Source organism: Strix uralensis, chromosome 1 (genome assembly GCF_047716275.1).
Source record: "Strix uralensis isolate ZFMK-TIS-50842 chromosome 1, bStrUra1, whole genome shotgun sequence".
Classification (NCBI taxonomy): Eukaryota; Metazoa; Chordata; class Aves; order Strigiformes; family Strigidae; genus Strix; species Strix uralensis.
Window position 1 is genome coordinate 137,437,335 of NC_133972.1, and position 288,358 is coordinate 137,725,692.

General features: G+C 38.0%; 1 protein-coding gene and 1 long non-coding RNA gene across 3 annotated transcripts; both read left to right on the top strand.

Moving 5' to 3' along the window:
• The first annotated feature begins 4,030 nt into the window (after positions 1-4,030).
• Positions 4,031-10,124, top strand: LOC141949271 (uncharacterized). The gene is made up of 2 exons (XR_012630713.1): positions 4,031-4,238; positions 9,409-10,124. It is a non-coding gene; the product is annotated as an uncharacterized LOC141949271 (long non-coding RNA).
• A 16,634-nt stretch (positions 10,125-26,758) lies between these two features.
• On the top strand, positions 26,759-201,265 carry C1H8orf34 (chromosome 1 C8orf34 homolog). Of its 2 annotated transcripts, none has more exons than XM_074893887.1 (14): positions 26,759-27,148; positions 60,102-60,249; positions 61,382-61,513; positions 70,217-70,345; positions 84,319-84,347; positions 91,323-91,492; positions 95,792-95,958; positions 140,914-141,049; positions 162,174-162,259; positions 167,302-167,375; positions 178,333-178,453; positions 183,104-183,606; positions 188,838-188,946; positions 200,241-201,265. In XM_074893887.1, the coding sequence occupies exons 1-14, from the start codon at positions 27,080-27,082 to the stop codon at positions 200,246-200,248; spliced, it is 1,881 nt and encodes a 626-aa protein (XP_074749988.1). In that variant the 5' UTR covers positions 26,759-27,079; the 3' UTR covers positions 200,249-201,265. The 2 variants fall into 2 exon arrangements, with proteins under 2 accessions (XP_074749988.1, XP_074749979.1); XM_074893878.1 differs by having other exon boundaries at positions 26,896-27,148; positions 188,853-188,946.
• Positions 201,266-288,358: the final 87,093 nt, after the last annotated feature.

The following is a 288,358-nucleotide window of genomic DNA, read 5'->3' on the forward strand; positions in this document are numbered from 1 at the left end:
TGATACAGAACTGAATCTGGATTTCAGCACGGCCCATGGCCTCTTACTAGATGCAGAATTACTACGCATGGTTTTGCCTGTCTAAATTGAGCACTGGATCAAAAGCTACTTAAGCCTTAAGTGAAGAATAATAAGATTTAGGCCCCGGAAGTTATTTTCAGAAGCTGGACTTATCAGCTGAGTTGGTGAGTCTCTGCAGGGTTGTGTTTTAAGGAGTCCAGAGTATTTTACTATAAGCCTTTATGTTTAGGTCTGTAGCAAAAAAGCTTCTGAGGAAAGGCTTTAAGTAGCATAACGGCTATGAATATAAAACCAAACTACAACTATTTGGACAAGATTTTTCTGGTAAAATGAGGCACTGTCTTGCATCTGTGTTCTGCTACATATAATGTAAAAAACATTTTGAATGCTCTTACTGTAAAGGCTTTTTTGCTAGACAGGAGGTAGAATTTTCTTTGGTATTCTAATGTTTTGTTAGATTTGTGACATTGAAAAGACAGAGAAGATTTGTATTTTGTACTTAAGCAAAACCTGCTGTTATTTGGAAGTTTCCTTTTCTTAAAAGTATACATAGTAGTAGAAAAAAAAATGCTTATGCAGTTGTATTATGGGTCATACTCTTTTCTTGAGCAACTCCATAGACTCCAGAGGTCTTACATGACATGCTCACTATGGCCACATTTTCAGTAGTACTGAAAACCAGAATTTCCTCTGATTTCACGAAGATCCCCATGTGCGTGTTCACTGAAGCAGACAGTTCCATCTTGGTGAAACACTGAACATGAAAAGTAAAAAGGAATTCTGGCTCATTGAAAGACTTCAAAATTCAATTGGTAAAGGAAAAAATTTTTTTAAAGTAATGTGATTAAAGCATTTAAAAAAAAAAAAAGTGCAATAGAAGAATAAATCCAAATAAGCAATCACTGAGAGTCATTCTCCCATCCACGGAAATGATCCCATGGCAACCTCATAGAGTTCAATGATGGCAAATGCAAAGTCCTTTATGTGAAGCAACAGTGCAGGCTGGGGTAGCTATTTGTCTAGATGACAGCTCTGGAGCCAAGGGCCTGGGAAGCTGGTCATGAGTCAGCAGTTGCAATAAAAGCTAACCACATACTGGGCTCTCTTAGAGTGTAAACAGCAGATCAAGTGAGTAACCCCACCTACTTGGCACTCAGGAGACCACAGCTGAAGTACTTTATCCAGTTTCAAACCCTCCCACCATCCCAGTACAAACTGTAGAGTGCAGCAGAGGGAAGACAGGGCTGGAGCACATGGCACACAAGGTGAGGTTGAAGGATTTGAGCTTGCTCAATCAGGAGAGAAGGGGGTTGCAGAATCAAAGCTAGATTATTCTGAGGAATGCAGAGCTGAAGCACAAGATGTGATGGTCACAAGATAAAATAACATGACCAGTGTTAAGGGAAAGAACATTTGTCACCTTAAGCACTGGCACAGTTTGCCCAAGACAGGCTGTGAAATCCATCCTCATCCTTGGAGATTTTCAACACTCAGCTGGAAAATGCCCCAAGCAATCTGATCTATCTTCGACGTTAGCATGGCTTTCATGTCCCCTCTGACCTAAATTACTCTAGTTGCTGAATTGCTACTAGATGAAGGCCTCATCTACCAGCATGTTCCTTCCAGACACACTGATCCCAGACTGGTTGCTAGCTGATCAGTACAAGCTAAGGCCTCTAGGCTTCATAGGCTTCCTGAAGGTGCTAGATGTGGTGAGCCACATTCTCAAATATGGCTGTCTGCCTCTGAAAATTCTGGACAGGCTTCCTGGTCACGCCAGGAGTGTTGAACATGTGTCTTTAACAAGTGGCACTGATCTTCTGGACTCAAACTTCCTCCTTGTGATGAGGAGCCTGGCTAGAATGGTATGAAACAGTCCAGTGGTCAGAGACCTCAGCTGCTGATGGAAATGTCTCCTTTATGCACTGTCAGTTTTCAAACACGAGTTCTTGCAGATAGTTGACTATCTACATAGCAATGGCTCATGTTATACAATGCTGGAGGCTAGGGAAAGCCAAATATACTCAGATGGCATAGACTCTTGAGCACGAGGAGCAACAGGGGCAACATCGGGCAGCAGTTACTGCTGAGCTGAAGTTGGTAGCTGTGGATACCTCTGGCTGTGTCTACTGCATGATGTTTCACCAGGTGCCACATGAGAGGCCGCTGTGCAGGTGTGAAGGGATGCAAGGTAGGTGGTATGCCAAGCTGCACTGCAGTTACTCCGCAGTGTGGATGAAGTCAGTGTGCTCAAGAAAGCACTAGTCTTGACCTTACTGTAAGTAGTTGGCCTCTTTGCCCTTTTATAGATCTCAGAGATAATGGAGACACATATTTACAGTTCTTTACATGCCAAGAACATGATTACAAACCACTTACCCAGTTATTACTAGTGACTTCACATGTGTGGTGGATGTGTCAGCAATTTCATTAGACTGTCAAATGAAAGGCAAAGAAAGAATAAAGATCAAGTATTTCGTCACTTCTGGATAAAACTATTCAACAACAAAATATAGTAGAAAGGTGAATGCCATTTTGAAACTCATAACACATTTTCATCCCTTCTCAAATAGCCCTGGACACCTGCATGGGAATTAAGAGATTTCATTTTCTGTAGTAGAGGGACTTAGAAAAAGCATATCAAACAGCAAAAGTAGAAGGAACAGGAAGTCCCAGACTGCTAACTAAAGTCAAGTGCCATCAAATAGATGCCTACAGTAGTTAGTTGAACCATGAATATAGCATGACTTTTTGACTAAGAGGTCAGAACTACTTTACTATAATAAAAAGTTTCAATCCAAGAACATATCAAGAAAAGGGTTGTAACTCATCTTCTAAATTTTAGGGCCTGGATGTGAGATGGAGAACAGAATCCCAAAATAGAACTTTAAAAGAAGATAAGGTATGCATATAAATACAAAAATAAGACATATTTGAATACTTAGTTTTCTTTGCTGCCAATAAAAATGGTTCAATGGGATTTCTTAGGGGAATGCAGAGATGGAAATCTGGCTAAAATATAGCCAGGATGGAAGTGTCTGCTTCCTCCCTTTTTGGAATGGTCTTGGTTACCTATCAAAAAATTAATAAGACAATACAGAAATAGTCATGATAAAGAATACATGCTTTCATCCCTACAGCGTAGCAACCAGTGATAACACAATGACTCAATGAGATTTAGAGAGCCAAGAATCATTAGAGAGAGAAAAGCAAAGAATAAATGTGCTTTCCTAGAATGAAATAGCATTGTTTTCTTAGCTGTCTGAATATTCTATAGAATACTTGTTTAAAAAATGTTGGTTTACTTTAAGGACGCTTTTGCTGTTTAACCTTTTTTGACGGCTTTTCTTTTTTATTGACCAGAAAGCAAACTATTCTTTTTTTTTTTTTTTTTTTTTTTTTTTTTTAAACTAGAACTGAGTTTCATGTGTATTGAATGCCACTGCAAAGAGGATGGGGACTTTTTTCCCTCCATGTCTTTTGTGTGAGACATCTCAAATAGCAGAGAAAAAACAAGTGAAAATTAGGAAATGCTTTCTATCATAACATGAAGAGTTGGAATAGGAAAGGTGTGCAGTTTCTCACACTGCAGGTCTTAAGTAATATATTTGACAAACATTTCACAGGTGATAACAGATGTAGCTGATTTTGCCCTTGGATGAAAGAATGGCATACAGGACATCTCGAAAACCTTTCTAACCCTAATTTTCAATGTTTTTATGACATTCTAGTATGAACCTGAGCTTGCTCTGGCCCACAGTCTGATAATGAAACACAGTCAATGTTCATTTTGTATCATTTGTGGTTTTGCACATCTGCTGCCATCAATAGTGTATCGGGTCTGGCTGAGCCAGAATTGGTTTTCCCCTGTAGCAGCCCTCATGGTGCTGTGTTTTATGCTGGGAGCTGGCAGGGTGTTGATAGCACACTGGTGTTGTGGCTACTGCTGAGTAGTGCTTACACAGCACCAAGGCTCTTTCTGACATTTCCCCCCCCCCCACAGTGGGACGGGGTGGGCAAGATCTTGGGAGGGGACACAACCAGGACAGCTGACCCGAACTGACCAAAGGGATATTCCATACCATATGACGTCTGCTCAGTATAAAGCTGGGAGAAAGGAGGAAGGGGGTGGGGTCACCCTTGGTCCTCCGAGGCAACCGCTACGCGTATCAGAGCCCTGCTTCCTGAGAAGGCCCGACATCGCCTGTTAATGGGAAGTAGAGAATAAATCTGTTTTCTTTTTTTGCTTCCGCGCGCGGACCTTTGCTTCGCTTTGCTTATATTAAAACTGCTGTTGTTTTACCCACAAGGGTTGTTTTGTTTTCCTATCTTATTTTCTTTCCCTTCTTTGCCCTATTGAGAAAAAAAGGGGAAAGGGGGGGAAGTGATAGAGCGACTTGGTGGGTACCTGGCATTTAGCCAAGGTCAAACCACCACAGTCTATTTTGGCGCCCAACGTGGGGCGGGACAACGGCAGTTTTATATTAATTGTGCTATAGCTATAGCAGTTAGTAAGCGACAAGCTCTTGTGCTGGTCACGGGTTTGTTTATTGCTCTGCTTATCTTTATTTTGCTAAGCTCGGGAACATGCTGGAAGAAATTGGGAACATCATGAGTGGTTTTATTCTGCAAGCTCCCGAAGTACTTATTAATCCTTATGTTAGCTCTTTGATACTGTTCATTAATGCTATTCGCCTATTGTGGGCTGTGTGGAGCTCGTTAGGTTTTTGGTGTAAGAGAAAGCAAATTTTGGGTGAGAGAATACCAAAATGTGCCCTGAGGCGGCCTGTCCCTGGGTGGCAGGGGGAGTGGAAGGATTTGGGCAGATTCCTAGGACGGTTATCACCTCCTGTAGCCTGGGATCTTACCCCTGAACAGGCAAGCAACCCCGCAAAACTGACACAACACCTGATAGAAGGGTGCCTTGTCTATCCCGATGAAAATCAGCAACTCCTAGCGCTGTACTGGGGCCTGGCCTATGCTTATCGAGCTGCAGTTCAGTGCTCTCAAAGGACTGTGGTGGAAACGGGAACTCAAACAAAAACAATAACAGCAGAGATTGCCCCAGTAGTAAAAAAGAAACAGTGGACAAGGAGAACAACAGGTCCATACCCTCGATTAATAAGGGAGGAGAAAGAAGAGGAAGAAGCAGGTCCTTCAGCAAAGGGGTCAGAAGAGGGAATAACAGAACTTAAACAGGAGGCAGAAACTACCCGGTCCCTGACATCATCAGAACTGCGAGATCTGCGGAAAGACTATAGCCGCCAGCCGGGTGAGCGGATTGCTGCCTGGCTGCTTCGATGCTGGGATAATGGGGCTGATGCTCAGCAGCTGGAAGGTAAGGAAGCCCAACAGCTGGGTTCCCTTGCTAGAGATCGAGGAATTGAAAGGGGAATTGGAAAAGAAACAGGAATTTGCAGTCTGTGGAGACGGCTCCTTTCAAGTGTTAAAGCAAGATATCCTTTCAAGGAAGATCTTACGGGCAACTCCCCAGGGAAGTGGGCTACTGCGGATGAAGGTGTCCAGTACCTGAGAGAACTAGCAGTGCTGGAAGTCATCTATAGTGGTCCAGATAATGATGAAGCCCCTAAAAATCCAGAGGATGTCCTGTGCACACGGGCCATGTGGAGGAAGGTGATTAAAGGTGCACCATCCTCGTATTCTGCGGGCTTGGCTGCGATGTACTATCCAGAAATGGATATGGGAGAAGGACTAAGATGTACGCCAACTGTAGAGGCAGTCTCTTCCTGGCTTCAGAACTTTGAAGAGAGTCTTGGAACCTCCTCATCTCTACGGGCGAGTGCCTTAGATGTCAGGAGCACCCCAAGAAATCGGTTCTCTTCCACCCCAGTCAGAGGGAAAGGGAAACCTAGGCACATGACACGTGGAGAACTTTGGTTCTTCCTGCGTGACCAGGGGGAGGACATGAGGAAGTGGGACGGTCAACCCACCTTCAAATTGGAAGCTCGTGTACGTGAATTGCGAGGAAAGACCCCTGCCAAGAAGACAACATCCAAGAAGGTTGTTAATGTAGCTGGCGTGAAACCGCAAGAAAGTAATCAGCGATCTCCCAGATACAGGAAGACTGAGATCACCTCCCTTGGCTCTGATGAAGGAGTTTCCGGCCTGGCACAGCAAGGGTCAGACAGTGAATACTCTGACCAAGAACAGGAATAGAGGGCCCCTGCCTCCAGCCAGGAGGAGGAAAGGGATGATCGGGTGTATTGGACAGTGTGGATTCGATGGCCTGGCACATCAAATCCACAGAAGTACCAGGCTTTAATCGATACCGGGGCACAGTGTACATTAATGCCATCAAGTTATAGAGGGGCAGAACCTATCTGGATCTCAGGAGTGACAGGCGGATGTCAAGAACTGTCAGTACTGGAGGCCGAGGTTAGCTTGACCGGGGATAAGTGGGAAAAACATCCCATTGTAACTGGCCCAGAAGCCCCTTGTATCTTGGGCATTGACTACCTCAAGAGGGGGTATTTCAAAGACCCAAAAGGATACCGATGGGCTTTTGGTGTGGCCAGTGTGAACACAGAGAAGGTCAAACAGTTGTCTAATCTGCCTGGCCTCTCAGGAGATCCTTTTGTTGTAGGACTGTTGCGAGTTAAAGAACAACAGGTGCCAATTGCCATGAGGACCGTGCACCGACGGCAGTATCGCACGAACCGAGACTCTCTGGCTCCCATCCAAGAACTGATCCGTCAACTGGAGACCCAAGGTGTCATCAGTAAGACACATTCGCCTTTTAATAGCCCAATATGGCCAGTGCGAAAGTCTGACGGAGGGTGGAGGTTGACAGTAGACTATCGTGGCCTGAACGAAGTGACGCCACCACTGAGTGCTGCTGTACCAGATATGTTAGAGCTCCAGTATGAACTAGAGTCAAAGGCAGCCAAGTGGTACGCCACAATCGACATCGCCAATGCATTCTTTTCAATTCCTTTGGCAGAAGAGTGCAGGCCACAGTTTGCTTTCACGTGGAGGGGTGTCCAATATACCTGGAATCGACTACCCCAGGGGTGGAAGCACAGCCCCACTATTTGTCATGGACTAATTCAAACTGCACTGGAAAAGGGTGATGCCCCTGAACATCTACAGTACATCGATGACATCATTGTGTGGGGCAACAAGGCAGAAGAAGTGTTCAAGAAAGGACAAAAAGTAATTGAGATTCTTCTGAGAGCTGGGTTTGCCATAAAGAAAAGCAAGGTCAAGGGACCAGCACAGGAGATTCAGTTCTTGGGAATAAAATGGCAAGATGGACGCCGCCATGTGCCTATGGAGGTTGTCAACAAGATAGCAGCTATGTCTCCACCGACCAACAAGAAGGAAACACAAGCTTTCTTAGGACTTGTGGGATTTTGGAGGATGCACATTCCAGGTTACAGTCAGCTGGTGAGCCCTCTCTATCAAGTAACCCGAAAGAAGAACAATTTTGAGTGGGGTCTTGAGCAACAACAAGCCTTTGAGCACATCAAACAGGAGATAGCTCGGGCGGTAGCTCTTGGGCCTGTTCGGACAGGACCAGATGTGCAAAATGTACTTTACACATCAACTGGGGAGCATGGCCTCACATGGAGCCTCTGGCAGAAGGTAGCAGGTGAAACTCGGGGTCGACCATTAGGATTTTGGAGCCGGGGATATCGAGGATCAGAAGCCCACTACACTCCAACTGAAAAGGAGATTCTGGCAGCATATGAGGGGATTCGAGCCGCTTCCGAAGTTGTTGGTACAGAAGCACAGCTCCTCTTGGCACCGCGATTGCCTGTACTACATTGGATGTTCAAAGGAAACATCCCTTCTACACACCATGCAACCAGTGCTACCTGGAGTAAATGGGTAGCGTTAATCACGCAACGAGCTCGACTGGGAAAACCCAACCGTCCAGGAATCCTGGAAGAGATCATGGACTGGCCAGAAGGTAGAGATTTTGGAGCACTGCCTGAGGAGGTGGCTCGTGCCCAAGAAGCACCACCATATAACGAATTACCAGAAGATGAAAGGCGGTATGCTCTGTTTACTGATGGATCCTGTCGTGTGGTAGGAAACCATCGAAAGTGGAAAGCTGCTGTGTGGAGCCCCACAAGACAAGTCGTTGAGGCCACTGAAGGAGAGGGCGAGTCAAGTCAGTTTGCAGAAGTAAAAGCGATCCAACTAGCCCTAAAGATTGCTGAACGAGAAAAGTGGCCAGTACTGTATCTCTACACTGACTCCTGGATGGTGGCTAATGCCCTGTGGGGGTGGCTACAGGAGTGGAAGAAGACCAATTGGCAGCGCAGAGGTAAACCCATCTGGGCTGCTGCACTGTGGCAGGACATCGCTGCCCGAGTGGAAAACGTGGCTCTAAAGGTACGTCATGTAGATGCCCATGTGCCCAAAAGCCGTGCCACCGAAGAACATCAAAACAATGAGCAAGTAGACAAGGCTGCTAAAATTGAAGTAGCTCAGCTGGACCTGGACTGGGAGCGCAAGGGTGAGCTATTTGTAGCTCGATGGGCCCATGAAACATCCGGGCATCTCGGGAGAGATGCAACGTACAGATGGGCTCGTGATCGAGGGGTGGACCTGACCATGGAGGCCATCTCACAGGTCACTCATGAATGCGAAACATGTGCTGCAATCAAGCGAGCCACACGAGTAAAGTCTCCCTGGAACAGAGGGCGATGGCTGAGTTTTCGATATGGTGAGGCCTGGCAAATTGACTATATTGGACCATTGCCACGAACACGCCAAGGCAAGCGCTACATACTCACTATGGTGGAAGCAACTACTGGTTGGCTTGAGACGTACCCTGTAAATCATGCCACTGCTCGAAATACCATCTTAGGTCTTGAAAGGCAAATTTTATGGCGACATGGTACTCCTGAAAGAATCGAATCAGACAATGGAACCCATTTTCGAAATAATCTCATAAACTCCTGGGCAAAGAAACATGGCATTGAGTGGGTGTATCACATCCCTTATTACCCACAAGCGTCTGGAAAGATTGAAAGATACAATGGACTGTTGAAGACTATGTTGAGAGCATTGGACAATGGGGGATGGAAACACTGGGATATAAATTTAGCAGAAGCCACTTGGCTAATTAATACCAGAGGATCTGTTAACCGTCCTGGTCCTGCCCAAACAAAACCCCTTCATACTGTGGGAGGAGATAAGGTCCCTGTAGTACACACAGGGAAATGGCTGGGGAAGGCAGTATGGATTGCTCCTCCCTTGGGAAAAGGCAAGCCCACTCGTGGGATTGTTTTTGCTCAGGGACCTGGATGTACTTGGTGGGTAATGCGGGAGAATGGGGCTACTCAGTGTGTGCCTCAAGGAGATTTAACCTTGGGGGGGAAATAATCTGTGAGCTGAGTTGTATGTTGCAGGAAGTGATGGAGGAAGTAGGAACGACGAAGAGTGAACCAGATACATGCGATGATGACCCAAACCTAGCCGGTGCTGGAGTCCAACAGTCAAACATACTGCTCCTGTCCTGAACATCCACCTTGACAGATGGCAGCCAAGTCACTGAACATCTAGAGGAGTGAAGAAAGCTTACGGAATGAATAAATGAGTGTTATGTGGGACCTGGGCATGACGTAAATGGTATGGAATAAGGGGTGGAGATTGTATCGGGTCTGGCTGAGCCAGAATTGGTTTTCCCCTGTAGCAGCCCTCATGGTGCTGTGTTTTATGCTGGGAGCTGGCAGGGTGTTGATAGCACACTGGTGTTGTGGCTACTGCTGAGTAGTGCTTACACAGCACCAAGGCTCTTTCTGACATTTCCCCCCCCCCCACAGTGGGACGGGGTGGGCAAGATCTTGGGAGGGGACACAACCAGGACAGCTGACCCGAACTGACCAAAGGGATATTCCATACCATATGACGTCTGCTCAGTATAAAGCTGGGAGAAAGGAGGAAGGGGGTGGGGTCACCCTTGGTCCTCCGAGGCAACCGCTACGCGTATCAGAGCCCTGCTTCCTGAGAAGGCCCGACATCGCCTGTTAATGGGAAGTAGAGAATAAATCTGTTTTCTTTTTTTGCTTCCGCGCGCGGACCTTTGCTTCGCTTTGCTTATATTAAAACTGCTGTTGTTTTACCCACAAGGGTTGTTTTGTTTTCCTATCTTATTTTCTTTCCCTTCTTTGCCCTATTGAGAAAAAAAGGGGAAAGGGGGGGAAGTGATAGAGCGACTTGGTGGGTACCTGGCATTTAGCCAAGGTCAAACCACCACAAATAGAAAAAAGCTCTTTCTTTACTTTGAATGTTCAAAGTCCCATTTTGGAACTGATAGTATCCGGTCATTTAGAACAAACATAAAACTACTTCAAAAGCAACCATTACCATAAAATTTCTATTTTAGACTTGAGCGAAGTTCCTTTGCTGTATTTTGTGTTAAAGTTATGCAAAATAGAAGTTCAGCATAAAGATACACACTTTCAGCTGCTATAAATAAGAATGGCATTATTGAAAACAATTAAATGATTTCTGCCTGCTCCAAAAAGTTATCTGATCGTAAACACTTTGCTACACAACCATGTGTGCATTACAGAAGTGAAAATTATTGTCTGCCACTGCTTTTGGGAAGAATCTTGCTATTTTACCTACCAGGATTTTGAATGAATTGGGTAGTATGTAAGAACTAAATCCAGCAATATGTAGATTAGAACAAAAGTATGGGAGGTCTACCTGTGCAAAAGCTGGAACTAGAACCAAAAAGAACTGGAAAGGATATTCTCTTTATAGCAAAGATTAATAATAATTGGTCTAGCGTGTTGAATATGGACACTTTTCAAACGAACTGTGCTTTGGTGTTATTTTTTCAAGGCACTTATAACCAGACATGTAATCTTGTACTTCTTTTATTTCTTCTTCTTCATTCCTTGGGCATTATATATGCATGCATATATATATATACATTCATATGTACATATATACACACATACATAAATGTATGTATATATACATGTGTGTATGCATATATGCACATATTTAAATCTGTTCTTTACTTTTGCATTTGCCCTTTTTTTTTTCTTTTCCGTTTGTCCTGTCTACCTCTGTGGACTGGTCTCATGTTTTCTGAGATGCAGACCACTCAGCTCCTCTTGACTCTGTGCTCATGAAGCTGTTAAGATCTGTAAAGTTAAGTATAGGTGTAAATACTTTCAGGAACAAGGTCTCAGCTGTCTCTAGACACCTAAATGTAAACATCTAGATATTGCTTCTGTTTCATCTTACACTTTCTGTGACTTAGATTGCAACAAGTCTAACCTAATTGTCTGTGTGATCCTACTGGCCCTGGCTCCCTCATTAGGGAATACTTACATAAACATTTTCCAGTCTCTGTGGATTTTCTCTGAGTTGTGGTAAGCAACTTCTACCTGTGTGCCTTACTGTTATGACTTGTCCCTCTTGTCTAGGAGTTTCTAACCATTCTGTAGTGAATCTTTTTATGCCCAAGAAAATTTGTTCCATTTGTCATCCTATGTTTATTGAGTTTTCCCTCTCATTTGCATATATGTTGAGGATTTTACTATGTTCTATGATGTTGTGTATTTTTTTCTAAGTATTACTTGCTCTCTGAATGCAGCACTTGTTTGGCTTTGTGATCTAACAGACCTACCAAAGTCAAATCTAACTGCCACTAAAAGCATTAGTCCTGTTGATATGTCATATATGTACATTTATATTTATTTTAATAATATAATATTTTCCTTGCATAGAAAGCACTTATCTCAAAAGATTTTAAAGATTTTTAACCTATATACACATTAAAAGAAATGCATAAATGCCCAGTGAAATTAAAGAATATAAGTAGTTACAATTTTAGTCCATATTACCCGTTGAAATAATTTCACAAAGACACTGAAACTATTTAGTAGAAATTGTGCTACTATTTTTGATCCCACTTGACTGAAAAATTGGGGCTTTTTGTCTTACGATTCACCTTCCCAGTTCTGATAATTTATGAATAATCTTCCACCAAATTTCATAAGCTAGTCATTGTTTTGCTAATAGGTTTATACTGTATTCTCTGCCATACTCCTCAAATTCCTACCGTAACAGCAAGCACATTTTTTTAACCATTCCTCAAGAATGTTTATTTACCCAATCTGTAGAGCTGTGTGTCATAGATGGACTGCAATTCCATTATAAATGTACTTGTTCCTTGTTATGTTATGTCATTCAATATATCAATTACAATTTTGCAGTGCTCTTGCATTCGGGTAGCAGATTTTACATTTGTGGACCTGCTTCCTAAAGAAATGATAATATTCTCTTTAGAAAACAAACAGAACCCCAACTCTCACCCACAAAAAAAACCCTCTGCTTTTTAAGACCAGTTTTGAACAGTTGCTAAAAAATTGCAAGGTGACACGAAGGCAGGAAAACAGCAAATATAAAAGGTCCAGAGATTAATTTAGAAAACTTTCTGAAGTGGACTAAAGAATTTGGGTCATTATAGGAATAGATAGGGGAACTGAGGATTTGGGGAAAAGACAGGTCTACTTCCTTCTCCTCCCTTGGTTTTTAATTTCTGGAATTGATTTTCACATGCAGATAGCAGACTTGAGGGGTTCTTGTTCAGTACTTGAGTCTGCAATAGAGAGCAAGTTGAAGCCCTTTGGAGAGTTCTGTGTACCCCATAGCCACTATTCATTTACATGATTAAAAGGGAAATCCCAATAAATCTTTGGAACAAATTCTGCTGCCTTTATTCATCTCAGGTAGCATCTTTGTCCACAAGCATTCTTGATATCTGTGTGAGTGTAAAGTTTTATTATATATGTTAAGGGTAATAATATTACTTGGATAAAACCCTTCTAAAGAAGGAAGTGGAATTTGGTCAGGACCTGGAATTCACTCTTTACCTCACAAATAATTTCTGCAGCAATCCAATGCTTTCTGGGTCATTTAGCATTAAATCACACCAGATTAAATTCTCAAGTTGCAAAGCAGTAATTCAATCTACTGAAGTCCCTTTATGTATCTTGGAAGAGCATCCAAACCTGGTGCAGCCTGACCTAAATTACTTTGTATGACCTGATGAGATCACAGAACAATGAGAACTACTGTTCATTTCTGCCATCATTAAAAAAAAAAAAAAAAAAAGAAAAAGAGGGCTGTGTGAATATAATGACCATATTATACAAAGAGCCATAAGGACTCGCTAATTACATTAAATAATTAAATATTAACATATGCATAATAGCATCTAAATAGCTAAAGGTTGAAAAATAAAGTACTCATTTAGAGTAGAAAACTGTAACAAATTGTTGGTATAGCTGCTCACTGTAAGGCTGAAAGTTCATGCTGATTGCCAGCTGGAGGAAAGAGGGAGATGTAGGGCAGAGAGTATGTTTTATCCCCAGTTATAATTACACCTGTGAAAGTCAAACACCTTCCTACCTCCTGGCTAGTTTCTGCCACACTCTGGAATGAGCATATAAATGACCTCAGGCATAGACAAAAAGGGTTATCATTAAAGGTATTGACTGAAAACTCTTTGATTTTTAGGCTTTCTTTAATTGAAACTCTAACATTTTTTGCATATTTCTATTGCAAGTAATAACGTATGTCTCCATCGCAGAACTGGGTAAAACAAGAAAACTGAACATCTGTGTCTTTGCCAAATCTACATAGTTGTACTCATGTTCACGCTATATTAACTTATAAGAAGGGCTAAAACTTTGGGGTGTGTGGAAGGATCACAAACCTCTCTGTAATGTATTAAGCTGTACCATTCTACATTTTTTTGTATAAGGAAAATTGTGTATACCAAAGATCTTTACAACCCCCCCAGTGCATTGTAGTTTATTGGAAGATTTCTATTTTGCCCACCTGCTAGAAAAGGGTGGGCAAAAGGAAAAGGGAACGCTTTTTTTTCAACTGCTGGTAGAAAGTAACACATTTATATGGAAAAGCTCTTCTTTCACATGATAGCTTAAAGACTTGATGCCTGACAGTTTTGTGGGCTACTAGAACACAGAACAGGAAAATTGTTCTTTCTAGAATCCTGACCTAAGAAATTTGAAATTTGTTAGAACTGAAAAGCTCCTCCATGTTACCCAGGAGTAGACTAAAGTTCAGGTAAACATAAGAAAAGTGCTGATAGGAAATACAGCACCACAGAAATGTCTTTGTAACAAGAAACAATTGGTTTTTTCACCTGGATTGCACTTTTAAAAGATTTTGCAAATGTTTTAATGTGATTCTGCTGTGACTGTCACCTTGCCAAAGTGTTGGGTAACATTTTAAGAATCTTTTGGGTGGTATATTAATATCAGATGGTAAACTATAATCACAGTCCAGTTGCTTTAGGAAAACTTAATGGAACAGAATGCATATGAAACCTACTTGATTCCTAGTCTGCCACTAGAGAATTTTGTATCTATATGTCCCAATTTCTCATTCTTATTTTATCCAAAGTGACATTACTTTTGTCATTAGGACAGATCAACCACTGCAATGTACATCTTCCCAAACCCCAGTTCCAGTCCACTTTTTAAAAGCACACTACCCCTTCTTGCAGCGTACATTTTGCACACATTTTATATCTGATTTTGTTGTAATCACTCATTTCCTAATGTTCCTTCAGCTTGTATCTTTTTTGCTCTGCTTGGCATGCTCCTTGGACTATATCCAAAATGGTCTCTGATCTTATTGTTCAGTAGGCCATATGAGAAAACACATCTGATCTTATCCCACAGATCATTACCACCATTGTATTCCACATAAATTTTCTTAGTCGTGATAGAACTTTTACTTCACTTACTCTACAGATCTAATGGGAATTCTGTAGAACATATGAACTAATCCTTTTACAGATCACTTTAATGTTCAAGAAAATCTACAAGCATCTCTTTTCTTGCTCTCAGGCATCAGTATTAGTTTTCTGTTAATACATAGTGGCAAATCTTACTCTCTTCATACATAGCGGCAAATCTTATTCTCTCCAATTGTTGAGCACTAAGAAAACAGCCTTATTTTTGCATCTCCAAATCAGTTGAGAGATCATCTTGCCCACTGGTAACTTAATCCTCTGGTCCATGCTGGACACTGAAGACTATGTGTGTCCTCATATTCTTCACTTTCATTCTGTGTAGGTGTAGAGGAGGGCTGATCTGAAGCCTGTAAAAAGAAAGGGTGAGTTTTGGGGCCTGAACAGTTCCTTCATCCCATGTTCTTGCGTCGCTTCATTTTGAAATGATACCCTGATTCCTTCCTTGCACCCTCTCTCTGAACTTTGCTAGTGGTATGGCTTTCTCTAGTGCTCCGTGGGGCTCCTAACTCCATTACCACACACTCTGCCACTTTATCCTTTGCCTCAGAGTCTGAGGGCAGAATTTCAAGTAAAGAACATGATATCTTAATGCAGTAATTTTGATGTACATAAGATTCTTTTTCAACAGCCTTGTAATTATATTATTTTCCCATAAAATAAACTATAATGACAGTCAATTTCCTAATTTAGCTACGACCCAGACCAATTGCATTATATTTGTCTTTAAACATATTGTATACATTTGCATTTCTGATACGTTGTTTTTCAAGCTTCTTGAATGTGCACTGAAACTGAATTACATGCTGTTCTGTACTTGTGAGGAAAATGTCTTCTTGTAGTATTTCCGCTTCCTTCTTTTGTCCATGCAGTGCGTTCTGTGAACATTTAAAACTACTTTAAAAACACTTTAAGATACATTTAATATGTTTTAAAAATAATTCTCAGGTGGCAGCTTCTCTCCTGCTCTCCTTAGATAATATCCTCAAGGGAGGTAGAAGTGATTTCAACCTCATTCAGAAATCAGAACCAGATAATTTTAATACATTTAATGAAAATTTGAAGAGGATGTCCATATGCTATCCAGTTTTTGACTGGAATGTATTGGTTTAAGGTGCAGGTTATAGTGGAATGGGGATCCATATTTGAAACATCGGTTTATTCAGATGGCAAGAAACACTAACTAAAAGGTTAATATTTCTTATAGCTAACCTACTTTTAAACTAAGAACAAAATTTTGTTTACATGAGAGTTAATTTTGTCATGAAAAGACCTGTAACTTGTTAACTCACACCAGTGTATATACTACTTGAATTTCTGTTAAAATGCAATGCAGTAGAAAACAGATCATCAATTTGGACCAGTCAATCATAACTCTATAAAGGAAATATATTTGTACATAGCATCATTACTGTCATGCATAATGAAACAACTGGGCACCTATTTATAACTAAAAAGAAATAAAAGTTTTGTTGTGATGCTAGCAAATTAATGATTTGGAGAAATAGTCTAAATATTAATATTCCAATAAATGAGTCAGAATATAAATTTTTCATCATTGCAGACTAGGGATCAGTTAAGAGAGCACACAAACAGGGCACAAGGGCAGTGACTGAGATGACTGAAAAATTCTTGACAAGAATGGTGGGTGAAAAGGAGAGTAAAGAATGTTGAAAATCAGTGCAACTTCAATCTCAGTGCAGAGTTGAATGGAGCTTCATGATAGAGGAGGAGATCTGCAATAAAATAATTCTTTCTACAGAGCTAGTGCTGGATAACTACAATTATTTTTCTGTCCTGAGGACCTTGAGAAGAAAGTCTAAAATGGTGATTTCTTGAAGCAAGAGTTTACCATTAGTGGAGACAGAAGACTAAATCCTGAGGTACTATTTCTTAATGTTATTGAAACAAAGTTGTACTGAAGCCAGTTACCTTCTTTATAGTTGAACTGAAACATCAGATTTCAGCTTTGAACAGCAGTATCTTGACTACAAATGTTTCGGCATAGGCAGATGTAAAAGCCTAAAGTAACAAAATCTGAGATTCCTATCCTTGGAACCCATGTTAGCATCTGAGATGAGAGTAGTTAGGGTAGATCCTGAGAAAAACAATTTTTTCAGTGCAGGAATGCTTCATCTATGCCAAAGAAAGGTGTAGAAGGGAAAGCGGGGTGTGTAAGAGGGCTTTACAGACTAGACAGAGAAAACTCAGTGCAAAGCAGGAAAAGAGAGAGATGCTGATTTTATGGTATGGAAAATGCATTGTCAGTGAACATCTGGACTGTTCTATATGATGTGCTTAGGTACCAGATACCAAAATCCAGTCTTCTTTGTTTCTTTTTTTCCCGCATTCATACTGAATTTGCAGAGCATCCTTACTAATAAACAATAAAGAAGTAGGTAATATGCTTAGCTACTTTAACAGATAGTGTACTCATCTATTCTGAATACCTTTTCATAGAAATCATAAATGATAAATATGAAGTGAACAGGGAGAAAAGAAATGGGAAAAACATTTGAGTAAGAGGGGTACTGCATTCTCAAATGGGCTTGTGGATTAATTGTTTCGGAGAATGTTCACTACCAACTTAATCTCCGATAACTATCTGAACTGATTCTCCAAAACTTTAAAAATGTTCCAAATACCAGTGTACTTTATCTAAAACTCAGTAATAGCAAACTGTGTACATGCTCACAATCTGTTGGTGATACTGACAATGCTGTTCTTTTTCACATTTTCTCTGTTCTGAACAGACTGTTCATTCATGCATTTTTTCTGGTGCAGCACGTTGCTGCTTAAGAAAAAGGCTGCACCAACAAATCTGGCAGATCAACGTATTTCTGTTTTCTGAAATATGAGTTTTCAAAATTCCTTTCAAAGCTTCAGGTTTTCTGTTCTTTTTACCTTTTATCCTTACTGTGGACCCAATACTGATCCTACTAAATTTAGAGGCATAGGCTCCATAATGCAGGTGTGATTCCAAGCCTCTTGGAACTTTTTCCTCTCTTTTTAGGAACAAGTAGACAAATGTATTGTTTACTTTGTTGTTTTGACAAAACTGCCAGCATAGCATAGTATAGAGAGCTTCACAGATATAATTTTCTAATGAACCATCATACCTGGTCTACAATCCTTTTCACATTCTCCAGAGAATTAATGTTCTACATTGCATGATTCTAGTACTTTGCTCACTCCTACTGCTTATGTTAGTTATGTAGATACTCGCAGTTCCCTCCCTTAATGGTTTTCCAATCACTTAGTCCTTGTGCTTCTATCCATGCTTTTTCAGCTTCTGTGCCATTGTTTAGGCATCAAAAAGTCCTTATTAAATTCACAATTGTGAGTATCCCCATTTCTTTTTAAAAATCCCTCCCCTACAGCATTTGCCAAAAAGCCTTAAAAACAAGTCAAATGTAAAAAATTTCTTATGCTTATCTTTGATGATATACTGAAGTCCATAAATTACACACTTTTAAGTCATGTATGAATGCTTACCTAATGATTAGAAAATAGTTCTTGTTGTAAAGAAAGCTACTATGCTGAATTTCTATAGTGCATTATAAAAAATATAATATAATTCTACATGGGTCAGTTGGCATGACTATTTCCCACAGACCAAAACATGCAAGACTCAGTCCACAAATCCAACTGGAATAGAACTGCGGTCCAATTCATGTAAACACACTAGTAAGAAGATTTAAAGCAGGTCAGCCAACGATTACCAAAACATTAAAATCTTGACTCCTAGAACACTTAAAAATACAAATAATAGTTAATCATAGTGTTGTTTATAAGCACTGAGTTAGTATCTCTATAATATATGTGGCCTATATTTGCATGCTTTATTCTTTTGAGAGGAAGTCGGTACCAACCTGCATATTATTTTTTATATGTAGAGTTTGGAATTTAAATTTCCTGATAAGAACATGACTGAACCTAAAATATTTCTGCAAAAGAGACAATAGATTCTTCTATTTGCATGAAAAAAGTTTCCAGCAAAATAACCGTCTACATATTTTCATAAAAAAGCTCAGGCACATGGGTAACCTCGTCTCCAAATGAGCCTTTCAATTTTGCTACAGAAGATAATCCTTTATTTCAAAATTGTTTAGGACAATGAAGCTTATGAAATGTAAATTCCTTTATCAAGTGCTCGAAAATTAATCCTAGATTAAAAATACTTTAAAAAATGTTATTAGGGATGTCATGTTACTAATAACAAGCCAAGCTTTTCCCTCTATTTTGGGACAGGAGACAAATTCAATTACCTTTTTGCTAATTGTCTGATGTATGTTCTTATTGTAATGCATATTCTTTTAAATGCTTCAAGTTTATAACTGCTAGTGGGAGACAGCTGTATGGCTAAGATTTGGTGTATCAGGTGGAAAATGCAACTCATTATCAAGGCAGCAGTTTATGAAGACCTGCGCACATGCTGCTTTAGGAAAATCAGTTGAAACATTATGAAAACAGAGAGATGCAGAAATGTTAAACACCAGTTACTTTCATAGCAGAAATATCAACCTCTTTTTCAAATTAAGCAAATCAGCCATGATGAAAAAAACCTCGTGTCCAGCATTTTCCACGAGAAACAAACCCAAGGGGATGGATCCCAAGCCAAGAATTTTTCCCCTTTAGAAAGAATCAGATGTGTGTGTGATGACTGAAATGCTGCCAAGGGCAAGCATTCAATGGCACATTCAGTCCAAGGTCCTTGTCCTCCTCTTCAAGGACTGTAATGGGCATTGGCATTAATATTTCAAGGACTTCCTCTAATTTCACATCCCTCTATGTATAAGCAGTAATCACCTAAGAAGATATTATTACCGAATAGTTGCTAAGCTTCCTACTACAGGAAATTAAATGGGATCATTGCTAGCCCCCCTCTCACTAAACAGCAACACATACCTCTTTGCCTGGATTTTTGTGTGACAATAGAAATCTTTAGGCTAATAAATTTTCAATTTTTAAGCTCTCATCCCTGGGCATTGTCTTCAAATCCAGCCCTATTATGTCTGGAAAAGAAGATACAGCAGCATTGCCAACTCATATATTTTCTACCATTACTTCTTTTATGTTTAGTGTTGATTTTTTTATGCCTCTAGTTCCTGCAATCAAATGACTACAACAGAATCTTTGCTTTCACTATAAGAAAAGAGTTACTAGAGATCACAGCTTTGTGTCAGGGGAGAGGGCAGGGGAGGAGGGGGGGCAGAGGCCTTGAAACTGTGAAATTTAAAAGCTTAAGATGTATTTTAGGGTCTCTCTTGATGATTTTGGCTTAGACCCATACTCTATTTTTTTTCTTTTTTAAATGTTGGAAGTTGGCATTACTGGTATGCACATTGGGCATAATTCTATTCATTCTTAGGTATGTTCTGGTAATAAAAAGCAACTTGGAAAACAGCCTCTTGAGCATTTTGGGGAGAATCCTGTGCATGAAGGAGAATCCTTTACTAGTGTTAGCTTGTGTTGTTAAGAGCAGAGGAGTCCAAGCTGCGTACACAAAAGCTAACGTGAGCATCTGAAAACCAGTTGTCCTAAACCTCCTCTCCCTAGACTGGCTTCTGCACTGGTTCACTCTTTGGCAGCTTCAGTAACGTTACCTGCTCTCAGTAGCTTCCCAGAGGGGTGTCTTACAGGCAGCTAAGGCTTAACAGCCCTCCTAGGCTAGAGTTAGCTGTGACTGATCTTCTCTGCCCGCTTACCCCCGGAAAACATCACCATCTAACAACACACTTTAAACATGTTTACCTTTAAGCACCTGACAACCTATAACTGACATGTATGTTTTTAGCTAAAAAACATGCTACAATGCTTGATGGTGCAGAGCCTGCGTGACTACCCCTGCAAGTCATTGGGATACAGTCAGCAGTACGAGCATTTACAATAACTATGCAGTGAGTATTCTAACATATTCCAAGTTTACAGGCCCTCGGGTAAACCTTGCTGGCTGAACGCAATACGCACGCACGAACGCTATGGGACTACAGCATGACCCAGCGCTGCCAGCTGAGCCAGGCACAGCCCTTCTGCATGGCCCGGGCCCAGAGCTTCCTCCGGAGCAGTTTACAATGCGGCAACCCGGTAGTAGAGTGTGACTCTTTATTCCCCTCTAGTGGCTGGCCTGCATAATATTAGAATTACTAGTCACGGGCTAGAACTAGCCCAGACATTGAGGAGAGCAGTACAAGCCGAAAGGTCTCGGTTCGGTCCCCGCTGCCATCCACGCTACCGGAACCCCAACCGGGCATAGACAAACGCTCAGGGGTCTGGCAGCGCCGTAGAGAGAGGGGAAAGGAACCGTTTTTGAAGGCTTGTAATGCTATGCTCTTAGCCACTACCAAATAGTTAAATTAATATTTGTATCCCTCAGAGAGGAAGAAGAATGTAACTGTCAGTTGGTGCTGTAAGTCTTTTACTTAATTATTTGAGTCCCTGGGTGTTAGTTAGTGTAGCTGAATACAAATCTGACCTATCCATCTTTAGGAGGGTACTAAGAGCTCTGCTTAGCAGGCTGCATTGTAGTCTTTGCTGGCTTCCTAATAATGCCTGTAGCCTGCTGTACTGCACTTAAACTGTGAAATCTCAGGGCAGATTTGTCCTTGAAATGTATTTAATATATATACAGTCAGGTTCTGCTCTATTATCAGCATGCTTGTAAGTACTGCTACTTAGGTATTATGTTTATGGGTAGCCAAACAGAAAGAAAACAACTATAAAAGTGCTAAAAATGGATATAAGCTGCAATAAAGTCTTGAAAGAGTAGCGATTTCTGTTAATGGTTGGATTGGTAATAAGATATTAGCTAAATTTTTCAAGTTTAGGTGGCTTTTTTTCTAAATAGGATGAGAGAAGAACATTCCTGAATAAACTACTGGAAGCAGGGAAGTGAACATGATGAATGAAAACAAATTACACAATACATCTGAGAATAAGAGGAGTCAAAGAGGTAGTCACTCATGCTCCTTAAGCACAGTGTGGGTTTATGAATCTTGGATTTTCTAGTGATTTGTTCTTGTCCTTACTGAGAGCCTGAGGATAATGCAAGCTTTTAAGTTCCCAAGAGCTCCTGCCCTGCAGGGAATAGGAAATGTTTTGCCACAGAGACTGAGTGTTTGTGGCCAAGATCACAATGTATCAAGGACAAAATATCTGAAACTTAGGTTGAATTCTCTAGGAGAATGACAAGTCTGAGCCTAGTCCAGATTTTGAAGTTGTATGGCTCTTAACTTGGTGTGAATAGAAAATCGTAGAAAGGATATTCAAGGTTGTCTAAACTCAAGCTGATGCTTTGTAGGGATATTACCCTTTACTGAGTAGGTTTTAAAAAACCCACCAAACAAAATTAAGTATACCAAATCATTAGCATGAGCCCCCCAGTGATGTTATTCCCAGTTCTGTCTGCTAACTTGATATGGGATAAAAGGTAAATTGGATATTTCAGTACAATGTACTAAGACGCTTCAATTTCTTTTGACAACATGCTATCTGAGCAGATCCATTTTTAGGGGAATACTAAATAAAAAGCTAGATTGCAGCTTTCTAGGTCAGGAACTGCTAGACCTCCATTATTTTAAACAGCTTGAAGCACTGCAATATTCAGCGTGTGTGTGCGCGCACTGTTTTAGACTATTTTACAAGAGGGGTTTGTAAAGTTTCAAGGCTATGCTTTAGCAATAAAAAATAATGCCTCATGTATAAAGTGCATGAACTCAGGGATTTGATTCTCCTGAAGGTAACTTCAGTTGCATTTTTTTAAAGTACAAGCATACTTTAAGAACTACATTTAGTCCGCTGTTGACTAATGGCTCTCTTACTTCTTCATGAAGTAGATAATGACTTTGCATAGAATATCAAACTCAATAGAAACAGACCACAGTAATGGAAGAAGAATTCTTTGTTATAAAGTTATTACATTAAACAAAACATTGACAAAATTGAAAGCTTTATAAATATCATCAGGTTTTGATGAATACTACCTCTTTTAATGTGCCTGCTAGTTGTTTTTCTTTTCCCTTAATTGTTTTTTGAAAGGTTCATTAAGGCATTTCTGATGATTTTTGATAGCTGAAACATAAAGCACTTAATGGGAGCTAGAAAGCCATGTAAAGGTCTGTAATAAATTCATATATTGCTGCTATAGGTTTCTCTTAGATCTTAATGTCTCTTTTGCACTCCAGATGCCATCTCAAAAAATAAAATTCCTGCAGAGCATATGGATCAAATTTTAGCCAGCAGGGAAAAAATTGTTGACTTGGCACCAGCTATTTGTGACCCACAGAGTACCTTTACAGACAGCCAAGTCATCCATTTCCTTTTCTGCTAGGCAGCGGCAGCTCTGACTCCTGAAGAACGCCTTCTTTGCCTGTAAAGCCTGGGTAACTTAACTCCAGCAATGATGAATGGGTACTGCAAGTGCCCATAACTTTGAAAATTCAGTGCTCAGCATTGGAACTGCAGCAATCTGATTCCTGAAAAATGGGTGACAGGACTGAAATTGTGTAGAATACTGTGGAAATACTTAATGGGCCCCTACTCTAGTTAAATCCTTGAATTAAGTATGTCAAACCAGAAACAACCTACCAAACACACACACTTTTCTTCTCTTGGTGAGAAGAGTTAAGGATGAGAAAACCATGGTAAGAAGAATGCAGCTCAGATATCACAGGTGCAGACACAGGATAAGAACGGAATAGACTATGGTCACAAACATCTTAAAATTAGCTCTGTTCTTCTGTCCCTCTCCCTGGTTTCTTTGACTCTTACAGTTTTTACTTCGCGCGGTGCATATAATTTGAAATTGGGACACCTTTCATTTTTTGATGCCTGTGTGCAAATTCTTGCAGTCATTTCTGTTCTTGCAGTTCAGTCCTGAGTGTTCTGCAGATGTGCATGCTGTATACTGTTCTTTAAAGAAAAATACCTACAAAATGAAACAAGGATCAAAGCAAAGCACAATACAGGGACTACATTTTGTTACTTGGGTTGTAAAGCAGTTCAGCCTTCAGTTGCTCACACAAAAAGACTGTTTAGAGTAATGTAAATTTATCCATGTCCCACTCAGTAATTTCAATTCAAGAGATTTTTCAAAAAATCTGATGCTTTGGTATTAAAATGAAAGTTCATTTTAAAAGACCTGTATTAATACCAATTTTAAAAACTAACTTAAAATATCTTAATTTAAAAAAAAAATAATTCCCGTAACAAGTGAGAGGACAGAAGTGCTATATCTATCTCTCTGTGCTTATTTGCATATCACAGGTATTTACTCATAGCTATTTTAGTGTGGCTTGTCTTAAATCTAGCAACGGTTTTTGTGCTTTCTTGGAAAAAAAAGAGGAAAAAATGCTAACAGTGAAGTTCCTTTCCCTATTCTATCATGTCACTGAGCCTATGCTCTCTGCAGGAGACACCCGCACTCCTATACTTCAGCACTCAGAGAGCTTTCTGTCAGGGAGCTGCTGGAGACCTTCAACTAGGAAACAGTAACATGAAGGTCTTGGTAAGGAACTGTCTGTGTTCATGTCTCCCTAAAGTGCCTAATCCATATCAAAGGATAACCTGTCAGTTAAGCGTTATGGGAGCTGTGGGATTATGAGATGTATCTGTTTAGAAAGCTAAATCTGTACTTGGCCTTGGAAGCTTTCCCAGCCATAGTAGGACTGCTAGTGTGTCTCCCAAGCCAACCGAAAAGTGTAGATTATATGTCTGGGTGAGAATTAAGAGAGGGAAAAGAAGGTCTAGGGAAATAGGAAACAAAACAGATACCAGAAAGATCCAGCATCCTTGGAGATACTCAAAGGCCATCTGGAAGTAGTGCTGGGCAACCAACTCTAGGTGACCCTGCTGTAGCAGGGGAGTTGGATCAGTCCCTTCCAGCTTCAACCATTCTGTGATTACGTGGGAGAAAAATAAAAATCACAACCAAAACCCTGAGGTTTTAACAGCGAGAAATTAGGATCTAGCTAATTGCACAATAGGCAACCATAGACAGCTATGCTATCTTTAAAACCTCCTTTAATAAGTTCTCTTTTCTATTTGTGTTGCTGATAGTCTTGTTTCTTTTCGTCAGTCCTCTTATTGGTCTACACAGAGCAGTGACAGTTTGCAGCTCCTGGTGCGGTCAGGTCCCAGCAGGTCTGGAAGTACTGCTGCTTTGAAAAAGTCAGGCTGTGTAGGGCTATAGAAACATATGTTCTCATTTTTGGCTCATGGGAGGGAGAAAACATTTTGCAAAGTGAGAGACTTCTCTATTGGAGCAGTCTGGGTTCTGGTGAGATTTGTGAGATTTTACAAACATCCTCAAGTGACGGGAATCATTAGAGCCACTATAGAGAACCAGCATCACCAGCAATTACCCTTATGATTGTATGATCCTCATTAGGCTGATTAAACTAGTTTAGCATTATATTATTTAAGTGGCACCAGGCAAAGCAGCTGCACTTTGCTGGAGACGATACGCTAAAACTCTGAGCTGATACAAATATTGTAAGACTACCAACACATTAAAAATCCAAATTTAAAAAGGCCATTTTTTAGCGGCTACTATGGAAAATAAACACTCTGCCTCACTGAGACTGGGATGAGCAGTAAAACTGAGCATGTTCCAGCAAAACCATTAAACAATCCTACAAGCTATGGCTTATGTTACAGGGTGCACTGCAAACTCTCTTTATAATACACTTACACCTGACTTCCTCCTAGATAGAGGCAGGAGTTTCAGGTCAGTAAGGAGGACTTTAAAGTCAAACAGCAGTCAATGGCTATGGGAGCAGAACTCACGATCTTCTGACTCCTGATAAAATTTATCCTTTTCTTTAACTGTTTCTGAATCAGGAGAAGCTTGTACTCTTGCATTTGCAGAACACTGCTTGATTGGGAGCAGGCAGCCTGATTCAGCAGATGTGCTGAATGTTCCCAATATTCTTCAAAGCTGTTTTGTCCTTTTAAAACATTCTTATATAAAAAAAAAAAAATACAGCTTTTTCACCATTTGGGGTTTTTTTCTTTTTTTTTTTTTTTTTTTTTTAAGCAGGTAAACGCTGGTACAGCAAAATCAGTTATTGCAGAAGAACAGAGGTGTCAAATCCTGAGAAGCATGTTTTTGTTTGTTCTTCTCTAGAGAGAGAGAGAAAAAAAGGTGGTTATGACCCTGCTTCCGGAAAAGGTGGGGAACTAATTACTTGAAGTGGAGAAAGAATAAATACTGCTTCTTTGATGTAGCCGTTAAGTCGCTGCTCCCTGAAGCCATGTGGCAATTTCTCATTTACTCCACCGCTTTTTGAGTGAGAGCCCTTGGCTGTTGGAGGGCTATCGCCACAACCTACGACCAGGGCACACCTTCATAGCTACGCGGATTAGTGCGTTAAGATGCTCGGTGTGGCTAGCTGGGAATTTCACCGATATCGTAAGAAAGGCAGCATTTTAAGATTTAAAAATAATTTAAGCAAACATTAAGGCTGGCTGTAGTCCCTGTGCCCCCTTCCCTGCTCACGGAGCGCCTCGTTCCTCTCCCCCGCGACCCTCCACCAGCTGAAGTTCGCGAGTGCCGGCCAGGCCCCTCACTCCGGGGGACCCCCGGCCCGGGGGAGCGGGGTTGGTGGGGGGGGGTTCCCTGGCAAGACGCCGACGCGCAGGCAGCGCCCCCGAAGAACAGGAACCGGGCTCCGGTGGGGGAAGAGCCCGTCCCCAGGCGGCGGTGGGGGGAAGGCGCCGGAGCAGCCCCCGCCTCCCGCCCGTTCTCCTCCCCCTTCCCTCGCTCCCGCCTTTTGTGCGCCGGAGCCCGGGCGTCAACGGGCGCCAGCGGCCGCGGCGCTGCCAGGAGCCCCCAGCCATTGGCTTCGGGAGCGGCGCTGTGGCGAGGGCGGCAGCTCCAGCCGCGGCTGTTCCCGTAACCAAGGCGCTGCCAGGCACAGGCGCGCGCACACAGACAGACAGACAGACACCGACCGCGACGCGGGCTCGGGGGCCGCCTTTGCAGCTCTCCTCCTCCCTGCACCATGCTCCGCTCCGGGCAGCGCCCGCCCGCTGCTCCCTAAGGGGAGACAGCCCGCCGCCGCCCCGCGCCTAGTTCAGCGGGCGACTGGCACCTGGGTACCCTCCGGTTACCTGAGTTTGCTCCGTCCCGGGGACTTCGGGCTGCCGCCCCTCGGCCGCGCCTCGCCCCGCTCCCGCTGTGGCAGCCCCTGGGCGGCGGGGGAGGGAGCCGCGAGCAGCCGGAGGGACTGCAGCCGCCGCCGGGGGAGAGGAGCTCGGCCCCCGCCTCCGGAGCTCTTCATGGCGTCTCACCAGCAGACCAGGATCCAAGCCTACCTGGAGAAGAACAAGATCGGTCCCCTCTTCGAGGTAAGGTGCGCTCTTGCCGGCTGGCTCCTCCGCGGCGGGGGCGGGGGTGCCCCCACGATGGCCGCGGCTCCCCGCGCAGCACAGGTGAGCGCAGGGGCGAGGATGAGTTTGAGGCGCCGCTCTGGCGTCAGCCCGGTCGGGGAGGGCAGCGCCGGCACCCCCTGCCCCGCCGCCCCGCGCCACGCGTGTGCCCTCGTGTCCCTCCTCCACGCCCCTCCGAGCGCCGGCGCTCCGCGCAGCCCTCCCTCCCTCCCCGGCTGTCCCGCGGATGTGCCACGCTCCTTCGCCCCGCCACGGACGCGCCGCCCGCGCGGGTGGTGAAACAGGTGCCCCGCCGCCCGCCCCCCTCCCACCCGCGACCCCGGCCCCGGAGGCGCCCTCTCGGCGCCGCCCGCCTCTCCTGGGCGGCCGCGAAGCCGCGCGGAGGTGGGACGGCGGCCCGGGCCCGGCCGTCGGGCCGCGGGGAGCCGCGTACCGGCTCAGCATCCCAGAGCTGTGCGGGGGAGGTGGCGCTCGCAAGTGTTCCTGCCCCCCCCCACCCGTGTCCGGGGCGGCGGCGCGGAGCCGCGCCGCGGGGGGTGGGCGCCGAACGGCCCGTGGGCGAGACCCCGAGGCGGCGTCCCTCCGGCACTGGCCAGCGCGGAGCGGGAGGTGGGCACCTGCCCACCGGGAAACGCGCCCTCCGGACCGGGCACTCGGGAGGAAATCTGTCCTGCGGAAAGTCTGTGTCGGTGGTGCTTTCTGAACATTTCATCAGCAGCCGTACGCTTGGGAAAGGTATTTTTGCTGTAAATTTTCCTTGGTCTTAGGAAGATGCACTTGCTTGGATTTGTATATGCGCAGATGTGCATAGTTTACTATTTCTGTGCATAAGCTAGAAATACTTAGGACGCAAAGGGGTACTAGAGCAATCGTGATTATTACTATTTTGTCATCCTGTTTCTCATACAGTTTTTACGTCTAAACGCACATATGTTATGCTCTGGCAGTATTATCCCAAGGCCCCAGTCTCCCTTTTCCAGTATTTAACTTGTTCTCAATCAACCTTACTACGTATGAAATCTCTTTTATTCTGGTGTGGGTCTTCAGTGCATGTTTTGGGCAGCATTTGCCAACCCTCATAAAGGTTCTAATTTTGTTAGTAAACTGTTTGCTAAGGGTCAGTTTTTATGTTTTGCGTGGGCTGAGGCTGTTGTGACAAATTATGTTGGCCTAGTGCCAGAAGTGTTAGATATTTTTATGCTACAATAAATAAAACCCCATTTGATGGAACAGTAACTGGGTACTAGGGAACAGCAGGTGATTTTTCTAGTTCTGGAATTCATAGAAACTGAAACATTTGTGCGGTTCAGTTTCTGAATAAAAGACTGTTCAGTCAACACAGTTGCTAGGACTATTTATGTAGCTGACTCCTGGATGTTTCAATGGGAATTTAAGTGCCTTGGGGTTGTTGAAGAGTTAGGCCCTTGACAGCTGCCATTTTCTTCTAAATTTTCTTAACCCATTGTTTTATACATTAAAATTCAAACAAAGTACTTGACATCCCTGTTCTCAGTCACTGCATTTTAACCTAGTTTCTCAGTAGTGTAAGATGCTCATCTCTGTTGTTTAAATAGTCAGATGCTTTAGTTACCAATAGTGGAGGGAAAAATGAAGAGGTTGTATTTGTTACAGCATTTCATATATCTCTAAATATTTCACTAGTCACCATAATGTAGGAATTTCATCGTGGTAGAAGGAATATGTGGAAGGCTCTTTGCATAACCTTGCAGGCTCTCTACAGGTTGTTAGTGCACTCCTGTGTACCAGGAAGAGATTTCTGTGTGAAATTCACTTAGACCTGAATACCAGGGAGTGGATTTAAGATATAGGACTGTAGCATTCATCTAGCTGGTTAAAGTTGTTTTAATCCATATCACTGGGAGGAAGAGGATTGTAATCCTTACCTCTTCCACTTCCTGATTAGCCATTTAAATCTACTTACATATTTCTTTTTTGGTGATGTATTTTTTGTTCTCAACAGTTCCTTGAAGATTTACAACCTGTGCTTGATCTTGTAGTCCATAGTAAGGGGGAAGACATGTATTTGAAGTTGATGGGAATTGGCCAAAGACTATGCATAGGGTGAAGCTGATGCTTAATACTAGTATTCCTATTATATATGCGTTGTGGTGTATCAAGAGTACCATGTGTTCACAGTCAGATATATTGACTAATGCATTGTTTCTTTCATATCTCTAAAAGTTCTGACACATTGAGAAGAGAGACCCATGCTTCGTCTTTGATTCAGGAACAGCTAGCATTTTCTTAGACCTCTTCTGGTTTTGATGCAAATTAATCACCACTTGTCATGGGTGACAGCCATCTTTTTTTTTGCAGTGAGTGGTAATTTTCTAATACCAAGTCAGAACAGAGTGGACTTGGATTCAATTTTCTACGGTGTTATTTGCTGAGCAGGTTGTGACTATAATTGCTCAATATATGCTTCAAGCCAACGTTTTAGGGAGTGCATAAAATATTGGGTAATTGAGGGTAGTCACAGGAAAGAAGAAAGTGGAGAGAGAACATGCAGGCTTTCTGACATGAAGGCCAGGATGGTGATGCATAAACAGATGGTATTGGATACTTGCATAATGAATGGTCAGTGATCAGGAGGTCTTTACACCATAGATCTTAGAGAGTTACCAGGCACAGTTAGCTGATGGCTGGAACAGTCCATGGTTTCCTCATGATGAAGTACAGTTCCCCTGCAGTACAGTCAAGAGCAGTAGATGCTGTTAGTTGCTAGCTCATCATTGTGTTCCAGTTGCTTGCAGTTACCCTGGTAGTGTTTCTGTTCTGTCCTGTATTTGTGGCCTTCTGTTACCGTAGTTAGGGCTTTTTGTACTTCATTAACCAGCAGTATCTACTTAGGAACATCTGGGTTTTTTTGGACTTAATCTTTTTTTTTTTATTTATTTTTACCTTCAGCTCATGCTGCATATGTAGATGAGTTCAGTTTTATTTCTTTGCTGAAGTTTTGTATGGTTTGACACTTGAATTACCTTTCTAATTTGTGTAAAAGAGAAGTATTCAAGAGAAGTGCTGACATGTGAGATGCAGGAAGACTGTAGGCCCTCCCTTGGTTGCAAAGTTGTTTCCATCTCTATAAAGAAAGGTAGGAGTAACCTTCTGGAGAAAGAATTAATGAGCTTAGGCTGACTCAGCAGGCATCAGTCTTCTGACTACCAGTACCTGTTAACAGATAGTAGGAAGTCCTATCCACTCAGCTATGAATGGTAACACACAGATTCACTTGATTCCAAACATTTTTACTAGTTAAATTCTTATTTATGGCTTAGAGGTGGGAAGAAAAGTGGGTGGGAATTGGTGTGTACATCTGAGACTGTGTCAATTTTGAGATTTAAGACAGATTGCAAAACAACTTCGATACTTCAGCCTCATTTCCCCCTGTTGAATGTAGGTCCTCAAATCATGGTTTTTCAAAAGTGTTACTTCTTTGCCATTTCATCTTACAGGTACCTAAGGTTTTTGCAGGTAAAATTCCTGTGAACCTACAGGTCAACTTCTAAATGCCCCAGGTCATGCAGGTGTTGTTAGTGCTGACAGTAAGGTCTTAAGGTAACCCCTTAAATTCTGTCAGGTTTCATGAGCTGGCGTATTCTGTTCTGTGTAGTTCTGTGTTGCAGTTTGGGTTGGTGTTGTGTTTTTTTTTTTTCTTTCGCTTTTGAAAGCTTAGACATCTTTCTGTGAGAGATTATTGGCATCTGAGAATACTGTGGTTAGACACCTAGTTTAGACTTGAGGAATGCCCTTTAGAAACGCCTCTCTTCTGGGATTTTTGTGGTAACGCGTAGCATAGCACTACCTGGGTTTTTTTTAGATTTTTTTTTTTTTTTTTTTTACATTTAACTTGGAATGTAACAAGAATTCTAAATATGAATTATTTCTGTGATGAAGCTTCGCTGTTGTTTTTTTCCATCTTTCTAAAATGTGAACAGGAGGTGTGTGCCTAAAATTGGCTGGGACAGAGTATTCAGAATCAGCACCCACTCATTTCTGTCTGAGTGAAGTATTGACCCACTTTGCATTTCAAGCATCCAATCCAACAAATTCTTTTTGTGTGCTAATAATCTCAATGAATAATCCTGCTGCCTGTGAGTATCCATACATCTAGACTTCTGTATGACAGTGTCTCTTCAGCATCTAGTTGTGTGCTCATTTGGGCAACCTGACAGTTTCTATGAATTTGAAAGCTGGATCAGCACTCTTAAGAACAGATTGCAATAAATCTTCAACAGCTCCGAGATAAATTTAGTGTTTTGGAATTTTCTTATTTATAGAACTGCAGCTAAAAAGCATCCAGCAGGTACATTGTTGTTATGCAAACCAGAAGACTGTAATTTCTTTGAGTTATAAAAAGCCAAAATAACTCTTCTGAAAATAAACATACCGAACCCCTGGTTACCTGAGATATTTTTCTTGAAGTAATTTGGGTTTAGAACTATAATTCTTATTTTGAGCAACATAAAGGCTGTGTTCATATTACCACACTTACTTTTTTTTCTTCTGGCAGACAAAATTGCCGAAGCAAATATAATAGGAAACTAATTTTTTTTAATTTACAGTAGTTTTTTTTCCTAAATGAGATGCATTATTGCTATATATTATGCACTGGCTTCCGTTATTTAATTTAAATAAATAACTATGCTTCTGACTTAAACCTTAACACATCCTAATACACCTGTCTGATGACTAACAGTATTTATAGTGCACCTTGTGACTGAGTTAGTCAAAGTTTGGGAATGAATTTTGTAGTTTGGAAAGTCTTTTGAAGCAGCGTTTGCCCTCAGTTCTTAAATACACAATTGTAGACACAGTCACTTGAGTGTCTCATTTACCAGTTTAAGATTCCTCACAGTATCAAATTATGTTATAAGCTGCAATATCTGGAATGTGAATGATGGGCATGCTCTCAAAGAATTGTTTTCTTTTGAACTTGCTCAAATCATCTTTTACCTTATTTTGGTATTACATTTAATTGATTAGATTCTGTTGCTGTCATGAAAGGGTCTTATTCTGGATGATGTCCATTTACACAGAGAAGCATTTAATTTCAGGCAGCTAGATGGACCCTTTGGAAGACCAAGTTTTTCAGTACTTCGACATCACAAGCATCTGATTACCCAGTGACATTGTTTCAGCCTGGCAGTCCCTCTTTCAGAGGAGCCAATATTAGTTGTTTTTCAAAGGATGTGTGGAAACCAGCAGCGATCTAGAGCTGCTGCAGTGTTACACAGTGGGGGGTCGGGAATCATATAGAAGTTGGTTGGGTGGTTTTTTTTTGTTGCCTGCTACAGTAGGACTTTGTGGTAGCCTTGATGTGCACTGAAGTAAAAAGACCTACTTAAGGGGAGTGAAAGTCAAATGGGAAGAAATGGTGCAGAGATGTCTTTTGCTTTTCGGAAAATTTACTGTGCATTCTGATAGTTGCCTTGGTAAAGTTGTCTTTAAGGGAAGACAGGTGAAAACCCCTAATTAAAACTATAGACAGACCCTTTTCCATTAACAAACAATTCCATGAGTAACGGCTTTATGCTTTTTCTTGGGTTTTGTGGTGACCAGCAAGATGCAAAAATTATCAGAAATTTCCATGTGGATGAGGCATTCGTAATTCTCCTCTCATGTGGAATCTGGGTTTAAGAAAAGAGGTTGTTCCTGAATTAGGAAAATCACATGTTTTGGTCTTGCTACTTGACTAGTTAATCTCTCAAGATTTGAAAGAACTTGCATTTTTGTGATGTCTACTCCTCTGGGAATTTTTCTGAAACTAGTTTAAAAAATTACTGGAAAGAGACAGTGAAAGAGATCACAGTTACAGGTATACATTTGTGTGGTTACAAACACAGATGATAATCACATAACCCTTGTTTCCACAGTGGCAACATTACTTTCCTGAAGGGGAAATGTGGGCTTTCTTAATTCCTTTTTAAAAAGAATTCCTTTGGGGCACAAGACACACAAAGAAATAAAAATCAAAGTTATATTCTTTGTCTAATAGTAATAATTACATTTGAAGAATTATATCTAACATGCGGAATGATAAAATGAAAGAATCATAATAACTTCCTTTTGTTACATTAGCTTTTAGGGTTTTTAAACTCTCAAAATGACAGTTACCTTGTTTCTTGAGAGGGGGAGCGGAGGGCATAACTAGCTTGCCTTAAAAACTAGCTGAGAAAATGAGAGCTAGTTCTCAGTTGAGTTGCTCACACCATCATGTACCAGCAGAACCTAAGGTCTGCTAAGGTCTAGAGCTAGCAGATGTTTCCTGTTTGAAATGCCATGAGTCCCATGTCTTTGCTCTAGGACGTGCACTGAGACAATGATGATTTTGAATTTTTGTCTGGCAACCCTTGTAGTAATGAATTAGCCTGGATCCAAACAAGCCCATTACTACTGATCTTTCTTCTTTGTGTTTTAGCACATTATGAAGTTTCTTCCAAGTTTTGGATAATATTTAATGCATGGTGTTAATTAAAACCTGAAATAAGCTCTTCAACTGTTTTGTTTCTTTTGATTAATTCAGTCTTTTGGTACAAAGGACAAATGTAAATGTCAAATATTAAATTAAAAACTTTAATAGCTTTAACTTGGTCTTTAATTTTTTCTACTGTGTTCTTTGCTGCTACTGATTTATGCTTTTCCAAGTGGGCTAGATGCTATCCGTACCCCTGAGTCAGCATAGTCTCAGCCTTCTGATTGTTTTGGAGCTTCTGAGAGGGAAGGGGGCAGCTAGTACCTTAACCTGCTTTTCTGCCACATGTGATGCGTTTCTTTACTGTTCTGGAGCAAGTGGGTTTCTTAGCTTCTTTATCTTGACATTGACTAAAAAGGCACACCTAGAAAGACACCTGTTATTAGTGCTTGCTTCTTTTAAAAGTGTAAATGTGTTAAAAAAATTGAGTTAGAAACATAATATTTAAGAGCATTTTAACATCAAGTTCTTTTAGAGTTTGCTTCTAATTTTGAAGGTCTAATCAATACTCTCCCTGTTTTCAATGTCTTTTCTTCGCAGTTGGTACTTTCCATTTTCTTTCTTGTTTGTGTAAATGAAGAGGTGGGGACCTATAATTTCTCTTTCATTCGTCTAGTGATGGGGGGTTTGTCTAGTGATTTTTTTTTTTTTTTGTCTTGTGATATTTTATTTTTTTGGGAAAGTATATGTGCTTTTGTATGAGTGATGGGTAATGGGGATACTTTGTTACCTCTGGATTTGAGAGATGGCTTCAGGTATTTTTATGTTCATCAACTTTTGGAACAAATACTACCCAAACACCTTAATGTCTGTAATATCCAGATAAAAATGAGGTGTTATTGACTGTATTCTGTATTATCCCCCTTGCACGGATGCACACTTTCTCATTCTCCTAGCTGTGAAGTACGAGAGGAGGATGTCTTCTGTGTTAAGGGAAGATACTTCTCTACGTGAAACCATGAGAAACAGTTAAAACCCAGCTGAAAGCACAATAATTTTCAAACAGAAACTGTTGGCCTCCTGTCTAAGGCAGTGCGCTGTTTCAGACATTACTGAAGGTGATGAAAAGCAGCATTCATTTGATAGGAAGAACAAGGATTCATGAGTTTAATTCTAGGATGTAGGAAAAGAGCATGATCACTTGAAATGCACTCCTATGCCTTTGCCAAGACAATGCAACATCCATATCTGCTCACAATATAGAGGGTAATATCCTTTTAAAAAGCTTGCAAAAGGCACATTTTTGATGTCCTTAACTTTTATGTCAGGTACCATATACCATGCTGTGATAATTTCTCCTTTGGCTACTCAGTTTCACTGAATATCTACTTTTAGTTCCATCCAAAAGTGTTCAGGCAGAGTCATTAGACTGAAGTTATGATGCCCCTCTGGTTTTGCTCTTCTGTTGGTTTGGGCCGTTTTCTTTCCCTATTCACATAAAATTCAAGTATTATCTTTGCATTAAACATAGAGTTTCCAATGAAACACCTCAGTTTTGAACATAACTTTACATACCACCATGAGGAAATGTGGTACAGTTATGGGAAATGCCCATACAAAATGAAGAATGCACGTGAACTCACTTACCCATGGTAAGTAGAAGGCTATTTTACATTAGCCACCTCTTATAAAATTTCTGTCCATATGGAGAGTGGAAACTGTTACCTTCTTGTGTATTTCCATGAAGCATTCTTTCTTTCTCCTCATTCTGCCAGTTCCCTGCAATATTCAATGAGTAAAATCACTCTATTCATGCACCAGATTTCTCTATAGTGGCTGGAACAATATGCTTATCAAGCTCTTTTGTTGGCTTCTGGAGAAGCTGTTTTCTGGGGCAGGAATCATGAGAGTTTGGGTCTTTCAGCTGTGTTGGAGCCTTTTTAATTGAATCATTCCTCCTCTCATAGCTTGTTTTACTCCAGACACTCTGGTGGTTTAGTAATCAGAACTGCAGGTTGTGAGGCTGATCTAATAGCCAGTTGCTGCAGGTCTTGTTCATCTTCATTGCTGGCTGCCTGTTCTGGCTGTCCTTGATGCAGAACTGGCAGTTGTCTCATATTACAGTTACCCAGTTTGGGAAGATGAAATAGAAAAGGAATTTTGCAAAGCAGTGAAAAGTGTTCAGTTGGTTTATCTTGGTGGGTCACCATGTGGTCTGATGAGGAGCATGGCATTGACTCAGGGGAGAAAACATAGGTGGCCAGAGGATGAGGGGAAGGAGAGGAGCACGACTGTCTTTTTCTCCAGTAGCAAGCTGCTAGATGGGCATAAGTGATCTCCAAATCACTCCGTGAGTTCTAACTACCTAGTATACCAGGAGCTTGTGTGCTTAAGTTAGCTTCATGTGGATCTTGCCTTTTAAAGATGCAGTTTCCATAGGTCAGGAAAATGTCATGGAGCCCAGTCCAGTCCCTTCTGTGAAGGAGCAGAAGAGGGAATTGAATAATTAGGGAGGATAGCCTAATGAATTCGGAGGATATAGACCATATGAATACACTGAGTATGAACATGAGAATGGATAGGACATGGAAGGGAATGGCATGGCAAATATTAATGCTACATTGCCAATGCATTCTTTTTCTTTTCTTTTTTTTTTTTTTTTTCTTATAATCTCAGTCCCTACAGTCAAATGGTTACCTGGGATCTGTACTTTTTTTTAAAGAAAGGTTCTAGTGCTTGTGGTTGCTGAGGGTATGACTGAAGGGTGAGAAACACAGGGCAAATACAAGCAAATATAACTTCTTATCCTCTAAAGAAACGTGCATGCTTTGCAGTGTCTGACTTATAGTACTTGATCTTGGCAATACTGCTTGGGTATAGATTTGCCAGGGAGTTAAAGTTGTCCTTAGCACTACTATTAACGCTGGCTGCTGTGCCACAAACTCCTTCATGAAGATTGCATTACACTCCAATTTGATAGGCATTGCGTCTTTGCGGACATTGGTATGATTGGAGAGGTAAACTGGTGATTGTGAAGGATTCTTCTGGTCAGGTATCTATCTCAAAGAAGGGAATTCTGAATGATAAGTTCTGTGTTTCTTTTGGTGCACTAATTCATAAAAGCTGCATTGTGCATTAGTATGTAGGTGCTGTATTTTCTTGTTCAGACACGTTGTATTAACTGCACATGTCCAGGCCAGTTGAGCATGACACGCTCAATACGCCCAGTGTGACTTGGGTATTCATCTTCCTAAGCATTCTGAAGAATCTTGTCCTAATCGGGACAAAGCAGAGATGTTCAGGGAAACAAAAGCTGAGGACAAAACCAAGCTTTGCAGATGCAGAAATTCCTCTGGGTGTGCCATCATGAAACACCACCCATAAACGTGCCAAGGATGAACTCTGCACAGTATTAACCCTGGAGAGATGGCAGGCTGCAACTCACTCACCGAGTAGCTTTTAAAAGACACATCCTTTTGCATGATGTTGAACCCCCAGAAGAAAATAGATGTTTCAGAGCTCCTCCTAAGTGTGCCCTGGTTCAGAATGATGCCAGTAGATAATGCCTGTAGTCTAACACAAAGTATAAGATAGTGAAGCTATTTGGAGATAAAGACTGAATGGAGACTTACCAATATGGAGTGAAGAAGGGATACGCAAAGAGAAGACTAAATTGTTAGAGTAACAGATTTAATCTTGATTTCTTATCCTGTGAAGGAGGAATACCTGAAAGAAAAAGATAGCAGGGGAGAAAAAGGAACAAAGGTAAATAAGAAACTCAAGAGAATTTATTTTATTCTGTGTTTCTCTATGATAATAGAAAAAAGATTAAAGAATGAAGTTGGCCAAAATGAAGATCCACTTAACATTTACTTAGACACTGAAGAAAAAGTTAAGAAGTCAGGACAGGAAATACACAGTAGTTAAGGTACTGAAATGGTAGCCAGTTATTTGGCTGCTGTTCCTACTTCTGCTACTGCTGTCCCGCTACATTTTCATGTATTATTCTGTGCTTGTGTTTCTCCTTTCTTTGTCTCTCTTGTTTATCTGCACAGAGACTGCAAACCCCTCTGGCTCTTACAGTCTTCACATGGTTTAGGAGTTTTCACAGCAAGGCCCTGAGCTCATTATGGCCCTTCTGCTTCATCTTCTTTCTTTGTGCTGCCTCAGTGCCTGGTAGTGCTATTAATCCCATTAATTGGTGCCACACATTCAAAAAAATTGATTTCTCCTCCCTTCTCCCCTGCTTAGTGTGGCGGTTCAGAGCATTGACAGGTCTCAAGGCTGCAGCACAGTCCATGTGAGCACATTGTGTTCCCACAGGGAGTCCTGCTACAACTGTTGAGGCCCTGATTTATGACAGGAAGGCCTTCACTCATAACCAAGCAGATGTAGTCTAAGGTTAATAGCAATCAAATCATCAGAAAGCTTTAATTGGGCAATCACTGTCAGGGTTGGGAAGTTACTTCGCTGTATCAGAAACAAACAAAAACATACACCAGTGGTTTGCAGGCATTGTTTCTAAATGAAAAGCATTAGAAGATAAGGTTAATAATGCTTTGGCTGTTATTAAAAATAACTCTACAACCCAAAAACCTATCACATCTTCTAAAATTACCCCGATCTCAGCTTCTACCAATGAAGTGATTCTTAGTTTCCTAAGTCCTTGCAATCGTGACGCTGGAAGTGTGTGATGAGAAATGATGGACCTAATTACAGTTCTAGTACAATTAGATTATCTGTCCTTAAAAATTGCCATTGCTACCCATTTAAGGCTTTCAATTGTTAGTAGAGTAGCACTTATTTAAATATCCACTTAAGGCTCTAGCTTTCTTGTAAAATATGCTCCTTCAGTCCTGTGTTTGAAAACCTAAGCCAGAGGACAGTTTGTGGATGTTGCAGGTCATGTCCTGGGTAGGTTAGCGAGGGCATGCTGACTAGATCTGTGGTGACAGTTTACATGGAGGAGATGGAGTGCAAATAACAGTTTTTAGAAATATACCAGTTTTGTGTATGTGTTGAAGTTACCTTGTTTGGGCTAGAAAGTGGTTTTAATAAGTTGATCCATATGATGTAATTATTGGAACTTGTGGTTTTTGATGACTTCTCTTAAAGCCATTTTTCCTGCTGTGTTTTTCTTGGAAAATATATTTATTCATTAGCATATATTTTTGTTACACAGAGACCAATATTAATATTTTTTCTTATTGCATACTTATGCTTTGCATAATATAAAAATGGCTTTAATATTGCAGTCATATGTAATTTAGCTAATCTATAACTTAGAGTGGAAAGTGTATCGTGCTTATATAAGCTGATATTTATTTAGCTGTCCCCATTATCTCAGACCTACTTTATTTGTGGGCATGATATAATGTCAGCCTTAAGCCTGTGCAACCAATGCACTTGTCCTCCCAGCGGCCAAACAGAAGTGTCCAACATCCTCTCATTTCAGATACTTTTTTTTCAACTTGGTATTGACATAGTTCTTGGTTTTCAACTGCTTGTTAAAGCTAGCGTGAGGGAGGTTTTTCACATTACTTAGGTGAGGGTTCTGTAAGGACTTGGACAAATAATGAGTAATCCATGCGACAGATCATGAAGGTGAACTGCGTACACACTTCAGCTTTTTTCCAGTAGCATTACATATAAATCTGCGTTTGAATTAATCTCATTTTCAGCCATAAGTGCTGATATTATACTGAGATACAAAAAAAATATACAAAAATATGATTAACAGTAGTTGGGTCACTTATACTTTAAGTTTTCATATATCATATTTTGTGTTTGTCCTCAGGATACGAGTTATGCTACCTTAAATTCCTTCTTAATGACACATTGATGAACAGATGTGAGTAGGTCTGAGAAGGTAAAATTTATAGCCATCATTTTTGGAAGATAGGGATTGACAGCAATGTGCAACTTAGGGCTGGGTAGAAATATTCATTTTTTATTCTTGTTGAAAAACAGCTCCTTTAAATCTTTAAGTTTGATAAATCGTGTTTTTGAGATAAGTTGACTTTCAGCTGAACTTCCTCATTTAGCTGAATGGCTTGATGGAAATTATGGTTTGGATATCTCTTAAGCTCCTTACAAGGTCTCCGTGGCTTGACTATGGTGAGAACAAATGGATAAATCCTGTGTGGAAAGCATAGGCCTTAAATATTGATGACATTAATTCTGTCCTCCTTCTTCATGGTTCTCTTTCACATTGACCAGTAATGATCACAAATATAGGCCATCCATATAAAGTTAAATCACTACACAGAAATGTAGAAGTAGGATATGTAGGTTTTGGGGTTTTTTGTTGTTTTCTAGAAGTAATGTCAAAAAAAGTCCATTGCTGATGGATTAAAAAAGTGAGCATTAGTATTTGGGTAAAGCTAGATTATTGCTTTAGATTTGAAAAAGAAGCCCATGATAATAGACTGTTATGCCTGTGATGGTGTTTCTGGAGATGGACATTTAAGTGGAATGGCTGTTCTCAGAACCTTCAGAAGAGTGTTTGACGAGATTTTTGGACTGGTAATAGGTGGACATTTATTCACTGTAAAAATATTGCTGTATTGCATTACCATTTGTGTTAAGATGTAATTAAACTCTAGGTATTTTGAGGCTTTTTCCAGTTGTAAAAAATACGAAATAACTGGAAGTATTTGAATTGAAGATATTATAAACAATAGCTGTTATTCTGCAAAAGTGCTTGAATGTTTTTTCCATGACTACTTATGCAGTGTTTTTGTCTAATATTTGACCATATGAACACTTACCATAGTATTACAAAAAATGGGATCTCGCCATTCTTCTGAGTCCTATAATAGGTACCATTATGATAATCAATCTTTCTCACAGCATCTTTTTGCCCTACATTCAGCAGAACGTCAAATTTATTTCTTCTGGTTTTCTATGATATCAAAAAATGTTGTGAGCCTGATGTATATCAATAATATATATGTATATATATTTGCGGGAAAAGGGAACGCTTTCTATGCGTCTCACCAGCTGGGTGATTTTTGCATTTGATCCAGTACTTGAGCATTATTTCTATATTTTATACAAAAACTGTTCAAATAATGACATTCAAGTTGAAAGTCAAGCTGAATGAATGTTACAGAATGTGTTTTTAAAGGTCTGTGTGATTACTGTGATATATATAAAAGTGAACAACAGTTAAGTTTGTATGAGCAATTATAAACCTAACTTTCAAGTGTTTGTGGTGTTTTCTTTTTTTACTTTGAAGCATGCTTTTGTTTTAACATAGGAAATGAGATTTGAAAAACAAATGTGAAATTTATCCAAATCAAAAATGAAGAGGACAAAACATGGTTATGTGCTGTTATAGTCCAGGGACAGTTACAGCTCCAGCCTGAAGCGGAGTCTTCAGCGTTGGTGCAGCTGCACAGTGCTGAGTGTTTAGAAATATGCATTTGGCATTGGACCATTTCTTCTGTTAAATACATTCCTGGCTGTAATCCATCGTATCTAATATCTATTGTATATTGTCAACAAAGTCTGATATTTTCCTTTGCAGTGTACAGCAGACACACTGTTCTTTCACTTCTGCTAATCAGTTGTCTTTTGCTGAAGAGTTGTTTTCTGAGCACCCTTTTCTGGGCATGATTATAGGACATCCAGCATTTGAGGAGGAAGTGTCTTGTCTGAAGCAAGTCTTCCAGTGACTCTTTCTGTGTAGAAGTTGTGTGGGGATCTGTTCTTCCTCCTGGTGCTCCAGAGGAAGGGACATGCTTTGCAATATGCCCAGTCTGGAAGGCGTGGGAGTAGGGTGAGAGTCTTCTTTCTCTTCTGATGGTGATCAGATCTCTCTCTGATTTGTAACATCACCTGTGTAAATGCAATTGTGCACTGGTTAAAGGTATTTTTTGGGTCTATGATTCCAGTAGCCAAACCTGGGTGAAAAAATCTTTCAAGTTATAGTTCCACACAAGATGATGTAGCTGTGTTTCAGTATAGGGAATTGATGTTTGTATGTGGAAATAACTTGGTTAATGCAGGACTGTCCTGGAACAGGTGTTTAGATTGAATTTTTGACATTACATCCTCCAGGATTCAAATAAAATACAGTATTTCTTAGATGAACAAAGCTAAACTTTACTTGGATATCAGTGCTGTTCTTGACTACTGAATTATGCTTGCCATTTTCTGTCTGTCCATGCCTTTTAGGTAATATGGTGGTGTATTTTTTCTGGGTATATTTGAAGATGTGCAAAAGGAATGTAATAGGTTATTCTTCCTATATGTAATTAAATCAGTTATCTGCTGAAAATCTCCACTATCTTTATATTGTATTTTCATCTGCTGGCCACAACAAGGAAAAGGTACCCTATTGTGACAGAAATTGTCCAGATATATTGCAGACAAGAGCTTCTGCCCAACGAGTGTTGTGTCATATTTCACAATGGCAGCACAAAGCCAGTAGATGAGGTAAGCAAGTAAATGTATGGAGGGGATCTTGGAGGAATGGTAGTACGAGCGTGCATTTTTGGAAGGTAAGCTTGGTGCCCGCTTTGCAAGCATAGGTTTTACTTTGTAGGAGCAGTCAGTTAAGCAGCTTGTTGTTCATCCTCAGTAGGCTCTGTATTCCTGGGCTCAGACCTCAGCCTTGCCAGGTCTGTGTGTGTTCAAACCTTGACACTGAAGGGCCTGCTTTTCAGGAGTATCCCAGACGGCAGCCTGGGGGTTGCTCCGCAAGCCTGGGCCATTTCTAGATGGAGACAGAGTCAGTGACTGTACCTTCTTGGGGCTCAGGCAGAGCAATGAACCTGGTAGTGCCAGCGGGAAGCACTTCAGGAACCCCGAAAGGTGACTGGAGGCATGTAGACCATGGGTAGCTCTGTGCTTGGTGATAACATTTCCTTCCCCTAGCAATTTTGCTACTATGTCTCTCATACCTTATTCTTCATGGTTCATCTTGCACTCTAAACCTGAATACTTCAAGCCCACACTCTTTAGGTCAAAATGGACACCTGCGTGCCTTTCCCCCTATGTGTGCCTAGTCTTCAGTTAGTTTTTTAGTTTGATTATGATGGGATAGTCATTCTCAGAAGTTTTTCCACTTTGAACAGCAGAATTATATATTTTAATTAGACTTGAAATAAAGAGATTATCCATGAAGGAAGAGCATGTTAGAAATCTGTCAGAACTTTGAAAATAATGTTAAGAAAAAAAAGGTGTCATTAAAGCAGTTTCTCTGTCATCTTGCTTGCTGATGGGGAAAATCATACAAGTAATTTGGCTTAACTGATGGATGATCAAAATACATACGGAAGCAATGACAGGTGGATTTTACTTCCAACTGAACTGGAATTATTAATGTGTCTTCCCAGTTGGGGCTGAAGATACATTCAAGTACACTGATACCCAACAGACATAAAATAGTTGCCAGTATCATGTGTTAGCATGTAATAAATGGTAGTACACAAAATGCTGGAAGATCCCCTAGAGTATAGAAAAAAAATTGTTCAATATTGCTTTTTTATTAGTTAACATAGTTATTTAGTTACTTATTATAATATTCATGCATTTACAATCAAATTTTATTGTTATATCCATGGGCTGATGGCTTCTGCATGGCAAAAGATTCCTGTAGTCTTGCATTTAAAGAGACCAATTCTTTTTATTCTGATTTCATTGTGGGTTTTGCTTTTTTTTTTTTTTTTTTTTTTTAAATGGCAAAGTAGAAGTGTATATATAAATAAGCAAAAACTTCATCTACCCCTAAATGAGCACAGGTTAAAATAACTGCTAATATGAAAGTGTTACTTGTAATAATAAATGAGGAGATTTTTATCATTTCCACTTGCAGTTAGAAAAGCACTGAGTATGAGTTGTGTCAAACCAAAGTGAACGTGACTGTGTGTTCTCAAAGGCCTTTGAGAGCTATCAGGTATCTGCCTGCAGATAGTCTGCAGTGGCTTTGGTGATTATTCTGACAAGATACTGTGCGTCTTGTGTTACCTGTGAAAGGCAAATCTGTGTGACCTTTCCTGTGGGGCTTAAAAAAGGGTACAAGGAGCTTTAAGTCAATCAAGTGACTGCTTATATGTGAAATAACCTTTTGTCTTCTTAAAATGCTATATGAAAACGACTCGTTAGTTTTATTTAAGGAGTTCTAGCCACATTTCTAGTATATAAATTCTGCAGCTATAAAAGAACCCTTTGTATTTTGCTGTGGTGAAAATGTATTCCCAGATTTTTCTATGGCAACAATTTCTGACCTTTCTAGTTCAGAAATCTCTGTTGTACTGAATCATATTAAACATTTAGTTCTATTTAAAAAGCTGATTACAACATTGGTATGAAGTCTTATGAGACCAAGTCAATCTCTCACAGGTAAATAAAAGGAAATTAAGATGCATATCTGAATAGATATTAATCTACTCAAAGTGTATGAATAAAACTTGTAATTAGACTGAGTATTACCAACAGTTGTTTAGCTGATGTATTAAAGGAACATCTCCAAATGACATGATTCAAGTAAATTCTAACAATCAGGGAGCATCTGTTAACTTAATTGGAATTTGTTTAGTGATTATTACTTGAGCAAATTTAGGGTTAATTTATGAAGGCAGCTAAAGTCAGGATAATTAAATCTGTGTTAGAACTTCCCTACCCTGGACTCTGGTAACTCACGTTCTTCATTTTGTGTCACTGTGATTGCTGGTTATTATTTGAACTTCCATGTGAATAGTTTAAAAATTCTGGGTCAGGATTAAAAAAAATATGAAAGCAATTTTTATAATTATTTTAATGCATAGAACTTATACAGAATATTTAATAACTTTGGCTACACACACTGGACAGCAGAACTTTTCAAAACATCATCACATATTTATCTTTCTGTATAACCTGAGTAAACGTAACATTGTAGTAATGCAATGTTAGTTGTATCCTTTTTCCACGGGAGAAGTAATGTTGATTTGCCTTTTACAGATAATGCAAGAGCTGCAGTGCCTTGTTCCAAAAGCTGTCAGAGCAGAGTGCCTGCTGATGGATCCCTGATAGCTCTGAGTTTTAATTTTTCTGCTAATGTGGGCTTGACTGTCTGCAGCTTCATCATGTCTGTTATCCTGTGGTTTGTATGTTACATGTTAGTTGCATGTGCTGGTGAAACTCACGGAGGACATCTGAGTGGTGGTTTCCAGAGGCAAACTTCAAATTGTGGAATGAGCGTCAGGTCAAGGCTCCACTGAAAATAAGGCTTTGATGTCTGAATGGGATTTTGTTATGTAAAAGTGATGCTAACTTAAAGAGGTTCCCTAATGTTTGTACTTCTATGATTGCAGTTATGAGATTTCTCAAGACCTCCTTTTTTTAATGAAGGCCAACAAAGCAAAAATCATTGAGGGTGTGATCCAAGGAATGATGTGTATTTTGTTACAAGTCAAATTGCTGAAATTTCAGTGGAATCCAGGATTTGTTAGTCGCATTGTTAGGTCTGAACACTGCATGGTAGTAGTATGTGTCTCAAAATGGTGATCTAGAAACCCCACAAACTAAGCAAGAACTCACCCATAGTACTAAACGCCAAAGCACAAAGCAGTGTCTGAAATATTAGCCAGGTCTAGAGTGTCAAGCTGGAGGTGAAAGCAAGTGTTACTGTGCAGTGTTTCTGAGGTAACAGTTCCCTTTTTTCTCTTCAGGTATGGCTAGAAGTGAAGCAGCTTTCCACAGTGTCAGAGGACTGTGTCTACAGTATCTCTAAATACTGTTTAATACTAGCCACTGGACTGTCAACTCTTGCTCCCTTTTACGTCAGTGCCTGAGTTTTACCTATCTGCCTATCTGTCTATCTGTCTTAGTGTGCAGTACCTTAGGTTTAGCAGGCAGCTTAGAAAGTTTCTTTCCCTTGATACAGCATAGCTTTGAGTTTAAGACAGTATCCTGTGTGGTGAGGGCTGTGGATTTGAATTTCCTCAGGCTGATAGTAGCCTTATATTGTATATAGGTTTCAGTATCCTGAGCTCGTATGCAGCTGGCAGGTATTGGCTTTACTATATTTGTGAGGGGTCTAATATTAGTCATGTCTTAGGCCTGGCCAGAGAACAGCAACTCCGTCAGACCTCTCGGAAATCTTAAGTGCCCGTCAGTCTAGTCTTCATCAAGTTTTGCAGGATCTGAAAGACTTGTTCCTGAGAAAGTACTGTGATTCTCCTAGGAATCTCTTGTAGATCCCATTCTTCTCTAGCCACCCGAGTTACTAATTTCCATTACTGTTTGTATCCAAAGACTCTATTACATGGACAGATGATCCCATAGTGGCCTTATAAAACAAAATTCTAAATTCTTTTTTATGTCATTATATCTTTAAATGTGAAATTTAAATATGTAAATGTGTTTTGTAGATCTTTTAAAATGATAATCTTTTATGACTGTCCTGATTTTGGCCAGGATAGAGTTAACCTTCCTGGCGCTGAGAGAGAGCACAGCTAGAGAGCCGGGTCTGGATTGATCATTGGGTTATTCCACATTATGTGACGTCATGCTCAGTATATAGGTGGACACATGCTCTCTCATGCCCCATTTCAGTTTCTGGGTCGGCGTGGCGGGATTTTCTGGTGCATTGGTGCTTCAGTGGTAGAATTCTCACCTGCCACGCGGACCCAGGTTTGTTTTCCATAAACTTACCGTTCATGTACCTGGAGTATTTTCAAGTCAAACTGATGGTATCAATACTACAGAGATTGTCAAGATGAATTTTAGTTTGGTGTAACTTCTGTAACTCACAGTTTAGATACCGAAATCTCTTACTGACTCATAGTGTTCCTAATACAATCATGCATAGCCCCACAATCCTTGAAATTATTATTAGAACTCTGGTAATAAAAACTTTAATTTTAAATGATTGAACTGAAAATTAGAGAGATTCACTCACTCTCTTTTGTAATAAGCCATACTTAAAAAATAAATAATCCATTAGATTAAAACCATCCATTAGATTGTGCTCATACTTCAGAAGTAAATTTATTATGAGGGACCTCATTAAAGAAGGTGCATATTTAAGTGGACAGAAGCAATATTTCTAATTCTAAATTTATGGCCAATGTATGATTCTAGTGTCTTTGTTCAATGGGGAATTTCAAAACTGTTTGTATAGTAAAGCTACCACCTAAGTAGCACCATGCAAGTGATAGGATTTGAACTTCAGTCCAAGGCCTGAACTGGGTGACAGCCTCAAAATGGCCCAGAAGATCTGATGTGGTATGCTGAAATCTGTACTGTGGACATTCCAATAAAACTAGAATTTCTAGAACTGCAAATTCCTTAAATACTGGAAATCTCTGCATGTATATGTATACATACACCTGTGAGATATTACTGGCTAGATAGGTCTGTGACCTTGGAGTTTATCTTTTTTTTTTTTTTAACTGCACTTCCAAATATTTGTATTTATGTTAATATGCTTATGCTAAATCATAGAATCATTCAGGTTGGAAAAGACCATTTGGATCATTGAGTCCAACCATCAGCCCTAATCTACAAAGTTCTCTCCTACACCGTTTCCCCCAGCATCTCATTTAACGTCTTTGACACCGTTTCCCACAGCATTCTCCTAGCAAAACTGGTTGCTCGAGGCTTGGATGATCGCACGCTTTGCTGGATAAAAATCTGGCTGGATGGCCGGGCCCAAAGAGTGGTGGTGAATGGAGTTAAATCCAGTTGGCAGCCAGTCACGAGTGGTGTCCCCCAGGGCTTGGTTTTGGGGCCACTCCTGTTTAACGTCTTCAATCAACACCTGGGGGTGTTGATTGACATCTGGCTGAACATGAGCCAGCAGTGTGCTCAGGTGGCCAAGAAGGCCAGTGGTATCCTGGCTTGTATCAGAAATAGCGTGGCCAGCAGGGACAGGGAAGGGATCTTACCCCTGGACTCGGCACTGGTGAGGCCGCACCTCGATTACTGTGTTCAGTTTTGGGCCCCTCATTACAAAAAGGACATTGAATTACTCGAGCGTGTCCAGAGAAGGGCAACGAAGCTGGTGAAGGGTCTGGAGCAGATGTCGTAGGAGGAGCGGCTGAGGGAACTGGGGTTGTTTAGTCTGGAGAAGAGGAGGCTGAGGGGAGACCTCATCGCCCTCTACAACTACCTGAAAGGAGGTTGCAGAGAGCTGGGGATGAGTCTCTTTAACCAAGTAATAAGTGATATGACAAGAGGTAATGGCCTCAAGTTGCTCCAGGGAAGGTTTAGACTGGATATTAGGAAGCATTTCTTTACAGAACGGGTTGTTAGGCGTTGGAATGGTCTGCCCAGGGAGGTGGTGGAGTCCCCATCCCTGGAGGTGTTTAAGAGGCAGGTTGACATAGCACTTGGGGATATGGTGTAGTTGGGAACTGTCAGTGTTAGGTTAACAGTTGGAGTAGATGATCTTCAAGGTCCTTTCCAACCTAGATAATTCTGTGTTTCTGTGATTCATCTAAACGACCCTTAAACACATCCGGGGATGGTGACACCACCACCTCCCTGGGCAGCCTATTCCACTGTCTAACCACTCTTTCTGTGAATTTTTTTTTCCTTATGTCCAGTCTAAACCTCCGCTCTTGGAGTTTAAAGCCGTTCCCCCTTGTTCTGTCACTAATCACCTGTGAGAAGAGACCAGCACCAACCTCTCTACAATGTCCTTCCAGGTAGTTGTAGAGAGTGATGAGGTCTCCCCTTAACCTTCTCTTCCTCAAACTGAACAGTCGCAGCTCCCTCAATCTCTCCTCATAGGATTTGTTCTCCAGGCCCTTCACCAGCTTCGTTGCCCTCCTCTGCACTCGCTCCAGCACCTCGATATCCCTCTTGTACTGAGGTGCCCAAAACTGGACACAATACTCAAGGTGTGGCCTCACCAGTGCAGAGTACAGGGGGACTATCACCTCCCTACTTCTGCTGGTCACACTATTTCTAATACAAGCCAGGATGCTGTTGGCTTTCTTGGCCACCTGGGCACACTGCCGGCTCATGTTCAGTTGCTTGTCAGTTAGAACACCCAGATCCTTCTCTTCCATACAGCTCTCCAGCCACACCTCCCCAAGCCTGTAGTAATGCATGGGGTTGTTGTGGCCCAAGTGCAGGACCTGTCACTTGTCCTTGTTGAAGCTCATCCCGTTAATGTTGGCCCACCAATCCAACCTATCCAAGTCCCTCTGTAGTGCCTCCCTATCTTCATGCAGATCGATACTCCTGCTTAACTTGGTGTCATCTGTGAATTTGCTGATAATGCACTCTATGTCCGTATCAAGATCATCAATAAAGATGTTGAACAGAAATGGTCCCAACACTGAGCCCTGAGGAACACCACTTGTGACTGGCCACCATCTGGATTTAGCTCCATTGACCACCGCTCTCTGGGACCGTCCAGCCAGCCAGTGCTTGACCCAGCAGACCGTTCGCTCATCCAGGCCATGGACAGCCAGTTTTTCTATGAGAATCCTATGGGGAACTGTGTTGAATGCTTTTTGAAAATCCAGGTAGGTAATATCGACAGCTTTTCCGTTGTCCAATAGTTGGGTCATCTTGTCATAAAAGGAGATCAGGTTTGTCAGGCAGGACCTGCCTTTCATAAACCCATGCTGATTTTATAAATTTTATATAAATATATATATAAAATTATATATAATCATATATTATATATAATATATAGTAGTATTGCTGGTTTGGTTTTCTGTTTTTTTTGTTATCTCCTTCATTCATGTGTGAGATTAGCCTCAGAAGTCTTCCTCATGCCTGCTGGTAAATTATCCTGTGGAGAAATGAGCATTTGGTGGCTGGTAGTGTAGCTGCTATGCTGAAACCAATGAGTAGGCAAAGCTGCGTGACCAACTTGAGTGAAGGATCTAGGATTTGGAAACGTGTATCCACAGCTCAATCGAGAGTCCTGAGTGTGCTTTTCTTTCCTTCTCTCCTGCTGCGTGGGTGACTGCCAAACAGTTCCCAGTGGGAAATTCCTCTAGTGGTACATGCTGTTAAATGACTCGCAGGGACTTCTTCCAGAAGTCGCTGTTTGGAAGAGCTCTGCTCCTTGCTGGTGTTCTGCCTCGGGTACCATGGTTTTGCATATACTTAGTAGCTTTTAAAATAGAGGTGAAAAAAAAAAAAAATCTTGTAGAAAAAGTGGTTTTAAACAAAAATTTGAATGTTAACTGTTGACATGTAAATGTCATATTGCCATTTTTTTCTTCAATACTGCTATCCACAGGGGAAGTTGTCTGAGTAAAATATTGGGCCTTCTAATGTGACTACTCACCACCAGTTTTTGTGATACAGATAGCAAACTTCTGACAGACTTTTAAAAGGATGAAGTATGAAATGGAGAAAATTTAGATTTTTTTTCATTTTGAATGTCAATCTTTCATGTATATGAAGAGCCATTTTGTTACACATAAGTGATATAGATGACTGGCTCACATGGACAATTCATGTACTATGTGCATTTCTAACTTCCAAGATGCATCACAACCTGTAATATCAGATTCATGTTAATGTAATTTTACAGCAAATAAATGTCTTTCATAAACAGAATGCTTTTATGTTTTAGGTAGAGTTTGCATTGCATATTATGAATACATTAATGAATATATGAATTGCCATTTATCTCAGTTGTCCAGTCATTACAATGATAATGAATGTATTCTCTTGAATATATGCAAACCACTGCAAAATCTTTTTCACTTTTTGACATATGTACCCATAAAAATAATAAAAAAATATTGAATATATTCAGTATTTTCAGCTATGCACATTTTGTACCCATATGTATGTATTTTTTCTTCATGAGACCAGAAATCCTATTCCTATAAGGAATTTCAGTTATTGTATTTAAGCCCTGTTTGTAAGTTATCTTTTTCAGATTGCTTTGAAATGTTTCACTGACCATTTTCTGAGTTAGCCTGATACTTTCAGTATTAGTGGAATTCAGCAGTGCTAAATTTCTTTGTGTTAGAAAATAGTCTTTACTTACACTATGACTTTATTTGGGGTGTGGGTGAGCCCCTAAGTTTTTTCAAAGTTGACATTTTCTCTTCCAGTTGCTTGTGTTCTTAGCAGTGTTTTGGCAGCTGACCTAAACTAGAAGGTCACGGGAGCAATCGGAAACCATGGCTCTCTAGTGCAAGCATATTAGATTCATGCTGCCACTAGGTACTTTGTGGTTATCTACAAAAAAGTTGTCCTATTATTCACTTTATGTGTACAATAGACAGAAAGTAGTAGCAAGCCATGTGAAATGGGGGAGAGAGGAGTGCAGCACCAGGCTATCAAACTTGTGGCTCTGAAGAGTTTGCTCTAAGAATTGATTTGACAGTGCTTCCTCTGAGGCCATGCCACTGTTGGTGGAACAAACCCCAGTGCACACCATGTAGCTACCAGTGCAGTGAAGGAGGCAGGAGGATTAGGGGACGTTATTTCTGCACTGTAGCCAGAACTGTTCTTTTCTGGTTGTAACACAGTTTCAGATAATGGGTGGGATGAGTGTGTGCCTTGGTCATGACTTTAGGTAGGACTAGGACTTTCACCAGCTTTACACAAAATCATCACTTGTTGCCCAACTCCACATTTAGGTCCTTCTGTCTTCTGCTGGAAAAATTAAGAGTAACTGTGTTGAAATCTAGGATTTTAAGTAGTAAGAAATTGGGACTCTTAATTCCTAGGCCAAATTTATCAGTGTCATACTTCTGGTATTGTGCTTTTAGATATTATAATGTGACATTTTGGGTTGACATAGCACTTAGGAATAAGGTGTAGTTAAGAACGGTCAGTGTTAGGTTTATGGTTGGACTAGATGATCTTCAAGGTCTGTTCCAACCTAGATGATTCTGTGGTTCTGTGACTGTAATTGAAAAAAAAAAAAAAAAAAGAAAGTATAAAATCATGTTTTGCATAGTAATTTTCTTTAAACACTGACAAATCAATCAGTTAATTCCCCTTAAGTGTGAGAACAGGAACTAGAAAAAATTATGAGAAGTGGTAAAAGTGCAACATGTATTTCTGATGTTTTTCTTCTGGTAATATATCAGTAGTGTATCTAATGTATGATCTAATTTGGAAACATGTATTTTTTTTTAACTTTACTGGGATAAGTGATCCAGGCGCAGGAGAAAGAAAGAAAAGCACCTGACAGGTGTGGTTGGTTGCTGCACACATTTTGAAAATATTTTCCGTGGGATGCAATTGAAAGAGTTTCCATCAATCTTCAAAAGATTTTCATAGTTAGAGTCTAAAAAAGACATAATTTTTTTGGGGTAGGCTCCTGGAAGTAAGGGAATGCTTGCAATTCTGCAGTCAGAGTAGTGATCTAATTCATCAAGGCATTTTAAACATGCACCTGGCTTTATAATTACTTCTCATGCATAAAAAATGCCTAAGCTTAAGTGCTTTGCTGAGTCAATCCCTTAATATATACCTTTTTTTTTTTTTTTTTTTTTTATGTACAGCCTTCTCCTGATCACCACTCAAAAATGCTTAATAACCAATACTATAGCGGTACTGTTCTGGGTCTGTCTGGGCTGGAGCTGATTTTCTTCATAGCAGCCCATATGGTGCTGTGTTTCAGATTTGTGACTAAAACAGTGTTGATATACCAGTCTTTTAGCTGTTGCTGACCAGTGCTTGCACAGGGTCAAGGCCTTCTCTGTTCCTCACTCTGCCCACCAGTGAGCAGGCTAGGGGTGGGCAAGAGATTGGGAGGGGACACAGCTGGGACAGCTGACCCAACCTTAGCAAAGAGATATTCCTTACCATATAATGTCATGCTCAGCAATAAAAGCTGCAGGTAAATTTTCTGAAGTAGTTGTTGCTTAGGGGCTGGCTAGGCAGTGGAAAGTGTGATTGCCTTGGCATCACTTACTGTTTTTTTTTTTTATCTTCCCTTTGGTTATTAAACTGTCTTTGTCTTGACCCATGAGTTCTTCTTTGTTTTGCTCTTCCCTTTCTCTCCCTCATCCCACTAGGTGTGGGAGTGAGTGGCTGGTGAGTGCTTGGTTGCTGGCTGGAGTCAATGCACCAGAGGTAGCCACAAAAATACCTACTGCTTTAGTTCCTAGTCTCACCCTCCCTCAGAAAAAAATTTTGTGCCAGGTAGGTAGAAGCTAAGTCAGTGAAGTTTAAACTGGAAATATGATGCGATTTTTGTAACAGTTGCAGTAATGAATCATTGAACACAGAGGAACAAGTGGCCTCACCTTGGACTTTGAAATTGGAATAAGATTACTCTAGCTGATCAGAGAAAGATAGCTCTAGTCTGTTGAGTTAGCTTTTAGGAAAGGCAGTGATGTGCAGTCAGTGTTGTTTTATGGCTGTAATTTAAGGAAATCAGTCCAGGCTGTAATAGTCTTTCCTAGCCTTTATCTGTGAGTTTTCCTTTTGATGTAAATCCTACAGACCTTTCAGAAAACCAGTAGTTTTCATTTTCTCTTGGTTGAACTGTGAAGTGCCTTGCCTTCAGGGGAGAATTTCCATTCTTTGATAGAGTGGGTGGAAACTGAGGAAGATTTCTGAATTATGCTTTAGGGAAACCTTACAGTATTTCTGCCACAACGTGAACTACCCTTGTTTGATAAATCCTTGCTGAGTTCAGATAAAGATACAGTAGGCATAATTCCACAAACGTGAGATTGTTACACAGAGATACAGGGCTGATGAAAGAAATGTAAGCTATCGTAGAAAATCTTTGTGATTTGAAAACCGTGGGAGAAAACATGGTAACTGTTGACATGCTTGTCATATCTGAGAGCATGTCTTTAACCTTTTGTTCTTTTACTGAGAAGTAATGTTTTAGAGTAACCTAGTACCAGTGACCTCCCTTTTGACAGCATTCTTGTGTGAAATGATTGAATGGGAGAAAGGAAATCTTACAATAAAAAAGCCACAGAGCAAAGGTGTTTGAAGCTATTTTGTGAACTCAGAAGTGGTATAATACATTTGGGACAACGATATTCGAAATATCAAGAATAAGATAAAAGGAAAAAAATCCCCAAAGGATGCATTGAAAATACAGCAAGAGGTTCTGGTAGTTTTTGCACATTATGATGTGCATGGGGGAGTTTGATAAACTGTCATGAGCTCACTCAGTGAAACTTCAGAATTGTCCACCAGACCTCATCTGTGCAAAAGGTTTTTGTTTCTGGATCACTAAGTAAGATCGATGATGCATATTTTATCAACTATTACGTACATGAGTTGGATTTATATAAATAGGGCTAGTTCATCCAACTCAGGGAACTGATTATATGATTTGCAAAGGGTTTGTAGTGGAAAGTATGTTGTTTCCATTCAGCTCTCCAGAGTCTCCCTAAATGTACAGTTAGTAACATAGCTCCCAAAATTTGTCTTCTGTTATTGAATTGATACAGATATTTGATACAGGAACATTTAACGAGGACTGTTAGCTATCCAATGATCTTTGGTTTTAGACTGTCTCATATTATTCTCGTTGTATGAACCAAAACTTTACTACCTTTTGTATCAGAGTTATCACCCTGATTTGAGATGTGAAAAAAGAAGTTTGAGACTTTGAATGGTAGTAGTCTGAATCTGAAAACGTTACCTGTGCCACTAGTCCTGTATTGTGGCACTCGTAGGGAAATCTACCTCTAGGGGAATTTCGTTTGCACCATAATATCAGGGCCACCATATCAGCTTTGTACTTTCTCTTTAGTTGTACATTCAAAGTAATTTCTTTGTGGAGTGTGTTCCATGCTGTGTACTGCAGCTTTGTGGTATTAAATTTAGCTGTACAGCTAGCTGAAATGGTGGGAATGAGTAGTGTTGAGGCTTTGAACAGTGTTGGTTGAGACTTTTTTTAGTCCGTTCCATGTAAAAGTCTGAATATTTTTACAAACAAGCTGAATTGGACTACTAATCCTATAGAGGTTTGCTCTCAACTGTTTTTCTGCCTTGGTTAGTTTGAAACAACTAGTATGGTACAGACATGTGAATTGTGATTATGTGATTTCCTTTGTGTTGAATAATTTATTCCATAACAGTACATGGTGATAATTTAATGAATGCTTAAAATGTTGAAGTCCATTTTGATTATAGTCTGGAATGTGATTTTCTTCTTTTAATTTTGAATTGTTCAAGAAGATTTAAACCTAGCTATTTTCTGAAAGAAGGATGCTGGTATTTTTCCTTCATTTCCATAGAAAATAATGTTTTGTGCTAGAAGCAGTGGTGTTTACCTTTCTGCTCTCATTTAAGAATTGCAGACTTTTATTTTAACCAGTAAGAATAACGTTGAAATATACTTTAAAAAAAAAAATAAAATTCCTTGCTTTATTTCTGCAGAAATCAGAAAGGACTTCTAAAGAAAAAAAAGTGTCAATCACTAAAAAGTCTTATTAAACTTCCTTTCCTTCCATGGGTTTTCACTCAATTTTGTATCTTCTTTGTTCACTTACAACCCGTATGAAGTGATTATTTGCAAACTTAAATTTAGATGTCTGCCTGTCTTCTAAGTGTCTAAGCACCAGTGTAGTCAATGGATATATAGCCAATACAGTCAGTGGAGAGCAATTCTTCTTATCATAAGTGGACATACACTGGCTGGTCAGCTGGGAGTTCCCTAGGCTCCCTTTACTTCTTCATTGACATCGGTGTGAAGACTGCTGTATTTAGTTGTCTTAATTTGGAACTGCATCCCATCACAACCTCATAGTTTAAGCTAAGCCACCTAGTCTCTTTGGTCAGGAGATAGACAGAGACATCTTCTGAGGGCAATTCACTCTTTAAACACCTAATTTAAACCATGAAATGAGAGCATAATACAGCCAAAATCTTTGCACACTCTGCCATAGTCTGTAGAAGCCTATATCGTTAAAAACAAAACCTGTGATTGTTGTGTAGTTACTGTTATCAATTACAGGGCAAGATAGAATGTCTCTTAATTAACTTAATAACCTGATAGGTACATTTAGACATAGCTAATTAGAGTTTTATTGTAATGGGCCTATGATTAATAGACTGTGAAGACTGTTTCGTTTGTATTAATTGCATGGACAGTCACAAGGAAATTAAAATTTGAGCCTGCATTGAATAACTAATAGAGGACCTCAGGATAGTACAGTAGTGAAAGATACTCTCTTTATAAAGAGTTAATATATGAAGTTGCTAGTTTAGACCTGTTTTTTTCAAGATCTTTTGCAGCCTTACCAATATGTGCGTGAATCTCTCTCTTGGAAAACTGACAGATGAACTTTTGCAAGTTTCTTTTGAAACAGTCTATCTTACATAGTTTAATAAAAGTAGTGAATGTAAAAGCATATAAAGATACCATTACAGAAGAAAGTAGAAATAATTGGTTTAAATTCTGGTTTGCACAGTGCAAGGTAAAAATCCTTGGAGAAGTTAACTGCCAGTTTTTCTGGAGCTTGTATCACCTTTCTGCCCATTCTTTCTCGTTCTGGTTGGGACCAACCTAATTTTGGGCAATACAGCAGGGAACCAGAAGAAATGACTGTATTTGCCCTGGTGCTCTAGTCTGTATTAATAACGGAAGTTCCCTTTCATGTCTTTTCTGTGCTGCAGTGTGTCTTGTGAAAGTAAGGGCACAGAAGGAATCAGTGGCCACTATGTTTGAACAGCTGGAAAGCCCCAGTCTTTGTCAGGACGGGTGCACCTGCCATAGTATTGAACAAACAGTTCATCTGGCAGCATGGAGACCCGATCTGCCATGACTTTTTATTTGTTGTTGTAAGGCATACTGTGAATGGAAGAACATGTCATAAATGTGGACAAAACTTTTTATTTTTCTTATTTGAATTAGATGAAATGACAACGAATAGAAAACTTAGAAATTTGAGCTAAAAAGGCAAAAAGTATTGTTAATATTTTTAAGAGACATATGTCTTGCATTTCTGTTCTCACGCATAGTTGAAACTTATCTGTTGAATTTTTCATCAAGAAATGAATCTCAGCTTCAATGATCTTGTACCATTTTTATTCTGCTGTTAATGCAGAGGCGTCTTCATTGAGACTAGTTGGTCTTTTTCCTTTTCTTTTTCTTGTGAAACCTTGCCTACTTAGCACATTGTGAGTCAGATCAGACTGCTGCTAAACAAAAAAGAAATTTTATTTTTGTAACTTGTTGTACACTTTAGTTTTTCTTATTTAATACCTTCACTTTTTAAATCTTTTTCTGAAACATTTCAGACTCATAAGAGTATATTTAGAGTACCATGTAGTATGTTTTTCCTGCTGTCTTTTAAGATGTCATCTGAGTAACAGATGAGAGCATCAAATAAACTTTGATAATCTCATCAGAAATTTAAGATAGTTTTACTAGGGATGAGAATACCCCTAATAGGCATTCCTAATCTGTAATGTCTTTTCACCTTCAGTGAAGTATATGTTTTTACTTAAAAAATGAGCTGAGTACTCACTAAATACAGTTACTGCCTGTGTAAAGTCTTTTGCTTTCTTTATTGGGTGTGGTTTTTTGGGTTTTTTGTTTCTCTTGCCCTTCCCTGCACTCTACCCCATGGCATAGCCAGGCAACCGAACACATATATATACATATATAAACACATATAAATAACATATTGCCTTGTAATTGACAATTTGGTGGGGGTGACAAGAGTCTCAAAGGAAGCACAAACTTGAAGAGCATGGTTTGGGGGTAGAGCGGATGGAGTTAGGTCCCTTAATGGATTGGGTGGCAGAATTTGGTAGAAAGGTGAAGGTGGTGAGGATCATGGAGTTGTTATCCTACTTCTGGGATCTCTGACAGTGTGTGTGAAAGGAGGTAATGCTTCCTGCATGTGAATGTGGCTTTACACAGAGCATATGTCTGAAACTATTATCACTGCTATTGTTATCACTGGTTGGGGTGGAGGTGTTTGCAAATTCTGCAGAGTTCGGGAACCCAGCTGTGGTAAGTAGGAGACCACTTTCATGCTTTGCTTGGAGCAGCTTGAGAAGCAAATCCCTAAGAGCTTCTTCACTCCCCTTTTGCAATGGAATACTCATAGCAAAGAGTTATGTCTTCTTTAAATGGCAGGCTTTGCAATCTGAATCACCTTTGTGTTGACTTGAAGTTGTATTTACTTTTAATGACATCTCTGAAAGTACTTGAGGCAAATCAGTTTGAGGCTTATTACACAAATTTAGTATTTTTTGAACTACTACTATTTTCAGTTTATGAGGATCCCAGCAATGTTACGTCTTCCTTGCTTTAGGTGTACAGGATTGGTACAACTCATTTGTTACTCCAGATAGATAAAAGTAGCCTATATCTATAGTTCTTTCAACTTTTCTAATTGCTGTCACAGAATAGAACTGATTATGCTCTGGGACAGCAGAGATCTCTATATCACTCAGGTCTTATTATCAATATGTTAACAGTAGATAGAAAAAGTGGTCCTTTTGAATAGGAGCTAATTTCACATCACCTCAGAGTAGCACTTTTTTGTACTTTGTCCAATTATGTTTTTTAGTTTTATTGCTATGTCTCAGAATAAGGTAGAGAGTCCTTTAATCAGTTCTATTTTATTAGATCTGTTTCTGTTAATTAAAGACCGTTTCTTCCTGTGACAAGCAAGTCAGTGATAGCAACAATCAAGTAGCATTTGCCTTACATTGACACGTAGCCATCTCTGTATTATCTTTTTTAATGCTACATTAATTTTGTAATATATTATTAATAGATTGTCACCCCTGCATGTCTTAAAAAAATTAATAGTATCAATGCATGTATCTCAGTTCTCATCATCTTGTTTTTATTAATCTAAGACAGAAAAATAATTTTCAAACCATGATTCAGAGAAATGATTTAAATTACAAGTCAGCTATTACAGATTGACTCCTTTTCTTTGGTAATAGAATCCTCTGCAGTGGAATTCCTACAGCTATTGTGATCCATTACAAGCACGCGATTACATCTTTCCACTTGTCACTAATTCTGCATTTTGGCAGGGAAAAAAAGAAAGGTTTGCTGTTAGAGTGTTGCCAAGCAACCAAAATATGAATTACTCCAATTTCTGGATTTTTCTTGTATGATGTGTATCAGAGGGTTTCTCCTACCTTGGTGAGAGACAGCCCAGATGAAGTTAGACTCCATAGTTTTATCATTTCTAAGTTTAGTAAGTAGCTTAATTTCTCCCTGTGGAGTTCCTTTTCAAAACCAAAGACACTGTTGGGTTTTTTTTGGTTCCCTGTAGATAGTTATCAAAAATCACGCCACAAGTGATCATGTTTTCTCCTTTTTGTTTTCTGAAGTTAAATTTCTCTTTCTGCAATGGAAAGGTTGTTTCTGTTGCATTTTCACTTAATTGTTTATACCACTACTTGAATAAAAAGAATGGAAAGTCTTGGAGTGGACAAAGATAACTTGCTGTGTTTTAATAATCCTGCATGCTGTTACTCATGTTTACTGTTATTTGGTATACTCTCTCTTAAGTGTCTTTTTCCAACACAATTAACTGATGGCAATACCAAGTTACTACTGGTATTTGAAAAATTATTTATTAAGGTGTGTGAAAAAGATGAAGTGGAAATAGACTTAAGTGTGTGTAAGTTATGGTAAAGTTTATGCTTGGGGATAGATGAAGAGAGAATAAAAGCTTTTAATAACTTAGCCAGGTTTTTGTCCTGATATTGTTGTACATTCCTGTAAGCTTTTACTTCTGTGGAGCTTTTTCGTTTTGCAGTGGCAGCCACAGATTTCCTGTGGAACTATGTGGATTTCAGGGTCACCTCCCACCTTAGTCATTGATTTCCTCTGTGCCCAGCACAGAGCCATAGCTTCTTTCTGGATTCCTAATCTGTGTTTTATGTGTAAGGAGCCAGAAGAAGAGCCAGCAGCAATGTGGGGAGTGATTCTCTTTCTGCAGCCCTGCAAGGCCAGGGTGCGTGACAGCAATTAGATACTATCAGTGCATGGATGGCATAGGAGATGGTTTTCTCGTGACATTGGTTTTGTATCCATGTCTGCAATACTGTAATAAAATATTTGCTCATGTCTATACAATACTGTTTTGGAGTACTTGCTTTAAAAAAAGTCTGCCGGTTTGATCAGACTTTGCAGTTCCCCGATATGAATGCATATTCTAACCAGGTCATTGTTCCATGTGTGGGCGAGATCAAAAATGCACCAACCATCCTGATACACCAATTTCCAATGAGAAGAAACTTGAATGTATGGGTCAGAGAAAAGCTACTCACTGCTCTGAAAAGGTGCTTGTTCTGAATGGTTAAAAGAACAGTATTCAGATTGTTTTGGGTGAATTTGAACAGGTAGTGGGAGTTGGGTTGTTTAACGTAAGTTCCAGTGGATAGTGACAGTATAGACTAAAAGCGCTTCAGACATCAACACTTCATAGGACAAAGCTAGCAGTAGTTTGAGAAGATGGGTGTTTCTAGCTGTTTTCTTCAAAGTTGAACACAGGCTTTTCGTTTATAAATGCTCCTTTACTTTTGGTAAATATAAGATTAGTTTCGGTGCAATATCCCACTAACTTTTTGTTTTGTTTTAATTTTCTAAAGGAGTTGATGACCAAGCTGATAACAGAGACACCTGACCAGCCAATCCCATTTCTAATTGATCATCTTCAGTCCAAACAGGGGAACCGCAGTCAGCTTCAGAGAACGTTGTCTGGCTCTGCTGCCCTTTGGGCAGAGAGTGAAACATCAGGTATGTTCTGTATGCTGGAAAGGGCTGGTCTCCAGTATAGTCTTCCCACACTTTCATCCATGATTTCCTGGATGCACGTGTACCTACTGAACAGGTACTACTCTGTGATTGTGAGCATGCACAATAAATCCTGTTTGGTAAATGCTGAATTTAATGTATATTGTTGGCTATCAGCTCAGACTGTGTACATATCATGTGCGTATGGGTCAGAGTTACAGTGTGGAAGCAATCTCAGTCTCAATGAGAAAGAAGGTGCATATAAACATCCCTTGATTCCCCTGCTTTCCCCTTTCCCCTTTCCCCTTTCCCCTTTCCCCTTTCCCCTTTCCCCTTTCCCCTTTCCCCTTTCCCCTTTCCCCTTTCCCCTTTCCCCTTTCCCCTTTCCCCTTTCCCCTTTCCCCTTTCCCCTTTCCCCTTTCCCCTTTCCCCTTTCCCCTTTCCCCTTTCCCCTTTCCCCTTTCCCCTTTCCTTCCTGTGGTGTATTTGCACCTGAGATTAGCCTCTATGGAGGTATTTTCTTCAGTTTTTTTCTTCACTTTTTTAACAATCCATCATTGCAACACTTAATGAGAAGATCCTATTACTACTTTATGAACTCCAGTGTGAATAATTTATGATTGTAGATCTTCAGAAGCATAAAAAAAATTCTGAAATAATATCTGCTCTGATTCCAAAGTAGAATTTTTAGCTTTGATATTCTGGTACAAGCTACTATTAGAATGTTGGTTTTGTATTAAAAAATTGACTGATGGTCTGTTTCAGACTGTAGTAGATCTCAAATAGTTACTGATAGAATGTTAGTTGCCTGACAAATCAAATTTTTATTTATATCAAATGTAAAGTTTTAAGCATAGGCAGTCAAATGTGTAAAACAAATGGAGGTTAAGGACTTTTTCATAACAAAAAAATAAGGCATTATGTTTTTAATGAAAAATGTATTAATATCTAAACTTTTATGTTTAGGAAGTGGAAAAAATATATGAAATTTAACATAAATCAGAAATAGGAGAACAAAAAAGAACTGACTGATTTGGACTGATAGGTCTTGTTTTTTTCGGGATTAATTGTTTATTAAGTCTTTGAAAAATAACCCTACAACTGTTATAATTGCCTGATTCCACTCTTTTAACAGAAAATAAAGGAACAAGGAGAGACTTTAGAAGTTATGATAAACCTTGGCAGGTAAATGCAAAAAAGCCTAAAAAGTCAAAGAGCGACCTTGCCGTGTCCAACATTTCTCCACCGTCACCGGAGTCCAAGTCATGTAAGAAAGCTTCACTGCATTATTAATTCGTGCATACTTCCAAACCCATAGTACGTTTTTCTGTTGAATTAGGATTAAAATGGAAGGCAAACTATGTGCAGTTGAAATGGCTGGATATATATGTTAGAAGAGTTTGATTCTTGCTTCACTTTCAGTTGAATTATGAATATTTAATAGTACTCTATGTTGTCATCTACAGATAGAATAGAATTCTTGATAAATAAATAAAAACATAGAAGAATATCTGGGTGTCATGCACAGTTTTATGTTCATATACGGATTATGATTTGATGTTTTAGTTTGCCATTTTGCATGTGTAAAATCTGTTCTGTTGATATTGGTCCTAATAGATTTTTTTTCAGTGGGTCAGGCAATGTAAAACTATGATTTATGAACAGATACTATTCAAGATATGGGGGCAGTGTCAGCAGAACAGGTGTACTGCTCTGAGAGCTGCTGAAGGAATTTAAATGTACACTGAAAGAAAAGGCAGAATAGAAGTAGAGACTGAAGAGGATATTGTCAATGACCTGTAAAATAGAAGTAGTAAAAACAAAAACAACAAGCCTTAATGAAATATAGTGCTTCCTGTGTACTGGCTATTGAAGAAATGTAATTTTAAAGCTTGATTTTTAATGGATTTTTTACACAAATAAATATATCCACAATATACATACATATATATGTATAGGTACACACACAAGTGTGTATACAAGATTTGTTCTCCAAAATAAATTGCAAAATTATATTGACTTCTGTTGACTATTGTAGCTTTTTGAAAATTTTATAATAGCCAAATCTTTTTAATAACTTGGATTGTGATTAGGTGGACCAGATGAGAACAGAGATACATAGTATGCTGCAATAGAAGGCTTGCCGCCTTTCCTCTAAAAGCAAGACGGGGAAGCCTAGACTTCAGCGGAGTCAAAAAAAATCTCCCAGTGGCCTCAGTAGGTCAAAATATAGCACAGCAATGGGTAAAGTAAATCATGTTAGATTTATGCAATGCAGACACTGTACTTTTGGGTAATTATGAAACCTTTTTAATTGAGAATAAATAACTGTAACAAGTGAAAAATAGCTGTACAGGTAGCTGTGTCTCATAGCACAGCTTTTCTCAGGACTGTATTGTCCTAGCAAGATTTGTGGATTATTTTTCCTGGAAATGGAGCATGTGTCTCTGTTTCTTCTTCATGAAGCACATCCCCTGCTTCAAAAGACTGAAATTTGATCATCAGTTCCACTGTACCTCTCTATGGGCACATGAATTTTTAATTCAGTCCAAAAGAAGCATGTGGATTTTAATTCACTTTCAAGAGTAAATAGGGATATTCAGAGAAACAGTCATAGTCACTCATAATCTGTGTCTAATCTAACAGTCTTTGCTGGATAACAACAATTTATGGAGATACACTGTTAGAAACAGTGGCCAAGGGTGTTGTGAGCTGTTCCTGTCATCATACTGTGTTCTCCTCCCTCCCTGTGCTTGCACTTCAGACCCTGTGATACATGTCAAGTAACTTCCATGCCATCTCCTAGAGATCTCAAATTCTCAGTCTTTATCCCAGGTAGGAGTGTGACATGATCTCACTCCCTTCATTTGTGTGCCTACTACAAGTGTCATGCTTGTTGCTTCTTAGGTTGTCCCAGGAGAGGACAAAGAGGAGGCTGGGCACTCTAAACTACCAGGTCACATGTCAAGCAAGGAAATGATTTATACATCCATAATAACACTGGACTCAAGGATCTGTCCATGAGGACTGAAGGGCATCTAATAATGCTCTTCAGTTGGTAAGGCTTGCTCTCAAGCTACCCAAGTCCCTAAGTCTAGCAGCAGAGTTTGTGGGAGTGCAGCTTTACTCACAACAGAGGGAGATAGAATTAGGGTGTGCTTAAGGCAATTGAACATACATACATAGATGGCACTCTATGGGATTCTTTCTGAGCATGCTGAGAGAGGAGACTACTGTCATTGCAAGGCAATTCTATCATCACTGAAAGGTCATGATGTTTGTGGGAGGTTCCTGATGACTAGAAAAAGGCAAAGGTCACACTGATTTTGAGTAAAGGCAAGAAGGAGACTTTGGGGACTACAAGCCGATCAGCTAAACCTCACTTTCTGGAAAGGTTATTGAGCAGATTTTTCTGGAACGTGTTCCCAGCCCCAAGAAGGAGGAAAATGTGATTGGGAACAGCAAGCATGAATTTATGCGACTACACATGCCTGATCAGATCAACCTGATTGCCCTCTTAAATGGAGTAACTGGCCCTGTAATTAGAGAAAGAGCAGTGGATGTTTAATACCTTGACTTTAGCAAAACCTTTGTCAGTCTCCCATAGTATTCTTATAACTCAATTGGTGAGATATGGACTGGATAAGTGGACAAGAAGATGTGTAGAAAGTTGGCTCAAGTGTTGGATTCAAGGGATTGTGACTGGCAATACGAAGTCCAGCTGGAAAGCCTATCACTAGTGGCATGCTTAAGACCAATGCCATTTAAAAGGCTTTCTTAATGTCCTGGATGATGAGGTAGAATGTGCTCTTAGATTTGCAGGTGACACCAAATTGTGGGAAGTAGTTTGTATTCTGGGTAGTAGGGCTGCTATTCAGAGGGACCTCATCAGGATTGAGGAATGGACTGAGAGGAACCTCATGAAGTTCAGCACAGGCAAATGCAAAATCCTGCATCTTGGATGGAATGACTCTGAGCAATAGTATAAACTGGGGTCTGAATGGCTAGAAAATAGCTTTGCAGAAAAAGACCCGGGGTGCTGATGAACAAGAACTTGAATATGAACCAGCTGTGACTGTGTGCTCTTGCAGTACTGAAGGTGAGCTGCATACTAGGTGCATTAGCAAGAGTATAGCCAGCAGTGTTTATTTCACACTTTTGAGATGGCATCTAGAGTACGTCATGATAGATGATGGTGTGTACTGGAGCACATCCAGTGGAGGCCCACCAAGATGATGAAGGGGCTAGAATATGTGATGGACAAGGAAAAGCTGAAGGAAATTTGTTTGTTTGTTCATCCTGAAGAAATGAAAACTAAGGGGAGATTTTGTTGTTACCATCAACTGAAGCTTGGTAGAGAAGACATAGCCGATTCTTCTTAAAGGTGTGTAGTGAAAGGACAAGAGGCAACAAAATTATACTGCGACGGTGGTCAAACACTGAAACAGATTGTCCAGAGAGGCTGTGGAATCTCCATCCTGGGTGCTACTCAAAACTCAATCGGATAGTCTGAGTAACCTGCCCTCAATGGACCAGTTTTGAGTGTCAGGTTGGGCTAGAAGACTTTCAGATGTCCTTTCCAGACTAATTATCCTCTGCTTCTATGCTTTTCTGTTTTATGCCCTTTCCTATTTTTTTGTCCATACCACTGTTTTAAACTTTGATTCCTCCTATTATTTTTGGGACTTACCCCCACAAATACTTGCCTCTGCAACTTTTTGAAAATACCTTGTGTATTTGCACTGCATTTTTTTAAATTGTTATGGCAGAGGCTGGTTTCAGCCACGTGCCTTTTTGCCATATCTTATTTTCTGCCAACAACCAAATTAATACTGATGTTTTTTCGACTTTTTTTGCCATGTTTATGCCAGCGTCAGTGGATACTGTATATCACTTCAATCACTCAGATCAGCAGAAAGCAAGCATGTTCAGAAGCTGTTTATTACTCTGTCCAGACGTGCACAGCATATTCCATTTGTTTTGTGCCTTTAGCTTGTACCTCAAAACATTTTTGAGTCTTGTTGTACATTTTTTCCAAAGCCTCTCCAAAGAGGTAGTAAGGACTCATCTGCGAAACAGAATTTGAGAAACAGAAACTGAGAACAGTTTTGGGCCTGCTGAGACCTAAAGACTTACTCTCAGAATTGTGTTTAAAACAAACAAACAAACCCCCACACCCAGCAACCTAAACCCCCCCGCCAAAACTGCCAAAACAAACCCAAAATTTAATGGAGTCCATTAGCTGTAATATGTTCTATTGCAGAGCTTTTGTCTTACAACTATCTTGTTCAAATGATTCTGAACTCGTAAGTTTGAGAACTGAGAATTGTCATTTCATAGCAATCTTTGGAAGCATCAGGGGAATTGATTTATTTAATTAGGAAATATTTTTTTTTCCTTCAGCAGAGCTGATGTTGACTGCAGTGTGCATATTATTCCTGCACAGATCTCTTCCTTATACATTCAACTTTTTCACTGCAAAGATTCCTCCAGTTCCTCCTTCTGCCTGTTACAATCTCAGCTGCACCTGAAACAAATGCACAAACAAGAAACCCTGGTATCTTGAGGGATTGGACCACTTGTTTGGTGTGTGCAAAACCAGAATTAAGCAGAAGGTGCTGCTGCTGTCTGGCAAGGAAGAGGCTTGAAGTGTGTGAAGGGCTCCTAGTGTGTGTGCACGTGTGTGTATATATAAATATATTTAATGAAATGTTTAGATGATCACATTCTGTATTTGAAGAAGAACAAATTTGGAAGTTTCTAAATAGTTTGTGAAACAGACTTCTTGCTTCCCAGCTAGCTACTTTTAGGCAAAGTAGGTTGATCTCTTCACTACCTTCGTGTTAAATCAGATCACAGATCATCCTTTCACCCTGCTTCAGTTGACCATTCTCACCATGTCCCATTTACAGTTACAATGTTGTGTACTTCTAATTGCCTTTGGTCGGTCTAGGACTGTAGGCCATGGTTCTCTTAGCCTTTTAATATCCAGGTACTGTGTAAACCAGTTTGGCTGTATTATCAAAGAACTCTAATCTGAATACTATTGTGAGATTTAAATACATTAATAATTTTATGCTCAATAATAACACATTTTTGTTCTTTGAGATGTAAGATGGTCATACAATGTATTAATGAAATGTAGGATTTAATGAGCAACTGATCTGATTCTGTCTTGAAAAGACATGTATATGTAGATAAAAAGAGTACCGATCTTGTACCATCATCCAGTAGAAAATAAAGGTCTGCTGACTTGTGACAGAATTCATAACGCATCTGTGGGTGAATCTGATGTGCATTTGTTGGAGGGGTGTGCCACCAGAAAATCAGAAACACTAGAAAACATGACTTTGAAGTCTTCTAAGATGAGATGGGGAAATCTCAGCTCCATAAAGGGAAAACCTAAATATTCATATACAGATGCTATGATGTAGATGTAGAATTGTAGGAAAAAAATTTCAAGAGAAAGTGTTATATAAAACTCTCAAGTAACAGAGATGAGGTTGTGGCAGGTAGTGTGATGAGGGATTTAAAATTACTGATGCTATGATTTTAAGGAATGAGTGAATATAATAAAGAAGAGAGTCAAAATATTATGAAAGAATTTCACTAAATGTGTAGTGACATATGCATGGAAATGATATATGATGGACTTCATACATACAGAAGAAGACCATGTATGTCAAAAGATCTCAAGGAAGGTTCATATGGTCTTTATACAGTTCTGCATGCTTCACAAAAAGCCATCCCTTTGAAAATGACTAGTGGTTGTTGATCCTGTAGTTGGGAAGATACAAGTTTATATTTTAAAAACATTTTTAAGCAGGCAGAAAATGAACTTTGAAAGGGCAGATGCATGCCACGTGATGTAATGAAATAGATTTTAATTTTAGTATCTATTCATTAGTTGGAAGAGTAGGTAAGGAAGAACTATGTCTTCTCTAGAAGTAATAAATATTTGTCAGTTCTAATTCTACTTAACTTCCCCCTCAGTTTTGGCTCAATAGAATGAGCCAAACTTATTGTTGAAACAAATTCTGTTGAAACTCAGAAATGTTCCATGACAGCATATCTGTTTTGATACTTTTTCACTGAAGTATGAAATGCTTCACTGAAACACAGACTGCAGTACACCAGCATGCAGAGCAAATTTCCATGCTGTTTTTGACTGGTTTCCCACCATCCGTCTAGTGAGATACAGTCCAAGCTTCCTGTGTTTGTGGGACATTTCTCTGAAACTAGGGACCAGATCATTGTCTCTTGAGCAGGGTTCCCTACTTTCCAAGGATAGAGTCTTGATACTCTCATTATCCTGATACAGGTTGGTCTGTATACTCTGCAGTTGCTGATCCTGGAAGCTCCACAGTTGTTGAGTAGAACTTATGTTTGTTTCATTCAGCTTCTGTCCCATTACAAATTTTATTTCAAAATCGTATAGTTTCTCAAAAATTCTGTCCTTTGGTATTTTGAAAATGTTGTTGGTTTCAAGTTGACATGATATCAAATTCCAGCTTGTTGAAATTTTCTGCAACCTGGAAGCTGTAACATTTGGTCATCTTTGTACATGGTTCTACTGTATTAAATTATTGCCTGTTTGTGTTTTGGTGCTATTGTGAGATTTATGGGGTGTGGTGAGTTCAGTATAATCATGGAAAGAAAAGTCTGTCAAACTGCTAGTAGGCTAGAGTGAGTGACGCTGTAGAATATAGTGTTGGTACACTGAAGGGAGAAGATGAGATGGCTGAAAAAGCATGAGATAACAGTAAAGGAGCATGTGATCTCAATATAAAACTGAAGTAAAAATATAAAGCTGAAAATAAAGACTTCAGAGTTTCCTTTCTAGTTTGCTAAATATTTATATTTACAGTTAGTAAAAGTTTAGAAAAAATGCTAGATGGTACATTTTGTTTTCTGTAAATAAGAAAAAGGATGAGAAATACTGAAGTTGTGCTAGGGTCTGTGGTTAATTATGCTAGGATCTGTGAATGGAGGCAAGTTGTGGTCACACAAAAATTTAGATAACTTAATGAACATAGTGGTTTCTTAACCAGGGAATTATGAATTAAATGATTGGCATTTAAATTATCAACAAAAATTATAGGCTGTCCATCAGTAGAAACTAGTCATACTGTAATAGCTTAAGGCCTGTATCTATTCACTAGGAACCACCATAGCTCATTATTTCCATTGTCTTCAGAAGACAATACATGACTTGTCTTTTTTGAACACAAAGCAGAACGAGACTGTGACACTCCAACTTGTCCCTCTCTTCCCTCCTCCTTATTGAGGCTTCCTGTGTCTCTCTTCTCCTACTCTTATCTCAGTAGGTCCTTCTTAATATCTCTTTTGTCTTCTGTCTTTGAGAATGTCTGCAACTGCAGTCTGACGTATTAACTTCCATAATACTTATCCAGGTTCCTGAGTAGGAGTTACAGATCTGAATATACTCTGGGTTGTCAAACTATGTACAGATGTCCAGTTTGAAGATGGCTTGATTTATGTCTATGGGAGATGGAATCACGTTCTTTGTGACAGAAGGACTTAACATACCATTGTCCCATTTCTTTACCTGGAAGAGATGGCTATTGACTTAACTTCAACTTTCGCTTGTGGAGTTGATCCAAAGTGGAGCAGAGGGCAGTCAGCAATAAGGCAAATTTCAATAGCAACAGTTGCTTAACACATTTTATAATAGCTACCAGAACTCGAAGTCTGAGCATAATTTCCCCATACCATCATAAAAGCACTCTGAAATTTCAAATGATTATGATACCACTTTTTTTGCATGATATGTAGGAGTCTGCAAGTTTCCTTCTTGGCATGTAATGAAATTTGTAAGCATAAATTAGTTGACAGCTGTCAAAATAGTAAATAAAAATTTCAGAGCTGGCCAGGGTATATTGGACATTATAGGCTTTGTTTTTGAAATTATTTTTGAGTGAATAGTTAGCAACCATTAATAAATGCAACTGGTCCTTTTTGTTGGGAATGTGGACTAGGTATCGTCAACTTCACAAACATGTGCAGTTCTCAGCACAGTAATGCTGTGTTTGGAGACAACCCAACAATTGTATTTGGTGGCAAAGGCAGCAGATCGCTTAGTTCAAAGAACATGTTAAACTGCAGTTTCAGAGACAGCATTGTTTTTGTTTTCATTTCTACAAATCGTTCAAAATGTTCATGTTGGTCAGTGCAGCTCTGTTCATTGTGGGTTCTACATATCCCACAAAATCCTTCTCTTCTTCCCTGCCATTGTAGGTAAAGTTAGCTCAGCAGTTGAGAAACTGTTGTTTTAAAATTAAATCAAAGGTTTTGGTAATAGATAATGAATAGGAGACTGTAAGCTCAGGGCTGTGCTTCCCACAGCTCGAGTTTGTTTAAGTATTGGAGTAAAGATTATAGGCTATACAGCATGAACAGTAGGGATATATTTTGTTTCACCGTTTTTATTAACTATGTTGTCTACACTTTATGATTTTTTAAAAAATAAATTGTAAATACATGTTGTTTTAAAAGCTTTGTCTAAAATATTTCTTTTTTTGATAAAATGACTAGCAAAGCCAAAAGTACCAGTTAGTCATTTTCATTTTGACATTTTTCCTTATTGGCCCCTAGGACATAGAATTCTATTTTGATGTAATTAAGTACCTTCATATGCAATATTTTTATTACATTTTTCTGTTACTGCATTATTTTTATTATATTATTTTTAATTCTTAATATTAATTACTTGTGTTTAACAATTAATTGAGTTGCAAGAATCATCCCAGTTATGGATTTGTTCATAGAAGTTTTCATTTTTACTTCAACTTGACCAAAGAAAATATTTCCAGCTATTAAACTAGGAGGATAGTTAAGTAATTTCTGCTGAAGCTACTTGAGCTTGTAAACTCATTGTGCAGCTTTTTTTCTACTGTAGGAGTCCGAACTACCAAATCTAAACTTCATCTATATATCTGTGTATATTTAGTGCCAAGGTCAATAGAGCATCCTAAATGGGATTGGAGGACAAAACCGGAGAACCATGATTTTGATGAACTAAATCATATTCTTCAAGAGAGCAAAAAACTTGGAAAAGCCCTTGAGAATCTGTCTCGCAGTAAGTTGATTGATTTTAGTTTTTTTAATGTAACCATGCAGACTGAATTGTAATTTGGAAGTATATATCAAGAAGGTGGTCTTCTATTCAGTAAAGACCAAGTTCATTGACATCAGCAATTACGTTCCTGTTGATGAGATTTACAGGATGTCTGAGATAATTTAGCAGCTCTCCTGCTGAATGAAACTACTTCCCCTGCACCTCCTTTTTTGTTACATTAGTTTTCTGCCAGTTTGGTGAGGTGAATAGCTCATCAAGAGATCAACACAAGAGACTGGTTTAAGGAAAATGGTGGGAATGTGCTGCAGTGAGACTGCTCCTTTGGGTGGTAGCAGTTAGATTGGATTAGCCTTTGTGAAACCTTAATGTCATTGATGGAGATCAGATCTGTCATTGAAAAACAATTAAGTATTTTGTATACTTGACCCCAATTAATTCCTTCCAGTTTTCAAAAGCACTTCAAATAAATATTTTAAAGCATCTCAAATAAATACTCAGAAACATGGTAGCCAATTATTTCATAACAAAACTCCAATATTATCCCTTAAAAGACATAGTCAAACAGGAGCAGTGTTTAAAAAATAGCATGCTTATGTGAGGAATAACTCTGAGAATTACTCTGGATATGATGAGGAATAACTTTTTTTTTTTTTTTTCTGCGGAAGAGAATTCTGAGGTACATTGGTGGGAGCAAACACTACTAATAATTATCAAAGTATGAAAAGTACTCTCTGCCATAGTACATGAAAACTAAGTATGGCGTGGTGTGGGAGACATTTGAATGAGAAATACTTTCTCCTCTCATCATATTTTATCCATGGCACTTCTTGAATTCACTGGAGAAATTGCAGATGGTGAGATCAGAAACAGAGGTGAATGAAGAATGGTAGATCGTTTTGTGGAGAATTTTGAGATTCAGCATTTTTCCAAATTGTGTCAAATACCTAGAACTATTTTGCCCAAATTCCCTCTCTCCCAAATCTTTAAGGTTGATCACAATTATATTCTGAGAAAGTTTCATATTTATATTAACTATAGTAGTATAGTTACCAGGGCTCTTTGCAAATACATTTCTAGTAAATTGGTCTGTCTGCCTCTAAGGAGCTAAACCACCTCTGATCAGGGTTTCTAATTTGCAGCCCCACTATTGCTTGACCATGTTACTGTGATGAGTGCGAGTGTCGTTTTCAAGCCTTTGTCTTTTAGAGGCTTGTAACCAAGCATAACACAGATACAGAAACTATTTTTTTTCAATTTCAGAAAGGGTTATTTATTCACTGTCTGGAGATGCAAACCAATCAGATGCAAGAGTTCAATAGTAAAGGACTAAATCCACCCTTCAATCCTACACCTTTGTCTTTCCTTGTGAATATTGTGTAGGTTCCACTGAGCTCTGGCTTCCTTATAACTAAAACACAGTTTGCAGCATTCTGTACCTCTCTTTGCCACAGAGTTTTCTAACTGGAATGCAAACCACTGCAGCTCTTCTGGGTCCTACACTTGGACTGGAGGTGTATGTACCTGGTCAGCGTTGTTGGAATCAGCTTTTCATAGTTATTTCACAAATGAAACATTCTTCACTATTTCTTGCTAGTACTTGAAGTTTTCTGATGATTTATCAAGATAATATGGAATTTTACTCCTATCCTCCAGAGTACTTTGAATCACTTGCAGCCTGATTCTAAGGTCACTTTCATGAATGTGCTCTCTATTTCTTCATCCAGATCATTAATGGAAATATTGTCAGACCTCTTCATGATTCCATTTCAGATCTGACAATCAGCATTTGAAAGCTACTCAGTAAGTTCATTTTTTCCCACCAGGTGTTGATCTACCTTGCAGTCATTTCATCTAGAATGTAATTCTCTAATTTGTTTACTGGAGTATCATCTAGAACAGTAAACAAAGTCTTATTATAGCTGAAGTATTTTACATCTAGTTCCTCCTCTTATCCACTAGGCAAGTTTCCCAGTCGAGAAAGCAATTAGACTGATTTGATGTGATTCATTCTTGATAAATTCATCTTGGCTGGTTCTTACCACCTTTCCTGTCCATTAGATGTTGTTAAATTGTCTATTTAACAGTTCTGTCAAATATTCTTGCTTGTTGGCTAGTAGTTCCCCACGTCTTCCCTTTTTCTTTTCCAAAGAAAGATATGGTATTTGCGCTTTTCTGTCTGCTCCATTCCTGAAAGACAGTTGCTAACGGAGTGGAGCTTTCTTCAGCTAGTTAGTTAAGTGCTCTAGAGTGAATTTCACAAAACTCTGCCAACTTGAATGTATCTGATTCATCAGAATATCTTTCAGTTTTCTGTCATCTGGCTTGCAGTTTTTCCTCTTAAAATCACTAGTGTTAAGCATCTGGCCACCATTAATTTTTTTTGTAAAGACTGAAGCAGTGAAGGTATTGAACACTGGGATTTCTTTGTATCATCTGTTATTTGCTTTTCTTCTCTTTGATGTAATAGTTCTGTATTTTACTTTGTCCTCCTTTTCTAGTGTATATATAGTACCTTCTCTTTGATAGTAGTTACTTATTTTGCACTTTAGCCTTTTTGATTGTATCATTTAAACACATCAGATTAATTTTAAGATGTATGTCCTTGTTTCCAGTTTTTGTACTCCTGATTTTCAGAGCATTTCAGGAAATGAATCTGTTCTGTGCCGTGATTTCTTGCATGTTAGGATGATATAAAAATTCAAACTGAAAAACGTGAAAAGTTTGGGAAAAAAAGAAAAAATACAATTTTGAAAATAAACGTGGTTTTATTGTTCCCCTGAAGATAGAATACAGATTGCACATAAGAAAATATCTTAGAGGGTTTCCATGAATAGACACATCTAGAACTTTAGAAGTATGACACGTGAAACTCATTCTGTGCTGTACCCAAACAAGCATCCCGTGTGATGAATTTTACAAAAGCCATGACAAGGTCCTGTCGCTACCTTCTGCAATGTTAATGCTTTTTTTGGGCAGGCTAGTTAGTACTTTTGATTTTACAAGCATGTATGACTCTCATGCTGCATTTGATACTACTCTTGTTTTGAAGCAGTGTGGAACAGACACCAGGCTCAAATAGTTGAATTTGCAAATGATCACAGTGTGGTATCAGTGGCTTTTTACAGCATTCTCTCACTTCATTCTTCAGTATTTTAAAAGGGAAGAGTGCCACATAAAACCAGATGTTTGAAGTTCAATGAATTTTCCATCAAGTCCTGGAATTCATTTCCATTTTTAAAGATAAGCTTTGGATCATGTAGTGAGTTTCTTGGACTTCATTGCCTGCTATGCAGCTGACACAGCCTGGGAATTAAATTAGTTGCTATTGCTTCATTCACTGTGCAATTTAGATATCTGCTTTGAGACAAACCTGTGCACTTCACACAAAATTAGAACTGTCTGAAAGCTTTGGAAAGTGAGGCTCAGGCATTTGGATGTCTGGTCTTTCCTATGTTCAGTCCTCCTAGCAATTAAAACTGAACTTCCTTATATTTGGAGCCCTCCTCCCAAGCCCCATCAAGACAATATGTGAGTAATTCTGTGCTGCAGTAGATCCTGAGAAACCAAGAGTGACTTCACACTCAATGTTAAAAGTATCTTATGAGTTCTGAGAGACTGTAGAAGAGTATTGCCATAATTATGGTCTAAGTGTGTTGGAGCTTGGTGATTTAAATATACTATTTTCCAGAGGCCTACCAGTGTGGGAAACCTGGGTTTCACTTGCTTCTACAATCAGCTGTGTGTCACTGAAGTGGATTTTGAACTATCAATTCAAGTATTTAGGGGAGATGTTGGTTTATGAAGAAACATACAGGAATATACTGCATTTCACTTGTGCCTGTTTCATTTTCTTTGATTGCAAGGTCTCTCATCTTTATTGCTGTCATCTTTCTTCCTCAGCTGAGCATAAGTAAGAAAAGTTCCATGTTGTTTCAGATGTATGCTCTTGTATTTCCCTGTCTGGCCTCTTTGCCTTGTAAAGACAGTTAAAACTTCCTGTATAGCTAAGGATCTTGCTCATGAATATATCTGTCTTCACCGCCCCATCTTCTGAGGATGGAAAAATAGATAACAAGAGAGGGAAAGCAGTGAATTATGAGTGTTTTGAGTGGGAAAAAAGAGGACTAAATCAGCAAGAGCTTGCTGCAAAGTAGGTGTGAAGTCTGCCTGCTCTATGAACAACTTTACATCTTTTATATGAACAGTTTGGATTAGGGTGCATATTGAAAATGTGTGAGTTTCGGTTTACACATGGCAACAGCATTCGATGACACTTAATGTGTTTTACTGTGAGATTGGTACTTTTTCATAATTACACATAGCCTTGAAACGGAGGTAACCAACATTTTGTTAGTAATGTTTGAATCCTTGTTAAGGCCAGGTGTATACTACATATCAGAGGGGAAGAAACAAAATTATCATGCTTTGTATTCAGTGGACATTTTAAGGTCAGCAAATGGTAGTAAGTTAGCATTAACCAAAGCTATTTGATAACCAATCCACGTCAGCTAGTTGGAGGAAGTCCCAGAAATAATGGTATCTAGCTATAACCAATATGAAAAAAGTACTCTTTGGTTTCTTAATTTGGAAGGGGAGTAATCAATAAATAAATAATTAGTAAATAAGAAAGCCATCTGCAATCTAGTAGGAAATATTGCTGAAAACCATAGAGAATCATAGAATCACAGAGTGGTTGGAAGGTACCTCTGGAGGTCATCTGTTCCAACTCCACTGCTCAATTTGGGCACCTAGAGGCAGTTGTCCCGGACCATGTCCATGGCTCTTGAATGTCTCCAAGAATGAAAGATCTCTTGAGTCCCTCCAGAGTATCTCAAACAGTTATTTCTCATAATGTTAGAATAAGTTGATGTTTATGCATAGCTTAAAAAAGATAAGCATGATCTTACCCCTTTAAGAAAAAGATAAAATAGTGAAACTTAAAAGCCTATGTTCTGTTTATATTTTATGAGGAAGAAGATAAGAACAAGAGTAAAACACTCATAACAATAAGGGTAGAACTAGTTCAAAAAAAGGTCAGAATATGTTAACAAACCGCTAAAATCATGTCCTCAGTTTTGTGGATGAACCTGCGAGTATGTGGGATGTGAGAAGTTTAATATATACATCATGAACTACTTCAACGTATTTAGCAGTCTCTGAAACACATTAGAATGGGGTTTCATTTAGCAGCTTCTACACTATAGGAAACCACTGATGACTTACATTGTGGTTATGGAAGATGTACTTGAATAGAACGCCATTAACATTTATCAGGGATATCTGAATTTTCCCACTGAAACCAGGCATTTCTGATGATGATGATATAGCTGCGAATGCACACCTGCATGGCATGTAACTAGACTTATCAATCACCTCATGAGGGGCATCATTTTAAGACATAATACTTTTGTATTTTTTTTCAGTCATACAGAGTTGTTGATCTGAAATGGACTTTAGTTTGTAAAAATGACTTATCCATGATCAGTTTTGCATTTAGCCCTAAATGTGTTCTGCTAATTGAACCACAAAACTAGTCATCAGTATTCTGTAGAGGATTTTTCCTTTCTCCTGTTCAGACTGAACTTTAAAATCGTGTTATTCTTGTGTGAGATCAATGTTTGTGATTTATTTTGAGATCGACATTTTTAGATAAGCTCAATCAAACCTTTAAGAAAGATAATTTTATCTCAGTACTGCAGCTGTTATCCGATACTGCCTTTGCTTATAAAATCCATTTGCTTTTAGCGTGATGTATGAGTAATAATACAAAATAATGATATTTTCTGAGATTGAAACAGGAAGAATGTGAACATAATTATTGCTATTCAATTATAAAGTGGGGTTTATATGGCTGGGAGATCACTGTTACTTCAGTTATAAGTATCTTTTTCCTACAGATGTTAAATTTTTAATTACCTTTGTGGAGGTATTTGCTATTCTGATCTAGCCTACTCTAAGTTTCAGGACTAGAGTCTCTTTTTGAGTTACAGCGTCCTTTTCTGGAACAGTGTTTGGCTTGCTAAAAGTTTCTGTAATGCTATTGCAGAACTGGGCTTTGTGTGCCTGTCATCTCAGATATGGTTCATAGAACGGGGTTGACATTCAGGGGGTAGTAGAAGGGTGAGCTATCACTCTGTCCATGGCTACTGGCTGTTGTGGGCTACCCACCTTAATCAACCTACTGCAGTGTGTACACCTTTCCCTAAAATCAAGAATTCTGACAGATTCTACAGTGTTGATTAGTCTCTTCTGAGATGACCTTGGCCTAGGAGAGTTTCTGGGACATAATATTTGGTGGGTGCTTTGCGTTTTATTTCTGTTTGCCTAATTCATTGCTCACCAAACCTAATCTTGAAACCTGTATTGTCCATTGACGCCACTCAGAAATTTAGATATAGAAGTGCTGCAAGTCTAAAGCATAAATTCTGTTGCTGGGATTAATGATTTTCATTTTTTTTAAAGCCACCAGGGGGAGGAGAGATTAAATCCATGTTTCCTAGATAGTGACTATACTGATGTATAGTATACTGTTATGTTGATGTGTGGTGCCTTGTAGATGACACTATTCCTCTTGTTCTTATATGGCTACATGTTAGGAGGAGTATTATACTAATTCAAGATGGATACCACTACAGAAACTTGATACATAGCTGTTTAATAATATAAGGACATATGCTCCTCCTTGACAAGAGCTGTGAGGTTTCAATTCAATATGTCTTCACAGCAAATCTCTGAGTTACTACTGGAGGAAATATGTCTAATTTTGAAAGTTGTAAAATGACTCAGTGTAAGTAAAGGAAATAATACAAGAATATCTATTATGACAGTCAATGATATATCTATTATAAAGTTCCTATACAGAAATGACAGAGCTGGTTTAGTTTTCATGTACATGTTTTCTGGGAGAGATGCTTTGGTGCAACCAGAGCAACCATTTTATGTCCTTTATAATCCAAGGATGGTGTGAAATAATTTCAATTTACCTTCTGTTTAATACGTGGTGCAAACAGGCACAGGGGCTAGAATTTATTAGGCTGCCAGCTGCAGTATGGCATGAGGTTTTGCCATGGGAAATGCAAGTATGACTGGGATGGCCTGTCCCACCAGTGAGGGAACATACGCTTACCCTGATTTACAATGTATAGGAGAATGCTTTGGGACAGTTAACTGCTGGACAGTTGATACATGATACAGTATTCCTGTGTTCCTGCTCCAAGCTGCAGTATTAATAACGGTAGAATAGCAATGCTGTTTCTGTCCCGGAGTTTGTTACAGAACCTGTGGTGCACTATGAGGTTGACAGTCCAGCCATCCACAAGTTCCCTGGCCTAGGCCAATTCTGAGAATGAATTTTGTCAAGTTAGTCAGAGTTGCACTGAGGTTGTCACAGTATGTCTAAACTCTGTATGTCAAAACCCGTATGTCAAATCCAGAAGGCTTTGTTTGGCAAATAGGAAAACTGGCTATTGGGAGCTCTGTGGCCATCTTCTGGAGGTTTAGGAAAATGCATAAACTATTTGCTCCCGTTGAGCTGAATAATGGTAATCTGGCGTACATCAAAGTAGTAGCATTTTATTTTCTTAAGACTGGGTACACATCACACTTGTCAGATGTACGTTGTGCATTTAGAAAAATGTAAGTCTTAAATCTCAACCGATTTTTATTTTGTGTTCTCTCTTCCTATAATTATTTAAGGACCGCAAATAAAAGAAAAAATGGTAGATGTCTATAAGTGTCACAACTTTCATTGTTATCAGAACATCTGTTTTATAATTTCAGGTGTGTATAGCATATGAAGATATTGCAAGTTTTTAAGCTGCTGTAAAGCGGATTGGGAATAATGCAGCAGGCAGGGATTTTATGACTTGCCATTTCAAAAAGACCTGAACTCATGTGGTGCCTACTGTTTTGAAAATTAATTTTATGCTGTTGAATTGAGAACATCGAAGTCTAAAAATCACTCTTCAAAGAGAAATAATACTACTGAGTGGAGAGGCATTAGGTACTGGATTAATTGTGTTTGTTGCAGGAGTGCAGCAACAAATAAAACTCTTCTAAGAACTGCATATGAAAGAACTAGGCATTTTTGAGACTCATGGAATTGTTATTAACAATGTTCATTTTTCTTCTGAAAGTAAGTTAATTTCCTGATAAACTAGAAATTAAGCAGAATGTCCTAAGCAGAAAGTCTTTACTGTGGAAGATACTAATTCTAGACTCAAAAGGGATTTTATTTTGTTAAAACATGGTGCAGATACATTTTGGGAGGTGGCTTTTGTATTAAAGATGCTATAATGCTGTAACGACCATCATCTTTATTTTTCTATTTGTACCATTGTGCTGCTGGAGATTGCCATAGGGATAGAAGTTCGGGAACAGAAATCTAAGATAACCGTGTAAAGAGTGGTTTTAACAATCCTTGCTAATTTTTAAAAAAGGCATGACAAACATAGTTTAATATTTTAGGTATAAAAAGCTATAAGGTACGTGGCTAATATGAGATATGCTTTTGTGCAATCTGATTAATGTAGTAATAGTAATTAAAAAATAATAAGTGTTAAGAAGTTGTGTTGTTATTACATTGTCTGGTAGTCATGTTTCATTTAATCCTAGTGTGCCAGACCTTTCTTGCAATCAGAGAGTACCTTGTTCTTCCAGTTCTCTTCAAAAGCCAAGCTATTGATAAGATGAAAGTGTTCCAGTTGAGAAAGGCTGTGCTAGCATGAACAGGCCCACTCCAGATTTGTTGCTGATCAGAGATGGCAGTAGTTGTGGCTGTGGAGCATTTCTGAAGGACTGTGAAAGCATGTTCAGAACAATTACTTGATTGTTCCAGCACTCTTACAGCACAGAGGGTCATTACACTCAAAAGTAGAAACAAATGCCCTGAATCTGTCTGTGTAATTCACCAGACAGCTGAGTGGGCTGGGTACTTGTGATGCCTGATCAAAATTCAGCACCCTTAATTACTTGTAAAAGGGAGGATTTTTAAAGAAATAAAGAAATAAAATTGGTAGGTACCTAACTAATTCCCACTGTAAACCTTAGCTGACGGTGGCAAGCAAACCTCTCCCCATGTTAGTTGAACATTGCGCTTTCTCATTGCAAAAAGTAAGAGTGGTAGGACTATTGTATAGTTGTCAATCAGAGTATGATAGAAAACTATAGCAAGTGTTGTCTGTGACAGACAGCTGCTATGAGAGAAAAGGTAAAGCATACTTTATTTCTGAAGGATTTGCCTTTGCCATCAGAAGACTTTCCCCAGCTAAGGCAGAACTTTTTCAACAGTCCCCTTGTCTGCTGCTCAGTGGCTTGAGGCAGAGTAGTGATGAAGCAGCCCTAAAACTTTAATTCTCCATTCGCTGTCATGCAAAGTCAGGCTTTAAAGGTTTAAGCTGAGGGAAGTCAGAAGTAGCTGTTTGTAGTAACTTACATTCGAACAAAGCCATTGGATTCAAGCTTGAATAAACTAGATGTGTCGATTTTTCTGATATTAGAGCTTTTTTGTGATTGGGATTAAGTTGTCATGAAAAAAGGTTACAGTTTGAGGAAGTGACTGAATTATTAGGTAAAAAGTTTTTAGTGTATGGATGTTTTAGCTACACCTGTGGATGTTTTACCTAAACCTGAAACATAGCTGTTTCCTTTTAAGAATATTTTGACGGAATGGGCTGTCCCTTTGCCTCTAGTATTCTGTGATTTTTACAGTGACATTTTCCTATTTAGAATACATAAAAAATAAAATTTATATTGCCTCTTTTACACTGTATGAAAGCCACAGAGAAAAAAATGAGCATAGCTATACAAGGTACAGAGGGCACAACCAGTTATTTGTTGTCGAATATGAAAAATAAGTGAAAAGAGGGCTTTCTTTTTGAAAAATGCTGATCTCTGGGTATTAGCAATTATGTGAACTGGAGATAGCAACTATTGTTACTATTACTTTGTAGAAATTCAACTATTTTAAATTTTCAATTTATTACTTGAAAATAAACTGACAGTAACCCATTTGACTACCAGAAGTGTGGTAAGGTTTTAAGAGAATAACAGAAATCCTAAATACTCCTGTATAATAGTTTTGACTATCTCTAGTTGTCTTCTCAGGATACCGATTAAGGTGGTTTGATGGTTTTTTTTTTTTAAATGTTACAGTAAATATGCATTGAGTTTGAGTTTTTTGAGGAACTACTTTGTGAAAACCAGAGTCCATATTATTCCACCGGAGATCTGTACCCAAAAAATGACCCCACTGTTGTGATTTTCTGTCTACTGCACACAGGATGCAAGTCTGCTGTCCTCTCAACTTCAGCTGTGATATTTTGTCAGTTTGGCAACTGCAAAAGAAAATTTGTAAGAGTGGGCACACACTAAAAGTGTGGTGCAGTAGTATCTTGGAAGAAAATGAGAAGCTTTTTTACACACACCTTTTTATGGGTTAATTTAACCTGGTCTCTGCTAATGGAGTTATATTATCAGTAACTAATGAAGTTTTGTTAATGTTAATGGGGCTCAAGCTATAACATAAAGATCCTTATCATAGAATCATAGAATCATTCAGGTTGGAAAAGACCCTTTGGATCATTGAATCCAACCATCAGTCCTACTCTACAAAGTTCTCCCCTACACCATATCCCCCAGCATCTTACCTAAACGACCCTTAAACACATCCGGGGATGGTGACACCACCACCTCCCTGGGCAGCCTATTCCACTGTCTAACCACTCTTTCTGTGAATTTTTTTTTCCTTATGTCCAGTCTAAACCTCCGCTGTTGGAGTTTAAAGCCGTTCCCCCTTGTTCTGTCACTAATCACCTGTGAGAAGAGACCAGCACCAACCTCTCTACAATGTCCTTTCAGGTAGTTGTAGAGAGTGATGAGGTCTCCCCTTAACCTTCTCTTCCTCAAACTGAACAGTCGCAGCTCCCTCAATCTCTCCTCATAGGATTTGTTCTCCAGGCCCTTCACCAGCTTCGTTGCCCTCCTCTGCACTCGCTCCAGCACCTCGATATCCCTCTTGTATTGAGGTGCCCAAAACTGGACACAATACTCAAGGTGTGGCCTCACCAGTGCAGAGTACAGGGGGACTATCACTTCCCTACTTCTGCTGGTCACACTATTTCTAATACAAGCCAGGATGCTGTTGGCTTTCTTGGCCACCTGGGCACACTGCCGGCTCATGTTCAGTTGCTTGTCAGTTAGAACGCCCAGATCCTTCTCTTCCATACAGCTCTCCAGCCACTCCTCCCCAAGCCTGTAGCGCTGCTGGGGGTTGTTGTGGCCGAAGTGCAGCCCCCGGCATTTGGCCTTATTGAAACTCCTACAGTTGGCCTTAGCCCATCGCTCCAGCCTGTCCAGGTCTCTCTGCAGAGCCTCCCTACCCTCAAGCAGATCAACACTCCCACCCAACTTGGTGTCATCTGCAAACTTACTGAGGGTGCACTCAATCCCCTCATCTAGATCATCAGTAAAGATGTTAAACAGGAGTGGCCCCAAAACCGAGCCCTGGGGGACACCACTCGTGACCGGCCGCCAACTGGATTTAACTCCATTCACCACAACTCTTTGGGCCCGGCCATCCAGACAGTTTTTTACCCAGCAAAGCGTGTGCCCATCCAAGCCTCGAGCAGCCAGTTTTGCCAGGAGAATGCTGTGGGAAATGGTGTCAAAGGCCTTACTAAAGTCAAGGTAGACAACATCCACAGCCTTTCCCTTATCCAATAAGCAGGTCACCCTGTCGTAGAAGGAGATCAGGTTTGTCAAGCAGGACCTGCCTTTCATAAACCCATGCTGACTGGGCCTGATCATCTGGTTGTCCCGCATGTGTTGTGTGATGGTACTCAGGATGAGCTGCTCCATCAGCTTCCTGGGCACCGACATCAAGCTGACAGGCCTGTAACTTCCCGGATCATCCTTCTGACCCTTCTTATAGATGGGTGTCACATTGGCCAATTTCCAATCTGTCGGGACCTCCCTGGTCAGCCAGGACTGCTGGTAAATGATGGAAAGCGGCTTGGCGAGCACCCCAGCCAGCTCCTTCAGCACCCTCGGGTGTATCACATCAGGTCCCATAGACTTGTGTGTATCTATGTGATGCAGTAGGTCACTGACTATCTCCTCCTGGAATGCAGGGGGAGTCGTTCTCCCAGTCTCTGTCTTCTGGCTGAGGAGGCTGGATTCCCTCAATACAGCTAGTGTTGCTATTAAAGACTGAGGCAAAGAAGGCATTAAGCACCTCAGCCTTTTCCTCATCACTTGTTACCATGTTTCCTCCTGCATCTAGCAGGGGATGGAGGCTCTCTCTGGTCTTTCTTTTGCTGCTCACATATTTATAGAAACATTTCTTGTTGTCCTTGATTGCTGAAGCCAGGGTAATTTCTAGCTGGGCTTTAGACCTCCTGATTTCCGCCCTGCATAGCCTCACAGCATCTTTCTAATCACTGTGAGTGGCTAGCCCCTTCTTCCAAAGGCCATAAACTCTCCTTTATTCCCTGAGTTGCAGCCAAAGCCACCTGTTTAGCCAGGGAAATTCATAACACATTAACATTAAAGTCCTGTTGAATGATTCACATTGGTGCAACCTGCTGATTATACTGTATGGACACTAGTGTGGTGTCTGGACTAAATAAAAGCTTGAAGTTATTAAAACAGGTTAATAGCTGTGAAGGATAGAATGGTTAGGCAAAATGGATCTTTTTCAATATAATCTATTTTAGACCTATTGAATGACTGAAAATATTCTTGGCATGTTTCTCATGTGTTGATGGGGTCTTATAATTGCAGTTCTTCTAGCACTTCACTGTTTGTAAAAGAGACATTGATATAAGGAAGGCATCTAAACTGAGAATTAGCCATATAGAGTTAATGATTAAAAGTACAGTAAAAAATCAAAGAATTCATGTAGTTATGGTATACCAGAAATAAGAAATAAAAATGTCATGGAAGTAAACTTATAATGCTGCAATCTTTAGTGTGATTTTAGAAAGACTAACTCCCCACTCAGGCAATACTACATATTTTGCAATATCCTCTCTTGCATTCTTTGGAAGAAGTTGTCTTGATAACATGATAGGAATTAGAAAACAACTTTCAAGTGCATGTTCTTCCTATGCATGGCTACTTCTCCAATTTATTTTCACCACGGCTACTTCTCCAATTTATTTTCACCACCAGGAGGTGCTTGTCTTTGGTTTTTGAATTGAAGTTCTAACCTGGAATTGTTTCTTATCAATCCTCATAGGAACTTGGGAAAGGTTTTGCTTCAATATTTCAGAATTTTCAACATAATAGTATTAAATGTATGATTACTTGATCTCTCTATGTGATATTACTGAGGCGTGGAGATGTGTTAAAAATTTTGAGACCAGCTGTGCATATTCAATGTGCTACAGGATAGTCATAGTTGAAAGAGTTAGATGACATGATGGAAGTAAGCATGGGAAAGCCTCAGGCAGGCATCATCAGAAAGGATGAGCAAATAAAAAAGTTCTTATTCAGAGGATTTAGAAAAACTGTTTTGCATTCTATTTGAAATTTTACTTTGAGATTTTCCTCTCTTTAAATTCCATCTGTTTTCATAGAATCATTTCTACATTGAACCATGGAGAAAGAGAGGAGTCATGTCCATGTTGCACTGTAATTGCAGCATGATGTTTTGCATGCTGATCAGGGTGAGATTTGCATAATATGTGTCCATATGTAAATATTATGTTGTAGATTTAATTTTAGAAGGCAGGTAGAAGTATACTTAATCTTGTTGTCACTTTACTGGCAGCTGAGGAAAGTTAAGAGTATATTGTTTCCAGGCAATTTCACTAATGGAACAAAGTATGATACATTGTATGGTACAGCAGTGTGAAGAGAACAATATGTAAACTTTTCAGATTAAACCTTACTTTTACTTACTCTAGTAAAAGACCTTTATAGAAACACTGTTTCTAAATTTATTTATTTTTTAAAATCTGTTTTGTTTTCAGGCATTGCTATTTCTGATGAACTTGATAAGGTAAGATTTACTGTACTGCCTAATGAACAGTACAAAAAGACAGCTGATTGTGATAATTTTGGGCAATGAGAGCTGCATCTCCCTGTCCTGGCATACACACTTCAGTTCTGTTGGGTTCAGAGGAAGTTTGGGTATGGAAAGCTATATGGGTAAGTACAGTATGCATTGATACATTAAGAGCTGGATCCAGGATGGGCTGTCAACTATGGAAAAAAAATCTCACTGAGTTTAAGAGACTCTCAGTGAGGCCATAGAAATGCTTTTGTTCTTGATACCGTCTTTGCTTAATATAGTCTGTTGGGTTACATTATGTACTTTTGGAAATATTTAGCTTTAAATAGCTTTTATTCATGAAGTTATGAATTGTGTGTTCTCAGATACGATTTGTGAGGGTATTTAGGAATAATTTTTGCTCCCCAGATTTGATCAGGAACGCGTATGATGGCATGAAGTCTTCCTTGCTGATTGCAACAAACAATGGTCTCTTCTGTTTTGGCCCTTTTGATGCAATACACAGTTAACATGAATTTTAGTTTTAGCTGTAATGAACTCTATGTTGAAAGAGTAATTAAGATAATTTTTCAAAGTTCCAAAGGAAATAGAACACCTTTATCTTCCCTGTTCTCAGCAGTGCACAGCAGTGTGCTTCTAGTGCCGGGAATCTTGGGTTGTGTTCTTGGTGTCATAAACCATTAATCTCAGGGATATAAGATGAAAAGGTATATAAGAGACAAGAATAATGCCTAATATAGAAGACAATTTAAAAAATATCTTTCATTTTTCCTGCTAAAATGAGGGCATGAAACTTCCTGACACAAGTGCATATGAAATGCCTCCAATGGGTTCTCCAGGACGGGCCAGTTAGACAAAGATTGATCACTGTTACCATGTAGTCATGTGCATATGGGGCTGCCATTTCAAAACCATGGCCTTTACTTGTCATTTTGCCCTTGATCTTGCTTTATCTTGTTGTTCATATTAAGAGTATAAGTCTTCCTTCCTACTTATTTCCTTAACTGTGCTCCGTCCTTCCATTAGAATGCTTACCTTCAAGAATACTTAAGAAGAACTCCTCTTCATTTGATTTTGTCTGTTGAAAAAAATATGAAATAGTTTGTGGGAGGAAAAAAAAACATTTTGGACTAGAGCCTTTTATCACATACTTTTTACATATATTTTTAGGAGATAATTCTGTGTTAATTTTGTTTAGATGATGATAGATTATTGTTCAAAAACATTCATGCTTTTTAAATTTAACTGTTCAGTATGAAGATTGATATGGGGAATATCATTGGTCAATTTTCTCAGGATCCAGTCTGAGCAAAGAGTTAAATTTCTTCTTGTTACCATATACTTTTTTGTTTATGATTTAAAATTAGAAGGTGGTGAGTTTTTTTAAATAAAACTTGACATTATGTTATGTACATTCAATAGCATATATTATCTCACACCTTTACAATACTGCTTTAACATGTGTTTCTGATGAGAACAGGTGTATTGAATGTTCTTGAAATCAAACATTATTTATAAAATAAATATACCAAACAACAAAGCTCTAAACATGCTTCCTTTGTGCAGCATTACTCAACAGGCTTCCAGAATGGATTTGCAGAACTGGCACAATTTTTCATCTCCATGGGCTTTAGTGAACTTAATTTCTATTTCTTGTCTTGCCCTTTAAGGATTTTTAACAGACATAATGGCTAGTTCTGCATTAAGAAATTAAGCGTAGCCAGGACCATTTTGTGGAATCCTGCCTCCAAGGAATGATCCCTTACACGAGCTAATTCCTGAAATGTTCCTGTGACTTGTTTCCAAGTGTATTATTTGTCTTGGGCCAAAAGCAACCAAAGACTACCTGATAATGGTTTAACATTAGACAGAATTTGGTTCCATTTCACCTAAGCTATTCCCAGGCGATGTTTTTTTTTTCAGGTATAAATGTAGTCAAGTTCATTGTGGTTCCTTTCCCAGAAATACATGCTGATACTACACCTTCCTTATCTAGGCTGTGGCACCATTAGTCATTTTTCAAACCACATTTCATCTGTGGTTTGGATTAACCATTTAACCCTTCAGGTGCATGTCATGGGTCTAGAACAGCATGCCCGAACTTGACATTGGATTCTGTTAGTCCATTTGCTTTACACAGATGTCATGAGAAACATAAAACTAAATGCAATAATAAATTCTTCTATATGTTCTTCCTCGCTTTCTTTTCCTGATGATCAGGAACATTCTTGGGGATTAGGGCAGAGCCCATAATTCTGCTGTTTTATCTGTCATTTAGATTATGAACCAAGAGAAAACAGGAAATGCATGTGTATGTTTCTTTATTTTTGTTTCTCATTATGTAAGTATTTAAAAATTATTTCTTTCTGGCTGCAGTAACCTCTAGCTGCCTTTGTCAGGGGAGTACTTGATCAGTATTGTTGGTTGATGTAACTCCTCCTCCAAGTAATCCAGTTAATTAGTTAGTTGCTTAGTTACTGGAGCATTTTGATTTAGAAAACCAGTTTGCTCTGAATTACAATCACTTCTGTGGAAGGGTGTTTCATTTAAATGGATTCTTGTCAAATGTATGCTATTATTAGCTTTGTGCCAGTACTTAGGGCTTCAGCCCAAGACAGAGGTAGAGAAAATACAGGCAGACAAGGTCAGTCTTTCAGTCAAATTGGAAGCTTTCAGTTTGACATAGTCTAATAAGATTTCTGAGCTCACTGGTCTCATTGCAAAAAAATTGCCTAGGATTACTGCAATTAAATCAGATTTATTGTATAGATTCCCTCCTTTTTCATCTCACTTACTTAAGACTTGCAGAGTTTGGTGTTCTGTCTCTCTTGATGATTCAGCCTCTGTCTCTAGGCCATGGAAGCTATGTAAAATCAGCAACTGGCACTGCAAGTATGGTGTGTAAGGAAAGAAAATGAGAAGGTACGGCTTGTGACTCACAGATTTTAAGGCTAAAGTGCAGAGTTAATATAATACAGATTTCTGAATTGACTCACCCTCCTTACCACTGAACAGAAACTATGCATGAAAGTGTGTAGTTTCCTCAAGCTGCTCAATAATGTGAAGAATTTCATGTAAACAAAGAAGTTGACCTAGGATGTTAGCCTTTCTGTGAAATTCACGGAATCCTAGGCAGATTAAAAAAATCTAGAGAAAAACACTGAATTAATTGTGAATTTCAGTTTTTTTTCCTAAGTCTGTTCGGACACTTCTCTGGGAAGTGGAAGTTCAAATACACACGGAGGTATAGAATAGCTGTACTACTGAAACTCTGGTGTCCTAGGTGAATGCTCTGACCATGGGACTACTGATGACGGGCCTCCTGTAGAATTTACTGCTGCTGGAAGACCCTGATTGTCTGTATGTCACAAAATAAACTGTAATATATGTTGCACTGTACAATGTCTGCATTATAAGATACATTGAGGCAAAATGTAGCCAGGATGTTACAGTGCAGAAATATGTTTAAAATGGGTTTATATGTTTGTACCCATTTCATCAATGTTGCTGAACCAGACTGTGCAAAAAAGGGAGTTATGCTCCTTACCTCTTGCCACAGTTGGAGGCTGACTAAAATATTGACATTTTAAAGCAATTTAAAAGGAGGTAGGGGAAGGTTTATTCATCTTCTGACTTTTGATTCTCTAAAGAACGCTTAGTGAGTGTTTTCCATGCCTTTTTTTTTTTACTGCAAATACAGAGACTAGAAGTACTTTCTTCTTAAATAAATGAGATTTTCACATAATCCCAATATTTGATGGATTGGTGCTTTAAGATTCATGTAGTGGAGCTCTCACAGATAATGTGAGACCTGTTATAACATTATGAGATTTGTCCAGAAGTCCCAACAATGTCTTTCAGTCACTGTAAACATTAATAATGGGAGACACCTAAGTGTTAGAGATCCAGAATCAGACTTGAGTGAAGATGATCAGATAATTCATAACAGATTTTGACCCTTAATGTTAATATTAAAACATTTTTTCTATGCTGTGTCTAGGGTATTCTTTCTTCTTATTTGTAGTATTACTACAATGTAAACAGCTTATAATTAATAAAATAGAGGAAACAACTACTCTAAGTCATAAAAATAAACAAATTTCTTTTCACCTGAAAGTATTTCTCACTATGAAGGTTCCCTCAAAATCCATACCAGAAATAAGGAATACTGAGCTTTTAAAACTATGCTTCAGTAAATGGATACACAAATGTGCTCCCTGGTAGGGGTTGCATACTGCAACCACATCTCAACTCAATGTGAAGATGAGATTCAGCTGTCCTCCAGTCTTTCCCTTCTCCTGGTCTCCACATAAAGGAAGCTTGAGTGTGTCAAGTTGGTAGCCACTGATGTGAATAAGTGGATGACATCTGGACTGCACCATAACATAATCCTCTAGGTTTATTTAGTACAGATTTAAATACCTACCTGTCCTGAAAATATTTCTGAGCACACTAATGTCACTGTCAATCTCTTCTGTTATTTATGGGGGAATATAAAATGGAAGTCAGTTAAGATTCTAAGGTTTATATATAAAAAGACCTTATAAAAACTTGTTTGAGAACAGAATACTTCATCTGAATTTGTTGAAACTTTTAAAATGAGGTGCCAAATAAACATCCTGGTGTTCTGAATGAAGCTGTCTCTGATTCTTCATTTACTGTTTTCACTGTGGCTGCTTATATAGTTGAAAGGAGGAAAATAAATTAGGTCACTGAAACTGTGGAGTACTAATCTAACAAGATTCAAAAAGGGAAGCAAGGTGATAAAGTGAAGCAAAGCATGACTATGTAATGTAAATTACATTTCTATTAAGTAGAGTATGAAAGTGCTACTTTAATCCCTAAAATGTCTAGAAAAGAAATCAGCATAACAAGGACAGACACAGAATTCATGGTTTACTTATTCATATGCTGATGGTGCAGTATACAGTGTCAGAAAAAACTTACGGTACTGAAAAAAAGGGTAGATTTTTAGGTGCTTTTCCTTTTCACTTAAGGGACTGAAAGCTTTTACCAAGATTGACACTGCAAGTTGTTGCAAGTTTAACTAGCTGCAGGAAGCATTTTAATTATTAGAACTTCTCTTAGGGAAAAAGAGAAGAGAAAAAATGGCTAGAGGAGCAGAAATAAGCCTCAGAAGGGGCGAAATGATTCTTACTTAAAGAAACTAATGTAAGCACCTTATGTAATGAAGACATTGTGAATTTTTTTTTTTTTCCTAGCTCATAGACATATGATGCTAATCACACCCATGACAGGTTATGCCTGTCAAGTGACCCAGAGGCCACTGTCATCTAGTCTACATTACCTGGCTATGACACAGCACCAGACAATGCACAAAATGTAATTTGTAAGTTCATAAAAGAAAGACACCAGTAGTTAGGTGTTCTAAAACCTCTGAAGCCAGTGTTTTCCTCAGATTTCTCTCTTTTGTATTGGCTGCATTCCATTTTCAGTGGTCCTACTGTGGCATGTCAACCTTGCAGAAAACAGACATTGTGTAAAAAGTGAATTAGTCAAGTGACTCTGGAGAGACATATGGAGAGTGGAGTGTGGTAATGCACTCACAGGCACATTGCAGGAAGCAGAACAAAAGAGCAAGGGTGAATGAGTCTAATCCAGGGCCTGGGTCACATTTGACTCTATCAAAATGGAAGCTCTTGGAGTTCTGCTGAGCAAAATTACAGTGTCTCGGCAGAGTGGGGTAAATATATTAATACGAAAGCAGTTTGTGTCCTTTTTTTGTTTGTTTCATTTCAGCAGAGGCCTCTACTTCAAACTGTGCTTTTACCATATCTGTGTCAATTAGGAAGAGACTTTAAAAATGGTTTGGTTTTAGGAAGATGAGAAAATATGGTTGCTAGGCTAAGTAATCACTGTGCTGTACTTTTTCCAGATGCTCTTTGTTTGGAAAGCATTGTTTTATGGCAGCAGTATTTATTGAGACACTGAGCTAGGTAACAGCCAAGGATTTGTTTTTCTAAAATTTTCTCTCATTAAAGGATAGGAATAGAATATATCTCTCCTAATTAGGAACACTGTATTTGAAATGTCTTTGCTAGCCTAGAAAAGAGTTTAAAGCAAAATAAATATTCCTATCCCATTATTTCATATCTATTTTTTTGCACACATGCATGTTTTCTAGTTTGACTATACTGTTGCACATGATCCTTTATCTACAACTGTTCTAGTAACATTGAGAACAGAGATACCACTTCAGAGCAGCTTTTTCATACAATTTTTAAGGACAATTTGTTTCCCTAATCTAAATTCCTAATATAATAATGCAAATTATAGCTATTGTTTTCAATAATCCAGTTATATTTTGCTTGCTTCTTGTAATCCTCTCCAGCTATCTTCTTCCAGTAAGTGGTTAAAAATATGAGTACTAGTCTCAGAAATGCATTTTATTAAAATGTTAATACCATTTTCAGAATTGAAAGATACATTATGTAAATCCCAGCAGGGTTATTTTTAAAATGCCAAATGCAGATGTATTTATTAGTTTTGCATTAATTCATAATGCAAATAAGAGCGATGCTATTAATCTACAACAGTCTTTTGGCTGCAGTGTTTATTATACAAATGAGCTCATATGTTTCTTAGCAGAACTGATATAGTGCTGGTTTTAAGAGATGTACATTTATAAAGAAAAAACTGTAATTTTCAAGATGATGCCCCCAGTTGCTACAGTTGCTATTGAAAAGTAAGAAATAGGAGAGATTTGAGGCATCGGGATGGACAACTCTCTCTTGGTATTTTGTTAATAGGAAACTTTTCATTAGTCCAGGGTTGTTTCTGGGTATTTTATAGCCCTCTGAAATGATAATGTACTGTACTGGTTTTGTACTTTTTTAGTGAATAGTTTTATTTTCTATTTCTTCTTTTCTTTTCCTATTCACATGTGTGGTTGAGAACAAGCAGTGCACTGTTTCTGTTTGGTTTCTTTTTATTTCTTTTCAGGACACAACAGGTTTTAACACCCCCCTTCTCAGACCTCGTGTGATTGGAGAATGGATTGGCCGTGAAGAGAATGATGCAGACCCACTGGCTGCTGAGATGCTGCAGCCGCCAATACCAAGAAATAAGAATGAGCAGTGGGACAGCGAGGATAGCAGCAGTCCTGGAGGAAGGTGGGATTTTGGTTTGGCCTAGAAATTTTATAATTTGTGAAGCAGAGCTGTCTTTGTAACACCCTGTTTCTGAGAACAGAGTGCAGGGCTTTTAAATTCCCATGCCATAGTGTGTCAGCATGCAGAATAAATGGAAGACATTAAGATGTGACTGGTTTCTTCTCATGCTTTTATATATGATTAACTTTATACTCATTTGCAATCTCATGTTTTTATTTCCATGTATAAAGCTAAGTGTATGTTGACATGTTTGGGGTCCATTGTATAATAACTTTGTGATGTATAGCTTCATTCAAGTACTTCAAACCCTTCTGTCTTTCAGCAGTTGGTAGTAGCTGTTTGTTAATCTTCTTGACACTTCAGTGATAAATCTGATTTTCTCATTCAAAGGAAAGATAGACAAGGGAAACAGCATCTATGTTATTTTTATCAGGACTTCCTAAATTCATCTTCAGTTCTTATACTTAGCATCTTGGTGTTATTAACAATTCTTTCTCAAAAAGAAAATTGTATTCTCTGCAGTAAATAACTTCTGACGATTATTGCACTTGACTGAGGATGGGGGTGTATCTTTGTTAATATGCTTCAGCTACATGGAAGAGATTATAATTTTTACAAGGAGTCCGTTTTCCATGATTTAAAGATACCTGTTTATCACAGAATATGGAGTATTTACAGCCTTTCTTTAAAAGGGATTCATGCTTTTGGTTTTTGTAAGTGTAAAGCTTGTGCACTGCCTCTGTTAATTGGCTTAAAACCTGTGGTTCTCCCTCAGCCCTGTTGCCTTTCTCCTTGATTATAACCAGTACTCTGACTGCGGCAGACACCTTTTTCTTCCTCTTTTAAGAAGGCAGAAACTCTCTGCTTTTCTTTGAAAAGGTCTAAGGTATTCCTTCAGTATGTCCTCCATGTGCCTTCTACGCTGGAATTCACCTCCCTGTCACAAGGGAACTAGTCTGTCACTTGCTGTACTCTTACAGGCTGCATTCATTAACTTTCCTCACATGTTGGGAATGTTTGTTATCCATGAGTTCTTCTTTCTTCTTTTAATTAGATTATTGTGGGGGAAGCTGAAAGTAGTACTATTTCAAAGAAGTAGCAGCACGTAGTAATGATCCCTCAGCCAGACGTTGGACTGGAACCAACAGAACTCAGACACTGGGTCTCTCCAGTGCGGTTCCTGGGAAAGTAATGGAGTCAACAGCTGGCACTGCAGCTTGATTGTGAGGGCCTGGGTTTCTTTGTCCTTATTCAGCAGTCCAATAAAGGCACTGAATAAATATCTGTTCCACATTGCAGACAAAATTGAGGATATTGTGTCCCTTCTCTTGATAAGAAGGAGCAGAAATAAGCATCTCTGTCTAATCTGTAGAAGGGAGCAAAGAGGTTTAGTTCTGAGTAACAAAGATGATTCAAAGCAGCATATTTTTCTCTTTGGAGAGGGTGGTACAAGCTGTGAGAAACCTCACAGCTAATGCTATAATTAAAAAAATGTGATTAATGGCTTTGAGAATAGTATTTGAGAAGTCTTGTGGAGTATCATGACAAAATCACATTGCCTGGTGTGTGAGATAACGAGAATATGGGGTACTTGATGCCAGGAAAGACTTGTAGGACACTGATATCTCTAGTTCTTTGGTGCAGTAAGTGCTGAAGACCTGTTGGAAAATGTGTATCATTAAGTGGGAATACTGATATTCAGTGGAAATGAATAACTACTAAATTACATGCAGCATATGGATTTACATTTGGATGACTGATTTTATGTCTAGGATAATTCTTTGCTTCATTAGCATTTCATCAGCTTTTGTAAGGCATTTATAAAAAGCATGTTTGCAGTCTTGCGAAATAATCATAAAATTGCAGAACTTTGAGATAGTGGTAATACTAAAATTGATGCCACCTATATAAGGAAGTTCAAAAGAATTGTATTGATCAAGGTTAATCTGAATGTTTAATAATAGTTCACTAATAACAGGCAGTTTCTTCAAGGTCTGATTCAATGTTACTGGGAATTAAAGTACTATTAGCAGAATTTGAAATTAACTATACATCAAATGCAAGAGACAAGTAATAAGTAATAATAATTTAGTTTTAATGTAGCATATACCTAGTAGATTTAAAAGTAATGGGAATAGTACAGGTTTTATGAGATTAAATGAAACTCTCAAAAGAGTGAAGTTGTTATCAGTTGAAAAGAATTTTTGGCTATCTCATCTGTATTTCATTCATCTACTTTATAGTTAATGTAGCCTAAAATAATTCAGTTACATTTTTACCTGGCAACTGGAAGAGGGAGCAATTTGAAATTCACCTTAAATGTTTTCAATTATATCTTGTTAAATTTGATTTAGCAACACTTTTAATAAAAAATGATAGTTAATTGATCACTAATTATCAGGATTTATGTGATAAGCCAGCAAAGTAATCTTTAGTTACGGCATAAGAACAGGAAAGTGAAAACTGTAATTGTCACATTTCCCGGTAACCTGTTTTCTTTTACCTATCACTAAGCATAAGGAAATGCTACATAAATGAAATAATATATAAATATCCAGAGTCTTAGGCACTGACAGATCACTGGTAGAGTAATTGCCATCAGTGTCATGTGACTCCCTCTCTCTGTGTTGTTTTCACAGACCATAGCATACAGGCTTTTTCTGTTTGGTGGAAGGGGAAGCCCTGGGTCCTTACACATTCATAGCATTCTATAGGGGACTGAATAGGCTGCAGAGAATGGCATATTCCTACGGACCACTGGTCTGTTGATAACATGCCCATTTTTAATATTGGTCTTTTCAGCATAAAGCAGATCATAGTGAGTATACATAGTACATGATATTTGGGAATCTGTGAGTTGTCTGCTTTTTCTGTCTTTGCAGCTACGAACCTCACTTTTTGCTCCATTTGGTACTGGACAGTGGGAAAGAACCACTATTTTCTCCTTAAAAACATACATCCCTGTGATGATGAGCAACAGAAGCACACATTGTATATCTGAAAGCCAGGCCCAGTTACTTAAAAAAGGAAGGGGAATTAACTTTGAGCAACTGAAAGGACAGGTTTCACTACTACTTTGACTGGAAAAGATAGTGTAGCCAGTCTGAGGTAGCTGTATTAGTGATGTCTTATCAAACTGATGAAGAAGGGTCACCTTTTTGCCCTTAATGTTCTGGATTGCTACAGAGGAAAGATTGTATTTGTCACTGGTTTTGTACTGCTCTCTGTTGCTGCTGTAAGGGAGCAAGGCAAGGTATTACTATGTGATAAGGGACCGTATAAAAGTGCTGATGGCAATCCTGCTGGTACTGAGCTCATCTTTTAGAAATCTGAACACCGTGAAAATAGGATTAAACTCATTTCCAAGTCGTTGTTAGTAGTTTTCTACATGAAAAATTTCCAGGAGAAATTCTGAGGAACAAAGCTCTTGGGAAACTTCCTCAAGGGATAATGTATATACACACTGGGGAATTGGAGTAATTTTTAATATGATGCTCTTGTTTCTTAGAGCCTGAAATGAATTAGGGCTTTCAGAGGCCCCATCCATAACCTGATGTCCTAAATTCAAAGCCTGTTCTTCATCTTCAAGGTCCACTTTATCTTATTAGTGTTTATCTTTGCAGTAGGAAATTAACTATCATTGATTATACTAAATTTCATACATTTACAACAGATCTGCCTTCCTGCAGTAGACTGTAAGACAGTCTAAGGTGTTGCTGACACTCTCATGTGGGGCACCAAGCTTCTGTACCGCTGTCTTTATCTTGATATTGTAAAGGAATCAGAAATTGTTAACTGTAGCAAGTCCTGCCTTAGGCTCTTCTGCTAACTTCTGTGCAGTTCCAGTTGTCTGTAGGTTAGGGACACAGGTCAACAAACCATGAGAGCTGTTACAACTATATAGTCCTTAATCGTGTGGGGTTGTGATAACATAACCACTCAGGGGAGCAGTTCTTTGTTGTCAGCTTTGTTGCTGTGCGATCAGTGCCTTAGCAATACTGATTAGTAATTGACATCCTGCTGTTCTGTATATGTAGCTTATTTAGACTTGATTATTGCCCATAAAGTCAATGGGAAATTTCCCATCATCATTCAATCAAAACTTTAGGTAGAAACTGAAAACACAAACTGACTTAGAACATCCAGTGATCAGGGAATGAGTGATAACCAGCTGGTTTATGTGTGATGGCGTTAACCTTCAGATCGGGAAGACATCATGGGCTACAGTAATTTGACAAATGTGTGACATGTTTTGTAGAGAGCATCAGTAAGAGAAAGTTGTGGTTTCCTCCCTCACAGCTTAAAAATGGAGCCAAAGACCAAAGGACTAAAACAACAACAGCAGCAACATAAGAAACTGCTGGCTGCCATGCTTTCTCAGGACTCCTTTGACTCTGCTCAAAGCACAGCTCCATCTGTAACTGAAGAAGATATTGACAATGAAGATGATGCAATGGAACTGCTGGGTAACTGCAAAAAATTATGTGTATTTTCTGATACTTTTTTTATTATAGATTAATCTAAAAAGTGTAATATCCGGTCAAACATAGATTAGTTTGAAACTGCTCCCTATGTTTGAAGCTAAAGTATCCAGCAGCTGTGTGAAGGTTCACAGGGTTTAACTTGCAACTTTCAGGAGTGAATGTAATGAAGACTGTATATATGTGTGAATAAACTGCCAGTTGCATCAACATCCTGTGAAATATCAAACACTTCAGGTGCTTAAATAATTAATTTGAATTTCTACATCAATCACTTGCAGGTTCTACTTGGAGGATGTATTTCTGTACGAGGAGCAAAATCAGTTTCACTAATTTTCATGTGGTTGTTCTTTTTCTTAGCTGTATCACAGTTCTAACTTCAGTGGGTTTTATTTGAGAATTACTAGCTACAAATAGCTTATGCAATGTGAATTTGTAACCTCTCCAGAGGATTTGATTGAATTTTCCAGTAGGCTGTATTGTATGTTAAATTGCACTCTAGAAGGCTCTGTGCTCACTGCTTCCTTCCTTTCCTAGAATTACTAATTGTGAAAGGAGGGAAATTATTAAAGAAAGTTAATTAATAGTCTCTTTTCTGCTGTTTTTAAAAGCTTCAATGTAAGATGCTTAAAAGGTAGTAATGGATTTTTTTTTCCCCCAGTTTTTTCTATATAGAAATTTATGTGGGATCAAAGCAAGGGAAATATGCAATCTCAGGATAGCTCAGAGTTCTTACATTTACAAATTCTATCACAAATTATTTGTTTCAGATTGGACCTTATTCTAAAAATCAGAAAAACACATGGTGCTTTACTCTGTTTCTGTTATATTTCTGTTGCTTCCTTACCACAGTCTTCATGGAATCACAGAACAGTTGAGGTTGGAGGGGATTGCTGGAGATACCTAGTCCAACCCCTTGCTCAAAACAGTCAGCTAGAGCAGGTTGCTCTGAACATTGTTCAGTTGGGTTTTGGTTCCAAAGATGGAGACTCTACAGCGTCTCTGGGAAACCCGTTCTAGTGCTTGACCATGCTCATGGTAAAAAAGTGTTTTGTTATGCTTAAATAATTGTGAATTAATACACGGTTTCTTTTTTTCAGTAGTTCTAAGTTTGATGCATGCCTTTGTTCTTACAAGAAAGAAGAGATAATGGGTTGGGTCACTCAGGTATCACAGTTAGTTCTTTGTGTTTGAAGGAAGTCACAGTGTTTGTGACTGTGGGCCTGCAGTCTTCATGGAATTAGTTGGTATTTCCAGAACTAATCCATGGATTCCAGTGAAGACCATAATTAGTCTGTAGCTGCATTACCTCCATATTTCCTCCTTCAATTTACAGATCTTTCCAACTTTGTCAATGTGACATAAAAAGAAAGCTTGAATAGGTGTCTTGTGCTGACATAAGCCACAGGACTCCTCTCAGATTCTGTGGCATCTGGAAGATACAGTAGGTAGCTCTCTGTGTGTGAGTCTGATGTTATTGGCCTCATTATGTATCACATACAGAGTAAAGTCTTCTGTTAACTTCTGTGGATATAGTGAGGAAAGGGTATCCAGTAGATGTGTAGGTCTTTCCTTCCAGACACTTGAATCCCTGAAGGTATCTGGAACCAGAAAGGCAGTATAAAGGAAGTTTTATTTTCTAGTGTCGATGTTTGGGCAGAATATTATCTATGTACAAAGAAGTGTTTTGGATTTTTTTTTAATAAGGATTCGTTTATAAGAATCCATTCTGGTTTTGTGTCATGAGAAACCTGGAACATTTTTCTGTCATGCGTTTCATCGAAACAGGCAAAGTTTATACAAAATCACCTTAAAACTAAGAAAGGTCATGAACAGGACCTCTGATATGGGTAGGCTATTATGTGTTACGGAGATTCTGAAACAAAATCATGGCATACTTGGTGAGTAGCCATGGTTATGGTGGTTATAATATAGCCATGTTATAGTAACTACGACTGATAGAAAGTTCAGTATGCACACCTTGGTGTTGAAAATGCAGTGCTGCTGGAAGACTGGCTTTTATTTTAATTCTCATTTTGCAATTTGCTGACAGTATGTGTTTTATATTTGATATAACGGTTAGGTTACATCCTCCAGAAGTGCTCAAAACTTGAGGGTATGACAAAGTGTTACCCAGGAAGGGTGTTATATTTTCTTTTGAAGGTAGCATAAAGAACTTAAGTTTCTATTAGCAAACAGGTATTTTTCAGTGCTATATTTTCCAGATCAGTAACCGTATGATACTGGAATTGATTTTTTTTATTATGTACTGCATTAATCCATTAACTGCTTTGATGGTTTTTCCACTGCTTATATGCAGTACAGCTAGTTTCAAATCATGGCTTTCTGCCATCACTGAATTGCAGGGCATTGTTGCATATAGCTACTTGACTTGTTCCCTTTAGAGTTCAGTATTCGTTGCTTATTCAGCCCTTTCTTAAAAAATAACAAAACCTCACGCTCCTAAGCCTGGATTCTGGGAAAACAAATTCTACTATTTATAGCAGATGATTTTAATGTGTACCCTACTTATGCAGGTTTTCTTGAACACAAACTTCCATCATTATGTGTGTTCAAGAGAATCTTTTTCAGAGTTTGGTTGATTTATTTAGGTATTAAAATCAAGAAACTGACTGTTGGTATATTTTCTTTTAAAAGAAAAACCCTCATATCAAAATTATCAGTGAAGGTTTAGCTAGAATTAAACATTCCAAGTAGAAGAAACAATTAAACTGTTGAAGAATCCTTTTCAAAATAAATTTGTGTGCAAAGATGAAAAAGAATATTATGGGGCTACATTCTGATTTCAGTTATCACTGCTTATATATAAGATGCATAGGAGGGTAGTTAATGCACTGGTAACTTTCTAAGTGTGTTCAGTTGCGCAGGTGGCTGAAATAGACTACTGGTAGGTAACATCATAATGGAAAGGATCTTCCTGACTTTAAAAAGCTGAGAACTGTAACTGTGAAATCACATGTATTTGTAAATGTACAAGGGTAAAGCAATTGAGGTCTGTGACTGAAAATGGTATCAAGAGGCTCATTTTATATACATCATAATGCCAAGTATTGTGTTTTCTAAATCTAATCAGGAGCTAAAGTAGTTCTTTGTGAAACTTTGCAGTCCTTTTGGAATTCCATGACATTTGAGCTTAAGCTGTCTTTCACATTTGGCTGAAGTCCACTGAGACTTTGACATCATGTTATTTCCTCAGTATCTTACTGATGTCTGTTAGAGAGGACTGAACTGTATTTTCCCAGAAATTGCGGGGAATATTGATTGAATAGTCACGAAAGCATGACTCATTTGGTTTTAAAAAAATCAGTTGTTTGATTAAGTGTAAGAATATCATTGTTTAAATGTATTGTTATGCATAAACATACACATAGTAAAAGCATAAGGTTTTTTGTAGCACACTTGGACTTACATATACATTCTGACCTTTTTACAAGTAAGGAAGATGAAAAATAAGTTCTGTACTGTTTAACACAATATTGATATAGAGAACAAGTCCTTTGAGGGGCAACTGAGAGTTCTCCAGTTTAGTCTGGAGAAAAGGAGGCTGAAGGGAGACCTTATCACTTTCTACAACTACCTGAAAGGAGAGTGTAGCGAGGTGGGTGTTGGTCTCTTCTCCCAAGTAACAAGTGGTAGGACAAGAGGAAATGGCCTCAAGTTGTACCAGGGGAGGATTAGGTTGGGTATTAGGAAAGATTTCTTCATCAAAAAGGTTTGTCAAGCACTGGAACAGGCTGCCCAGGGAAGTGGTGGAGTCACCATCCCTGGAGGTATTTAAAAGATGTGTAGATGTGGTGCTTGGGGACATGGTTTAAGTGGTGGACTTGGCAGTGTCAGGTTAATGATTGGACTGGATGATCTTAAGGGTCTTTTCCAGCCTAAATGGTTCCATGATTCTAGGATATTTAGTCATAATGCTCAATCACCTCTTTTTTTGTTGTTGTCCAATCTTTATGCATGCTCACAGTATTAAAAATGTTACCATATGTTAATACATGCTATGCAATAGTTTACTATGAAACACCACTCCAAAGATAGGTGTAGCCAGGAAGCTCACAAGGGTGTGATTGAAGTGAAAGGTGGTGATAATTGAAGTCTGTTTCCTGCAATTGGTGCGTATGCCATGCGTATGATTCTGAAAAGTCTTTATGATTTCAATGCAAATAATCATATATCTAAGCTAAATTTATGTGTTTGCAGTATCAGGACTTGTATAACCATCTCTTCTTCAGAGCTGGTTTCACAGTAATACTGGTGGAAGTCTTAAGTGAAAGTTCAGTGATTGTCTGCCTGATGTTTATTATGTGTAGTTCTTGCTATGCAGTTATAAACCAGAATCTTTAAAGATAGAAATGCACTTTAAGTAGTAATATACTTTTTAATTATTCCTTTGTGAGATACCTGATATCTTCTCTTTGCTTTAATAACTCTTCTAATCTTTAGAATTTCTTTTTTCTTCAAGAGCTTTCCAAATGTTAATTACTTAATCATTGTAGCACCCCTGAAAGATTGGCTGGTTATATATTTACATTTTATAACAAGAGGAGATAAACAGAATTTAGTAAAGATTGCCTTTGCCTGTAGGGTGAGACAATAACTCAGTGCCCGGTAGGTCTACCCCTTAAATATCTATACTGCTTTTCTAATAAGTCTCTGAGTGCTTTAATGAAAGAGCATCCAATCTGCAATGCTTTCAGTACATTGCCTCTGGTTCAACAGACATTCCTGATTTCCCTGTTTCCTAGAGGTCTTTGGTAACATGCAGGAAACAGACTCTAGACCTGATAAATTATTACAATATTAACAGCAGGTTGTTCCTCTTTGTTGTCTCTCCCAGCTGGACAAAAACTTCTCCTCCATTATGTGACTAGAATACATTATTTGCCAGAAGAGAGGCCCCAAGGCCCTGAGAAGGAGGGTTTGTGAGTTAAACTACATCTTCAGGACAGTTTTCTGGTCCTCAGCCTGTTTTGTTGGGGTTTAAGTAGAAAGATTGTGTGGGAGAAAGCTGAATTGCTCATCGTGTCCCCTTTTGCTGACTCTTCCTTTTTAGAAGCTATTGGAAAATGGGCAACATTACCTGTAGGCCTCTTCTGCATGCAGAATTTTCAGTGGCACTGGTGCAAGTGTGTCTTACAGATTTCCATTAGAAGGGTACTCAGACTCCATCAGGTGTGGACTTAAATATAAAAAAACTAAGTTTTTGAGGTGGAAAAAGGAGATAGCATATATAATCTCACATCCCTGCAGATGATGGGAACCCAAAGTTGCACAACATTGGACAGACCTCCAGTCATGGCATGGTACACTGCACACATCCTGCCATGCTAAGGTTCACAAGCATTACAGACCTGAGAGCTCTTAGAAGTAAATGATTTAGTTTAGGTTTTGTTGTAAGTAAAGAATTTCATTCAGCATTTCTACTGTCAAGCAAAATATGTTCACATGACAGCATGGTGGTTCACCATGCAGGTGGTGTGATTGTCAAATGCCAAGTGGGAGCTGCTTACAGTCTTCTCCCTTTTGATTAGCTGGCTAACTTTATCCTGCGGCCAAGTGATATGTGCAGCACAGCAAAGCGCAGTACAGACCTGTGCCTGCTTAGCTCAGTTATTTTGTAGATCACGAACTCCTCATTGTATGATGGTCCTCAGGTTCAAATCACCAGCAAGCTGGAAATTCAGTGTAGGACAGTATTTTCACGCCACTGGAAGAAGAGAACTTTTCTGTCTAGTCAGAGATAGTGATCACTGCTTTAGGCCAAGTCACAGGAAAGTCATAATGTCAGTGTTATTTGTCTCATGTTCTTATCACTGAATGCTGATTCTTTACACTCAATGCAATAATAAACGTTGATGTTCTCAGATTCCAAGAAAATATTTAGCAAGGCATGGTCCACCATCATTTTTCTCTTCAAAAAAGCAAAGTTGTTCATCTTACACTATGTCTTCAAAATTTAAGTGAAATGTCTTTGTATGCATGATTTGACTGTCTGCATCACTGTTGCCCTCCTAGTGAAATTTCTGAAAAAAAGTTAATGTGTAGATAAATACTTGATTCAGCTTTTTTTTTTTTTTTTGAAATTGCCATAGATCTACATGCTTCCAATTCTAATGTCTTACAGAGTGGTGATCATAGCTTTTATGGAGCCATTTGTATGAAGTTTTCTGTTTCCTTCAAATTTCAACAGCTGAAAAGAGAAGGCGTTCTCTGTATCTAAAAAAGAAAGAAAAAAGGGACTGGTTTATGGCTTTTTTTTACTTGTATTACCTTTCAGAATGTGTGAATAATTTACATACTTTTGTGCTCCTTGATAGTTTCTACTGGAGCAAAAGAAGGATTATATTATATGGACCAGGCTCAGCATATGAACAGTCATGATGTTACTGCTCTGTGAATGGTATGAGTAGTATGAATGAAATATTTTAAGGTTTATTTTTGTGAGATGTAATTGACTTTCTAAGTGATAGGTATTTGACATTCAGTACCTTTTTCTTTAGAGTCTGATGTGGAAGATATAGTTCATCCCAATTTGAATGGAACTATTTGATTCTAAGAAAATTGTCAATAAATTCAATTTACTGTTATCACAATTTATAAAAGGTCTGATCTTCAGTCTTCCATTTATCTCCCATTTATCTTCAATCTTCTTCTATCTGTATGGTAGGCAATTTCTGATAATCTTGATTATCAGGTACTGTGGAACGCCTGAAAGATTTAGAATTTGGATAGACAATGAACAGTTGAAGGCAAAAGTTCCAAAAGGTGTTTTTTGCCCTCTTTGTGGGTTGACCCCAGGAAGCAGCTAAGGACGACAGAGCACCTCGCTCATTCACTGCCCCACAGTGGTAGTGGGGAGAGAATAGGAAGAGCAAAAGCAAGAAAAATCATGGGTTGTGATAAAGGTAGTTTAAGAATTGAAAGGAAGAGGAAGAAGAAAGAAAACCCCAAAACCTGAAACAAGTGATGCCAACGCAATCACTCATCATCTCCCACAAGCAGACCAATGCCCAACCAGTCCCCAAACAACAGGTACTTTGGAAAAATACCCCCAGTTTTTATTGCTGACTGTGATGTTATAGGGCCTGGAATATCCCTTTGGCCAATTCAGGTCAACTGTCCCAGCTGTCTCCCTTCCTAGTCTCATGCCCACCCACTGTGGGGCAGAGGGAGAAACAGAGAAACCCTTGACACTGTGCAAGGGCTGTTTGGCAGTAGCTAAGAGATTGGTGTGTTATCAACACTGTTTTAGTCACAAAGCTAAAACACAGCACCATGTGGGCTGCTATGAAGAAAATTAACTCCATCCCAGCCAGATCCAGGACATCCCTTAAAGCTATTTTTTTCCAAGTTACTACTGTCTTTTTGAAAACCGAGAAGTTGTATTGACATGATGGAAGGTTTCTTCTACTCTCTCTGGCATCTGTAGGGACATAGTTTTCATTTCTTTTAGATAAAGGCTTCTCTTCTGAGATAGGTGGATCAGTGTACAGTTAGATCTCTTACAACTGTTTTCTCATTTTATATTGCCTTTCACTTACAACTGATTCTGTTCTCCCTGTGGGTGTTTTAGACCATAATTGTGGATTCCGGAATGTCTTTCACACTTGCCCCATGTCTCTTGTGTTCTTTGCTTCTTAATTAGTCTTTGTTGTGCAAAAGGCCTTAGCATAGCGCTGAGAAATGTCCACAGTTGTCACCTAGGGTACAGTTTGTAAGTGATGGTACCTGGCTGGGGTTGTTATGCTATTGCATAGGTCTACCGTAAGTGGTAAAGACTGTAAAACCTGTAGAGCTCAGTAGAGAGCATTATGGCTGCTATTCAGACAGCTCTTGGTCTTCTGTGGACTTACATGAAGACACATTCTTTCCTTCAGGAGGCTGTATTTGCAGTAACTTCTTCTTTCTCTCACTCTTCCCTTTTAGCATATATATTCTGTTATTTCTTTACTGTAGTTGGTTATGTGGAGTTTACTTGAAGGGATCCATGTGCAGGATCTAATCCTGAGAATGTGTACTAAATATTGGAGTCTAGCGGAAAGGGCTGTGGAAAAAGGGCATCAAAGAAACCACCAAGGTTGTGGAAAGGAATTTCTTTTTTAAAATAGCCAGTTACGGATAACTTCTATATTTATCTTCAGGCTAGAGTGATTAGCTTGCTCTAGTTCTAGTAAGTCTTATTACATCTTTATCTTTTTTGCTTTGACTGCAATATATGAATTGTTATTCTGTGCTTCAAACAATAAAGTAAATGCTGATCATTTTTATGCAAATGTAGTATACAAATAATGCCAGGATTGATAAATCAGTTGGAGTAATTATTTTTACAAAACAGCTAAAGTGAAAAATAACCTCAAAAAGTATGTTAAAATTTTTTTATGGTATTTCACTGAAATTTTAATGACAACATTATTGCAGATACTGTCAACAGTATTTTTTTACCAGATTTCTTGATCTGCAGGACTGTTGTCTAGAGAGAAGCCATAAACTTGAAATCTACTCCTAATTTTAAAGCAATGTCTTCATGCATTATATTTGCCACTGGACACCTGTGTAAAAGTTTACCAAATACCATATTCAGTATTGTTTCCTTTCTGTCAATATATAAAGTTACTGAAGCAAGAGAGACTTGCAGGTCTGTTCCATGTCATTCATGGAGTTCACTGATTTCAGTTCCTATTGTGGTCCTATGCTAAAAGACAGCAACATCAGTGAGAATCTTTCAGTTGATCTGAGTTTTTCAGCAAATCTCTAGCTGGTTATTCAAAGAACAGGGATTTGGTGTTTAAAGTCTTAATGGAACCCTGCTCTCAAATTTTACTATCAGTAATACTACAGGTGTTTGATGTTTAAATAGAATTTTTAGACTGTCAATAACTTCTAGTAAGCTTAGTAAGTTGTATAGTTTGGTTAAGAGGGTGTTTGTAAGGTTAGAATAAACTATGAATTCAATTAGTCACTTATTGCTACACTTGTGTAGTTATTTCTGGTTTGATAAGCATAAAATGGGTTGAAACAAGTTGATTGTCCTTCGTATTGCTAAAAGAAAAATGAAGAATGAAGACCAATTATTGTAAGACATGCTAGGTTCTTGAGTTGAAATGAGTTACATGAGCTAACAAAAAGCTTCACAAGAATGATTCATTTTCAAGAAATAGATGTGTACTGAATATCATGATGTGCAGGAGCCTAAAATGTCATTTGTTTACAGTTTACACAAGGAACCAAACCTTATTTTAAGCCTATACCTGAAGAACAGAGTGGGAACACAGTGTAATCCTAGTCCTCTGACTGTCCAGGTCAGAGGCCTAAATGTCTGTACTACCATAGCCTTTTTATGGCCTGTATGCCTGGGATGTCTTCCAAAGGAGGGCAAGGGGACACAGCAACATGGTATAGATCACTCGTTATGATGTGATATTGATCCCAGTGTTATGGAATCAGGCAGATTCTCTTCTAGACTTGCAGTTCTGATGTTTAATGGCTGTGGAGACACAGAGGTCCCTTTAGAGAAGCTATAGGAAAAAGCTTCCTCCCACCCCAACACCATTTATAAGAAAGACAAGAAGGTGATTCTCACAGCCAACTCTGTTCGCCAACCTTATTTCTCTGCCCACCTCCAGATGTGCCTAGCACATCAGGTGTTGGGCAAGTAGTAAAGAGCTGTGATTGAGTCAGGTGGCATATTTTAGATAACATTTTAAGCTATGAAGTTTAAGGAAGTACCTTTTCATGAGTTGAGCATGGTTGTTTTCTAGAATGCATTGCCAGAGAAGATTGTGAAGACTACAGGTGTAAATATACAAAACTAGGTAAATTCATGGAAGATAGATCAATAACACTTTACTAAATATGTTTGTCCCAAATTTGGAAATTGCAGGTAACTGAGAGGATCTTTACTTACTGTCTATATATATACTGTTGGCTATTTTGAGTCAGGACACTCTGCTAGGTGCTCCTCAGGTCTGTTCCAACATGAATACTTCATGTACCCTAGTGTCTCCCATCATTTGAAGAGATACAATCTGAATCTGTATATTTGAGGACTGCATGCTGTATAATTCTGATCCTTTCTTGAAATTTTTGTGGCTGAAAATGGCGAAGAATTTTCGATAAATATTCATTATTTTTACAGAATAGAAGAACTGGGATAGGAAAATGATAGGTGTAATAGGTGTTTATTTGCACATGTGAGAAGAGCAAGGTAAGGTCTTCAACATCCCCCATCTTTTACATTCCTAGTGATTGCCTTTAGCATCACATATCCTGCTTTGCTATATGTTTTGTGGCTCTCTGAATAAGGCCAGACATTCTATAGCATATTGTTATTTTTCCTGAATAAAAGTGTATTTTATTGGGAAAATATCAGATGAGTTCTACTAGTGAACTACCTCAGTCAGACAGCATGTTCAGTAGTAGATGGAAAGCTCACATGTTCCTTACATGTAGAAGATAAACATTTGCTTTACTGTGTTGAATCAGGGCTTCAATGATCAAGCATTCCTATAGTAAGTTACTGGAGTTAGAGCAATAGATTATTAGAACTAGGGTGAACAAGGTGCAACTGATTACTGATTTTTCGTTTATAAGAATGATGGGGCTTCAGTTGAAACTGTCTGTAGACAAGTTTAAAACAAATAAGAGGACATATATTTTCATGTACTGCACAGGTTAATGGAAGAAAATTGTATCAAGGGCTGCAAGATACAGATACTACCTCTGCTTCAGAAAGTCCCTGGCCATGAATCAGCAGAGGCTGAGGGATTATGCTAGTAAATAGAGTCATAGAATTGTTTAGGTTGGAAAAGACCCTTAAGGTCATCCAGTCCAACCGTTAACCTAACGCTGCCAAGTCCACCACTTAAACCATGTCCCCAAGCACCACATCTACACATCTTTTAAATACCTCCAGGGATGGTGACTCCACCACTTCCCTGGGCAGCCTGTTCCAGTGCTTGACAAACCTTTTGGTGAAGAAATCTTTCCTAATATCCAATCTAATCCTCCCCTGTTGCAACTTGAGGCTGTTTCCTCTTGTCCTATCACTTGTTACTTGGGAGAAGAGACCGACACCCACCTTGCTACAATCTCCTTTCAGGTGGTGGTAGAGAGCGGTAAGGTCTCCCCTCAATCTCCTTTTCTGCAGGCTAAACAACCCCAGTTCTTTCAGTCGCTTCTCATAAGACTTGTTCTCTAGACCCTTCACCAACTTCGTTGCCCTTCTTTGGACACGCTCCAGCACCTCAATGTCTTTTTGTAGTGAGGTGTCCAAAACTGAACACAGTATTTGAGGTGCAGCCTCACCAGTGCTGAGTACAAGGGGACAGTCATTTCCCTAGTCCTGCTGACCACACTCTTTCTGATACAAGCCAGGATGCTATTGGCCTTCTTGGCCACCTGGGCACACTGCTGGCTCATGTTCAGCCAACTGTTAACCAGCATCCCCAGGTCCTTTTCCACCAGGCAGCTTTCCAGCCACTCTTCCTCAGGCCTGTAGTGTTGCATGGGATTGTTGTGACCCAAGTGCAGTGCCCGGCACTCAGCCTTGTTGAACCTCATATAATTGGCCTCAGCCCATCAGTCCAGCCTGTCCAGATCCCTCTGTGGAACCTTCCTACCCTCAAGCAAATCAACACTCCCACTCAACTCAGCATTGTCTGCAAACTTAGTGAAGGTGTACTCGATCCCCTCGTCCAGATCATTAATAAAGATATTAATAGAACTGTCCCCAATACTGAGCCCTGGGGAATACCACTTGTTACCGGACACCAGCTGGATTTAACTTCATTCACCACAACACTTTGGGCCCAGCCATACATCCAGGTTTTTACCCAGCGAAGAGTACAACTGTCCAAGCCATGAGCAGCCAGTTTTGCCAGGAGAATGCTGTGGGAAGTGGTGTCAAAGTCTTTACTAAAGTCTAGGTAGACAACATCCACAGCCTTTCTCTCATCCACTAAGCGGGTCCCCTTGTCATAGAAGGAGATCAGGTTAGCCAAGCAGGACCTGCCTTTCATGAATCCATGCTGACTGGCCCTGATCACCTGGCTGTGCTGTAGGTGCTGCGTGATGGAACTCAAGATGCTTTGCTCCATAACCTTCCCTGGCACTGAGGTCAGGCTGACAGGCCTGTTCCCTGGATCCTTTTTCAGGCCCTTCTTATAGATGGGTGTCACATTTGCTAACCTCTCACATTTCGATAACAATAAAGTATTGTTATGTATTTGCCCCATTCTTTTACTCATCCCTAAGAATGGTTATCCCTAGGATGCTGGATAAATGGATGTCCAAACTACTTCATACTTCTTAAGGACACTTATGTTAGTTTAGACATACTCTTGGGAAATCCTTCAGCGGCAACATATAAGGAAATCCAGCAATGGATATAGTTTTTTTCGTGCCTGGATCTGTTTTAGTGAGGCCATTGACTCTCCATTATTAGTAATCTGCAATAGCATCTGCATATACTTATTCTTTAGTTTACACTGAAGCTCAAAATGGGAATGTTGGAGTTCAGAAGCTGTTTGGGGATATCTGGCCCTCTTGATTGACTAGTCTGTGTGCTAAACTGCTGCCAGATCCTGAGCAGTCTTATTCTCTTCTTGGAGTGTGCAGGGAGAGGAAGCATGAAAAAAAGAAAGTCAGTTAAAACTGTCAAGCTTGTACTTTGGTAAGAAATGACAGGATTTCTTCACTTGGAGATTCAGAAGACAGCAGTGGAACTGAGTGAGCTGTGGTGAGGCTTCCTTACTACTCAGTTGTACATGTCTGAAATCACTGTCTTTGTAGTGGCAGAATAGAATTGATGCAGAGTTATCAGGGCAGTTTAGGGAGGTGACAGCAGAGTGACAGGTAGTATGATTACCTGATCTCAGGTATCATAACCCTTTACAGCTAGCATTTGACCTGCTTTAGTGAAATCCTCGGCTTTGGGGCTCTTTTCAGCTACTGAGGAGAGATTGTTCATCAGAGTAGTAGATAGGCAGAAGGCTTAATCAAAGAGACATTTGTGAATTTAATTCGTATTGGGAGGCAAGAATGTGAAGGCAAAAAAATTATATCCAAACACAGCAGAGCTTAAAGTTATTTTTCATGGTAATACGGGGCTGATTAGTGTCATGTTTTTCTGAATTGCTAGAGCATCCCTTCCTCTGAATAAATTGTCCTTTATTTTATGTATAGTTAAGCTGCTCACAAGAAGATAATTACTGCCAGTAAGGGTACTCAGGGAAGTATAAATTTAGCAGGGTTTTGGTGGGTGGCAATGGAGATTTATTTACATATATATATAGTATAAAACATATAAATTATAAAAGGTATAATAAATAAAACATATTTATTGTAAGAGAATTTCCTAGGTATTATACCTCATGGTTTAACCGCAGTCGTCAACTGAGCCCCCACACAGCTGCTTGCTCACTCCTCCTGGTGGGATCAGGGAGAGAATAAAAAGAGTAAAAGTAAGAATACTAGTGGGCTGAGATAAAGACAGTTTAATAAGTAAAGCAAAAGCTGCATGCGCAAGCAAAGCAAAACAAGGAATTAATTCACCACTTCCCATCAACAGGAAAGCAGGGCTCCATCATGCATGACAGTTACTTGGGAAGACGAAACACCATCACTCCAAATGTCCCCTGCTTCCTTCTTCTTCCCCCAGCTTTATATGCTGAGCATGGTGTCATATGGTGTGGGATATCCCTTTGGTCAGTTGGGGTCAGCTGTCCCAGCTGTGTCCCTTCCCAACTTCTTGTGCGCCCCCAGCCTGCTCCCTGGTGGCATGGGGTGAGAAGTGGAAAAGACCTTGACTCTGTGTAAGCACTGCTCAGCAGTAACAAAAACATCCCTGTATTACCAACACTGTTTTCAGCACAAATCCAAAACATAGCCCCATATTAGCTACTGTGAAGAAAATTAACTCCCTCCCAGCCAAAACCAGCACAAACCCCAACTACTGGTGCTGTTTATAATATCTGACAGAATATGGTGTATATAACAATGCAAAGTAAGAATTGAAAGAAAATGAACCAAGACAAAACTGTGAATGAAATGCTTCAAAAGGTGGTTTTCTGTCTTTCTAAACTGGAATGTGTTAAGAGGAAAGTGTTGGAAATCCCTGTAGAAAAACTGATTCTATTGCCATGCACTTCACAACACCACAGCACCTTTTCCAAAAATTAATATTGTGTTTTTCTGATAAATTCATTACTTGATGAAGCCTTTCCAATTGCTGAAACTGTAATTTAATGCTACTTACAGAAAACAGTTTTTTATTTACATTTCATAATGCACATAGATGTTTTAGGTTCTGGTACAGTTAGTGGAAAGTGTATGAAATTTCTAAAGTAAAATATTTGTTGAATATGATGCACCCAAAACTAAGGAAGTAGTATAGTAAATACAGAATAATATGAATATCTTAGCTTCTTTGGTAAGTATTACGATTGTTACACTTGTTAGGTGTTGTTTCCCAGTTGTTTATACTGTATTTGCTTCATTTTTCTGTTTTACTTGGTTTTGATTGCTGAGTTTTGCACTATAATTTTGTTTTACACATAGGTTATTTGTGTTTGATTCCTAATTAATATATTAAAGTAGGTTTTAATTACTGCTTTTTTGTTGTTGTTCAGTGATATTAGTGTCTTCTGTTAAGAGTTAGATTTGAAACTTCTATTTAGCCTTTCTCCCCACAAGACTGATGATGTATGCCATGTAAAATGATCACTAGAAGGCATTAATAATCAAAATTTATATAGTTTTTGTTACATTCATAGTCTTATAAACTTAATTTTATGTGACACTGTGAAATTGTATTAGCACTTGTCAAGACATGAGCTTATGTCCTTCTAATGTGGAACACTATGGCTTTTTCAGCAGGGTTTTGGGAGAAACTAATAACTCTCATGTATTAGACTGAGTCCTGAAGCTACTCCTTCCTCTGCCATTAAAGCAAAGTAGAAATAGGGAGGAAAAGGTATATTAATGTTATATGTTAATGTAGATAAATATCACTTACATGAGAACTTCACTTAAGCTACCACATATGAATAGATTTTGGAAGGGAGCAAAGGGTATTTGGATAAATCATATCCTGAAGTTATCACAGAACTGTGTCATAGTCTCAAAGACAGAGTTAGCTTTTAGGCAACGAGCCATGAAGATGCACAATCTGCTTGAATCTCTTACTTAAAAAGCCTCATGAAAGCTAAACATATGTGGTTGAAATACATAGCTGTACTCAAAATACTGTAAGGCCTAAGCAGGTCAGAAGACTCAGTAGTAGCAGAAAGTGTCACATTTTCATACTTTGCTTTAACTGTTTTCTGCATCTTTCTCTCTCTATGTCTCAGTAGAACAGTTAAATTTGTTTTTATTTCATGTGGAGTGTTTGATGTTGTTGATCCCAAGTCTGGTAGTGCTAGAATGGGGCTGCAGGCTAGGATTGTATGCATGCCATCACGGTCATGAGAAACCAAGTATCTAATGCATTGCTGTCTTCTCACTCTCCTTCATGCAACCAACTGTCTTTTGATGTGGAATGTAGCATCTGATCACTAAGTACTAGGTACAGTTTAGGGACTTCATATGGAGTAATCACATGTAGTTTACCTTGAAATGGTAAGTATTTATCTTATTGTTTGAAGTTTGGTAATGCCTTTTCTGTATTTACTGTTTAGGTGATACTCTTAAGATATCTCTTTGCCCCTAAATCACTCATTAATTCATTCTTGTGTTATTATTCCTGCTCTGCCAGTAGTATGGGAAAATGACACAGAGTTAAATTAAAATTGATTCCCTGAGGGCTGATTCCCTGTCTCCCTTCCTTAAGAAAATATTTTTGGCTTTTCTCTGTGCAGGAAAGGGATTGCTTCTTGCTCATTCCAGCAGTCTGTACATTTTGATTCCAGGATTTCCCACCTCATCTACCCCAACTGCTTTTAGTTAAATGGAAGGTGATGTAAATGTTGTGTGGATACTACTCCATTACTACTTCATTATCCTTTTGATGGATTTTCCATTTTTACAAGGCTATGCTTTGCCTAAGTAGAGGCTCCCGAGAAGAAGGACCCACACTCTTTACTGAAGTGCACAGCAGGAAGGTAAGCAACATGATGTAAATTGAAACAGGCAAGGTTCTGATTAGACATAAAAGGGAAAAAATTCAGTATGTGGATATTTAACTGCTGGAACAGGCTGCCCAGGGAGGTTGTGGAGTCACTGACCTGGACATTTTCAAGACTCAATTGGATAAAACCCGAAGCAACTTGGCTGACCTTACTTCAAGCAGGAAAGTGAGACAAAGACCTCCTGAGGTCCCTCTGAGCCTGAATGATTCAATGAATTGCTAGTGTAGGGAGGAGCATGAGCCCCTGAAATGTAATTTTGTTGGACTCGTAAACTGCTGAAAATGAAACCATTAGAAAGTAAATGTTGGTCTATATCTGAGTAAACTACTGTGCAAGTAAATGTTTTACCAAACAGAACATACAGACTGAGACAAAGAGATTAGATCTGGACTCCAGGACGAAAAAGTGCAATAGCTAATCAAATAGGAAACTTTCTGTGTGATTAGAAGACATGCAGAGGGGTTTAAAATAGTAGATGGTTTGAATAACCTGTATAAGAGGTATATTTGTCATGCAAACATGCATGAATGATTGCTGTATTCCCTTATTCCTCCCATATCTGTATTACTTAATAAAACAACCCAGTTTCAAATCTGGTAACAAGTATTACAGGTGCGAGCTGAGCTTTTAACTAACCAGTAGCTGATTGCAAGTTCAGTCATCCAGAAGGGAGGTTAATTTGCTGATGAGAATTGTATTAGCTCTCTAGTACTGCCAAAATGCTGTCAGACCTCATGGTTATCTCCAGAATGTGTGGAAGATAAGAATCTGCAAGCTGATTCAAAACCAAAATGTTGATTTGTGCTTAGAAAGAACAGATGAAAGACAGGAGAAAAAAGTTTAAGACTGGTATCAAGATAAATACTCAGAAGAAAATACATTTCTATGCCACACTATAGAAATTGATACACTGAAGTAATTAATATTAGAACTATACAGATAGAAAGTTAATATAAAACTACCTAGACAATTAATTACAGCCCATTAGTTGTTGCCCTTTTCTGAGCTCTTAATGTGGACTGAAAGGTCTGAAATTATCTAAATAAGTGGTAGTAAATGACTTCCAATTTTTGCTTTCTCTTCAGAACAAGTAACTTCTAAAAAAAAATTAGTAGCAGGTTTTAAAGCTAGTTTAGTAGCTGTGAGAGCAATAACAGGAAGTTAAAATGTGGAGATGAAGTGCTGTGAGTAAAAGTTATTAGAACTAATAAGTTTGACCCATTTAGCTCTAAAATCACACCTAATTTACAGTTTTGCGGGTGAATAGGAAAATGACAAGATAGATGGAAAAGTCAGTACTCTGAGCACAGAGTTGAAGGCATCCCAGAGTGTGTGATAGAAATATATATTTAGCTAGAAGAAACAAACGCTTCTTACAGGTTAGGTGAAAGTGTGGTGTTAACACCTGGGCTCCAGATAGAACAACCCTAATGAAGAATTCAAAAATACCAGTGAATAGCCAATAGAGAGCATATGGATTTATTTAGATACAACTGGAAACTTTGTCTGGTAGAATACAAGGTGATAAAATGGGTGCAAAGATGCATCACAGAATTACACATGTGGGCAGATAGAATCTCTACAGGGGATCAGCAACAACCTTAATTCTCCAGAATCCCTGAAGTAGACTATGGATAGTGCACTTAACCATCATACAGTCAACAATGTACTGTTCCGTAAAATGCAATGAATATAACAATTTTTAAAAGAGATGATGTTGTGACCCATTCCAGGCAGCCCTGGTTAGTGAACAAATGATACATGATGTCTTACAGTAGTGTCTTCCAGACAGATAGATGTCTTACAGAGAAATGCACAGTCACGCTGCTCACTGCTGCAATCTACGAAGTACAGCATTGACATCTTGGGAAGTGAGGGGAGGGAGATAAAGAACTAGAAAAGACTAGTGCTAGGAAAAGCATGTGGGAGCCTGAGAGCCAAAAACACCTTGTCTGTTTTGACTGCTACACAGCCTAGTCAGGATACTTTGGAGTCTCTGCCTCAGTTTAAATTTGCTGTTTCATATTCTTCAAAATCATTAACATCGTTATAATATTGCTGGGGCTTACAATTAAAAAGAAGTGGAAACATTGGATCGGGGTTTTGTAAACATATACATTTTTGTTCAAATTTGATGACATTAATATTGTTTAAGAAAATAATCCAAAGGCAAAAGAAAATTCTGATGGATAAGTAGTATTTTCCTTTAAATCAGTGATGAACAAGCTACATGAACAGGGGACAATAATGAAATCTTCTATTTCTGTATTGAGGATTTTTGCTTGTTTTGTACTGATCTGTTAAAAAACCAGGTTCCCTTAAAATTTATACAGTACAATGGATTCAGCAGAAGCTTGTTTAAAGGTTTGTCTTTGGTTGCAAAGTTATCTCATAACTTGAGTATCACCTTAGCACAAGTATTTGGACATACACAAAATTCATTGCTCAAAAAGAGTCGTGGTTTTCTCTGAAAATGATTGGTATAGGCTTAATCTTCTGTAGTACTCTTCAGTACTGATTCAAGCTAATGCCATTGCCACCTGTGACACCCTTGAGAAGTTTATTTCCAGTTCCAGAAAGGAGTTTCCCGTAGTACATTGGAAATAATAGGTAGAATGACTTGGCTTATGCATCACTGAGAGCCCTGTGATGTGACCTCAGATACTTTCTGTGTGCAGAGATGAACACAATTCCGGAGTGAACTGATAGGTTTCTGAGTTAGGGATAACTGCTTTTGGCATATTGATTCCAGGTGCTGGTTTATATTTGCATCTTGCTCTGTATCTCATTGGTTCTGCAATGCTACCTTTATTCTGCGCCAAACATTTTATACTCTGAGGACATTATAATTGATTGCTGTTTATCCTGAAATTCCAATGATATCAGTGGGAATTACATTCAGTTGAGACTTCTGTCTAATAACCTTACATTTTATATGAATCAACAATGTTAAAAGCCGTGCAAAACTATTTACTGTGAATAGCACTGTAAGCAAACTTAGGCTTTGACTCTGCAAACAGCCTTACTAAAACAAAGAGGCTGTTTCTTAGTGCATTAATGCTCCTATACATTGCATGGACTATTATGTCCATTTACAATAGGTTTGGACCCTGCAGGTTCAGCCTGTCGTTTTTGTGTTCTCTGTTCAGTTTTGAGTTTGCAACCATTTTCAGTTTATTTTAGAATAACCAGCCAACATAATAAATGTAATTTACTAGTTCTAATTAATTTTTGAAGAGATTGTCTTTTAAACACGCAGCTAAAATAAAGAGCTAAGTTAGTTGCAGATTATTCTTTATAAACCTGTCTTGTATTTTGTAGTAAAAATGGACACAAATGTGAGTGGGGTAAACACGAGAATGTTTCTTCAGTTTATATATCTAGTTCCACAGACTGCAGGACGACTAGAAAATACGAATGTCTAGCAAGGGAGTTAAATACGGTTATTGATGAACTGAACTTTTTTTATGGCTGATTTAAGGAATCCCTGGGGAGTGAAGCCTGTGTAGTCAAAAGGACGCTGCGCCCACCAGGGGGCGCTGGCGTTTTTCTGTATGGGTGGATTAATCTAAATGTAGATTAGATTTAATCTGTTTAAAAGGCGAACAAAGCCCTTAACATTGCAGGACCAAAAAAAATGCCATATGTACAAGAAAACGGAAGATATCGGTATGCTGTAAACCCGTGGTATTTTTCTTTTCAAAGGTTATAAAAACAGAATAGGTGCTTTATTCTAGCAAGAGATGTATGCAAATTCACACTGCAAGAACTAATAAGCAATTTTTAACTAATGTTCTGTAGCTCAGTGTTGTAAGTGCTGACAAAATCTTGTTACTTTTTGCAATGAAAATGAATTTTAAACCTGTGATTGTAGGTAAGTGCACATCATTTAAAAGAAATATGCAGAGGAAATGAGAAACAAATTTAGTTTTTTCTGCTTGAAATTAAAAAGTAACATTTTCATATGAGGAAGCAAATATCTTGTTCTTTTGTATAATCAAGAAATGCTGTAATGTGCAGCAAAAAATTAGGTTTTACAAACCTCTATTATAGCCTGTGTTATAGTGGCTATCTTTGAAACTGCCCAGATTTGTCCATTTTAACAAAACATGTTTCTTTTTGCCAAATTTTCCAAGTCTAGGTCAGTGATCCTGTAAGCCTGTCGCATGATTCATCTAATTGTATAAATGTGAATATCTGGCTTATGTCATCTTGATTAATGTAGAAGCAAGTGAACTCAGAGAGCAATGCTTGTCAAAATGTGACAGAATCATATCCACAATTGTTGCTCATGAAGACTGCTGCTGCCTGCTTATATTCGTTGTTTATCCCAAATTTTGTAAATCTGCTGGCAAAGCAGTTACTTAAGCATAGGGAAGGGAATAAATGCATAGGGAAGAAAAGAAGTGCTGATACTCAGCTAAGGATGATGAGTATATTTTTGCAACTTTGTTGTTATTGTGATGCATTTGAACTTAATTATACAGCATTTGTAATTAACAACGTGTAGTTAATGCTAGACTTACAAATTGTAATATTTAGATAGTGCTGGAAAATTATTTACAGACCAAGATCCTGTAATGTGTTTAACATATATTAGTACGTAGTACAAAACTACAGTTAATTGTATCAAAATAAATGAACTCATTTGGGTGGGACAAAGGAGATGTGAAACACAAAGTGGTCATCAAAATGGTCATCTTTGATTCATCCTTCTACCACAAAATTTATTGAATTCATCCCTGTTTAGCTACAATGATTATGGCATTCTTTTCCTGGATATGAAATTGATGTTATTTCTATAAAATGTTTATCACAGAATAAGGTTGAAAAATAGTTTCTGTGTAGAAACCAGAAAAATAAACTCTTTGAAAGAAAAGTTAAAGGTATATAAATTAAAAAATTCGTTCGGTATCTCCAACTTCAGCTGTTTAGAATTTTAACCAATTTGATACTCTCATGAAAATAAAATGTTTTTTGTTGGTAACAGAATTTCTGTTCTATTGGTGTGTTCAAAAGACATACTGCATTGGAGTGATGGGGCTATTAGATTTTTTTTTTGTTGTTTTGTTTTGATTAAAAGTAGTAATGTATGTGCAACTTTTGAAATTATCTTAAGTGTATGTTGATCACTGTAAAAGCTAAGAAGTTAGTGACACAGCTGATGTCAAATGTCTCCTACTGCACTGATCATGTAATTTGTTTTCTTATAAGATGGTATAGGTTGAATGAGTTTAAAAGGCTTCCATCTCTTTGTCAAAGCAAATTTTTCATTGTATACATATTGCTTTCTCTTTTCAGACTTGACTTGATACTTTTAGTTTGTAGCACACCTGGTCCTTTGTTAGAATCATGTGGAAAAATTGAATTTTAAATGGTTATAATCCTGCCATTATTTTTCTGGTGAGTTGTTTAAAGGTGTGACTATTTTAGCATCTGGATTTTTTTATTCTTTGATTTGTTTATACAAAAGCCTGTCTTAAATAATTGTCTGAGTTCGTTAAGTCTGTTGAAAGATCATAGTGTTCAGAGAACTTTTGGTTTAAATGAAAAAAAATCTAATGTTCCCTTTATCTTGTAAGGGAAAAAATTGTTTGTTTTGCATATTATTTTGTAAAAGAAAATGTAGCATTGAGATATACTCACCTATTTTTTAAGGGTATCTTTCTACAAAATATTAATAAAAGCTTTTGACCTTTGAATATGAAAGGCTCAACAGTCTGTAATGTAAAAGCTACTGCTGATAGATTTTTTTTTTGTGTGTGTGTGATCACTTCCTCATGGAAGATTAGAGGAAAGAACAAGCTAATACTCTTCAAAAGATGCTTTTAAATAATATCTATTTCTAGAGCACAGGCATTGCCCATCTTCACTTCAGTGAGATTGTATGTAATAAGCTAAGGTGTTCGTTATAAACAGGTGCAAGCTTGCATAGAAAATACTACTGGAAACCATCAGTAGCTTGACTTAAACGCTGCTACAGAGCGTAAAGTATTTACCTGAAACTATTGCTGCAATTCAACTATAATTCCTCAGAGAGAAGAGTCCAGAATGGAGAATGATGTGAATTATTTTGTCAGGGCATGCCATATATTAACTCAAGTGAGTTGCAATGAGTGAGTAAAGAATGCAAGGGAAAAGAAAGGCATACTTATAGTTTAACGGGTAAAAAGTAAAGTGCATTTATAGGGCATTTCATTTGTGACAAAACTACACCTGCAGGAATACTTCAGGGAGCGATAACTTTGAGCGCTAGGATTAGTAAGTGGGTTATCAAACATAACCAAAAATAATAGAAAAGTATGTATATAAGTAAAACAGCAGGGCATTTAATCAGAAATTCAGAAATGCTAGTCTTAGGGTTCTATTGCATGCAGCATTTGAACTTCTTGTGCATATGCATTACAAGATAATTTTTGGATATATGATTACATTTTTTCTTGTTCTCCATGCCTGTTTCTAGCCAAGCCCATCATTCACTTTTCTTTCCATTTCACTTGCACTTCATCTGCTGTTTTGTTTTTCTTTTCTGTGCTGACTGTCAGGCATGGTCTCAGTTCTGGTGACTGGTAGAACAATGCTGACAAACATCCAGCAGAAGAATTGGTTTATTGTCCAATACTGGAGTCTGTGGGAATAATGTATTAAGTAGAGATGGACTATTCACCAGATAGGATGCACCTATCCATAAGATAGGATGCACCTATCCATATTCCCATACTGTAGACAGAATAAGATGTTAAGAGCTTTTACTAACTGTGGATGGGTTTGAACTTTAGAGGTACTTACGAGGAGGCCACACTGGCTGGGTTTTCCATAGAAGTGTCAATAAGATGCCGGATAGCAATGAAGTTCTCATGACTTGCCACAAAAGTTTGGGTTTCTGCTTCAATGTATGAAGTCTAAGAACTCCTTAGTGAAATAGATACTTAATTTTTTTAACATAGGCAAACATAATTTTATGTTCCTAACCTTTAGAAATGGATCAAACAATTTAATTCAATAAGTTAAAAAAACAAAAAAAAAAAGATCCTTTTGAGATGTACAAGCAGTAAGGAAAAAATGAGCTGAAATTGCGATTTTTTAATTAATATTATAAAAACCTGAAAAATAACTGTGCATTGGAAATTGTTCAATGTTTAAAGCTGTACTTGTCACAAATACCTCTATTTTAAATAACTTGTTCAAGGAGATGTCTGGAGTCGTAATCTGGAGATCATTCATTTTCTGAAGTAATCTGTAGAATCATAGTGTCTATTGCTGAGAAAATATGTCACTTTTTCCACCTGAAGTTCAGTATATTTAGATGAATGACCTCAAGTAATCTCCATCAAAATAGTCTGTAATGCACATATATATGTATATGTGTCATCTTTTCTGTGACTACAGGATTTTGCTGGTCTGTATTACTGATGATAAGGTAGTATTCCTGAGACATTGTCATGAAGGGGAGGATTGCTCTAGGATTTTAAATGTGAAGTCAGGAATTACAGTTTTAAGAATGCATGTTACAGCATTCTTGTAGTTTGTTGCTAATAAAAGGACAGGGCATTTCCTGTGACAAGTAGTTAACATCTTTCTTCTGTGTTTCCCTGTACCCTGGGGATCACTGAAAGTGGCAGATTATTTTTTCAATGCACTTTAGCTTTGAAATTGTAACATTTATAATTCACATGGCTATTTAGACATGCCTTAAAGAAAAACTGTGAATATTAGATTGGACTGAATAGCAGACATTTTAATTATTTTTTAAATGCTCTGTTCTAAATAGGGTTGAAACAGGAATATTAAAATTTGCTCTTTGTCTGAAAATGCTTAATTCCCCTGCTGTAGGCTGGTGAAATTGACATTCTTGTCAGTTTCCCTGCTAACAATAGCTGTGAAATTGACAAGAATGTCGATTTCACGGAGAGGCCTCCTGGGACTGGCAGGGTCTGCGGCTCAGGGGCAGCCCCTCTGTGGGTTGTGCAATTACAGACCTGGGCCACCTATCTCAGAATTGACAAGCATGGTGTATGCCCAAACTCTGCAGTTAGGAAGCAGTTGTAATGGCATTTTGACTTGTGTGCAAAGTGTAAACCTGATCTTTGGTTAGAGCTAGAGCTTCTTTAAACTACAGGCTTCCAGCTCCTTGGAAACTCCAAGGCCCTGTGCTCTGAGAGGCAGGTGCTGACTGGTGCCAGGTAGGCTTTCTCAGACTTGTGTGAAAGCAAGAAGCGGGTTCCAACATCACTGTCTCTGAGACAGACCTACCAAAATGATTGCCACTGGGTAGGAAAGCTGGAGTAAATCTGTTCTGGATTGGGTAGAAATATAGGAAACCTAGTATTTTTGAAAGGAAATACGTTTAAGCCTAATGACACAATACTTTTGAATATAGCTGAAAGAATAAACATGGACATCTGAAACATCAGTCGTTCACTGTTAGTGTGAAGACATTTATCACTGAAATACTTTTGGTAATGTTAAACTAGAAAAGATACTATCATTAAACATGTGAAATACAGAACAGGTAGCACCAAAGTTATCTTTTCATTATCAGCTCAGAATTGCTTTTCCTAAAAGAAGGGGTGAGAATATGGAATATTGTTGGTGATCATCAAACTACTTTTCTATTTTCAGTGGTCCAGAACGGTTGCTAAATTCTGAAAAGCTTGTGCTCTTTTTACCTCTGGAGAGGCATTCCTTAACTAACAGTATAGCAAATACTTCTGTCTGCGGTTTTATGAATTTTAACAGGATGGCCTCTCAGCTACTGTCCCTTTGCATGTTCAGTTAACAAAATGAGCTGGAATTTAGATAGAGAATAAATAGTGCATGTACCTCCTAGGCATTGCATTATTCCTTAAAGGCAGTCTGCCCAATACAAAATAAATGGATCTTGGCTGTGAAATAGATAATGTTTTCTTGGTGTAATCAGGCTGCATCAAAGGGGAAGCTGCCAGGATTTACAAAACCATTTAATACAAGGAAGGGTTCTGCTAGCAGAATTGTGAACGCAAGGCAAAAACCACATTTCTTTACTTGTATCTTTGCCACAGAATTAAATTTCAGAAAGTTTGTACCTGTAAGTTAGACTTAGACTTTTAGTGGTGTAACATCACATTTATGCAGTATTTCGAGTCACCTGTATGTGAAGATTAGTTATGACTGTGACATAGCAGTATTCAGGAGCTTATAAGCATGTTCAGTGTCTCATTGGGAATAAATAGTCAGTTAACTTCTGTTTTGTTCGCTTGTTAACCTTCCCTGACCCACACGTTTTATCAGCATACATCAGAACACTTCTATTGCACCCTGCCATTTCAAGAATTGTCAATAATCATAAATATATAAGTATTTTCTTGTATGTTACTAGCATCAGTTTTGCAACATGGAAAATTACAGGTTTGTTTGTCAGCTGGTATGTAATGTTCCAGTGTCATTAACTTCCACTGAATATCATTCTACAAAAATCTTTACTTGAAATATTAGAGTCCATCGCTTATTTATTAACCAACATCTTGTGTAATAAAACCAGAAAATACCCTTTCTTTAAAGTAAATGCCTATTTTAAAACTAAAAAACCCCAATTGATTAGAAAATTAATTTCCAGTGATATGACTCACTTAAAAAATTTCTAAATTTTTCTATGAGTTTACTTGTACAGTTTGATTAATTTTCTGTTAGTTAGTTATTAGGTCCAGTTTTGAGGAAGAAGACATCAGAGAGGTTTCTGTATAAATATCTCACAGATCCTTAGCCATCTAAGAAATAGATGGTTAGGAATGTGAGCTGTAACATTGCTTCTGAGGTTAATGTTGGGCTCAAACACTAAATACTTAATGATTGCTTTCTCTTTTCTCTCAATATTTAGTAAACCAACTATTTTAGCAGGGGGATTTTTACCCCTTTTTTAAAGGTGGACGTGCATAGTGATGTCAAGTTTATTTTTCTGCCTAGAAGGCTATAAAAACGGGACTGCTCTAGTGAATGTGCTTGAGTGCAGCTGTCTTTTCCTTTTCTGTGTATGTAATTATGATTCTATGAAGGTGTCAGCAAAATATTGGCTAAGGAGTGCCATTAGGTATGACTTACTTGGACTTCCATAAAAAACCTTTGTCAAAGCCTCTCACAAATGGATACTAAGGAAATAAAGTATTCACAAGGTGAGAAATAAAGTGCTGCCATGGGTTAGAAGCTGCCCATGTGACAAAATAATAATAATGAATGAATACATAATAATTCAAAATTATTATTTTAGCAATCCAGTAGCAGTGGATTACCTCTATTAGAATGTTATAGTTTAATATATTGTTATTCTCCACTGGGAGGTAGGTCATAAATAAAATTATATTTACTACATTACACAGAAATATCCAAGTTGGTCAAGACCAAAAACAAGTGAAGAATTTTTAAAAAATTAACAACATGACAGTAGGTGAATTTTGTGCTTGAGAAATGTCAGGGAACATGAGAGCAAGAATGATTTGAGCTACAACTACAATTTTCAGACTACTAGATTAACGTGAATGGTTGTGATAAGGTGTTTGCAGGCCCATAACTGTTGTGGACATAAAAGGAGCCAGGTACATTTGGCCCGTGCTATTAGGTCAAAATGCCATTGTCTTGCATATCCTGCTTATTCAAGTGTCTTTCAGTTGTCCCTATGTGAGCCCTCCGGTTGTGCAAAGGCTTTCCATTCTTGGAATCTTCATCTCAGAGTGGATACAGCAGAAGGGAAGGAGGATGGAAAATGTGAGAGGGGAATGACTGGAGACAGAAGTTGCAAGAGTTTTATACCTAGCAGTTTAGAGAAGGAATGAAAAGGGGGATGCAGAATCATTAGTGAGTATAAATTGGCTCTTGTTTGGCTTCTGACAGACTTGCAGCAGGAGATTGTTGGCTGAAGTTGTTGCCACCCTCAGCCATCTGCCTTGCCCTGCACCTTTAATAGATATGGAAGCCCTCAAGGCAGAGACATCTGATCTGCTTGTAAATCAGCTTGTGAATCACTGTTGTTTTCAGCCCAGTGCATTAAGGAAGCCTGTTTCTGCCCAGGAGAGTAGCAGTGGCTGTCAGAAGAGGGCAAGATGGTTTTGGCTGGTAGCAACATCAGGCAGGGTGAGTCTGCCAGAGACCTCATTCATCCCAGGTTGTTTATGTACAGCATAGATGTAATTTTTATTCCCTACTGATGAAACTGCATTTGCTTACTGCAAATTAAGTGCAGTAAGCCCCTAATTGTTATCAATTTGAGAAGAGGAAAGCCAACAGTGTTCAAAAAATTACTGCCCAGGTGGCCAAGAAGGCCAATGGTATCCTGGCTTGTATCAGAAATAGCGTGGCCAGCAGGGACAGGGAAGTGATCTTACCCCTGTACTCGGCACTGGTGAGGCCGCACCTTGATTACTGTGTTCAGTTCTGGGCCCCTCACTACAAAAAGGACATTGAATTACTCGAGTGTGTCCAGAGAAGGGCAACGAAGCTGGTGAAGGGTCTGGAGCACATGTCGTACGAGGAGCAGCTGAGGGAACTGGGGTTGTTTAGTCTGGAGAAGAGGAGGCTGAGGGGAGACCTCATCGCCCTCTACAACTACCTGAAAGGAGGTTGCAGAGAGCTGGGGATGAGTCTCTTGAACCAAGTAACAAGCGATAGGACAAGAGGGAATGGCCTCAAGTTGCACCAGGGAAGGTTTAGACTGGATATTAGGAAGCATTTCTTTACAGAACAGGTTGTTAGGCGTTGGAATGGGCTGCCCAGGGAGGTGGTGGAGTCCCCATCCCTGGAGGTGTTTAAGAGTAGAGTCGACAGCGCTGAGGGATATGGTGTAGTTGGGAACTGTCAGTGTTAGGTTAATGGTTGGACTAGGTGATCTTCAAGGTCTTTTCCAACCTAGACAATTCTGTGATTCTGTGATATTTCAAGGACAAATATAAAACTACGACTGCTGAAACCTGATAAAAAGGATGTGCTTGTTTTATCCAGTGTGTATTTAATTGGTGGAAATATTCCCAGTAACATGGTTGCAAAGCTGTGAGTTTAGTGTGATGTATACCATTTTTTGCCCTGTGAATTTTCAGCCCCTGGTTTCCTGTGAGACTGGTTTTCTGTGCATTTATGTGGTTTTGTAAGGTGTGCTCATCTGTCTTTGAGTTCTAGTCCTAGAAACTTTTAAAGCTACTGAAAAATTTCAACAGAATTTGACAGGTCTCTGATTTTTTTTCCAATTTCCTGAAAATTGATATCTGAATAGAAGACAATCATTAGTACCACCCTGGAGCTTTAGTACAAACTAAAGAGGTACTATTACAGATTGATCAGTATTGTGGCACTGAATCAAACAAAGCATCTGCTGACTTGCTCAAGCAATTTGGGACAAGCTGTTTGAGTTAATGAAGGAGAGGAAAAGAAGTAAGATGGACAGAACTACGAGGGAGAGGATACTATAAGAAATATGGAGGAAAACAGCTGAAATTAAAGTGAATTAATTATTGGGATGTAACACAAATCCATAAGAATTCAAAATTTAGTATATATTATTATTTTTCTTCTTACAGAATAACTATCTCTACTTTTTTTTGTTTGTGTTTCTTTCCCTGACCAAGCAGAATTTTAATTTTACTGCTTGTTGCAAGGTGTGTGTTCTTACCATTGAACATGATATTGAGTGCAACGCTGAATTTAAAAATCATAAGATAAATGTAAATTTAAATGCTGCAAGCAGAAGATAACATGACAAAAAGTAAATAACATGACAAAATCCAAACTTTTACCTGTTCTTGAAAACAGTTGATTCAACATGTATTAAAGGGCTGTTGCTTGGCCAGCCGTTCTTTCTACTAGTGTTTTTGTTGTGAAGAGATTATGAGAGTGTTCTGTTTTGTAAAATTAAATTGACGTGGAATAAATTTTTTCTAATGGTTGTAATTGCTGAAAGCAAAAAAGGATGGAGGAATAATAAACACGGAGAAGCAAGAACAGAATGAAGTAAAAGACCATTTATAGCAAAGTAAAAAGGGAACAAGTGCTTTTTCAGAAAGGTAACTCTTCTGATACTTTGCAGAACTCAAAATTAGATTTGAAAGCCTTGATAAAATTGAGAGGAGAGAGAGACTGAAAACAAAAAATAAATAAAAGCACCTCTAAACAGCTCTTCAGCCCACCTACAATTTCAGGTATCCCATTTGTCTACTTTGATTGCTGTCTTAACAAATGACATGACAGAACTTTCATCAGGTAGAATTATGAACACTGCAGTAAATGCTATAACTGCCCTGCAAACAAATGATAGCTTCAAACAGTTCAAGTCAGATACCTCTAGCAGTGCCAGCTTTTGTAGTGTGTATGTAGTAATTTTGAGTGGACCAAGAAGCTCATTAGCCATTTCTGTGATTCACAGGGTTAATGTGTCACACAATACCTTGAGTTTGCAAGTTCAACACCAGACACATCACTGTAGTAACTACAGTGCACCTGCTGACATCAAAAGTAGTGCTACCAGCTTCTTTTCTTGCATTTTCTTTAATGACCCAGCATTCATGAAGACATAGCTCTTTGTATGTGAATATACTGGCAGTAAGTAGTATTATATGTAGGACATTTTGACTCTTCGTGTAGCAAAGATGACAAAGGCAAAATGTAGCAAAGGCTCTACTGCAGGGTGGTGGAGCGGGAGTCTATGGAGACTGAAAAGAACTTGGGATATGAGAAATTAAAACCCAGAAGAATTAATAAGATAAATCAGTAATCTTCAGTTTATAACATAATACAATAAGAATGCGGGAAGCTAAATAAAAAAGAACCCAAAGGAGCATTTCAGCTGAAGGATGTCTGTCCATTGTAATAAATACCTACTGGATCCTTTGCATAAGTAGTGAGGACTGGAAGGGTGAGGGGGAGGCAAGTACAGTAAGAATACATCCAAATACCAAATCTAAAAAATAAAAAAGTGTGTCCGTGGACAAAGGTGAGGCAATAAAGAGGACAGATGCTAGATTTAAATATAAGGATCTGAGTTATCTTTGATATTAAATCATTTGAAGTCTATGGAATTATGGTAAGTGTGAGTTGGCTTTGGAAGCTGTTGTATGTAATTCTGTATTCTGAGTCCTTTATTATACTTAACTTTTTTTTTTTTTTTTTTTTCTGTTTAGTCAGAAGCAGTGTTGGTTTAAGCTTGATGTCTATTTTTGGAGCAAATTTATCTTCTAATCATTTGCTTTGGAGCTGTGAAAGTTTTGGCAATTTCTGTATGTTGTCTCTGTACTTACCTACTACTGCAATGATCTCAAGATCATACATACAATATTTTTTTCCCAAAACATGTTAAAATAACTCCTAAAACTATTTTCTAATATCTACTGAGTATTTCCTCAAATTGTAGCCTACAGGATTTCAGCTTCACATTCCAAGGAAAATAAAAATGATATTTCAAGGTGATGTAGTATTGTTACTTTCTTTGAAGATGCTTCCTGGTGGTATCCTCTATTTTAACTTCAATAACCAACCATGACCCTGGTTTAATTTAACTGGTTTTACATTACCAGACACTGAATTGAAAAAATAGTAAGCTGTATTTTAAAATCAACTGTTCTGATTGCCTGTTTAAAACAGTCCATGTCTGAGCAAGAAACCTCTAAGAAGATGTTGAAGAGTGAGTCTGAGCTGGGCCACAAATCACCCAAACAAAAAAGCGATAACCTTCAGACAGGTGAGCTCCTTGGCCCAGCTCACTGTGGGCCATGCAAGCACTGCCTCTAGCGTAAGGATAGAAAGTGTTAGTCAGGTTGAGGAGACAGGCAGGTCTGACTCTTCCAGTGGCAGTGCTGACTTAGTTTAGCTTAAACTGATTGTGAAACTCCTCCTTAAATCATCACTATCTTGGAACAATAAGCTGCATAGGGAGCACGCTTAAAAGAGTTAAGTGCCAGCTTCACTGCAGTGAAATATGAGTTTGGCCACTGATGCATATAAAGCCAAGGTTTTGCTGGGAGGGAGTATGATCATGGGAAGAGAGACGGTGAATCACCTTTGGAAGAATATATAAAAATGAGGATGGAAATGGTTAGCAAAATATTGAGAGATTGAGCAGCTGAAAAAGAAATGAAAATTTAATAGGATATGTATGTATGTATGTAATGTTAAATGCATAAAGTTTATACATTCCTGGGCTGAACAGTTGAGGTTACAATGTGCCTTTTTGACAGAAGGAGGAGTTTTGAACATGAAAAGGTTACATTTATTGACTTACTGTTTTTTGGGTAACATTGATGTAGCCCAAGTTTCTTCTCTGTAAAGAAATGGTGTACCTTTGAAGTATCCAATAATGAAGGAATAAATTAGAAATGAAAAGAATTGTAGTCATTCCATTGCTTTTAATTCTCTTCAGAGAAAGTTTACAGTCCTGGGAATAATTAAATATAAATAAATATGCAAATAATAGGATTTTTCAGTTTTGATTTTTAACCAGATGCAAAGAGAGACAAATCCAATTGTGGCTTCAAAAAAGGTTTCCCCCCTTATTTTATTAAAACCAGAAGTTATAAAGAAGTTGTTTTCTTTTCAATATGATGAGAATAAAAACTTGAAAAGATGTTGTAAATGAAACAATAAGAATACAAAATTGTTCTTAAAGGCATAGTTCATAATAAAAAAGTGATAGTCACGTATTTGTCCTTTCCAACAAAGCTAACACTCCAAAACATTCCTACATTATTGCAGAACTTTTAAATGTTACTTTTAGATTTTCCTATTCTTGAAACTATAAATGCTGACATTGAAGTACCAAACTAATGTTGCCATAATCCATTCTTAGTCTTCTGATGTGAAATCTCAGCTTCAAGATTGCTCAGAGAATTAAAGTATTGTCCAATAAACTGGAAAAAGTAACATCTGTGTTATATAAAATTTGCATTTATTTTTATTGCTTATAAATCAATAATATAAATCATTGTTTATGATTTATGTGAAATGCAAATGAAAGATAACTAATTTTGTTCTCATATGTAATATTTTGCCTAACTAAACTCAACTGAAAACATAAAGCTTCAAGATTGAGAAGATAAGTCATACTTGCCATGTGCAGGTTTTACAGTTTTTATGTAGAAACATTGCTGTCATTGCTTGTAGATTTCTGAGTACCTGAAGGCAGATCAGCTGGTTTCAGCCACAAAACACTGCAGAGATAGGTGCATGTCCTGCATATATGCCTTATAGAGAGGTTACCATTTACTGTGGTAGTTCCCTGTTGCAGTATAAAAAAGTAACTGTAACCGAACATGTATTTCCTTCTTCAAGCATTGAACTGTGGACCAGAGTCCTCATTTCTCTCCTAGACATAGAGAATGCAGTCATTCCTAATTAGTGTTTACTTGTGGAATTGTTTCCTCTTGCTCACCTGCCACATCTCTAAAAGATTACTCTAGCACATCAAAGACAAATGCTTTTTCTGCATTTATGAGTTACTCTATGTTTTATTTTGGATACTCAGAAGGTGACTAAATGGTTGTCATTTTTATATATACAAAGGAATTTTATGTATCATTTCATTTCTGTTTCTGGCTCTCAGTTAGTTAGTTAGTGTGTATATGACCATAGGGAAATGTGAATTAATGACTGTGGAGAGACAATTCCTCAGAATGTCACAGGTTTAATTATTCAATCACTATCACCTAACTGCAGAAGTACTCTAAGTAATGTTTGGAATAGGCAAGACTTGGCAAGGTGTCTGATAATAGTTTGCAGACCTATTTCTCCATTTGGCTGTATGGGGAAATGTATCTTTGTGGGGGATTTTATCAAATGTTTTTTCATGCTTACTTGAAGAATCTTTTGACATATTTGAGTATTTCTGAGAGGAACTAATTTTCCTGATGTTTTTCAGAAAATGGACAGCAACTGGGTTATGTCAGTCACAAATAATTAGGCTGAATTTATCATTGTTTTTTTTCTTGAATACTCATGTAATGATCTGATAAAAGTAATACTTGTTTTGTGAAATTTGCTCTAAATGTATGTCTAGTTACCAGAGACAAAATACTGTTAAGGTCTAGCTGCTGAGCAGTAGTTATTTTTTCATCTTTGAATATTGATTGTCTATTGACGTGTTCAAAAGCATTGGTGAAAAGGCTTGAATTATGTGTTTGCTTAAGGAATCAAAAATCTTCTGTTAACATTTCCAAATTCTATAAACATCGTAATTATACCACTAGTGCCTTGGGAATTCTGTTTCTGATAACCTGTTCTTTAGAATTTATTTGGATTATATTGGTTTGGTTTGTTTATAGTGGATGTAATTTCCAACTTGTAAATGAGCAATAATTTGGCAATATTTCACATTATATTGAATCTTCACATAAATGTTTCATAAGTCCATGATACCTGAAACAGAACATTAAACAGATGGGAGACTTTCACTGGTGTGATGGGAAGTTATATTAGCTGCTACGGGTATTTACTCAGGGTGCTTATTGAAAGGGTTATGGGAAATTCTACAAACTAAGCTGCTCAGGTGATAGGGAATAGGAAGAGTTTTTGACAGCTGAGAGGTTCTTGCTCAGGGCTGTTTTGGGGTCCTCATCTGAAAGGGAACTTTGAGTGTACATAAATAATGGAAAATATCATTTGGGAGCTGAAAAAACTTATTTCTATGGATTTGCTGAAACATTATCAGATGTTACAAACTGTTCCCTGAATTTTGGGAAACTGAAGAGGTGTTACATTTGGAGGAATGTAGTTGAATTGATACAACAGTATTTTATGGATGAGCAAATGTATCTGTACATTAGTTTCAGGAAAATATTTGTATCCATGATAATGAAACTGATAACTTACTAAGTTTTGAAATTTTCTTTGAGCACATCAATGACCTCTCTCATTTGTAATAACTTTCAAAGTAGCTGCAGCTTCAATTTTTCTTTCAACTATTGGTGGAGCAAGACTCATCCATCAAATCTGCATTCACTTAAAAAAAATCTATATACGGTGTCCTGGTTTTGGCTGGAATAAAGTTAATTTTCTTCCTAGTAGCTGGTATAGTGCTGTGTTTCAGATTTAGGATGAGAATAATGTTGATAACACACTGATGTTTTAGTTGTTGCTGAGCAGCGTTTATACTAAGTCAAGGACTTTTCAGCTTCTCATACCGCCCTGCCAGCAAAGGCTGGGAGTGCACAAGAAACTGGGAGGGGACACAGCAAGGACAGCTGACCCAAGCGAGCCAGTGGGGTATTCCTTACCATATGACATCATGCCCAGTATATAAACTGGGGGGAGTTAGACAGGGTGCACCACAGCTTGGGGATTGGCTAAGCATTGTCAGCGGGTGGTGAGCAATTGTATTGTGCATCACTTGTTTTGTATGTTCTCTTATTATTATTAATATTTTATCTTCCTCTTCTGTCCTATTAAACTGTCTTTATCTCAACCCATGAGTTTTACTTTTTTTTGCCCACTCTATCCCCCATCCCACTGAGGGGGGGAAGTGAGTGAGTGGCTGTATGGTGCTTAATTGCTGGCTGGAGTTAAACCCCGGCAAACAGTCATATCATAGCATCAGAATTCATTTAATTCATGTACATTGCCATATTTCAGGACTTCTAAAACAGATGAAGAAAAGGTGATGAGAAGGTAAGTTGTATTGATAGCAAGAGATCTTAACCTGCTACTCATGTTCAAGCTTATTTACAAGTTCAGTCATATTAGATTATATCATCTTGGCATTACTCAGTTGACTAAGAAAAAGACAGAAAGGCAGTGATTTCTTGACAAATGTAATACCTTTTTTTAAAAATCGCAAATCATATCTTTAATGTGCTAACACATACTATTAAGAATCATATTTCGATAATATATTAGGAATGCTTTTCTGAATACATACTTGAATATTCTGATATAATACCAGTTTTGAAAAACTTCGATTCTTGTGTCTTAAGCAAAATTACACTAGGTTTTAAGGTCCTTAAAAGCAGCAGTGATGAGTTGCAGCTGAGGTATCCTTCCATGAACCTAAAAATGATGTCCTGCTAACTTTTATTTCTGATATTTTGATAAACATCTTTTTTTTTTTTTTTCCTGGTGCTTTAGTCCTGTAGAAACATTTTCATATTCTGAATTGTTAGTGCTGCTTAAATACCTAATGCTTTTACCCCTTAGGGTACGGTTCTGGGAGATGGGCTGAGCCTAACTGAATGTGATAGACTTCTTTCATTAAAGAAGGTGGCCCTACTTCCTCCTCTGTTCCTTCACACGGGGCTGTATACTCCTGTTGTTTCCTTTAAACGGATTTTAATGCTTGTATGACCCCTCAGTGTGCCAGTGTGGCTCACTGAGCCAGATGTAGATTCCAGCAATAACATAATATTTTTCCCCTGAATGAGCTCTCACCAAGCTCAGATAAGAATCAAGCACCGATATCACTGGGAATGGTAGAAAGGGGTAAGAGCATGGAAATAAGCGGGACTTTCTCTATCACTGGGAACAAGATGCTGGATTACAGAACTGCACCCTTAGTGACTGGTTAGCACCTTGGAGTCTGACCTCGTCCATCCACCACCTGAGCTAATAGTATTTCAGGGCCAGTGAGCTTTGCTAGTGCACCTGAAGACTGAAATCCATGAATCACTTGGCCTTTCTGTGTTGACCTAACTTTCCTCTTAGTGCAATGCTACCTGTTTTCTTTTTGCTTGAAATAGATCTCTGCTGTGTACTGTTGAAGATGCTTTCAGTTTAGCCTTCTTAATTTTTTTTCTTTGTTCCTCCTGTTGATATGATTTGAACTGCAAGTTTGACCTCATTTCATTTTTAGATTATCTGTCAGTCAAACTGCCTGCACTCTAGGAATTTAGTACAGATGGTTCTTTCTGAAAAGGAAAATATACTGAGTTAGTAATTTATCTTCTGTGATATGATGTACTCTTTTCTGGTGCCTCCTTCCAGCATATGACAATTGTGCTTCCTCAGGTTTTGTGTTCCCTTCATCCTTGGTTTTGTTACAATTCTTTGAGGAATATTTGCTATCTGATGTTGAATTGGCTTTCTGTTCTAGGATCTCTGCCTCCTTCTCAGTTGATAGAATTGCTTTGAATGGTTAGCCTGCAGTTTTTATACTCCACTGAGGATGGTAAACAGTGGCCACCAGGGATGTGGTTCACATTCTGTTTCACTGCTGTGGACTCCAAAGTTAAACACATGTCAAGATCTATGGGAGTTTCACAGCTTTCATATTAAGGAGCTAAAACCCAAAGAGAATCTTGCAGTATATTAGATAAATTTTGAGTCTGTGGAGTCGATGGCAAATTCCACTTGAGTTCAATGGAATCATGATTAACTTCAGTATGTCTTGAGATACATACTCTGATTTGTTTACAAGATGGTTTTATAGTTCTGAAATTAGATCTTCTGGAGAAATGTGTGGTTCTAGTTCATATCCAGAGGATAAAATAGTGCTGAGTAAAAGCAAATCTATCTCTATGATGTATAAGATCATAGTCGTGAGCTAACATTACATGAACTAACATGCTTCAATGCCTTATTTATTATTTAGGCAGTAATCTTGTCCCGCAATATTCAGTGAAAGAGTAGCAAGCACATGTATTATAGCACTACTAGATTATTTTTCATTTCAGCCAGTTCTCTGTCTTGTATTGCAGTATGCTTGCATAAGCATTGTGGCAAAACTGAAAACCTAATTTTCTCTTATCCAAACCAAAAGCAAGAGCAAACATAACCCAATAGTGCACTGAACTGGCAGGTTATACAAAACAGTCTAACAAATAAACGGCACCTATACAATACCCCCAACTACACAGGTTTTTCAATAACCAAACGTTTCTTTAAACAGCATTTACTTCTCCTCAGTAAAAAAAATACTGGGAAACTGCGTGGTTTATTTGGAACTTTATTACCTGGCTAATCTATTGGATGTGTGGGATGGTTTTGACATACCTGCTAGTTTATCTGCTTGACCCAGCTGGAGAGATAAAATTATATTTAAAAACTTTGTTCTGCCCTCTCTCAAAAGACATCAGTGTTATTAATTTAATCAATAAGTGAGGAAGAGCATGTACTGTCAGCTGTGATGCCATTGGTATGCTGATGGTATCCAGCTCAGTGTCTGCTTCTATGAGTGTAGACAGTGCAGTCTTCCAGATGTCCCAGTGTCTGGCCAAAATAGGGATAGTGATACAAAACAGATGGTCTTGTCTCAGGACAAAGCAGAGTTGATGCATGCTGATAGAGGGATGGAACTGGAAGAAACAGCAGAGCTTCAGTTGTTGGATACCATCTTATACTTGTCTTTGATTCACAGTTAGCAGAGGTAACAAGTGGGGCAGTTGTCCTTTTGCAGCTAGGCAGAAGTTTGAAGAGCAGTAACAAAGATCCACAGTTTGTTTCTCCTGGCTTATCTAAGAGTTTTGGTCACTACCGTAGAATTACTGATATGTTACTCTCTGAGTCAGGACTTCAGTGCAGCTAGAGCTTAATATGAACTTTCACATACAACATACAAAATATCCTTTGCTAAATGCGCCTGTGCACACAGAGAGTTTAGAGATTTCTTTGCTTTCTCTATGCCTGCCCAAACTGTTCAGTCAGATCACTCATATACAAGTCCCTAAATTAACTGGAACTTTGCTAACACAACAGCTTGGTCTGCTGCTGCCGGATGCATTTGGGTATAGTGCTTGACTGAAAAGCACTTTTTTAAAATGGGAGATGCACTAGTTTCTCAGTAGAAAATTTAAGCTGTACAGCATCTTGCTTCTTACTTAGTGCATTTCTGTCTTCATGAAGAAGATTCTCTGAAGGACAAATAAGGTTTTTAACTACATTTGGAATTTGATCATTTCAATTTAAAAAAAAGAAAAAAAAGTTGGAGAAAGATATTTGCACTGTAGGAATCCTTGATCTAGTCAGATTTATGCAACAGAGCATACAGATGTTCTAGTAAATGGCACTGCAGAAATGTTTGTACTAATAGTTTTTCAAAAGAAAGCTGTTGGAAGGTTCAGTGTTACTGGAAATGTGTGGCGTAAGATTATTTGTAATGTTTCTGCTTTGCCTCAATTTTCATTTCAATAAAAGGTGTATGAATTTCCACTGGCCTCTTGACAAGCCAGCTGAGCTTGATCCTGTGAAGGGGCTGGTAGAGTAAATTAGGTGGGTGCAAAGAAATAAGAAGGTGGCCCTTGGTGTGAAAATTGATTCATACAAAGCTAAACAGTTTAGTATCTTCTCTGACTGCCTGAAAATTCACTGTAGTTGCTTTACATTTAGTGAGGTGTCCTACTGAATTAATGAATTATTATTCATCTTAGCTCATTTTTGTAAAACTTAATATAAACAACATGCAAATTATCAGTTTAATTCAAAATAGGTTTAATAAAGAAAAATGTAAACAACAATGTAATGTGAAATTCAATATTTTGGATGTATTGTAAGGAACATCTGTACTATGTTAATGAAATACAATTGAAAAATATTATGACTGGCTCTTCTTTGTTAGAAAATAAAAAAAACAAACTGAAATTAAAACCAAAATTAAACCTTTTAAATATACATTCCTTTCTAATGCTTTAATATTTTGATATGATTGAAAAAAAGCTTACTGATTTAAACATGGCTTATTCTATTATGTTGAAGCTTTTTTTGGTGGTTTTCTTTAAGAATGCAGAGTTGGACTGAGGTCTGAGTTGCATATTCAAACAAATATAGTGGTTGCATAAATAAATGACATCAGGATTGGAGCTGATTAGAAATATTGATCAAAATTTGCTTTTAATTTTAAAAGTTGTTTTACTTATAGCTAAAGTGCAAAAAATAAGAAGTTTGCCAAGGAAAAACATTAAAACACATTCCTTTAGATGCCTTTTGAAGTCCAGAATTTATGGTACTTTTGGGCATTTTCTCATTATGACCTTTTTGTGGTTCTATATTATTATTATTATAGTGCAAGTACTTTTGTACAATTATGGCAGTTGCAGTAATGCATTATAGAATGTGATGTAACAAGTCAAATACTCTAAATGTTATTTTATTGGAAATGTAGAAGTAATTAATGTGCTTCAATCAATAGTAGATCCCTATTACTGTAAAAATAAAGTGTTTGAAATAATTCTTTAGCACTGAATGAAGCTCTGCCTAGTTGAGAGTTTGGATCGATGTGTTTGAAGTCCCTGTGGTGTGGAGCAACAGTCGTTACAGTCAGTTGTTGTTGCTGAACTAGTGGGTGAGCAGTGGTTATCTAGTGATATTAGATCATTTGTCCTAGGATTACCAGCAGGGAATGATAAGAGGACATGATGCCAGTTCTTTTCAACTGGTTATGGACTTTCTCCTTTAAATAAAATGAGACTATAACGTTGCATTCAGTCAGTGGTTTGGGCAGTTGGGATATCTAAGACTTGTTTTATAAACAATCTGCCTGATTTGGAGCAAGGGTCTGAAGCCCAGACACTGCATTTTAGAGGCACTCTCATCCCCTAAGTCAGTGCTCCATCAGTTTTGCCTGCAATTTGTTTTCTGTAGTAAACAAATATTCCACCTAGTGGAAAAAGGGAGAATAAACAGGAGCCCCGTGGGCCAGAGCTTAGTGTAATTGTCTAAGATACAGAGGTGTGCTCTAATGAAACTAGGACATCTTCATCAGAAAAAGCTACCTCCTCTGTTAATTCCAGCCCCAGCTTAAAATAGGAAGATGGAGAAACTGAGTACAGATTGCTCTCACTCTTGATGATTAAAAGTGAGAACTCTAATCAATGACTCATTATACGTTTCAGTACCTGCAAATAATGCTGCTTTCAGTAGTCCTGTGTTGGTTTTGGTTTTGGTTGTGGGGTGGAATTCTTCTAGGTTGGTTCTGACAAATGATACAGGTAGAGGTGGACATGCAAACTGAAGGATTTAGCAATATCGTGTTTCAGCTGGTTTTGCATGCGTTCATCAGTGGAAGCACAAACATTTAGGGAATTTATTGTCAACTTGAGATGCTTATAATGTAAGATGTCTTCAGAACATTGGGTTCAGGAATCTAGAATGGCTCTAAACAGCGAAAGTCTCTATGAATTTAGGATGATATTTTGCATCAACAGTCTATGGCATGGGTCTATGGCATGGGTCTGAACTGGGCCAAATTCTGATATTTGAAGATGTTAATAGGAAGACATATTAGAACATATGTACCAGACTAGCAGCATTGTCTACTCCATGACATCAAAGTCATAGATGAATAAGAAGAAATGAAGTGAGATGTCCTGTACCTAGTGTATTGCAGACAATAACTCCAGTTCTGCTTCTGTTGAAGTAAATGATTAAACATTTTCAGGAGTGGAGCATCAGGTGTTCTAGATTAATGGTTCTTCTTTGTCTGGAAGCTCAATTCCTGCTTGGCCCAACAGTTCTTTTGGAATTAAGGTGGGATTTTTATTGGGGTCTCTTGATACTGGTAAGAAAGAATTTATCTTAAACAGAGAGGATTGGTTAACATAGTAAGAAACATACAAGTATGACACATAAAGCAGCATACATTCCTGGAATGCAAGCAGAAATGCTATTGGCAGTAGGGTTTTGTTGGTTTGAGGTTTTGGGTTGATTTTGTTCTTATTTTTGGGGGGGTTGTTTGGTGTTCTTTTTTAAAATGAGAGTAGTAGAACATATTAAGAGTCAACAATCCTTGACAAATCAATGCTATGTACATGGAATACATCATGATGTAAGAACACTGCCTTGAGAAATTCATTGCTTCAGAGAAAGAGGCATTATTTTACTGGTGCATCAGAATTGACTGGTGGCCTGCAAGAACATAAATCAGAATTCATTATCTGAATTTTTTACTCTCACGTGAAAATATTTAGTGCTTTTCTTAGCATTGGACTGAATAGATAATCTCTGAGCTGTCATAACCTCTCTAAAGATGAACCAGGACTTTTCCAGCTTTGCACGTTATACTTCTTGAATTACTCCTGGGAAATTACAACATGTTTTATAATGGAGAAAGAAGACAAAAGTGACTGGATCATATCAAACAATGTAGCACATAACCTGATTACATGAGTCTTCTGTGCAACTGAACTTTCACTGCATTTAATAGGAGTTCTGCTTAAGAAGAGCTCTCTCCATAAAGGGAATGGTGTGCAAGTCTTGTAGGAGATGTTTGGAAGGTGATTACACACCCTCTCATCCCAAGACATTAAGCAATCTTTCACAGTTTTTCAAATACTTGACATTAGTGCCCCTTTCCTTTCTCTCTCCCTAGCCCTTCCTCCCCCAAAACAAAGGATGTACAATAACCTATTTAAAAACATTACCTTGTTACTGGGCTATGTTCTTGTTTAGCTGAAATAGATACCCTCTTCCCCCTTCCCTTTTTGATGAAACTTGTCTATAAAAAAATCACAAAGAATTTAGCTTAGTGCAGCATTATTATTAATATAGAAAACATCTGTTCTGTGCTATGTATGCTATATTACACTTGTGATCTTTATCTCACTTTTAAGTATTTTCGTGTATTATTATTATGGCAATGCATGAAGATTGCAGCTGTGTGAATTCATTTTGGTGAATTGCTGATTTGACAAAAATGTAAGGGTGTTCTGTTTGTTTTATATGTAGGGTTTTTTTACTACACAGAACATACTTAATGGAAATTGCTATAGGATCGAGGTAGGGTCTTGACATACCCTATTCAGGTAGAGCATAACAGAGAATTAACAGTAAATCAATGAAATACAGTAGACAGGCATACATTAAAATAACAAACTTTTATTAGCACAAATGAGATTGTTTCATTTATGTGAACTTCCATCCTATCACTGTACAAAGATAGGTAACAGTTTTCTAAGGATTTGAGAAGTTTCACAGTATTCTTGTCTTCCATCACATAAGCAGTCATCAACTTGACTTTTCTTACTCTCTTTTCTCAGTGAATTACCTCATTGCTGCTCAATAAAATCACTGAACCACTCATCTGTATCGTCACTAGTTGTCTAGCAAAGAATACAAAGAAACAGAAAAGATTCAGTGTTCCAGACCCTGTAACTGAATTGGCTTCTCAATGAGATCCTTTTCTGCTAAGGCTGATTCTTTCCGACTGTAACATAGAAACATCTGAACCTTTGGAAACCTTTATTCTTAAAATGCATTATTGCACTTCTTGTTTGTATTTATTTTAATAACATCCCTATTTATGAACAAATATTCTTCTGCAAAACACACATCAATTGTTAAACAATATATACACACACACAGAGTTTAGTACTAAAATTACTGTATGATTTATTGTTATTGTTTTTTAATTAAGGGTCTTCAATAATGGATGTGGTCAATCAGGAAGATTGCCAGATGGCATGTAAACTTGCTCTCAACTCAAAAATTCCCATGCAAAGTTATTGGGAACCAGGCAGCTTCTCAAAGCCCAGTTGCTTTAGTGAGAAGGAAGTGCAGTATCTGCACTGTAAATTTGAGGCATCCAGAAGAAATTGAAATCATTTGATACCGAGGCAGAAGTGCAGTAATCAAAGTTAAATCAAGTGCTGCAGTTATTCTTTGGATTTGGTAGATGGGGTTATACTTCTCTGTCTAGTTGGAATATTAACATTTTTTTGTAGCTTGCCATGGACAAATTCCATCCAATGCTGAATTAGATCAATGAAAATTCCTTGAGAAAAATTAACAATTATATATGATTTAGTTGTTTGTTTTGGTTTTTTTTTTTTAAATCTGCATTTTAGCATGCACATTACTGCTATTGGTCTAACAGCATGTGACAATAAATCAATACTGCATAATATTCTGCCTACTTGTCTGTTAGCTACAACTACAGGCACCTCTGAAATCTACATTCCTTGCACAAAGCTTCACTACATTTTCTTTTAAGACAAAAATGTTGGTAGTTGACTAAAACTGAAAAAATGCATGGTTTTGATATACAGATTCAAATATAAAAGGTATGATAGGGGGCAGCCTATGTCATCACTCTGTTGGAACAGTCTCAGTCATCAGAGCGCCAAAAATTAATCAAGCAGAAAACAGTTGAAAACCTCTTTCAAAGAAATCACATCTGTTAGGAGAAAAAAAACCTGAGACATATGCTTCAATTTCATTTAAACTGTAATCCATCCAGTGGTTTACATCTGTTAAAAAATATGGAACTTTTCACACCTCTTTAAAGCACAATTAAACTGTATTTATTTTAATACATAATGTGTTCTGCATATGTAGTACCTTTTCTGAAATGACTCATAGATGATTGATTTCATAATTCTTTATCATATAGCCTTCCAAGTCTTTGAATTAGTTTGTATATTAACCGTAGAAGAAATTTAGAGAAAGGTGTGGAAATGGTGTAAATCAATGCCAGAAACATGAGTGGAACTGTCAGTTTATACCACCAAGCCAACAAATTTTGGGAGGGAGGAGAGTTTTCTTAAGTGGTAAAATAAAACATTACAGATTAGAAAATCTAGTTCAAGAACTTTATTCACAGAACTTTCCTTTAAGTTTAGCCTTGCTGGTTTTGCATGTTGCTTATTAAAATGGGTGTCTCCCAAAAAGCGTGTTGTTAACATGGCATAATCTTGACAATCTGACCGTACTGCCCAGAATTTGAAGCACAGTGGTAAATGTAGTGTCTGTGAACTACAGAGGACAACCAGAAATATTTCAGGTAATGATTCGGGGGGTTGTATCTCACTCTTTCATGTATGAAGAGAAGCCTGGTACTCCACTGTGTATCTATGATGACTAGTTGTGTATTTTAAATTCTAATTGAATGTTGCCTCTTCTGATTTTAAAGTTCTCTGTGACTTTTCCCCATCTGCTGTTGGGATTTAAAGTCTGCTTTTATGCACTTTCTGCTCCACTCAGATCCTTTGTTATCAGGTTTCTTTTGTAAACATAAATATATAAAAATATAGGTGTATACATTATCTGAAAGACATTTTAATTAGATGATCACATACTATATACCATAAAACACATGCATCAGTCAGTACATGGTAGGGTTGGTGCTCGTTTAATAGCAGCTAGTCAGTGTTTTGCTTGTTTACCTTTTAGCTAGAATCTAACCAAATTATAAATAACTGAAAATTCAGCTTTATTGATACATTAGGGGTACAGAACTTGCCTATTTTATGTTAGAAAAAAAATATATAGATTATCCCTAAAGAATGTCCTGACTGTAAACCAAGAGAATTAATCTACAGTCTAACTGAGCTATGCTATTCCAGTGTGATCTTGGGAAAAAAATTCTCTGAGAGCCTCAGCTGTTTTCCTGCAAAATGGGAATGATTTTACAGTAGTAGAAAATTCAGTTACTATTATGAGTTGCCCAAATACTACAGCAATATGGTGGGAATAAATATGCACATTATGGTCTCTTTCAATGTGATATATATATCCATTTCACATTTTCTGGGTTTAACAGAGCACTTTTATTTTAGCAGTATTTCTTCATTGCTAAGTGAACAGACAATGAAAGAAATCAGAGGAGGAGCATACACTCAAATGGAGCTATTGGACAGCATCTCTTGATGACGAGTTTTTTATAAGTGAATTGGAGAAATAAAGATTGAAAAAATATGCAGCAGTGTTTGAAGTGGAAATTATACTAAATATTTTTCAAGGAACCTCTTGTAACAGGGAGATAATACATATAAATAAAAATCCTCTCAAAAGTTTTTTACTATAATTATACAAGTAACTGTGTTTTCTTCCTGATTTTTGAGTTGTTCCATTTTTTAGTGATTCTACAGGTGAAGCACCTTTATTGCTACAAAATTTAACTGTGTGTTCATCCAGTCCTTCTGTCTTGTTGCAGAGGATCTTGATGATCTAAGAATGGAAGGAGTAACAAGTGTGATGTCTTCTGGGAGCAAATTCAATCAAACTCGAAGTGCTCATATGGCTGAGCCTCAAGCAAAGGTCACACTGAATATCTGCGCAAGATGTGCCAGGTAAAGAGCAAAACAAAACCAGATCATGCTAACTAATACTTTATTTTGCCCAGGTTTTCATCTATGTATTGTGCTTATGGGCCAGGTGATGACCTCTCCTGTGCTAAAGGAAAAAATAATTACTGGCTACCCTATCACCTCTGGCATTTGGGTTGTGCAACTTATATTTATGCTTGATATGTCACATCAACAATGAATCAAAGAACATAGTTAGTCTTAGGCCTTACTTCACAGCTTGAAACTATTTTAAGCCTTTCTGTCTCTGAATTTCATTAGTTATTTGAGCTTCTGTGGTTTTTCAGGAGATGAATCAGGGAATTTAAAGGTTCAAATCCAATTTGAAAAGCACCTGTATAAATGGAGATTTAGTTGCACAGGTGCAGTTCAGGATTTCAAATAGTTGTTTCTTAGCACTTTATAATCTCATCCTGTTTCACCTCTGAGAAATAATTTAATCAGGTTGAACCCCTTTTGGTTTTGACAGCTGGAAATAATTCTTGCATTTACAGTATGAGGGCCAAATAAACAGGTTGTTATTCCTGTAGCCAAGTCGACATGAAAATGCAACACTAACAGAAACCCCTTAAATTTCCTAGATGCATTCTTCTATGTAGACAAAAGCTCATTTGGAGAAAGGATTTAAGCCTGTTTAAATGACAAAACTAGCCTTCTCACCCTTCTGTTAATGGTTCAGATTAGCAAGAACAATACAGAGGCATGCCAATTTTATCTGCCTGCCTTTGCCAATGGCTGCTCTATTGTGTAGTTTGAGAGGGGATTAGCCGCTTGTAAATAAAAAGCAACCTGTGGTGAAATTAAGTCAAAAGTTTGGCCATATGCCACCCTACGTTTCTACTTTTTTCCCATTTTGCTTGTAAATTACTACTTTTAAAAGGCACTTATGTAGGAAGAGGGGCTTCAGAACATTTTCTGATGCTCTGAGAGCATAACTACAGGCATACTGAATCACCCATGCAATAGCATCTCTTTAGCAGGATTGTGGAGCCTCAGGGAACTCACAGTACTGTCAGAGCAGCAGTGACTGGATGGCCTCATAATTCTAGAGTTTTGCTGTCAGCAGTGTGGCCTTATGTTTTAAAAAAAGAGCAAACATGCCAGTTAAGGGATTCTTCCCAATTCACTAGAAACAAATTGTTTATGTTGTAAAATGTTGCCAAACAATTAGGTACATGAAAGTGTGGCACCTTTTTTCAACTGGCATCGGTTGTCCATGGATTAACAAGTAGAAAGGTAAGGAAAATAGAAATGTTAAATTTTCTACATGATCTTTTTGAATTTACATAAAATCTTGTATGGATTACTATGAAGGTTAATTAAATTTTAAATTCTCTAAAGTAGCCGCTAACAGCAGGTGCCAACATACTATATATTCTCTTAATCCTGCACACCAGGGAACAAACAGTTCAGATCTTGAGCTAAACCTAGCAACCTTGGCTGTTGCTATTCTCCTGTAACTGGCTGTACTATATGACTCTGCAGTCTAAAATATGAGTTGTGAGAGAAAGATCTCATAAAATCCCATTTCCTTATTTCACTTATCAGAGAATGCAAAGCAGTGCTTTATTTTCCCTATACACCTTCATTTCATTGCCTGTCCTGTTTAATGAAGTTGGTGAGCAACTGGATGATACATGTGGTTCTTTTCACTCTTGTTGCAGTTTAGCAGTTTCTTTAAACTTTGGAGGAATTAAAAAAAATACTCCATCTCATCAGTAGCAAGCAAAGTCAAAAGAGAGAAATGGGTATTGCTGTTGTATTCAGTAGTGATGAAACTGTCATTTTTTCTTCAAGATGATGAAGTCTGTCTATTCTGTTGGAGCGTTCCTTCCTTCGTACTGAGTCTGAGGACACCTTTCCTCTCTTACTTCAAGTGCAATTAGCTGTCTCTTTTGATACCTCCACAGTGGGTTTGTCCAGTGCTTTCTTGCAGCTGCTGAAGTAGTGGGTAGAGAGAGTTGCATGAAGCAAGTGGCGTCAAGAACATGAAGACAGGGTTTTTTTTTGTGTTTGGTTCCAAGCAATTCAATTTTCTGCTAGTGATATAGCCATTGAAAATACCATGCTATAAAATCACAGCCCTGAGTATTTGGGTCATCTCTATGAAAGTTTCTCAGTGTTGACATTTATCTCCATTGTTATGAGAAAGCCTACTATTTAGTGTAAGGTCATAATACAGAACCTATTAGTATATTTATCTGGTTTAGAAATTATTTTTTTATTTTGTCATATTCTCTAAGTGGTCTTGTGTGCTGTACAGTTTATATATAAATACTATGGGATTCAATTGTAGGCACATTTGAATACAATTGAAAAAGAAGTCAGTATAAGTTGTTATGCATACTTCTGGTTACAATTTAAACAGGTGTCTTTTCTCTTAATTTTACCCATTTTTTGGTTGTATAAAGTGATTTGAAATGAATGGAGCTATTAATTGCAGTGAGTGTTCTGTAGATAATAGAACTTGTCAAATCAGATTACCAAATCAGGTTTGCTGAAGGTATTTTGGCTGTCTGTAGGAGGAATATGAATTTTACCTGAAATTTGATTGGTGGAGTTTCAAATGTTAGGAAACATGCTTCATGGCTCAGACAGAAAAATTAATTTTACTCTTGCATTTGCATAATGTAGTTCTTTCACCTTGCTGTATTTTTTTAAAAATGCTCTGCTCTGATTACTCTCCAGTCATTTTACTTTCTATGATACCTCCTCCAGAATGTTCCTCACTTCCTTGGACACGTTGGGGCTCTTCTGAGAGGGATTTATTTAAAGAATTGAAGGAGTTCCTCAATACTAGTTTTAACTTAATTTGGCTTAATTTTGGGGTCTCACCTGGAAAGGAGTCTTCTTGAAGTTCCAACCTACTTCTTGATTAAAATAGTGTGTAAATTTTAGACCCTCCTGCTACTAGGATTACATTTTCTTGCCCTAGATTATTAGAGTTCCCTTATTATTTGAGAATTAGAGAGAACAGGTCTGTGGCTATGAGTAGGTTATTTTAGCCTGGGAGGAGTGCTGGTTTAATTCTGTATGCCAACTGAGAGCACCTACAGTAGCGTACAGTGCAGCAATATGTCTTATCTTTTCTGTGGCTTCTATAGCTTCCTACAAGTGGGCTAAACATGGGAGTACAGTGAGTTGTGAGAAGAATGGACTGAACCAACTGTTTCCCCCATGCTGAGTTTACTCATCAGACTTCATTTAGCTCCAATTTAGCTCCTTCTCTTTGTACCACACAAATACATGAGAAAATCAGGATCCAGATTCTAGAATGTAATAATAGGAAGACAATACTAGCAGCTTCTGGTTCCCTCTTTCTTTGTCAGTACAGACTTACTCCTTTGCTAATAACTGGCATTTAGTTCAAGCTAGTATTAAATGTCCTGTGTAGCTGGTTTTCTCTGACTGTCACTAGGCTGTTACTCTGCACAGTAATAGTTCTTCCCCTTGAACTCCCCTATTCCATTTCTGAAGCAGTTTTTAACACAGTGTCAGAGGAAGATCTTAAAAAAGAATGCCAAATGGGAGTGACTATAGTTAGAGATAAAAATCTACTTTGTTACAAGGCAAATTAAATCCAGTTTATATTGTGGGGGAAAGCTGCAATCGCCTGAAGAATCTTAGACAAAAGTAAGAGCTTTTTCGTGAATCATAAGAAATGAGACAGAGAATGGACATAATCTGAACTAGAATAAAACCCCCAATTTTTAAGTTTTGGGTGTTTTTTTGTTTTGTTTTTGTTTTTTTTTTTTAGAAACTGTTACCTAACCTTCAATGCTGATACTTGCACCAGTCATCTTCAAGTAATAGATAGATAAGAGTTATCACAGTCCAGGTCAGTAGTTTTAATAAAAGGTAAAGTTCTCCACCCAGTCATCTAGGAGGTAAAGTTGGGAGGATTCTTTCAAGCTAACACACAAAGTTGGTTTCTACAGTTTATGATTAAAAAACCTAAAAACATCCCCCCAAAACCAACCAAACAAAAAAACCCCCAAAAATCAGAGAGAAAGAGAAATAAAAGGAGGGGTTAATTCTCCTGGAGTATAAATTGGTTTGTAGACTGGAATATAGCTGTAAGAAACAGAGAGCTTACTGTTTTCTGTATAGATGTTTCACACACGATGAGCGAAATGCAGATGGATAACAGCTTTAAGAGGTTTTTCAAATGGGAAAGTAGCTACAGAACAATGTTATTCCCATAGCTGCTCTTGGACTACAGTGCAAGTTAAGCAGCATATTAAGTCATCTAAATAAAGGGGTGACATCATTCACAAGGTGAAACAAAACAAGGTTTATAGATACAGAAAAAAAGGCTACCAAAAAACCTGTATTTGGAAGGTTTGCTCTTTGCTATTTAGTCCAGAAAATTAGTGAAGACATTTTTAGTACAATTGATCTGGATTTGCCTTTGAGCAAAATTATTATGATAAAAATTCCTTCTTCATCTAAGAGCACAATTAGTCTGACTGATTTAGAGAATAGACTGTCTCACTCTATAACACGATTTTGTGAATCCTTTCTCAGATACAGGCAAAACAAATGAATTTCAGGGTTGGCCAATGAATCATAAGACACCCTCACACATAAGCAAAACTCATATGGCTTAAATAAAGATCTAAATGACAATTTGTAAAAGCCAAACAACACTTCCATATTTTTTCATGTATTGTGACTTGCACATTGAATGTTTTGCAAGAATTTAATCAGGCATAAGGTATAAGATAATATTAACGTACTGCTGAATGAATTTTAAAGGTTTTTCTTTTTTCTTTTTTTTTTGGTAAGGACCACCCATTAGCCTTGTATGCCCACTGCCATGCTCAAAAGTTAAATCTTGTTCTTGTGGAGTCTTGCCAATGCATTCCTGGAAGTAAGAAGCTTTTTGTTTTTAATAGCGCAAGGGCTGCATTCATTCTTCTTAACATCAATAGAATACAAAAAAGGGGTTGCATGTGATTATAAAAGAAATGGGATTATAGAAAACATACTGTGCCACAAGCTTGAAGGCTTCTGAACAAGAATGTTGGGAAGGAGCACTAGTCGCATACAAATGTAGGTCTGAGATGCAATATTTTAGTTAATATTTTAAGATTAGCTAGAGCAAAAGCACAATGTCCTAAGGCCTTTTAACATATGAGAGGAATCATATATATAGGTATAAACAAACAAGGTACATCTGTACATTTAAAAAGTGTGGCTTTTCTAACCATCACCATTGGGATGTGGAGTACAGTTCAGATATAGTAACTTGTGTGCTTGAGCTCCTAATGTAGAATAAATGAGATACTCTGTGCATGCTACCATTTACAGATGCTCTCTGAAAACTTAGTTTGGAAAAAATACTCAGAAATTCTCATGTCAGTTTGCTGTGCCTGTGAAATCTTCATTGTTGCCCTGCTCATCATCTGTATCTTTGACTCCTTTAAGATGTTTTGTCCTCCAAACAATCTTCAGTTTAGCTTGCTTATTTACCAGGGCCAGTTAACTTTTCTTTAACCATCTAAATTTTTACAATATTTTAGTAAGTTTGGTTTTCTATGGTGTGGTCTCCGCCACTTCCATGCATACTTGGGGCATAGTCATATAAACTACATAGTACTATGTGAAAGTTAAGAATCACATGTAGGTTTTTTTGAAATACACCAATGGGCTTTTAAGCAGACCTCCATGACATAGAGCCATGAGGACCACGAATGTGTGGGGGAGGAGACAAGAGAATTGAAGGAACAAGCTATAATTTGTCATAAATTGCAGAATAATGGAGGAAAGAATAGGACTGTTGTCTGAATTGGTCATGATATATGTCTCTAGAAAAGAACAGGAATTAATTGGTTGTTTGGGGAATTCTCTGGTATTAATCTAGCTTCAACCATTTTAGATTCTTGCAGAGTAAGAATTTGTATGGAGATGCTTTATCTGAGTATCACAAAGCTATAACAATACTAATGAGACTTGAAGCATTAAGAAGCATTTGGTGGAAAATTTAATAATGAGCTGTGCAGAAAATAGTGTCTAAAGCTTGACAAGTGGATCTCATTTAACTATCAAAAGCAGAAGAGCTGATGTCTGTAAACAGAGAAAAAACTGCTGTTAAACAAGCCATGTTACTGTATGTATTGTCCACAGACAACACTACTGAAACTGCAGACAGCAAAGAAAAATTAATGAAATTAATGAGCCCTGTGAGGAAGAGCATAAATGCTCACAAACTACTATATTTAAAAAGCAGTTAAAGATAATGGGCTCCTGGAAGATTGCCTCAAGTGAAGGAAGGAAGCCTACTGAGCTTCCTCAACTTCAGCTGTGCACTAGATCCCTTCCTTATTGTTTATGGCTAGCCTGCTCTCATTGTCATTGTGTTCCCTGCACAGAAACCAGTGGGGTGGCTGACTTGTCTTTTGAAATGAGATGGGTTCTCCTATCTTGTCCAGGCATGTAATTCCAGACTAACTACACAGCTGGGGATGGGAAGGTGTCAAGGAATGGATGCTGCACCATGCAACACTGGGATAGAGTCTGATCAGGTAAAGAGGAGCAACCTCTGACATCACATACAGGTGCCATAGATCCTGGAAGAAGGGGGTATACAGAGTTTGCTGGCTGGTGTGGTTTTTAACAGACGGTCTAGGTTTATGTTCTGCCAAATTAGACCAAGCCAGCACTGTAGATGGTTCTGCTCTGTTTTCAGCAGACTGCTGTTCAAGTCTGAGTGTGAAGTTTTCTTTCCCAGGCTGAGCCATTTTGGTGTGAGTCACTCTAAAAGGAGTAGTACCTTGGAAATGCATGTGGGACTAAAAGACATCAAAACTCCATGGACTGTTTTTTCCTTATCCTGAGCATATGTAACAGCACTTCGTGTTTGGGTGAGATGATAAAAGGCTATGCCTACATTGAAATCTGTCAGGAAGATTTCTGCAAAAATTCCTTAGCTGTTACATGAATTGTCAAAACTATTCAGTGATAGCATGTGCAGATACTAATTTAAAGGTGATTCATGTATTTATAGGTGGTTCAGGTATGTTTACATGAACTATAATCATCCCTTTAACTGCAGTGTTAATATTAACCAAGAGGTGATGGAATTAAATAGAAGTAATCACTGGGAATATAAAATTAGCTATTCCTAACAGACTTAGTAGAGCACTGTGCATGTGACTTCAAAGGATGTCTTTAAATCCCTGTTTTTCTTTATAGACTTCAACTTCCTTCCTAATTTAATGCTTTGTGGGAAGTAACCTATAAATGGTGGATCCTGGAATGCATATGATTAGAAATTGGGATTTCAGGAGAATAAATTGTAATTTCTGATATCAAAATCATGCAATAGCACGATATATCTATTTGGAAAACTTAACATTCCATTTCCTCTTTAGACCTGACCCATAGTTTTGATTCCTCTTTTTCAAAGTAGCTTTCTTTGCTACTCCCCAAAGGTCTGTGTAAATAAATACATAGTGAGAATTCTGCCAAAGCAGAAGGTGCAGAGCATCCAGATGACTTGCATCTGAATCTTTTATTATGTTCCCCACTAAGTTCCATTTTTGCTGTTTTATATTGACCACTTGATTTTGAATCATTATGACCCCCTTTCCCCCATTAGTTTTATTCTCCATGGTGAATTTTAGGTACATTTGTCCTTTTGTACATTTAAATGGGTTTTGATTTGTCTAGAGTGTAGCCTTTTACACATAAATGTAACAAAGAACACCCTAGGATTTGTATTTTGCTTATTTGTGAGTTTTATAAAAGTTTTTAGTCTTTTTCCATGTGGAAATACCTTTGAAACATGTAATATTTTAAAGGGAACAGCTAATTTCTGTCTAATCATGCAGCAGAAAAGCAGGAAACAGGATGATATGTCATACAATTTATATTTCCAATTAATCAATAATGTGTCAGAAAGAATAACTTCTCAAATCCTCCATATAATCCCTGGTTTGGCTTTGTACGCTGTGATGTAATACTGGGGAATGGATACAGGTATATGTATGGTTTGGTGCATGTATTTGCATAAAGAATAGTTTCTGTATGTCTGCCCAGTAGTGGTAAGGCCAGCTTAGTGACTCAGTTCCTGGCAGAAATTTCTGGTTTGTTAATATTCCTGAAATTCGGGAACAAATGACTTCAAAGTACCAAGGGAGAAAACTGTTTCCAAATTAAAGTGGTTGGTACAGAAATAATTTTGGGGGAAAGGTTCTCTGATTGGAGTTGATGCTCAGAATGTTACGAAGGTTGTCTTCAAATGTTACCAGACCTTTTGATTACATATTTTTTTCTTACCCGTCTTGCATTTCATATTAGCTTTCTGTCTGTGTACTATTTCTAAGTGGCTATTCTTACAGAGGAGAAAGTACTAAACATTCCAGATTACTTGTGTCACTATTTTTCATTCTTTTTTCCTTTATTTTCTTTTTTGTAACCTTAGTTTTATTGGACCTCTTGTTTCAAAGAGCTGAATTTTCCTTATGTTTGTTTGTGCTAGTTTCACAGACTTTGTCCTAAACCAGGTGTTTTATTTGCATCTTTTTCCTTTTAAGAGTGGCAAACAAGCAAATTAAATCCTCTATAGTAGTGCTTTATAACTTTAAAAAATTTCCTTTCACTTTGGAAAATTGTGGAGAAAACTTATATTTTTTCTTCTGCTACTTAGAACTTCTTACAATGTGGAAAAATGAAAATAATTACAAGAAAAGAAAAAGTTGTGGCAAAAAAAATTAGTAAAAAAATTTTCATTTAGCTTTTTGGCTGAGTTGAATCTGGGCAGTGATTAATTTGCCCAGCTTTGATGCATGAATAACCACAATAGTGTCTTCATTGTCTTCTCTTGATTTGGTGAGTGATAAATCCAGCTAACATAAATCACTTTATCTTTTCTTTTCTGGAGTGGTGTGCCATTTTTGGTATCTTACTTGTTCTTTCAAAAAAATAGGAAAACACTAAAGAAAGAAATAATTCAGAAAATGTTTTTACTGTTCCTAGTGGTTATCAGAGACAGAGAACATAAATTAATTTTTAAGAGTTAGGTTGATTTGCTAAGTTGTCAAACACTGGCTTCCCTCTTCTTTCACTGACTCGTGTTGATTTTAACATCTTACAATATGCAAAATAGATAGTATCTGTGTGATTTCAAATGATTTTTTTTGAGTTCATGGATCTAAGTTTGACCTCTAAAATACACAAGATATTATAATTTTTAATCCCAAACCTTAATTAGTTTTATGGCAAACTCCCAGTGAATGTGTGTTTTAAGATTGGCCAAGGTCTCTCTATTTTCAAAATCTTAACTGTGTCATCAAAAAGGAACAATATAAGATAAGAGATTTATATCAAGTGCTGAGACAGAAATCCCAGGAGGATCAGACTTCTTTCTTGCCTCTTTTATACCAGATTTTCCCACTGGATAAATCCACCAAACAATAATTTCAGACCTATCAGAAGTTCTACAAAATACTGTGATGATAAAAACACCATCTGTTCTAAAAAATTATGTAAGCTGTGAAGAAACCAGTATTTTCAGATGAGGCAAGTATCTCTTTAGAAGGAACAGTGTATGTCTGCGTCCTTGCATTATGCAGTAATTTCAGAGACAAAGCATTTCCCTCAGAGCTTGATTTAACAGCTATTTTATTTCCTTGAAGACTGCATGTGTGGGGTAGGCTTGTTTTTGACTTAACTGTCAATCAGCATAAGAGAAATGGAAGAACTCTGATGAAAGGTAAGTGTTTTCATGTTAGTGAAAATAGGCTTATACGTGAAACATGTGCCCTAGGTACATAAAATTTGCATGTGAACTGCATCTTATACATACATACTAACATATTGTTCTCGTGATAGGACTGGTTTTGGAAATGTGGCACTTAGTGCGCCAGGTGGATCTGAAGATAGCCTTACTGTAACTTTACTGACAGGGAATTAGTATCCGGTTTTGGTTATGAATGAAGAATACAGTATAAGATGCTGTAAATTAATGATGTGTCACTAGATTATCTTTTCTAAGAACTATTGTTCAACAGTAGCTATATTTTTTAATCTCAAGCTGGTTATAAAAAGATAGAACTGGTATAAGGAGATTGGTATGCTTGTAAACATTTAAAAATGCTTGAGAAATTCTAAGAAGAGTAGACTTAAAGGATTTTTTAGGTCTTTTGAACGTACCAGTCTTGATTTGTAATAATGAAAGCAGTGGGAGCATATTTGAAAATGAAATTAATATTATTTTGTCTAGTCCTGAAAATGTCCTGTACTGTCTCTCAATTTAAGAGGCTAGCATCCGTTTCATTGTGTCCTTCCTTTGTAGATCTTGTCAAGACACCTCTTTCTGTTTTCCCCTACAAAACGCATTTAACCCCCTCAATAATTTAAAAAGACAAGTGCTTTCCCAAGCCTTTCCTCCTTCTTTTCCCTTGTTCTCTTTGATGTGTGCTTTGCAAGTTAATTCTTTATTGCAATATTTATAGATTCTTTCTGTTTGGTGCTATACTGTGATGTATATCAGCAACAGCAGTTGCTTCTGGATGCAAATGATATAGGGAGGAAGCCAGATCATGAGCTTGGGGAAGCTTGTTGGTCATAATTTGAGGCTCTGGATAACAGTTTAATATAGCTCTTAACAGACACACGTGCACACACACACACAAAACTCTTTCACAAGTCCTAGAAAAAATGGTTCACAGGGGAAGAAAGACTGTTAAGTCTGAAAAGACTGACAAAGACTGTAATTTTTCTCCTGTGAGATAATGGTTTGAAGCCAGCAGCAGATAAAAGATTGCCATAAGAATGGCTTAATTCCCCATCTTGTAAAAGGATTAGATAATTCAGTCTCTTTTGGATTCCTTACTCTGGGAAATATATTTCCACTTTTGGTTCTCCTCAGAAATAGCTGTAGAGTGTACTTATTTAAATGCACAAAGACCTGCATTCAGACATTTTGAAAAGCAAACAGCACACAGAAAAGATTATTTTGCAGGCTGTGTCAATGTGTAAGTTTTGCTCAGCAAGTGGATATTCTAGTTTTACCAGCAGAAAACATTATGGCTGTGAATTAAGTATTGGTGACATGGAAACTTTCCACAAAAATCTTCAAGAGTGACTGGAAAATAATGCTTTTGATTTGCAGAAATAGAATGGACTTCAACCAAAATCCATTCTTAACTGTCATTTTTATGAATTTTCAAATTGTTTGCTGTGTTTTAGTGTGCAAGCACTGAGAAATAGTGTCCTTTATAAAGTGAGTACAAAAGTAAGAAACAGACTGTGATCTGAATAGTACCAGTGAAAATGGAGCTATTTTAGATTAACTGTACCTTAGATCAGGGTGAAACTCAAAGAATAGGAATGTTGGATATCTCACATAAATAGAATTGATGGTAGTAACAACATACTCCTGCCTGAGAGGTTTGCACCACTTCTTTAAATGGATTTAAAGAAATTATGTCTCTGTTGGTGAGCATGCTGAATAAGTCACTAAGTTTATATTCCCACATTATATTCAGAAATTTTGTTAAATATCTGTATTTATTAATGTAGTCTTATACTTTAATTTTGAAACGTCTGCTTTCCTGGATAGTGTTCTGCAGGATAATCCAATAGTCCTCATGCTTCGTTCCTCTTCAATGCAGATGCTTCCTGTATTTTAGTCTATGGTGAAAACAGAAGCTATGACACTGATTTTTTTAATATAACAAGGTGACATGCTGCAGAGCTTTCCCATTATTACTTCAGACTTGAGAGGTGCTGGCCACACTCGCTACTCACTGAATTCACAATCCTCTGTTGTTCGCCCTCATTGACCTAAGACATTTTCCTTCTGTAGTTTATTGATCTGAAATTTGTATCTCACCTTTATTAGGAAGCTGGAGTATGTAACTGAAGCAGATGGACAGTTTTACCAGCAGAAGAGTACTTTTGCCTGTATATTGTTTAAAATATATTTATTTAATTTTACCATTATACTAACTGGCATAGTCTATACTGGAAAACTGACATCTTTTTGTCTCTATACCTGTGAATACACTAAGAATTTTGCTGGCACAGTTTTAACATTTTTTTATTTTTGTGAAAGGCATCAGTAGAACAAGTGGAATAGGTCAGACATTCCTGGCTTTATATTTAGGTGCTAGAGAAGCTTTGGATTTTACACCGGTATAAAGGAGACTTGTGGAGACAGTAAGTCAAGTTACATGAGATCAGAATTTGGATCAGTATGTTTGAGAACAAAGAATGAAATAAACTCACCATATTATAGGCAAGTCAGGACAAATGATTGTAAAGCTTGGAGTACTGTTACTGGTGTGGTGTTGAGGTTGCTAGGGAAAGGTGTAAGAAAACATTCAGTGTAACCTAAATGCATGGGGGGGCTTTCAGGACTTTTGTTGTCTGATCTCAGTTGCTATAACTTCCCTGGAGTTATGTATTTGTTCTAGGAAAATTATAATTCAGTATTACAGTAGACAGTATACAGAGAGAGATGTTAGATGTAGATGTAATGTTTTATATTACAGAAAGGAAGCAGATGATTTGAAAGGGGGGAAAAAAAAAAAAGGAAGTCCAGTAAATCCAATTTATCCTTCTTCTCATCTCTGACTGAAATTCCCTTTGGTTGCCAAAGAAACATCATCATTAGATTTTTAATAAGTTTCTTTTGTTAAAAATTTCATGATATTCATTAATCTTACACAATGTAGATTACAATTTTTAATCCAAATTAGTAACAACTATATAAGGAAACTGACTGCAAATCAATGAAGTATTTGTTTGGATTTTTTCAAGAGCATAGTTAACCTGCTTTGAAATAATTTAAGCAAAATCAGTGATTCACCAAGCTAAAATCTCCTTAATTAAGATTCTAATGCAAACATGACACTACCTCTGTTTTTTGGAGTTGAGAACTTCTCTTTGCAGTTGTAGCCTTAAAAATGTACCCTAATCTTGGGTCAACATGAAAACAGCTTTACTGCTCCTTTTGCTGTAAGATTTAAGGATTCTTTGCTGAACTTTCCCCTACTTCTCACCATGTTTATCTAAAAAAAGTCAGCTCAGTCTTCAGCAAAGGAGAACAGGAATTTCCCAATGAAATGTGTGTTCTTTAAGAAATAATGATTCACAGAAAGCAAAATGTTTTACAGAAATTATCCAGATTCAACAAAACTTAGCTGACGCAGGGCAGAGCAGAGAGAATGGCTGGAGCTGGAATTCGCAGACATGTAACTTCCCACTTCCTCCTTGGGGAGTGCCCTTTACTGTCTTGGAGCACCTGGAGGAATTGTTCTTTATTACTAAAAAGACAGCAGAAGCATTTGTATTCTCTTGAAATAACAGCTTTTCAGGATTTCTTCTCAAGTGGAATTTCAAAGTTTCTGTTGTTGTTCACCTCTGGGGATCATCAGAATTTGAGCAAATTATCCAGCTCTAGTTTGCTATGTTTAAAAAGAAAAAGAGGTCCCACAGGCTTGTACCAGAATTTGAAGGCCAACCACATACACAGTAATTATGTAACTCTTGCCTGTAGTTGTTTATTTGGGGATTAAAGGAGAGTTTGTTCAAAAATTATGACCCTTCTTCTGTTTGGGGTTTTTGGTTCATTTTGGGGAGGAATAGAATGGGAATTTGGTTATTTGAGTTAAGTGACATTTCTGGAAGACAATTGAAATATAATCCCAATTCCTCTGTCTGTGAGCAAACAATCGCCCTCCTCTGAAGGTGAATTTCCTCTCCTGTTTAGTATTTGACTTGACACAAACATTTCCTAAAGCACAGCCTCTACTACACACTAGCACAAGGCAATTTATAATGCACATACTTTGAATTAGTAGTCTACACAAAGAACAAATACTAAAGAGCATGCGTGTCAGTATTAGGTATCAGAAACATTTCCATTTCTTTATTTTCAGGATACTTTATTCCTTCTCGTTAGGCCCTGATGTTAGAAAATACATATGCTTGTGGTTAAGTGTTTTTAATTGTTTTTATGAATCTGATATAGTCCTTGGAATTATTTTTTTTTCCTCTAATCTATTAATAATTGCGAGAATAGTGTTAACTGGTGATTTTTTGTTTTTATTGTAGCATTCTACTATAGTGTCGAGTTTAATTTCATTTACTGCTACTTTTAAGAATATCAACAGTGTTGACATGTAGACATACACTGTGAATGTCCTCTATTTAGTGCACTGGAGGATTTCTTAGGTAGGAGTTTGTCCTGCATCTGTACCTGCAGTCATGTACACACTCAAATATAGGCATACTCATAGTTGCCCTCAAAGCAGGACGTTGTTTTACCTCTTAAAAATCTGTTTTCCTCAGGCATAAATGTTAACGCAAATTTCAAATCTGTAAATGCATGCCAACTTTAAATCGTGGAGAAAAACCCAATTTTAATTCAGCTTCCTCAACTGTTCCCTGCTACTTTTTTCTCCAAGATATAGTTTAATTCCGGTGTCCTATTGTCTAGAAACTGAAGCTGTATGAGAGCTACTGCATTATTTTAGGGGTGGTATAAGTGGAGAAATCACAGCTTCTCTAGCATTACTCTCTCCTTACATCCCCACTATACCCACACTTTATTATGTACCAATTACAGTTAGTCATTTTAGGATTCTGTTAGATCGATTTTGATTTTACATAAGGAATTGTTTTGTAGGATCATCTTTGTCTCTTTCTTTTTAGCTTCTAAGTGAGGTCATCAATCTAACATCTTTCTAAAGCAGCAATTACCATAATGTCAAGAAGCTGTCCTCTTAATAGCTCATGTAAATTGGATATTGATGGATATCAGAGAGTTTTGAAAACAAGACCACTAGTTCTGTCACACAGAAAGAATGGGGAAGTGTGATGACATGCCATGTAGCTGATTACAATAAAGAAGAGTGATAAACTCAACTGGTTTTGGGTACTGTCAGCATTTATTTTCTTGTCAAATATGTCAAGTTTTGGGAAGGACTGACTTTCAGATACTAGTGACAATTGTCATCACACAGTCTGGTTAAGTGATATCAGTTTGATTAGAAGAAATGATCACCAAGAAATATGTCCTAATGAACAGTGTTAGAAAAAGTAGATGCCATTTCAAAGATTTGCATATTGCAGACAACAGACCTTCCTTATGTAAGGGTCCTTTCTTGTGTCTACTTCTATGTAGTTGTAATTAGATAAAATTATGTACATAGCTTCAACTGTAATATTCTTGGCATAATTAAGTGGCATGTGTTATAGTATCAAAAGGACTTACTGGTAAATTTCAGAAACTAAACTGAACACTCTTAGTTTATCAAAGTCATCTAATGGGGAATATGTTGCTGCTATAGAAATCTCATGGTTGACTTTAAAAAAGCCTTACAGCACGTATTCATTAATACTACTTAATCATTCCTTCTTTAGTACTAACAGAATACTCTTTGCTTTATGCAAATACATGGAAGAATCTGACTCTATAATCTGATTCAAACAGACAGTAAAATTTAGAAACAAATGATATGCTGAAAGCAAGGTTGATCCTGCAGAATGACTGCTCATACTGTGCGAATTTATTTCCAGCTGCTATGTAATGCTAGAAGAAAGATCAAGATGCACTCAGTGTTTTCTCCTGATAGTAATGATTGGATTGCCACAGGGATGTTTTTGTGGCTTTGAAAACAGAGTGGGAGGATGAGGAGGTTGCTGCGAAGGGAAATAAAGTTAGTCCATCAGGCATTTCCTCATTAAGTTGTGCCATCAGAAAAGCTCAAGTCTTTCTTTTGAATGCTAGAGTGGGTCTTTCTGAAAGGTCAGGCACAAGAGAAGCTTGAGACTTCATATCACTTGATCACTCTCTTCCAGCTAGACTCCACCAAACAGCCAGTCAACAGATCTCATCTACCAAGCAGGAAATGCAGATCTGCACTGAATCCTTAGCCCACCTGCATGGTTTACAATGTCCCTGTCACTAAATTCATGTTACAGATACTTACATGCTGCATATTTAATCCCTGTAAAATTCCCCTGGAACATTCTGTCATCTTGAAAATGGAAATAAGTTGAAACATTTATGGTCATTAATCTGCTTTATTTCACTTTTTTTTGCAACAAATGGAGCTAGAGTAGGAACTAATATATGATACTTCTCTAGGGTATTGCTTCTTGCACTGCCTGCACGATGAAATGAATGAACCAGTGAGTTTTTTTCCACCTCTGTAATCACAGGGATTTACAAGTGTTTCATTAAGACTGTTGGTAATTGTGATACCACAGAACAATGTGTTTTGGGGTGTTGCTGGGCACTCAAAATTGCTAGGGAAATACTGAAGATGTTCCAGAAGAGGTTGTCATATTAGTCAGAATGGGGTCTTATGTAGATTATTTCACATGGCCTCATTGGTGAGAGATTACGCAACGTAAATCAGTTACCCTAATTTTCATTTCCGTTTTATCTTAGTATTTTTTCATCTCATAAAGTAGGTGGCTTCTACTGAAATATCAAATTGTAATATCATCTTGATGACATGCCCTGTTCTCCAACAATCAATGTTTTAAGAAAGAAAAACATCCTAAATGCTCAAGTTCAGCAATGCACTTTAACATGAGCGTAATTTTAAACCAAAGAGTAATCTGTTTAGATAAATGTGTTACTGAATCAAAACTGCAACATTTGTTTTGTATCACCTTTGTGCATGCTGAAGTGTTTTTTCATTTTTCTAGTGAAAATTTAAGATGGCTGAACTTTTAGACCAAAAAAAAAGTTGGTTTCTTTTTTTTTCGGTAGGTTATTCCTACTTCCAAATACTGCACCATCACTAGTAGAATAACTAACATAGTAGCTAAAGGCAATTTACATGGAAATAATATAAGATCTTCGATAGATGATAAATCTTAAACATTTGTAGAAAACATTGCTTTTTCAGATATCAAGTCAAGAGGAAATATTTTCCTAATCTGAATCCTAAAGGAATCAAAATGTTTTCTTTTTGCTGACTTTAGTCACTGCCATCTCTTAGATAATACTCTGTGTGCTTATAGATTGTTCAGGAGTGTGAAAAGACCTTTTTAAAGTAGTGGATGAAAAAAATCTACAATTTCAGTCTTGACTCTATTTCTTTCCGTCCTCTGGTGAGGCAGTATAGGATTTTATTATGCTGTGACTTATTCAAGGAATGTAGATTAAATCCTTTTGTCCTCTGTTTGCATACTCTTATAGTATCATATTTTCTAAATCATACTGGCAGTACAACTGTGGTTCACACACCCACAAGCTTGTTTGTAGTGATAGACCTGGTATAATGCTGCTGCACCCATCCTGTAGAACTTATTTAGAATGTCTTTGGTCCTGAAGTCCTTGGCAATTTTCTTGGAACAAGTCCTACAGAATGCATTTTTGGGTCAAAGGAAATTGAAATATTTGCCTGGAGGCTGTTTGCCTTTGTAGCTGTTGAAGCTCCAACATGCAGCTGGTTGAATGTAACTGAAACAATGGCCTTTAAGCAAGAGATCACACTATAAACAATGTATCTAGAATAAAATGTTAATGTTGGCTATCAGGTATCAAGTTTAGACTCCCATTAAAATAATTATTAGCTGAAATAATGTTTTGGTTAATAACCGAAAGAGTCCATAAAGTATTAGTAAGATAGTAATTTTTAGATAATTCTTTTTGTTTGTTTGTCTGGGCTTTTTTTAAGAGTACGAATTGAAACTAACAGCCAAGATTTTCAAAGCTAGCCACCAGTTTGGAAAAGTTCAACTCTTTTTAGATTGCTTTGCGAACGAGGATGTGACTCTTGTATACATTGCTCTTTTTATAATCACCTTTTCCAAAGCATGGATGAAAAGTTCCAACACAACATTTTGATCATCATTTTACCTTTTTTTTGCTAAACAAATTTCTGCCTGGTATCTGGCAATAAAGAATCAAGTCTACCTTGGAGTTTACACTTCTCTGTACAACTAGTCTGCAAGAAAAAGAGTTGGAGATGAAAATGCTTTTGTAGTACCAGGGGACAGATAAGTGGATCTCCTAGTTTAGGACTTCCAATGTTACTGATGCTTGCAGCATGGTGCAACACAGTTTTCTTGGAAGACATTCAGCAAGAATGAACCAGGGAAAAAAGTAACATAAACAAGGACAGATTAGACAATAAATCTCTGATTATATAATGAGGTTCTTAAGCATTCAGAAGCTCTTTGAGACATATGCTTCTTTCTAATCTATTGATTAATACTTTTTAAGTGTTGTCATTTTGCTGTGGAGGTGTCTTATGAATAGTATTAACTATTGAAGAAGAAATCAGAATAGTCCAAGTAACAGAATTCTTTTGGTAAGCAATAGTGTTTGTGACTTTTTTGTTGCTTGAGTCACATGAGAATCTATTCCAATACGAATCCACATGTAAGAAATACCTAAATAAGTTGAAATTGGATGTGAAAATTAGGTCCAGATATGTCAAACATCTTATTCACCCACCCAGTTCACCCAGCCATTTCCTCCTACAAAGGGAAATAATTTGAATGGCTTTTCTGACTAGATACATTGAAAAGATTTTTTTTTTTTTTTTGCATGTTTTTCATGAGGCAATGGGCCACTTAAATGTATGTAATTTCTGGAATAAGATGAGAATAATTTCAGTTGTTCATGTCTTGTTTGGATTTATGAAAGCTGAGAGTGGGAACATATAAAATCTTGAATATTCTGATGGGATAAAAGAAGGAGCTCCTACTTCTAGAGATAATTTTTTTATGATTGCAATATAAGCAGAGGATGTTGTAGTTTTCCTTTTAATTAAACACAAATAAGCTATCAACATGTTCTGCAGAGAAGAGTACATCACTTCTGGTTCCTGCAATTCCATGCGTATCCTTATAAGCTTGAATACGTGTTTGCAGTAAACACGCGTATGTATGTAATGAAGAACAACAGGTCGATTTTAATGCAAAGGAAATTTATGTGACTTTTGAGATCTTCCTTTTTCACATGGTTATTTCATTTGCAATTTGTTTTCTCCCTATTTGAATATCTTTATGATAATGGTGCAAAGTTATTTGTTTCTGGTTGACTGTCATCTTTAGAAGAGCCTGTTTGACAAGGTTGACTTTTAAAGAATTGATAACTAGCGCATTACAAACCAGGTATAGAGCTATAAAGGATTCATAGAAGTAATTTTCAAAATTAGGTTTACAGCTTATAAGTTTTACACTTTGTTTCTGTGAGGAGTTTTGTTTCTGTGGAACTGCCTCAGGTAAGAATCATTATGAGTTTACATTGAGCTTTCCATCATAAGTAAACCATCCCAGGGGCAATAAAGGAGATAAAGTAATGGGGGGTGGGGTAGGGGGGGTGGGGAAGGAATGGTTTTTAGAAGGTATAAATAGATGACTTAAGATCCAAATATATTGGATAACTGTGAGAGTCCTAAAATGTAAAATTCAGATAGGGCAGATATGGGGGTTCTGCTTGGTTTCAAAGGTTAATGCAAAGTTTAGTGTAAAGCAGCTGCAGAGAGTGAGAATACAGAGTGAAAGGAACTTTTTATAAGAGATAAGTTATTTCTTTCCCCAAGGTTTTACTTCAGTGCATTTTTATGATTCCTGGGCTTTGCAATATTGAATTGCATTTTTCTTATTCTTTTCATGTCTGAATAAATTCAAGGTAAGATAACCTTTATGTAAATGGAAGTTATATTGTGTGAAGAGCTACAAACCATTTCTTCAGAGCAGAATCTGTACTCAGGACTCATAAAAGCCTGAAGAAGGATGGTGGGACTCTTGGGATGCTTATTTAAAAGAACAGATACAAGGACTATTTTTGTAAATTGCTGTCAAGGCATTGCAGTCAGCTGATGGAGGGGAAAAGCCTGAAGATGAAGCCTGCTGTAATGACTGTATTTTCTTTTAAAAAGTAACAAAGGAGGAGGAAATACTCTTGCATGTATTTCCCTCTAGTTGGTTAACCTTGGTTAAGGGCCAGCCCCCAACCCAGCTGCTCGCTTGCTCACTGCTCTCAGCAGGATGAGGGGACAAAATAGGATGAAATAGCTTGTGAGTCGAGATAAAGACATGGAAATTGCTTACCAGTTACTGTCGTGGGCAAAACAGACTTGACTTGAGGAAAATTCCTGAGGAAAAAATTTTAGTTTATTACCAGTTAAAATCCATTTAGGTAATGAGAATCAATATGGCAAACATTAAAACCACACTTTTCCTCCTCCCTTTCCCAGGCCCAACTTCACTCCTTCACTCCAGACTCTTCACCCACTGAGTGGTGCAGGGGGGATGGGGAATGGGAGGTTGTGGTCAGTCCGTCACAGCTCCTCTCTGCCTCTTATTCCTCCTTGCAGTTTTCACCTGCTCTTGCGTGGGCTCTCTCCATGGGCTGCAGTCCTTCAGGAAAAAAATCTGCTCCACTGTGGGTTCTCCATGAGCCACAGTTCATACAGGGCATATCCACCTGCTCTGGTGTGGGTCCTCCATGCGCTGCAGTGGATATCAGCTCTGGTGTGCTCCTCACTGTGAGCTGCAGGGGAGTAGCTGCTCTGGAGTGTGGAGCACCTCCTCCTCTGACCTTGGTGTTCCCTCTGCTGTTTCTCAATCTTTCCATTCCCTGCTCTTCTGCCTGTGTCGCATTGTTTGCTCTTCCTTAACTATGTTTTCTCCAAGGCCACCACCATTTTGGCTGAGGGGCTCAGCTGTGTCCTGCCATGGGTCTTTTGAAGCCAGATGGAACCACCTGTGTATGGCACAGGGCAGCCCCAGCCTCTCCTCACCAAGGCCACCCCTGCAGCCCCCCACTGCCAACACCTTGACATGGACACCCAGTACAGTCCTGTTCAATTAAAATATTTTTGAATGTAGTGAAGGAAACTTGCAGTTTCATATGCACGTGATATCACCAAAACGCCACTGTTGTTAAAATAAGTCCTACAAAAATACATTAGCTGAGGTTCAGTTGAGTGTTTCTTAGAGGCTAGTTTTGCTTACTAGACAATCTGGGATGATATGATTGAACCATGGATGTTGGATTTTCAGCAAAGCTACCCTTTTAATTAGGACAACGTTGTGAGTAGGGCATGTAGCCAGAGATAACACTCTTCTTATCTATAGTATATGATTGCAAATGTTTTCTTTTCATTTTTCCACAATTTAGATTGCAAGGAGATAATTTGGCAGAAAGGCCAGAAGATATCTCCATGGTATCTCAAACATCTGAGTCAGCAGTGTCCGACTCTGATGGTAAGTTATATAAATATTTGCTGCTTATTAAAAAAAAAAACCAACACCAACATCTTGAATTTAAGAGTAGAGGTTATGTCTGTAAAAGAATATTAAACACTTCCAGAGAGTGTTCCTGGGCATTCAAACTCAATAATTTACACTTCGAATCTGTTAGAAGAGTGCCTAACATGGTTTTTGTCATGGCCAATTAGCACTCCTGAATAATTCCTAGGCATATTTTGAGAGCTGCCTTGGGCCAGGATACATTCTTAGTAGACAGTTTGTATGTTAGTGCCTTATTTTGGATGTAATATAGCTTAACAGCATAGACATGGGCTGTTCATTGCAGTTGGTCTTTATGCCAAAGATTGGTCTTAGAAATATTTAATTTAATACTACAAATGCATCCACAAGATTCAAATAATGTACAGTAAAAATAAAAAAGAGTTATAGAATTTCTCCCCTGTTTTTAAACTAAGTATGGGAAACGCTTCTCTGATCTCTCCAAGCACCACTAACTAGAATTAAAATACAATAAAAAGGAGTTTATATAATGGCTCTGAAGAACATTTTTTCTCCCCATACAAACATAATCATACGTTGCGCTAATCTGCAGTCAGGACTCAGCCTTATTTCAATTTCTGCTCAGGCTTTGGAACAGAATAGCACCTGAAATCTAATGGAAAAGGTACCTCCTAAGGGATATCTTGTCAGAGAATGCTCTGCTTTCCTATGAAACATTAAGTTGATGAAGGTTAACTTTATCTTAGCTGTCCCTGGAATAGAGATAGAAAGGAATAGAGCTTTGGACAGAGAATCTGCAAAGATAAATCTTTCAGTCCATTCCCTTACTGTTGGGCAGAACCAGATGAGTCTATTAGTTGGAGGATTTGATTTGCAGTTTAGTTTTCAGCAGTCACAGACAATTTGGCTATGTTGATTAATTAATGCAAAAGAAATAGGAACTAACTCTTACTGGTTTTAATTATCCTACCAACTGTCTGCTGTTTAGTGCTATTAGGTACGAAGACAACCTGAGCTTTCACTCATTTTTCTTGCCTCATTAAGTCAGCATTAGTAACTAGTATGTCTTTAAAGATAAATATTTTCAAACTGGTTTTGTGAGAATGCATGGTTTTGTGCAGTCATGCCATTTATTTTTCCTTTCATCTGCCATTGATCACTTTATTAAAAAAATTAATAGGGGACTCAGAATCTCAAAATATGATGTATTTACAAGCTGAAGATTGTCAGCAAGAGAGACCCAGACTGGTGACTGCACTCAAGCCTTGTGAAAGGAAAGCAAAATTCTTCTGTTATGAGAGTAATCCTCAGGAGGGAAGGTGGTGGTAACTTGTGTGGCATAGGTAAGGGGATATGCAAGCATCAGATTATTGCAGCAGGAACAAGTAGAGGGGTAAGACATATGTGTAGGGAAAAGCTCTATAGTTCCTGATACAATTTGTTTTGAACAGATCTCTGCCTTCCTTCTTCCTTCCTGTGTACCCTTGTTCTTGAACTAGAAATATGCCATGCCATCTTCTGAAACTGTAGGCTTCAATAAAATAGTACGCTGTTGCTAAGTGGCAGAGGTACTGGGATTAAATAAGGTGACACTGTCAGAAGGAGGTGGATGCTTTATGATAATGAAGCTGGATCTTTCATGGTCACAGACTATCAAGCACAAGAGTGCTGTAGCTGTTGTAACTTGGACCACTTTATATGCTTCCAGCTACTCTGTAGTCAGTATGGATATAGACAAGATGGAGAATGCTTTCCCTTAAAAACCACCTCCAATAAAAATATAGGGAGTAAAAGTTAGATAGGTGGGAGGGGCAATGACATTCATATTGTTATAAACACATCTATCTCATGTCTGAAGATACATCAACCCTTTAGTCATATATCTAGAAAACAGCAAAGCCCCTAGAGCAAAAGGACTGAGGTCAACAGTGAGGTACTGCCAAATTTCTGTCAAGGGGCAAGCTCAGAAATGTTCAGCCTTTCTAAATATTTTTTTTCTTCCTGAAATGTTGGCTAGTCGTACATTTTGATTTGAAAAAAAGCACAGCTGGATTTTGCAAGTAGGCACAGACTAGAAACAGGCACAGAACTCAAACAACTGCCCGTTCTATCAATCTTTCCTATAAATGCAGCACATCACTTGTTTTCTGTGCATCTGATATTTATTTCCAATAAATATTATGTGTGAGAAGATGCTAAAAGAGACTGCTAAAGATACTGTAAGAAAACCCTAAGTAACCTAGGCATCATGTTGCACTTTTTTAGTTATGTCCCCTTAGGAATGTGTTATATACTGAAAAGGCGACTAACAGACTTCACTTATCAGGTTTATTTGAATTTATTTTCTGCTCTTACTTATCAGTACCAATGACCTTACTAAGAGAAAACTATGGATTGGGAAGCGCTGATGTAAACCATTTGTTCAAGAACATGCAAGCAAGGTGCTGGTGCACAGCAAAGTTGAGGGTAGCTTTCTTTAGATAATGATCTGTTTCTGGGTTAGTGGGAAATTGTTAAGTTGTTAGATCTGAAGCATCTCTCTTGTGGATTTCAGATGAACTAGGTTCAGAAGTAATTGGCAGCACATCTGATCTAACAGCCCTTATAAATAAGCCTTACTAAAGCAATTCCACCTAATAAAGTCAATGTGATAGCTTATATAAAAAGATCATCTGCAGCATCAGGCACTATACTGACTCCATCTGGATCTGGTTCTAATTAACCACTACACTGATTTCCCTCTAGTATAATCCTGCTGAATTGGACAGAGTTGTGTTTGATCTAAGTAGTAAAAATGAGAGATGGGAATCAGGTCTCAAGATTGGAGAACACAAGTCACTTTAATCCTGCAGTTTCTTTTTATTGTCTTAAACTATACCTCTCAAAACTGTTTCTCTTTCCCACTGGACCACTTCACAGGAAAGAACTAAGGGAAGAATTTGATAGCTAGGTTCTTGATTTTGATTAGAAGAAGCAGCTTCAGTGACCGCACAGTAAAACCCCTGTAGATGCCAAGCCTGTCAGGTTTGTCTCTTGAATCAGTCCACAATTAAGCCTTGCTCTTGTTCTGTACAGATAAATGGGGAGAATGGCTGAGGCTTCAAAAGATAGACACTGCAACAGGATTGGTCCAGTAAAAAATCTGCATCTGTCAATCCCCAGTCTGTGTTTTAGGTTGGGGGGATTGTAGAGGTCATCTACTACTGTGTTGGGTTTTTTTAATTTTGATATTAAGAAATAGTATCACTGAAGGATAATTGTTCATTTAATCCCAGTTGCCTATAAGTACCATAGGAACTTGTTTCACTTTTTTCAGTCTTTTTTGCTGAAAGGTACCTTACCCTTTGAGTGAAAGCCATAATATAAGGCAGGAAAAGAAGAAATTGCAAATAAGATCTTTACAGTCAGTACATTCTTATAGAAGGAACCTTAAAATACAATCACTTATTAGGGAGTAAAATCTTAATATTGGATCAATGAAAAGCATAGCACTTCTAAACCACTCCTCAATTTGTCTCAGAAAAGCTGTTTGTAAAGTGAGTTACTTCTCAGTGTAGTATGCAAGTTCACATATTTCTGAGGTGTGGGCAAAGACTTGTTTCTTTTGTGGCTCTACCTGGAATAGTATAATTGAACTGAAAATGATAGATTATATGATACTATGCCACAGTGTGTACATGTGGTATTTCCTATTCTATTGTGTAATTAGATCTACAGAATATGCTGTGATACATAAAATTTAGTTTGCTAAATAAATTTTACTAAGCAAATTTCACATCAGTAGTTCATTCCCTATCAAATAGGAGTCACTGTTTTCTATTATTTGCAGTTAGCCAGCTCCTGTTTCTATCCAGTAGAAACAAGAAAGTTTCTACTTGAAGAAACTTGAAAAGACTAGGATGTGTAGCTTCTACATTTTTTTCCTTTAAAGTGCGGATATATTAAAAAGTTCCAAACAGACGTTTGGATGTAGAAGAAGAGTTTGAAATTGGGGATGTTCAATAGATAGGAATGTATGAAACACATATAGCGCTATTCCAAATGGAACTGCATGATCAGTGTAAAAAATTAATAAGGGTGCAAATATGTGGGAATTCGGGTTGAGAACTAGATATGACAGTGGCAAAAATGTGGCATCATCTCCCAATTCCTGCACAGTTCTCTGACCACAACTTTGCATCATCATCACCTCTTCTTCCTCGACTTTCATTTGTGTTTGCAATGAATGTGGTAACCATAGTTGTGATACTTCAGTATAGTTCTGTCTTTATAGAAAGTATAGTCTGAGATGTTAAATCAGGGCACTCTAGAAACATAAGGACATCCCTGCTAAGTGTCTGAATAACAGTAGAACCTAGGGAAGATCAAGGCATCTTGTTTTCTTAGGCTGCTTGTGAACAGCATCTAAGTGCCTAGCAGACTGTCAGGCAAGGAGTGGAACTTCATAGCATGTTACTTGGAGATTGCTTTCTCAGACATAGGTACATAAATTCTGTTTTAACTTATTACAGATGTGTCAAAGAGGCATTCTAGACTTCTCACCAAGTCATGTTGTTTTACAAATGTGGCAATATGGGCAAAAATTATAGCTTCCATGGCTTTTAAACATTGCCTAAAGTGAGCAGAACTTCTTACTTCAAGGATTTTTAACTATATTCTAATTAGTTTCACAGAAGTAATTACATTTAATTTTATTGATTTTATTAAAGCTGAAGATCCACTACTCACTTGTGTAAAGGACAAACAATATTTAGTTTTAATAGTAAAAATAATAAATAACCTATGAGACACCTTGGCAGCTGAAGGAAGCTTGCTTATCACTCTAATTATGTTAGAGACACTGTTCCAAATTGCATTAAGCTTATAAATTAGAATCAGACATAAATTAAAATCCATTGAAGTGTAACTGAAAAGCAGTGCATTTACAGTAGCCACATTTATCTTCCCAGCAGTTAATTTATAGGCATTTTATTTTCAAAGTGACTAATGCTTACTTAATTAGAGTGATTTACTTCTCTTCTACCTCTCTGGAACAGCTCAGGTACCCAGGGTTGAAACACTTACAGAAGATACTGATGAATTTCAGAGTGCCTCTCAAGTGTCAGGATCTGTAAGTATCTTCCCTTATGGATAGTCCTGTAATTTTAAAAAATATGTTTATAAAAATTAGATTTTGCATAAACGTAAAAGTTGTGCTTGCCAGCACTGTCATCCTAGAATGAAGAAAACCTAATTTACATAACCCTTTGGAATTTTGAGTTCTCTGGCTGTTTTAATTTTTTCATTCTAGGAAGGGTGATATTTTGGAATAAATTCTTATAATCTCATACAAAACCATATGTTGTTGAACTTAACATATAGCTCCCATTGAAAGTGCAGTCATTTTATACTATGTCTTTATGTTCTTAAATGTAAGTCAAATATCCATTTTACCAGATAATATTCAATTTTATAGAATTAAGAGAACAAAATAATTCAAACTCTAAATTTCATGATGAAATATGACATTATAATATCTCAACTATAATTTAGCTTTTTGTTAACATTTGCTTGAAAACTAATAATATGTGTCTATTTAAAATGTATGGCTAATTTATATATATTTTTTAAGAATGCAGTATTATGCTTGGTAATATTTTCATCAGTTCTTTTATTTTGAAATTTAAGAAAATCTTTGCAGATTTGCAGTTTGCAGAAAATATAATCAGCAATAAAATAATTTTTGAAAAATTATATAATCAGAACTTTGCCGCTAATTGTATTGCATCAGAAACTTGAGTACAGATTAAAGAAGGGATTGATTTTTTCTAAAGCAAGTAACTTGACAATAGTTTTTTGCTTTTGCAAAATTTTAGACAGCTATAAGAGGACATACTAATTTCTGTTCAACCATAGCAATACTGCTTTATAGCACACTTCAGTGTTGATAAAGTGAAAAGAAGGGCTCAGTATTTGTTAGCTAAGGAAAAAAGGGCAGTATTAAAGAAAAAAAAATTACAATGAAGACTGATCCTGCAGTCTTTGAGGCAGCTGATTAAATACTACTAATAAGGCTAAATAATACTTGGAGTACAAGAACCTCACAGAGCATTTGCAGATACTGGGCAAAAGGAGTAATGAGCAGAACTTCAGCTGTCATTGCTTTGAGCTTCTTTCTTAAGCCTCCTTTCTGCTTCACACCAGTGAACAGAGAGGTATAATAAATTTTGCAGCAGTTTCTGAACCCACGTTTTTCTTATTGATTTGGACCTGCAGCTACCAGCTTTGATTTATCATTTCTGCAGACATGTAATATAGGGAAAGAACAACAAATAAATTGAATTACACAGAAAAATAAAGATATAAGGAAAACAAAAGATTATTATGTTTATTAGGAAAATCTTGCTACAGAAACGTACAGCCTTCAGCTGAGTATTTTTATATATATACTGTGTGTGTGCATGCTTACGAATGGACAAACAATATGTACATGTATTATTTAATGCTCTGATACTTCTAGGCATAGGTTAGTTTGCCTTGAGCAGTGGACTGCCAGAGGCAGCCAAGTTGCCTGGACTGAATCCCTGAAAGCCACACTGGCTATTGTTGCTGCCAGTGCTGCAAAGAGAAGGCAAAAAAAGCAGTTGCAGCTATTGCTCTGCCCATCCAATCTCTCCCTAGCTTGAAGGCAGCAAGCTTCACTTTCCTGAGCTCCTGGAAAATTCCTTTGCCTAAGTTACTAAGGAGCCATAAACCAGGAACTATTAGTTCATCTGCTTTTGGGGTTTTTTTGTGTTTTGTATCTGAAAGCTCTTGCTGAAATAGTGTGTAGCTAGCTGATTGTGTACTTTTATCTCTTTAAAGTGGCTTGTTATTCAGAATAAGATTCAGCTATCCAACACTGTACGTTTGTCTGCAACTGTATCTCCTCAAAAAGAAAAAAGCGATCCAAGTGTTGTTGCCTTTTAGGGCTCTGAAGGAATAGAGATCTATTCCACGGTCACCTAATAACTTCCAGTGAGACTTATTCTTTGACAATCTTGACATATAAAATATAGAGGTAAAGGGTTCCTCATAGGAAGGCTGTGAAGATAAATGCATTCTTGCAATGGATTCCCACAAATCATTCAAAGCAGTAAGAAATATGCCTGTAAAATTACTTCAGAATTGATACCGAAATACATTCTCGTGACTTGAAATTATTTTCAGATATTATATGAGATATGAGATACAAGGTGAGGGAAAAATAGAATAAATATGATGTTGATCGGATGTTTCTCATAAATTGGACAAATTGGTTCATGGCATTCACTCAAATGTGCGTATTACATGTAAAAATTCCTGATCTGGTTCAAGGTGTGCCATGGGTACTGCATTCCAATAGGGTAATTTGAGTCTGTTGCTAGTTAAATGGATCATGATCATAAATTTCTCTCTATTCATGTATATTTGACAAATTTTCTTTAAAAGTGCCTCAGCCTTCAGAAGAGAAGTGTTTTGAGAAAAACTGGGATAAAGCAGCAAGAATTATGCATAAGGATCTTTAGAAAAGAGCTGTGTGGAGAATAAAGCAATCTGGGTATTGCTATTTAGAAGAGATAAGCAACATTTATGTCTAACATGGTTCATGTAATTTATACTATGGTTACCTTATGATTTTATTGGAATATTGTATGTGCTTACTGTTTTATTTCTGAAGAATATCTTAGTTCTTGTAATTAGATCTTTTTCCTTTGAACCTTTTTTAATAGAAACTTTTGCTATGCTTTATTTTTCACGAAGAGAGCTGATATTGGAAAAATTGAGAACTTACATTTTCAGTGCTACACAATCCTGAAAAAGGCATACTGAATGAATAAAAATGTAAAGATAGCAAAAAGCAGTTTGAAGTATTTACAGGAATCAGCAATCTTCCCAAGTGTTTTGCAAGGATTCAAAGTGGAAGCAAGCAGTCAAAATGTCCTTAGAGATCCTAGTTTACTGCAGGGCTCATTTTTTGACAAATATTTAATGTAACAAAAAGTGCTAGGCAAAATGCAAAGATTTTTCTTGAGATTTTTGCACTGTGGTGAACTTAATGAGTCCTATTTTACTTTATGTTTTTGTAAATGAGTTTTATAAATATTTGGCTAGCAAGGTTTAAGAAAACACTGAAGTGATACTAGGAAAAAATTAGGTGGGCTGGAATTCTGACAGAAGTGGAAAAATAAGGTATTAGGGGAAGTTACTAAATTTACAGTGACTAACAGAAAGAAAGAGGGTACATGCACTGGGTAATTTGAATTGAGTAGCATTTGCCTTCCCTCTGAGTTGCTTCTTTTACCACCTGGATCTAACAGGACTCATACTTACTGGTTTTTTTCATGTGCATCTTTGCATTCACTCATCTTGCCTTGCGTGTGCACATAAAAAGGTGTATTTTTCTTTGCAAATTATCCATGTAAGGCAAACTAATCCAAGTGTAACAGAAACTGTGGAAAAAAAGAGTTGTCCAACTGCAAAAGGCATTTCTGCATGAATTTGCCTTGACTTTTTGCTCTTTATTACTGTGGGAAAAAAACCCTAGTAAATTATTTTATAAAGGTGTTCTGTTTTAAATAAATTTTCTCTTGTTTTCCCTACTGCTTTGGAACTTTACAGTTGCTTTCCTAGAAGGAATACATACATGGATTTTCTGTATTTATCACATGGTAATTCAATTTGTGAGATGACTTGAGGCTTCATGCACAAGGAAAATTAAGCTTTTAATTCTTGCTATCAATACATATTGAAGACGGCTACATTCTGGTGATACATGTTTTAAATTATAATTGTTAGAAATTTTCTTAGCTTTTCCCTGGGAAAAATGCTGAGAAGTAACTTCATTTCTTGTACAAGTTTGAGTATAATCGACAACTCTAAATCACCCAAACTTCAGTATTTAACTAAATCTATAAAATATTTGCTGGACTGGAGTCACTGATTAGCATTTAACATGTTAGTCATTTAGAAAAGTATTTTAAGGATCCACTGCTACATCAGGAACAACAGCAGTATGCCTGTGAGGTAGTATGAATTGTAAAGGTCATATCTGTATATTATAAACACAAAATTAGTGTTTTCTGATACAAAAGTTTTCAAATCCAAGTTGACTTCTGTAAGTATATGGAAATTCAGGCACATAAAGTTAAATTTTTAAATTTTTAAATTTAACTTTAAATTGTAAATCTTCTGTAAAAATAATAATATTAATTAGATAATATTAATTAGTGCAACTCTTCCACCGTTAGTCAAAAAAACCCTGCAAATATGTACATTTAATTACTATTAGCTAAATTAACAATACAAAATAGTAGAAGAGCATAAATATCAAGGCTCTTGGGAAGTAAGTAATATTTCCTGCAAGTTGTTAAGCAAGTAGTTTGAATTACATACCTTGAACCTCTTTGGTTGGACCCACCCATGCAAAACAAATTCCATAGAATAGACATAGTACATACAGCTGCAAAATAATTATTTCTTTTAAAATTCTCTTTTACTTTGGAAAGCACGTGAAGTACTTAAAATTTTTTTTCACTTCTTACCTACTGGTATTCTTTTTGCTGATATCATGTTGCATATTGCAAAACTTGAGCTCCCCTGGGTGCCTGCCTGACCCCAATGATGGCATTGGGGGCTGCCCTGTCTTCCTGCCCAGACCCCCAGAGACTGCTTCCGGAAAGGCCCCCACTCCTCATGAGTTCAGTTCGTCAGCCCCACTGGCAGGTGTTGCATGCAGTGTGTGGTCAGTGCTTCCAAGGAGACCTTTCATGGGGCAGAAGTCTACTGGAGTGAAAATAGTCTTATTTGAAAATATTTAATCCTCTAGAATGTATTTTTAAATTGAAAGATTTTTCTGAACTTTAAAACAAATATGTAAAAAAACAAAATAATCAATGAGTGCCTTGTTTTTACCTGTCTTAAAATTTTGGTTTCTTGGGCATGACAAATTCAAAAATATTAGTCTAAATAACGGTAAATAAAACAGGACCAAAACTTAGAAAAAAGTATTCTGGTTACATTTCAGAAACTGAAACAAATGTGATTCCCAGGTGCCTATATATTTCCTCCTTCCCTCTTGCCTGTAAACAGAAAAACTATGTGTAAGTTAACTCAAACTACCATTTTTTTAGTATAAGGTTTAGCGTGAAATGTGCTGGCCAACTGCCATGGGAAGCAAAAAGCTTGTAATTTCAATTACATGGCATTTCAAATAGAACAGGCCCTGATGTGGAAGGTGAGGATTAGAGGTGGCTGCCAATATTGCAACAGAACTCTGAGAATGTTTATTATTTTTACAGTACCAAAAAAACATGTTGACTAGCTCACCTTATGTCCTTGAACAGACTATGGAAGCTGAAAGATTAAACATTTGGTGAACTCTTACAGAAATGCATGTTGTGTGAGAAATCTTCAAACAAAATATTGCAGAAAAAGTTCCACTGCGTGAATAACAGCTGCTTGGTCACAACGGAAAGAATACTTGCAAACAAATTATTCAATAAAAGGGATGGTTTTTGTATTTGGAGCAATCTCTGTCAAATGTGTCTATTTAAGATACTTAAGTTATTCAGCAAAGAAATGGTAGGTTATACATAGACAGCTAAGCATAGTTATCTTTCTTACAGTGTTATCTCCTGAAGCTACCAATAACATTTGCACTTGATTAGCAAAGCTATGTAAAAGAAAAAGTTCAATCAAAAGGCATTGCATATATTTACAGCTTGTCAGGAACTAACTAATTAATTGGGTTTCACCTCCATTTCCTCATTTTATTGTGATCATGCAATTTAGATAGTCTAAAAATGAAGAAGTGCTTTCTCTTGTGAGATGGGGACTGTTTCCACACCTGAAAAGAGATTGTGTGTGCGTGCATGGATGTGCATGTGAGTACCCGGGTGTTTTACTCTGAAGCAGCCCAGAATGGCATAGAAATGTAATGCTGCAATGTTTATTAACACTTTATGGTCAGCAAGAAAGAGTAAACGCTTGAGAAGTGGGCCCATGCAAACCTCATGAAGTTCCACAAGGCCGAGTCCTGCACATGGGTCGAGGCAATCCCATGCACAAATACAGGCCGAGCAATGAGTGGATTGAGAGCAGCCCTGTGGAGAAGGATTTGGGGGTATTAGTGGATAGAAGACTGACTACGAGCCAGCAATGTGCGCTTACAGCCCAGAAAGCCAACCATATCCTGGGCTGCATCAAGAGAAGTGTGGCCAGCAGGTTGAGGGAGGTGATTCTCCCCCTCTGCTCTGCTCTCGTCAGCCCCCACGTGCAGTTCTGTGTCCAGCTCTGGGGCCCCCAACATAAGAAGGACATGGACTGCTCGAGTGGGTCCAGAGGAGGCCACGAAGATGATCAAGGGGATGGAGCAATTTCCTTATGAGGACAGGCTGAGTGAGTTGGGGTTGTTCAGCCTGGAGAAGACAAGGGTCCGGGGAGACCTTATAGTGGCCTTCCAGTACTTAAAGGGGGCCTACAGGAAAGGTGGGGAGGGACTCTTTATCGGGGAGTGTAGGGATAGGATGAGGGGTAACAGTTTTAAACTGAAAGAGGGAAGATTTAGACTGAATATAAGGAAGAAATTATTTACTGTGAGGCTGGTGAGGCACTGGAGCAGGTTACCCAGAGAAGTTGTGGATCCCCCCTCCCTGGAAGTGTTCAAGGCCTGTTTGGATGAGGCTTTGAGCAGCCTGATCTAGTGGAAGGTGTCCTTGCACATGGCAAGGCTATTGGACCTAGGTGATCTTTAAGGTCCCTTCCAACTGAAAACATTCTATGATTCTGATTTTATAACAAGCACTTGATTTCCAGATGATGTTGTAGGTAATTTGGAGGCCTTCCTCTTTGCCTTAGCTATTCTGAAATGTTGCACTTCTGTAGAACTCCCCAGGTGTCAGTAGCTATTACACAGCTCAAGTCAAGTCAGTATTGAGATCAAGACATTCACATCTGCACTGGGTTTTAGGGATAAAAGCTATACTGATGTATGGTGTCAAGCTAATATTGTGCTGCAGATTGAAGTGCATATTGTGATCTTGGAAAGCTTTCTTATTCTTATTCTTGACCTCCTTAATTGTATTTCTGCTCCACTATGACATTTCCGATAAGTTATGGTATTTTGTGGAAGTTCAGGGAACCACTGGTGAGAGAGATTACCTTTGGCTTTATTGTTTATAATTTTTTGTTTTAGAAGTAGCTTGGCTAATTGATCTAAGTAAAAAAAAAGCATTAATGAATGTATTGTATGTGAAGAAACGATGATGATATGTAAAGAAAACCACTTAAGTAACGGACATATAGTTGACCTTAAAAGTTGACAAGTGTGTCCTGAGGACTTTGAACATATTTCTGGTGCAAAGAGACATTGCCTCACCTTCAAAGTTTGAAGGTGATGAACAGAGCTGTTTCTACAAGTGTAAAAAGCCAAATAAGCCTTTCAGGAGCATCCTTATATTTAGATGTTGTTAATCTTGTTAATGTAAATAGGCCATTTATAAATTTTGTGCTTATATTTATAAAGCTTAATGAACAATCAAAGACAACTGTAGTTTGGAAGATACTTTCAGCTTGTGTTTATCTTTTAGGAATGAGGTTGTTGCATGAATTGTGTGCTGGAAACACTGAGGACCTCTATGTTTATATGTTATTCACTTAGATGAACTCATCGTTTCTAAATGTTAAGAAATATTTTTTTATGTTCAGTATTATTTAAATATATAGAAAAAAACATTACCTGAGCCTGCCTCCAAAAATGTTGGTTATAGCCCTGAAATATCCAGCTTCAGAGAGGGAACAAAAAATGGTTATACTACAGTTTTAATGTCTTAATAAACTCTTGTATTCTTTTTTCCCAGATCATTATTACTTTCTGTCAAGTGAGTGTTTAATTGGAAGGCACTATTACAAGCACATAATTTATCATGAAATTAAATTGCTAATATTAAATATCTCATCTTCCATAACTATTATTGCAATACTGTTCTGGTCTTTTGTGAAGCTATTGCTTTTTGTGAAGCTAATGCCATAAGCTTATGATATTACATAAAACAGAAAAATGCATGGGAAGAGTTATGAAATTTAGGGAAAAAATTCATCAAAAGTTACCTCATTAATTTCACAGGGTGTTGGAACTGTGTGGAAAGGGAATTTGAACATTTAACAATAATGTAACAGTAAAGGTTGAATATATGTAAATATATTTGTTTTAAATCATATACAAGATTAATACTTATTCTTAGAAAGAATGTATACATCTGTGCTACACCCAGAACTGGACACAAACTCTGTATGTCTTTGTAGCTGTGTGTTAACAGGTAGAAGGCAGACAAATATTTATTAAATGCATATGTGTACCTGCCTTTGTGTGCCTGTATGTGCTTATACACAGGCATATCAATATATCTTACATGAACTTACATAAGATTTTTAAATCTGTATTGAAACATACAAAGGTATTGCTAATGTTTGATGATCTTTGTGATTTGGAGTCTCCTAATTGCAAATTAGTTAATTTAAGCATTACTCATGTTTTTATAACGGTCTGTGCACCATCATGATGACTACTATTAAAGAATCGTTTTTCTCCATTTATCTTAGCTTCTACTACAGGCAGTAGAGAGATGCTTGTACTCAGTCACCTTAGTTCTTTGTGTCTTACATGATTGGTGTGCATTAGGGAAGAAGTACAGTAGAGGAAGAGGCCGAATATAAGAAGAAACAGTAGAAGTTTGTAGAAGAGAAAGATAACTCCATTTAATTTCCAGAAAACAGGACATGGAGAATGAAACGCTCTCACCAGGCTAATATTTGGAAGACTGTGTTTTTAGGAGGTTAGGGAGTTATTGAAAACCCATAATAATTTGTTTAGGATAAACTTTGAATAGTCAGAGTTAAGAATATTAGAAGAGCAGTTTGGTCTTCAAGTATTACCATAGACAACTGATTACTTTTTATTCCGTATTTTATCAGAGATGTATCTGTGCATGGAATGATATATTCAAAAAGGATTCATCCTTATAACCTTGGGTTTTTTTCTCCCCCTAGTCATTATTGAAGTCTTGCGGGTTTTTTCCCCTTATGAAAATATACACTATAAAAGGTGTATAAAAATGGCCTTTTTCCACCACAAAAATCTGGGGACGAGAGTATATCTAAAAACAGATTGAAAATGTAAATATTAGAGTTTTGTTACAGGCTCTATTCCCCCTTCCCATCTCTTATTCAGTTTTGTTTATTTCAGAGGAATTGTTCACAGAATAAAATGTTCTTCCATCTAGAGATAGATACTGGGTAACTAATATCTATTAGAAATAAACATTTAGGGAGGTGAGTCATTTAACACAGATTAATATTAATCTCAACAAGACAGATTATGATTTGAATGGAGAATTCACAATGAAGATTGAAGTGACAAATGCTCAAAATCTCTTGGGGGAAAAGCTGAATCAGGTCTAGTGATATATCTGAAATAGATGCGTTTTCAGAATCAGTTCCACTCTGAGTAACTTACTGTTTTATTCAGCTGTTCCTGTGTGTTTACCCGAGATTAAATAAGGGCAACTTTAACCGGAGCAGAACTAGTGTGAAAAACAAATGGCAAATAAAAAAATGGCATTAGTGTTCTAAAAATGTTGTGATTTAATAACAACAGAATTATCTGTGGCTTCGAACTATTTTGTATGCTGGTAAATATGACTAGGCATTTTTTGTACACATGTGCATCATTACAGTATTGCTGTTGCTTTATAATTATGAATATGTGTTAACATATTTTAAAGATACATGGTTTACAATGATCAATTGCATACAAGACAGTGTTTATTTGGAACAAATTAAAAATGACATAAAATATATCCCATATAATATTTTACTTCTATAGAATTATGCTTACTTTTCTAAAAGGGAAGGCAAGTACATTGTTTTATTCAGTGTTTATGGTTTAAGCAAATTTTTTGTGAATAGAGACGATATCAAACCTCTGTTTTCATGTTCATCCTTTGAACTGTGGTACGCCTTTCCCTGTGACATGAGAGTCCATCCAGAAGAGTACCATCATGTGCTGCAGCTACCTGCAGCAACCCACGTGTCTGCCAGTAATACAGTTCCAGCCTGGCAGACCATGTAGCAGCAGAGCCCTGAATATGCCTTCCGTGGGTGGCATCTCCAGTTTGGGTCTTTCTCCCAATTGAATGCTCAATCGTTCTTCTCCCTGAACTTACATCAGCTTAATGTCTTTGAAACCATGGCATAAGCCTTGCTTCTTTAGGAAACCTGGGAAATCAACAAAACTCCCTAGACTACAGATGAAATGTTTTGGGCAGGTAATAATGTAAAATTTATTTCAGATAGGCTGTTAAGAATGCTTTAATTAATGTTTTCATTTGTTGTTTTTATGACCAAGTCTTGCGTACTCGATCATATATTTTTTGTGTATTTCAAATAAGCATTAAAACAACTTATCAAGTTTACCTCATAGTATATTTTAAAATCATTTCTTGTAACTGTTTTGAGTGGGTTCGCAAAAATGCACAAAATTTTGAATACCACAGTGTTCAATAGTGAGGTGTCTGGGGAGGTGGTGGTCTGTTTGCCGGCATCCCTTTCAAACTGCTATGTTGCCCTGAAAGTAATATTTCTTGCAGTGATAAAACAGCACTGGCAATTTTGATTAGGAAATTCTGTGATATTCCCAGAAGTGCTGCTTTTCAGAGATACGGTGCCAAACGTTACAGTAAATTAAAGTAAGTGCAACCCCCACTAAGTAACTGGAACTGCACAGAATGTAAATTGTTGAAGAATTTGTCCTGTTATGATGTCTCAGCATGGAACAAGAGCTTGTGTGAAAGTATGTATTTGAATTACTTTAGAACTGTTGATTTTAAATAATGCCTACTATTTATGCTATTTAAGGTATATTTTGTAATATTTTGCATAAAATATTATATATTCTAAATAAAAAGCACTAGATACACTGTTCTAAATGAGAATACCACTTTTTAAATTTTTTCATGTGTAAATCTGAAACTATATTAAAAAATATTCCCTTTTCTTTTTATCTGTGTAAGTCTCAGACGGTTTGGACCCTGGATGCCATGGGCGTCAAACCTGGAGGTTCCCCAAGGCAGAAGCTCTTGAAGGACTCGTTAGCAGCAAAAGAACTTCAGACCATGGAGAAACACCTAGCTGGTATGTATGGTAGCAAGGGATCATAAAATGCCTAGCAGTACTCACCCAGCTAGCTCTGCCAATATTTTAGACAAAGGAAAAAATGATGTATCTGACATGCTGATGAAAAGAGAGAGAAATTCTAAACTTCTGTTTTTCTTCATTGAAGAGAAACAGCACATTTATTGTTGTATTTGTAGATATAATGAACTTTGTTGTAATTACAGTAAATACAGCAATTAAACAGTAATTAAACTGTGTTAAATATACAGCAGTCTGACAGCTTAATAACATACCTTTTTTGTTGTTTTCACATTTCACCAAGACTTATGCAATAAGGAGGTACTGCTGCTTCACCTACAGTTAAGTAGTCTTTAGAAAAGTCTGCAATGGACCTTTAGCTTGAGAATAGATTTCTTTGCAGGAAAAGCCCACCTTGTTCATGAGACTTCTGGCTAAGTGAAGTCTGTTAACTTGTGTGCAGTGGAACATCTGCAACATCTTTGATGGAGTAACCATTTCTAAAAGATCAAACAAAAACCCCCCATTTTCTTCAGCGAAGATATGTTTCAGAGCTCTGTAAAAATTAATGGGGGATATCCTAGGATATAGTTTACAATTTGTTGTTCTTTGTAATCAATATTTATATTTTCTTATCTTCAGCTTTAGTTATAAGGTATGACATAGACCTATAGCATGGTAGTCCTATATTATGCATGCTGTTTGTCATATGGTGAAAGCTGTTTTTCATGGACCAACTCTATGAAAAACAATGCGGAACTGAAACATAAAGACTGTGTATATAAGATGGAAGGAGAAATGAAATGTATCTGACCTTTCTTTCAAGTAATTCAGAGAGTGAGACTGAGAACTTTAACGCTTTCAGTGTCATTTTGAACATTTATGCTATGAATAATATTTGTATGATAGGCTTGGGAGCTGTATCCTCTTTAGAGAGAGGTGCAGCTGTTGTACTTTTCTGTAGGGACTGTTGTGGCTGAAGTCAAGGCAGAAGACAAAGCTATGAGCACAAAGAGGGAAGTACTTTAGAAAAAGCTTTTGCTTGGAATGGAACAAGAACTAAAAATTATGATATCTATAAATGAAGAAATTTTAGACAGTTTTTGTTTCTGACAACAGTGATACTGTCATTCAGTTTTTCTTGACACGTTCAAGTCACTGTAGCTATTAGAGATGTAACCATTGTCAAACTAGACTGAAAATCCATGACCCTCTCTCCAAGCTGAAACTGCCAGCAACATCTAGTGGGAACCAGTAGACCAGCAGGCTGAGCTGTGGTCATCAGGTTTCTGTGACATAAGAGGGACCTGAGTACCCCAGGGGCCTCTGCCCCTAAGGTAGCGCTTGCCTTCCATTATGTTGCTGCAGTTGTCACTCAAGAGGGGTCTGGTGAAGATCACCCTACTTTGATTATGTCCTAACTGGTCACACTTCCATGGTTGTACAAGCTGTTCTTGTATATGCAGTATGCATTGAAACATGCAGTTCCTTTAGATCTCCCTTGACAAAGTTGACAGTAATAACTACCATATTCAACAGAATATGGAATTTTAAATACTTAATTGACCATAAGCTAACTAGCTACATTCACTTAGTCTCTGAGATTTGGTCTGCTGCTGTGTGACCTACAAGGTCTTCTCTCCCACATCAATGCTGCTGTTGTCACTGGGCTTTGGGCCCGTTATTTCAGTAGGGCTATAACATGGGGTTCAGTTGTTCTACCATTCAGTAATTTTTGTCTGCCTGAGAAATTCACAAGAAAGCAGCCCAATTACTGGACATTGGACTCTTGTATTCCTAATAATTCATGTCCTATTATAACATCAGTGCTGCCTGAGACAATTATTTCCCTCACAGACAAGCATAACATAATTTCCATGAAGAATCAGCTCAGAAGACCTCAGATAATGCTGTGTTTTTGCTTAGCTGTATTTGTCTCATAAATTTGCAAAAGTTCATGTGTCTCTGATATCAGCAAGTCTCCTTGTTTCAGTTCTCTTACCAAGCGCACTGGAACCTATTACTACTACCCAATACAAGGCAGTGATTTAGATGCCTGATTTATGACTTGGATTACTTGTGTAATGATGAAGTGTGGTCCCCTGTCTTAGATACACCTTCCTAAGGAGCCTGGCTTTCTCTTATGGACTGTGTGCTGGATAAAACTCACTCCTAACATAAGACACAATTTGGTGCCTGTGCCTAAATTATGGACTAGCACCAACTGCCTCAGTACCTTGGTATTTGAAAGCAGCATTTTTACAAAATCAGATATTGAAGCAATTAGTTTTCTTTCCCTTCTTACATATGGCTCAGTAATACTTTGTCTAAGATCCAGGCTCTTATGTTACTGTGGCTGCTTTATACCACATGCAAGTGGAGAATGTATTTTTTTTGGTAGTTAATTCCAGTATCTTGCCAATTTGGTTTGTTACACTGATTCTGTGGTTACTGGATACTTCTTAAATATATTTTATCACAAGAAGAACTGTTAAATGCATAAACAGTTTGTAAGCGCAGTATGAATCGTATCTTTATTCTGGTATTTCTGATATGAAAATAAAATGCTTTTGTGTTGCTCTGTTGCCTGCATTTTGTTTTCCTTTAAATGACATTGACAAGGAATTTAAAAAATCCTAAGTTGTAATTCAGTTTTCCTATTTACTAAGGATCAGATAATACTGTAAAGCCTGAAGATGTGTGATTTTTTTTTTTTTTTTTTTTTCTTTCTGGTTGAAAAGCTGATATTGAAGCAAAAACAGAGGATATGTGCTAAATAAAACTGAACAATTGCACTATGGAAACATGTTAATTATATGTGAAGAAATTATTTGACTAATTGGTTTATCTTCAGGCTTGATTACTATATGGAATTAAGGAAACATGAGCCAGAATAAAATGTTTATTTAACTCTTAATAAATCATCCAGTATTCGGATAATTTCTTAGCATGCCAAATCATCATGGGGAAGTTAGAGGTCTGTAATTTTGCAAAGACATAGGCTAAGCTGAATCTTTAAAAGAACATATTCCTCATTTCGTTTAAATCAGGTAGCCCACACTGTCATTCATTGGCCTCTGAATTTTTGCCAGGCATCTTACAAGTTCCAAAGTGATGTGTATTGATTTTTTTTTTAAAAGCATAATGGAAGAGTACTTCAAGACATAATTATTTCAAAAAGGAAATAATTAATTTTAAGAGGTCAGCAAGGTAGCAATTAGAAATAATCTTAAATGTGTGCTAGAAACAATATATTTTGAAATTTGGAAACAACAAAACATTTAATCTTTAAAGAGTTGAGAGACAATATTATCTGAGGCTCTCACAACTATTTTAGTTTTATGACCTTTTTTAGTAATAGCATTTGAAATGTGTGGAATATCTTCTATTAGACTATTAGCATGAACTTAACATAGCTTATTTTCCTGTTTTCAAGGTGTTATAAAATAATGTTAAGGGCGGCACGTCTTTAATTATTTTACATACAGTATTCCTTTTATATCTACTGGTAAACACAAGTGAAAGAAAATCTGATTTTCCAATATGAAGTTTGTAATTTGTTTCTTTTTGAACTTTTAGAATTTGAAATTGTTGTTATCAAAATAAAAATTAAATGTTTATTTTATATAAGTTCTCTTAATAGGTGTTCAAATCAGTAGAGCCTTGCTGATTTACAGCTTCTGGAACTGTGGCATACAGTTTAATGGGAAATGGCATTGCTTCTCTAAAGACAACTGACTGTCCCTATCAAAACCAAGTTACAGTAGAGTATATGTCAGTGAGAGTGAAAATTTGTAACAATTGTGTAAGATAAAATAAACTTGAGCCAACTGTTCCTTAAGCTTCACATTTTTACATGCAAGGACTTTCAGTATGTTAGCAATGCTAACTAAATTCCAGCTACCCTCAGCTAACTTCATTGCATGTACCTGATTTAATTCATTAGAAGTATTGATATGATTTAAATGAATTCAGAAGACATTTTTCATCACTACCCCTGATCTGTTCTGTTTTTAAATAGTATCTTACACCTTATGGCTGTGTGAGGACACATCAAATCGTGGCTACCTTTTCTCCTTGGATTCTAGATGTTGGTGAACCTGTCACCTGCTGTGACATGGCATGCCAGAGCACAAAATTGAGATTCAAACAGGATCACAGATCCAGATGTGCCAGAGTTCAAGGGTTATTTCCACCAGAATTTTGGTTGGGCATTAGACAGCAAGGCCAGAAGCAAAAGTCTCGCCTTGAACCAGTTTTGGATTGCCCTTCACTGCAGCTGAGGATGGCAAGTTTAGCTCACTGCTCCATCTTGGTTTGATACTAATGAGAGACCATGCAAAAGCCACAGTGATAACTCTGAGGAAATGAGAGGGTTTTTCAAAAGTTGTATTGACATTCAATGAAGCGTTAATATTTCATTTCTGTGGCATAGCTGTGTGTGCACTAAATCCATGTAAATAAGCTTTGAGGAAATGTTTGTCAAACATTTGAACTGTTAATTCTGATGTCTTATATTTTAAAGATGAATAGATTTTCTCTGCACAGCTAGAGGTTGTCACTTACATTGGAGAAAATCAAGAGTTTTAAACCAGAGAAACATAAAGTGAGTGAGTTTCTTTTCTTTTTTGTTTGTCTGTGTTTGCACAGATATTGAGAAGGACCTAGCATTATGGGAAGAAGCAAGGCTCTCAAGAAGCCCTACTATCCAACATCATAGTTCCATTACATCTGACCATCAAGGCAATCTTCAGACTACACAAGGCCAAAATCCAAGGCCTCAGGTGCCAACTCAGACTGGGAAGAACATTCAGCTCCAAGGAAACAAATCACCACCTCTGCTCACTAACAGCAGAACACAGGTCTCCAGTGTTGGAAACAGTAGGCCTCCAACACCTGCCACACAAACCAACAGGCCACCAACTCCATCAACTCCAGGGAGCAGACCTGTGACCCCGAATAGCTTGCTGTCACGGCCTCTTACCCCTAGCAACCAAGGAAATAGGGAAGGCATCATTAGTATGCAAAGAAGTAGATCTTTGACATCTAAGAGCCAAATGGGGAGGACCCTCAGCGCTGCTTCAGGGCTCTCTGTGCAAATGAGTGGAGACATTGTTGGAACTGTCACTACTCAGAGAAGCAGTTTATCAGAAGTAAGATTTTCAATTTAATGTTTTTGCTATGTTTAAGAGCTGCTATAACATGAAGACTAGATTGTGTTTTATGTTGAAGTATACCTAATGTAACTTACTATTCCGAAAAGAACTTGAAATATAACAATGAGAAAATTAGCAAGGAAATACTGCTCAGCTTTGAGAGGTACTGATTAGAGACTGTCAGGATTATTACAGAAATCATACTGAAACACTTGTGCCCCCCAAATTTTCCATGAGCTCTGTAGGGTTTTGTCTGCATGATGCATAGTAATTATTATTATTACTGTTATTATTATTATGCATGATGCATAATAAAATATTAGCCTTATAGTTTCTAAAAGGTACATACTTCTGGAATATTAGACACAACTTTATCTTATCTTTATGATTCCAGGGTATTTCCTTTCTGCTGCACTGGCAGTGTGTAGTATTTCCTTGGTCTGCTTTTTCTTTCATTTTTTGGACACATTGGAATGATTAGTTAGGCATTGTTGAATGGACAAATTTTCCAAAACACAGAACTGAACTGCAATGAGAAAATGTCCAACACCATTGAATCACTGTCTAGTACTATGTGCATGTTAACTAGGCTGATTCAGAGCATAAAACTTTCTGTCCTATATTAATTGCTTTTACAGGATTGGTCTTTGTTTAAATCAAAACAAAATGTTAAAAGTACCTTGTAAATTTTGAGTGGGATTTTCTTCTGCTAACCTTAGCTGCCTTAAAGATAACTTTAGTGTGTAGGCAGTGGAAATAAAAGCACCTGTGAAAGAACAGCCCTGCTGTTTATCTCAGATACATGCCTTACAAAGGTGAGTTTTTTCTCAGGAAATGCCAGTCCTTCTATACTGACTTGAGAAGGACCTACATGTCTAGATTGCTAAATTTTTAATGGTGGAACAAGTCGGTTCCCACCATTTATTACTAATCTCTTTGTAATTCATTTGTCAAAGCCTGGAGAGCTTTTTTCCAAGACTGAAAAACATATCATACATAGATAATTGTTTCTGAGAAGTATCATTTGTTTTAAAAATCTGTTGGGTATGCTACTTGACATAGTGTTATCAGTCTAATGACTTCTTAAAAAAATTTTAAAATGTTGCTTATAATATTCCTTAGAGATGCTTGTAGGAAAATTAGAGATATGATACTTAGTATAATCTTGCAATTAAGTATATGTCCTCCATTATTTATGAAAGAAAGGAAATGAGGCACAGATAACTAAAACTACAGAATTTGGGGAGGAAATCTAACTTAAATTTGGTGGTGGAAAAAATACTCATTTTGGTGTTTGAATCGTAGTGCACTAATCCCATCACTCAAGCTACTTCTTCACCTAGAACTGGATATCCAATTTAAAGACACGAGAACTGCAGATGACTACAGTTCTGTTGAAAGTGTCTTCCCTGACAGTTGATACATATTTAAACCAGAAGCTTTCAAAGGAAAAAAACATGTAATTGTAACAAATTTGTTTTTTGATAAACAAAAACCCTGTGTCTTCTATTTTGAGGGGTGGTGTGTTTATATGTTGGAATTTTCCCACATACCAAAAATGAGAATTGAAATTCATTTTTAACTAAAAATGTTCAGAAGAAATTACGGGTTTCGTTGTTTCCCATTAAACTCTTCACTCCTCTTTTTCTTTCTTTTTAAGCAGTCCTGTTCTTATGTGATACATAGTCATCTGATGCCAACTAGAATTATTGTGTAGACTCCTGAAAGTGCCATGTAATGAGCGCTGCATCTCCAACAAGGGACATCCAGTCTGTCCATCACTTCTGATCTTTCCTGTAACAAGGCAGGCAATTAAAAATGTTTTCTTTGACAGCCTTTCTGTAGTTATAGTAATAATAACCATGAGTCCCATTTCATTTGCTGTGACTTGTTACTTCTGTTAGCCAAATCCCAAGCTTTGCTGATAGCTCTTAAAATAAGTGTCCTGTTATACTTTTAATATGTGTATATATATATGTCTCAAGAACTTTTAAGAAATGAGCAATATTCTTACCCTGGTTTACAGTTAGAATAGCATGTCCAATTTCATCCAGTGAGCCCACTGTAAAGCTGGTGTTAAATCTCACCATTTCTATGCAGGATCTTATCCTCTGTTATAATCCCTTCTAGAAGTGACAAATTCTTTTCTTACTCTTTGCTTACTGGGTACAATAGTACGTTGGCTTCTAGTGACCCAGCTCAAACCCTATTTATCCTTTCCTGACATGCACAAGTGACCTTTGACTTAACAGAAACTTGTCTTGAGACTAGCTCTGCTTCCAGTGGGAAAACTGCTAATATGACATGTTCATACTGAAGACCTTTCTCTACCAAGCTGTAAAGGCTGTCGGATGTCAGAAAGTAGCTGATGGAGGTCTGGCCAATCTGCTGCTCCCAGTCCCATCTTTGGAGTGTTTTGGGAGCTCTTTTAAGCTATCTTTTCCCACTGAAGTTCCTGGTGACTTAGAGAAGTGGGTTTAGACAGAACATACCCAGAACATCTCTGTTCAGTGACATTTTTTGCCATGTTAGAGGTGTCCCCCTATTTGTGGCCATATGATTTCATTCTCTTGTGTCACAATTTCTCTCTGACCAAAGAGATAAATTTTAAAAAGTCAAAGATGGCCTGTGGTAGTAGAACAACAAAGTTCTGTCTTGTCTTTGTACTTTTATAGATCACAAACATATAAAACTCAAGGCTGATACTGTAAATTATTTTTCAACTTTCATTGTAGATTTTGTATCCTCTTCCTGTATAAAAACAGTAAAATAAAAGGGAAACTACCTTTATTCTTCTTAGCCTTATGGTGTGAATTAGGAATTTCCACTACATGTGAATACACTGTGGCCGATCCTATAGCAGATACTATATAAGATTTTGCAAATAATTCTGCTTCCTTACTCTTAGGTGGTGTTAATGGAATTAACCAGTACAAAGTTGGTACATATTTGATGAGAATAAGTCAGTTGAGAAGGATGTGATTACTGGCTACCAGGAGCATGTTTCACCATAAGGAGCTTAAATTGAATAATTCAGAATCTGCATGGGTTTACACTGTGTGCTGTCACTTGTTTATTTATCTCTCAATACCTTATGTATGCTTCCTAGTTTGTAATGTGTTTCAGAGTAACATGACAAGTCTAAAATACAAAAATATTACTGATAAATACAATTCAGAGTTGTTTTTAAGTGTCAGTAAAGTTCATGCTGTAGGTCTAGGTGGTTTAATCTTGTTATAGCACAAATCTTAAATAATTTGGCAAGTACTTTACATATCAGCTGTTAAGAATGTTTTGGGGTTTTTTAATGCTCAAGACTTATAATGATCTGAGATTTTGTGGATGAGGTTCTGCCTCTTGGCACACATAATATTACAAAGTTCTAACAGGTGTGTTTTATTATCAGCTCTGTTCAAGGCTGAATTGAATTATAGCAGAGAAATGCTACCTAGAGAAATAGTTTTATTATCTCCATAAAATTAATAAATCAGGGTTCCAAATCTTTTGGCAGAGCTACTTTTATGCATTTACCTTATCCTTTGGTGTTTTGTATAAATTGACAAAGGAATGTTGAATCCTGCTTATCTCTTTAGGATGGATTCCATTAAAGTGACACAATTCTGTGATAGTTATCAATAGCTGTTGAGATGAAAATTCTACTGACTCCCTTGTTTGCCATTTCATTTTCTGAACACTTGGAATTTTACAATCACTTATTTTTATCCAGGTAGTTTAAAGTGGTATTCAGTAATCTTTATTGGTCTGTCATTGTTAACAGCAGGAAATTTCAGCTTACTTGAATATAGCATTGATTAACACAAGTTTTCCTCCTACTTACTGGATTATAGAACATAACTTGATGTGATGAGGACTCTCTTTTTGGTCAGATACTTCCATTCTGTTGTGCTGCCTGGCTCAGTTCTCTGCTCTGTGTTTTTTGGAAGATTAAATAGTATGCTGTTCAGTGTGAGCGCCACTCGCTCCTACTGCAAGAATCCTGTTGCGTGAACCAAAACGCTTTGGCCAGTTCAGTGCTGTAGTCAGCAACGTTCTCAAACACCGAGCACATTTGAAATGGCAATTCATGCATAAGGCCTGGAGCTCCTGCCTGAGTTTAGTGTTGGGCCATTGCGCAGTCTTGTGGATTTTTTAACAGATTGCTAACAGAATTAATAATTTACTCCCAGTGAGTTAGATTGTGATTGAACAGCCTTTGGTCCCCAAGAACTGATTTAAACAAACCTGGTTTCTGTTTTTAAACCAGATAGCTTAACAATAAAAATGATTCTGTAGCACTGTGCAATACAATTTAACTTTGAATATGTAGATTCTGGTTTTCAGCTGGTGTAAAAGACGACAGGGCTATTAACCCCCCTCTTTTTTTCAGGTATTTATAAGAATCTGGCCAGTCATTTTATGATATCTGGCCAACGTTTATGTTCTCTTTTAGAGACTAGACTTGCATGTTTGTACTGCTTTTGAAAATCAAACAATGCATTCTAGTCTCATCTCTCACCTTGAATATTGCAAAGAAACCTGTCAATAGTATTTTATGTGTCTATGTGTGTACGTGCTCACATATGTGTGTGTGTGTAAAAATGTTTTCGTATGCATACATATATATTATATAAAAAGAGACAACTGTAAAACATTTTTAAAAGCATATATTCAGCTGCATATGAATTTTTAACTGCATAAAACATTTATATTTTGATGCTTAGTGTTTTATGGTATCTTAGAGACGAAAGTTTCCATAGCGTTTTTCCTTCATAGCCTTTCTCCTTCTCCAATAAAACCATAAGTTCTAAATCAAGTTTCAGGACCTTGTTCTAACTAGATTGGAGACAGTGAAAATTCTGACAAATCTAAGCAAATCGTGCATGACATGTCTAGGCATAGTCCAAAAACTGCAGGGACAGATGGAACATCTGCATTATGATTTTGTTCTGTGTCGCTGCGTTTCTAAGATGAGTATGTATATATCTGTGGCAACAGCAGATAGATAGCCAAAGAGACCCTTTATTTTTTTTCCAAATAGATAAATATATAAGAATTGAATAAAAAAAAAAAATCTAGGGAGCCTGCATATCCTCTAAATTCTGTTTTTATTTCACAGCAAGATTTTTTTTTTTATTAAAGGCTTTCTCCTCTCTAGTTAATTGAGGCTAGAGTGTTTGCTACAGCCTGCATTTATATAGAACCATTCTCTGTCATTTTGTCTAAAATAGATCTGTTTGTGGCAGGATGAATTCTTACAACAGCTTCAGCTTGCTCATCAACCTTGGATATTGCCGAGTGACACAGAAAGTGAAGGAGTGGAAGCTGACCAAGACAAATGTAAGTATATTTGTTAGGACCAATGTCAAAAACCCTCAAACTTTTAACTTCTCTTTTTCATATCTTAAATCCTGTGAAGATGTCATGCCTACTTACAGGAGCTGTTCTCATAAGTACCCATTACTCATTTGTTTGAGGGCTGAACTTTAAGGGATTGATTTACATAAGCTTTCCTACAGTCACTGGACAATGACAAAATGATTACAGACCACAGTTTACTTAGCTGAGTGAAACAATTTGTCCTGATATGTTAAAGTAGTTGTTCCAGAAAAGTAGCACGAGGTTGAAATAGATACTTTGTTTAGTAAATCTGTATTGACCAGCAAAAAGCCCCACAAAAAAATCCCAGTAGCTCTGAAAATTAGAGCCTTCTTCCTCAGGCCTCTGACTCCATTGTCTCTATTTTGCCTGTGTTCTTTTGAATTCCTCTGTATGAAAAAAAAAAAGTTCTTAATCACACAAGTAATCCTTAATATCCTACACTCTTTGAAGCAGTTGTCTAATCATGAAAGCAAAGGTCAGCAGGATCATAACCTAAATGACAGAACAGGTAACAGCAAGTAACATGCTATAAATTGCAATACATTCAAACTGTAGCAAGTTCTATTTGCCTATAAGGTACCTGTAAATAATGTCACTGAAAATATTACATGTTTTGCATTTTCTTTGTTAATTCACAGTAGTTTTGTGATCTGCAAGGGTGAATATGCAAACTATTTCCTAACATATTTTAGGTGATATACTTGAAAAGAAGAGATGATTTAATCAGCATATTTAGAAAACAATACATTCTGCTAAAACTGCTTTAAACATGCAGAGTTAAAATAAGATAAAGCCTATTTCTTCACAGAATGGAACAGTTGTGTATGGGATTAATGATCAATAATAATCATGCCAGATAAACAATATATTTTTAAATTATGGCACTTAAAAAACTTAGGAGTTTTCTATTCAGGTACCAGTTTCACAAATCCATACATAGCCTGTGGTTTGACCGTGAAATTTCAGTTTACATAGTGAGGTACTGAAGAACATGTGCCAGCTTTTTAACACTGCTACAGTGTTAAAATGAAGTTCTGTGTGTCCAGATGATTTTAGTCCAAAGCCAGTAAGTCGAGTTTGACTTGCACCTGAACCTTTCACTTATCTTTGGGCTGAAGGCTTACCTTAGGTGGCTAAAGGGAGATCCTGGCACCTGCCTTTTCTTTGCACGTGAATTTTCCTCTGTATTTTCTGTAGTCAATTTACAGTCCCACAAACATTGGTAGAACTGGCTGTGCACACATAGATTGGTGCTAATTATATGGTCAGGAAGAGTGATGCTTCAGGACACATCAGATGCACAGCGTGGTTCTTTCCTAGCTGATGTACCTGAATGACATGGGTGTGGGGACTTCTGAACATCCAAGATCTTGTGCTATAAGATTCCAGGAATCCTGATACATCGTTGTCACTGCCTAGTGTGACAAAAGTTTTGGTCCTACCACCAGATCAGTAGAGATGATAGTTGTCTAACTAATAACAATTATTTTTCTTGGATCTGATGGCACCGAGGACAGAGAAGGGAAAGAAAGTAGCTGTAAGCTATAGTTTCTGACCAAAAGTTAAATACCTCTTAAACACTGACAGGCTTGGGGCATTGACCACCTCTCTATGAAGCCTGTTCCAGTGTTTGACCACCCTCTCGGTAAAGAAATGCTTCCTAATGTCCAGTCTACACCTCCCTTGGTGCAGCTTTGAACCATTCCCATGAGTCCTATCACTGGATCCCAGGGAGAAGAGATCAGCACTTCCCTCTCCACTTCCCCTCCACAGGAAGCTCTAGAGAGCAATGAGGTCGCCTCTCAGCCTACTTCTCTCGAAACTAGACAAACCCACAGTCTTTAGCTGCTCCTCCTAGTACATTCCTTACAGCTCTTTCACCTCCTTACAGCTTTGTTGCCCTCCTCTGGATGTGTTCAAGGACCTTCACATCCTTCTTAAATTGTGGGGCCCAGAACTGCCCACAGTACTCAAGGTGAAGCTGCACCAGTGCTGAATACAGCAAGATAATTACCTCTTTTGATCAGCTGGTTATGCTGTGTTTGATGCACCCCGGGATGCGGTTTGCCCTCTTGACTGCCAGGTCACACTGCTGGCTCATACTGAGCCTGCTACCAACCAACATCCCCAGATCCCTTTCTGCAGGACTGCTCTTCAGCCACTCCTCTACCAGTTTATACTTATGCCCGGTGTTACTCTGCCCTAGGTGCAGGATCTGGCATTTGGACTTGTTAAATTTCATCCCGTTAATCATTGTCCAATGCTCCAATCTATCTAGATCCCTCTGCAAGGCCTCTTGTCCCTCAAGAGAGTCAACAGCACCTCCCAGTTTGGTATCATCAGCAAACTTGTTAATAGTGCATTCAACTTATGCATCCAGATCATTGACAAATATATTGAATGAACTGGCCCCAGAATTGAACCCTGAGGAACACACTGGTGACCAGTCACCAGCCAGATGTAGCTCCATTCACTACAACACTTTAAGCTCTGCCCTTCAGCCAGTTCTTCACCCAGCACTCATCCCACAGTTGGACAACTTGTCCAGAAGGATGCTGTGAGGGATAGTATTAAAAGTCTTACTAAAATCCAGAAAAAACACATCCACCACCTTCCCTTCATCCACTAGGCAGGTGACCTTATCATAGCAGGATATCAAATTAGTTAAACAGGACTTTCCCTTTGTGAACCCATGTTGACTGTGCAGTTAACTGCAGTGTAGTTAACTGCTGCACCCTTTATAGTAAGTCAGTGTTTCTACTAATACAACTGAAGGAGCAGAACAAAAACGCTTGATCAAAGCAATGCTTTTTGAAATCTAATAATGATAAATGTTATTAAAAATGACAATAATAATGTTATCATCCCCATCTGAGGTTTTATGCTAGTGTCATTGGCAAGCAGAAAGTGCAGAACTGCCACTGCTGACAAAGAGAAGCTGCCAATTCCCAGTTGTAAAGTGAAGAGTCAGTGAGGGTCTTGGCATACTTGCTGATGCCAGTGCTTGTAGGCAGAACAGCTGGCAAGATTGCACATCATTTTTCACCCTAAAGTTAATAAATCTGTGTGGATGTTGTGTGTGTGATTTAGTGTTGAAGGGGCCCAGCAGTTCATAATTTATGAGTTTGAGCAGAAGAGCTGCAAAATTAATCTTTACAATAGCAACACCTGTTCTTTGACTCAGCTTTTAATAAATTATATGTGGATAATATTTACCACATTCTTTGACTACTTTGAGATAATAGCAGCCAGGTGTAAAGCTAGTTTTTGGTAGTGGGAAAACAACAATGCAAAAAGAGAAGCAATGTGAGTCACCTTGAGTTCTTTTAAATTAATACCTTCTGGTTAGTGTTCTACAAGAAAAAGAATGAAAAAATTTTGGGGTAACAGTTTCAAATGTAGTCAGATGTAAGAGTTTAAAGAGGCTGTTTTCAAAGCCAGTGATAGCTGAACAGAATTGGGTCACTTTGGCATCTCAGCATCTCCCAACAAACATCATTTGCAAAACAGATACGACAGCACATGTCTTATGGAAATGAGATCTAGGTTCTCAGTTCTTGTAAATCAGACTTTACTTTCTAAATCCTTCAGGCTCTCTGACAGTGTTTTACAAATTTATTAGTAAGATCCAAAGATAACTGGAAGTCAATAATTTTTAAAGCTTCATACCAATTATGACAAAATTTGAAATCACATTGGTACTCATATAAAAGAGTATAAATGATTACAGCTTAAAAGATTTGTTATGTTAATGAAGGAAAGAAAAACATTTTTAAGAAGCATTGTTGATTTTTTTAGCATACCCTCTCCTTCCTCTTTATGTGCTTAATTAAGTTTGCAGAAATATGAGAGATAGTTGTATAATTATTTGTTCTTGTAATGTAATTTTCATTATTAAAAAATAGGAACCAACACATGCTTTTTTAAGAACTACTATAATTTAGTAACTAAATCTCTTTTGCTTGCTAGATGTGATCTCCTTTGATACTCTGTACGTACTGAGCAGAGATAACTGAAAATGTCAAAGGCAATATGATCCAAAATCGAGGGTTAGTGGTTCTTTTTTGATTTAAGTGTCACTAAAAAGCCCCTAGAGAGGGCCTCATGTGTCTTCCTCCTCAGCTGTCGTTCTGAAGACAGTTCTCCATTATTACCTGTAGTAGTTTGCTTGTGTGCTGATTCTCTGCAAATAGTTTTCAGAGGATGCATAGAGATCATTCTTGGAAAGAGGAGGGATCTGGAAAAAATATATACCATTTCCACAGTACTTCAGTTTGGTGGGAGTTCTTTGAGCTGTCAAAAATAATTTTCTTCTTTATGGGGTACTGATGCAAGGAAACGGAAGACCTGCATCTACAACGACCAGAGCATTTCTTAGCAGCTTTTATGAGAAGAAATTCAGCCTTTCAGAGGACTGGAAAGAGTCAGGTTGAATTTTCTCTTAAGAACAGGCCCTACAGAGACTGCTGGTTGGAAATTTCTAATGTATTACTAGCTTCCAAGAACCTACTGTCTGTAGCCCTGGCATGGATTTACTGCCCAAAAGCCTGAGTCTTCTTTCTTGGGTACTCAATTCAAGAAGTAACCCACACAGCAGATTTCCCCAGGTCTCACAGCCTTGGACATAGAGGATCCCAACCTGCAATCAATCTATTGGCAGATGTACATGACACGTGACTAACATAGACTCTTAATGAACTTGCTACTCAGTTAATCCATATTAAATATATATCTATGTGTATATACATTCCTTTGCCCTAATCCACTTAAGGCATGTCAGGTTTTGTAGTCGATGGCACACTAAGTGGTGTGGCTGCTATCTCTTCACTCTAACTTCAGCTTGCCAAGAGGAGCACTAGATGCTCATTTCTAGCTTGGCTGATCTGGGAAAAGGCTTGAACTCTCACCTACTGACCCGTGGCAAGAAACTTCAATGTTTTGCCACTACACATCTGTAAACTCTTTTCTAAGATTTGCAATGGAAGGTCTACTGCTGATAAATCAAAGCTGATTGCTGGGAAAAAGCGGGATTTCCACTCCATTCATTCTTGCACTGGTCCTGAAACTCTGGAGAGACAGTCTTGCTGATGACTTCAACAGGTATTGAAGAAAACCTTCATTTGCTCATTTGGCACAAAGGTCCACCTAGCAAAAAGACCGAAAGAATGAAAGACTTTTTTTTTTGAGGAATCAAGAAATTCAGACTGTGTTCCAGTAAAATTCCAAATGATACAATATTTGTCCATGGGTAAAATTCCTTACACTGAGCAAATTCACATGGTTAAACAGTTTTTCTTAATTATGAAAAAAAGTGTTCCTAAGATTTGGAAAATTGCTTGATCGGAGTTGATAATAGGGAGGAGTTTACTGCTGGAATATGTTTTTTGCTGTGAAAGTTTTGTTTGCTAGAGCCAGGTACTACTCAGTATGAGTAAGAGCAACAGAATCAGGCTTAGAGCAGCAACTGTTGATTGAAACCTTTATGACATTAGCACAAATGCATTCCATTTCTTGTCAGTCAAATTCAGCTATTTGTATTTGTGGTCTGCTCTGATGGAGTATAGCAGTACTGGAAACATCTCTTACAGCGGGTATGAGTTTAGGGCAAGGCTAGATTTGGTTTCTCTAGGGAGTAAGGTAGTTATGAGGCATTGTTCAAATGTATTAGTCAATTATATGTCTGGTTAATAAGAACATAATATTTGTAGTTGGAAATTTTTCCCAGTGACTTGTAAATTCACTATAAACATGTGCTTTTTTGTCCTAAAAGTGAATCTGGGTTGAACTTCAGGAACATTTTAATTCCAGATTCATGAATCTTCTGGAGAAACTTATTGGTATCTTTCTTTCATTTAATATTTCAAGAGTGGTAATATAAACTGGAGTAAAAAAGTAGTATCTGCCCATCCCACATAACCTTTCTCAGGAGTGTCATAAAGCTTTTGTCTGCCTGGGGTATGAATAAATTTCCAAATTTCTCCAGTGTGCACTTACATATGTTAAAGAAGATATGTTGTCTCTCATTCTCCCTACCAGCGGCTTAGCTAGGTATTTAGCTTGAGGCAGTTATATGTCCACTTCAGAAATGGGATACCAGTAAGGACTGTGTTCCCATAAACAGAATTTCTCCAGGCCTATGGCATGGTCTTGGCTGGATGTCTTGTAACACCCATAACTGAAGCTACAACATTTCCTATAACTGCTTTCTGAGTCTGAAAGTGAGATAAAACAATTTTCTAGCATGGAAACTTGCCCAGTTGGATTTAATTATTTATAGACAGTGAAACAAAAGTAAAGATTGACATTATTTCTACCAGAAGTTAGGTGACTGTTGGATAGTGAGGGGAGAGTTCAAATACAGCTAGGGAAAGTTGGAACTAGACTCAGGATTCCTATTTTTTGAACGGATGTACTTAAATCCAAAGCTGCCATTATCTCCTTATACTATTAAGGCTTTAGCTCATATCACTTTATTTCTCATGACTAATATTTGGTTTCATCTTGGAGAAGTTCACATTGAACTAAATATTTGGGAGGAGGGAATTTTTCCATTGCAGTGAGGGAAAAAAGTCTCAAAATTGGTTTCAGTGCAGAAAGCGGTTTTCAGTACAGCTTCTGCAAGTTACATTACTATTGTAAACTTGGATTCCCAAAGACATTTAACATAATAAAAAAGGACACTGTAATTTAAAAAATGGCATAGAGAATTATCAGGACACACATTAGGTAAATTAAAAGCTGGCTCACTGAGGAATCAAGAACTAGAGTTTCTAATGGGAAGATGTAGATGAATGGGGCTCATTAGGGTCTGATAAGTTTGGATAATTGGTGGGAAGGACAAGTTGAAGTTATTAAATGATATGAATCCCCTGGTATAATGACCACATTCCAGTAAAATGCACTTTATTATAACCAGATGAAATATATTTGAACCAAATGAAATATATCTGGCACCAGAGAAACATATCTGTCTCTGCTGCAGAATAATGAGGCTTTGTCTTGAAAAGCAGTGACCTAATGGATTTAGGATGATCATAGAAGATCATCTCAGTATGAGCTCTCAGCATAATGCTGTCACAAAGAACGGTAGACCATTCCTTGAATGCCTAAAAAGTTAAGTAGCAAAGTAATTATCCCACATGATATCAGTAAAAACCTCTGGTTTTGGTGTCTTGCCATTAAGAAAGATTGGAATTACTTGAGAGATTTCAGAAGATGATTAAAAATGACCCAGAGTTGGGGAAGCCCTGTTAGGAGTTTGTCTCCCCTAAAGGCATTCAACTGGGAACCTCAGAGATTACTTGGTAGGTAGACATTTAAATAAAAAAGATTCAACTCATCAAAGTGTAATGAAAAAATTAAATGCTATGTCTTAGCAACCAGGACCTTTAAGCATTGTAAGAAAAAGTTAAGGGAGTCAATGAACTTGGAGTCATTAACACGAGGTGGTAGGTCTTTCTAAGTGACAGATTATCATCTAGCGGGAGATTCTGTGGCCTCTATACAGGTATATGTGGGTTCTATACAGGTATACAGGAGGTCAAACTAGATGATCACAGCAGGATTTTTTGTCCTGATGTCTATGAATATACTTATTCTCATAAAGAGCAGTCTGGATATGCAATTTCAGTTGCTTTCCTGGACACTACACATTAGGCATTGATAAAGATATGCATGATATAATGATCTTGATTCTACATGTATGCAACCTGTTTTCTTACAAACCCTTGAGGATGTGCATAACTGTATGTACATGTAAACACACCATCGTGATTTGTATTCTAAGGTTTGTTCTAGTGATTTTAACCTGCAAAGCTCCCCCCCCCCCCCCCCCCTTGTTTTTATTATCATAATTTAGTCCCTGGAATATAAAAATCATTTACTTGAGAAGGCAGGGTGCCTCTGGATGAGGTAATGGCTGTCCTTAGTGATCCAAAAATATACACCTGGGAAATATAAGATATGACGGTTTGAATTAATTTTGACCATAACAAAGATACAAATAAAATACTGTTAAACTTTACTGTGCTCTAGATAGTCATAGAAGTCTGTAGATCTCAAAGCACAAAATACGTTCATGATAATTTTATCTATGTGAATGTCTGGCATTAAATGGCAGTGTGTATAATAACAGTGATAGAAATATTTTGCTTTTAAAATATTTTAATTTTTTTAATTCAAAAAGATTTGCAAGTGGAGTTCTAAGCTTTCAGGAAAAAAACACTGTCTGTCCTTAATTTTTGAATTCCAGAGTTCTATGACTTGTATAAACCACTCTGGATAGATATACAGGTTCAACAGATAATGCTCATCACCAAGAAAACTGTACTAAGCTTTATTAGAATTTTGTTCCAAAATAAGAGTATAAACATATATTGATTTACATATGTCACAATAAAAATGCCCCACTAGCTGTATATTGATATAGCAGGCTGTGTATATTGATACAAGAACTTTGATTTGGATCACAAAGTATACTGTATGTGTTGAAACACAGGTGGTTTAATATTGTGCTGTTAAAAGGTCATAGTACAGAGCATCGGAAAGAGCTAGGGACCAAATTACGCTGATCTGCTCGTTCTTTGATGCCTTTCTTGATTCCTTTGTTTGCCATGCTGGCTGAGTGCTTTCACTGCAGGCCTAGAAGATCTTTCTGTAAACCCATGTGTGCTTTTTATTCCATTTAATTGTCACAACTTTTTTCAAGAGTTATCAAACCCAGTCATCTTTCACCAGTGCCTTGTGTAGTCATTTAGAGCAGTGAAGAAAGAGCACCAAATAGCCCTGAAGTACTACCAAAGCACATTGGTCATGTTCTACACCTACTTTTCACTCAATTTGTTTGAATGCAAATGACCCCATGAAGTGCAAGACCCAGGGAGCACATCCTTTTGCATTAAATAAGGCCTTGAAAGGCTTTTGGCTTCACAACTGACTGATTGATTCAGCAGAGGGGCCAGATCGATGCAGAAACTGGAAAAAAATGTAGAATGCTTGACTGTATTCCCATAACAGGATGCAAAAATGAGGTGAAGATTCTGTGAAAGAAATCTGTTTTCTTTCTTTGCCCCAGTATTCTCCAAGCTTTAAAAAAAAAAAATAATTAACACTCCTTAGTATCCTGTTGCTGTAAATGTGTTTTACAAAGCCAAAACTGCAGAAATTCCTTTGTTATATCATGAAGAGGAAGGATTTCAAATTCAAGTAGGAAGAGGTTAAGATTTTGTGACTTAATTACGGTGACTGTTCTTGACCCTGTCAGGGAGAAAATCCATGAATGCGGAGACTCTGAGAGAGGGAGAAGATAGGAGAGTTGATCCTTTATATGTGAATTCTGTTCATTTTGGTTAAATCTTGTTTGACAATGCATAGTGCCAGTGTGAGTACTACAGCAGGATCTGGGCAACATTTATTTTCTCTGTGTCTTATTTCCTTGATCTGTAAAGTGAGATGATAAAATGTGATCACTGACAGCAAAGCTATGAGAAATCACCATCTAATGTTTCTAAAATGTGTCATGGGACTGAGCCCCAATTCTAATGTCTATCTGTATTTCTTTCTGGTGTGATTTCACTAAATTTAAAATGGCTGTAGTTTTTCAGTTACTTTCCCCAAGTCAGTGAGTGGTGTCTTCCTGCTTGTATTAACTACTTTTAAATTATTTTTATTCCCTTTTATGTTGGAGAAATCAGCCTGTCAGGGTATGACTTGTCTCACCTACCTTCAGCTATAGAATAGTGAGAGTCTAGTCCAAGCTATTTGTTCTCAAGTAAGGAGAGAAACAAAGGGGACTCAGAGGACAGCTAGAGATCTGATCTGTCTTACTGGGGGACTGAGACAGGTACACTGAGAATCCCATCACCCCTTCAGGGTGTCCTTCATCTCTTGTATCTCCACCTTGACGCCTCTCTATCTCATGTCAGCTGAAAGTTGGTTTGATCTTGCTAATATCGTTTCTCATCAGTCAAGAATTCCACAATGGATATGGGGTAACACAGAATATATTTTCTGGCTGGCATCCTATTTCCTTCTGCAGCTAAGAAGACCACATTCCCTGGAGTTTTTGTGGGTAACAGTCATGAGAATAATCTGCAGATGAAATAGGCTTACATAGATTTGATTTTCTTTTTCCCCCCTTAAGACAAATTTGTTACTTAAAGATCAAACTGTGACGGTGCTTGAATATCTGCTAAATGAAGTGCCTCCAAGGAAAACAGTTGTTGAATATTTAGGTATAAATGACAAAAAAATACATATAAGGATAATAAAGGATAAGAACTGTTGCTAAGATTTCCTAGGCTTTATTTCTTCCTTTTGACGCAGAGGTTTTCTGCTCAGTATCAGTACAATATCAGATATAAAGTCCAGGTTTATCACCTGGCAAAGTGAAACTTAAAAGATCTTGTTCCAATTGTATTTAATTGATTAGCAGGAGATAATGGGAATAGTTTGTTCCTGCCAAGTTTCTTTAATCTCCCAAAGAGGGCTTGCATATTTATATGTTTAAAAGGAGTGCATAAATGTGAAGTTGCTGTGCCTGATTTCCTTTAGTGTTTAAAAACAGCCAGGTGAAGGCTTCTAAGGTAACATACAGACCAGACCATTATGCATTCAGCTGTGTAATTAAATGTGATTGTGGTGTTTGTTTCCAGTTTATAACCCTGATTCTCTAACTGGATCCATGTAATAGGTCTGGTTGCAGCATTGCATCTTTTACAAACATGGGGGGGGGCGGGGGGCAAGTTGTGTTACAGTCAGCAACATTTACAAAACAATCTATTTCAATATGTGTATGTCAATATTTGTAAAAGCTAAATTTCCATTTTGCTTTGGGGAAGGTTTTCAACCTGAACACAAGCAGAAATGAAAACATTGTTAGTTTATCTGATTCATCACAGTTGCCTACTATGATGCTTTTTGCAACACTGGTCATTTTTTGCAATCTATTACTACTATTGAAAAAGAAGCAGCAGAAAACCCCTCCAAAACACTGAGAAATTGGAACAAATAATATAACTAAAGAAGCTGTGATTTGCTTCTGAATATTATAGAGATAAAAACGAATTGTGATTCATCAAAATAGTGATTCATCAAAATATTGATCAATTTTGCTTATTTAACTGTAAGTTCAGCATTATGGAAAACTTTTACAAAATGCAAACACAATAAGAGTTTCATTTTCCCTTTTATCCTATTTTTGTGTACATTAAATTTTAGCCCTAATTTCTGTGTTTTTCTGTTTGATTTCACAGGTTTGTGAAATCAGTGGGATTGTTGAAGAACAATTTAATTAAATCAAAATTACGGTGATCAAAACTACACCTGAAAATTTGCTTTAGTTTATACATAATAATTTTAAATAAAGTTATTTTTCTAGTATCAGCAGTACATAAGTGGAACCGCTCTGATATGTGGATGCTCTAATGCACTGAATCAGAGTATTTACTGTGGTACAGTGGCCTTAGGAAAGAAGGGTAACTGTCACCTTTTAGTATAAAGTTACTATAATGTTTTTGTTTAGTTTATACCCCTGTTATTTTGGATTGACATTTGATAAACTAAACTCTGCCTGACCAAAACAAACTTTACCTAGAGATTTTATGTATTTTAACTTGTCTAACGTTTTCTACTCCTTATATTTTTGTAATCTTTACTCTTTTTTAGATTAATAAACATTAAAGTATTCGCCCACATCTGCCAGTGTGTATGTCCCATTCAGGTCTCACAGAGAACTGGCTGTTCACTCATAGTCACCTGCAGAGAGAGGTCAGAAGGGGGAGTGAGTGAAAGAGTATGTGTGTGGGTAGCAGAAACAGGTGTTGCCCCTGCCGCATAGCTTTGTATTATCTACTTTGATCTTTAAAACAAATAAAGACTCTTTTAAAAAGGGAACATATCAATAAGGAATGGAGCATGCATGCAAAAATAAAGCACCTAATGGAATTTCATATATATGATAAAGCATTAGTTACCCATATGGATTACTGAAACAAATTTGCTGTTTAAAATAAGCTAACCGGTGTGTGCTGTGTGCTTGGAACTTTAGAAGATGCTTTTGCACAGACATCAAATGAAGGGATGTGGCAGTTGCATTTACTGATTTCATTTACCTGTTAGCTCTGTCAAGTGTGTTCTCAGTTTCCTTTGTCTTCAATTATGTACGCTTGGTTCCTGTATCTTAGACATAATGATATAATGAAATTGCTTGCAACTATTAAAAAAATACAGTATAACCATCTATTTGTTTAAGAAATAAAAATGAATTGTCTGTCATGAATGTTTTGTAGTGTGAACTTTTTTTGCTGTCTCACAAACATACAGTGCTAAGTACACAGAAAGTATGTGATCTGCCTTAGTCATGAGCAAGTAAAATGGAAGGTAACATGATGAACAGGTACTTGCTGTATGTATCATCATAGTGTAGACTTCCTATGTGTTAGCACACTGGAACCCTATGGGGATAGTCCCTTGAAATTCATTTCAGGAACAGGCTTAATTAATTTGTCAGCAGTAAAGAAAATCTGTTATGCTGTGCATATTTGCAATATACATGAAGACTCATTTGCATATAGGAGAGCATATTATCAATGATAAGCTATATTTAATCAGTTGTGCTCAGTAAAGCATTCCTGTGAAACTAATGTCTACTTTTCATGGGTTTTATTCTTCCTTAGTGGCCTGCATTTCATATTTTACCTTGACACTACTGAAAAATGTAAAGTAGGTTTGCCTTTTTTTCTTCTTTTAGTTGCTTCACTGAACATCTGTTAAGCTCCATTCTTTCTGCTTCATGCTGTTACTGGGTGAAATTATAACCATATTTAATCCCTGGGAAAAATCTCATTGACTTCAGTGGAACTAAGATTGCCCATGACAAATTGAGAAAGAAATTAGAATTTGGCAGCATCTGAATTCTAGAAGTTCTTGCATGTCTAAGAACTTGAAGACAGTTTTAGCTAGGTAGTGCAAAGATATTTGGTCAGGGTCATGTCTGGTCTTATATTTTGATCTCATATGAAGAAACACAAGACAAGCTTTATGCAGGAAGGCAGACTATGAATCCTGCTTCTGGTCTTCAGAGGGCAAAAAACTTTTTAGTTACAGATATAGTGGGTACCATCAGCATTCATTAGAATGATTAATAATTTACCAAGTGTGAATTGTATGCAAGTGTCTCAAAGTGTGAGAGGATGGCTTGACTCTTGAGTGGTCCCAATTGTAAGAGCTGTGAAGTCTTGGGCTCCTGAGATCTGTCTGTTCTTGGGACTGTCCAGAACAATGGTATTTTTCTGGGACACTTTCTAAGCTGAAGGGCAGAGAATAAAACCATGGCAAATATTACTTTATTGTCACACAAAAACATACAGAAAATCCCATGTTATTTTTTTTGGTTTGGTTCTCATGATTTTGACATGATTTCATTATTTTTTAACACTTGTGGTTGGCACCACTCTCTCTAAAGTGTATGGCAAGCAGTCTTGGCTGATACTAGCATTCAGCCCAGCAACCACAGCTGGCATTGTAGGGGAGAAGCAGTCACCTGGTACCCTGACTGCGAACAAGCTGGCAATGAAGTGCAACAGGTCAGGAGAACTCCAAGGAGGAGCTGAGATGTGCCTAACAGGCAACAAACAGCTGGGCTTAGAGGGCTGGGGGGTATAAACAGCAGCTGGGAAGGCCATGCAGAAGGCATGTGTGATAAACTGGTTTTCACCTTTGAGCTGTGGGAAGCCTTACTCATTTTCTGGTTGACCCTTTTGGCCTTAGGAAGCAGTTTCCATTTGTCAGTTGCTTACGGAATAAACTCTGCCTCCATGGTGCCTAATTGAATTGAGAGTCAGCTGTGCAAGTTCTCGTTGATGCTGCTCTGGTTAGTTTGGCAAGAGTATCAAGGTGGGGAATTTTTTGTTCTGTTTTTGACTCTGCACCAGGTACTTCAAAGTTATCACAAAAAGTCAGTGTAAGCTATGCAGAAATATGCTTCTCTCTAGCTGCATGGAACAGGGTAGATTTAGTGTTTTCAGAAAGATACTTAATGGGTCATTGCTGATGCTATTCAATTAAAGCTTTTTCATGGAAAAAGAGCCATGATAAAGTGATAATTTTTTCCTAGCCATATGTTTACATCTTATTTTTAGAAGCATTTACTAATGCAATGATGTAGGGACATAGTATTCTCAACAGTACTTATTAATGAAAAAATACAAACATACCTCAGTATATAAAAATGCATGTAATTTGTCTAATAAGCAGCTGTCTTTCAAACATCAGTTTATAATAAAATGGCTTTTATTGTCATATGAGTTTCTGCTGCTTCCTTTTAAGATCTTAAAAGCAACTTTAGTGTATCTAGTCATTTCAATAACACAATAGTATTAATAGGTTCCTTTCTGTACTGCTCATATCAAGTAATATGGCAGATTTTAAAGCGTGACTTCTTGCTCCCCCAATGCCTAGCTTTAGGATTTGTAGGTGTCGCTGAGGGAGAAATGGGAAAAAAGTTTTACTTGCAGAAGTTATTAAAATGAAACAATTTCTTTTTAAATATTATCCAGTGGAAGATTTCTCTGAGCAAATCCTTATCTTGAAAAAATAAGCAATAATTTAAAAACACATAACAACCAGCTGTAGTGTGCACATATAGTATTAACAAAAGCTTCTGGCCCTGTGGGAACATGCTTCCTAAAAATATGGCTTTATTTGCAGTTTAAATCTCTTTCTCCTGAGTCAGTAATTACTAAAGAGGGAGGGAGACTTGTTTCCTGCTCCCTGGAGTATTGCTTCAGGTATGTCTACATTTCACTTACAGAGGTAACTAGCTAAGTGCAGGTGAAATTCTATATTACAACAACTAAACTCATAGAGTTTATGAAAGCCAAGTCACACACATGCATGTGACCCTGTTGTTTCATTACTCTGGCTATATGTGGGCATGCTTTACATTTAATCCAATGAACTATTAATGTAAAACACAGAAAAGCTCCCCTGGGATAGATTACAGCAACCTGGACTTCTCTGCAGCAAGTACGCTAACCATGAAGTTACCATGAATTTAGTAGCTTTATATGACTAGTTCCAGGCAGCTTCCCAACAAAAAAAATAGCGTGCAAATGCCAGTCTTGGTCCAGCCGGGATCAGGGCGATGCGCAGAAGAATGATAAACTCACACCAGTTAGTCGAAGGGGGTTCATTGCCAAGAGCAAATGCCCCTGCACTGTGTGCCAGCTCCCAATTTATTACCACCTGTTTACATAGGTTCTTTTTTACTTTTACATCCTACTGACCTTCAGGTTTTGCCTGTTTATTGCTTACATGCTCACCACACTCTGCAGGTGGTGTTTTTTACTGCTGTTTTTCACACAACATGTTACATAATGCTGCCTCAGTTTCCCACAATCCTTCTTCTAACTTCAAGGTCAGTTTACATTTTGCTAACCACCAATTCTTAATTCCCATATGCAAAAATCCATGTTCAGAGGCAAGTAGCTCTTCCTATGCTTATAGAAGTTTGGTGCCCGTTCACTCTTGGCCCTAGTTTCGACTTTGGATTAGGCAGCAAGCTAGTTAGGCAATGCAAGTACCTAGTTTTGTAGATATTTTTGCCCTTCACAGTTCTGCCTGAAAGTGCAAAAGCTTGGGGTTAATCCAGTAAACTTTTAAACAGACCACTGGTTTGACAGCATTAGCTTACTTAATGGTATATTGCTGCAATATTAGTCAAATTACTTTTAATTACCAAGTTGCTGGTTAAAAGAAGACACATCTTTCTAAGTTAAAAGTCTGACACGATTGTTCCTTATGACTGGTTGCTGTTTTGTTTTCTGACGTTATATAAAACTAAAGCATAACCAAATAGAGTCTAGTTTGACGGCTTCTTTTCCCCTTTGGATAGTACAGTCAGATATGCTTTTCTATGGCTTGTCTGCTGAAGAGAACATGCAGAAAATCTAATATGTACTGACTCTTAAGTTCAGTTCAATCAGCAAAGCGGTCTAGTGGTGTTTTCACTTACACAAACAGTACAAATGTATAAATTTCACTTTATCAAGAACTGGAATTTAATCTATGAAGCTCCATACATATCTCTGTTGTTGGAAGTGCTTTAATGATTAATATTATGCCAGTTGCTATTCCAGAAGAAGTTCTACTGTAGAATTTGACACACTCTCCAACTAGTGTACCTTTATTGTATGATAATCTCTGTATTATATTTGAGCTTCACATTATTTTTCTTTAATTAAGTATCAGTCAATCCTGGAGAATGCTTCTGCTTCTGAAACCATTGAATAGAATCGCTGAACCAATGTCATCTGTAGATTCATAGACCTTTTGACAGCTTAGTGACAGAATATTGGTCCGAATTGTGAGAGAGACAGAAAGAACCTTCTTTTTGCCCACCAAAATCAGCTACAGCACAGCTCTAAAGAGACACCCTAGGAGAGCAAACATGAATAGTTCCTCTTGTGACTGACTCAAATGCCGAGCTGTTGATTCTCACCAGGGACCTCCTCTCCCAGTAATGTACACGTGTTTGCCTACAGAGGGGGGTGTAATAGGAAATATAGGAAATGGGGCTGGGAAGGGCCTCCAGATATCATTTAGTTGCTAACCCTGAGGCAGCATAACTGCAGCTAAACCATTTCTGAAAGATGTTTGTCTAATATGTTCTGAGAATGTCTGGAGATGGAGAATCGCTCTCCTTCTCCTTATATTCAGAAAATCATGTGCCCAAGTACTTGTACTTTTGCTTGACAGTGCTTTCTCAGAACAAGATCTTTTCCCCTTGAATACATTCTTCACATCTTAATTGTTTGCATCTTGTCTCAGCTCAGATAACATTGAATTCAGATGCCACCCCAAGCAACAGAATGAAATACTGGTCCTGTAAAACCTTTTGAATTTTTGCAATGATGTAAATGTGGCCAGGATTTCACCCCAGAGTTGCAGACAGTTACTGAAGAAGCATTGTTACAGGCCATGCGATATGTCAGCCACTGACAGTAAGGACTTGTGCTCTATAGGGTGCACATGTTGCTGCTCTGAGAAGCCCTGCTTTTGCCCTGGAAATCACATGTGATGAAACAGCAAAGGGTCATTCGAGCCTCCATGCTTCAGTCATTGTAGCTGTCTCCAAAAAGCGCATGAGGAATTCATGAGTGCATTTCAAAAACTTGCCAAAATGCTCCCTGGGGCCTGATAAGTACCATAATTCAAAATCTCTCCATAAGTGCCTCCAGAAATCATTCTCTTCCTATTGATGTGTGTAATCCAACACCTACACACTCACAACTCCAGGTTTAATAAAGTGTGGGGCCCTTTAGCTGAGATTCCAAAGCAACTTGTACTTCCTATCCCCCCAGGTGATGCTACATTTCTGTGTCCAGAACACATTATCTGTTATTGACTTTTCATCTGGACACAGATCTTACAGAATTTAAAATATTTTCCTATGAGGATGTGTTGAAAACATCTGATGGGCTTGCCTGGGGTACTGTGATGCATAGGCCTTCTGGGAGAGAGTGTAGCATCAACCTCATCCATAATTCTGTGTCTGCTCTATGCAAAGACAGTAAGCTATTTAAAAGACAGAGCTAAAGCTCTTCAGATAAAAACATAGCCAAAACTCCAGATAGAGAGGTATGCTCACTATTTCCCTTTAAAAGCAATTAATTCACAGTATGACAAATTAAATGTTATCTTCTGTCACTTGTTCTGTATGCTAAATGTTTGTGGAGAATAATACCGTGTTCAAATGCAGGAACACTGATTTTTCAGCTTTCAGATATGCCAGAAGAAGGTTAACTCATTTTAAAGAAGTAAATATTGCATCCTGTAGATTTAAAAATTATAAGAGAATGAATTCAGCAATGTTGAAGTTTTTGTTCTTGTGTCCAGATGAAGTATCCGTGGTCAGATGTTTTATTTGGGGCATGATCTAACTCAAAGTAAAAAATATGCAGTATCTCCTCTGCTCCAATCCACTGGAACCACATTCAAGCAGATAGGATACACTTCAACAATCCTTCATAATACTTTTAATATTAATTCTGTTTTCACTAGTGATTCAGAAATCTGAAAACCTTGCCAAGTGTCATGCAAAGTGGTCCTTATCCTTCAGAGAGATACAGTGAGACATTACCAATACTAAGGAATAAGCTCTGCAGAGAATGTGGGATATTGACATGGATTTTTGCTTGATTTCAACCTCTGATGGTCATGTTGTATCATGCTTTTTGCTAAACTGCTTGCCTGACCCACGATTCTTTTCAGCTCTATGCTTAGTCTAGCTATAAAATGCTATACATTGGTCTATTATAATAGAAATATTGAGATAAAGTTTTCTCCTGTACCTAGTGATATAGAGGAAATATTACTATTAACTTTTGTGCATATGGTATTCATTTCTGTGACACAGTTATTGCTAAATTCATTAGAATAGACTTCTGTTATCGACAGCATTAGTAGATTCTGCGTTAAAATCCAGCTCCTTTCTGAACTGTGAAAAGCATCATATTCAAATTGTCCTGCTGTCTTTTTAACCTGGGGTATTCTCTTCTTTGGTGGGCAAAGTTGTCTTAGCAGAGAGCAGCCTCCCAGCAGCTCCATCCTCTTGGCACACTGAAGGATCATTCACATCCTTGCTGCTGTTTCCAGCAGATTCTGCACTGTACAGTGATGTTCCAGCTTCTGCAGTCCTTATGTTTTATGAGCTTGGAAGTCATCCAGTTTTATTCTTGGACATTTATTAAATATAATCTGAAAGTTTTAATCATTCTTTCTAAACTATTTCTTTTGGGGATAGGCAAACTTTGACATAGATTAATTACAGGGCTACAATTTTTCCATTAGGAATATCTGTTCTTCTGCCTTCCACTGCCTCCATACTAAACACTGTTTGAAGTATTTAGTTGAGGAGGCTACTCTAATCCAAATATAGCATTTTTAAGTGTTTCTGGGAAGCAATGCTAGTTTTTCCTCCTGGTAATTGTAATTGACCACTACCATGGGATTTTGGGGAGAGTTAGGGTGATGACTGAGATAGACTTGAAACTTAAGTTGGCTCAATTTACAAAAGGTGCTTAGGGGCAAGGGACATCTTTAGGTCATCCCTCTGCCCAGCCCCACCTCCCCAACTCTTTTAATATATTGCTTACTGAAGTGGAGCACAGCTGTTTGTTTCTTTCAGCACAAGGAACAAGCCTGGATGGATTTATGTTTCATTGGTACCTTGGCAAGGGAGGAAATACTCCCCCTCCACCCCTCAGGGTATTTCTTTCCAAAAGGAAGCTGAGATCCTTCTTTCCAACCTTACTTTTTGATCTGAATGCAGCTATGACAGACTGTTTATAAGAATGTTTAAGATATTTTATTTGTTTTAAGATTTGAACTATCGTCCCACTAATGCAGTGCAAATAAGAGTACTATGTTATTATTTTCCCTATTTGTTCATACTCGAAGGATTTTTGGGAAAATACAGATCAAACCCACCAGATGTCAAAATAATTGTCTGCAGCAGACAGTGCTGATATGGCGCCGTGAGTTCAGGTTGTCACTCAAGCTCGACTGATTGCCATAACCTCCACCCTTGAGAGCACCACAGGCAGGCAACAGATCTTGTCAGTGACTGCCTAAACAAAATTAACATAGTAGAGTCCTAATATTTCTCCTTCCATACTTTTCCTGTTTTGGAGAGTCTAACTGCTGATTTTAATATCTTCATTGCCAAAACATGGAGTTACTTCTCTTTTGAACAAAAAGGGGATGCCAGACAATGCCACTATATACGTTCTGAAGTGTAGATACTGGAACAGAACCATGTGAATAATGTGTGTATAATGGCATGGTCTGAATTGTTTTTATTTTTAATAAATGTTGGTGAAGGAAAACACAGCTTTGCTTTTGTGTCAGAGAAAACTGTTTTCCATGAAAATATTTGGGGATTTTATGAACAAACTACTATTTAAATATAAATGGCTTGACCTTTTCAAATTTCTTTTTGACACAGTATGATAAAAGGTATGAATTTGCTGAATTTTATTTATGGTGTTTTATTTCTTCAATTTTACTGAAAACATTTCAAGGAAATGTGGGCTTTTTTTAGGAAAAATTTGCCTGCTTGGTAGGATTGACATTATGTGTGTAACTTTAAGTTTTATCTCAACCTGTCTGTCTCTTTCAGCATTGAAGGAATGAGCCACATGAGAAACAAACTTCATCTTTTAGCATGTTAGACTCCATAGCATCTTTGAATTTTAATACATTGTTGATGTTGTATTGTTTGAAAAGCTGAATTTTTCTAGATGAAACACATTTATAAGATCTGCCAATTAAAAATCTCTCATTACTCCATTTAGTGTGCCAACAATTGGTCTACATTTTAATTTTATACCCTATGATGTCATATGAATACTGTAGCTCTGTTTTATTGTCTTCATGCTTTTTCACTATTGGAGAAGTATGATCATAGTTCACTTGACTGTCAAATTTAGTTTTCTCCATAGCAAACTAACATTTAACACTCTCACAGGGTGATGTGAATTTTTAGAGACTGCTCTCCATTCTTCAATAAAAAATGAGTAGTCTTTGCTTATATTTTAGTTTGTATTAGTTCATATCTCTCAGTAGGAATTTACATGCTGCTGGATAAGAGGAATTTTCAGGGCTTTTCTTGTTTGTATCATTTGTTTGAGTCATTTAATTAGTTGGGTGAATGGCATGGCATCTAGCCACACGGAATATGTAGCTGAGTGTTATCTGACATTATGACAACATGTAAGCATTTAATAGTTTTTCACAGGTCCACAGTGCCTTTAGGTGGAGGTAACCGTGGGCATTTGCCAAGTGTACAAGGCTGAAAGGCAGTGAAATCTGTCCTGAGCTCCACAAGGTTGTGTGTTTTCCTTCCTTCCTTCCTTCCTTCCTTCCTTCCTTCCTTCCTTCCTTCCTTCCTTCCTTCCTTCCTTCCTTCCTTCCTTCCTTCCTTCCTTCCTTCCTTCCTTCCTTCCTTCCTTCCTTCCTTCCTTCCTTCCTTCCTTCCTTCCTTCCTTCCTTCCTTCCTTCCTTCCTTCCTTCCTTCCTTCCTTCCTTCCTTCCTTCCTTCCTTCCTTCCTTCCTTCCTTCCTTCCTTCCTTCCAGTGGTCCAAGCTCTTCAAGTTCCTCTCCTTTAAAGCTGCTGTAATGGCATTTATGCTGCACCTTTTTTGTCCTCTTCCTGGTTTATCTTCAGTATGTGGCTTGCCACCTGAAGCTCTTCCTTTTGCATGTAGGCTGGGCTGCTCTGTTGCCATTGTAGCTCTCCTTGGTGGAGTATGGGAATGGCCTCAGATGTGTCTTCACAGGTAGAGAAAAGTTTGTGGGCATTGGGAGGTGAAGGGTGTTCATACACGGGTGTTTCTGTACTGCTGTATGGGCTGTGTGTGTATGTGGATATTTCTGTACATTTTTCTATTGCTGTCTTTTAGAAGAAGTGGAACTGGGTGGGCACCTCTGTGTACCATGATGGAAGGTCTCCATGTTGCTCACAATGAACATCCAGACTTTCTCAAGTACTTGGTCATATGTTTCTGAAGGGCCCATGCCACTACTGCTAGGCTACTTCATCACTATGAACAGAAGCTCCCTGAGTAAGCAGATTGCTAGATCAGTTTGGGAAACAGAGAGCCTTGTGATGCACCCCAAATCCTCTGTCTTCTCACAGTTCCCTTGCCCTGTTGACAACATTTTGAGTCTTCTGTGGTCATCTGACACTGGTGTCTCAGGAGAGTGCCCTGCTGCTGTCCCAAGATGAGTGTAAATTTACAGAATGAGGAAATAATTTTATTGATGGCAGTGGAAAGCAATATTTATAACACAGAGAGGAGGAACATTCTCCAATACATTATACAGGATTCTAAATTTATTACAAACTTTCAATTTTTTCATTCTAAAAACTCCTTTTTGATAAGATTTAAGGTTCCTGTGGTGAAATATTTTGAAATTTAGACTTTCTTACTGCTTGTATTGCCTTGAAGTTGAAAATGTTCATTTAATAAAATATTCCCTTTCTTTACATGCCATTATGAAGTTTTCTTCTCTATAGAATAACTTTCAGTGACTGGCATACTGGCATATTTCAGAGGAATGAGATCTAGTTAGAGCTAACATACAGGACTGTGCAAACAGGTAGAATAAGCAGATAGATACAATGTTTAATCTACCACTGTACAATTTACTGTATTTTTTGTGTGAGGGTTAGGAAAACAAAACAACTAGCAGCCTTTGGCCCTTGTGGAAAGTGACTGTGTATTTCCAGTGATGACGGCCAGCACCACTCTTTTTGATTTATAGCAGAGTGACTTTCATTTAATATTGACCATATGGCAATTTTCACCACCTACATTGTTCAGGACCTAAGTCAATAGCACACAAAGCAGTGAACCTTGTTCCCAGGCAATTCGACTAAGACAGAGGATGCTGCATTGTGGCATATTGATTGATAGCACAAAGTGGTGTTAATTAGATCTCTCTGAATCCTTTATAAGCAGTCTGTAGGCTTTTGAAGCTTATTGCATTATTTTGACACTATTGAATTATCAAATGTGCCAGCTTGTTTTCAAACTGTGTGTTTGAAATACATGATGACAAAAAGGTGTTGTGGAACAAGTTCATGTAATATAACCCACAGTCTTATTTTAATTTATAACAGGTAGTTTTAATTTATGCAAGAAATGTGGGTGGGGGGGAATGTTATTATTGGGAAATCTTGACACTATAGATCACATCTTCAGATGAGAACATCCCAGATCTTTTACAGTGAAAATCTTCCTTCTAAAATTTTCTCTTTATTTTTACACTTCTAATTGCTGCACCACATATCAGAACAAAACTGAAGGTAGGAACACTTAACCAAGAATTTGGAGAGGAAACATTTTTTTTTATTATTTGTGGAAATACCCGTTATTGGAATTCATTGAGGTCAGTGACTCTGCTGACATGCAGGGCTGTAGGAGGGTGTTGTGGTACAAGTGAAGGGAGCTCAGTTTGGTACCTCACTGTACCCATGTTATTTATACCCTGGTTCTGTGTGCTAGTTGAAAAGGGAAGTTCTTTGTTCCATCTAGTGACAGTGCCATCAGATATGCCAGACATTTTTATGTAGGGGCATGCTGCTCAACATATTTGTCCCCATTTGGCAACTTCTTTTGCTGAAGGTGTGTGTAGAGCTCTGCTCTTCAGTTGCCTGACTCAGGATGATTTATTGAACACCTAAAGCTTTGTGAGCTAGACATGACAGTTTCATTGAGGCTGGATAGCATGACTCTGCTGTTTGACTACCTAATGGCCAGTACGTGCATCCTCAGGTCATCAGTGCCTGTTCTGTTGATACTGGGTCTACACCAGCTTCTGCTGTGAAACTACCCCTTCCCTTGTGTCAGGGCTAATGTATCGCTGGCTGTATGATGAACCGCTGGCTTTTGTCAATCGACTTCAGCCAGATTGGTACCTGATCTACTGCTATTTGCCTTTGAACTCACTACAGGTTTCTGTAAACCTCAGTCCTGTCTTGGATCCAAGATACAGATTTCCTGATTGCACTATAGGCATATGGAGGTGGGGTGGGAGGGTGGGGGGTGAGGGGTGCCAGTGAGAAATGCTGATCCAGTATAAACAGGCAGTGCATATAAATAAAGAGTAAAACCACATGTCGACAAAATGGTCAGCATGCATTCTTCAAGACTGCAACCTCTCATCTGGTCCCAGGTCCTTTTGCAATCAGTTATGAACTATTGACTTTACTAGGAGTTCTCTCAGGTGCTTTCTGATCCCATAATTGCTTCTATAATGAAAATGGAATTGACAAGAGAGAGAGTGAGCTCAAAACACTTACTGTATCTGTGGTGAGAATTAATTTCTGTGATGATAGAGCTGGAGAAAAGATAAGTTCTGGGAAGGACAAGAGTGATCATTTTTGTAGTCAAGGAGAAGGAAAATAAACTAACCTGGTAGAAGAAGATTATTGCATCCAACTCCTTCTGCCTCAAGAATGCTAATAAAGATTGGCTGGACACCACTTAGGTCTCAGTGAGACTCACTCTAGCCTTTTCAGTCATTCAGTTGTTTGCAGGTCCTGGACACCAGGCTATCTATTAATATATGCACAAGGGACTGGCATTTGGGTTTGAGTAACTATCCTTTATGATGGGTCTTATCAAAACTTACTGAATGTCCCTAGTGGCTGTCCCAGAGGGCATACACTTGGGACTGCTTAGCAGTAGGTCATGTAATGAACACCTCCCTGGACTCCCATTCCTTACGTCTCCAGAACATTTGTGTGTCTAACTTCTATGAATAATCTGTTTGGTGGTGTTTGTTTTGGTTTGGTTTTTTTTTAACACAGTGAAGTACTTTCTTTAGATATAGTGCATGGTTTGTGTATTCCTTTCAGCCACATCAAATCGCAATGATTTTCTCTAATACTATCTGTAATTGTAAAAATTTAGTAAACTTGTAAGGATGGAGCACTTTCATTAAAAGTACCTCAGTCCTGTCATGGACTTGTCAGTATCCTTAGACTGCTAAATATATGACTTATAAATGTGTAACATTTAAAATGTTACTCATGTTTTATTTCATATTAATGTATGTGATAGGGATTTTTAAGGAGTTCTGCCCATATTTTGGGAGATTGGACTTGAGGTGTATTTCTTGGTCTTTACATAAAAAGAAAAGAGCCACATTGGTAGAAGTCAGTGTAGCTACAATAGTTTTTGTCACTGGCAAGCTCTGAATTTGTATAGGTTTCCCAGTCTGGTTTGTCATGAAGGTAAAAAATGCTGCTGATGATAATGATGATAATACTGAATATAATGTTTCCTTAGCAGAATTCTGATGGGAATTCATTGTCCTTGCCTGACATGTACTTTTTCAGGTAAGCAAGAATTTATTCTTGGAAAAAGAATCTTAATTTCTACACCAAATATGCCTATATAAATGTAACATATACTGACTTCTTCTGTGTTGAACACCAGTGTTTACTGGCTGCAGAAACAGACAATACTGTCATGAAAATGAACAAATAAAGGAACTTGTTTTTTATTTCTAGTTCTTTTCTATCATCTATCCTTTACAATCAGGTAGGGCCACTTTTTACTGCCTTTGATGAAAGTAGAGTAAAAAGGCAACTTGACTGATTAAAGAAATACAGTTCTTAGACTGAAGTGATGAAAAACTTCAAACTATAGGCTGTGGACCAATACCACTAAAACTTTAAGAGCTTTGATATTGATTTTCCAGCAGTGGGATTTCACACCTTTTGCTTCTAGATTTCATTAGTGGTCTGGGACTAAATAAAAAGGGAGAGGCTTCTCTTGGATGCCAAGAGAGTTGATCACAATACCACCTAACAGAGGGAGAAGAAACTACTAATACCATTATGGACGATTTGTTTATTATGTATAATCCCTTACATTTAGTAATTGTGTTGTGGCAATTAAAATTATACCAACAGCATGCTGGTGTCTTTTTTTAGCAGATTAAGAAGTCTGGATCTTCTTTACTTAAAAAAAGCTTGAAGTTGAACATCTGAAGTCAGATATAATGCATGTTTCACTGAACATTTACAGACTTCCCAAAATTGTTTGACTGTTTATCCAGAAAGGAAGAGAAAGGTTACTTTACCTAGTTACCAATGAGTTGAATAACTTAGCTCAGTTAGCTGTAAAACCATGGAATGCATTGAAAGATTAGCTAAAAGGATCTCTGGAAAATCTCCAGGCCTTTTTTCTGAAACTAATGCCATCTATTTTTAATAAATTTTGGCATGGCACTATCTTCTTTACAATCAACAAGAAGGTAAAGCAGCTGTTTCTATTTGTGCTTCCCTGATGTGACAGAGTCCCTGATCCCCTTCAGCCAGCAGTTTGCTATTACCAGAGGAGGCTGTAAATAAGAACTTTTCTGAGTGGCTTGAGAGAGGGATGGCTTGTGTTAAATGAAATGGGCTTGTCCATACTTTATCAGTTGTGATGGTAGAATAGGAAATAACTGTTGCCAAAATTAATTCCTAATACACTAACTGTCTATGGTAGAAAGGATACAAAAAAATACACCATAAGGCAAAAAGAAGTCACTTGTTTGAGTCACTTCTTTTCTCCATAAAGCACATGTTATATATACATCCATTGCCATGAGATTGGGTGAGGGTCTTCCTGGGGTCTGTAATTCTACATGCAAGTTTTGGGTTTTTTATCTACTGTTACTCATTAGTTTGCCAAGTGCCAATTAATGTTCCTGTCCAAGAACATACTTTCCTTGCTCATGTCTATAGTCAGATTGAAGTAAAAGAGAATTCAGAAGTTGGTGTGATAAACAGACTCTGCCCAACTGTCAACAGATATGCTCAGAACATGATTTTCTTGTATATAAAAGCACTAAGTCACTAAGTGCTCTGTGTCCCTTGTGGAAAATATTTTGAGGTAGTCCTTCAGGAGTTGCAAACTCATTTCCCAGAATGAGTCTTAAAAATAGTCAGATACATTGCATGTCTAAGAGGTGTCTTGCTTTACATAAAATCCTCAGATTAACCCTTTTCTTGTTCTCCACTCATATTGACATTCCTGCCTTTCAAATGTGCTGCTTCACAACCCTGCCAGATGAACATGATGAGCGCTTATGGTTTACTGGACTTCCACTGGTGCCTGTGGGATCTCAGCCCAAGGTTCAAGGACCTTATGTTTAAGTGGCACTGTGTGCTTGGGAAGAACAGAGCTGGAAATCAGGGAAAGGATTACAGTCTGGTTGGTTTGTTCCTAGAACTGACTGCAGTTAGCGTAGCCTCCCTGCACATGGAACAAGGACACCTGTCATATAAATAAAATGTGGGCTGGACAGTTTCAGCCACAAGCTCTCTGTAGGACTCTCCTGCTATTACAAGAATCAAACGTGACTTTTCTTGACAGTCACTTTGGTTTGAGATTAAAAAGTTCTTATAGCAATACTGGTTGAAGTATTGCTGTCCCTCGTCCCCTCATGATAGGTTTGCCATTACTGATGGTGTGCTGCCCTCCCAATTTTGTGGGCAAAGCCATTTGTGGTGGTTGCAATGTGAGCTGGATTTGGAACCAAAGAAAATTTTTTCCAAGATGAAGGAAAAAAGCAGCAAACAAAAAACAGTGTGTATTTTCATACTGTTCTGATTCATGGTGCAACTCCAGAAATAGCCATGCTAGTGAATCACAGAATCACAGAATCAACTAGGTTGGAAAGGACCTTGAAGATCATCTAGTCCAACCATTAACCTAGCACTGCCAGTTCCCATCTACACCATATCACCCAGCGCTATATCGACCCTACTCTTAAACACCTCCAGGGATGGGGATTCCACCACCTCCCTGGGCAATCCATTCCACTGCCTAATAACCCGTTCTGTAAAGAAATACTTCCTGACATCTAGTCTAAACCTTCCCTGGCGCAATTTGAGGCCATGCCCTCTTGTCCTATCACTTGTTACTTGGTTAAAGAGACTCATCCCCAGCTCTCTGCAACCTCCTTTCAGGTAGTTGTAGAGGGCGATGAGGTCTCCCCTCAGCCTCCTCTTCTCCAGACTAAACAACCCCAGTTCCCTCAGCCGCTCCTCGTATGACCTGTGCTCCAGACCCTTCACCAGCTTCGTTGCCCTTCTCTGGACACGCTCGAGTAATTCAATGTCCTTTTTGTAGTGAGGGGCCCAAAACTGAGCACAGTAATCGAGGTGCGGCCTCACCAGTGCCGAGTACAGGGGTAAGATCACTTCCCTGTCTCTGCTGGCCACGCTATTTCTGATGCAAGCCAGGATGCCATTGGCCTTCTTGGCCACCTGGGCACACTGCTGGCTCATGTTCAGCCGGCCGTCAATCAACACCCCCAGGTCCCTCTCTGACTGGCAGCTCTCCAGCCACTCCTCCCCAAGCCTGTAGCGCTGCTGGGGGTTGTTGTGACCCAAGTGCAGCACCCGGCATTTGGCCTTATTGAACTTCATACAGTTGGCCTGGGCCCATCGCTCCAGCCTGTCCAGATCTCTCTGCAGAGCCTCCCTACCCTCAAGCAGATCAACACTCCCACCCAGCTTGGTGTCGTCTGCAAACTTACTGAGGGTGCATTCGATCCCCTCGTCTAGGTCATCAATAAAGATGTTGAACAGGAGTGGCCCCAAAACCGAGCCCTGAGGGACACCACTTGTGACCGGCCTCCAACCGGATTTAACTCCGTTCACCACAACTCTCTGGGCCCGGCCATCCAGCCAGTTTCTTACCCAGCAAAGTGTGCGATCATCTAAGCCTCGAGCAGCCAGTTTCACCAGAAGAATGTTGTGGGAAACGGTGTCAAAGGCCTTACTAAAATCAAGGTAAACTACATCCACAGCCTTTCCCTCATCCAATAAGGAGGTTACTTTGTCGTAGAAGGAGATCAGGTTTGTCAAGCAGGACCTGCCTTTCATAAACCCATGCTGACTGGGCCTGTTCCCCTGGTTGTCCCGCATGTGTTGTAAGATGGTACTCTGGATGAGCTGCTCCATCAGCTTCCCGGGTATCGAAGTCAAGCTGACAGGCCTGTAATTTCCCAGATCATCCTTCCGACCCTTCTTATAGATGGGCGTCACATTGGCCAGTTTCCAATCTGTCGGGACCTCCCCGGTCAGCCAGGACTGCTGGTAAATGATGGAAAGTGGCTTGGCGAGCACCACAGCCAGGTCCTTCAGCACCCTTGGGTGTATCCCATCTGGTCCCATAGACTTGTGTGTGTCTATGTGGTGTAGCAGGTCACTGACTCTCTCCTGGATTGCGGGGGGTCGCTCTCCCAGTCTCTATCATCTGGCTGAGGGGGCTGGATTCCCTCAACACAACTAGTCTTGTTATTAAAGGCTGAGGCAAAGAAGGCATTAAGGACCTCAGCCTTCCCCTCATCACTTGTTACCAAGTTTCCTTCAGCATCTAGCAGGGGATGGAGACTCTCCCTGGTCTTTCTTTTGCTATTGACATACTTATAGAAACATTTCTTGTTATCTTTGATTGCTGACGCTAGATTAATTTCCAGCTGGGCTTTGGACCTCCTGATTTCCGCCCTGCATAGCCTCACAGCATCTTTGTAATCACTGTGAGTGGCTAGCCCCTTCCTCCAAAGGCTGTAAACTCTCCTTTTCTCCTTGAGTTGTAGCCAAAGCTCCCTGTTCAGCCAGGGTGGTCTTCTCTGCCGCCTGCTCCTCTTAGAGCACCTGGGGACTGCCTGCTCCTGAGCCATTAACACTTCCTTCTTAAGGAGCGCCCAGCCTTCCTGGACCCCTGTACCCTTCAGAACCGTCTCCCAAGGGATCCTTTCAAGCAGGTGCCTAAACAAGACAAAATCAGCTCTTTGGAAGTCCAGGATGTCAGTCCTGCTTAGCCCTTTCCTGGCCTCCCTAAGAATAGAGAACTCTATTATTTCATGATCGCTGTGCCCTAGTCGTCCTCCAACTGCCACATCATCCACCAGTCCATCTCTGTTCACAAGGAGGAGATCTAGCAGGGCACCTTCTCTGGTTGGTTCTCTTACCAGTTGTGTTAGGAAGTTGTCCCCTACACATTCCAGGAATCTTCGGGACTGGTCCCGCTCTGCTGTGTTGTATTTCCAGCAGATGTCTGGGAAGTTGAAGTCCCCCACAAGAACAAGGGCAAGCGATTGTGAGATTACACCCAAGTGCCTATAGAATATTTCATCCACCTCTCTGTCCTGGGTGGGTGGCCTATAGTAGACTCCTACTACAACATCTGCCCTGTTGGCCTTCCCCCTGATTCTAACACAAAGACATTCCATCCTGTCTTCACTGCATTTGTATTCGAGGCAATCATAACAGTCCCTAACATACATTGCTACCCCACCGCCTCTCCTACCTTGTCTATCCCTTCTAAAGAGCTTGTAGCCGTCAACTGGCACGCTCCAATCATGGGAGGCATCCCACCATGTTTCTGTGATAGCCACAACATCATAATTTTCCTGTTTCATCACGGCTTCAAGCTCCTCCTGTTTGTTACCCATGCTGCGTGCATTGGTATACATGCACTTCAGATGGGCTGGTGTTTTCCCCCCTTCCCCCTTCAAATTTAGTTTAAAGCTCTGTCAATGAGCCCAGCTAACTCCTGCCCCAAGATCCTCTTCCCCTTCTGGGACAAGTGTATCCCATCTAAGGCCCAGAGGTCTGGTGCCCTGTATACCAACCCATGATCATAAAAACCAAAGCCCTGACGGTGACACCAGACTTGAAGCCACGAGTTCATCTGTTGTGTTCTTCGGTGTTCATCCTCATCCATACCCCCAACTGGAGGGATGGAGGAGAACACAACCTGTGCCCCCGACCCCTTGATCAGTTTCCCCAAGGTCCTGAAATCTCTCTTCATTAATTTAATACTTCTCCTGCTAATGTCATCACTACCTACCTGAAAAACCAGAAGAGGGTAATAGTCCTTGGGTTTAACTAGAGAGGGGAGTCTTCTTGTGAGGTCCTTGATGCGGGCCCCAGGGAGGCAGCAGACTTCCCTATGATGCGGGTCTGGTCTGCATATGGGGCCTTCGACACCCTTCAGAGTGGAGTCCCCCACTACAATGACTCTTCTGGGGTTCCTTTCAGAGCTGGTTTTAATACCTTTTCTAGAGTGACCTGGCCTTGGTGGTCCTTGATCTTCCTCATTGTTTGTCTCATTCTCTTCCTCCATGTCTTCATTCAAAAGTTCCAGGACCCCAATCTGAAGTTGGATGTTGAAGGATACATATCCAAGCTCCACACCAGACTGTTCAGATGCTAGGCTTGATAGTAATGCTTCTTTCACAGCACAGGAGCAAACTGAAAGGATAACAAATCGTGACATGAAAAGTACTCATCTTGGGAACCTCCCCAGCCTGCTTTGACTTTGGTTACCAGTAGCACCTCTACATGAACATGCTGTTAAACAAGCACAACATGATAGTGTAGTGAGTTATGTTGTATGAAGATGGATATTAATCAAGAACACCCGGAGAAAATAGGTCATGATCAATAAAATTACTTTTTATCAGGGATCCAGTATTAACCTTATTTACCCCAATGGATGTGTTTCTTTGTTTTTGTATGTATATGCTGATTGATTTTAAACACTGTAAATTAATAGAACTCAACACTGAATAAAGATTATCATCTTAGATATACAATAGCAATAGTATATTCTTGTCATAAGCATGTTTGAAGAACGGCTCTTCATCAAATTTGACTTACGCTTCTTCTCAGTAACTGGGAATATAACTGTATCTAATGCATGGCCTTTTTGTTCCTCATGAGTACAGCACACAACTAATCTGCTCTGATTTTAACTAGTGTACAACACTAGAAAATCAGGTCCTGTTGAAACCTAGTTTTAGTAGATCTGATAGGTATCCTTCATAGTATCTACCATCTATTTATATTTATATTAGAAAATCTTTGGCTTTGGATGGCTGATAATAAAAGCAGAATCAAGTGAAATATGCAATGTGGTATGGCTTCAATAATAATTAGGGTTGAAGCCCAGCTGGATGTGCTGTTGCAATTCATAGTAGCCTCATCCACTGGCATCTTTCTCTATCAATTGAAAAAATCTCTTTTGGATTTATGCATTGCTAAAAAGCATATACAAATGTATAGTTGAATGCTATTTTTTATAAACATTCAAAACATTTAAATTTAAATTAACATTTAAAAGCATTTCCATGCTGTGTAATAATACTTCAAAAAGCTTTATCTTAGTATCTTTCTCCAGTTAAATATGAATGTTAAAATGCTGAATTAAATTCCATTAGGGCTAATGATTAGATTTTAATCTTTTTTTGTATACATTTTGAAATTTTTGACAGGTCAAATCAGCTAATACCATATGTGCTGTTGGCTCAGCTGATGCTATCTTATTCCAAGAGGATAACTACTAGATGAATGCCTTGAGATTTATAGAATGCAGAATAGTTCCTGGTTTTAGCCTGCCTCATTTTAAGGGCTCACTCCATTTGATTACCAAGGTCCTTAGGGCATAAAACAGGATAACCCCAAACCAAACTAAACTGTATTTTGTAACCTAACCAAAGGATGAGCCTTGCAATCAGTTTGCCATATACTTCTGATTACATTAAATCAGCATTGTAGCAGTGATAAATCGATCCATTCAAATGTCAAAATCTGAAAATATTTGTGACCTAAATGAGATCTGTTTTCAAATTCAATTTCAAATTTCAAAATTCAAAATTTCAGATTTCCTATTCACAGTCTAAACATATAATATGCTGACAGTGGCAAACCAGCTTCACAGCAAGGCATTTGTGCATTCCCATTTGATTTTAAAGAGACCGTATAGATTATACCATGCTTCACATTGGTCATGTTAAACTATTTAGTGATTTAACCTTTTATTAATTAACATTGTCTGAATAGTGAATAATAGAGTAGATAAAAAGGTTATTCTTAAGCTGAGCCAACGTAGTTAGAGTTTGTGGCCTCTCTGTTATTGTTCAAGTAGAAGCTATGAAAAATAGCTATATTATGAATCACTGTATGAAATATTTTTAAATACCATGTTATTGAATTCCCCATGGAAACTGGCTGGATTACAGCACTACTTCTTTTACTACCCATTATCAATAAAATCCCACAGAGATCATGGTAGACTTTTAATGACCTTTGCTTCTAAAAACATCAAAACTATATCTATCCTAACATGACAGCTAATTAAAAAAGGTTTGTCTCAAGTCTGATGTGGACATTGGTTAAATAACCTCTTCAAGCACCTTCATTCATACTTACACTGTATTATGAAATAACAAAGTTTAATAGTTCAGACACTTTTCCTGTACAGAACACAGGCATTTTATCAAAACTAGAACATTAGAAACACAAACCAACATTGAAACTGCTATTTCTCAGTTTTGATGTGAATACTAGCATCTGCCAAGTGAAACGGTAGTGATCACAGCAAAATTATTGCCCTTATTTCAACTATGGTAAAATCAAGTTTTGTCTTTTATCTTTTATATCTCTACAGTAAGTACTCCTACTTCTACTGAGAGCAATGAGAGATCTGGATGTGGGATCAAGTCTTTTGCAAGAAGATTTTTTGTGTACGTTTTCCCACAGCCCCACAGTTTAGGGAAACCCACTCATTCTTATCTTCTTTTTGGTTTTTTTTTTTATTCCTGCCTTTTCAGGCAAACTGGAATAAAAACCACTAGGTGAGTTTCTGACTACATATGAACACTGAAGCAATGTAATGCACAGAATGTGCAATTCCTATAATGGAATGTCACTAAATGTATATGTAGATTATCTCAGCACTAATAGAATCTCATTTCCATATTCAGAACATACTGAGTTAATCACACAGACCCCACTTTATTGAGTCTGCATGTAAATCATGAATTTTAACAGCTTTAAGTTAACAACTAACACTAAATGTCCTGAATCTTTTCAGACAGAAAACCAATGGATATATTTTAGACAGGTAGTTGCTAAATCCAGCAAGATCCTTAGCAGAAAAACAACTGTCCTGTCTTTTGAAAGGCTGCAAACTCAGGAAGTGTCCAAGACCTCACTGAGCTCAAATCGAGGTCTTTCAAAAAGTGAGAGAAATTGTTACTTTCACTCTCTAGCTCATTCTGGTGTTTAAGATACTTCCCCCCAAAAGACAGCTGCATGGTTTTGCTCTCCTTGATTCAGAACAAGGTTTTGAGTAGGATTTTCCAACATCTTGAATGCTTTAGGCAGCAGGATACAGAACCATTTTTTTAAAATTGGTTTTGCTCTAGGCTTGTGAATACTGAAATTTTATGAAATGTGGAAATGCCTTACCAGGCAGAAGAGCTATGGCAGAATAGTTAGTGCTCTAGTTGTGAGAGCACATGCTTGAATGGATTCATGGCCACTCACTTTCGTAACCAACCTTTTTGAAAAGGCTGTGCGTGTTCCTAGAGGAAGATTCTGTAATTAATGGTTTGAAATGATGAAATAGTTCACTGGAAGTTCTTGTCCCTTCTCTACTTCTGAGTGCCTCTGTGAAGGAGTTGATAGTCTCTAAAATTTGTTTTGAAGATTTGAAAAATCAGTAACTAGCCCTGGTAGAAAAAATAGATGTGTGAATGGTCATTTTTCTGTTTTATTCTGTACCATTGGCCTCCTGTCATGTGTTTCACTGGGCAAGAAAAACAGCTTGATAATGCCAAGACAAAGCAAACTTTAGAAATTATTAGTGTAGACATTTCTAAATGACATTTCTAGATCACACTATTGTCCTGATCAATTGAGACTACTGATAGTCATTTGGTGACATATTTAACCATTTAGATTTCTAGATTCAGGGAAGTGCCACACTGACTCATTTAACCTGCTGTAAAAACCAATCGCTATAATAAAGGTATAAATACTTGTGAGGTGTTCTTCAGAAAGGCAGTTTAGCTCTTCTGGTAAAGACTACAGAGCTATTATTTAGTCCAGTGCAATATTGCACATCCTGTGCCTTGCATCACATAACATTGCTCTGTACCTGTGCATGCGCAATCCTGCTTGGGAACGAATCCAATACTGATTTGAAGACCCTTGTGAATGAAATGCCAGCTTTTGGAAGCCTGCTACTGGAATGGTATCCAGAGAATGGAGTCAGCTTCACACAGACTCCAGTGAGAGCACAAGGACAGTTAGATGCCACATGGTAAGATCCAGCATGTTGAGAAAATCATGAAGAAAGCTACCAAAAGTGGTTAAGATTGCCAGGAAAAATGCAGTGGTAGGTTTTAAGCCTGGCTCTGCACTGTTTGATTGGCATTGCAAGTAGCTGTCTCCAACCATCAGGATATTCAACTTGAAAGTAGCTTCTGGAGGGACTCACCAATGCTCTCTCAAAGAGCTGAACAGGACTCTTTCTCTCCCTTCCTTCCTTCCTTCCTTCCTTCCTTCCTTCCTTCCTTCCTTCCTTCCTTCCTTCCTTCCTTCCTTCCTTCCTTCCTTCCTTCCTTCCTTCCTTCCTTCCTTCCTTCCTTCCTTCCTTCCTTCCTTCCTTCCTTCCTTCCTTCCTTCCTTCCTTCCTTCCTTCCTTCCTTCCTTCCTTCCTTCCTTCCTTCCTTCCTTCCTTCCTTCCAACATATGCAGTTTAAAGGAATTTCACTAAAAAACTGAGCTGTGTTCAGGTAGAAATGGCATTCAGCTGTTGTATTTTAAAATTCTTTCCACTCGACATCCTCAGAAATATGTGCCAGTTATGATGGACTGCTGTATTATTTGCAAGATTTAAAGTGTGCTGGACACCATATTTTTCTTAAATAATGCTGGAACCAGACTCTTTTCTGCTTGAGACTGGAAACTGTACCCATCACAGTGGTACAACCCCCTTTAAACAATGCAGTTATGGCAGTGACATAGATCTATGTCTTTGTAAACTGTTCTTTTTATATGGTTTTGTAAGTAGCGAGCAGCATACTTCTGCTTGGTATATTCCAAGTTTTGTTTTTCCCTCTCTATCCTATACTCTGCCTTCTTTGCCATGCTTTCTAAATGTTTTCTTACAGTTTCTCTGCATGGTCTTGAAAATCTCTCCTGACTTAGTCTGTGGTTAGCAACAGGAAGACTTCTGTGAGTGATAAAGGCTCACTCACAAACTGAAACCAAATGAGACATGGGTTGAGCAAAATGTCTTGCAAAATACCTGCCCTGGCCATCAAGACAAACATCCTTTTGGCTGCAAACCCAAACCTCAGAAATTCATTTTTTCCTCCTCATTTCACTTCTTTGCCCTCCTTCCTCCTCACTTAGTAACTTTTATTACGGAAACAACCTCTCTTTTTCTAAAAAACTGAAGACTCCAAATCTTGCTCTCCTTAGCCCTCTTGCTGCCTGTTACTCTGCAACATACTGTTTGGGAGAGCATCCCTCTTTCAGATTCAGGAGCCAGTTGTGAAGTTTGCTTGTACCTCACAACAATGCCTGAACTGGGATGCATGCACTCAAAAGAGGAGAGTAAATAACAGTAAACCTGGTTCTCTGACAACAGTTATTTAGGATGCTGTTACTATGGAGCTTTTGCAGTTATTAAATGGGACTTGGCCTTAATCTGTCACTGTATAAAAGTGTTATTAGGTACATTCACAGGTACTTAAACATCTCCAAACAAAATTAGTAAATTTTAAGAGAGTATTAGTACATAGAATCATAGAATCAATAGTTTGGGTTGGAGGGGAGCTTTAAAGACCATCTAGTTCCAACCCCCCCTGCCATGGGCAGGGACACCTTCCACTAGACCAGGTTGCTCAAAGCCCTGTCCAACCTGGCCTTGAACACTTCCAGGGAGGGGGCATCCACAACTTCTCTGGGCAACCTATTCCAGTGTCTCACCACCCTCTCAGTAAAGAATTTCTTCCTTATATCTAATCTAAATCTACCCTTTTTCAGTTTAAAACCATTGCCCCTTGTCCTATCGCAACAGGCCCTACTAAAAAGTTTCTCCCCATCTTTCTTGCAAACCCCCTTTAAGTATTAGAAGGTCACTACCAGGTTTCCTCAGAGTCTTCTCTTTTCCAGGATGAACAACCCCAACTCTCTCAGCCTTTCCTCATAGGAGAGGTGTCCCATCGCTCTGATCATTTTTGTGGCCCTCCACTGGACCTGCTTGAGTAGGTCCATGACCTTCTTATGTTGGGGGTCCCAGAGCTGATGCAATACTCCAGGTGGGGTCTCACAAGAACAGAGTAGAGGGGCAAAATCACCTCCCTCAACCTGCCGGCCACACTTCCTTTGATGCAGCCCAGGATATGGTTGGTCTTCTGGACTGTGAGTGCACATTGGTGGCTCATGTCTAGCTTTTCATCCCCAGTACTTCCAATTCCTTCTCTGCAGGGCTGCTCTCAATCCCTTCATCCACCAGCCTGTATTGGTATGGGGGGTTGCCCCAACCCATGTACAGGACCCTGCAGTTGGCCTCCTTGAACCTGATGAGGTTCACACGGGCCAGCTTCTTGAGCTTGTCCGGGTCCCTGTGGATGTTATCCCATCCCTCAGGCGTGTCGACTGCACCACTCAGCTCGGTGTCATCTGCAAGCTTGCTGAGGGTGCACTTGATCCCTCTGTCTATGTCATTGTTGAGCATATTAAACAGTACTGGTCCCAGTACGGACCCACTGTAACAAGAGGGATACCACTTGTCACTGATCTCCATCTGAACATTGATCCATTGACCACTACCCTCTGGATGCGACCACCCAGCCAGTTCCTCATCCACTGAACAGTCCACCCATCAAATCTGTATTTCTCCAATTTAGAAAGAAAGTTGTTGTGGGGGAACCGTGTCAAAGGCCTTACAGATGTCCAGATACATGACATCCGTAGCTCTTCCCTTGTTCACTGATGTAGTCACTCCATCACAGAAGGCCACTAGGTTGGTCAGACAGGACTTGCCCTTGGTGAAGCCATGCTGGCTGTCTCAAATAACCTTCCTGTACTCCATATGCCTTAGCATAGCTTCTATGAGGATCTGTTCCATGATCTTCCCAGACACAGAGGTGGGGCTGACAGGTCGGTAGTTCCTAGGGTCCTCCTTTCTATCCTTTTTAAAAATGGGTACAATGTTTCCCTTTTTCTAGTCACCAGGGTCTTCCCTGACTGCCATGACTTTTCAAATATAATGGAGAGTGACTTGGCAACTCCATCAGTCAATTTCCTCAGAAGTCTGGGATGCATCTCATCAGGTTCCATAGTTTATGTATGTTCACATTCCTCAGGTGGTTACAAACCTGATCTTCTCTTACAGTGGGAGGAACTTTGCTCCTCCAGTCCCCCCTCTTGCAGTCCATCCACTTGAGAGGTGTGGGAAGAAATTTTGCCAGTGGAGACTGAGGCAAAAAAGTTGTTGAGTACCTCGGCCTTCTCTGGTCCATTGTTACCAATTTGCCAGTCTTGATCATCAGGGCGGTATGCTTTCTTTGACCTTCCTTTACTGGCTGACAAACTTGTAGAAGCCGTTATTATTATTATTATTATTCTTTGCATCCTTTGCCAAGTTCAGCTCTATCCATGCCTTGGCCTTCCTGACCCTATCCATACACAACTGGGCAGCGTCCAGGATACTTGTACCTGCTTCTACTGCCTGTGCATTTCCTTGCCCTTTAATTTGGCCAGCAGGTCTCAACTCATCCATGCAGGTTTCTTGCTGTCCTTTCCTGATTTCTTACACCTGGGGATTGAGAGCACCTGAACTCTGTGGAAAGCATGCTTAAAGATCTGTCAGCTCTGTTCTGCTCCCTTGTCCCTGAGGGCAGTTTCCCAGGAGGTTCTATTGACTAACTCCTTGAAGAGCTGGAATTTTGCTTTCCTAAAATTCTGGGTCCTGACCTATACCCCTCTTTGCCTGACCTATACCCCTCAAGACTGCAAACTCTACCAGTGCATGATCACTGCAGCCCAGGCTGCCTCCAAGTTGACACCACCAATTAGCTTGCTTGCATTGGTGACCTACAGGTCCAGTATCATATACCCTCTGGTAGGGCTGTCTATTATCTGACTTAAGAAGTTAACCTCCATACATTCCAGGAGCCTCCTGGATTGCCTGCAGCTTGCTGTGCTACTTTTCCAGAAGATGTTGAGGTGGTTGAAGTCCCCCAGCAGGGTGAGAGCCTGCGAGTGCAATGCCTCCTGTAGCTGGATTAAGGCGGCTTCGTCAATAGGCTCCCCTAGATTGGGCAGCCTGTAGTTATTGCATGCTTATTGGAGTCTGCTGGTCATGATAATGTTGGTCTCAGAAAAATATTTTCTTGGGCTGGTAGAGACTTTTGGAGATCTTTTTTCTTTTTCCAAGTCCCTGTCCTTTGAACTGGTTAATGGAGGATAACACACAGGTAGGAGATATTGGTTAAACCTTTCTCAGCTCTTTCAGTTCCCACCTAATTTAGTATCTGAATGCTAGCCTCAACTCCATTAACACTGAAATCATCAAAGGTGTGTTATTTTGGACCACCTTAATTTACATTAGTTTTGTAATCTAGCCCTCATGATCTCCTTGAAGGACCTGACCATTAAATTCAGACATGTAATGATTAATATAATAATGTTTACACAGTTTATGTCTTATTAAAATTGATTATGTACCTTGGACAATCATTACCGTAACACCAAGACACTACCATGTCCCAAGACAGCACTATAATTCAATGCTCTCTCTGCCCTATGGGCAAAGACATGTCCACCTGCATTCTGCATCTGCTGCCAAGATGCCAGCGCTGAAGCAATTGAAATTTGCTGTAGCTTCATTGCAGTTTTGTAGCCTCTGCCTTTTTTGGACTCTGAGAGGAACAGCCTGAAGACTGGATTTGTTTAGTATTTTCTGAGTTTTCTCAGAATATAATTTGAATCAACCACCTTTTTCTTTTTTTTAACGTAATTTGATTCCAAACCCTTATTTTTCCATTACGTTACTGAGCTAAAGTTTCACTTTCACTAACCAGGATTGGAATAACCTCATATTGTCTCTCTGAACGTGACAGTTGACATCCTGAATTTATACATTTATATATTTTAAACCACAATTAAAATACACTATGTTGCGCTTTAAAAGCTGATCTCATCATCTTCAGTTTAGCTGATTTTTCCCTCCCTTCACCCATGCCCCCATTCCACTGGTGGATTGAAACCAGGCTTTCTGGCTGCAGCCTTTTGAGATCTGAATTTGATCAGTAATAGAGCACTGGAATGTCTGATTTGAAGTAGAAAAGATTTATTGCAATCAATGTTAGTGCATGCAAAGTCACGCCATCCTGTTTTGCAAGTTACCTACTCCCTCTCTCTCCTCTCCAACCACTCCACCTCACTTATACCTTACTGTAGAACAGTCTACTTGCAGTGTCATCTCAAATGAGGGTATTTTTTTAATTGATTCATTCAAATATGTAATGATTATGATCAAAGCATATTTCACAAATTAAAATTAATCACTTTTTTAGGGTTGGCCCATGAACAATAAAGTTCTTGTAGGGAGCCCTATTAGAGATTAGCGAAAGTTCAGAACTTAATTTCTCTTCAGTGCATTTTTGGGGAGTAGTAAATTATTTCATACAGACTTTCTGGCTCTATGTGAGCTTTCCTTTTGGCACAAGTTTACTTAAAAATAAAAATGTAGAACAGACAGTAGCTGCATTTCATAAACCATTCTATTATTTCAAGTTGATTTTTAATACTGTATCTAAACTGACAGAAAGAAAATCTTGGCAAGTGTGTTAGATAAATTATCTGTGATGCTTTTAATTTATAAGGGAGATTGTGATTTGCTTTTAAGCACGAAATCATATTAGCAATTGGCAACTTAAAAACACATTTTAATTCCTGTTAACTTTCCTATAAACTGTACAAGGAGTAAATAAAAAGTGTACCCATCAGTCAGTAAGAGTGCTTCTGGGGTTTTTCTTTTTCTTTCTGTAATATTATATACGTACATGTAAAATTTATCCCAGTGGGAACAGTTTGTTTATGACAGAAATCTGTTTCAAAGGGCTTTTAAACATAGAGTTTGTCTCACATAGTGTGAGTCTATCTGGTTTTGCTGTCACCGAGATTCTTATGACATGCTCATGGTTTAAAGATGAAATGAAGCTCGATTCCTGAAATATGGGAAAATTCCACAAAATGTCTGTTGCTCAAAATCGATAGTGGAGGAAAATCAATTTACTGAGTAATAGATCACTTCAAAAAGTGCCAAAAAGCTGTGAATTATCTGAGGGATGTGACCTTGCTGTCCTCTTATTGTCCCAGGGGATGACAAAAGTAGAGAGAGTTAATTCCATGTATGTCCCTCATGCTGATATTTATCATCAGCACTCATATAATCTTAAATTTTTTTAAAAAAACTTTACAGTACACCACATCCTCCAAGATGAGTTTCTAGTGTTAGCCAAATATTCCAGATTAGTTACAACAAAGGGGAAAACTTTAAAAAGTTTGGGAAAGAACATACATGACTGCCTTGCAGGACCGTGCTAGCTGCTTTGCAAGGTAAGCACATAACACGATGGAGCAAAATATAAGGCATGCTGGAGCACAAAGTAGAACAACATTTTTTTAAATGTTCTGTTGGATGTCTCTTTAGAAATGGTCTTTGAGCAGGAAAATCAATGAGAAAGGTTCAGCACAGCTCTTGGTGTGGCTGGATTTACTGTTTAGAGAGGCTGTTGGTACAGTGAAGTCCCAGAAATTCTGCATGTTTTCATGATACACTCACAAGCCAACTAGAAATGTGGTTATAGGCAATGTGGGTAGCCCAGGATCCTCAGGGTTATTATTACTAAACTTTGCCAAAACTTTTCACAGAGCATCTGGAAAGCTAGATTAAAGACAGGAATCTGCACACTGGTTTCTACCAGTGGTGTGGACCCACCTTTACAGGAACTTCTGCTATGAATAGGTCTTTGCCAGTGAATTTTTCTGTCTAAAACCAAGAAAGATAATTTTTTCTTTATCTTAGTAGAAGTTCTGTTTTCTGGAGGAATCATGAGACCCTCTTTTGCTTTCCCTGTGCAGAGGTGGCAGTCCTGTCACTTCATGTCTCAAAGACCCTGTAAAATGATAGTGTGAATCCTCAGGCTACTTGTCTACTTGTAGACTTTGGAAGTAGGGAGCACATAGACTGATGTTTCTCTCCAGAACATTGAGCCATGAAGGTTAGGAATGGATTCTTTAGTTTGACAGTTTGGTACTTTGAATACATGCAGAGCTGAAACCAAGCTAAGCTTGAAGGCTAAGAGTCTAATCAGCTGCTATCAGTTTGCAAATAGTATGTTTGATTTACATGTAATACAGTTTTCCCACTGTTGATACCCGAAGTTTGCATGTGCTGACAGCCTTAAGCCATTGAGACTGTATTTGATGCTAGGATTTACGAGTGAACTTTCCGGGCCATTTTCTGAGTGTTTTGCACTTCAGTGTGTGTGTGTGATCTGCCATGGCAAGATCTACAGAATTAAAGGAGAGGACACTTCTGAGAAGTTTTTCAATTGTATTCAGAAGTCAAGTGTTTATTAGAAGATGATTACTCTGGAATAAAATTGTATCCCTTTTGTGAAGACTCTACTGTAATTGTTTTGCTAATTTTGACTTAATTATTATGGTGAAATGCTCAAGGGTGGACTATTGATTATTGAGCTTTAGTTATTTTACCTGAATGTTAACTGTGTTTTAACAGAGCCAAGGGTGCACTTGCTGTAAAAGCTAATACCACTACTATTTCACAACCTGAAGTTACTTCTGTTTATTTTGCTTTTAATTTATTTGAATGATGTAATCTGTGCTGTTGCCTCTTGGTCTATGCTTACTAACCTCAGTGCAGCTCCTTCTCATGTTTTAAATCACAGTGACTTTAGTAGTACATGCAATAAAACCCATGTCTGGATGTATTTTAGTTGTTTTACCTGTTGTAGGTGTAAATTATACCTACTTAGGTCACAGAAGAAAGTCTGTTTAATTTGTTTCAGGTGGTTAATCTCAAAACATCACCTCTAGGATCCTCTGTCTAGTTTGTCAATCTCCTCTTCTTACCCTTTGTGTTGATAAGTCTACTGACTCCTGTGGTCGACACAACTGCCTACCTGCACCACTTATCCTCTGCTGAGTTATCTCGTGTCTGACCTCTGTCTTGGCTAAGCCAGGCTTGCCAGCTCAGTAGCCATCATCTGCTCTCTTTTACATGCATTTATGAATTCACAAGAAAACTCCAGTCAGGCATCCATCTATTCTGTTTAAATCCTTACTGCTCCGCTGCAGTGCTCTTTACTAAGCAAGACATCCATCAAAAAATTGACTGTTCTAAACTCATCAGCTAAACAGACCTCCAAGTCATGTTTATGGTCCATCTCGGTTTATTCTGGCTAAGAAACTGCCTTACCTTATTTCAGTAGCTGAAGTTCCCCATTGTACCCCTAACTTTATTGATATTTATTTGGACAGCAGAAGGGAAGCTGACTGGGTGGTGCTTACATAGCCTGAGTCACTGGAAGGTACTAGTGAGTAACTAGTACACAAGGAAGGCCTAGAGGTCTCTCTAGGGGAAAGTCTGGAACTATGTGCAGAACTTATTACAATAAGGCCCTTATCCTTGTTTGAAAGTTGTACGTGCTTCTCTAATAGAGAAATAAATACAAATAATAACATCTTCGTCTTAGCTCTCACACTCTCCTGTGCTTTGTAATATATTAACATAGGCAGGCTTTGGCAAGTACTTTTTTTTCTGTGTTTTTCACTGTGAAAATTAATATGCAAAGGTTAATAAATGGATATTATGTATTTCTGAAGTGCTATATAGTCAAGTAACAGAAATTCTTATTTATGCAGGGACTAACTGGCAAATGAAGGCAAATAATATGACTGAAGTCCATGTGCATATCAGGTACAAAGCATGCTTGGGTCAATTCTACCTAGACAAAGATATATGCACAGCTCAGCTCACCCTACCTTTGACACACAAGCCCAGGTGGATTTATTCTCCAAGAATGTATGCCTCTTATTAATGCTATTAAAAATTATTGCTCCAAACAAGATGAAAATATGCCCTTAAGCTAGCAGTTTAACATTTATTTCCAATCTTATTTTTGGGTTTTTTTGAAACATAGTGGAGAAATATCCCTCGTTTCCCAGGTGGACTAAAGGGAAACAATATAAACTTTGTATTTTAGTGTTAAAAATGTAAACACAGATGAAATGTACTTCAGAGCTCATTTTGGCAAAGCTTTTCTTGGATGATTTCCATCAACTTACTTATTGTAATTATTTTCCAAATGTTACCCATGTGATTCTCATTTGCTACATGTTTAATTCCCTACCTTAAATTGGGGCACTCGGGTATTACTAAAGATGGTAGACACCTAAAGATTTGTAGGTTCAACCTGCATAATGGCCCCACAGTGGTCACATAGTGCTCATGTGCTCTTATATGAACTACAGTAAGAACTGATTGAAATTCTATGTGTGGATTCATTCTTGTGCCTTTTGAAGCTAAAAAGCAGATGTCATCCATGGCATGACACTTCATGTATAAAATTAATATTTAAAATTTACTCTTTTTAGTTTATTTCTGGTATTCCACATGCAAAAGCCTAAGGGTTCCCATCAAAAGTAGCTAAAACAAGTCATTAAAGATCAAAGCAATTGTAGTATAATTAGGGATACCATTGAATTATGTTATCCTCATCATTTACTTCTCTTATTCCTCCTACGTTAGACACCAGCCACAAATAAACTTTGTCTCTCAAATACAGGTTGAAAACCAAAACTTGTCATCTTAGACACTGGTTTATCAGTCATAAAGGTTAAAGCTTATACCAACAATAAATATTGTGGAGGTAATGCTCCTTTCACTTATCTTTGTTCTACAGATAAATCACTTCACTGAATCTAATACCAACTGCTAGTAGTAAAATGCACAGTCTATCCAATAAAAGGTCTTTATCCTGCATGAACGTGGCCTTTCTCCTCCCCTTTCACTTCCTCTCCTGCTTTAGAAATGTCTGGTTGGATCACAGTGGTGTTGGCAGGTTATCTGGCAGTTGGGGACACTGTAATGCTGACACCAAGGTGACTTTCTTTCAATCCTCAAGGAACATTTAAAAAATCCTAGAAGAGGACCAGTGCCAGCCAAAATGTTAAATGCAAATCAACTTTATCAATTTTAGGCTAATATGATTTCCTCTTGTGAGGTTTGAACATCTTGGCATACCTGTGGAGATCTTGTAATTCCCTAAAAAATGTTCTACACAGTGCTTTTTTGTTTTATAAATCTTCAGTTTGTGTCAGAATACCTTTTAATTTTATGTAATACAATATACTGCCCCATTTACTGAGGCAGGGAGTAGAAAATAGAAAAGGCAATGGATCACATCTGTCAAAATCGACTGTTTCCATCACTGTCCCCTACATCGCTTCCAATGTAAGAGGCAGAGGGCAGCCTTGCGTTTCTTTATTTTCTATCCTCCTTGGCTTTACTTTATGTTTTAATTCCAAATGTTATGAGACACAAGGTGGGTTATTCAAAACTATTTATTAGCTTATTAAACTGAAATGCCTTTGCTCCTTAGCCAAGTTTTATAGGAACACACAAAACATTGAAGTACCTCACAGGCAGTGCCCCACCTCTGTAGATGACATCAGTGCAACAGGACTTGCTTTTTCAATATATCTTTAAACATATTTTTCTAACAAGTACACATTCTTACATGTATTTTCTTTCACTTAAATCAGCCAAGCTATATGCAGTCGTGATTTATGTCTCCCAAAGGATCTTAAGAATTTAGAATCTATAAGCCTGATCCTAAAGTCTTTACTCAGGCAAAATGCCTGAAATAAACCAGAGGATATATAAGGCTTCATATAACATTTGGCCATGAAGAAAAAACACCATTAACAAAAGCAATTACAGGTATCAAAGGTGAACTTTGCCTCATATCTACAAGTGAAGGAGTAATAATTAAGATACACTATAACTTATTCCACACATACAACTTTCACCAGTTTCCTTGATGGATTCTATCTTTTCAGAAAGGGTCACCTACTCCATCACAGCAGGCATTGGTACACATACATGGGCATATCTTTATGAGCATCTTAGCTCAGACCAGGTGAGCGAGCACTTCTGAGGAGACTCATCCCCACTCACTGTCAGTCTATGTCACAGAGTGCTGTCCCAGCACACAGACAAGCTGCCTTTTGAGCTAAGCCAAGCCAGGAGCACCCCCACCACTCACCGGCATTTGTTCCACACGGCCAGACTACAGCTTATCTAGACCAATCCCCTGTCCCCCCAAACACAGATACTTTGGAAGTCAGGTCCTTGGCACTGGCCATTTAACCCTTCAGATCCGCTCATGTTGGGTCATATGACTTGCCAGGGTAGATACAGCCACATATTGTGTTCCTCATGATCCTACTACAAAGCAGACTGTAACTGCAGCCTCAGCAACTAACCCAAGTCTGCTGCACATCTGTGCGGTGAAGAAGTCTGCGATATGTTTTTTGGGGGGGTTGTTGTTTTTTTAACTTCTGTCAGGGAACATTGAAGCTGGAGTTATGGTTTTCTATTACCAAACGTAATTTCATTGAAAAGATCTGTTGCATCTATCTGCCCTGCTCAGACAGTGTCTCAAGCTATCACAATCCCAGTGTTTTATAGACAAATCGTATGTAATTTGAAAACCTCTTACCTGGAAAACTGCCTCATTCTTATGGTGGCAAGATTCATTTCACTAAAACCAACACAATCTAGGCTTGTCAGCCGCTAAGTTTCAGTAACATATGTCAAAGGTGCAGTTCCACAGTGTCTTGAGCTGATTGAAATCCAGGCTGCCCCTGCTAAACTGCTATTGCCTCTGCCTTAGGCCACACTGAGCAGCCCAAACGCTTTCACAAAGAAGTAGTTCAGGCAGCTCCCCCATCAAAAGTTTGTGGTGGAGTTGTTTTCAGCAAGTCAGCTACCTGTGGCAGCTTGCTCTGCCATTTCTCAGCTATACTGCTGTGGCAAGGATCACTGGGACAGGGACAGGAGCAGGGTTGAAGCCTGGACCACGATAATTTGGACTCAAATAGTTTCATACTGCAGTGGAACTGCAGGCTTGTGCAAATGGAGTTACACCAATTTATAGCCACTGAAACATGACCTGTAAAACTTAAGTAAAAAATCTTATCTTATAACTATTGCAGAAAACATTCACTCCATATTCAATGTGAATCACTACAGAATTGGGATTGTCCAAGTTAATGGAATGAATTGTGATATGGTTCCTAAAAAAACCCACCCATTTTAAAGGATTCTTTTCCCTGGATCATCTCTCCATTACCCCTTTTTCCTCTGAGTTCACATTACACCATGACAAGAGAACACTAACAAAAGTCAAGAGTGAACCTACTTCATGTACTGTTTGGAAGTTCCCTAAAGTGAAAAATGATATTCTTGAGGATAAAGATTCCACAATGCCTTAAGGTACAGTACATTTCTAAAAATGATGCCTAAGCATCTTTTTTTTACTATCTATAATACTTTCAGTATAGTAAGATTACAGGCACGCTAGTAAGGATTTGCTGGGAGCTATAACAGTCAAATCTTTCCATAAATTATCAGCACAAAGAACCAGCTTTTTACTAGAAATTGATTTAGCACTAACAAAGTCATGCTTATCTTAATGAGTTAATTTGGTGTTCAAGTGCATATCATATACATTTCCTTGGGGCTTTAAATAGAATCTAAAAATACTTGTAATGGATATTTAAAGTGAATTGTCTCTCTCCCATAGCATGGAAACATTAGGTCTATGTCTGAATTAATGCAATGGATATTTAAACAGATGAAATGGAAATTTCAATGGAAATACAGAATGGACTTTTCAATATAGGAGCATGTTAATTACATTCCAGGACTTGATTTATGGGCTCTTTTATTAATGTATTTCAAATAAAAGGCTATAAAATTGGAAGGTCATGAAGAATTGCTGACATCACTTATTATGATTATTTGCTGTCTTGGACACATATTGATGCCTTAGTGCTCAGTAGCTTTAAACTACCTACCATGATGAAAACAAAAGACAATTGCTCCACTTATTTTCAATGGCTGTATATTCCTTAAACGTAGAGTGGTGATGCCTTTTTTTTTTACAGCAGAAATGGATCTTCCTTAAAGCTATTCAGTATTTGTGATGACTTAGGATTTTAAAAGTAATTGAATACTTAATTAAGAATTAATCTAAAACTCTTAAAATTAATTAAAACTTCAGCTTGGAGAAGGTCAAACAGACCTGTTGTTTTTTTTATTGGGAGTGACTTCTGGTTATGAAGTCAGCTCAGGTGATGATGGCAATACCTGAGTAATGAAAGTCAGCGATAAACCAGCCCTTCAGTCATGAAGAAGGAAAAGTCAGTTTCTTGAAGTTGTAACATTCAGGTGAATACTAAAACCTTCAGTATAAATCTCATGCATATTTAGCAATATTTTCCTTGCTATTCCAAACAAAATCTGTTTACAGATTACATTTGCAATCCTATTTACATTTACAGTCTGATGACAGATTACATTTAATTCATATTCTTCTCATCACAACTGTCCCTCCCAGTTCCTCTAGAAAGGTTGACTGGATCTATCAACCAGAGACTGTACTGTTGTGAGCAAATGCACACTGATGTCAATAATCTCTCAATATGGCAGAGAATTCACAAAAAAATTGTAATACGTTAGAGGAGCTTTTCTCCTAAAAATAAAGAGATGTTCTACAAGTAAACATCTGTAGCATACGTAGGTAATGTAGACAATAGCTAACTGCTGAAGAACCATGCTAGAGTCTTTTTAATCCACTGTTTTGGAGAAAAAATAAAATCATCTGACTTCTTAACATTATAATCTGTCCTTAACCGAATGTTTTATTAAGCACAGCCAAATCTTGTTAATCCATATTACTTATATTTCTAGGAACACCCAAACAAACTTGTAGTTTGCACTGCTGTTTTATTCTGTAGCATTGTATATCATGAATACAAAACCATAAAGCCAATTAAACAGAATCCTGCTCAAAGCAAAATAGGGCCAAACACAAAATAACATTTAAATTGAAACACAGAGGAATATATAGAAAAATTTTCACCCTATGCTGTCAAAATAAAAATGGAGTAGAAACCTCTAGTTCCCCCAGTATAATGCTTTACCTACATATGTCTATTCTCCCTTACAGTCATTTGAACAGTATGCTTTAGTATATTGCAAGACTGGTTAGACGTTTATTTTAAAAATTAAGAAATGTTTAGGAAATGACACAGTTTAGCCAGTGGCAAATAAGTGAAATTAAAAGTTGGCCTTTTGCCACTGAAAACAGAGACATGCTCCTAATGTGTTGACTCAAAGCTCATAATATTTCTGGCAAATGAAGCATGAAACATATTGTCAGATATGTAGAGACTGTTACATCCAGAAAACTACACTACAGGAATGCTAAGATTGCAAGTCAAGCACTCAGAAGTTAAAAATTGCTGGGGTTAAATCTGCCTAAGTAATATTAATTCAACCTACTTGTACATGTTATGGTGTTCTTTAATTATATGATAATTGCAATACCTATTAAGTGCATAGAACATACTGTACTTATGAGGGCAAGATCCAATTGTTAGTCCAGCTCTGGCTGGACTATTTCCCTTCAGTCAATTGCTGCTCTTCCATATGGCCAGATGCTTGGACCTTGTGGGGTCACCTCCATTACATCCTTCTGGGAGGGGGAGGTGGGAGGCACACATCTCTGCACGGCTGGGCTCAGAGCCAGAAGTCACGGTGCCAACATAACCTGCAAAAAGAAATCCCAAAAGCAGGAGCTAGCCCTGCATCTACAGAGCTTTGGTCACCTGATTTATTGCATGAGTCTGCTTGTGGGAACACTTGATATATTTTTACAGAAGCTGAAAGGTGTCAGTGAATAAAACAGAGGCTTTCAAGAAGAGAAAAAAAAATATTAGTACTACAAGAAGCTGAAAAACACTCCAATATAGAGCTGTCTCTTATCTCTGTTTCTGCCATGGAGTTCTTCATATGATGATGATTAAATACTTTTAATTAACTTTCTCACAGCTCCCTAGTGCCAATCCCAGCACCAGCTGTAAGAAATGGAAAGAGAAGTTCTTCAGGAAAATCACACTTATTTGTGAAGCATTATGGTAGTACTAACATTAGGACTGAACTCAAAGACCAGGAATAAGTACTTATCCTGTACTTAATACATTGATCTGAGAAAAAGAATAGAATAGCCAGCCATGTAGTGGCTGTTGTCTGTTCCATAATCACACAAAGGAGGCTGCAGAAGAAATGGGCAATAGTGTCATTAGACACTGCCATAATGAACATGTACAATGAGTTGATTTATAACAACCTTAATTCTGACATTTTTCACTCTGGGAGGGGATTCATTGTTTTTATATGGTCTATTTTGTAAGTTTTTTTAACACGGCAAATTGAGGGGAGAAGCAGGGGAAAGAATGCCTGTCCACAACTGCAGGGCCAACAAGAAGAATGGAAACTTCAGAACTCAACAAAGACCTCAGCCATTCAAGCTGTCCATGGTTGCAATGGTAGGCTATTACCTAGCGTACAGCCACACATTTTAGTGGTGATTTTAACAGCAGTGGGTTTCATTACACTACAGAGGGACTCAGGACTGCTGCTTTTCTTCCCAAATTTCTGAAGGGAGTAATTTCACCACTGGCTATAGACATGCCCATTTTTCTGCTTCCCAACCCTCTCCTGTTCCCCTCTACTTTGGTCCAGTCCTCCAGCTTCTGGTTCTGACCTCTCTTAACACATGCCTTTTGGTTCCTTGTCTCTCTTTCTCCTTGGATCAGGTTGTTTCTTCCTTTAGTCCCAGGGCATCAATGTGAATGGTGTGCCTGCTGGATAGAAGCTGGTTTCCTGTCTTCAGTTCTGGACTAACTGCACGACAACTACCCCAGCCCTTGAAGCACTTCTGCCAGGGAAATGCATGCATATTTCCAGTATTCTCAGCCGCAAGCATTTAAAAAATCAGGAGTCAGACCACAACAAATCATGAAACTGCCCTCACAGTCGTAAGACTGTGTAAAAAAAAAAAACAATTTATGTTGTTCTTTTTATTAGACTTGTTGGTTGTTGAGTTTATTTTCAAATCTTTTTTCTTGAGACTTCAGCATGTACTCACACAATGTTTTCAGGCTTTTCATTGAAATAGTGAGTGCTGGAAACCTTTAAAAAATATTGGCAGCTGAGATTCTCTTAAGCTTAGCAGGGCTTCAAAAGCTGGCATTTTAAGAAGAACATAATATGGTGGAAGAAATGGGCTGGAACCAGGAGCATTGTCAGCTCTGCCCCTTGGCCAGCACACGGGAACTGTGTGGTAACAAGGCACGCTCAAGGCTCAGAGCATCCTTGGAGAACCTAGTTGCCAGGCTCCAGATGATGGTGCTAAGCATGTAGCAATGTGTTTTCCAGAGCTGTCTTTATCAACATTTTAATTGCCACAGATTTTTGTAGGGAGAAACCTGCTGAGTAGATTCATGCCCCTGCTCCATGCAGCAAGGATACTCGACTTTCTTCATGAGGCAGCTGGGAGCATTTTTACATGGATAGCACCCTTTTAATCTTATCATTAGTCCTGGAAATGGGTGAACCATTTAAGATCATAAAACCATAGAATCATAAAAATCATAAAATCATTAGATGGCACTGGTTCCCGCTGACTGGAAAAGGGGAAACACAAACTCCATTTTTAAAAAGGGGAAAAAACAAGACCTGGGGAACTACAGGCCTGTCAGTCTCACCTCTGTGCCCAGCAAGATCACGGAGCGGATCCTCCTGGAAACTAGGCTAAGACACATGGAAAATAAGGAGGTGATTGGTAACAGCCAATATGGCTTCACTAAGGGCAAATCATGCCTGACAAATCTGGTGGCCTTCTATGATAGGATTACAGTTCTGGTGGATAAGGGAAGAGCAACTGACATCATCTACCTAGACTTGTGCAAAGCTTTTGACACTATCCTGCATGAATCCTTGTGTCTAAGTTAGAGACATGGATTTGATGGATGGCCACTCAGTGGATAAGGAATCGGCTGATGGTCGCACTCAAATAATTGCAGTCGACAGCTCAATGTCCAAGTGGAGACCAGTGATGAGTGACGTTCCTCAGGGGTTGGTATTGGGACTAGCACCATTTAACATCTTTGTCAGCGACATAGATAGTGGGATTGAGTGCACCCTCAGCGAGTTTGACGACGACACCAAGATGTGTGGTACAGTTGACATGCTGGAGGGAAGGGAGGCCATCCAGAGCAACCTTAACAGGCTTGAGAGGTGGGCCTGTGTGAAACCCATGAAGTTCAACAAGGCCACGTGCAAGGTCCTTCACATTGGTCAGGGCAATCCCATGCACAGATACAGGTTGAGTGATGAGTGAATTGAGAACAACCCTTTGGAGAAAGTTTTGGGAGTAGTAGTGGATGGAAAACTGACTATGAGCCAGCAATGTGCATTCACAGCCCAGAAAGCCAACTATATCCTGGGCTGCATCAAGAGGAGTGTGGCCAGCAGGTTGAGGGATGTGATTCACCCCCTCTACTCCACCCCTGTGAGACTCCACCTGGAGAACTGCAGCCAGCTCTGGGGCCCCAGCGTAAGAAAGACATGGACATGCTTGAGTGGGTCCAGAAAGGGGACACGAAGATGATTGGGGGACTGGAGCACCTTCTCTATGAGGACAGGCTGAGAGAGCTTGACATTGTTTAGTCTAGAGAAAAGAAGGCTCCAGGGAGACCTTATAGTGGCCTTCCAGTACTTAAAGGGGGCCTACAGGAAAGATGTGGAGGAACTCTTTATCAGGGATAGTCCTAGTGATAGGATGAGGGGTAATGGTTTTAAACTGAGAGAGAGTAGATTTAGATTTGATATAAGGAAGAAATTCTTTACTGTGAGGGTGGTGAGACACTGGAACAGGTTACCCAGAGAGGTTGTGGATGCCCCCTCCCTGGAAGTGTTCAAGGCCAGGTTGGACGGGGCTTTGAACAACTTGATCTAGCAGAAGGTGTCCCTGCCCATGACAGGGGACTTGGAACTAGATGACACTCTCTAGAAGAACTCTGAAGTGAGCAAACATGATGAAATACTTCAGTATGAACAACTGAAATATGGCAAAGTTCTGAGCATCTCAAAATAGAATTTTACTGGGGGAAAAATATTGGGCAATTAGGCATTGTTACCACTCATGTTTAACATGTGGTGAGCATGGGGATTCCAATGAATTTATTCCATATTTATTTTAATATTTGTTTCAACATTTAACTATGTATTCATACTATGTGACAATATTTATCTACTACAGTTATATTACTGGATTTAAGTATCTATTTTTAATTTAATTATGTATCTAAAAGTATCTGTTTCATATTAATGAATGATTCCTTTATTTTAAACCCCATCTTTAAATGATACTTCAGGAGGTTATCCTACTCTAAAATTCTGGATTATACAAAGATATCTTTCTGAATAAAGATTCAAAATTTAATTTTAACATATAACATCTAGAAATAAAGAAATTTAATATTAAGAATAGTAATTATTTTGTCTTTGTGGCAGTTTTGGAGCCAAATTCTACTCTATCACTTTGGAAACTCTGCTTTCCTTAACATGAGTTGGCAGCTTCTAGAATGGAGAAAGAGGGGCAAGATATATTTGACAAGATTCAACTTTACACTTCTCGACTATTTTCTACTTATTTGTATACAGATCTGAATTCAGTTGGTAAATACATCTCTTCATAAATTACGGATATCACAAGTTCACTTACAACCCAATGTTTGAAAATGCTGGAATCTTTGAAACAACGATGGGCCAAGCCCTACCCTATTATACTGGACTAAATCCAAAATAATTCAGTGAAGAAAATGAACATTGAAAGAAAAAGACCTGGAGCTCAGACTTACTCAAGTAAACTCACTCCAGATTCACATTAAAGAAAGGCTGACAGCTCAGTAGAGTATCTAGCTGTGAATGCAATTTAATGAATAGAACCATGATTCAAATTAGTCAGGAGAAGGACTTAAGAGATGACTGTTGTGGTACTTGTGTCACACTTGTATTATATTCCAAACATGACTTTCTTTTTTTGCCTCACCTCTGAATCTGCCCCAGATACAGAATACTTAAATCTTTGTATCCTATAAACCTACAGCTAGAGCTCTCATAAACTGCAAAAAATTACATCAGTCTTCTACATACAACTCTTAAAGCTATTAAATGCCTACAGTATGCTGCACACAAGTGATAAAAGTATGTATGTGTGACACACTGTCTGCTTGGTAGTGGAAAAGGAGAGAGAGATGTTGAAATACCCAATTCTACTATTAAATAATGACTTGCTTATGAGACTCACTGACCTATTAAATACAAACATCTGGTTTAGGTGTTCAGGATCCAAATGAATTACCCACCAAAGACTAACCAGGCATATCAAACCTCAGCCCACTCCCAACAACCAAATCACCCAATATTTCACTTGTGGAAAAAGTTAATGTTTTGTTAAAGGTGGGGCTAGTCACATAAAGTTGATTTTTTCAGTACTGACAATAAGGCTTTATGATTTGTGTTACTGTATTCTTCAGCTGTGTTCCATTGCTATTCTACTAAAACTACCAAACAACTTCAGATTTCTCATGACTGTCCTCAGTCACGTTGTGATCCCATCTTATGTGATAATTTATGGTAAGGTCTGGTTGGAACCAGGAAAGAATGAACCTCAGAACTGTGGAGAAGGGTTTGTGTTACCGCTTGAATATAAGATACACTTTTGTGTGAGACAGTATTTAAAAAGAACTTGCTCATGGTGTTGAAGGAGCTGTGATAAGTGGCAGTGCCAAAGATTTTAGTGATACTAATCTGGGACCTGATTACGTGTAATTATTCTATTTTTGTGACCCTAATGGGCATGGGTCAGGCTTGGTTCACCACTTGTATGGCTTGTTGTGGCCATGCCACATAAGTTTCAGTGTTGTTCTGGGAGATAACTGCTCAAATCTCTATGTCTGCTGACGTCTGCAGAGGAAGAAGCATCAGTGTGCCTCCCTTTGCTCTTACCTTGGCTGTTATCTGTTCTCAACACATTTTTTTCTGCTGCTCTATGAATTCACTGAGATACAATTAGCCTTGCCTCTGGAAAGACAGAAATCAGACCATTGGCTTTGTATTGCAGAGAACAAAGAAGGAAGTGTGCCACTGCTGGGTGTTTGGAACTTCATGAAATGATGTTTTCTCAGAAGCCCGCATTGAGCCTGCCTCCCTGGCAGGAGAAAAGCTGCCTCTGTGTGCAAACCAGGTGGCTGCAATTTCTCTCTAGCCATGCTCAGGTCTCAATTATCCAGTAAGGCATCTGTGTCTCCTACGGCCCTGGGTCCTTTAACCCAGGGGGAGAATGGATTGTTCTAGTTAGAGTAAATGAGCTGGCTGCAGAAGTAGTCATAGCAAAGCTTCTGTCTCCAGCAGGTGAGCTGAATGGCTTTTTCTAACAGGAGCAGCAGTTGGACCCTGGCACTACCTTCAGAATAACATCTGCTAGGAGGCTGGCAGAGAGTGGTGGGAAGAGTTGGCTCTATGGGCTATAAACCTTGGATGCCTTCTTACCCAAATTTTGTTACATTGTCCCATTGGTGAGCCAAGTGTTGCTGAAAGAGAAAGGAATATGTTGTCTCACAGAAAAATGAACACAGGAGTGAAATTCCCAACCCTGATGAAGGAATGCAGACCTGTGTGTGATGATGTGAGGATGGGGAATAGAGAACAGGTGGAAATATACTTCAGCAAATGCATGACATCTGCCTTCTAAGTGAGAGATGCCTTGCTAATGGCTGTACATAATTTTCTTTCCTCTTCCACCTCACCCCCCTCTTCTACTTATTTTTTATCTGCTGGCAATCTTTGTAAAGACGGTCTACATGCTCACTAGTCTATAGATGAGCTACTTGCAGAAAAGTGCATGCAAAAGAACAGTGTATAAAAAAGTCGTTAATTGTTGATAACTCTAAATTAACTAGTCCCATCTTCTGTTTGCATGTTTTATCCAATATATTTCTGATATTTTAAATTGTTTCATGCTGGAGTAGGAACTGCATTTTACTATGGCTTTTTAAAATTACATTGAAATTGCAAAGAAAACAGTTTGCATTGATCAGGAGCCATGAAAATAAATTCTTTCACAGAGATTGCACTGTACTTCTTTTGGGACCTCAAGTAACTTCTGGTACTAAACTGACCAAATCTAGGCTGTACTGCAAAACTGAGCATAAACACATGATCACTTGTGTTAAGTGGAGCCATAGTTACAAAAGCTTTAAACTCATCACAGTCATTTGTCATCAGTGGCAATGCAAAAATAATTGTATTTACAGACAGGAAAACTTCTCAGATAAACACATTAATATCTGTTTAACATTTTCTGTTGATGCTGTTCCTGTTTATCAGTTACTCTCCAAACAGGTTAACTTGAAAATGCTAATAGGTGGCTTAGCTTTGTGCTATCAAATGCTATACGGACTCCCCAAAGTTTACCCATTTGTAAGGGTAAACTGGCTTCGTAAACTAATTTAATAACTTATATTTAAATATACTTAAGGACAATGCAATAAACCTAAACAATTCACATACTAGAGCTGTTTATTCTCCATGAATCTGTTTTCAATAGCTGACTGTTGTTTAACCAACATAAACAACTCTCTTATTAAATCATGTATAATTTTGGAACATGGGTTAAGGCATTCCCACAATATTTGGTGCAGATGTTATAAAGTTGTAAAAATCTGAAAAATACCCAGTTTTAAAGCTGGGTACTTTAGGATTAGGCACAAAATGGGTAAACTGAATGAATGTCAAATACACTATAAATTGTGAAAACATTAGGCAACAGTTTTTTGCCTTGTTTGCCTTTATGGCGAGGGTAACGAGTACTGGGACAACTGGGAACCTGCTTTATCACAGAACATAGCCTGCCATAGAATTCTACAATATTATGGATTAAGGCCCAGTACTGAATTGGGTCCAACATACAAATTCATTCTACAAAATCATTGTTCTACAGGTACCACCATTTGTTAGGTATCAGCAGTGTTTCTTCTTGTGTGATAGAGGTTCTTCAATGTTCACATGCCTAGAGCTACCCCAGTCCCTGTATTTACTTCTTCCCTTTTTTTGAGTGGGATTCAGGACCTAGGAGGACTGGAGGTTTAAAAAGTGAGTCAGTACCTACTATCTTCTGGCCATGACTTCATGGACAAAGCTGGTATTAAAAGTCTTTGCTTTCCCTTTCTTCAACTGATTGTTCTCACCATGCACTGCCCTCCCAGCTCCCTTTCCTTCTCCCAATTTTGCTGTGTGCAAAGGGAAGGCTGTTCATTACTGCACCAAAATCTTCAGAAGGATTTTACTGTCCCTCACAAGTACGATCAACCAGCCTTACAGTAGTGAAGGCAGAGAACTTCTCTTTCTTAATTTTGACCTCACTGATCCTTGTCCAGTTGCTTACCTGAGATACCTAATAGATGATCTAACCCTTTGGGCCGTGTTCACACTCTGAGTAAGCCTGAATAAGACAAGATGAAGGACCACCCTCTCAATGCCACCTAGTAAGGTTTGAGGATTGTGATATGATAATAAATTGAACAGAGCAACCTCACATTTGGTATTGTGTTCCTGTAGCTGGGCACTCTGGAAGTGTCATGCAATTCATCACTGATGCTGGGACACATCGTAGAACCGTAGGGTAGTTTCAATTATGTTTGGAATATGGTTGCTTGTAAAACTACCTTTAAAAATATTTACTGAGACTGAACAGTGAAATACTGATTATGAACTGTGGGTGTCAGGGATCACTAGCTCTGAGGGGCATGAATCCTGATTACCTTGATGTCATGCCAGCTTTGAAACCCGGTGATTGCTTGTAAGCTGCCATTTGAAGGTACAGAAATATTTCAGTGCCCAACTCAAAATCTCCTTAGATGCTGCTGAGAGCTGTTACAATCTCACAGGCTATGTACCAAGGGAGGAACTTACAGAACTCCAGTGGAAGTGGTGGCCTGAGAAGGGGACTCAGTGAATGAAAAAAATATGTGAGGTACTGCAATAACATCTCAAAATAAGTGATTTTGGTTTTCAGTTTAAACACTTCACTTTTTTGATAAATCATTAACAAAAAATAAAAACCTTAATCAGAATGTCTTTTTTTTTTTTTTTCTGAGCATGCATGGGTGTACCACATGTGGAATAAAGTAAAAAGAAGAAACCCTGTGAGCCACGTGAGCCATTTGTTTTACAAACGCTAAATTACAGAAAGACAAAATTAGAACATCCAGTTCACCCTCATTTTGTTCTGCACATGCCATATGGTAACAGTTGGATTATGATTGTGGAATTTCAGTGTCTGTGGGACAGCTTGGCATGTCCATGTAAACTGCTGGTAAGGGCATGTCTGTGAGAGGGTGCTGCCTCTGAGTTTGAGAGCTGGAGCATGGGTGCACACTCCCGCTGCATGACTAGGGCTTGGATTTCTCTTTGATGAGTGAAATGTCTGAAACTGCCAGAATGTTTCAGTCATACAGAGATTTTGCTAACTCTTGCCTTTGGCAGCCAGCAGTTATGCCTACATATTATGCTAGTATCTTCCAAAGTTATCCCAGATAAAATGAGTGGGAGTAGCTGCTCACAGTTAAGCAACACCCATACTTCCTCCCCCTCCCATCTGCCAGCCTTTGCCCAGTCTCTCTCAACTCCCCATCTCCTGACACACATTCCTAAATTTTCCCTTCTGTCACTCAGGCACATACTTAAAACAAGTTTCATCCTCTTTCCTGCCTACTGTATCAAGTGGATTTAATGTGCATGAGGACTTCTGAGAAGTATTTTATATACGTGGTCACTTTTACTCCCACTGGCTGTAACTGAAAGTTATGAAATAACATCACCACCATTCCCTCAAATCTCATGCTTCAGAGAAATCTGTTGAGAATAGTTTGAAGGGTGGCTATTTCCCATTGTGCTCCATGACAGTAAAACCAAATGCCCCCAGGGAGAACGATGACCTCCTAACTGGTTAGGAGATGGAGACAAGAGAATCCCATTAAGAACAAAGGGTTAGAAATACCATTTGCAAAATCACAGCCCACTGAGGTCAACTGGGAAAGAATAAGGGGAGATGGCAGCCATGTTGAAAAGGGACTTCACAAGGCTTTGTGAAATTTCTCTGCTGATGAAATTTGCTATGCAGCTTGTTTGGTAATGAAAATTAACACAAAAATGTCAGGAAATAATTAAATTTTCCTTTTTTCAAAAACTGACAATAATTCAAGGGTTTTTCTAGCACTTTTTTTTTTTTTTTTTAAACAAATGTGGTGGCTCTAGTGAGTCCCTGCCTGTGAGCAAAATTATACAGGGGTCCCCAAACCGCTTTGAGAGTGTTCCTTGCAAATAGTACGTACTGTACATCTAAACGTAAAAAGAGTGTTTGATTCCAAGTAATGCATCTGTCTCAAATAAAACAAAGCAAAACAAAAGACCGCATCCCAAGACCCTGAGAGACAGTGAATAAATTAATTTGTGAAAGAAAAAAAAAGAAAAAGATGCAAAGGCATGGACGTATGCTTTCATTTTTTATGTTAGAACTTTAAAGGACCGATCAGAAAATAATCAACAATTTTATTTGTTGCGGGTTTTTTGCTATTATAGTGAAAATTATGCTTTATTTATAGGCCTGCCACTAACTGTTACTAGAACCTAGTTCTTCTCAAAATTAATACCTATAAATAACTGACATTGGAGAGAATAAAATCCAGACTCTTGCACACATACTGTATTTGTACATTTTCTTTACTTATCTTTGTGTTTTGACCTATGTAATTTTTCTCTAGAAGTCTAGACAAGTTTGAGTTTAGCAAATTAAAACTTTTAATGACATTTATTTCTGTTAAACAAATATGTAGCTTTGAGAACGTAACTAAATATGTTATGAATTATATTTTCAGCGCACTAAGACACATACTTGCTTGACAGAAATAAATGTTGGCTAGAATCAAATTGTAGAACTCAAAGTGTATAGTGTTAAAAATAACTAATTAAAAACCTAGAATATTTCTTTGGGATGTACTAAACCAGAATAATAGGAAGTGCATCTTTGATGTAATTGTATTAGCTTTCACATACTCAGTTATGATTTTCAGACAGTGGGAAAGAAATCAGGAATACTGTTAAAAAACATCTGCTAAGCAGATACTTGTGAAAGACTACGAATCATTACTGTGTACAGTACATGGCTTTAAAGGAAGATTTTTGATGCATTAAATGTTGATCCATTTAATCCTAGTTATCCTTCCTTGTCTCAGATATTTATTTCTAGTTACAAGGTCATTCAGCTCTTTTCTGTATCTCATGTTGGATTTTACATTAGAGCCATGAAACATTCATTTCCTTTTATTTCAGCTGCACGATTAAAAAAAAAAATTCCTAAAAAATACAGATGTAAAGTATTTTGAACCTTTTGAATCTTAGCAATTTTGGAAAAAAAATCTTTATAATTTTCCTGCCTGATCTCTTTCTTCCCATGATACAGATTATGACTTGGCTTTCAGGACTGTTTTCATTTAATTGTGTTGTTTTAAATCCAATATTGAGATAAATTTGGAGCTTTTCCCACTTACTTCACTGAGACGTAATCTGTTCCTTGTTGAAATAGGTTTTTGCCCTGAACATTTTAACTTTCTCATGTGATAATTTTAAAGTAAATTCTTAATGATAAACTAAATGATCAAACTGATAACAAATCCATGTTTTTACCCAAGCACTGAGCTAATACAGCACTCAATATTTTCATTTGTTCCTGAAAACAAAATTTATACCAATATTGAAGGAGGTATGTTTTTTTCCCATTACTTTTAACTCCAGAAATTTAAACCGTAGTCCTGAAAGCTGTATGTGCTATACATCTGCATGATGCAGTTACCTTCACAGGGACCACTCACTTCTTTATCTAAACAGCTCCCTAAGTGTGTTTGCAAGATTAGAGTCTTAGAATATTTTGATTTTAAACTATATGATACCATCAGTACATAATGGTGACTTGGTGCTGTCATTCATTCAGAAAAATGGAATCGAAATTGTTTCATCCAGGACTAACCTTTCTCTTCAATGAAATCCATGGTTTTGGCTTTTTGTTGTGCACAGTGTTGTTTTAGAAGCGCACTTAGTCACTTTTTGAGAAGGATTATATGTCATATTGCCTGTGATAGCAGTGGACTCAGTTTGATGATTTTGGAGATCCCTTCCAGTCTTGTGCTTCTATATGAACCCACTCAGTAATATTGGTGCTGTTTGGATGGGGATTTTTCTCATTTCTATGTCTGAAATTTTAGTTGAAATATTGCCCTGCACAGCAGCATGTGTGTTACACTTAAAACATAGGCTGATGGGAATTCTACAAAAGTAAGCCTCTAAAAAAGATATTCTGTGATTACAAATTTGCTGATATATTCCTGAAGTGGTGAACAGAGAATGCGACTGTATCCACTGCTTTTTTTTTTCCTTCTAGGTTATCCTCTTTTAAAAGTGTACCCTGTAGGTGTTCATGTTAGCTGGTATTTCCTTTCAGCGTCTCCAGTAAGTTATCCTTTCATTGTGGGTAAGTAAGAGTTTGCAAAACTTTGCACCCTTATTCTTAAATTAAATACTGACAAGGAATGGAAGTGTAAAGCATGCTAATAAGCAAGACCTCCCTGTGGGAACCTGTGATAGAAGACTGTTTCACATTGAGAGGCAGACAGCGCTGTTGACACAGGCTGTCAAAAAGGCTTCATGTCTTTGAAAGAAAATCTTAATCTTCTTTATTCATGTGTGAACAGGTCCAGGCCTTCATCCCGTAGCTCATACGCATTGACTGTTTAAACTGTGGGTTGCTAGGCTTTGGGTAGGGTTTGTTTGCTTGTGTCTACATTGTACGAATGGATGAGGACTGAAAATTAAAATCTGTCTGACACAGAGCACTGCTTTTCTGTCTCTGTTTGAAGAGACATGGCAACCCAGGGTGAAATGAAAAGGAATTTTATTGAGCGCAAAAACCGCTCAGTGTTTAAATGTTGGACGAAGAAACTGAATGGTCAATTTGGGAGGCTTGTAGGTTGTTTATAGACATTGGGATGGCTGTCAATCACAGTACAATGGTGAAATTTGTGTCGGAAAAAAAGTGCTTTTTAGTGGCTGAACTCCTGTTTCCTGTTAAAATGCTCACATCAACAAACAAAAAGAGGTTTTGTCTGAAGTTTACAAGCAAGAAAATTTCAGAATAACAGAGATGCTGCTACTGTTGTGGCATCTTTTGATCATTGCGGCACCGACTATTTAACATTTAAAACCAAATTTTACAGAGAAAGATCCTATTGCTCTGTGGATCAGATTCTGCTCTACTTCTGTGGCTTATAAATCAGGAATAGGTCAATTAAATGAATGGAATTGTGCTACTGAAAAGCAGTATGACAGTGGACTCTGAGACTTTATTCTGCATATGTCTGTGATATTAAATACTTTACATAGATATGTTTTATATGTTATTTATATGTTTATAAATCAATAACAAGGACAAACAGAAGATAAATAGCATTTATAAAAAAGTAATCTCTTTCAGCACTTGTTAATAACAAGTAGAGGAAAGGGGCTTATTTCACAAGCAATATTCCCCTTTCCAGTTATTGTTAAAGCTAATTGGCAGCATTTTGCTACTTCATTTTACAGAAGTTTACATTATCTCAGCTATTAAATTTCATACTGAAACCTGGCCAAATGTCAAACTTGCCACTCTAGGCTTTAGAACAATTAAGAAAAAGAAAAAGAGGGAACTGAGGGGAAAATAGAAATAAACCTCTTTTAACAGAATAGAATTTACGATGTTAAAGCTGTTGGCTTTTTCTGGTTTTAGAACATGAAAAAGCCTGTTTTACAGAACACTGGCTGAGAACTCAGCCCTCAAAATCTGATATAAAATGTGGTTTCTGGCCCCCTGTCGGATTCATAGGAAAGAAAAAGAAAACAGTTTCCCCATTGTTTTCCTTTCACCTCAGACGATTGCAGCCCCACAGCCCTAGATCTTTCTGCTCCAGTGGTGGGGGAAGCAGGAAGGTTCAAATGGAGCAAGGCATGGCAGACCTATCATCCAAGTGGTAGGTTGTATTAAGTTCTTCCCAACCTTATGAGCATTCAGCCTTATATTTCCCATAAACACTGGGGGCTTGCAGAGTGTGGTAGGAGATGGAGATGTTGCACAATTTTCAGGTTCTGAGCAACAGGGCTTTGTGGTCACCTTCATATTTTCACTAGCTTCTTTAACGTACATATATGTGTTTACACTGCTTTTCATGTCTTTCTGAGCAGGTTTTTCATTGGTATGTGCAGTAATAAACCAGTTGCCATTTTATATGGCAGAGGTGTGTGTATACTTAATCCTGGAATAACTACCACCTACAATGCTATCAAATATGGTACCTATTGCCCAGATCACTTGCTTCTTCCTCCTCCCCCTCAAATATATAGCCTTATAAATCCACAATACAGATAATGACTGAAGTGTTCATGATGAGGAACTCTCCTGTGTAATTTTTAAATGAGAGGACACATGTGAGGGCAGACTCAAAAATCCTATCACTCTGCAGATCTCTGAAATTTGTTGACTTTTTACCTTTCGGAAACTGCTTAGTTCCTTTAGCGGCTTATGTTATGGAGCTCATAAAAAACACAGAGAGGTAATCATATCACTGCTTTCCAAACTAGAGTCAGTCTTTTCTGAGATCCATCTTCTTTCAATTTAAATTTAGCATGGCAAACCAAGTACAGCCCTAAATAGTGATTTGGTATTTGGTTATTTATTGCAACTTGCTCTCTTTTCAGGTTTTGTTGTCTTTACAGGGCTGATGTGAACCAAGAGTAGTAACTGAATAGCTAAAGAATAATTTATATCTGGGGGGAGAATGAATTTTTGTTTAGTCCCTGTATATAGCACTCGACCTGCTCAATGGAGAGGAGTAGAGGAAGGTCTCACCTGGAGGCTCATTTTCTCTCTTCATGCATCCCACATTGCTCACTGCAGAAGGGTTTACCCTCTGCATTCTCTTTAGCTATGGCTGCATTTGGCTTCAGCAGGAATACAGCTTCACAGGTGGAATGCTGTGGGGTATTCCAAGCTCCATGCTTCTGTTCTTGCCTCTGTACTGCCACCCCCTGCAGCTTTGGGTGATTTGTATCACTTAGCTATACATCATTTTTCCTACTTCTGTAACATGGGAGCAGTGATAACGGTTCTTCATAAAAGCAATGATGAAAAGTGATTTTAGGAAGAGCATAGCTGATGCTGTTTATTACTCCTCATAAGTCTCAGCTGAGTGAAGTCTTTCAATTTTTTATAGTTCCCTTCACCAATACATCCACACAGCTTGTGTTGCTTCCTTCCTGCATGACTAAGAGGTAAATATGTCTTCTCTTGTAGAAAACTAGAACACTTACATTTGTGCTTTTACTCATCATCTTCCACGATAACTCTTGTAATGTCCTACTGCTTATTATTATTCTTGTTCTAATCTCTTTGAAGTGCAGAAAAGTGGCAATATATGCTGTTCTTGCATGATCAATACATTATTCTTATTATCAAACCCCTTCCCCTTAGTGTGTTTGACAGATGTAGCCACCCCTGAAGACAGCTTCCTATAGCCTCTCCCAGCTTTATCTTCTTCTGTCCAAGGTTTGCTCCCTTTGCTGTCAGTAATGCCAAATGCAGAACTTTCTTAATATGCCTATTCCCATCCTATTGATTTCTACCTCTCTGCCAGGAGCTGCTTTTGAAGTCTTGATTTGCCAAGGTCTTTCCACCTCAAAATGTCTCCTAAAGACTGACTTATAGAGTAAGTATTGTAAAAGGAAAGAATTTTGCTTGCTCTTCTTTTCCGGTGTGCTTTAGTCTTTCCTCTGCAATGTAGAGTACCTGGGGGAGGGGACTGGGCTGGATTCTCTGGATGTGGACAAGTAGTTTATTTTTTAAGAGATTATAGCTGGCATAGAGGGGCTGCTGCAAGCTCGGCAGATAGCTGGGAACTGTATGCTACATAAGGTGGTTGAACAACAAACTACATCTTTCAAGTAGCAAGTTTTCCTCCCCCTCCCCCCTTCCTCCAGGCTTTATTCTGGGGGTCTAAGTTTATAACAAAAGAAACAAAAAGGTTTTTATAAATGGAAAAGCAAATGGAGCCCAGCTCATGTTACAACTCAGCCTTCTGACAGCCAGGAATGGAGATCTGCCCTACTTAGAGGCCTCGTTTTGCTCTGAACTGCAAGGGAGCTTTTAATATTCCCTCACTTACTCTGAGTGCTCTCTGATTAGACCTTCAGCTCCAGCTCGGTATTAGCCCAAACTGTACATTTGGCAAAGATTGCTTCAAAGTTTCGTCTGTACAGTAACTGCAACAGTGGAGCCATTATCCACTGCCTTGGTGCTATCAGGGTATAAATAAGAAGCAGGGTATATATGCACAGTGTTGTGATTGCTGAGAAAGCTCCACTGTGTTGCAAATCCTTTAAAATAATACACTGAGAAAGTATTTGGACTTTCCATTAGTCATACAAGCCAACATTTTTAATTTGCAAGATTAAATTTAGTTAGGGAGATAAATGTGTGTTGTTTTTTCTTTTTCTTCAGAGATTGATGGAAACTGCTCAACACTTTTGGTGTTGGTGCTTAAATATGTTTAAATTTAAGATGGTGCTTTAAGTTAATAAAGCAGGTGCTAGAATGCCTTAGCTAGGCAAAGGCTAGATCCAAACTTCTTACTCAGATGCCTGATTTTAGGCAAGACAGTACCTGTAGAATTACATTTCTTTTATTAAACTATTCAGAAAAAACAGACATGGGAACACAAATCATTCTCTTGTTATGCACTTAAAATTTTGGAGAAATCACTCACACTTTAAGAGACGTTCTGTGCTGAAAATAAAGCACACTTCATACTTGATTTCTTGGTGTGTAGACATTCTGCAAGCCATGTAACAAAGGTGGAACACAGTCTTAAAAAGCAAATGCCTAGAGAAGCTGCAAAATGTAGTAAAGCCTGTATTGAAAGCCACAGATTGTTGCCAGGCTATGAGGTTGAATCATTGTAAATAGATTCATGTTAAACAGATTTGTAGGTTACAAAATTCCTAAAACTTTTCCTATTTTTTAAGTCTTTTCTTCCTTTAAAATGAGAGCTTCCCCAAGTTTTAGGTCTGTAAAATAATAAAGATTTTGGAGGGTGAGAGAAAAGAACAAGATTATGCTATGGTCCCAAAACAAAATGGAAAGTGTGGCCACTGGCAGGAACAATTTGAATCGGATACATTTAATGGAATAAATCACTATCTGGCTTCCTGTAGGATTATCTCAGTACATAAAAATGACAAAAGAGAATGAGAAACTTGGGCAGGACTATTCAAAATAGCGCAAACATGGAATACAGATCATCCCACAACTCCTTTCCATGCAGGACTCATTTAATATCATCGCTTTTCTTAACTTGCTTTGCCCTTTGTTATGCTTTCTGCCTTTGCAGGAAAGGGAAGCATGAGAAGATCTCAGGGATATTATTTGCTCTAGTTTTATAAAGGGGCCAGATAACAAAACAGAACCCAGATGACCTTTAGAGCTGTGGGTGACTCTAACTGATAAATGCTGGGCACTCATATTGTGACGTGTCCTTTCCACTTAGAGCCCATAAAACCTAAATTTCCAAAGTGCGCAGCTGTAAACCTGTGCTAGTGATGAAACAGATGGACAGAAATCATTGATATTTGGAGCCAACCATTTTCACGATGCCAACTTTCATGCATTGTAAAAATGGCTAATTGCTTTTCTTTCCTAACTGCCTTTCACTCACTGAGATGCCGTTAGCCTCTAGCTCTTTGTTTTTATATACCCAGCTATTTTGTTAGTGCTCTGCACTCTATACTCCTGCTTCTGTTTCTCAGGATGTTAGAAAGTGAATTACCTATTCACTTCGGAGACGTCCCTCCCAATTTTGAGAATGAATGCAAAAGGGAAGTTGGATAAACACTTTGCTTCTAATTTAAAATCTACTTTAAAAAAAAATTATGTGTGGGTTGGGGTGTGTGTGTAAGATCCTTCAGTTTCTACTAATAAGAGAAAGATTTATAGGGAGAAAGACTTCTTTAGATGACTCTTGCTGTCTCATGAGAAATACTATAGCGGATTTACAGATCTGCCTGATTTTTATGCCTGTACACTCCTCCTTAACAGGATTGCCAGCTTTGTCAGTGAGGTTTGGGTACAGTTAGCTTTTCCTTTTGCTGGAAAGAATACACTGACTGACTGGTTTGCCCCTTGTCAGCGGGGTCTTTAGGACTCTGAGTCTCATCCTAAAGTCTGCTCTGTAGACAGCAAAGTAGAAAATGGGTGTTCATTGCCTGAGCACTGCATTGCTTTAGCTAAAACTGAGAAGACTTCGTTCTATATTGTAATAGGTCTGGCAAAGGGAAGCCAAGAGCCTCACAGGGGGCCAGCAGGTTTTTGCTTCTCGGTCTGAGTTTGCTTCTGAGCTTTTTCTTAATATCACAATGGGCTCTTGCTGTGTACTTCTAATGCCTCAGCAATGAAGTCAGGGTATATTATGCCATCTGTCCAGGAGTCAACACTGCAGGTCAGGCTAATTTAAACTGGCACTTTTCATCTCCCTATGCCTGTATGCATTACATTTAATAGTTTAAGTGAGTGATTGTATCTCCTGACCCTGCAACAAAGGACAAAGCTCATGTTTGTATTTTTTCATTATCTTTAGTTGTCAAGGATAGGGACATTTGATCCTTTAATGCAAAATATAGTTAAATCAGTGACTGATACTCAACTTTTGTTTTAGGAACACTTAGGGGGGTTTTTAAATTATTTTTCATCCCCCTTCTAACTTTTTTTGAAAGGTAAGAAGGAAAATTTATATATGGTGGAATTTTGTAAATTTAATCCTAGATTGAAAAGTTTAAATGTAAAAATAAAAACTATTATTTCTTCTTCACGTTGACAGTTAAAAATTTATGGGGGAAACTGTTTGCCCTGTGACAAACAGAAAAGTTAAGTGATGATCCTGGAGCAAAATTATGCTCATAAATACTTTGGATGCTATGAAAAGAACAACCTCTACATCATTATTTCTCAATTGAGCTCTCTTTGAGGAGTTAAATGTATAGAAATGATAGGTGAATCACCAGAATGGAGGTTTGATAAATGAAAAATATGCATAATAATATAATAGATATTGTAAAATCCAGGGAAGCTTGTCTGAAGATTAGTACTTACTTTAATTTGTCTGTCATGTTTTTTCTCATTCTTTCTGCTGTTTCTCTGAGTTGCTATTTCTCCAGGCCACCACATTTCCAGCATTTTCCTTTTTCTCTCCCTGGAGAAATATAATCGTTGCTGAGGAGGGAAGCGGAAGAACGACCACACACAAGTATTTATTTCTAAAACACATCTGAAGTTTGGAACAGCAATACTGTTCATATGATTAGGTTGTCAATAAGCTATTTTCCCTCATTTACAGAAATGTTATACAACTACGATAACATAAATATATCTCCTGCAGCCGTACTAGCCCAGGGCACCAAAGTTATCACTGTTGATCTGAAGTCAATTTCAAAACCAATTGACGTATATCTATGCAGATTAACTGTGTAGACAGATATATGGGTTGTTAGTTTTTGTTGCAATAAAGAATCTTCTTAGAGAAAACCTAGTTCTATCTGATGGCCATGGCCTATTATTGATCTACTACCTTTTCATAATGTGAACCTTTTGTCATTAATCAAAGTCGTTGCACCATTCAACACACACACAAACAAAAGTCTAAACATTAAGAAATGGGAATAAATACTTTGAGCCTCAAACACTACACTGGGGCAGAAAGAAGTGGCATATATCCATCCTTGTCATCCAAGAGACCCTGAAACTGAGAGATACCAAAGGAGAAAATGTGACTGAGCTGAGAGCAAGTATACAGGCACAAAGGTACAGCCTGCCAAAGGTACAGCTTATAGCTGAAAATGTTTGAGCTGCCAGAATTAATGTTTTTACAGAAAGTTATTAATTTCACACCTACTCTCTATACTAGTAATGTTAGACCTAGTATGAGGAGCACAAATATATTGAATCACTCATTAACATGGGCAGAAGGAACAGAAAACACAATATGCAATAGGTATTTTTCATATAATACTGAATGTAATTTCATATGCCTCTCTTTATACAAGGAAAATTCTGTGCTACAAATAGGTACAAACAGGACAAATAACAAGATTTTAAACTAGGACTAAAAAATTGGAAAGAACTATAGTTCCTTTCAGAAACATTGACAACATTTTCAATATTAACCCTTATATTTTAATACTGTTTCTCGTATCTACTGCATCTGAAATATACTGAAATTCGGTAATACTGATTCATGGTTTATTAATCAAAATGTCACTGTAAAGTAATTCTTACCGTTATTGTGAGTTAAATATTGTATTCTAGGTAAAGGTTACCTGCCCAGAAGCTGGATTCATAATTGAGAAGTAGGACTAATGACATATTAGACCACTGGTGAAAGAGGAAAATTATGAGAAGCTATAATGGTGACTTCATTGGCTGTTATAAATCTGGCAGTGTAATGATGTCACATAGAGCCATGTCTTTAAAAAGACATTAAATTAATCCACTAAGGCAAGACCAAAGTGGCTTAGAATTACACTTTAATATTAATCTAGAGCACACTGTAATATAAACTCAAAATCAATTCCTAAAGAAGAGCCTTGGCAAATGTAATGAATAAGTACAGAAACTCCCATTATCAGTAATAAAACTATTTTAAAAATTTAAGAATGAACATTTATTAGTTTAAATATGTTGTACTTACACAGCATGATAGGAAAGTGAGGTACTTATCCATGCTTGCAATTCTAATGTATCTAAATCACAGGAAGGAACATTGCAGAAGAACAGTTAGAGAGAAGACAGAAGGGACTGGTAGTCTTTAGCAGCAAAATAAGTAAGAAGTTTTTGTGGGATAGGGAGTGCTGGAAAGTGATTTGGTCTCCTTTGCTTCCAGCAGACTAAATGATGTTATTCTACATTATAAAAATGGACTTAACAACTGGGCATTTTCCTTCAATTCAGCTTAATTCCTGCCTGTTGTGTTCAGCCCTTGCTGCCATGGCAGCACATTTCTACCCATGAAGCACCACATTCATTGATAACAAATACTGTTAATGATGCATATTGCAACTGTGCTATGCTTCCTAGAGTACTGTTCCCCACAGAAGCCACACTCCAGACTTCGCCTCTATTGGCATAGTATAATGGGTCCTGCATGGGAATCAGGATTTTCCTACACAGATTTCTAAGATCCTTTCTAGCTCTGTTTTTCTATGGACGGGCATTCTGTTTCATAGATCCAGCTGAACTTAGCAGTGAGCTTGTTTTTTTGCATTTCCTGAGAGAGGAAGTCTCTTGAGGGAGTTGCTGTCCAGGACCCCAAGGCTCAGGGAGCTCAGCCTCCAGAAGACCTTTTTAGAGCACAAAACAGCAGCCAAGTCCATGGCTCTCACTCTGCTTGTCTTTGCGGTAATTCACCTGCCTGTTTTGTCTCAGACAGTCTTGGATTGAGGAAGTTTTACACTGGGTGTACGTATCAACCATAGATTTTTGAGTGGGTGAAAGCAAAGCTGTTTATGCATCGTTTACACTATTTGTTTTCTCCTGAAATGCTCATTTGAAACACAGCAAACAACAGAATGGTACCTCACTGCATTGCATTCTGAAGAAATTCTGTGAACTAACAGTTGGTGATACAGCCCTGTGTTCATTGTTTCAAGCAGACAAAAATGCAGCAGAACAAAAAATTCATGGGATGTGGAGCCTGCAAATCTTTTTTGTTTGCATAAGCTTTTGGGACAGAAGATTTTGTTTTCCCTGCACATCTGACTTTACATGAATTTTGCTTTTTAGGAAAAAAGGACATTCTGTGGTTTGGTATGCAGATGGCTAAATGGATGATCGTCCCTATGGGCTTTATAAACCAGGCTTTTGGCTTGGTTGGGAATACCTTCTTAGGAGATTGATGCCAGGGTGGTTTTTTTCTTCTCTGCTGTGCATGGTTCTCTGCTGTGCATGGTGCTCTGCTGATCTATCTTTGGAACAAGTCACATGCCAGTTGCTTGAGAAAAGAGATCTATTGGTAACTGACATTACAAAGAGTCCACAGAAGATTAAAAGAATATTATTCTTTCTTCTGCTCTTCTTTTATCTTCCTCTCTTCTCTCTGAGCTTTTGTAAATTTGTTTAGTAGACAGAGATATGGTATGTAATAAATAAGGATATTTTATAGCAAGCTTGTGGCAGAAAATATACTGGACTTACTGATACTTGATGAAATATGAAAGAAATGAAGTGACAAATGTACAATAGTATTTGGCTAGGTATAGACATCAATAGGCATTATTTATTGAAATTGTTTCTCAAAAACAGGAAATGGTTGGAAATGATCAGAAATCATCAGGAGTGATGTTGTTGCAATATTAATATATTTCCTAACTGTTAAAATTTTATTAAGCCTTTCTCCCTATTATGTAGAAATTACAGAAACGTAAATCTTATTTACTGTGCATGACCAATAAACAAATTCGCCAAAGACAACCTACAGTCTTATGCCTTTTCCCTGAAGAAATTTAAATTAATAGGATGCTTTTAATATGATGTTAAAGGGAAAAAAAAGAAAAGGAAAAAAACCCTGTTATATAGCTTTTGGAAAGAATAACGAGCATTTTTTTCAGTAGTGATATACTGCCATGTAGTGGCACCTTATCTCAGTAAATACTTATTTTGTTTAACAAACATGGGTTTTTTCCTTCAGTCAACCATACTTGGTAAGCAGATGTTGCTTTAGATAGTACAACGAAAAATGAATTGGGTGCTAGAGGCTCAGAAGACTTCTGCTTTCAGAAACTGGAAAGCCCATTTCTGATTTGGGAGCATGCACAGTCAATCTGAGTTCAGAGTTGGAGACAAATTGTGTTTTGCAGTGTTATTCTCTTCTTGACATATCCTGTTTCATGCTGGTGTTGTAGGGCTTGCTCTGCACTTCCCCCTTCTGTCTGTTACAGTATGAGCTCTCAGGATGATGAGTTGAAGTTATAGTTTACTGCAAGAGGGATATAGCAGTGTCGAAGCCCACTGCTGTCTCTGAGACATTTGTAAAGAGTCAGTTGCTGCTGTAGCATGTTAATACACAGCCATTTTACACAGGAATGCCTTTTGAGAAATTTTGCAGCTTTCCTTCCAAAAATGACTTTGGCTGCTTAACTGGGAGTTTTTTTATATCCTCAGTCACTTTGAAATTTTTTCCCATGTTTATTTTCTTACAAAGGTACAGCTGACCTCACATATTTACAAGCAATAGATAAAAATACTTGGATGATAATTAAGGACATCATTTCTGTTCTATAAACTGGCTTGGTTTGATTTTAATAAGTGCTGAACTCGATCCATCTGGAAGTGAAGGCCTAGTTCCTTCAAACAGATAAACACACTAGTGACTTTGTACAGCTAAGATGTCTGCAATTTTTTATAAGCTAGCAGAGAGGCTGTTTTATTTAACATAGTTAACATTGAAAATATGATTTGATTCTAAGCTTAATGGAGAAGTGCAAATTCTAAACCACAAGCTTTGTTAAGGCTTTTTAATTCCATTCCAAGTATTATGGAAGTCTGATGTTTGAATAAGGCCAAGTCATCTTTTAATTCCTAAACTGGCTTCCATAAAAGGCTAGAAAGTCTTTGATCTATGTAAAAGAGAAGATCACCAGGGAGAAGCCTCTGCTTCTGTTTGTCCAAATGTTGCAAGCAGACTCTCTAGGCTATAGCTAACAAATTATATTTGTTTGTGCCTTAGACAGACTTGTTGATTTGCATATAAAAGGGATTTCAATGACAATATCAGCTCTTTCATGGGATTTACAATGGGGGGAAAAGGTTAGTTAAATTTTGATCTAATAAACTGGCCTGCAATGATGTAATGCAATTAGTGTCTAATAGTATAAATATTGCCTGATGTCATATTTCAAAAGTTATCTGGTATGTACATACCAAGGCTGATAAAGGCCATACAAAACTGGGGGATAAAAACTTTTCCAAAATTAGGCTAAAGCAAGAGAAGAGAAGAGAAGAGAAGAGAAGAGAAGAGAAGAGAAGAGAAGAGAAGAGAAGAGAAGAGAAGAGAAGAGAAGAGAAGAGAAGAGAAGAGAAGAGAAGAGAAGAGAAGAGAAGAGAAGAGAAGAGAAGAGAAGAGAAGAGAAGAGAAGAGAAGAGAAGAGAAGAGAAGAGAAGAGAAGAGAAGAGAAGAGAAGAGAAGAGAAGAGAAGAGAAGAGAAGAGAAGAGTTGAGTTTTCCTGAAAGGAAGAAAATCTCTAGAAAGCTTATTCCAGGAGGAATAAGGGAAATTCACCCTCAATAGATGTGTAAAGTTTGTAGAATACAGTTTCTAACAAGGTCTCCTGAATCTTTTTCACTGGTTATTGTAGAGGTAAATAGAAAGTACAGAACTAGGCTAAAGAGCAGGCCTGATTATTTAACAGGGAACAATGTGAAGGAAATATAAGATTTGTAAAAAAGGCTGTGTGCATCAGCTTATATTGATGGCATCTAATTTTATTTTGAGTGAAGTGGGAAGTACAGTATTGTGCAACAGCACTATTACGTGTCTTATGACTGAAGTGGTTATACTTCTCATAAGCACAAAAGTTATTTATAATCACCTGTAAAAACTGCCTACAAGTATTTTTTCTGCATAGCACACTCCTGTAATGACACTCTTTTTCCAGAGAAGGCCAAAGATAGTTTCATGAACAAACCTTCCCAGTCTTCCAAAAACAGACTCAGGTGGGGGCTTAGATAGGAAGGAAGAGCTGTTCTTGCAACTCAGACATTGCTGTTCTCTTCTTGAGGGTTGCACAGGCAATGAGTATTTGTCACAACCAAGTGCACATACAATAGGTTGCCCTACAGAAGGATGATCAGCAACTATGTGATCAGGGTAGGTTGGTGTTTAGCTCTTCATGTCATGAGAGTGCTTGACCACATGCTAAGGATGATACTTGCCTTCCACACTATATCCATTTGACCATTATCTTATTTCCCTTTAAATGTTAGGAAAAAAATCATAATTCAACTCACATGAGCAAACTTTATCCCTTGAGGCCTTACATCTTCCCTCTCAGTATGAAATATACCAACTATAGAGGTAAATGTACATTTTTTACTGTAATAGTGAAGATGCTAACTAGACTAGAATTTGTTTCTGGTATTAAATACGATGCTTCAGCATGTTAACTTTTACTGTTTCCATGAGAATGCTGTAATATCATGACCTCATATTAAAAGCTAACACAAAGTACACCTGCCCTTCCTCCAACTAGCAACTAGGTCCTTTTAAACAATGGGAATGGGTTGTTTTCCTGTCTACTATTCTCAGACAAGCATGTGTCCCAAATACTATCTTTTTAGACTGATGTAGTTCAAAAAATAAAGGATGTAATCTCTTCCTTCAAACTTTGCCTTCACTATCTATGTAATGAATGATTGTTAAAATAAAAGGTCTGGATAATCTTAATGACATCTGAAGAGTTCAAAGGAAAGTCTGTAAAATTTATTATCACTTCTTAAGTTGTCAAATCATAGAAGATAGTCCTGGAAAAGACCTCAAGAAGTCATGAAGTCCCTAAACTAAAATCAACTACACCTATCTTTTTTCCTAAAAGATGTTTGTCTAACCTTTTCCAGTGATAGAAATTCCGTGACCTTCCCAGAAAATCTATTCCAAAGCTCTTTCTTAATGTTTAATCTTTGATGCTGTCACTACTTGTTCTTTCCACCATGAACAAGTAGAACAGATGATTTTCTTCTTCTTGACAAGAGCTTTTCATGTAATTGAAGGATGCTATGATCTTTCCCCTCTTTACCAGCAAACTATTTTTCTGTCTTTGTGTTTTCTAATCTCTAACCATTTTCTTTGCTCTTTTCTGGAGAGGTGATGAAGCAAAGAGATTTGATATCCTCCTTCTAACCCTGTTACCCTCTTTTCAATCTTCCTGCTTGTTTAGCAAGGAGAACAGAGATAAGACTCTTTGGATCATCATGTTCTCTCCCAGGCTACCTGAAGGATTTTCTCTGGTATTGTTAAGTATTTTTACTTCTGTTTAGTTAGCTCTTTGCTTTTGCTGCTGTTTTTTAAATGTTTGTGTTGAATAAAAAATCATTGATGTGGCTCTAAAAAAATTATGCTTCAGAAAAGTTTTGTCATTTCTTGTCTTGCTGAACACATTTCCATCTGCCTGAGTAGGACAGGTTAGACATGCCACTTTGCATTGAAAGCTTTGTTTACCTTGGTTTCCATATGGTCTGAATCTGTAGTTAACTGTATTAGTTAACTTTGGTTAAAATACCATCACCAAGGCTCTGATTTAAATCATTACCATATACAAAAACATTTTTTTCTAGGTTTTTTCCTAGCTTTTTCTAAGACATTTTGCCTTGTTTAGAGCTTCAGAATCACCTTTGTATCAAAACTTCACAATTAATTAGACGCAGGGTTTTTAGTTCATTTTGTATCTATACTTTGTCCATTGACTGAACTCCACCCATTTCCACTATGAAGTGGGGGTCATTGCTTTTTTCTTTTCCCCTAAGCAGCTGTCCTCCTGGCAGTCCTTGTGGTGAACTTCTTCCAGGTTTGTTTCAGTCCTTGAACTTTACAGGACTGAGCCAAAAACTTTATCATGTAAGTCCCATTAATAATCATCTGTTTCTCAGGCTCATGGGTTCAGTCTTCTGTTATGTGCTCTGACTGGAAACTCCCAAAGCCACACCTGATGGGTGATCTTGTAACATCTGTTCTGGGACTGTGCTGGTAAGTCATTACCAATTGATGTGTTGCCTTGCTAATGCAACCTGTGGACAAGAGATTAGTTGGAACTGATAAATGTAAAATTGAAAGTTTAGTGTTTGGGCTTTGGAGGAATGTGGAACAATATCAAAAGTATGTGTCAAAAATGGATGTCTAAATTAGACATTGAAATAAATTCTCTACCACCCCCCCCCCCCAATAAAGTTAAGTAGCACTTAGCACTTGAACGACTTTGTGACAGAGAGAAAAATTATTTCTTTTAATCTTACTGGGTGGTCATATTTATTTTGTGTGGTTCCAGCTGAAAACTGAGAGCATATCCAAGCTATATTTACCTGGTCAGTCAGACACGAGATTAACTGTGTGCCCATGGACAGAGTTGCTTACATTCAACAAACCAGTCACTGCCTAGCTATATAGACTTGCCTTGAGCTCTGAAGCAGTCCCCTGCGAAAAATCTTAAATCAAGCACAGTGCTTCAGCACGAGCTGAAGATCATCTTCAGGTAGTCTGAATGAGCTAGTTGTTGATAAGGACCAAGCCAGCTGCTGCCTAGTCTAGAGTGGCACTTCTCAACCACAGTGCTCTCATGATGTTGTTGCTAGCTGTGTGCATGGTGGCTGGGTCAGCATATAAAATATATTTTTCATGTATATATATGTATACATTTTTATATACATAAACTAGCAGGTTTTGGACTTCTGAGTTAAGCAGAGCACTTGGGAGCATTTTGTTGCTCTGAATACCTCACTTGTAGCACCTATTGGAACACATTAGTCCTGGGCAGGTGTGTTGGACTTCCTTCCTTACGTAAAGGCAACTACATGACTTAAAAGATCTTTGTGTATGAAAGAACATTAAAATAAAATTTTAAAGGACTTAAGTCAGATGACAGTCTGGGGATTTGAAATTGCTTTACCCTAGAAAATCAGTTTCTGGTCTTGAGACAACCTTTAATGTGGCTGTCAGAATTAGCTGCCAGTCCTTAAGGATGTCTGTGTGACCCTTGTGAGGACCCTGTCTAATTTTCCATGAGCCCTGTCTGGAAGTAAAGTCCTTTCTCCTGCAGTTTCCCAATGCCTTTTGAGATGCAAGTGTTCATGCATGCGTCACCACAGTACTGAAGTCCAAGAAAGTAAAGCCTTGACACCAGGGGCTTTGAGAAATGTCAGTAAAGCCATATATACATCTTGCTTTTATATGTGGAAAAAAATAATGGTTTCCTCTCGTATTTGAATTTCAGGGGAAAATAGAATTTTCAAAGGCATGAAAGAGTTCAGTCTTCTGAGCATGAATATCTAAGCAAGATGTGATCCTAAAATGACAAGGAGTCAACATCTGGGTATGTTTTCCCACATTAGCAACTGCTGTCCTAAACCGTGCTGTTGTATATGATGTTAAACAGCTGCTCAGTTTCACCCCAAAGGTAAGAATATTCTGTATCTCACTTACTTACATTTTGGTTTTTTAGAACTTTTGAGATGAAAAGCTCTCAGAGAACGTGTAAAGTAGTAGCACTGAAACTGCACTGGACTTGGTACCTAGAAAATCATGTTCTACTTCAATAAAAAGCTGCTGACATATTATAATGCTTATTCTTGGCACTACTGTATTACATGATCCAACCACCGTTTCTCATTATCTACATACCAAATTGTTAAAGTCAGTAATTTGAGTCTGTCCCCACCATGTACTAGTGAAATACCATACAAATAGCTGCCACAAATATTAACAGCTGGTCCATTTCAAGGTGCTGTTGCTTTTGTCTACAATTTACAGTAAGAATGAAATGTATCCTGCTAACAGCATCAACCCATCCCACATGCTGAAATGCCTGGTGGCTTTTTAAGCTTTATGTGCAATTAGGGTTTCTTATCAACGTACTTTTTGGGGAAGAAAAAGGGTTGTATAGGGTCAGGGAAAGAATTCTTTGGAAGTTGTTCATATTTAATAAAATTACTCTCAGGAAGTTTAGAATGGATAAAAAAGACGAAGGTTTTGTAAACTACGCAGGCATTCTTCCTGTAGTGATTATACACAGGATACTGAAATGTAGCACACCAGTGCCTGTGGTTTTTGTCTTCATTTCTGTGTCTTAAATAAGATGAATCATGCTACTATAAAGAAAAGGCATGAGTGTAACGCACCTGCACTGAGTGGGACTTTCACATCCGTAATTCCCAGAAACTTTCATGACTTTGTGTAAACATGCTCGTAATAAGCAGAAATACAATTTTGTATGCACTTATACACAGAAATAAGATGCAATGATGGTCTCTTACAGAATTGCTAAAGCGAGAATTATGGGTGTCACTTCTTTCAGAAGTTTCATAGTGAAAGCTTCTTTTGAAGGTGACCTTGTTTTCTAAATCCAGGTGGAAACAGTTAATCACTTTCCTGATTTTTAAGACCAAACTTAGCTCTAAGTGCACTGGCATAATCAGTGGCTCTGGAGTTAACTTTCTGTTAACTAATGTAGTTCAAACCAATCCTTTGTGCAATTATATAATTTTTTTCCTTCAAAATGAGCTCATAACTTTATTTCATAAGAGGATACTGTGAGATGCTGTTTTCCACTTTGTCTGAACTGAAATACTTCAAAGGATCTGGCTTGCGGTGTGAGAATTGTGAAGAATATTTTAAAAATTCTTTCAAGTATCAATCTGTAGGTATCCCTCTCCTAAAATCTATGGAAGAACATAGCTGAAAATAGTATGGAGACATTTATGCTACTTATTAACTATGTTGTGTCTGAATTGTTGCCATAAAAGAAAAATCAAAGGCTGGATTCAAAACGAGATTATTGTAGTAGCTGAAGCTATTTTTTGATCTGATGGAACCCAGTGAGTATACTAGGGTTGAAAAAGAGTCTTGTCTAGCCACTTTTGCCCTCTTTTTCCCTAGCTTTGTTTGAGCAAAAGCACGTGAGTGCTCTCACAGTGAACCAGACAGGGCAACGGTTCACTTATTTACTACTTTAAAATAATAAAGTAATCTGCAAACAAGCATAATTTACCTGATATGCGTGTTAGTGAATTCTGATGTACTAGGCTGTTTACTTTCATTCATTGTAGGCACTTTTGGAATTGTAATTCAGTGCTGTAAGTCTTACTCCACAGTAAGTGGTACTTTTAGCGTCACAAGAAAGTCCTACAAAGCGTTCTCTCCCCCCTTGAGGAATATTACTCTGTATTCACCTCACATAACATGGCCTCTTTACAGATTACAAACGTCATTCAAGTCAAACCAGTCTGGTAGTGAGTCTCCTCTAAATAAACTTTCTTTTATTCCCCTAGTCTTAAAGTCTGTTTGCTGTCTCTTTATTTTCTTTGCTCTTTTGTGTGCAGCTAAGATTTATAAGGACCACTGTTACAAGCTATATGTTTTCTTACATGAGTCCTTTTGGTCTCAAGACCTGGGAACAGAGAATTTACAGTGGTCATAAAATGGACTCCCTGAAAATACAATCCAACTTTGCAAATGTTCTGAATTTGATGTAGAAAACCAGTGGGATGAAAGGCTGTTCCCATTATTCTCCATGCAGAAAACCAGCTCCTGTCTACCATTAAAATTAGCAAGGAGCTTACACCAACTCTCTTTTTAGAAGTTAGAGGAAATTCTCACCACTGTAAGAGTCTTCGTCTGTACCTTTGTAGAGAGCCAAGCTGGCTTGAGATCTGAGAAACCTTCATCTTCAGGAAAATTCAAGCACAGCTCCCAGACTTATGCTTAGGCCCATGTCTAAGGGAGCTGTATTTCTTCATGGAACATAATGGAATATTCTAAACAAAATATGAAAACCTGTTATAAATAAACCTAATTAAGCATTTTCAGATGAATAAACAGTAGTTTTATAACCCTTGCTATGAAATCTCACAATCTTATAATTAATTCCATGTTTAATATAAAAATGACAGTTTGATGGAGTTGCTTTGAGGATTAAATAGGGAAATGTACCACATGCAGTTTTCCTGCTCCATACGCTACAGATTTTACATGGGAATGACATTACACTAAATAAAAAGACCGGTCATCCATCACCTGGATAATGCGTACTAAATAACGACTAACCTGTTACCTTGCATATAATTTCCTTTTTCAGATCTGAGCTCCCAAAAGTTCTTTTTGTTCACATTTCCTAAAATTGGTCATCTCAGTCTGAAGCAGCATCTGTACAGTCTATGAAAGGTAAGAAAGTGAAAATCAGACTTTGGTTTGCTTAGGATGTATTCCAAGATTATATGACTTGTGTGAGGTATGTTTCCCACTGTTACTAGCATGCTGGATGAGATCTTAATTGATCTCTTGTTCTTTCTTTTCTGGGCAGAATAAAGTCTTTGAAGATGAATACTGGCTCATAAACTAAATGCTTTCAGCTGTTGCTGCTGAACATAACAATTCATAAGAAGATTTTTGTCAGTTGCTTAGAGATTTCCTTGTTTTTATGGAGAAGAAAAGGTTGTAGTTTAACCCTTAAACAACTCCTGGATAACATTACAAGTCACACTATATGTCTACAGTAGAAATTCAACAGCTGGAGAAGGGAAGCATGAGGCAAAGCATTTAGAAATGTGAACACATGACTAGATGCAGGATTTAGTATGGCCTGTTACGCAGGAGGTCATATTCTTTGATCAAATTGGTCTACTCTGTACTTAAAAACCACAAATGACTAAACTTAGACTTAAATATTACTATTGTCTGTGTATGTAGTAGCTAGGTGAGAAATGGTTACAGGACAAGACCAACATACAGCATGCTGACACAACACAAAGTAGTATCTAGCTTTCACAGAAAGCTGTTTCAAGGCTTTTCTTTCCTTTCTTCCAGAAAGAAGTGACATGCTACATGGTGCAGCTGGCAGATTGGCTTGGCTTGATAATGCATGATCAGAGCCTCATGAAACAGTTTAGTTGGAAACCCCCCAGTACATAAAATATGCTAAATGAAAAGCAGAAGCACAGTGGGGTGAGAAGGAGTATGTTTGGGAGTCAGGCGTGCCTGAGTTGAAATCCTCTTGTAACAGAGCTTCGCCTCTCTGCCTTTCTTTCTCCTCAGAGAAGCAGGGCACAATAGTCTTGGTCTGCCTGTCTTGCTGGAGTAACTGAAGACAATCAGTTAGTGTATCTACTGGCAAGTTGTTATCGGTTAGTGTTTGTGCTGAAGTATGTTTTAATGTGAAGCTGTTTATTCATTTAAATAAGGGCAAAACTCCAAGTAAAGGTTACAGGTAACTTCTGTACAACCAGTCCACTGCTCTATCATCATCCTTATGTCCTCTACCCTTCTGTCACACATCTTGAACCACACACCCACCACCTACCTCTCCTGTTCTTTTACTGAAGCCCCAAACCCATTCTCTATATAATTTCAGCTGCATATCCACACTTTTTTGTCTGCCTCCCAAGCTCATAACACAGATGTATTTTTTTTCTCACTTCTCATAGTCTACTCTTTTGCTCTTCTTCACCAAGACAGCAGATTGCTTCAGGTACCTTTCAGCCCCACACACACCATGTTAACCTTGCCCTTGGGCAGCAAGAGAATGGGGAACAGCTGATAGAGGGTAAGTAGAGTATGGGAGCCTTGAGACTGATGCCTGGATCTATTACAGGGTCCACAACAGGGAGAAAGGAAAGGAGAAACTGGGATGTCCAACCCATCTGGGGCTGGACCCAAAACACACTTCATTGTATGAACTGCTGTGGACAAAACTATAAGATCTGAAGCCTCCTTTTTATTGTGTGTGTGCGTCCTCTGGAAATCTTTTTTGCTGGGAAACCACTTGAGCAGCCATTGGAAGTCTTGGATAAGGTGGGAAAATTAATATCTAGTTAGCTAAATTAAGAATAAAAGAGAAATTCATATGGAGAATGTGGAACAGGTAGTGAAAGCTGGGACAGGTTTAGGAACAGCAGGAGAAAAAGGCTTGTCACATGTAGGGGACTCGCCCAGGTGCTGGGAAGTACCTGGAGTTCCCCACTCTCCCTGTTCCTCTGCTGACAGCAGACATCTTGGCCACTCCTTCACCAAATTTTAAGTTTTGTCCCCTCTGTCTGGTGTACATAACAACTGACAATCCACTACTGTTACCAGCTGCAGTTCAGACAGTTCATGATGTGGACTGAGGAATTCTTACCCTGATAATAATACACTTTTTAAGAATTCACAGGAAAGATTTCTTTTTCATTTGTAGATTCAAAACTCCCCCCGCCCGCAGTGGGTAAATTGCATACACGAAGCTTCCTTTGGGGGCAAACTCATGCAGTTGTAAACTATAAAATAGCAGAACTAGGTTTATTTTCCAACATTGATTTAATCCTCCAGTGATTTGCTTTTAGATTATCTGTAAATTCTGTGATCATGTACTTCTTTCCTGCAAGATCCCTGCCTCATTCAGTGCAGTGAGTACTTATTTAATGAGCAACTACCTAATCTTTTCTCCTCTTTGTGCTTCTTCTAGCCTTGCTGTGTACAACCTTGTTATAAAACCCACACTAGTCATTTCATGTTGTTTTCTGTAAGACTCATCACTTAGGGCTTTCTTTTTAAAGCACTTTAAAAAACAAATTATTTTTTCCCATTCCTGTGAGATAAAGGATTCATTTTATCAAGATTTTCTAGAAAGTATGAATCCAAACTTTAAAATATTAACATGGATTTTTTTAAATGTAACCCATTAATTTTGGATACCCAGCTCCAGGCTCCTAACTTGAACACAAAGTGATAAGCAGCTTCCACCATGAAGCAGCTTCCACCGTGATTGTGATGAATGTGATTAACACACCTTGCTGATCAACACCTAGGACCTTCAGGACAGGTTGAATCTAGTTGTTCAGAGGACACAAAGGTAGCTTACCATGAGCACGATCTTTCTTTCATAACACTTTACTATACTGTGCCTTGGGTTTCTTTCACTTCTGCAGCAAACAGAAATCTTACAAGCAGTAAAGTACCTATATTCAGATTAGTCCTGGGTAATGGTCCACTTTACTCAGTCAATTGGACAGAAGCCCTGAAGAAAAATAGTACATTACAGTCTTTAATTTCACAGTCTCTTGAATACACTTGCAGAAGGATATTAGCTTACAGCTACATGGGCAGACTTATCATTAATGTCTCTTAATTGTTGCAATCTTAATTTTTTTTGTAATGTATTTTCTTTTATGAGTTTCTCTTCTTTTGCAACAGGTTTGCTAAATTAAGTATGACTTTGGAAGTAAAAGAAAATCTTCTGGTTTAATTCTCTTATTTTTTTTACATATTTGTAAATACTTTCTTGTATAACAATATGAAACAAACTCTTAGAACTGAGAATATCTCCACTACCTCATAATTATATTTAGTGCTTCAGTTCTCCTGCATAATGTTTTCATGAGAGCTGAGATAGAAGTAGGAATGGAACATTGTTTAGTTACTATACCTGGAATAAAAGAAGATCTTAGTATGTTATGTTGACATTTTTCATACTACAATTATCTTTAACACATGACACTACACTAAATTTGTGGAGTGTCTGACCAGTAAGTCCTGCTAATATATTGGAGAATATGCTGAAGATGTCAATTTTGTACTTATTTGTGAAACTTCTAGCAGTTCATAACCAGTGCTTTGCCTTAGATATCACAAAATCAAATCCTTATTATATCCCATGAGTTCCATATTAGGATGGAATTCCAATGGAAATTCATGAGGGACTTTCTGTCTGCGGGGTTTTGTAATGTGGCTATGAATACCACTAAGAATGTTTTTCTTAAAAGCTGGATATCCACACATGCCCTATCGGTAAACCACTGAGTTGCTGAATTAAGATTTTATTTACCACTGGTATAAATATACTACCCAGTATACACATAGTTGGGAACCACATATGGGAACCATTCGTAGGCTATATCAACATTAGTTAAGTTGTTTGCTGTATTTAGTGCTGTACGTTAACATTGGGAAGTATGTATTTAAAATCATTAACTTTGCTAGTTAATCTCTTCATCTCTTCCTTTGAGCATCTTGGTCCTTCCAAACTTGGAAGTATTTTGCTCTCCAGTCAGTCATGCTTTGAATCTGTTTTTAGAGAAAATTCTACCATCTGACTTGGATATCTATTTTTTATCTTTTGGTTTTTTTTGCTTAGTGTGATATTTGCTTCAACCTTCATGCTGTCAAAACAGATTTTGAAAACTAGATTTTCATAAAAGGAAGACATACATAAGGCAGAGATATGCTGTTTTTTTATTGAACTCTCTTATTTGACAAAAAGTAATTGTAGTGCTCTTAAGTCTTCTTTTTTTTTCCCACAAGAATCTATTACCATGCACTACATCTGGAAAAAAGGAGTAAAATGCATTGGCCTGACTTAGCATTTTACTTTTAATTTGTTACATGATGATATGGGTAGTGAGAAATGACTCTATGAATAAAACATTTTTCCTGAATATTTTAATAAGCCATTTACAATTTTCCCAGCTTATTTATGGCCGTAACCATTTGATACTATATATTTTTTTAAAAGTTGATTGTTGGCACTAGCAGATACACCTGTCATAATATCTATTTACAATATATACTTCCTCTCTGCCAAGTTAGGTCATAGTTTACAGTGTGGTTAGTACTGAATTCACAACATGGCATGATTCTGTACAACAAACTGAACTTGTGAAACCAACTAAATGGTGGTAATCTTATAGGGAGTTTTATTAAGCTGTAGCTACACATGGTGATATTGGAAATATGTTGCTGAAGTGAAACTAGAATTTATATAATTAATCATTTTGAAATGAATTTTCTTCTCTGTGTGTGTATTTTTGTTCAGGATAATTAGCTAACCACAGTTTGTTTATATAAGGTGTGTGTAATTTGTTTATAGAACACGGCAGCTGACATAATGTAGCTTTTGGAAAGCTGTGACATTCCCTTCCCACAAGTAACATTTGAAATGATAAAACAACATTCAGATGAATAACTCCCCACCAGGTAAAAATCATTACAGCCCACATTCACCAATAATATTTTCAATCCACCTTGTTAAACCTTTCCACAGAAGCAAACACAGGTACAACCCCATTTGCTGTAACTGTGGAGCAATTCTTTGGTCAGTCTGGGGCCCACAAATGTGTCTGAAGTAAGTTTACTGTTGCTGAGAAGTGTATTTGTTGTAGTCCAAAATGTTATGATATGATCCAGACAAACAGAATGAGATTTGATTAGGGGATTAGAAACATGAACACCCAAGTCTCATGTCATTCAAATGGAAATATGACATATTAGGCCATGGGGAATTTGAGCCAAAGTATTTACCACTGCTGAAACTCACATCATTGTGCCTGGGCTCTGGAAAATCTCTCTCCAAGATCACCCCATGCTGTGCAGAGGAGAGCTTTCAGAAACCCCAGTATATCAAACATTTTTCTGATGACCCCCAGAATATGCATATTTTGGGGATCAGGATCCATGTGAATGTCTTCTTTCTGAACTAGTGTCTTTTCCCCTACAGAATGATAAAGCAAGGACCATATAAATATCATTGCAGGATCTGCCCTGCATGGAAGTGTCTGTGCACAGATGGACCATGGATATACTGCCTGCAGCTTCTGGGAGAGAGGCTGTGCCAAAGGAGCTAGAGCTGGTGTGAATGGCTCTATCTTTGATTTGCAGAAGAAACACTGATCCCTTTTGTAGGGATAGAGTACACTTCAGCAGGCCTGTATTTGACGGAACCAAACCCCCAAGGGAAAGGTAGCCTGGCAAAAGCAATGACTGCTGAGGATCAAATTTGCTGGCCCCCAAACAGCATAAACACATGCAGTGGGAGTATCCAAACTAGGATAAATTATCCAGTGAAACAGTCTGGCAAGGGTCCAAGGGCTGAGCCGTGAACATCTCCTTCCTTCAGTCTGCAGCAGTAAAGCCAAGGATGAAGAGGAAAGGGCAGTTAACACAAGCAACCGTATTGGAAAAAGAGTGTGGAGAAACACTGCCTCTTCTTGTGCAGTGTCTTTTCCCCCTAGATAAAGAGCTTTCAGTTCTTCATGCTTTCAGCCTGGCTCTCAGGGCACAACAGGAAAGCAGAGACAAAAAAAATGTTTCTGGCTTTTGCTATGGATTTCTGTCAATGAGATCTTCCTCCCACCCTGAAGGAAAGTCGTTGTCATATAGCATGTCCCAGTATTGAAGCATCACCCAATATTGAAGCATCACAAGTGCAGATGTCTGATCTGGAATCAGTATGCTCTCCAGGCTGTGAAGCCTCCCACAGTCACCCCATTGCACAGTCTGCAGGGTCCTTCTGACTTGGAAATTCAATTTGCAATGTCCACTAATGCTGCTTCTACCCATCTGTGCACTTTTTACATGATGACTTGATCTTACAACTCCTAGTTACTGGTGATAGAACCTCTTTTATCTTACCTTGGCAGCACAGCCCCCCAGTTTACTGCAAAAGAACTAGGTGTTTGCCCCTTTGCCAGCTCTGAGCTGCAAAATCCCTCAGCATGCCCAAACTATCCATTTCTGCAGAACTGTGCCTCCAGCTCAAAAGCCAGAAGAGACTGGCAAGAATCATGTTCTGCAAATGAGTGAACTTAGTGCTGAATTCTAGAATGGTAGTAAAAGTGGGTGGGTGATTGCAGTTAGCCTTCCCATTGCCATACTGCTGCAAATCAAGACCCAGCAGGCACAGGTGAAATGGGACAGTGACAAGTTTTTTTCCTTGAAAGATGTGTCAGGAAAGATCCTCAGCTGGTTGAGTGGTTACCTTGAAGTGAATTGAGACTTATGTGCAATTGAGGATCTACTCCAAGGAGAATTGTTCCAGCTTTATTGAAGTAATTGGAAATTTTGCTATTTAAGTCAGTGAGACAGGCTGTCAGTCTCAATTCCTTGGGACATAGGAAGAGCTGTATTTTTCTTACTGCAGGTAGCGTTAGGATAGATGGAGAAATGAGGTAGAAGGTCAAGGTGGAACTTTCAATAGTTTAGACTGTGAGATGTGCACTATGCTTACCAACCATCTGCCATACTATATGGTATATATAGCTAGTTGCAAATGCTCTTTCTCCTGAAAACAAGCTGGTATAATACAGGATGTTGTGTATGCTGGTTTCTCTGTGAGTAGGATGTCTTCATATTCCTCTTTAGTATCAACCTGTGACTGTTCAGTCCTCTGACTAGTAGGTGTGCACTGAAGGCTTCCTGATGGTGTATCTCATGCAAGAGTGGCAGATATTTTCTTGCTAATACTTTCATTTTGTGGGTATGTGTACCTGAAATATTTATCCTTATTTCTTTTAGCCTTTTGGGAGGTATTTGTTATGCATGTACTCTGTCTTCTGAAAATGTCCAGTATTTGACCAGAATATTGAGAGAGGGAATAGGACATGACCTACAGATTTATTTCTGAGAACATTCCTGCACGATAGTTATGTTTACACTGACTGTGTATCCTCATGCCTGCACTTAAAATGTAGATCAAACAATATTGCCAACATGTATTTTTCCTTATTGAGAGTTTCTCCAAATATGGAGTCATATTTGCTGTTCTGCCAGTATTCTTGCAGTAGTGTCTGTTTTATATTTATGTGCAATTCCTCTTATTAAAGAAAGAAAGAAAAGCATAATGACCAATGTCTGGCTGAAATGTGCAGTGCGAGTGTTGACTCTATCATGATTTCAGATGGGTAAATGATAAATAAATATTCAAATAGCATGCAGTGATGAAGCCTTGGGTCTAATGTTGCTATTCTACCATTTCTAATATGTTCAGGTGACACTAAGATGGTCACATAATGGTAGCGAATAGAAATTGGGCATTTAATTAGTCTGTTCTCAAGCTGTTTGATATGCAGTGTACTGCTCAGGATGGTGCTACAGCGGCACTGTAAATAAATAGCTAGGTCTTGCACATTTGATTCATAGTTTGTTAATAATATGTGATCAGTTAAGCAGCACAGAATGAATACATAAAATTATTTAATCACTTAGAAATCACAAAATTTGCTAAATGATAGGGTAAGGAGAATTGAATTTGTTCAGCTCTTTGTCATCACAGAACACTCCAGGCTAGCCTTTCATTTTCATTATTGGGTCAAGTTACAGAGTCAAGTCTACTTCATGGACATTTATGAAAGGTACATTTAACAATCTTCATCAGGAAAAATGCTCTGATTTTTCCTGAAGGCTCATAAGAAGTTGCACAAAGAATGAAATAATCTTAGGCCACTGATTTGGAAAGCTCTTTCTTTTTCGGCATTCTTTATACCATAAAAGGGCAAAGGCCCAGTATCTATGATGTTACTCAGTTCAGTATATTTCATCCTCTTCAAAAGACTTAATCTCTCTGGACAACCAAAACCCATTAATCTAGGGAAAAAGAGTCAGCACTTAATAATAGAATGTAACTTTATTGAGCACTTAAACTGTGGCCAGGAAAAGCAAATACACTCTGAATCAACCCAGTGCAGTGAAGTGGAATATAAATGTTGCAGAGCTTATCTATGGAAGCATGTTGTCGTTTTTCTGAGGTTTCTATCAAACTTTTAATCAAAACCGTAGCTGAAATTGGCCCACGTTACTGTGATCATTTTTGAATGTTCTGTTCTGTAACGTCTAGCACACAGATTTATAATGTTTGAACACAAGTACTGATGCCAAAAGTCACAAGAATGTTGCAGGCTTCAGACACACATCATCAGTACATGTTATATATCTACTTCAGAAGCAAAGGGAAGTCCATTGGAGATGTCCACAAATGCACTCCAGTGGCTAGAACCAACCATGCTGATAAAGTTGCAAGATGATCTGGGAAATGTATTTAATGAATAAGGAGGAATGTATTCACAAAGACCAGCTGCAGACTAGGTAGGCTAAAAGCCTGTATTAGCTCCTGTAAAAGTCAGTTTGGAATACCTATAGTTAAAGTTCAGCTCTGAATTGCCCTACAGAATGGCAGCGCTGATTTAATATATTGTTTAGTGACACGTGGTTTTTCTATTCATCTACTTTTCTTAGCACAGCTGGTCATTGTGCCTCTTATCTTTCCTCCCTACAGCAATAATGTGAGAATCTTACCAATATATATGAAGATAATCTCCATATATTGTCCATAATGCCTACTGCACATACCTGAAGTTCACATTTCAACCTTCTTCAGGTAGAAGGATCGTAGTACTGCCATGATCTTTACTTTAGGCTTGCTCCTTGTTTTGTTGTCTTCAGTGCATAAAAACAAGTACTTGTTTGTGTGTTCTGATAGACTATGGAGGCAGACTTGCCTGTTAGCAATAGGCAAGTTTCTTTTGCCTGATAATGTATCTACTAGAATAGCTATTAATCTAGTGATTTCATATAGCACTAGATTTTATATACAGACATCAAAACCCAGAAATCTCATACTTCAGCTATCTTTGGTTTATATTAGAAACACAGAAATGAACACAACAGCCTAAACGAAAACCAGAAGAAAGATGTACTTAATGCTACAGCTGATACTTTTGTACTGATCTTAATATCATAAAAATACTGTAAGGAGTATCAAAAGAAAGAATAAATACATGTACATAATTATATAATGTTAGTGAAGTGTTTATTTAGTAAATTATACTAGTTAAACATTCCCCCTTTAAAAAGTTTTGAGAAATACAGGTTTGTCAGAAAATATAAAACATTATAGAGTATAAATTAAAGAAAGGAGATACTATGATTATCATGTATTGATACTGATTTTTTCCAAGCAAAACATTGTATGTTGCTGTATTCTGAAAATGAAGTGTGAAGAACTAACTTCATGTAAGAAGTAGTTGGCGATGTAGAATGTTGTTTTTTTCTAATGGGTTGAGAAGTTAGTTGTTTGCTCCTAATTAATAAAAGTTAGAAAATATAAAGAATATGCATACCGTGATAAGATGAAATACTGAATTAATTTTGTGGGGCATACCAAATTTGGAAAAATGTAATTCAATTGGTTCTTTTTTTCTGAACTCCTGTCTCATTGGGCACTGGATTTGGAGTAACTCTATCCTGTACTCAATTTTCAAAGAATTTCCATCTGGTTTCATGATATTGGCCTAGTGTTTGAAAGGTAAATAGGCATTCAGGCACGCGGGATACTTTTCAGAGTTTACTGACCACGATCAGGGCTTTCTGAAACAGTCACATAGTCAGTTATGGGAAAAACTGACTCATTTATATGAAGCATCCAGCTTCATTTTCCTTTATGTAGCCAAGACCCCAAATTACCCTGATGTGCTTGGCTGAGTATGTGATGAATAGATTGGCTAGAGGAAGGAACTGGTACTGTCTATAATTTCCATGTACCTCTGGGAGGTCCACGTGAGGAAATCTCAAGAAATTATTTGAAGGCTTTTCACATGAAGTAGTTTGGAATTATTGTTTTTCTATTTTTTGAAATAAATTGCATAAATTGCTTTGGACAGTAAGAGTAGTAAATGACCAAAAGAGTACACTGTTACCTGCCTAACATGTACTTCTTCCCTTTTGATTCTTACCTGCCTCCGCTCCCTGTAGCATCTGAACGGCTTAAGTCTTTCATGCCTCTCTTTAACAGCAGCCCTGTAAGTTAAGGGAATAATAGTGTCTACATCTAAGTGGCTGAATGAGAGGGCCTTCCAGGCTCCTGAGTCCTCTGTGAGAGCCTACTGTGCACCAGCTCACTCCAGGGTTTCTGGAGAAAGAAAACCCAGAGACTCTGGCTAAGACTCTGCAATGACCACCACCCTTGTCCGAGCCAGGCTGTGGTGCATGCCATGACCCACTCAGTCCAGGTGCTACCATAATTGCCAACTGCGCTTATTCCCTTTAAAACTTCTTGGAGGGATACAGGGAAATAAAACAAGTTAGCAAGTAGGCTGACCTTTAGTAGACTTGTTAGTAGAAAAACTGTTTACATATTCAAAACACCCAAGCCCACGCTATTTACAAATAATATATGTTTTGTGTTTATAGCATCCATTGAAAATCATTAGGCAGTAGGGATCACAGAACTGCTTTCAGCTAAGCCAGAAATACAAGAGTCAGCTGTTACTAATAAACTCTGATTTCAATTGATTGAATAATTATTTTATTCAGCCAGTTTTCTTTTGAAAATGGTTACATCAAATAATTTGAAAACTGTTCCAGATGTTAGTTGTTCTTTACCATTGGGAATGCATGAGCAAATGGAAGATAGGTCATTTGATCGATAAAAATAACATACATAAGTATGACCCCATATTCTATCTTAATATATCTGACAAGCAATTTTGCTCCTAACGAAACTAAACCTGAGAGTCCTTTTCCTAATTTAGACAAAAATTCAACTGTGATTCTGTCTGAAGTCAAGAAATACACTCCTGTGTCCCTTCCAGCAATGAGTACCTCTGGATGTTTGAAGGCAAAAGCTTTAATTTTGATACAAGTTCATCCTTCCTGATATCATTTAACTTAATGTCAGGGTTTACTGAAAGTCTTCAGTCAAAACTATTAAGAACATGTTGGGTTTTGACTGAAGGGCTGTTTTGTGAATCACACTGCTTCCTATAGAAAATGTTGACTCTTGGTTGAAATTGCCGGAAAACCAAAAGTGCTACCTTGGAAGTACTTTCTCCATTCTTCCCATCCCCACTTGGTTCTGTGTCCAGCTTCCTAGGTCAGATTACACTGCCTGTAAAACATTTAAATGCCTCTTAGAACAGTGAGATGCAGTGCACTGTGGAGGCAGAGAGGACAAAATGTCAGAGCAAAAAGTTTACAAACAATTGTTTTTCTTCCCTCTTCTCCTGGCTCTGAGATCTGTTACTCTGAAATACTGATTTACAGCAAGATCATGTTACTTAACATATTAGTCAAACTTTTGACAGCTTAATAAGATTCAATAGCACAGTTTAAAAAGCTGACAAACATTTCAAAATATGATTCTTGACATGTCATTAAAAATAATTCTATTCTAAGGTACAGTACTTCCTTTAAAAAAAAAAAAAAAACACAAACACAAACAAAACCAAACAACAACAACTCACAACAACAATTTCACTTAAAACAGTGAAATTTTTTTTCACAAAAGTTTCAGGAGTTCTGAGACGGTAAATAAAGCAACAATTTATAACGTCTTTCTGTGGCCTCTAAGGAAGTAGATACAATGAATACTGTAATTTACACAGAACGGCCACAAAGAAGTGTTAATTTATGAAGACTAATGAGCTCTAGCACGTAGATTCGTTCCTTAGAAACAAAAAGTTCTGGATCAAATCCTGTCTATCCTGAGCTTAGTAGGAATTTAATCACTGACTTCAATATCTTTGACTGTACCAGTAAATAAAAAATGCTTGGGACTCCTCTGCACTGCATATTCATGTTGTCTACTGGGACTATCTCCATGCCACCTCCTGAGCCCTGCACAGGGGATGTGTGGGAGAGGACAAATTGGCCCAGGCCAAAGTCATGGCAAGGACTCTTCTGGCAAACAGCAGCACAAACTAGCATAGCCATGGTCAGCGAGGCTAGAATTTCACCTTCTCTATCCAGTCTCTTTTAATTGAAGTATACTTGTCCCCTGTTTCTCTGTTCCTCCCATAATTTCAATAGCTGGAAGATTAGTTCATAAATATAGGCATTGCCTGATTTTTTCCCAATACGGTTCAAAGGGAACAAGAGGCTTTCTAGCAAAGTAGCTGGTTAGTTGAAAGCTGGATTTGACTGAATTCCCCTACCTCTCAAGGAAAAAAATGTCTGTAGAGTAGTAAAATTTTAAGTGTCCTTAAAACTGTAAATGTTAAGCAACTATTTTATTTAATTGCATACCATATGCCACATTTGGCACACATTAAAATCTGCAGGTTTTTTATGTGTTTCTTACTGCTCAGTAACTAGTACTTAGTTAAATATTTAATCTAAAACTTCTCAAATACAGAAGTACCCTGCATGAGTTTATAGTCTCCTCTTATGCAAGAAAGGAAAAGGTAAAAATCTGTAACTCTTTAAAGCTTTAGAGAGTCAAAAAATATATATAATCAATAGGCATCACCTTCCTGCTGGATCATTGAAACATAGGTCATGCGCTCCATCTAATATGACATAAGTTTTCCAAATTAAATTGTCCCGTAGTGCAAGCTTAATGCATCCTCCTATCTACCATGTATCTATTTGAAAATGAACATTTAATTTGCATGTGTAAATACATGTTTTTTTCAGGCAGGGAAGCATAAAATGTTTTTCCTAAATCTGTAATTAAGCATTTAAATGAATTTTCTGTTTTTCAAAAGTCTTCAGTATAAATTATCTCCTATTGACCATCTGTTGTGTATACTCTTCCCTCAAATATGACTACCAAGAGTTGAAAATAAGGCTTTGTCCTGTATTGTAGAGTACTGATATTTTTTCATAGTAAGAAATCATATAAGATTCTGAAGGCAGAAAAGGTTGTACTACATGCTAAATCACATTAAAAGTTATTACAATTGATATTTGTAGTGCTTTTTAAAAGAAAATTATTGCCAGAATGAAGAATTTTAGACCATATAGAGGAAGAATTGCTGGCTTTTGATTCCCTCTCTTAGGTTGCAATGCTGTAAATAAATTTTTTTGTGATAGAACAGGAGTAGAAGTATTCACTTAATGAAACCAATTTGAAAACAAGAAAAAAAAAAAAAAAAACAACAAAAACAAAGCCAATTTGCCTGAAGCTAAAGGACAATGAACTCAGAGCCTCCTCTACTCTACCATTCCTCAGTAGTGAGAGGATAATTTCATAGGTGAGATGCAAAACTATGGCAAAAGTTTCACTTGTATTTTGCCTCAACAGCCTGCATTTTCTATCTTGAAAGCAATTCCATTGGAAATATAGAAGCACATGGAAATAAAAGTGAGGTTTTTGCTGAAAAATTAATAGTCCACAAAGCAAATGTTAATACTTGGGTGCCTTCTGAAGGTACAGTGGAAAAGATATCTTTCTTCAGAATTGCTTTTTTTTATTTTTTAGGATGGGTTGAGATTACAAAACTTTTATTTTGTTAACAAAAGACACTCCTAAAGTCTTCCTAAACTCTGATCATATATGCTGTCCTTTAACTTCTAGTCTCTCTGATCACCAGCAACATTAAATCAAACCATGATCTAGAGTCATCAAAGGGATAATGTACCATGAAAAGATGAAGTTAATTCAATTTCAATAACTTTATTAGCACTACATGTTGCCCAGGTACAGTAGAAGCTAAGACAATGAATATCAGACATCTGCTCATTGAAAATAATTTAGTATTAATTTAGTGTAGATTTTACACACAGAGCTAACTTCTGCACTAAAATATCAGCTATTTTTAATGCTGCTTAATATGCAAAATCAGTACATTATTTTGGCACAGATTTCTAATGGAACAGTCCTGACCTTGTATCAAAAACTAAAACTGTGGTTATGTAAAGAAAATAATTGTCTTCAGAAAGTTTGACATTCTCTGATGATAACTTTTAAAATAGTGGTGTGTTTATCACTGGGAAAGACATCACCTGAAATTCAGAATTTGTTCCTTTCCTGTTCACATTTTATCTTGAACAGAACAAAATGTTCTTGATTTTTCATTTGTGGCCCCAAATTGTAAATATATACTCATATGCTGTGTAGCTTGCTTGTCAAGAAACTTAGTTGAAAGCTGAGAATTCAGAGTGCTTGTAATGACCTTGCAGCATAGAATTGAGAAGAGTAAATACTAAATGCTTTTAATTGAGACTGTAATGAAACAGATAGTCTTTCCCATTTCAGTTGATATCCTCTATAATTTTTAAAACCTTCTTGGAAGCCATCTTAATGAAACATTCCTCACAGTGAACTGGTTTGTTAAAATATTTGTGCAAACCAAACATCTGAAGAGGCATGTTGCAAACATGAGTCAAGTGAAAAATGAGGTTTTAAAGTGTGTTTGAAAAAAGTATTATTTGTAAGCTACCTTCCATTTTTGCTAAGGATGTTCCATGAACATCATAATTTCTCCAAGAATAATATTCAGGAAGAATTCAAAGCAAATTTTTTCCTATAAACTGTCTTCTGTTATCTCGTAGTGGACTCTTTTCACTAGCTTCTAGTAGTGCATTAATTAATGTTTAGGAAACAGAGTGAAAGAATTCATATAGTCAGCATCATGTAAATACAACATGTACTGGAGTTTTAGCATAATAAAGTATTTGTCAAAAAGGTAGCAATGAGATGAAATCTGCAGATGTGTCTAAAACTGCTTCTACAAAGATCTGAGAAAATTCATGTTAAAAAGTCCTTTCCCTTCTATAATAGCAAAGGCATGAGAGACTGAATCAATATTTTGTCAATTGTAGATGGGCTTCTTTATGATTAAGTGTTAGAGCTGCAATTACAAATATTTAGTGGTATCCTTAGGAAAGACACAGTTTACTTTTTTCTTTCAGCTATACTGCAATTGCTTTCTTACCCAGTATGAGCACTGCAGCTCTAATAACTGACTGGGATAAGAGACTCAAGACCCAGGCAGGTGTAACCCCTATTTCTTAGATGTCTTCTGTGGTGTTGACAAACCTGCAGTCAGGAACACTACAATAGTATGTTTAAAACTGTGGATGAACCTCAGCCTTTCTACTTAATGACATATATTGCTTGTATGCAGATATGCGATGGAAACTGAGCTCTCTGTGTGTGTGTGTGATTTTTTGTGGTTTAGTTTTTGATGCAGTTGTTAAGTACCAGATTAATTTCTCTGTACAAACCTACTCAATTAGCCAGATCCGTAAATAATGCATTAAATCTTATTCTGAGTTTCCTAATAAAGCACGTTAATCCATTCCTTTTAATATTGCTATTATGACCGAATATAAGAAACCAGTATTACTTTTCTCGAAAAGGGGAAGTCAAAGATTAACACAGCCTCAAGTGGAATCTTTGAGGTAAGAAAAAGGAGTAGAAGTTTGAAGGGTTTACTTTAAATTACCCCAGCAGCAATTAGGTTTCAGAAGTTCAGGTTCACCAGTCCACTCTGAAAAGACTAAGTCTACTCATATAGCAGGCAATGTCATGTCTGTAAATAGCATAAAATGCAACTGATTGGGCAGTTAGAAAGAAATTGCTGATTTGCTAGCAGAATTAATGAATATCCTTTGCAAAAAAAAAAAAAAAAAAAAAAAAAAGATATTGTGCTTGTCTTAAATTTAAAGATTTGGATTTTAACGTGGGATAAGTAAAAGGAAATCAGACTCTTTAATTCCTGATACATGATTCTTCCAGTCTGTTTCCAGAAGCTTTTTGTAGCCAGGAGTGATAGACAGCAAAGGAATGATTTTCTAATTACTATTTGTTTTAGCAGACCTACAAACTTTTCTTTGACCTAAAGATTGAGATTCCAAAGACCCATTCTCCTTGGAGCCATGAAGTTAAAGAAACAGAGACAGAATAATGAAGAAGTGCAACTTTTTTTACCTGTCATGAGGAGAATAAAGCTTTTATCATCGTTAATAATAAATGACTACACCAGTTATTGTTTTCAGTGTAAGAAGCTGCAAGATCAAGGTAATAGAGCATTCTCCAAAGGCATACATGGGGAGTAAAAGCACTATTCTAGTAGAGTGAAACAGAAATCCTTACCAAAGTGGTGGTCATCCATTTTAAACTGAATGATACTCAAGGAAAGAAAAAGACCATAGTTGGGCTTTTTTGAGGCATTATAATTGCAGTCAACTGAAAGCTCTGAGTAATGAACCAGATGAAACTATGTGAGGTTGTCCATCTAAGCTTCCCAGCAGTAAGGAATTTACTATAACAATTTATGGACTTCGGTTCCCATGGAAGAAAATATGTGCATGCCTTTCCTGATGCAACTGAAAGTAAAAGCTGAAAGATAAAGTAACTGTTCCCAGGGCTTTTCACATTAGGCTCGATTTCTGCATTAATCATCTCTATCACAAACAGTCCTTGGCTGTAGTCCATGAAGACAAGGTAATGATTTCAGAAAGCAAAGGAAGACATTTTTCATTTACTTGTGAATTTCCTCATTCTGAAAAGTAATCTTTCAATAACAGAAATTTAATGTGAAAGCAATGCTATTGACAAGTAAGGTTAAACAGATTGCAGGAATGTTGAGTTTCACTTCAAATCCTAAGTAAAGACACTTGTCTTTGTGCCCAATATATTTGTAGCTTTGAATCCTGGAAATGTTAAGGCTAATCTTAACTTTCTTTTCTTCCTCTTGTCCTTCTTGGCAATTGCTGAACTGTGTTAACCAATCATGATATTTATTGTGTCACTTAAAAGGTTTCCCACAAACCTTAAAAGTTTTTCCACAAAAAAAGAAAACTTCACATGTAAAAGGTCTGAGAGATACCAGTCTGTATTAATGTGCAATGGAATTCACAGCCTTGTCTCCCACAGCTGGTTGCTGAGATGCACAAAGCCTGGAACTACACATAGAGTAAATCCATGTAAAGTCATGTCTGAAGTAAAAGACAACATATACAAAGTCAGAATTTCTTTTAATGAAGAATTCTGTAGGAATTACTGTTTAGGCAGAGCATAGGGGTATTTTTCCTATATCCAGTGGGAACACAGTGTGAAACTGAAATAATGCTGAGTTTGGACTGTTGACTTCGCCCTGTTTCCCACAGCATTCTTGGGTGTAAGGTGGCCTAGGAGGACATTCAGCAATGGTCAGCTGCAGGGTTTGGAGCAGGATTTCCAGATCTGTCTTTCCACTGGGACACTTGTGGCATAAGGAGTACTCCTGTTGCAGACAGGGAAATGCTGATGCTGGGACCCCAGGAGGTGAGCTGACAAGAATTTAGACTGTTTTTAATAGAACTCATTTTTCATCAAAAGTTTGCCTGACTGGCCTAATATCACAAAGTGTTTTGATGACTATGTTTTTCAGAATAAACCCCTTTTGTTGTAAGTTTTCGGTCAACTAGTAAGTTGCAGTGTCGCCATGTCACCTAGCTTCTGTTTTATCTTTTTTTTTTGTGCTGTGGAAATATTAGCATCTCTGTATGTCATGGAAGGATTGTGATGAAAACTGTTTTTCAAGTGCTATAATATTCCTGAACTGACATATTTTCCTCTGTAGGATGAGGGTATAGAGCTGCTGAACTAAAGATCCTGATTGGGGTTTTTTTTTTGGGGGGGGGGAAGCGGGGGTGCAAAAGGAGGGGTGAAATCAGAATTATTTTGGGACCTCTGGAGGTCATAGCTTCACAAGTTAGACAAGGTTTCTCAGGGTTTATCCAGCAAAGTTTTGAAAATCTCAAAGGATGGAGATTTGACAGCCTTCCTTAGGCAACCTGATGTTTTACCCTTGCTGGAGCTTGTGTCTGTTGTCTCTTATAATATCACTGTGTGTCTCTGACATTATCTTCTCTGTAACCGCTTGGCAGCTAGTTGAATGTGACAACAATATTCCTACCTTTAGCCTTCTCCGCCTCAGATTGAACAACCCCCATTCTGTCAGTTCCTTTTCATACACCATATGCTCCAGCCCCTCATCATCTTGGTGACCCTCCACTGGACTTGCTCCAGTTTGTCAATATCTTTCCTGTACTAGGGAGCCCAAAGCTGGAGGCGTTACTCCAAATCTGGTCTCACAAGTGCTGAAGATAGGAGAAGAAACACTCCTCTTGACCTGCTAGGAAGAGTATACTCTTGATAATGCAGCCCAGTAAGTGACTGTCCTTCATCCCTGCAAAGGTATACTGCTGGGTCCTGTTTACCAAGACCCCTAGCTCCTTGTCTTCAAAGCTTTCTCTCCCATGAATGCCAAGTCTTTACTGTTGCATACTGTCATTCCATCCCAGATACGGGACTTTGCATGTGTCCTTGACTTGGGAAATGGTGCATGCATAAATGCATTCTTCTTCATCATGCTTTAAAAGCCAGTTTGTAGTCATTGACATATTATTTGAGTAATACAACCCAAACACTACTGTAGTCACTAAGTACTTATAGCTGTGACTGGTTTCAGCCACAATGTACAGCAGGCAAAAACAACAAAAACAGGGTCTAGAGATAGTAATTTAGTTTTCTGAAGTGAATGTTGTGCATGTAGGATGAAAAATGTATCCCTTAAGATAATGTTTTTCAGTGGAGTTTTCATTTTAGTACCCAAGAGCTACAAATATTAAATGCACACCCACATTTATTGCAAATGTTACTGTGCATGTATTTGGACAACTATATACTTAGCTATGCTTGAATGAGATACAGAATACCTTATTTGCCTAAGAAAGTGTCACTAAAATTCCTGCCACATATTCAAGCACTGGATCTTACTGAAGGCTTCCAAGACATGGTCAGCAGCTTCTGGGCTTAGATCCCTTTGCGGACTTAGCATTCAAAGAAAAAGGACAAAGAGAGAGTCTTTGCCAGATAAGAGAAGGAAAAGGATTTTGTTATTAGGATGCACAGATGGGGGATTGTGCAAGTCCATTTGTATAAAACCACAATCTGAATAAGCCTGGGCGATAAATAATATAATAAATGCAAACTTCTTTAGGCACCAGAGAACTCCAGATGACTCAGTGTAGCTGGAAGGCCCTGGAAAGCTTTAAAAAGCTATGCAACAGCCATGTTGTGTAGGACAGAGCAAAATTTGTGACCATTTATCACGTACATACTGAAGTAGAGTTGCAAAACTTTTGCAGGACTGGATGTATGAAACAACTAGTGAGCAAAGAAATCAGGCAAACCTGATTGTTTTATTCAGTCTGGGCATAAAAGACAGTGATTTCAAGACTGCCTTTCATATTTTATGTTTCTGGAGCCAAAAACTCATGAGAGAAATAAACTGTGGGAAACCAAATCCAGAAAATATTTTTGCGTACTTCAAACACTTTCCCCCTGTCCTTCCCCACAACTGGCTT

Excerpts from the sequence above, each read along its gene's own strand:
- C1H8orf34 (XM_074893887.1), top strand. The coding sequence starts at position 27,080 with ATGGCGTCTCACCAGCAGACCAGGATCCAAGCCTACCTGGAGAAGAAC. Across the intron at positions 61,514-70,216 it reads GTCACCGGAGTCCAAGTCAT|TGCCAAGGTCAATAGAGCAT; the intron begins GTAAGAAAGCTT and ends GTGTATATTTAG. Across the intron at positions 95,959-140,913 it reads TGATGCAATGGAACTGCTGG|AGGATCTTGATGATCTAAGA; the intron begins GTAACTGCAAAA and ends GTCTTGTTGCAG.